The sequence below is a fragment of the Cynocephalus volans genome, chromosome 1, assembly GCF_027409185.1.
Source record: "Cynocephalus volans isolate mCynVol1 chromosome 1, mCynVol1.pri, whole genome shotgun sequence".
Lineage (NCBI taxonomy): Eukaryota > Metazoa > Chordata > Mammalia > Dermoptera > Cynocephalidae > Cynocephalus > Cynocephalus volans.
The window spans coordinates 106,579,851-106,828,674 of NC_084460.1; the positions used below are offsets into that span (position 1 = coordinate 106,579,851).

Sequence of the window (248,824 nt, forward strand, 5' to 3'; positions counted from 1 at the left end):
AATGTGCATAATTTAAGGACAGCCATCAGAGTTTTGTTACTTCTCTTTTGGAAATCACAGTCCATATAGGCAGAAACAAAAGAATTGGACTCCACATTACATTTTAGAAGATCACGATAATTGTTTCTGTGCAAGAGCTTTGGATGTGAATTATTTGGAACAAATCCACATTCTAGTTAGATGATTTGCTCAAAATTCTTGCCTTGACTCTCCCACTTGACTTAATACATTAACTTTCAACTTTAAGAAAAGCAAACTAACATGAAGATTAGCTTGAGTAATGGTGTAATATTCAAAATAAATTAAAATACCAACCTACAAAATATAGTTATACACTGAATAAGTTTATCTGGAGACTCAATTGTACCACTCTTGATTTCATCACTAAGTAGCCAGTTGCCATTGGAAAGGGAATTTTCCTGTCTCCTTAATTAAATTAAACATCAGACACTTCTTGGATTAGAGCAGTGGCTCTCGAACTTGACTGAGCATCAGAATCACTTGGAAGATTTGTTAAAACATTGAACCCCACTCCCTACCCCCTGAGTATTTCTTTTTTTTTTTTTTTGGCAGCCAGCTAGTATAGGGATTGAACCCTGTACCTTACTGTTATCAGCACCATACTCTAACCAATGGAGCTAACAGGCCAGCTCCCCTCCACCCTCTTCCCCCCTCCCCAATAATTCTGATTTTGTAAGTCCAGAGAAGGATTCAAGAATTTGCATTTCTGACAAGTTCTTGTCTTATGCTGATGTTGCTTGTCCAAGGATGACACTTTGAGAACTACTGGACTAGAGGGCATTATTATTGACTATTAGCTTTAACAGATACAAGAAATTCCATCTCTCAAAACTACCAAGATCTATGTCTTTCCAATGAATATTTCGATAATGTTCTTATTAGCATCTTCAGCAACATACTGGTAGACCAAAACCAAACGAACGAACAGTAAACCTGCTAAGGGGTTAGAGTGTGTTCCGGTGGAGTAGAGAAATGAATCTAATAGAAAGTAATAGGATGAGGTAAAAGCTATAACTTGAGTAGCCCCCAATTCTGAAATCCTTTAGAGGATCTGATAGCCAAAACTCCAGATCTGAATAGTACCTGACTCTGAATATTTGAAATACCTGCCTTTGTCAAGATACAGGTTGAATGTGGAAGTCCAGGGAGCTATGAGGCAGTGGGGAATGGGAATCAAGTCAGGGAGACATCTCCTAGAGAACGTAGAGGAGATGGTGTGAATACCAATTCTATACCAGATTGTTCCAAGGATTTTTCTAGAATGAATAAAGAAAGGTATCTTTCTCCAGGTGTTGTAGGTGACTATGATGTGACATTGGAAGGAAACAGAAAATTCTCAATATCCAAAAGTACCTATAATATATTACCTAGGGAACTTTTCAAAAATACCAATGTCCAGGCCACAGTCCAAACCGAAATAGAATCCCTAGTGGTAGAGCTAGTATAATAATAATTTTTTAAATCTCCCAGGTGATTCTGACTGATAGCAGATTGAAGATCACTGATATAGAATAATAATCTTGCTATCTTTCTCATGTTTAGGGTAGTATGATGAGCCAAAGAAGAAAAATAGAAGTAAAATGAAGATGGAAATAGGCCAAAATATATCAATCATTTAAAAAAAACTTAAGGGGACTAAATTTATCAGTTTAAAGACAGATATTAAAATATTGGACAAAAATACAAAGATCCAGATGTGTTTATAAGAGACACACCAAAAACAAAAGGACTAAAAAGGTTAAAAAATAAGAGGATGGAAAACATATTCCTGAAAAATACTAACCAAAAGAAAGCTGCAGTTGCTACATTATCAGCCAAAATAGAATTTAAGAAAAGCATAATTAGACACCAGAGGTTATTACATAATGATAAAACGTTCAATTGTTCGGAATGATATAACAGTTTTAAATTTAAATGAACCCAATAAAATAGCTTCAAAATATATAAAGCAAATATTAATAGCACTGCAAGGAGAAACGAACAAATTGATGTTACACTCAGAAGTAACTACCAATTCAAAAGACTCTAGTTATTTTTTTTTAAATGCCCTAATTCTTACACAATTGTGCAAATGGTCAATATAATTAGTTACTCTGGAATGAGTAAACTCACACTGGCTCAGTACCCTATAGTAGCATAGCATGTCAGAGAAGTGGCATACATTTTCCCAATATAGATATGGAGTGCCAAAACATATCCAAACTTGGGGTGAAAATTAAAATATGAATAATCTGCTCCATTTTGCATATAAGTATCTTGGATGAAGATAATTTTCAATGGCAGTTTGGATTACTAACCTGGAATGCTAGCATAGCAAGGCTAACCAACCTCTGCATGGCCCCCATTCTTGATCTGGCTGTCCTTCAGGGTTTCAGCTAGCACCCTGTTTTCCTTACATAATACTTTTTGTAATTGTGTTCATAATTTGTAATACTGTTTATAACACTATTTATAATCGTATGGTTGATTTCTGTGCTCATTTCTTTACTGTCTCATAAACTATAAGCTCCATGAGGACCAGGACCAAGCCCTTTTTTTTTTTTTTTTTTTTTTCTTTTTTTTCAGTGCTACATATCCAGCACTTAAAAGAGTGTCTGGCACACAGAAGGCATCCAATAAATGTTTCTGAACATTCAGAGCATTCCGAGCAAGTAAGAGACAAAGAAGCTCAGCCCCTGTTGTCTAACTAAAAGTTTACTAAGTAGTCATCAACTCAAATAAGTTTTATTTCCAAACCATGAAGAAAAATGACCAAAACATTAATTCAATAATGGACAAGGGGAAAAGCATTTCCCATTTTTTATTCCCTGCAAGATTAAAATATACTTTTGAAGCACATTAGAATGAAAACACTGAGACATCTTCAACTGCCACAGCAGGAGAAAGCACTGGAGAAGATAGAGACATTGTATTTTAGCAAAGCTATAATCCACTCAGACTCAAACTTAATCCTTCAGAAAGGAACAGGTCTTAGTGAGTAGGCACATTTATTTATAAACTCTGTTGTGGCAACCAAACAACTATAATGACAACACAACTGCAATTTCATAAGGAGACTCTATATTCTCCAAGATACTACCAAGAAATTTTTACATTTTTATTTATTCTTTCTTCAGGAGGAAGTATTTATTTTAATAAAAAAGTACAGAGGGGGGGAAAGAAAGGAAAGGAAAGTCGGGACAGCCTTGAACAAGATGAACTCAACCAAGATATGTGAAGACAGAGTAAGCTGAATTTTATGCCAGCTCATTTGGGAAACTTTGGGACAGACAGATCAGTTTCATATGCTGTTTTTGGTTGGGCAAAGTCTTCCTAACTGGATGCTTTATATAGAAAAAGATAGTTCTTACATTCACAAACAAAAAGGGTTTATAATGATATACACTAATGTTCCTATTAAGTAATAATTGTATAAAAGATGGGCTGAAAGATAAAATGAGCATAAAATTAAAAGGGGGGTGAAATCTCAAGTACTTTTCTACAAATTTTCTTCTGGGAGCTATTCACAGAAATAATATATTTCAGTGTGAAAGATGCAAATAGTGTCCTAGATTTTTCTGTATTGTGCTTATAGTTTGGTGAGTATACTATAACAAGATACAAATGTCAGTAATGGAAATAGTATTTATTGATTACATGAACTCTTAAGTTTTTGAAACAACTTCTATCCTCTTTTTTTACTTTTATTTATATATGTTTATCTGTTCAGTTTTTGTTTATAACTGAACTCGTCAACTTCAAAACTGGCTATTACTTAGAATTTCTATGTTGTGGTCCAGTCTTCAAGTTTAGAAACACAGGGATCATTTTTTCTTTGTCTTAGTGTGCATGCGAGAGAGCGAGAGAGAGAGAGAGAGAAATGAATCTTATTATTGTTTCTTTGAAATGCTTCTTAAATCTAAACATTTACTCAGTAATTCCTTTCTGCTAGAGGAAAAATCAAAATAAAAGACACAGTGCAATGAATAAGCCTCACCCTGGGAGAACCACCTTCCTGATCATGGTCTCTCCCCTGCCAGGGAAGTATAAACGCTGGCGAGGTTGCGGAGAACAAGGAACTCTCATACATAGTGTTGGTGGGACTCCAAAATGGTGCAGCCTCTATGGAAAATGGTATGGAGGTTCCTCAAACAATTGCATATAGATCTACCATATGACCCAGCTATCCCACTGCTGGGAATATACCCAGAGGAATGGAAATCATCAAGTCGAAGGTATACCTGTTCCCCAATGTTCATCGCAGCACTCTTTACAATAGCCAAGAGTTGGAACCAACCCAAATGTCCATCATCGGACGAGTGGATACGGAAAATGTGGTACATCTACACAATGGAATACTACTCAGCTATAAAAACGAATGAAATACTGCCATTTGCAACAACATGGATGGACCTTGAGAGAATTATATTAAGTGAAACGAGTCAGGCACAGAAAGAGAAATACCACATGTTCTCACTTATTGGTGGGAGCTAAAAATTAATATATAAATTCACACACACACAAAAAAAAAAAAAACCAGAGGGGGTGAAGAAGATATAACAACTACAATTACTTGAAGTTGATATGACAAGCAAACAGAAAGGACATTGTTGGGGGGGAGGGAGGAGAGGGAGGAGGGAGGGAGGTTTTGGTAAGGGGCAACAATAATCAACCACAATGTATATTGACAAAATAAAATTTTTAAAAAAAAGAAAAAAAACAAAATTAAAGACACTATAGATACAAAGATATTTATAGCAGCATTATATATAATATATAGAAAATCTCTGTCTCAATAGCCCTAACTGGAAAATGGGTAAATTAATTGCTGTATCCACAAAAGGAAAAGCTTTCATTTTTGCACAAGTGTTTATATGTGAAAATATTTATAAAATATATTAATGGATATATTGAAAAAGACTGAAAAGATACATTATAAAATGTTAACTTTTTTACATTTCTATATTTTAAAATTTTTCTACAGTGATATGTACTTTTTTTAATAAAGGGGGAAAACAAGTTATTAAGAAGGAAGGGAAACAGAAAGAGAGGGAGAAAAAAGAGGAAGAACGGAAGAGAGGGAGTATTTGTTAGGTGTATTTCTTTCTCTCTATCTGTACTTAGACAAGTGATTTCAGTTCCTGGTCATGGTACCTCTGGATCACTGTCTGGCTCCAGTATCTCTTCCTCCTATGCTCAGCTACAGCCAGACTACTCTTCCTCTGATCAAGAACTCCACCAAGTCCAAATTTCTCTGCCAAGAGTGGGACGAAATACACTCTCTCATATTCTGCTAGTGGAAATATTAATTGGCACAACATTTTGGTAAAGAAATTTAGCAGAAGAAATCAACAACTGTAAAAATACTCATATATTTTGAACAAAGACATGTCATTCTAGAAATTGCTCCTGTGGAGAAAAAAAAAATCAGATTATTTTTTACATCACTCTGTTTAGTTTTATATGTTAGAAGAGAAAAAAAATAGAGCAACCTAAAATTCCAATAATAAGTAACTATTTAACTTACAGCAAGGCCACAAAATGTGTTATTATGTGGCCATCAAAAATTATGCTTCCAAAGAATATGTAATGGCATGCAAAAATGCTGACGATGTAATTTTACACATTAAAAGCAAGCGACGAAAGTGTACATATAGTATTATCACAAATTACTCTAAAAAAAGTAAATCCAGAAAAAACAACTGGAAAAAAAAGCATATCAAAGTGGTTGGCTGACCCCATGGCGCACTCGGGAGAGTGTGGCGCTGGGAGCGCAGCGACGCTCCCACCGCGGGTTCGGATCCTATATAGGAATGGCCGGTGCGTTCACTGGCTGAGTGCCAGTCACGAAAAAGACAAAAAAAAGCAAAGTGGTTATCTCTGGGTGGTAGAATCATGGGATATTGCTCTTCTCTCTCTTTTGTTTCTGTCTATTTTCTACTATGAAGAAGTATATCTACCTTGTCACCCTTGCCTTTTATGACCCACACCTTCAGTCAGATGGTCTCATTATCCTTCCGCAACGCCATGCTCCCACCTCCACACCTTTGCTGACACTGATCCTCCTACCTAGAATCTCCTTCTTCTCCAAGAACAAGTGTCAAAGCAATCTCTTCATCTCTACAAAGGCTGCCCTGGCTATGCTGATCTTCAGCTGTCATTTCTTTCTCTGAACTTCTGTTGTTCCTCGGTTAATGGCATTATATACCCTTTAGCAAGGGCATGAATTATCTCCTTTAATCTTCAAACCTCCCTGGGAGACTTACATTATTATATCCATTTCATTGGTAGGGATACTGTGTGAATCAGAGCGATTAGGTAACTTGTTCAAGAGCACTGTTTCATTACTCTTTAATTATTTCATGTTTTTACACGCTTTGTCTCTCCACCAAGATTATAAGCGCTTTGTTTTCAAGAATCTTATTTTATACAAAAGTACCTTACTTATCTGGTATTCAAGAATTAATTTTTCCAAATAATTGTTTGCTTTAATTACCAAACAGTACTTTATATTAAGCACTTTTAACCATTTTAACAATTCCCTGCCTTCTTGAACTAAGTATTGTGAGCCTAACTAATTTTTTCTCTTATTTGTACAGTCAACATAAATATTAGCTATGGTGCCATGCTGTGATATAGTGATGCTCTCAGAAAATATTGGGCAATAGGGTAATTTGCCCTGATACCGAATGTCAGCCACAGAATCCTAGTGTGTCTTACATAAGTATTACCAGTGAGACTCATGTATCTAATTCCTTTCCTCCCCTCCCCACTGCTAAAATGAACAGATGAGCTCATTTTAGCAAGTACAGTATCATGTCTATGCATTTCCAGCTGCATCTGTTTGTTGATAAAAGGAACTTAGTACTGAAACACAACCGGACAAACTGTAATTGAAACTGTAATGAAAAATGAGCAATTTAAAGAATGGATCAGAAAATAAAAATCTATTCTATTTCAAGAATCCTCATGTAGGATTTATATTGCACATTCCCTGTTAAACTCTCTATTGATTGATGGAATAGATAGAGAGATAGAAGGACAAGTACCATATTATATACACTCACATACACATACTGCAATTATTGCTACTGAAAGTCTATTCAGATTCATTTGTTGTAAGATTAGACTCACAGAGATTTCCTTATTTGCCTTATGATAGGAATTACAAGATGCCTTTGGAAATATTCAGTTTGTTTGAAATATTCAGATTCCAGGACTTTCCCCTGGAAATTCTGATTCCATTGACCTTGGTTGGGGTCTGAGAATCTATTATTTTTTAAGGAGCATTCAAGGTGATTCCACAGTCTTCTCAAGAATTTAACTACTGCCATTTGCAACAACCTGGATGGACCTTGAGAGAATTATATTAAGTGAAACAAGTCGGGCACAGAAAGAGAAATACCACATGTTCTCACTTATTGGTGGGAGATAAAAATAAATAAGGAAATTCATACACACACACACACACACACACACACACACACACAAAGAAGAGGTTTAAAAAAAAGAATTTAACTAATTGGTGTTTGTGGACAGTCTACTCTCTCAGTCCCTGCATGTCAACACGTCTTTTTTTTTTTTTTTTTTCTTCCTTCATGACGAGAAAGTATCTTGGCTGGGTATAGGACCCTTTCCTTTTATGCAATAAGTGATGAGCACTTACTGAGGGTCTGTTAGAGGTGGTAAAAGTGAAGAAACAAATCCTCTGTCCTCTTGGTGCTCATATTCTTGTGGGAGAAAAGGTACAATAACAAATATATATACAGTAAAGCAAATAACGATTAGGGCTAGGTAAGAAATAAAGCAGAGAAAGAAGCCAAGGAGTGGGTTTGCTATTTTATTAAAATACAGGGGGCGAGAGAAGGCCTCCTTGGTAATAACTGAGCAAAGACCTAAGGAAGGGAGGAAGCCACGTGGAGTTGGGCAAAGTGCATTTTAGGCCAACAACGAGGTGGCGGTGTGATTGGCAAGGTATGAACAAGGGAGAAGGGCTGGAGATGAAGTTAGAAAGGAAAGGGGAGAGGGGACTACTGAGGGCGGGGGGGGATTCGAGCACAGAAGTGAGGTGATGTGACCACTGTTTTCAACAGGATCATTCACTCTGGCTGTTGAGTGAAGAGTTGACTCCGATTAGTAGCTAATGAAGTAATCCAGGTAAGAGATCATGGTGGCATGAATCAGTTGTTTGGGGCAAAGCTTCATGGGTTTGTTGCTTTTTTCCCCTCGTATAAATTAGATTACAATAATTTTATCTCAGTCTTCTGTATATGCTATAATCCATTGTCTTCAGGCTTTCATGTTTCAGAAGAAAATAACAAGGTCTCTCGAACTCTTTTTACTTTTTTACTTTTTTACTCTTTTTACTTTTACTAATTCTTTCTAGTTGAAAATTTGTAAGACTTTGCCTCTGAACTAAGATTTCCAACGAAGCAAAGGCAGCATTAAGTAGGGTTATGGAGGATAGAGTTAGGTTGTTAAATCAAGGTCAGAAAAACACAAAATTGGGGACAAGAAACCTGTTGGAAGCCCTAGACCTCAGCACATAGGCCAAAATGGGTTAAGGGCAGAAAATCTGCTTTCAAAGAAAGTTCCTGGGGCCTTCTTTACCTGGCTGTGGAGGATCTGCCCTTCCCCCATCAGCCTCAGCTGAAACCAGTTAACCTTAGATCCAAGCCCCCAAGCTGTACTAACAACATCCTATGTCCTATGCTTTTACTATCACTTTCTTTTGCAAAAAAAATGTAGTCAGAGTTATAGTAGGAAATAATTTCATTGGTCACATACGTTGACAACATTTAAATTTTATATGTCTACTTTCATCTCTATTCATAAGCATCTGTTCTAGATACTTACTTAGTACTTAGATAGATCTAAGTATCTATTCACACATATCTATGGCCCTGAAAGAACTTGGATATATTTATTCAGATGTATAAGTAGAAATTCTGCTTTATTTAGATGCATTTCTTGATTTTTTTATTTCATATTTGGCTAAAAGCTGAGTTCATTCATGTCTATAAAAAGTTGGTCTCATTTTGGATGTACGAAGAGCCTTGAGGAAAGTATTTATGCCTTGTGCTATTTTGTGGGGGAGCTGGTGGCGGGGACGAACAGGGAAGCCTGGCTGAATAGAGTTAAGTGAGACAAATGAGACAAGGCACCTCCATTTGCTGTGGAGAGTAAGTCAGAGCACGGACTTAGGAACAATGTCAAGAAATGAGCAAGTATCTAATGGGAGATCACTGCAGGGAAGCAAATGGCTTTAAAATTTGATAATGACCCACAGAAAGATAAAAGTGTGATAAAGACAAATCACGTCTTATTTTATTCTGAGTATCCTTCCCTCCCCTGTCTCTTTGGCTATTAGGATCTGCCTTGTTCTCACTCCATCCCTGTCAACCACAGTCACTGCATTTTTCTCTCTCATCCATTCTATGAACATCTTCATCTGCTATTTCTGTGTTTTCAGATGAAGAAACACTTCAGTGCAGCATTGTGCAGCCTAGAAAATACGTATGCAATTGCAGATGAAACTAACTGATGAAGGGAGACCAGGGGGAACACAAAGACCTAGAGAACTAGGTGGGCAAGATGCCTAGGCAGCAGGCAGAAGACAGAATGAACAAAATCCAAAGAGCCACCTGGAGAACAGATGGGGACCAGGGACTAGAATGCTCTTTCCAAATCAAATAAAAAACAGGAAGGCTGTCCAAAGATTTGGTGGGAAGGGAGAATGAGCAATGCAGAAGGGATTATGACCAATGAGCTGCTTTCCTGAAGAATGTGTCTAAAGTGAGTCTAAGCAGAATGGGGCAAGGGGATTCCCATTAAATGCTTATAATGTGCCCAACTGGTTCTAGTGGGAAATCTCAAAGGATGCTACCATTTTCAACTTTAAAGTGCTCTTCTTCTTCTGTATTGTATTTGTTTTTATAAAATCCAAGTAAAATAAAAAATTCATCATGTAGAGTTTTTGACAGGGAAAAGGGTATCCCAGGGAATATCTTCTGCTCTTGTATTGTCACTTTATGTGGAATTTTCTTCCTCTCACTTCATTCTTCAATAGATAAGAATTGGGATAAAAGAGCAGAATGGGTCATAAGGTCCTGTTCCAAGTAATTAGAGAGTTTCTTCTTTTATCTAAATGTGCCTTGTTAAAGTATATCAGTGTCAGCTAGGTTAATTGGAACTTTAATACATAATTGATGTTAATTTATGGCCCTTTTTGTTCTGGGATGCTACTGCAGACCTTAAAGTCAGGATACAGTTTTCTTGTTATTAATTATATACAGAAAGTCAATATCCCCTTTGAGAAGAGACCCATGTCATCCGTAGCTTATTAAAGATACAGTGTGTCAGCCATAGGTCACTTTTACTGCCAAAGCTCTCCCTAAACTCTGTATTACTCCATAATAACATAATATAGTAATCACAGTAAGTGAAAAATGGGATTTTTATCTAAGGTGCATGTATACTATATGTTAAAATGTCTAATATACAATGTTAAAATGTATTATATTTCTATATAATACAAAGATTGTATTACATATATAGGATTCACTATATTCCACAGGGCAACAGAATCCTACTATCATTTTAGAAATCAGTACATCATCCTAGAACCAAAAATGTCTCCACAAATATGAAGGCAATAATACTCCCATAACTGAGGCTGCCATGAATACAGAATGCCAAGTGAGACTATAAAACTTGGCTTTTCTTGCAGAGTTTCCATTGCAATTACAAAATTCTTGTTAATCACTTTTTTGGAGACAGAGGGAAGAAAATGGTGTATACCAAATCCAATTAAAGCTTCTGTGTTCAATTTGATTCTATTGTGAGAACTAACACTGACTTAAGAAATCAGTAGACAAAAGTTCAGGATTGTGCAAGAACTGTAAGCCACATAAGCCCACATGTTGTCCAAAATGCCATAGCCAAAACTCCAAACTAGAAATTGAGGGAAGGGCTAAGCCCAGTAGTATAAACTTACTTGATGAACAGCAATCCTAAGTCCATTTGCTTGTGGCTAAAAGATACTGCATTTGACAGCTTTGCCTAGTGACTATCCTATTTTGAAAGAGTGAAAAATGGATGACTTTATGTGATCTAATGTACTGGATTTTTTCTAATATTTCACCATGTTTTGTTCAACTTCACATTACCATCATGTGACCAGATATGACATAATGTGATAAACAGCAGGAGTGTCTCACAATGGAACATGACACAACATGATGGGTCAAGTTTCTTTTCAACCTTTCTTGGGATCGAATATCAGCCAAAAGAGGTCATTTTAATTATCAGATGATTAATTAATTAGATAGTTAATTGTCAGAGGTAGATGAATCCAAGGACAATGTGATTCTGTACATGCATCTTTGTACACAGAGGAAAACATGACTTTTTAAAATGTACAAACTAAATGAAAAGAAATTAAAGTTTAAGGACTTGAATTATTTTTTATTCGAGTAACATTTATGAACAGCTACTATGTATTATGCCAGATGTTGTGTGAAGCTCAGAAGCAGAGAATCTTTCCTGCCCTCAAAGAGCTGATATTCAAGTTGGAAACACAAGGCCTTCCTAGGAAAAATCTAGACATTTAGAGAGTGCTTAATAAATATTTTTTTAAGTTAACAACTAAGGAACAGTTCTAAAACAATGAATTAGAAAATATGAACAATTTCTAGTCTTTGCCACTGTTTGCTTTTTAGGGGAAGCTGTCATATTCCAGGTGACTGGCATAGCAAACAATTTTTTAAAACATAGTAATGAAACTTCAATATCAAACACTCTTATGAGTTAGGTGTAAACCAAAAAAATTAAGATCCTATGCTAAACTTTAATAAATCATTAAAGTTTAATAAATCATTAAAGTATTCTAAAGTTAGCGTCTACTTTTTATTTCTCCACTAAAAGCAGAGATGCAGAACTTAACAAATATTCAGTTTTCCAGGAAGAGCTGGAACCTCATAACCCTCATGTAAGAAGCTGCCAATATTGTAAGTTGTATTATACATATTTAGATGGGTTTTCTGACAATCAATGGTAATTAATGTATCATGCAGAATCATTGTCAAATGCATTTCTTAAGTATCTATTTGCATGAGATTCTGTCCTAGGCATTATAAAACAAAATAAGCATGTAGTTAATGTTCTGCAATCTAAGATGTAAAGTACCTTTCATTATTCTAAATTAATGAAGCAGTTTTTGTTTGATGTCCTCCCCTCCCCCCAACATTTGTAATTAGCTCCGTTGACCTTTCTGGGTTTTGGTCTCTTCATCTACAAAATGAGGATATACTACCCACTCAAAGAGGCCAATGATTGCCAACAACTTCTTCTCTAAATCATTCATGTTTTTTTTAACATAGTATGTTAAAATCAAAGATTACCAGAATGTTAGAAGGGATTTTTAGACAAGAAAAGAGCTGTAGTGAACTCTAGTTGTATGAGCCAAAATAGTAAAAGCTCCTATGCCTTCATTTCAATGTTGCTGAAACAATTGTAATTTATTGCATTTTTAGGATGCTTTTCAAAACAATACTATTCTTGATCTCTCTCTTTCCCTCAGCCCCAACTGCCAATTCAGCAAGTTCTGCATGTCCTATCTCCAAAACATACCTGGAATGTATGCATTCTCTCCATGTCTAGCACCACCTCCCTGTCCAGGTGCTCTGTCCCCAGAACAACTGCAGTGGTTTCTTCATGTCGGTGCTGCCCCACCCAGCACGTCCCCTACACCACCACAAGAGTGATGTGTTTCTTTTTTTTTTTTACATTGTACATGTTTGTGGGGTAGAATTCATTGTTTCAGTACATGCATACATTGTATAATGATCCAATCAGAATAGTTAGCATATATCCCCTAAACATTTATCATTTCTCTGTGGTTATAACATACAACATCCTCTATTCTGGCTATCTTAAAATATACATTACAATGTTATTAGCTATTGTCACCATAGAACACCTGAACTTATTCTTCCAATTTAACTGTAACTTTGTAACTTTGTACTGGTCTACCAATCTTTCCCTGTCCTCCCCTCCCCCTCCCTTTCTCTACCTCTGGTAACAACTTTTCTACTTTCTTTTTTTTTTTTTTAATTTATTTTTCTTAATTGACCCATGGTAATTTTATATATTTATGAAGTACAATGTGATATTTGGATACATTCATGCTGTATGCAATGATCATATCAGGGCACTTAGTATACCGATCGCCTCAAACATTTGTCATCTCTTTGCGTTAGGAACATTCGAAAAGAGTCATGTGCTTTCAGTGCACCTCGGCGGGTCTCTCCAAGCCCCCTCATTCTCAATTGATAATCTTTCTTCTTATTTCACTGAGAAACTAGAAGCAAATTAAAGAGAACTTCTGTGAAGTTCTGCCACCACATCTAGCCACATACCTGTGTCCATATTCACCTATTCTGCCTCCTTTCCTGTTATTCTGGATGAATTGTTTGCATTCCCATCTAAAGACAAACCTTCTGCTTGTCTTCTAAATCCCATTCCTTCTTACCTTCTTGACAATTTTACTCCAGTGATTCTCTCTTCTGCAGCATCATCAACTTTTCCTTCTCTACTGGATCAGTCCCATCAATAACAAACACAATAATTGATCACACTGTGAAAAAGAAAATTCTCCCTAAACCTTGGCCACCCACCTCCTTAAACCACTACTCCCTCCAGACTGAACCTCACCTCTAAACTTCAGACTCATGTGTTCAACTCCCCATGTAACACCTCCACATGGATATCTGAAGGGCATCTCAAAGGTAACGTTCAGATGGAGCTCCCAGTCTTCCCACAAGCCTATTCTTTGTACAGTCTTCCTCATCGCAGTGAATGCCAGCACCATCCTTCCAGCAGCTTGGGTCAAAAACCTTGACTCCTCTCTTTTTCTCATCAGAAAATCCTGTCATTTCACTGCACCTATTTTGGGGCCACTTTTCATCAACTGTACTGCTACTACCTTAATCTAAGCCACCATCCCCCATCTTCTAAATTACTGAAATTCTAACCAATCTCTCTACTGCTTCTGCCCTTGTCCCCCTTCGATCTATTCTCAACACAGCCTCCAGAGTAATCCTTTTAAACATAACTTAGATGATGTCCCTCCTCTGGTCTAAATCCTCCGATGACTCCCCAACTCACACAGAGTAAAAAATCATAGTCCTTACAACGGTGTAAAATTTCCTACATGACCTGAGCCCCAGTCACCTCGCTGACCTCATCACTTTCTGTTCTCCTCCCTCTGCATCTCACTCCAGCTGTACTGACCTCCTAGCTATTTCTTGAACATACAAGGAATGCTTCTGCTTCAAGATATTTGCCCTTGCTCTTTCACCTGCCTGGAAAGCTCACTCCTTAGAGATCTTCAAGGCCTGCTTTCTCACCACTTTCAGGTCTTTGCACAAATGCACTTTCTCAGGGAGGCCTTCCCTGATTCCCTATGTGAAATTACACCACTCCCCCCAAACCAGACACTCTATCTTCCTGCCCTGTTTTATTTTCCTCCATAGCAACTACATCATCTAATATACTCTATGTTCACTTCATGAGAGCAAGGAGATTTTTGTCTGTTTTGTTCACTGCTGTATCCTCATGCTTAGAATAGTGCCCACTCTATAGTGGGCACTCAGAAGTATTACGTGAATGAACAAAACTTTGTTTCAAAAGTCAATGCCTGCTGTTGGTGAGGGTGCACAGCAACAGGGACTTTCATATTCTGCTGATTAAAATATAAATTTTAACAATTTTCTGATGACTAGTTGGGCAACAAGGATCTAAAACCCTAATACCATAGATATTGCTCAATGCAGCAACTCCACTTCTGTAACTGAGTCTAAGGAAATTATCATAGATATGTGAAAAAAAAAAAGTTAGTACAAGGATGTTTATTGCAGCATTCTCTGCAATAGTGAGAAATTGGAAACAATCCTAAATGTCAAACAAAAGATATTTGGCAGGATAAACTACTAGACAGTACATCTATACAATGGAATTCTACTCAGCTACTCATGATAATATTATACAAGATTATATAATGATGCACAATCTTAATAATAGATACTATATAATAAAACCAAATTCTGTGAGATAATGAGTATAGAGAAAATGATTGGGAGTATATTATCTCTTTATTTCTGGATGATGAGATTATGCAGGTTTTATTTCCTTTTGCTTGTCTGTATTTTCTTAATTGGCTATAATAAAAAGGTATCTAACTTCATGAGAAAGTGTCGCTCATCACAATAGTTAACATTTACTGAGTACTTACAATATGCCAAATACATCCCATGCGCCATCTTATTTAATGTTCAAAGAGGCATTATGCGCTATGTGCTATGACTATTCCCATATTACAGCTTTGGAAATTGAGGCTTAATGAACTTAAGAATCTGTCCAAGGCCACACAGTAAAGAACACAGAGGTGAAAAGTTCTCCTTTCTTTCATGATCCAAAGCAGACACAAACTCAAAGCCAACCAGAGCAGACATTATTCCTTCTGAATTTCCACGTGACTGCCCCACTTCAACTCTTTTAGCCACTGCCACAAGCCCCTAAGCTCCCCCTTGAAGCAGGGCCTTCCCTCACCCCCTGGCCTTCACCTGCAGTAAGCTAGAGCAGAACATCACGAGCAATTACTGTAAACATCTGAGGACCTACTCAAGCACCTCTGTGGTTAGGGTTAATGAATCAGAAGACTCTACAATTACAACCATAAAAATAGAATATGCAAAAATGAAGTGTATTTATAGTGTGCCAACTAAAGAAAGACTATTTTCTTTATTGAGTTCTCTGACATCATCAAGTAGGAATTTAGTAAAAAAAAAAAATGGGTAATCGGTTTAAGGTTAGAGGTTAATCATTTCTACTGAAGAACGAACAAAAATTCACAAGATGAAATGACTAATCTGTTTCTATATAACTATAAAAGGCCTCCAAACTTTCAATTACTGTATTAAATATGCAACAATGACTAGTTACAAGAAAGAGAAAACATTCATTGTAGTGAATGCACGTTAAGAAAACGCCACCTCTTCATTATGCAGTTACCTTCTTCCAAGGAGCTGAAATCACTAAAAGAATCTGATTCCACACTCAAGGCAAATAAATGGCAAATAGTCTGGGCCAATTCTACACCCAAAAAGCTATGGCGATAATTTTCTGAGGCTTGTCCAACTCAATGCAAGTTTTGGTTAAGCCCATTGTGCTGCTAATGCTGATAGAGCCTCTCGGAGTGACAAAACGAAAAAGAAGGAAGATGAAGAGGAGGAGGAAGAGAAAACACCATGTTCCTGTCCTAAATGTACTTGTGATCCACTAGCAGGGAACCTTTTAGAGCATTAGTTTGAAAATGATCAAACGCCGAAATCTAAGTTGGTCCTTCCGCCTCCACTCCTCACTGTTCTTTGTCATTTCTCCATAGGCGATCCAAGTAATCGTTTAAAAACAAACCACTGCTTGTCACTACATCACTGTGAAGTTTAAAATCTTCTCATGGCTTCCCATTTCACTTACCAGGGGAGAAAAATGCATTCTTTGCCAAAGCACCATGAAGGCTTGCATGTCCCAGGCCCTGCTGATTTCTGAGATGCCATCTCTTCCCACACATCTCCACCCTCACTAGCATCTAAGCACACTGGTCCTTCTGTTCCTCCTTCCACCAAGCTCTCACCTGCCTTAGAGCCTCTGTACTGGCCAGTCTCTCCCTGATACAGCTGGCTGCTTGTTTTCAGTAAGAGTTCAGCTCCTGTGTCACCTACTGAGAAAGGCCTTCCCAACCCATCCAGCGTCAACCAAATTCTTACCCCAGCCCGACACTCTCTAATATCTTGCCTGATTTTTTTCTCTGCAGCACTTTTCACCATCTGAAATTGTCATATTTACTTGTGTCTTTATTTACTGTCTCCTCTTACTAGAAAGTCAAGTCCAGGAAAACAGAAACCATACCTGTCTTGTTCACTATCTGTACTTGGCTTCCATAAACATTTATGGAATGAATAAACAAATGGAAGGTAAGCAGAAAGAATCATATCAGTGTTGACTAGAGTTATGCAAGAAGACTCTAGGAACTCAACGGGCCTTGAAGGATAAATAGTAGAAAACCAATCAGAACCTGATTGAGCTAATTCTCCTTCACTTTTTTCCCACTTGTATATCCTACCTCCTACAGCATCTTCGAAAGTAACACAAATAACTTCTAAAGCAATTGCTAAGTACTTATTGACTCTGATAACCTTACTTTTAAACAATTTGTAGTGACATGTATCACTTCTGAGTAGAAGCTATAACAGCCAGCTCAGGATTCACTGAGTTGTTTTTTTTAGTTCATTCATAAGACCAATGGTGTCCCAGATAGAGACTGCTTTGTGTCTAGAATAAAGACATAAATGAGGCAGAGCCACAGGTAACCCAAACTGGTGTTAATTTAAGCAAGAAAAAAAGATCTACTTCAAGCAAGCTCTTTTTCCATCACTAGGCCTCAAGCCTAACCTAACAAAAAGGACATGGAATGTGAAATTTTGTCTGCTTTTGTAATTTAAATGCTATTACCATAAACAGTCTTTGGCTTCTATACCATGCTTTTATTTCTGGTAATATTTACGCATAGAAGATAAATTTAAGACTTACTCTCTCTCCCCCATTACATATCTGTTATGGGCTGAATTGTATCTCCCACCCCTCACCCCCAAATTGATATGCTGAAGCCCGAAACCTCAGTACCTCAGAATGTCACTGCATTTGGAGATAAGGTCTTTAAAGAGATAATTAAGTTAAAATAAGGACTTTAGAGTGGGTCCTCATCCAATATGACTGGTATCCTTATAAGAAGAGGAAATTTGGACACAAACATATGCACATACAGAAAAGAACATCTGAGGCTACAGCAAGAAAGTGGCCATCTGCAAGCCAAGGAGAGAGGCCTCAGAAGAAACCAAACCTAAACTGTGAGAAAATAAATTTCTGTTGTTTAAAGCCCCCAGTCTGTTGTATGTGGTTATGGCAGCCCTGGCAAACTAATACAATATCCATACTTGAGAAGTTTTAACTCCTCACTGTGTCAAATAATTGCAACCCATTTCCATCTCATGGTCCCCAACACCATATCATTTCAACCACAACCAGGTGGGATACCAAAGGGGATTATATGTTGGAATGAGAGACATGCAGAAAACCCCTTAAGAAGCAAAGACCCTTTTTCTATTTGTGTCTTTAATAATAATGAACAAGGAAAAGAAAGGCAAATGAATAGTTGTTTGGGAAATAAGAAGTAGACAGATCTTTGTATGACACCAGGCTCAAGATCCAGTGTTTGTCAGACTAAGACTAAGATGGCAAAAGCTTTTTACATTCTGAAAAAAATTACAAGTCCAAGGGAAAACCTGGTAAATAAGAGAACAAAAACATGCTGTCTAAAATATTTTTAAATGCTCTTATCTTAAATTGTAGAGTATTAGCTATAGCAAATTAAATTGTATGTGTGATAGAGTATCACACGTATACACCTTCATGAAGTGTTGGGTTTTTTTTTTTTTAACTTCTGGAAATCAAAAAATAAACACACACACACATGCTTACACTTTGTAGAGAGGAGGGAGGTTAAAAAAGATTAAATCCTTATTATGCAAAACAGTTTACAAATTCATAAGAAAAAGGTAACTGTCACAAAAATAAATAAGTGAATAATATGAAAAAGCAATTCACAATACAAGAAATTCAAATAAATGTCCTACTAATGGTTTTTCATTATTTTGTTCATTCAGTTAATATTTATTGGGCACCTGGTATGTGCTCAGCATTATACAAGATACCAGGGTACATGGTAGTGAGCAAAAAATAGCCTTTCTCTAAAAGAGTTTACAATGTAATATTAAAACCAACTTACAATCAAAGAAATTCAAATTAAAATGGTGTAAGGGAATAATCAGAGAGATGCAGACAGATTTGTGTACAGGACGTTAATTGTGCTATTTATAACAGTGGAAGCTAGAAACCACCTTAATGTTCAACAATTGGTGATAGGTTAAATAAATTGATACAGACACTAATTTTTTTTTTTAATTTCATGTCAGGAAAAATTCTCACCAAGAAATATGGCTGAAAAAAGCATAACACAAAACCAGAGATAGCTATAGTATGATATCAACCTGTGGATACATATAAATTCTACATTTTATATACTAAGAGTATTATTCTAATAATTAAGAAAAAAGCTTTAAAAATAACCAACATGAATGCTTTTTGACAACAATGCCATCTTGTAAGTTAATTGCCAAATAAACCAACTAACTATGCTTTATTTTATTTTTGTAATTGACAAATAAAAATTGTACATATTTGCGGTGAACGACGTGTTTTGAAACATGTATAAAATGCTCTTTTGAATGCTCACAATTTGGGTACATTTTGGAGCATACTGGGACTAGAAAAATCCTCCTACTATTGGAAGCAATACAAATCAATCCTCTAAATTGAGCAATAACATGCTACTTTATCGTTAAAAGTTTAAATTATTTTCAAAGGAAGGTTCAAAGTTTAGTTTGACATTGACCTCTGCCTTTATAAGATCATCGCCACCTATACAATCACTTGAACCCCCCCGAGAACCGAGTTTCGCGCTGGCCCCGGGTGTTCCGCCTTCGACCCTCCTGCTGAGGTCCGCAGCCACCCACCGACTGCACAGGGCCGCGCGCCCCGCAACTCCACCTCCTGCCTGGGGAGGCACTCGGGCCTGCGCCGGGGTGTCAGACACCGGTGCGAGCCCTTCCTTTACGGCTGGACCTTCTGATTTAGTAAATATTTATTTGGCTCTCTGAGAACTCAGGATTCAATCACTGCCACTTCTCTTTAATAATACATGGGGAACTTCAAATGCGGCAGAACTCAACCGACTCATCAGTGCCCGCCGGAAGGTGCAAAACTGTCTGAAACCCACCGGCGGACATGAAAGACAGGACATTCCCTGCTCCAGCTCCCAGTGGCCCAGAATAAACTGGAACCAAATGGGAAGATGTCTGCGCGGCCGCCCCCCGCGCGCCGGCTGCGGGAGCCCGGGATCCACCTGCCCGCGGCCCAGCCGTCCGCCCCCTGCCCTGTCGCCCCGGGGACCCTCAAAGCCCGCGGCTCCGCGGCCACGCAATCCGGGCTGCTGCTGCCTTGGGCTTTTAATGCTTCCTTTTAAACTCGCTGTGCGGTTGCAAACCCATGAGCTCTTTCCGCTTGCCCGGGCGAGAAGGAAAGCGGAGAGCGCCCGCGCGCCCCTCTCCAGCCCAGCGCAGACGAGTGGGCTCCGCGCAGTGGGCTCCGGGGCCGCAGCGCCTCGGCTCGGCGACAGGGGTTAGCACACAGGGAGGCATTCACGCCAGCCTTCCCGGCCCTTCGGTCTTCAGAGGCTCTTAGTATTTAGTAGGAAAGGTAAGACTCGCCCCTTTGACGGTTTCACTTTGGAAGGTAAAAAACAAATTATGAGAAGCACCCCGTACACCTGTACTCTCATCCTGCAAGCAGGGCGGCACCCCACCTTCAACTACTGATTTGGAAATTTAATCGGGTCTTTGGATATGTTGATAGATTTGTCCCAGACACAAGCATGAAGATATTTTTAAAATGTGTTGAGACATAAATCATATTCATCTAAAATTCTGTTAAACCAAGATACAGTTGAATTCTGTACTGCTGATGGCTGAAAGCATCAGCGTTTGAGGTAGGCCGACTATATCTTCTGATAAAGCCATATTTTAGGTTCAAGTGAGAAAATATTGCCCCCAAAGTATTCCATCTTTTGAATAACAGAGACCCAAACAGATCCTAAGTGAAATTTGCTTTCCAATTTAATACATTTCTGTTACATTTTCAAACATAAATTAATATATAATAGGTTGCTAGCACCACAGAGACTGATATGAAAAATGGCTTCACCTCATTCATACAGAGCCCTGCAAATGTACTTTTAACACTACCCAGTTAATAATCCCTAGATACCTCCGTATCTAGGAAGCTCCCGTTCTACAACCGGACACTAAAAACGTATTTGGAAGTTTTCTGTGATGAGCTTGGAGTGCCCCTCTGTGGAAGAAGGTGGGCACTGCAATTTTTCTTACAGGTTGGTTGGGCTGCTGTCTTGGGAACCTTGTTTCTCACCTCTGTCCACCGTGAGGTTCTATGTTACTTTTCCGTTAACATCCGTGAGTTGAATCTCACTCCTTTTTTTTTTTTTCATAGAATCTTAAATATTTATTGAAGACAACGAATTAATCCTTTTGTCTCCTCTCTTCCCAAAGCTTTCCGGCTGATGATAAAAGGTGAGAACATTTTCTTGCGAAACCCATAGGTGTGTGAGTCCCCTTCCTGACACTTAGAAGCAGATAGAATGAAGTAGCAAGGAGTACAGATAAATATTATCTCATGTGACAGCTCTCAACAATTGGCAGTGGCTGCTGCCAAAGGCTACTGAAACCAAGTCTGGGCTCAGAAGGAAAAGAGTGATGCAGTGAGTTAGTAAGCTGCAGAAAGGGAGTTAATCATTGCCTCCGAGGAGCTGACACCTGCATTATTGAATCTAGAACAGTGCTGGCCATTGGCTCACTGTCACTGAGTTTATTTAATTTATTTCAGTCCTTTCTTTAATCTCAGAAGTCAAAACAGTATATTCATCATATCCCCTTAACTCTGCCAAACAATAAATCCCATTTTTATTTATGTGATACATGGTGGCAAGAAGCTATCTCTACATAATTATTGCTGTAGCGCTATCCTGGTTTTCCAGATGCTAACCTGTTCCATCCTCCATCTGCTCTTCTATTCCTAAAACTTAATTTGATCTGTGCACCTCTATGTGCTGTTGCTCCCCAATCATGCAGGTTATAAGCAGGAACTATAGGGGAGATATTGAAAATCATAACAGAATAAACAGGACTAATATGGGCAAATCAGGACATTTGGTCGCCTTACTCATAAAAACCCTAAAGCTCAAGGGCCAGGGTCATTGTGCCCTCCTAGAATGTGATGAGCAATTAAGTAACCATACACCGGCTACAGCTCACATCTCCATGGATTTCCCCCAATAAACTTTCTTCAGAAATAGTGTATGTGCTGCCTGGTCATTTGATCTTGTTTGCTCAAAAACAGGTATATCTAACTACAAATCCCAGACTCTTTTCAAGCTTCAAACTAACTCCTAAAGGAAACTTATATATCTGCCACAGAAGATTGCCTGCTTCTAGACCCTCAGAGAAATGACATTTAAGTACTCCAGAAGCACAAAACAGGTGCGTCTCCACTTTACACAACTAAGTCCCTGAAAAACTATATATCGGATGAATTACACTTTTAATTCGCTGGAGAAATTGGCTGAATAATAAAACCATGTAGTGAATCTCCTATAAAAGATTTTAAACTCCTTTTAAAATGCAAATAATTTCCTGTTTTATAAATCTGGATTTTTGTAGACTTTGTTTTCTTAAAGCAAAAAAGTATGACCTAGTTCTTTGGCTTCCCTCACAAGTGATAAACCTTTATCTGAGTCATGTGTTCAAGTTATACTCTAATAGGGGATATTTTCATTAGGCTGCTTTTAACTGCAAGTGACCAAAACCCAAATTTGTCTTATACAGTGAAGGTGGTACATTGGCTCAGATAAATGAAAATCCAGCTCAAGCTTCCAGCAGGGTTGATCCAGAAGCTCCCATAGTGTCACCAAGGTGCTAGTTTCTTTTCATTTTTCTGTTTTATGTTTCAGGTGTTGGCTTCATCCTAAAGGTAGATTGATAAAGCTATCAGCACTATCATAGCTGCTTGCAGGAATTAACTCCATGTTCTCTGAGAAGGAACAACATTTGAAAATGACTGACTCATTTGAAAAGAGACGTTTTTTCCAGAAAGAAAATAATCTATAGATTAGACAGTATTAGACAGTATTTAAGAAGCAAACTTTCTTTGTTGTGAACCTGTGTAGGTCCACAGTGGAACTCATCCTCCCTTTTGCTATGGTACCAATGCTTGGTATAATCAGTAAAGGAGGCTGTGATGAATACCAACACATGCCCCAGGCATCACATGTCACGCCAAACCGTTAGTGCTAGGAGAAACCTTCCGAACACATGATCTTGTCCTCTTCGGTGTCTAGAGAGGTAACTGAGACTCAGAGAAGGGAAGTGAACATAAACTTCATTTTATGAGAACTGAAGAGACGCTTTAAAATGTGAATGCGGATCAAGCCTCTGCACACCCAACCTTGTTTATCTGTCAAGAAACAACAACTACAATTAGAGTCTTATTCAGAACCTCAGCCACTCCAGACCACGAGGCACACCAATGAAGACTCTGTGGTGCAGTTTCAGAAAGTGAGCTAACTTCGTTCTGATCCCACAGCTTCTACCTGGCTTAATATGGTGTTTTCTGAATTAAGATATGCACATGGCAAAAGATACATTGTATTGTAGAAAATATAGCTGCTACATCAAGTTCATGATCTCACCAAGATTATTGTTTAAGATGAGACTATCTTTTGTATATCATTAGTATTCCACCTTCTACACTCAAATATAGTACTCAGAAATAGCCATAAACTTTCCACGGAGTCAACATTGCACAATGAAAGCAAATTTTACATGCTGCTGTATTCACAGAAAAGCTTTAGACACTCTGAAAATGTATGAGGGTTTAAGAGAAAATTTTTATAGAGTTTTAAAGACTGTCAGTCTCATCAATGTGAAGCCATTGATTTCTTTGCTATTTTTCTTTAACTTGTTAGAGAGATGGAGCTCATTGGCTTTCACTCAGTTATGTTCTCACTCCTCTATTTGTTTTGCAAGGAACTTTAAGTCTCTTCTGTATGTAATCTTCAATCTGCCAAATTGTTTGCATGACTTGTGTTGGTGTTAAAAGATAATTGCTCATTTGAACATTCTAAATCTAGCCTCCCATGGCAAGTTTACATTCCTCATTCAAGATAAAGTGAATAGGGAGATCATAGAACTAGAGCTGTGAGGAACACTGTTTGATCATGGTGAGTAAGATAGGCTTTGTGGTCTTAATTACCTTGTTTAAATGCATCTGAAGAACTAGTTTTAAATATTTTAAACCTTATTAAACAGACACTTGAAAAAACGGCCTCAGATTTCTGCTTCTGGCAGAGAGGCTAAATATTCTGGAACGTTCCTCCCCCCCAAAAAAACAAGTAGATCCTAGATAAATCATCCTTTACTGTATTTCTGAATTTGAAAGGAAAGGGGAAAATCTACAGGATAATCCCTCCAAAAATAAATTTTAAAAATGCAAGACAGTGAGCAATACTAAAAAAGGGGAAATGGACTGGCCTAAAGACAATAGCCAATACCAGAGCTGTCATAGCTGGACTAAATCTTGGGCTAACTCTTGGGCTAAAAGCAAGTCCCACATTAGACTGAGATTGTCAAAAAGCACTTAAGTACTACACATCAGGAGTTACCCTGTTCCCTAGCAAAAGCAAAAATAAACGTTTTCTGGAAAAAATAAAAATCCCCAATCTATTCCCAGGATTCCCACAGATTAAAAGCAAACAGATGTGAGCTCAAAACCAAAATCATCAAATACACATGGAAAGAAGTGACCATTTTTTCAAGTCATCAGTAACTACAAACAGATTTAAGTCCCCAAGGAATGCATATTTTGAAATACTCAGATACAGGATATAAAATTGCTCTCTATAAGCTGTTCAAATAATTAAAGATGTGTCCACAAAAATGACTGATTGTTAAGAACTGTCAAAAATATACTGCAGATTTGAAAAATATAAACAAAAACAACTTTTGGAAATAAAAATATAATTGTTGAAAAACAAAACTTAATAGATGCATCCAGTCCTAGAAAAGAAAACATGGAGAATGAAGGAGCTGTAATATTTGAGGAGAAAAGACAAAGAATTTTCCAGAATTAATGAAATACATAAATTCACAAGTAAAGGAAGTCAATATATAAGAAGCAAAATAATTAAAAGGAAATCTACAAAGATACACATTGTAGTAAAATTGCAGACCACAAAAGACAAAAGGAAGATATTAAAAGTAACCTGAAAGAAAAGGAATAATGTTTAGCCTCTCAACAGTAACAATAGAAAGAAAATGAAAGGAGAATTATAACTTCAAAGTATTGAAAGAAATTACTGTCAATTCAAAATTATGTATTCGGCAAAACTATCTTTTCAGAAATAATGAGAAAACAAAGACATTTTCAATTGAACAAAAACCTAGAGAGTTTGCCACCAAAAGATCTTCGCCACAGAAACTTTTAAAAGGTATGGTTCTGTAAGAAAGAAAATTACTGCAAAAGGAATGTTTGAAATGCAAAAAGAATAAATTGGTAAAGATACGGATAATTCTATGATGACATCGTATGTATGAAAAAGAGAAAGAAAACGACAAGGAAGCAGAAGAGGAGAAAGAAAGAGGAGAAGAAGAAAGAAGAGATTTAATTTATAATGTTTAAAAAATTAAGTATTTTATTAAAATAAAATAAAGTTCTAGCTTCCAATAGCATTTGAATCAGAAGTGGGTAGCTGACTGGAAAGTGTTCTAATATCCCTGTATTAAGGTCAGCTGGTTGTCTCAGTTGCTTAGAGTGCAACCTTGTAATACCAAGGTCAAGGGTTCAGATCCCCATACTGGCCAGCCACCAAAAGGGAGGGGGAAAAAAAGATCATCGTATTTTTCAGGACAGCATTTAACATATTATCTTACTTTAAACTTATTCAAATGTAATATGTATGATAAAATACCAGCATTAATTACTAAAAGAAAAGTGTATATTATTTTTAACTAGTACAGGGGAAAGATTTGGTTAAGAAAAAAAAATTTAACCAAAAGACAATTAATTTTTAAAAGGCAATAAGAAAAAGGTAAGAGTGAAACAAATGGGGAAATTTTACATAGATAAAAGCAAGTCCAATATATCAATAATGACAACAAATGTAAATGGGATTAAACACCAGTTTTAAAAATCAGGTTTTTTTAAATCTAGCTAAACTGTTTATAATAGTCACGTCTAAAATGGAAAGGTTAAAAAAAGAAAGAGACAAAAAAAAAGAAATATCAAACAAATACCAAAATAATGCAGAGACCATGTCATTAAACAAAGAGCATTGCTGAGAACAGAGAAGGGCACTATATAATGATTAAAGTTTTCAATTCACTATGTGATTATAACAATTTTAAACGTAGATACACATAATATAATTTCCTCAAAATCATTGCATCATAATTTAGCACACCTCTAATACGTACTGATGGTTCAGAAGACAGAAAATTAATACATATAAAAAATATTTAAACAGAATACATAACTAGATTGCTATATTGAACATATTTAGAATTGTGCACCTAACAACTAGAAAATACACATTCTGGGCCGACCCCGTGGCACACTCAGGAGAGTGCAGCGCTGGGAGCGCAGCAGTGCTCCCACCGCGGGTTCGGATCCTATATAAGGATGGCCGGTGCGCTCACTGGCTAAGAGCGGTGCGGCCAGTCAACAAAAAAAAAAAAAAGAAAGAAAATACACATTCTTCTCAAGCTCACAAGACAAAAAAATCAAACACATAGTCATAAAGTAAGTCAACACATCTCAAAGAATCAGCATCATAAAGACCATGTTCTCTGGCAACAATACAGTCAAAAAGTTAAGGGGTGATAATACAAATTTGATGGAAGACTTCAAGCCACACATTCAAGAAGTCAAATGAATCCTAATCAGAATAACTACAAGGAAAAGCATAACCCAGCCCACAGAGTAAAACAGCTGAAAACCAATAACAGTAACAATTCTGATACTGCTATACAGGTATGCAGGAAATGAACAAATAAGCAAATGGATAGCAGATGGTAGAAGACAGCTTTCTCACTGTTGAAGTGGGAATTTATAGATAAGGAAGAGGAGAAGGCTAGAATGATGCATATGGTAATAGATTAGAGTTAGAGGCATCAGGAAGAACTCATATCATAATTGACAACATAGATACAGATGGTTCATATAAATATATTTACAAATATGTGTATATACACAAGTATTTCTTTGCTCTGTCAGCTGAGAGGGCCTAATAGAAACAATATCCCAGTAGCAATGAACACACCTAGCAACTAGATCTTGGTTTCTAATGCCATTCTCCAGCAAAAAGAATCAGGGCCCTTGGAGAAATGACTTACTAGGATGGGAACAGGAAATATACAAGATGAACCTGGAGCATCTTGTAGTACCAGAAAGTAAGAAGGTGCTCAAACACACAAATGTGTGCACACACACACACACACATTGATGGGGGTATCTCAAAGGAGCACAGGAGCCAACTGAAAGAGCTCCCAATGGCCAAAGCTAGAACAATTTAAGCAACAAAATAAATGAAGTCATATTGGATTATAGCCCAAAGTACAAATTACATATCCATGAGTCCATACTGAAATAAATAAATGATTTGATAAATTAATAAATGCAGGGGGGAAAAAACATACCTAGTGCAAAAGAATTCCAATTAAATTATGTAGATACTCCACTCTAAAGAAGGGAGAGCATAACTTCCCACTCCTTAAGCACTGTGTATAAGGAACTTCCTTCCAAAGAGTATGGTAAAGAAAGAGAAAAAGGGAAGAGAAAAGTGTATCTTTACAGTGCAGAAACTCGACAAACACTACCTCAACCAGTAACCAAGGTCAACATCAACAGCCATAAATCATGTTGGTAGCACATAGTCTTGACATTATGTGATTAAAATGGCACTTTTTCTCTAAGATCTTCTTCCCAAAAACCCATAACTACAGTCTAATCATGAAAAAAAAAAAATCCAACAAATTACAATGTGAGACATCCTACAATATACCTGACCAGTATGCCTCAAAACTGTCAAGGTCATTAAAAGCAAGGTAAATCAGGAGGAATAAGGAGACATGACTACCAAATGTAATGTGGTATCCTGGGACAGAAAAACTTTAGGTAAAAACTAAGAATATTTGAATAAACTATGAACTTTAGTTAGTAATAACATATTGATATTGAATCAGTAATTGTAACAATTGTTAAAAACTAATACAAGATGTTAATAATAGGGGAAATGAGGAGGTACAAAGGAACTCTGTACTATCTGCTCAATTTTCTGGAAATCTAAAACTGTTCTAAAAATAAAGTCTATTTTTTAAGGCAAGATGAGAAAAAAATTGAACAGATGAATAAAATGAAAAGCATACAATAAGATGGTAGAAATAAATCCAATTATATCAGTAATCACATTAAAGGTAAAAAGATTAAACACTTCCAGTTAAAAAACAAAAATTGTCTGAGTTTTAAAAAAAGATTTTATGTTGCTTTTATAAGACAACTTTAATAAAAGATACAGAAAGACTGAAAATAAAAGAATGGGAAGAAATTTGTCACACTAATACTAACAAAAAGAAAGCTGATGTATCTTTTTCCATCCTTTTACTTCTACTCCTTCTGTATCTTTATATATAAGGTTGATACATTTGGGGTATACTATGTCAGATGAAGCAGAATTTAAGACAAGAAACATTACTGGAGATAAAATATCACTTCACAATAAGGAAAAGGTCAATTCTCCCGGAAGATATGACAATTTGAAATCTGTAATTACCTAATAACATAGCCTCGATATGTATAAAGCAAAACTTGACAGCATTAAGAGGAGAAATAAACAAATCCACAGTCAGTGGGAGTTTTTTTTAAATAGCTATCTCAGTATTGATAGAACAATCAGGCAAAAAAATCAGTAAAGATATAGATTAACCTAAATACGTGATTAGCTGAACTTCATAAATACAGATAGAAAACTGCCCTCACAAATGCAGAATACAAATTGTACACACACAATGATATAAAAATTGACTGCTTGCTCTGCCTTAAAGCAAGTCGTAACAAATTTTAAAATATTGAATCAGAATATATTCTGACTACAGTAAGATAAAACTAGAAATAAATAACAAAAATGATTAGTAGGAAATATCCACATGCTTAGAAATTAAACAGTACAGTTCTAAGTTATCGATTGATCAAAGAACAAGTCACAACAGAAATTAGAAAATATTTTCAACTGAACAATAAATAAGACACATTTCAAAACATGGAGGTTGCATACGAAAGCAGGCTTACAAGAGAAACATATAGCTTTAAATACTTACGTTCTAGAAGAGACTGAAAAATCAGTTATCTAAGCACTCCCAAGAAGCTAGAAAAAGAACAGCAAAATAATCCCAAAGAAAATTGAAAAAAGAAAATAACAAACATAAAAACAGAAATCATGTAGTAGAAAACATGCATACAATATAGAAAAAAACAGAATACACAATTATAATATCCACGAACAAAAGAAAAAATATCACTACAAATACTACAGACATTTAAAAATTAACTTAAAAGATACAATGAATAACTTATGCCAATAAATTTCACAATTCAAATGACATGGATAAATTCCTTAGAAAATACAATTTACCAAACATGACATAAGAACAAATAGAAGTCTTCTTTGTGAGAAGTTTTTTACAACATAGTCTGTTTCTTTTATAGATACAGAACTATGATAGTTGTTTCTTCTTTCATGAGCTTTGAACTTTTGTGCTCTCAAGGAATTTGCTTATTTCACCTAAATTGTCAAATTTATGCCTAGAGTTGCATGTGGTATTCCATTTATTATTCTTTAAATGTCTGTAGAGTTGGTAGTAATGTCCCCCTTTTCATATCTGATACTGGTTGTTTGTGTCTTCTCTCTCTTTTTTCTCAATCATCCTGGCAAGAGGTTTATCAGTTTTACTGATCTCAAATAATCAGCTTTTACTTTCGCTGATTTTCTCTTTTGTTTTTGTTTCCTGTTTTGCTGATTTCTGCTCTTTATTGTTTCTGCTTATTCTGTTTATTGGGTCTTAATTTTCTCTTCTTCTAGTTTCTTAAGGTAGAAGTCAATGAAGAACATCTACAAAAAAATTACAATTAATATCATACTTAGTAATAAAAGACATTTGAATGGTTTCCCCCTGAGATCAGGAACAGTGTTCACTCTCAGTGTTACTATTCTATATCATAATGGAGATCCAGTGGAATAAAGCAAGAAAAAGAAATAAAAAGCATACATGTCGGAAATAAATAAACAAGCCTGTCTTTACTGTAAAAGACATAATTTTCTACACAAAAAAATCCTAAAGAATCTACAAAAAAAAAAAACCTAGAAACCATGAGTTTAGCAAGGTTGTGGGATACAAGAACAATATAAAAAATATCAATTGTAATTCTGCATACTAGCAGCAAAGAATTTGAAATTGAAATTGAAAAGCAGAATTATTTTCAATAGTATCAAAACACTTGAATTACTTAGGAGTAGATCTAACAAAATAGTGAAAAAGGTATACACTGAAAAGTATAACCACTGTTAAGAAAAATTTAAGGACTAAACAAATGTACTGAGTTCGCACATCAGAATACTCAATATTGTTCAGATACCAATTCTTGCCAAATAATTCAACACATTCCCAATCAAAACCCAGCAGGTATTTTTGTAGAAATAGACAAGCTGATCCCAAAATTTATATGGAAAGCAAAAGACTTAGAATAACCTATTTCCCCACCAGGCACCCACAGAGTCCCTATACGACATTCATACTTACCAAAAATCCTAGACTTATCTGTCTTTAGGATTTAGAATTTTCTCCTAACTAAATTTATTGTACATTTGAATGATTGTACATTCTTTAAAACACATACAATCATATTTTATTAAGAGCAATGACTGACATAAATATATTTAATTAAAATAGTTTTTCCTTCTTGATTGGGTTGTTGGGAAGAATCAAGAAATTCACATACTAATGTATGAATTTAACATATAACCCTTTTTCTAGAAAATGAAAGTGTAAATCTGTAGTTCTTCACTTGAAAGCAATAGAAGTAATGAATATATTCTTTCCTATATTGTTCACAGCAGATGCTGTTACTAACACTTGCTGCTCTTTTATGATGTTTAGGTGAAGATATGTGCCAGTTATTGTGAGGTCTATCAGAAAGAAAGAGAGGTAGAAAATTTTTTTGCGGCTGGTCAGTAGGGGGATGTGAGCACTTGACCTTGGTGTTATAACACCGTGGTCTAACCAAATGAGTTAACCTGCCAGCCCATGGACCTTATTTTTCAAGCACTACTTATGTTGTATTCCATCAAGCATTTGCCTCTAGTTTTGGCTTTACCTATTTCTGTGGCTGTTTCTATAAAATAATTTAACCAAAATTCATGTCTTTTGACCTCCTCACCCCTTACATTCTGCCACCACTCGCTTGATCCAATCATCTCACCACACTCTGTGTGTGGCATGTCTCCAAAGCCTCCTAAAATTTCAGGGTTGATTTCTGCTGCACCTATTTGATTAGCTCATTTTGCAAGTTTCTGGGTCGATGCAGACCATCACAAAGCCCGCTTGGCCAAGGGACGGAAATCAATAAGGAGGGAGACAGCAGGAACGACAGGGGTCGGGTTCAGAACCTTGCCACACGGTGCGCTGGCTTTGTTGAGCTTCATGGCACAGGCCCATGTTCTGTAAACTTTTCATCTGCACACAAATTGCATTTCACAGCAATACTAAAAGGGCGGGTTACTGATGCTGCATGTGGGAGGTATGTGCACAAATCCTGTTATCAGATAATGGGATTACCATGCATGCCTCCTGAGCACGCTTTGAAAGTTGACTCCTAAATCTACATACACAGCCACGGGCCAGCCATTTCATAGCACAACAAATAAAAGTGCTGCCAAATCATTTTTAAATTCACTATTATGGTCATTATTTCTGTCATCACTTCTGAGTTGAGCTGCAGCAACAGACATATCAAGGTGAGCACTATTTTCTTCTCTCCCACACCATCATACCCCCACCCATCCCAAATAACACCAAATTGTTTCTCGGTATTTGTTCTGTAGCCCACAGAAAATTATAGGCTTCAAATAAACTAAGAAGAAAAATCAATAGGGGAAAAAAGAAAATACCAGGTATTTTAGCAACATTGATGAGATGTCTTCTACAATACTTACAACTGAAAAGTTATGTAAAATGCTCATTACCATCTATGTTGTCATTGGCTTTGATTTAATCTTTCGCTTAGTCTTAGGACAGGTGCAGGTTCAAGCCTGCACTTCAGTTTTAAAAATTTTGTGTCCATAATTTTTGCCATCAGTGGCTAGGAAGACCTCATACTGTGCTCCAACTTCACTACTCCAGCTGGGGAAATTGTTCTGCATGGGGAGACTAAGCCATGATCCTCAGGACTATGGTGATCAGAGTTCCTGAACCAACAATCAGAATGCCCTATCTATCAAAGATTCTTCCCTCAAATATGATTTATTTATTTTGAAATTATTCAAGGGATGCAAATAAACCCTTTTTATACATCACTTAATAAATCATTTTTACTGTGTATGATATGAAGAGAAACACACTGTATGTACAGATAAAATAAACGTGCAATTCAGTGAGTGATGTATCTTACGGGTATGTAGCTGTACCTCAATGTAGTTTTAATGTGCGTGATTTTGTTTACCAATGAGTCTAAATGCCTAAATGGCATTTGAATACCCTCTCTCATGTATTGTCTGTACAAGTCTTCTCCATTTTTCTATTGGGCTGCCTTTTTTTTTTTTTTTTTTTTTGATATTGAATTGTAGAAGTTCTTTTTATATATGAATGTGAGCCCTTTGTCTGTTAGATGTGTTACAGATGTTTTCTCCCTCTCTGTGACTTTCCATTTCCCTTTCTTAATGTGTCTTAATGTGTCTTCAGACATATGTAGAATGAGTAAAATTTAAGTCTCTTCTTCCTTGTGCCTTATTTAACACTGGCCCATGGGCATAGAGGTATTCTGTTAGATTATCTTCCAAACTTTTATTGTTTTGCATTTGACATTGAGATCTACTTTGCACCTGAAATTAATTTTTGTCGAGGTGTAGATTTTCTTTTTTTCTTCTTCTTCTTTTTTTTCACTTATGCTTCATTTGTCCTAGCACCTTATTTTTCTTAATTGAAACATAATTGGTTACACATATTTTGGGGGTACAGAGCTGAATATCAATACCTGTGTACAATTTGTGATGATCAAATCTGAATAATTAGTATATTCATCATTACAAAACATAATCATTCTTTATGTCCATTAACAAGTTTGTTGCTAACTCCCCTCCCCTTCCCTTCCCTCTTTCCCACCTCCGGTAACCATAGATCTGTTCTCTCCTGAAAATTCAATGTATTATTTGTAATTGTATTTTTCCTTTCTTTCTTTCTTTTTTATTTATTTATTTATTTTTAACTTACACTTATGAGTGAGGACATGTGGTATTTCTCTTTCTATGCCTGGCTTATTTCACTTAACATAATTTTCTCCAAGCTCTTTCATGATGCTGCTAATGGCAGAATTTCTTTTTTATGACTAAGTAGTAGTCCATTATATATATACACCACATTTTCCTTATCTAGTCTATCGATGGACATTTAGGTTGGTTCCAACTCTTGGCTATTGTAAATAGAGCTGCAATGAACACGGGAGGACAGGTATCCCTTTGACATGATGATTTCCATTCTTTTGGGTATATGCCCAGTAGTGGAATTGCTGGATCTTATAGTGGTTCTATCTGTAGTTGTCTGAGGAACCTCCATACTGTTTTCCGTAGTGGCTGCACTGATTTACAGTCCCACCAACAGTGTAGGAGGGTCCCCTTTCTCTGCATCCTCAGCAGCATTTGTTATTCTCTGTCTTTTTAGTAATACAGTCTAACTAGGGTGAGATGATATCTCAATGTAGTTTTGATTTGCATTTCCCTGATGATTAGTGATGCTGAAGCATTTTTTCATATACTTGTTGGCCATTTGTATGTCTTCCTTTGAGAAAGGTCCTTTCCCATTTTTTAATCAGATTATTTGTTTTTTTACAGTTAAGTTGTTTGAGTTCCTGTATATTCAGAATATTAATCCTTTGTCTGATGTATAGTTTGTAAATATTTTCTCGCATTCTGTAGGTTGTCTTTTCAATCTGTTGATTGTTCCCTTTGCAGTACAGAAGCTTTTTAGTTTGATATAATCCAATTTGTTTATTTTTCTTTTGTTGTCCATGTTTTTGAAGTCTTATTCATAAAGTCTTTGCCCAGTCCTATACCCTGAAGTGTTCCCCCTTTGTTTTCTTCTAGGTGTTTTATAGTTTCAGATCTTATATTTAAGTCTTTATTCCATTTTGAGTTGATTTTGATATTTTGATATATGGCAAGGTGTACAGTTCTAGTTTCATGCCTCTACACATGGATATCCAGCTTTTTCAGCACCATTTACTGAAGAGGTTGCACTTTCCCCAGTGTATGTTCTTGATGACTTTGTCAAAGATCAGTATGTGGGTTGATTTCTGCATTCTTCATTCTGTTCCATTGGTCTGTGTGTCTGTTTTTATGCCAGTACCATGCTGTTTTGGTTAACTATAGCTTTTTAGTATAATTTGAAATCAGATAGTGTAATGCCTTCAGCTTTATTTATTTAAAATAAATACACTTTGGCTATTGGGGGTCTTTTGTAGTTCCATACAAATGTTACAATTGTTTTTCTATTTCTGTGAAGAATATCATTGGTATTTTAGTGGAGATTGCATTGAATCTGTAGGTCACTTTGGGTAGTATGGACATTTTCACAGCCTTAATTCTTTCAATCCATGAACATGGAATGCCTTTCCATCTTTTGGTGTCCTCTTTGACTTCTTTCAGTAGTGATTTGTAATTCTCATTGTAGATATCTTTCACCTCTTTGGTTAAATCTATTCCTAAGTATTTCATTTTATTTATTTATTCATTCATTCATTCATTCATTCATTCATTCATTTATTGGTGGTTATTGTAAATGGGCTTGCTTTCTTGATTTCTTTTTCTGCTGGTTTATTGGAGTATAAAAATGCCACTAATTTTTGTATATTGATTTTGTATCCTGCAACTTTACTCAATTCACTTATCATCTCTAACATTTTTTTGGTAGAGTCTTTAGGTTTTCCTATACATAGGATTGTGTCATTTGCAAACAGGGCCAATTTGACTCCATCTTTTTCAGTTTGGATGACCTTTATTTCTTTCTCTTGCCTGGCTGCTCTGGCTAGTACTTCCAATACTATGTTAAATAGGAGTGGTGAGAGTGGACATTCTTGTCTTGTTCCTGCTCTTAAAGAAAAAGCTTTCAGCTTTTCTGCATTCAGGATGATATTGGTGATGGGCTTGTCATATATGACTTTTGTTGTGTTGAGACACTTTCCTTCTATACCTAATTTTCTAAGAGTCTTTATCATGGAGGGATCTTGAATTTTGTCAAATGCTTTTTCTGTGTCTACTGAGATAACCATATCGTTTTTGTCCTTGATTTTGTTGATGTGATGTATCACATTTATTGATTTGCATATGTTGAATGATTTTTGCATCCCTGGGATGAATGCCACTTGATCGTGCTGTACAGTCTTTTTGACATGCTGTTGTATTCCGTTTGCTAACATTTTGTTGAGGATTTTTGTATCTATGTTCATCACGGTTATTGGCCTGTAGTTTTCTTTTTCTGTTGTGTCTTTATCTGACTTTAGTATAAGGGTGATGCTGACCTCATAGAATGAGTTTTGGAGAATAGCCTCTCTTTTAATATTTTGCAACTGTTTGAAAAGGATTGGTATTAATTCTTCTTTAAAGGTTTGGAGGAATTCAGTAGTGAAGCCATCCAGCCCAAGGCTTTTTTTTGTTGGGAGACTGCTGATTACTACATTAATTTCGTTGCTTGTTATTGGTCTGTTCAGGTCTTCTACTTCTTCTTGGTTCAGACTTGGTAGTTGGTATATGTCCAGAAATTTATCCATTTCCTCCAGATTTTCAAATATGTTGGCATACAGTTGTTTACAATAGTCTCTATTGATTCTTTGTATTTCTGTGCTGTCAGTTGTAATGTATCCTTTTTCATTTCTGATTTCTGTCATTTGGGTCTTCTCTCTTCTTTTTTTATTAATGTAGCTATTGGTTTGTCTGTTTTGTTTATCTTCTCAAAAACACCGACTTTTTCTTTCATTGATTTTTTTGTATCATTGTTTGGGGTATCTATTTCATTTAGTTCTGCTCTGATCTTAATTATTTCTTTCTGTCTACTAATTTTGGTATTAGGTTGTTTGAGGTGTAATCTTAGGTTGTTTATTTGAAGTCTTTCTATTCTTTTGATGTAAGCACTAATAGCAATAAACTTCCCTCTTAGTACTGCTTTTGCAGTATCCCATAGGTTTTGGTATGATGTATCTTTATTTTAATTGGTTTCAAGAATTATTTTGATTTCCTGTTTAATTTTTTCTTTGATACATAGGTTGTGCAAGTGCACGGTGTTTAATTTCCATGTATTTGTATAGTTTCAGAAAAAAAAGATAGTCCTTTTCCTACTGTTCTGCATTGCTTCCCTTGTGATCAATCAACATAATCAATCCATAAATACATCTATGGATCTTAAACTCTCTATTACGTTCATTTGACTATTTTTCTATCCTTGAATCAAAATGATTCTTCGTAATTACTAATGGTTTTAAGTCTTAGTATCAAGTAGGTCAAGACTTCCCACATTGGTCTTCCTCAAGAGTATCTCAGCTATCCTTGACGTTATGCATATAAATTTTGGCATTAGCTTGTTAAGTTTTACACACACACACAAACAATATGCTATTTTGACTGGGATTAATCAAATCTGTAGATTAATTTGGAGAGAGTTAGTATTTTTTAAATGTTGAGTCATCAAATTCATAAACATGGTACATTCATTTAAGTTGTCTTTATTTTCTCTTGTTAAGTCTTATTGTTTTCTTCACAAAGGTCCTGTACATTTTTTTTTTAGAATTATACCTAGGTACATCATTTCTTATGCTATTTTGAATGGTATCTTTTATTTCCTAAATTTAGTTGTCGATATATAGAAAAGCAATCAATTTTTATATTGATTTTTGTATCTCCTGCTGAATTTGGTTATAAATTCTAATGATGTATTCATAAGTTCTTTTTGATGTCCTATGTCAAGATAATATTATCTTTAAATAATGAAAGTTTTGTTTCTTTCTTTCCAAATCTTATATTTCCTATTTCCTTTTCTTATCTTACTGCTCTGACTGGGACTCAGCTAAAATTCTGAGTGGGAATAGTAATAGTGTGCATCCTTATGTTTTTCCTGATTGCCTCATTTGTACCCATGGCATTTTAATTTATGGAAGTGACTGAGTGACAACACAGAGAGGTTAATGACACTGAAAGAAGAATACATTTCCCAAGAGAAGGGGACATGCCACACCACACAGGGGCACCTGGGGAGCATCAGGTTTCATCAGGAGGTGGAAACAGGAGCAAGGGGAAAGCCTAGACCAGAGCCTTTAGTGGCATTTCCTCGGGAAAGGCAAGGAAGGGTAGAGTAAACATCTTAGGATGGGCAAGTTTGAATAATAAATGGCAGGATTTGGTCTATGGATGTGGTCTCTACCTGTCTGGTACCCAGTCCTGGGATGATGTAGGGCAGGAGAAATACTGGCTTGGTGTGTGAGAGTTAGGTAAAGGAGTGGTTGGCTTGCATGTGAAAGGCATGCTCACAAGTTCACTATTTTTAGAAATTAGCTGGCCCTGGAAGGGCAATCTCTCCCCAGCCAGCAAAATTTTTGAGATGTCAACACACCATAAGATACACAAAATAAAAAACATAATTAACACACTGATGTGAAAGAGAAAGTTTCCAATATTCTATTAATTTTTTGTTTTGTTTTGTTTTAGATATCCTTTATCCTAAAAAAAGTTATTTTCTATTCCTAATTTTCCAACAGTAGTTTTTCCTGATCATAAATAGACATTGAATTTTATCAAATATTGTTCCTAAATTAATTGATTATATGACTTTCCTCATATAATCTGTCAACATGAATATTCACATTTATTGAACTTTTAATGCTAAGCTACATTTTTATTTCCTAGAATAAACCTAACTTGGTCCTGATGTATTCATTTTTATATATTGTTGGATTGGTTTGTTAACATTTAGAATTTTTGCAACTGTAATCATAAGCAAAATTGGTCTGTACTTTTCCTATGTGTGTGCGTGTGTGTGTGATGTCCCTATTGGATATAGTACAAGGTTATTTTAGCCTCCTGACATTAGTTGAAAAATGTACCTCTTTCTTCTATATCAAAAAAGAGTCCATAAAATATTGGCTTTTTTCCCCTTGTCTGGTGGAACTCTCCAGTTAAGCCAATCAGGACTAGAATCTTCTTTGCAGAAAGAGCTTTAATTGGGGATTCATTTCTTTAACAGTTATAGAAGTATTTAGATTTTCTATTTCATTTTTGTGTCAGTTTTGGTAAGTTTACCATTTTTCTAGGAAGATGAACATTTCATCTAAATTTTTTCTGTTTTTTTCTTTTTTTTTTTGGCATACGGTTATTTATATTATCCTCTTATAATCTTTTTAATGCCTGCATGATTGGCAGTTTTTCGTTCCTGATATGGTTATTTGTTCCTTCTCTCTCTTTTCTTGATAAATCCCACCAGAAGTTAATCAATTTTATTAGTCTTTTCAAGTAACTACCTTTCAGGTTTGTTAACTCTTTCTATCGAATGTTTGTTTTCTATTTCATTAATTCATGTTCTCGTCTGTATATTTCCTCCATTCTAATTTCTGTGGATTCACTTTTCTGCTTTTTTTTTTTTTTTTTTTTTTCCCTAACTTTTTAAGATTGATGTATGGCTGAATAATTTTCAGCCTTTTAAAAAAATATTTATATTTAAGGCAATAAAGTTTCTGCTAAGTACTGGTCTAACCCCATCTTAAGAAATTTAATTTGCAGCATTTTTCACTATTATTCAGGCAAAAATATCTTTTAATTTCCCTTGTGATTTCTTCTTAGAACCATCAGTAATTTAGAAGCATATCGATTAAATTCTAAGCAAATATGAATTTATTTATCTTTTTGTTATTGATTTCTAGCCTAAATACATTGTATTAGAGAACATATTCTGTATATTCTTGTCAATTTTTGTAACTATTCTGCATGACTTTGAAGAGAATGTGTAATATGCACTAGTTGGTGCAGTATTCTGTACATGTCTGTTTGGTCAAATGTGTTCATCTTATTGTTCAAATCATTTATATACCTCCCAACAATTTTGTCTTCTTAATTTATCAGTGAGTGAAAAAGATGTATTTAAATCTTCCCTATGATAATGAATTTATGTGTCCTTGTAGTTCTGCCTGGTTTTGCTCTCTATATGTTGATTTCGTCATATTAAAAACACACAAATATACAATTGCCCTATTTTCCTGAGGAATTTAACCTTTTATCATTATGAAGTAAAGCCCTTTAAATGTAGTAATGCTTTTTCTCTAAATTCTGTTTCGTCTGATGTTACTGTAGCTGCTCCAGTTTTAAAACAAATTGAGGAGGAAAAGGGGATTACTATTTTACTTTCTGTCTTTCTATACCTTTATCATCTTCATTTTTTAGGTAGATTGCTTGAAAAAAAATTACATAGATCCAGTCACACATATTTTTTAACTGGAGCATTTATTCCATTTATAATTAGTGGAAGTATTGTTGCCTTGGGGTTATATTTGCCATATTACTGTGTGCCATCTACTTGCCTACTAGCTCTATGTTCCTTTTTCTTTCTGTCCTCTCTTGCCTTCTTTTGTCGTGATTGCTTAGGGTATTATTTGTTTTGTTTTGTTTTATTTCCCTGTTTGTATAAAAGATATACACTCTTTTTAGGTTCTTTTATTTAGTGATTACCCTAGGACTTAAAAAATGGATGCTTAACTTATAAGTTCTAATGTGAATTGAAAAATTATTTGTAGAAATAATTTAATGGCAGTGGTAGTATTACAATCTTCCATGTGTTATTTTTATTTGCTTGTTTTATTTTTATGTGTTATTTTTATTTACTTTCAGGCATCTCGAGGTACTAGCAGTCAGGATCACCTTGCTTGGGATTTTTCTGGGCTGCCCATATGATCAGAAAGGTATACATCATACATGATCTATTTCCAGTTCATTTTCATTTCTATGCTCCCATTCCAAGGAGTAGGGGCAGGTGTTATTTATCAGGACACATACACTTTGCATGCCCTGGATTCAAATCTGACACCCCAACTCAGTGAGATCTCAGCTCAGCCTCACAGCTGCCTCTTCTGAATCAGCAGCAAAAGTTATCAAGTGGTAAATTCACATCCTGAGCTCCCATCCTCTGCTAGATCTCAGTCCAGTAATTGTTCACTATGTTGTTTATTTATTTGATGCTTCTCAGAAAAAATATTAATATATTTCATTTAGCTCTTTACTTGCAGTGCCTTAGAGAGATTACCCCCTCAATTCCTGCCACTAAAGTTCCTGGAGCTACCTGTAACTTGGTTACCCATTCAACCAGTAGTTACTGAGAGTCTACCATGTGCCTGACCCTGTTGTAAGCTCTGGAAACTCAGCAGTAAAGCCCTGCCCTCAAGAAGTTGACATTCTAGTTGAAGAACAAGATGATATACAAGTAAACATACCTGAATAGAGTGAGGGAGTGAACTACACAAAATCCTAGCAAAGAGCTTCTTAGGCAGGTGAAACATTTTCAAAGGCCCTGAGTGCTTGGTGTGTAAAACCACAGCAGGGGGTGCAGTGCCCAGAGCAGATTAAGTGAGAGGAGGGTAGCAGAGATGAGGTCAGAGTGGTCAAGGCCAGATTGTGGAAACCTGGTAGGGTTTTATTCCAGGTGTCATGAAAAATTCTTAGTGTGGAGAGATTTGAAATGACTTGTATTCGTATTAAATTGCTCTGGTAGCTTTGTGGAAAATAGACTGTAGATCTTTTTTCTGATACTAATTTAACACACTCCAATAAATTCCTTTTCCCTACTAAATTACCTACAGTCATATAACTGAGTCATATAACTAATATATCTAGAGAAGAGACTGCAGAGAAATGTGAGGTATTTCATTAGATTTGGTGAAAGACAGTAAGGACCCTATTCACATTCCAGGATGGGAAACCAGCAGCCCTCAGTATATAGGACTAAGCCCTGCTATCTCAAGTCTAGCCTTATTTGATACCACCACACCTACAGCAAAAGACTTTAGAGAATGCTAGGAACCAGCCACTCTGAAACAATCAAGGTCCTGTTTTCAACCTAGATCCCTAGTCCTGATTTCTCCCTCCTTCATCCCCAACCGGCCCTTTGGTGTCCTTTTCCACCCAGTGCTTCAGCTGAGGTCACCTGAGATGTTCTCAGAATGGAAAGAGATTAAGCCCATGGCACCAGGGATAAAGGTTACAGATCACACCAAATAGGTAACCACTGAGTGTAAGTGAACTCATGATCAGTTTTACTGCCACAGAACAAGAGCACACTAATAGACTGGCACGAAACTTCATAGAGCAGTTTTTGACCACTCCTGAATAATAAAGTAGGAGTAAAGCAATTATGGCATAAATAGAATGGCAAGTGCTCATGTTAAAATCTAACAAAAGTGGTTTCCCAATCCCAGATTAAGTATGTGAACATATGTTAAGCATTATGTACTCTAAGATAGGTCATGAAGTTGAAATAGCCATTTTATTCCAAATGTATTGTAACACTTTGTCTCTTCAGAATCCAGCTATCTAGCTATGTTAACTATCCAGTCCACAAAATAAGAAAGGTGGTAAACAAAAATTATACAAAGAATTCAAATAGATTTAACAAGTTTTGTTCACTAAGCCTCCTATCTTTTACTCATATGAAAGACCCTTGCACCTTCTTTTAAAGTGTCTCTTTTCTTTTAGGTTATTCATATTTCTCTCAGTTCTTTTTAATTTTAGTAATTTTTTCTCTTAGTTATGCACAACTTACATTGGTCTTAGAAGTGAGAAATGGGCTACCATAGGAAATATACTGGAAGAAATCAGAAAAAAAACAGTCTGACATCTAGAGTCCAGAGTAAAAATTTGAAGATACAAATGCAACATCTCAAAAATACGGCAGTTTGGGTTCTTTTTATCTACAGGCAAATGGCACTACAGTTTTCAGTTAGGGCATGGCAACATTGCGTAATAGCAGAAGTACATAGTGATATCCCCTAAAGACCAAGAAAAGGTTAAACTGTTTCTTGAAAAGGGCAAGAAATGTATACTGCATTATAGAAACAGTCCCACTAAAACAAAATCAAGATTCATTTTGAAAAGTGAGGGCATGTATAGATGTAACTCACCTATTCAAACCACTGTTTTACTATAGTAATTTTTTCTTCTCTTCACATGGTGATTAGATAACACTCTAAGAGGCCATATGATTGTGTGGTTAAGTGGGTCTCTGAAATCAGATAGATCTAGACTCAGCTACTTAACAGCTGTGTAATCTTGGTCAAGGTTACTGATCTCTAAAATAAGATAATCAGTACCTTCCTCAGAAAGTTAGTGTGAGAATTAAATAAGATGAAGTACGGGAGGCACTTACCCCACACAATAAATGGAAACTATCACTTCTACTGTCCTAATGCTGGAGGCAGTAACAACTAATGACTATGGACTCTGTGGCCAAAATGCATAGGATCAAACTTCAAATCTTGGCTTAGCTACTTGCCCATGTGGCCTTGAGCAGGTTACTAAATCTCTCTGAGCCTCTTTAAAATGTTTGGTTTTTGGGTGGGCCCATGGCTCAGTTGGGAGAGTGTGGTGCTGATAACATCAAGGCCACAGGTTCGGATCCTTATATAGGGATGGCCGGTTTGCTCACTTGGGAGAGCGTGGTGCTGACAACACCAAGTCAAGGGTTAAGATCCCCTTACCAGTCATCTTTAAAAATAAAATAAAATGTTTTGTTTTTAGATTGTTTGTTTGTTTGTTTGTTTGTTTGTTTGTTGGCGGCTGGTCATCCTGGAGATGGATTGGTCCTGGCACATGGTAAGCATCATACGAGTGTTGACCATCATTGTTATTGATGACTGGCCATACCATCATTACGAAGCACTTTTGCTTCTTTTATTGTAACTTATTTTCTCTGTCCTCCCCTGGCAATCATGTCATTAACAAACTGCTTTTTTTTTTTTCCTTAATTTTATTTTGTCGATATACAATGTGGTTGATTATTGTGGCCCATCACCAAAACCCCCCTCCCTCCTCCCTCTCCTCCCTCCCACCCAACAATGTCCTTTCTGTTTGCTTGTCGTATCAACTTCAAGGAATTGTAGTTGTTATGTCTTCTTCCCCCCTCCCCGCCCCTGGTTTTTTTTGTGTGTGTGTGTGTGTGAATTGATTTATTTATGTTTAGCTCCCACCAATAAGTGAGAACATGTGGTATTTCTCTTTCTGTGCCTGACTTGTTTCACTTAATATAATTCTCTCAAGGTCCATCCATGTTGCTGCAAATGGCAGTATTTCATTCGTTTTTATACCTGAGTAGTATTCCATTGTGTAGATGTACCACATTTTCCGTATCCACTCATCCGATGATGGACATTTGGGTTGGTTCCAACTCTTGGCTATTGTAAAGAGTGCTGCGATGAACATTGGGGAACAGGTATACCTTCGATTTGATGATTTCCATTCCTCCAGGTATATTCCCAGCAGTGGGATAGCTGGGTCATATGGCAGATCTATCTGCAATTGTTTGAGGAACCTCCATACCATTTTCCATAGAGGCTGCACCATTTTGCAGTCCCACCAACAATGTATGAGAGTTCCTTTTTCTCCGCAACCTCGCCAGCATTTATCGTTCAGAGTCTTTTGGATTTTAGCCATCCTAACTGGGGTGAGATGGTATCTCAGTGTAGTTTTGATTTGCATTTCCCAGATGCTGAGTGATGTTGAGCATTTTTTCATATGTCTGTTGGCCATTTGTGTATCTTCCTTAGAGAAATGCCTGCTTAGCTCTTTTGCCCATTTTTTAATTGGGTTGCTTGTTTTTTTCTTGTAAGGTTGTTTGAGTTCCTTGTATATTCTGGATATTAATCCTTTGTCAGATGTACATTTTGCAAATATTTTCTCCCATTCTGTTGGTTGTCTTTTAACTCTGTTAATTGTTTCTTTTGCTGTGCAAAAGCTCTTTAGTTTGATATAATACCATTTGTTTATTTTTCCTTTGGTTGCCCGTGCTTTGGGGACCATATTCTTGAAGTCTGTGTCCAGTCCTATGTTCTGAAGTGTTTCTCCTATGTTTTCCTTAAGAAGTTTTATTGTTTCAGGGTGTATGTTTAACTCTTTATTCCATTTTGAGTTGACTTTAGTGTATGGTGAAAGGTATGGGTCTAGTTTCATTTTCCTGCATATTGATATCCACTTCTCCCAGCACCATTTCCTAAAGAGGCAGTCACTTCCCCAGTGTATAAGCTTGGTGCCTTTGTCAAAGATCAGATGGAAGTAAGTGTGTAGGTTGATTTCTGGATTCTCTATTCTAGTCCATTGATCAGTGTGTCTGTTTTTATTCCAGAACCATACTGTTTTGGTTATTATAGCTTTGTAGTATAGTTTAAAGTCAGGTAGTGTTATGCCTCCAGATTTATTTTTTTTGGTCAGCGTTGCTTTGGCTATGCGTGGTCTTTTGTTATTCCATATAAATATCTGGATAGTTCTTTCCATTTCTGAGAAAAATGTCATTGGAATATTGATGGGGATTGCATTAAATTTGTATATCACTTTGGGTAGTATGGACATTTTCACTATGTTGATTCTTCCAATCCAAGAGCATGGGATATCTTTCCATCTTCTTGTATCCTCTCTAATTTCTCTCAGCAGTGGTTTGTAGTTCTCATAATAGAGATTTTTCACATCCTTGGTTAACTCAATTCCTAAGTATTTTATTTTTTTGGTGGCTATTGTAAATGGGCAGGCTTTCTTGATTTCTCTTTCTGCATGCTCATTATTGGAGAATAGAAATGCTACTGATTTTTGTGTGTTGATTTTGTATCCTGCTACTGTGCTGAAATCATTTATCAATTCCAACAGTTTTTTTGTAGAGGTTTTAGGCTGTTCGATATAGGATCATGTCATTTGCAAACAGGGACGGTTTGACTTCATCTTTTCCAATCTGGATGCCCTTTATTTCCTTCTCTTCTCTGATTGCTCTGGCTAGTACTTCCAACATTATGTTGAATAGGAGTGGTGAGAGTGGGCATCCTTGTCTAGTTCCTGTTCTTAAAGGAAAAGCTTTGAGCTTTTCCCCATTCAGGATGATATTGGCAGTGGGTTTATCATATATGGCTTTAATTATGTTGAGATACTTTCCATCTATACGTAACTTATAGAGGGTCTTTGTCATGAATGAGTGTTGAATTTTATCAAGTGCTTTTTCAGCATCTATAGAGATGATCATATGGTCCTTGTGTTTGATTTTATTAATATGGTGTATCACATTTATTAATTTCCATATGTTGAACCAACCTTGCATCCCTGGGATGAATCCCACTTGATCGTGGTGAATAATTTTACGTATGTGTTGCTGTATTCTGTTTGCTAGTATTTTATTGATGATTTTTGCATCTATATTCATCAAGGATATCGGCCTGTAGTTTTCTTTTTTGGTGATATCTTTACCTGGTTTTGGTATCAGGATGGTGTTTGCTTCATAGAATGAGTTTGGGAGATTTGCGTCTGTTTCAATCTTTTGGAATAGTTTGTAAAGAATCGGTGTCAATTCCTCTTTGAATGTTTGGTAAAATTCTGCTGTGAATCCCTCTGGTCCTGGGCTTTTCTTTGTTGGGAGCTTTCTGAAAACAGCTTCAATCTCCTTTATTGTTATTGGTCTGTTCAGATTTTCTACATCTTCATGGCTCAGTTTTGGGAGCTTTTGTGTGTCCAGAAATTTATCCATTTCTTCCAGATTTTCAATCTTGTTGGCGTATAGTTGTTTATAGTAGTCTCGAATGATTCCTTGTATTTCAGATGAATCAGTTGTAATATCACCTTTTTCATTTCTAATTTTTGTTATTTGAATCTTCTCTCTTCTTTTTTTTGTTAGCCATGCTAATGGTTTGCCAATTTTATTCATCTTTTCAAAAACCAACTTTTTGATTCATTGATCTTTTGTATTGTTTTTTGGGTTTCAATTTCATTAAGTTCTGCTCTGATCTTAATGATTTCTTTCTGTCTGCTAACTTTAGGTTTGGATTGTTCTTGTTTTTCTAGATCTTTAAGGTGAAGTGTTAGGTTGTTCACTTGCCATCTTTCCATTCTTCTGAGGTGAGCATTTAATGCAATAAATTTCCCCCTTAATACTGCTTTCACAGTATCCCACATGTTTTGGTATGATGTATCATTATTTTCATTAGTTTCAATAAATTTTTTGATTTCCTGCTTGATTTCTTCTTGGACCCATATGTCATTAAGTAGAATGCAGTATAATTTCCATGTGTTTGTATAGTTTCCAGAATTTCATTTGTTATTGATTTCTAGTTTTAATCCATTATGGTCTGAGAAAATACATGGGATAATTCCAATTTTTTTGAATTTGTTGAGACTTGATTTGTGACCTAATATGTGATCTATCCTGGAGAATGATCCATGTGCTGATGAGAAGAATGAATATTCTGAGGTTGTTGGATGGAATGTTCTGTAGATACCTGCCAAGTCCAATTGGTCTAGAGTATTGTTTAGATCTTGTGTTTCTCTGCTGATTCTTTGCCTAGATGATCTGTCCAATATTGACAGTGGGGTGTTCAGGTCCCCTGCTATTATAGTATTAGTGTCTATTTCCTTCTTTAGGTCTAATAGAGTTTGTTTTATAAATCTGGCTGCTCCAACATTGGGTGCGTACATAGTTATGATTGTTATGTCTTCTTGATGGATCCGTCCTTGTATCATTATGTAGTGTCCCTCATTGTCTCTTTTTATGGTTTTTAGTTTAAAGTCTACTTTGTCAGATATAAGAATAGCTACTCCAGCTCGTTTTTCGTTTCTGTTTGCATGGTAAATCTTTTTCCATCCTTTCACTCTTAGTCTATGTGAGTCTTTATGGGTGAGGTGGGTCTCTTGAAGGCAGCATATAGTTGGGTCCTCCTTTTTAATCCAGTCAGCCAGTCTGTGTCTTTAGATTGGGGAATTTAAGCCTTTTACATTAAGAGTTGTTATTGAAAGGTGTTGATTTATTCCTAGCATTTTATTGATTGTTGTTTGGTTGTCTTAGGTGTCTTTTGTTCCTTGCTTTCTGATTTACTGCTTGTTTTCTGTGTTTGTTGGTTCCTTAGGTTGTAGATAGCCTTTTTGTTTGTTTTCCCTTCATGAATGCCATTTTTATTATACTAGTGGGTTTAGATTTTTCTTGGGTTTTTATGGCAGTGGTAGTTATTTTTCAGGAACCAAACCCAGTACTCCCTTGAGAATTTCTTGTAAGGGTGGTCGTGTGGTAGTGAACTCTCACAGTTTTTGTTTGTCTGAGAAATATACTATTTGCCCTTCATTTTGGAAGGATAGCCTTGCAGGGTAGAGTATTCTTGGCTGACAATCTCTGTCTTTTAGTATTTTGAATATATCATCCCATTCCTTTCTGGCTTTTAAGGTTTGTGATGAAAAGTCTGATGTTAGCCTGATTGGGGCTCCTTTATAAGTGATTTGACACTTCTCTCTTGCAGATTTTAAGATTCTCTCTTTGTCTTTGAGTTTTGCCAATTTGACTATAACATGTCTTGGAGAAGACCTTTTTGGGTTGAATACGTTTGGGGATCTTTGAGCTTCCTGAATCTGAAGATCTGTGATTTTTCCTATACCTGGGAAGTTTTCTGCCACTATTTTGTTGAATATGTTTTCAATGCAATCTCCGTTTTCCTCCCCTTCTGGAATACCCATGACTCGGATATTTGATCGCTTAAGGTTGTCTGATATCTCTCTCAGATTTTCTTCAATGTCCTTGATTCTTTTTTCTTTCTTTTTGTCTGCTTGTGTTATTTCAAACAGCCCATCTTCAAGTTCAGAGGTTCTCTCTTCAACTTCGACAAGCCTGCTGGTTAAACTCTCCGTTGTGCTTTTTATTTCGCTGAATAACTTCTTCAGTTCGGCAAGTTCTGCTACATTTTTTTTCAGGGCATTGATTTCCTTGTACATTTCCTCTTTCAGGTCCTGTATACTTTTCCTCGTTTCATCATGATGTCTAGCTGAGTTTTCTTGTTATCTCATTCAGTTTCCTTAGAATTATCACTCGAAATTCCTTGTCAATCATTTCAAGGGCTTCTTGTTTTATAGGATCTAGAGCTTGATATTTAATAGAGATTTACTATCTTTTGGTGGTGTACTTTCTTCATTTTTCATACTTCTGGTATCTTTTCTTTGATGTTTATTCATTGTGGCAGGGGGTTTCACAGTCCACAGATCAGATGGAATGAGCAGAGTATCTTCTGTTCCACTGGGCAGTCTGATGAACACAGCAGGCAGTCCGGCTCTCTTAGGGCGAGCTGGTGGGAGCAGTTGGCTGGTAAATATCCTTCAGTCAGGTCAGGTCCTGAGGAGGAGTTGGGTGGGAGGGTGTGCAAATGCAGTCCTTGGGGTCCTGGGGCTTTGGCGTGAGGAGATATTGTTGGGGCGCCTGGGTCTGGAGGGCCCTGATGTTCGGGTGAGGAGAGGCCGCCACTGCTGCTGCCACTCCTGGCCTGATTCTTTCAGAGACAATTCACCAGGGCATATTAGAAGCCAAATGATCAGGGAAGTGCCATGTACAGCTCATCATGGGCGTGGCTGCCAAGTTCCAGCAGTCACTCTGGATAGTTTCAGAGGCTATAAAGTCCAAAGTCCAGGGAACACATCTGGTGAGGGTCTTGGTGATGGCGACAGTGATGCAGGGTATCACATTGTGAAATGGTGGAGCAGATAGCATTACAAAGTGCTTTTATGTGCATCATCCCAAACGTGTTAGGATATCCTGTGATACAAACAGGAGAACCTGACACGAATGTACAATTTCACACAAACATTTGTCCAAATAAGTATTTAACTGAATCATTAATCCTAGTATCAAACAGTGTAAGTATCACATCACATAATACTAAATTTGGAAAAAGGAAAGAAATTAACATTATATAATGACAAAAAATACCAGCCCTACAGACACTAAAAGAATAATAAATAATATTAAAAGAATAATAAACCACATGCAACATTAGTTTCATAAATTGGACACTTAGGTGAAATAGGCATATTCCTCGAGGGCACAAAAGTTCAAAAGTTCAAAGCTCATGAAAGTAGAAACAAATAATTCCAGTAGTCTTATATCTATTTTTAAAAATCCTATATCTATTAAAGAAAAAACTTCTCACAAAGAAAGAGATAGGTTCCTATCTCATTCATGGAGAATACAGCTACTGAGTCTAGTACAGTGAAACCAGTTTAAATAGATGCAATTCCTTCCATTTATCATAAGGTGGTGCCAAAGGATGTTTTTATCTGTGGTTCTATGCATTGAACAAGGTGTTCAGCTGGCTAGAAAGCCCAGGAATACAAGCAAGACCTGCTCAATTAACTGGGGAGTCCAGAGGAGCCTCAGCTGCAGCCGTTTCCTCGAACCTTCTGTGCCAACACTTCTGAAATTGCTTCATCTTGGTTAAGATCAGGAAAGTTCCCTTAACAAAAATGTGCCTAAAATTAACCTTCCTTTACTGACAGTATTATTGGGGCATAAGTGTTTGGCACCTGCCAGGAAGCTGTGCTGTTTTCCCTGTTTTTCTTGTTTCATTTCTGGCAAACAAAAGTAAAATATATAGAGTAGGAAAGACATCAAATTTAAGATACTAAGAAAAAACAACCATGCATACTACTACAACCCAGAGATAACCATTAACCACCCCCCAAAAGAGTTCAGCTTCCCAAATTCCCTACCAATATTTTTGGGTTGGCTAAATTCACAACATTTGGCTTGTTTTATTCTTCCCTAACGAAAACAATAATAATATCCACCTAAACTGTACTGCTTTAAAAGTGTTTAACTTTTGGAGATCTGTATCATAGCAATGTGAATATACTTAACATGACCGAATTGTACATTTTAAAATGGTTAATAAGGTAAATTTTATGTTATGTGTTTTATACCACAATTAAAATTGTTTTTAAATTTTTTAAAAAGAAAAAGAAAGCAAACCAAAAAAGTGTCTAACAATTAACATTTTGATGCATTTAGTTCAAATTAATTTGAGCAGTCCTGTCCACAGGACAGAGAGGCAGTGGAAAATGGGTCCAAAGGCAAGCTCATATTAAGAAAATAAATAAAATGACCTTGTGACTTTGGGACTCACTGGGCATGTGTTCCAAGAAACACACCGTGCCTCGTGGTGTGATAAACATGGGGGCAAGATAAATGTGAAGGTTAAGATAGTCCTTCAGCTTCAACTGAACTTCTCCAGAGATGCGGCCACAAGGTCCAAGTGACCTGAGCTCTTCTTTAAAAGGTTAGGTGATAAGCAAAAACTGGAAAAGTCCTAGATTAGTCTTTGGCAACCACAATAATTATTGAATGTCTAAGATATACAGAGGAATGAGAGAAAAAGTGAACTAGTTGCAGTTAGTCTGAGACTCCATCTGGATTTCAGGATGGGGTGGAGGTAAGGGATTTTGTTTGATGGGCTTTCACAGCTGGAAATCATACCAAAGTGAGATTATGGAATCTTCAAAGCTCCAGAGGCAGATTGCATGTGTTCAAACCCTGGCTTGGTCACTTTATAGATGTGTGGTTAGCTTTCATCTTCATGTGCCCCCTAGCCTGCTCTGTAAAGTGGGAATGATAACAGTAAATAGTAGTACTTATCTCATAGGCTTTTAGTAGATTAAAAGAATTAACAGTGTTGCACTTGACATACTGAAAACGTCCAATAAATGTTAGGTATTAATAGAGATTTGGAGGGCCTTGAAAATCAGTCTGAAAGTTTAGGTTGTAAGCAACAAGAAGGCACACTTGGGAAGGTAGGATGAAGACACAAGCACATTAGAAGATCGATGTGTTGATACAGAGTAGACCAAGGGAAGACAGGGGAAACAGAGACTCTCAGTAATTGGGCCCTCAGGTTTCAAGGGTTTGGCCTGAGAGGGTGGCAGGTGAGAGCAATGTATATAAGAAATTAAGTAGTCAGAGAGATTAGAAGTAAACAGAGCACCTTACTAAGAGCTGGGTGACTTGGGTCTGGCTATGGCTCCACTGGCAATGGGGTCTTAGGGAGTCATGTCACCCATCCCAGCCCTGTTATTCTTCTTTCAACTTGGAGAATATCTTCACTGCCTCCTTTACAGGTTGTTGAGAAAAGAAATTTAGATGGTATGCATAACTATGCTTTTAAAACCATAAAGTTCTAGATAAATATTACTATTATTATGTTAAGAAAAAAATTAAATGCCTCGAAGGGGAATTTAGCCAACTGGAAAATATTGACAAAAATTTCTAACAAAATAGGGAATTGGGGAGGCTGAAATTTCAGGAAGAGCTGAAAGATAAATCAAATTTGGCACTATATAACAGAATTATTTAGAAGACTAAAATTAAAGAGCTGGGCTTAAAACATTTGATAGTTGTCTATATTGTCATTAAATGAATAGTTTAAACTGTGTTATAAAAATGACAAAAGGATTCAATAGAGAACAGCAATACAGAAAGATGAAAACTATATAAAATGTCCTACTGAAACACTAAAAGAACTAGACCTCCCTTTTAAAATTAAAAGGATTGTGGAAAGTGAAGGTATTAGAATAGGTTCCATAAAATATGCCATTTTGGCATAAGGATTATTTTGAGCTAAAGGCACTTGAAAAACAGCAGATGTAAGAAGGGCATTCTACTCTCCCCTTTTCTTTCCGAAAAAAAAGAGAAAAACTCCCATATGAAAGATGCCTTCCTTGTATTAGGAGAAAAGAAACATTCTTTGATGGGGAGTCACAGCCAAGAGAATTCTGTACAAGCAGACTTCATTAAAATAATTTTTATCTTCCTTTAGTCTTCACACACAATTTAGTTACTTTCCACAGTTGCCCATCTTTGTTCAACTTAATATAAAAGCATTTGGGTTTTGCCACTTCTTTAGGTCTTCATTTCCTTAGGAGGGCTCCTGTGTCATGCAAAACATATTAAATTTGTATGCTTTTCTTCTCTTAATCTATCTTTTGTCAATTTAATTCTCAGGCCCAGCCAGAGACCTTAAGAAAATAGTGGTAAAGTTTTGCCTTCCCTACAAAACAATTTTTCAAATTCCATTATCTGATGCTCTGAAGAGATACAATGAAAAACAAATTAAACCACTAAAAGTAAAGGCTGATTTCCAGTTAAATGACTAATCACATACATCTTTTTCCTCTCCTGCTCAAGTCCTTCTAAAATGCCACTAAGAGAAGAAGAAGGCATAATAAATCCATAAGGAGAAAGAGAATAGGAAAAGAAATATGAGTAGATGTAATAAATTTTTACAAGACCAAAAGCAGATTGTCTTAGCAAAGGGAAAAGAGTTATTGCAACTGACTGTAGAAGGAGAACCCAAGAAGAACCAAACCAATTTGTCTTGCAGAACCGTTGAGAAGCTTAGGATTTGAAGGCACCCGGAACCACAGAAGGTGCGATATGCTGTAAAGGTCTAAATGCAGAGAACTGGCTGAAAACTCATACATGAAGACCCACCCCCTGTATGGCTGTGATTCTAAGTGTCTGGGGGGCAGGGGGGGAGGTAGGGTTAGTTAGAGGATACCTGCCTGGGCAAGAAACCTCCATGTCCAGTTATTCTCTCATACTGCTCATTAAAAAAAAAAAAAAGAGAAACCTCACAGGGACCTGTGCACCGAGAGAGAGGACTGAGTATTGAATCTCAACATGGCCAATCATGTCTTCCCAAAGGGAGGTGAGAATGGGGCTGAGGTGGTGAGCTCCCTTCTCTGAAGCAGTACCTTGGTTGCTTCCCAGCCCTGCCCAGTGGATTCAATCCTCCACCCATGCTAGACCTAAAAATTGAGGAACAAAACTTCTCAGACATTCAAAAAGAGGAGAAGGAGGAGAAGGAAAAAGAAGGCCTCACAAACAGAAGGCTAGAAACAACAAAATGTCAAGCTGTCTTGGTTTAAATGGACACAAAAGTGGCAGTCAAATAATGCTTTGACTCATTTAATTTATTTGTACCCTGAAGTTTCTACCTCATTGCTCACAAACGAGGAGCACCCCAGAGAAGAGAGTCATCCTGGATTTTGGTTTGTGACCCAAACACAAAAACTGAATCTTGGAGACAGAAAATGAAATGTAGGAAACTGCCGTCCTTACAACAACACAGTCAGGTACATCTAAAAGACCAAGTGTGACTCTTTTTAGGAAATGAAAAAATCTGAAAAAAGGAAAGGTAATCATCTGCTTACTCTTCATATCTTGGTAAAGGACACTAGAAAATAATCAGTGACTTTAGCTTATACCTGCAGCCCCACGCCATGCTTATGTTATCAAAAAAAGGACAAACCTCTTTGTGACTTATTACTACACAGTAAAATGTCCATAACAATATACAAAAGTGCATAGTCATTAACAGGATGGGATCTCTAAAATGACACAGTGCTTGGTTTGAATCTTAATGCTCCTCTACTTATTAACTGGGTGATCTTAGGCCATTCATTACTCAACATCTCTGAGCCTCAATTTCCTCAGCTATGAAATGGTTATAATAGTTTATGTGCCAAAGAGTCATTGTGGGGATCCAATGAGATTATATGCATATTAAAGCTTAAGAAAAAACAAAATTTAATTATGTACAACATAAGGTTCTGTATTAGTTTCCTATAGCTGCTGTAACAAATTACCACGAGCTTTGGGCTGAAACAACACACTTTTATCACGTTTATTCTCTTATACTTCTGAAGGTCAGAAGTCCAAAATCAGTTTTAAGGTGTCGGCAGGGCAGTGCACCCTCTGGATGCTCTGGGGGTGAATCAATGTTCTTGCCTTTTCCGGTCTCTACAGCTACATTCCTTGCATTCCTTGTTTCTTGGCCCCTTCTTCCCTCTTCAAAGCCAGCAGTGCTCCATTCTGTTCTGTGGTCATCTTGCCTTCTTCTGTGTCAAGCTTCCCTCTGTCTCTTTCTTAAAACAACACTTGCGATAGCATTTAGGGCTCATCTGGATAGTCCAGGATAATCTCCTCATCTCGAGATCTTTTAAATTAATAACATCAGCAAAATTTTTTTGCCATGTAAGAGAATATTGCTAGGTTTCAGAGATTAGGACCTGGATGTTTTGGGGGCCATTACACAGCCTACCACAGGTTTCATCTACAAATTACACTTTAGGGAAGGAGACAAGATCCAGTGACTTTTTTTTAACTCATCAAGTATATTGAACATAAATGTCCCTGCCAGCTTGGCTCTCTCTTATCTTATTTTACCTTGGGTTATAACCAGCTGAATAGGAAAATATCCCTACCCTGGTTATAACAAGCCAGAAAGGAAGTTCCCTGAGTCACCAAGTCACAGCATCTGTCTTCATGAAGACTGAGAAAGCAGAGTCTCTGCCATTATTGCTGCATCACCTGTGCCTTGCCTGCCCAGCTGCAGATATTGGCAAATGCTAGAGCATGGAGGCAGGTGGCAGGACTCTAATAGAGACACACACTGCAGGGTTTCTTCCCTGTGAGTGCCCATCTAGAGTTCAGCCAAGGCCAGCACCAGACACTGGAACCACACACTCTCCTCTCCCTTGGGTGGGAGGTGGGAATATCAGGCCCTTTGTGTAGATAAAGAGCTTCTTCTTCCTCCCCCCTCAACCCGGCCCAGGCTGGCCTGTATGGGGAGGTTCAAATCTTTGAACTTGGTGTTGTAACACTGCTCTAACCATAAAGAAGTTCTTTTTAGACAGCACCATCTGGCATGGTTCCCTTTCATTAATAATTGCAGTGTTTTGCTTTTGTTTTTAATTTGGCAAGACATATGGCCATGTAGTTCTGAAGCTATGTAGTTCTCAAGTATTTCTCTTGGCCATATCTTATAGACCAGGCAATACTCTCAGTCTGTGTGAGGAGGTCTATGAGTGAGAGATGAGAGAAGCAAAGGAAACATTTGTTGAGCGCCTGCTATACAACAAGCACTATTCTAGGTGCTTTACTTAGGATATTTCATTTTGTTCTTATAATAACATCATGCAAGTGAGCAAATTGGGGCTCAGCTAGGCTAAAGGTTAAGTTACTTCCTCAAAATCATAAAGTTAATAAGAAACAGAGTTTGGAGTCATACTGAAGTGTGCCTGACTCCTAAGCCACTGTGTTCCCAATGTACCCCTCCACATAAGGGAAGGGGAGAGGAGAAAGCATCTGACCACGGGCACAACTTGGCGGTTTGTTTTACAGTTCCCTAATTACCAGCAGCAGATTATTCCTTAGTTACAGGCTCATACTCCTAGCCACCAAACCAACTGCTAAATGACAAGTAAACAGCACACAATTGAGAAATTGCTCAGCAAACTAAAATCTAATATTCTCTGCTTTGTACACTGTATTAGTTCATTTCTGTTGCTTATAACATAAATACCTGAAACTGGGTTATTTGCATAGAAATGAAATTTATTGCTTATAGTTTCAGAGGCTGGGAAGTCCAAAGTTCAGGGAACATATATGTTCACGGTATTCTTTGGTAGTGGCTTTACAACAATGCAGCAGTCTCACATGGCAGAAAATGGCAGATCAGAGAGAAAGTTCCTCATGTTCCTCATGAGAGAAAGCCCTCAGAACCACAACCCCTGACCATCATTATTAATCCATTCACTATGGTATGGTCCCACAATCTAATCACCTCTTCAAGGCCCCACCTTTCAATTACCATAATAGGATTTCCCACCATCAACATTTACAGTGGTGATTTAAGCTTCAATGAGGACAGGGGTGGGGGGCATTCAATCCACAGCATTCCACCCCTAATCCCTCCAAAACTCATGTCCTTTACAAATACAAATACATTCATTTTGTCCCCAAAGTCTTAACTTGTTTCATCTCAAAAATCCCATCTGTGAAATCAAAGCAAGTTACCTACTTCCAAGATACAATGGTGGGACAAGCATAGGGTACATATTCCCATTCAGAAAGGGAGAAATAGCCCTCCACCTGGAAGCAGGCAAGAAAGCACACCTGGGGTCCTGGGCAGGAGCCAAGGGTAGCCCCCTCTGCCCGTAAGCAGGCAAGAGGACACACTGAAAGCACCAGTTCTGCACAGATGGCCCACCACAGCCACTGCCACAGCAACAGCTGCCACAAAAGTGACTTAATGCTACAGCAGTAGTCACACCCACTATGCAGGTGACCTGCCAGGCACTTGACTGCATCATCACAAGGAAAGTCAGCATCAGTGACCAGAAAAAGAGGAGGGTATCTCTCTCCTCAAAGCCCACTCCAGAGTAATAGAAGAAGCAACTGCTCTACCAGATGACAGACACCAGTGTAGAAATACTAGAAATACAAAAATCCAAGAAAATATGACACCACCAACAGATTATAGTAATTCTCAAATACCCGCCCCTATATAGCAGGAAACCCTTGAAATGACTGAAAAGGAATTCCAAGCAACAATCGTAAGGAAACTCACTGAGATACAAGAAGACTCAGTTATACAACATAATGAAATGAGAAAAAAAAATCCAGGATATGAAGGAAGAAACTTACATAGAGATTAATACCCTAAAAAAGAATGTAGCAAAACTCATGGAACTGAAAGATTCACCCAACAAAGTAAAAAATACAACTGATAGCCTAAGCAGCAGGCAGAAGAAAGAATTTCTGATCTTGAAGATAGTCTTTTCAAAATAACCCAGGTGGGTAAAAAAAAGGAAAAAAAAGAATTTTAAAAAATGAAGAAAATCTAAGAGGGCTAACAGACAACATTAAGAGCACAAACATTCAAATCATGGTGTTCCAGAAGGGAAAGAGAAAGGAAAAGGCATGGAAAACCTCTTCAAGGAAACAACAGAAAACTTCCCAGGGAGAGACACAGACCTTCAGATCCAGGAGGCTCAAAGATCCTAAAATAGATTCAGCCCAAAAAATCCTTTCCAAGACCCATTATTTTCAAACTGGTAAAGCTCAAAGACAAAGAGGACATCTTAAAAGCTGCAAGAGAAAAGTGTCAAGTCACCTATAAGGGAGCCCTTACCAGACTAACAGCAGACTTCTCACAGAAACACTACAGGCCAGAAGAAAATGGGATGATATAGTCAAAATAATAAAAGAAAAACACTGCCAGCCAAGAATACTATACCCAGCAAGGCTATCCTTCAGAAATGAGTGAAACATAGCATATTTTCCCGACAAACAAAAACTGTGGGAGTTCACCACCACATGACCAGCCCTATAAGAAATCCTCAAAGAATTCCTGCATTGGGAATCCAAAAAATGATAATCACTACTGTGAATACACAAGAAAGAATAAAACCCACTGGTAGAACAAAATGCAGATGAGAAATAGAAAGAAACTAGATCTTACCACCACAAAAAAACATAACAAGAATGTAGTAATGCCCCTGCTTTATTTCTGATTTTGGTAATGTCAGTCTTCCCTCTTTTTTTCTTGGTCAGTCTAGATAAAATTTTACAAATTTTTTGATCTTTTTAAAGAATCAATTTTTGGTTTTGTTCATTTTCTCTATTGTTTTTTAATTCTCTATTTCATATATTTCTGTTGTAATCTTTGTTATTTCCTACTTAGATTTGCTTTGGGTTTAGTTTGCTCTTCTTTTTCTATTTTCTGAAAGTAGAAGTTTATGTTACTGGTTTGAGATTTTTCTTATCCTTAATATAGCTGTTTACAAGTATAGATATTCCTCTAAGTGCTATATGAGCCCTGCACCCTGTAAATTTTGAATATGTTGCCCTTTGATTTTTATCTCAAATTACTCTCTGCTTTTCCTGTGATTTTTCTTTTTATCCATTGTTTATTTAGTAGAGTGTTGTTTATTTCCACACATTTGTGAATTTTCTAAATTTCTTTCTATTACTGTCGTCAGAGAACATATTTTCTATAATCTTATTCTTTTAAATGTATTAGGACTTGTTTTGTGGCCACAAAAGGTGGGAGGGAGAAATAGGCCAAAAGAAAGGGGTAAGGTCCTAAGCAAATCTGAAACCCAGTAAGGCAGGCATTCAATCTCAAAGCTGGCGAATAATGTACTTTGACACCATGTTTGACGTCCTCGTCCTCTGCACACTGGTGTGGGGCTTAGGTCCCCAAGTCCTTAGGCAGCTCTATTCTTATGTCTTTCCTGGTCTTGGGCCATGCCTCAGCTCTCACAGACTGGCATTGCACACTGGTAGCTACACAATTCTGGGGTGTCCATGGCAGTTCTACTCTCACAGCTCTACTAGGCATGGTGCTGATGGGGTTTTTCTGCTGCAACTTTGACCCATTTCTACTTGGCTCTATGTGGTGAATCTGTCCCCATGACAGATCTCTTCCTGGGTCCCCAGGCTTCTCCATACATCCTTTGAAATTGGGGTGGGTGCTCCCAAGCCTTCACAGCTCTGGCATTCTGTGAGCCTGCAGACCAAACACCATGTGGATGCCACCAAGGCTTCCAAACTCTATTTTGGAGAACTGCACATCCAGTCACACCTGGGGCTAATTTAGCCATAGCTGGAGAAGCCAAAACATCCAGGGTGCTCATGTGGGAAACAGCATCCCACAGTGGCCCTGGGCAGTGAGCCCGTAGAGCATACCTTGGGCCTGTTCCCCAAGACCATTCTGTCACCCTAGGCCTCTGGGCCTGTAATAGAAGATGCAGTCTCAAAGATCTCTGAACAGCCTTCAGGGCCTTTTTTCCCTTCTCTTGATAATCTCTTTCTTTTGTACTAATCTCCTTAGCAAATGGCTGCTTGGCTATATCATTGAATTTTTCTCCTGAAAATGTTCACTGCTTTTCTACCACATGGCCAGGCTGAAAGTTTTCCGATTTTTTACCCTTTGCTTTCTTTTTTTTTTCTTTTTTTTTTTTTTTTTTTTTTTTTCTTCTTTGCTTTCTTTTGAATTATAAATTCTGGCTTTACCTCATGCCTTTTCTGCCATAACTCAGCATAGGCTGTTGCAAGTAGCCATGAGTGCTTTGCTTCCTAGAAATTTCTTCCATCAAATACCCTGAATAGCATCTTGAGGTTCCACATTCCATAATACTTTGGGGCAGGAACAGAATACAGCCAAATTCCTTGTCAGTTTATAGCAAGGGTAATCTTTGCCCCAGTTTCCAATAAGTCCCTTCTCATATACATCTGAGATCTCTTCAGTATTGCCTTTATAGTCCATATTTCTATCAGCATTCTGTTCACCACCGTTTAACCAGTCTTTGAGAAGTTCCAAACTTTCTCTGGTTTTCTTGTCTTCTAAACTTTCACTAACATCTAGGTTTTTCCTAATCTGTTCCTCCAAATTCTTCCAGCCTCTCCTCAACATTCAATTCTGAAGCCACTTCCACATTTTCAAGTATTTGTTATAAGCAACACCCCACTTCTCTGGTACCAATTTTCTGTATTAGTCTGTTTCTGTTTTTTATAACACAAATACCTGAAACTGGGTGACTTGTAAAGAAAAAAAAAAAACTTATTGCTTACAGTTTCAGAGGCTGGGAAGTCCAAAGTTCAGAGATTTTTATGGCTAGTGTGTGGAGAATGGATTGGGGGTAGAAGGAAGAGGCAGAGAGGAACCAGGGAGACTAGGTTGAAGGCTCTTCCTGGAATCCAGGAGATTGTCAAGAGAGAGACAATGATGACTTAGACCTGGGGCTGGGCTGGGAAAGTGGAGGAAAGTGGAGATAAACCAATAAGATTTGATGGATTGCAGAGGGGAGGTGATGCACAAAGGGAGGGAAGTAGCCAAGGATAACAAATGAGACAACCTAAGTGAAAAGGATTGCTACACCATAAAGCATTGTACCAAGCTAAGGAATCATTATTAGGTTACGGCTTTCTGGGAGGATAGCAAAGAAGATTCCTATTGGGAAAGAGGCTAATGTGTAAAAAGGTTGATGTTCAGGGACTCTACATACAAACTTCTCCTATTCCATGGTTTGCCTACCTCTGACCCTGCTATGTGGAATTTCTGTTTCAAAGGTTTGAAATGAGGGACCTGACCAATTGCCAGGCCATTTATATCTCATTGTGAAAGTAGGTCAAAATAACGTTATTCATTTCCCACAGACTCATGGTCCATTCCTTGGTACTTATATTGTCCTTCATATTTGAAAATATCACTGAAACTAATCAATGTCTAAACTGTCCAACTAAAATTGGATTGTATTTTCAAAGAATTTGACTTGTCAAATTAAAAGCCATGAAATGTAGCGTTGTGAGACAGCATTTTCTGGTATCTGTGACTCAGTGTATCCAACAGGGTGATATTAGCATGTTCTGTGGGAATGCTCTTCCTTGTGCTGCATCTTCTGTGCAGTTCATGCAGGACAGTTAGCATCCATGCTAAATCGCCCCCACTAAATGTCAGTAGCACCCAATCATTGCAACAACCAAGAACACCCTACAAATTTCCAAACACCCCTTGGGGAGTGCTGACCCATCCCAGCAGAGATCCACGAGTTGTGCATTTATTAGGACACTCTGATTCTGGGTAATCTTGTCTATCATAATCAAGTCATCAAACTCAATCACGTCATCACTAGTCCATGATACTGAGATGGTTCCAGCTATTTATTTCACAAGAAATAATTATGTTTTCCCACACTCTTTTGCCCTTACAAGAATCAGCTTGTACTTTTGGCTTGTTCCCTTGGGCTCACACTTCTTTGAAGTAACTATCTTTAGATAAGACGGTCTTAATAAGAGAGTTCTGCCTGCTTTGCTCCCTGCCCGCCCAGTTCTGCTACCACCTGTGCTTTTTACTTCTTTATATAGTTCCAAGGAGTGGTATATCCAGGAACACAGAGTGCCAGGAAGGGACAGACTTAGAGGGTTTGCATGGCAAATGGCTGGATCAGAAAGGGAGGACCTGAGTGGGGGCCATCACTCCCACCCGACTATTAGCACAGGCTACCTTTCCAGGGCAAAAGGTATTGCCTTGAAGAATAGTCCAATTTTGTCAGAGAAAGAGAGAGAGAGAGAGAGAAAGCAACCTTTATCAGACAAGGCATAATGACACTCCTTCTCAGCAGGTTTCACCAGTTCTTCTGCCTTTCGGTAGCTGGATCTGACAGCAAGAACCAAGGGTGGACTACCTCCTGGCTCTGCCTCTGATTCATAGCAAGTCTTTCTTCTTGTTGTGATAAATTTATTACTCACCAAAATAAGCCACAGCCACCAAACTTGATAATTGGCTTCTCTGGGATCCTCCCAGAGAAAGGAGTACATATTTCACAGCACACAGTTACGAAATTTATATCATCTTCAATTAAGCCCATACTTTTACTCTATATAAGTGATGATAAATCGTATTGTATGTATTATGCCATGTTGGGATTGCATTATCTACTTCTTGTCACGACAACATGGGAAATTGCCCCCTTTTTCATTGAAAATTACAAAGCTAAGGTATACAGAAGACTGTGTGTCCTTTTAATTTTTTTTTTTTTTTTTTCCTAGCTCTAACATCAGTTTATGGTAACACAATCTTCTGTGAGGTCTCATGGGAAGAAAAGCAATTTGGATATATCCACTGTAACTTGATTCACAGGCTCTGTTGAATGCTGCAGACACCTCATGTTACTGTCTTATCTATGCTGGGGACACATTAGAGATGCCTCATCTCCTCTCCATTCTGCCTTCAAGCATCTTTCTTTACACCGTTTCTTTCCTCCTCTCCACCAGTCTCAGACACAGGCTACCTTTCCTATCTGCTCTCTCAACCACTATCGGTCTTACCTCCCTCCTTATTTAGTTGAGCCCTCTAGCTCTATCATCTTCTTCACTCTGTTCTGATTCACTGGCCCTTGTCTTCTGTCTGACCTCTGAAATAAGCCTCCTCTGCCCTAAAAGAAAAAAAGGAGGCTTGGCTAAGTTGCCCCATTGGTACACTACCCCGCTCCTCTCCTTCCTTTCTCAGTCAACCTCTGGTCTCCACCCACTGCTTCCACGTTTACAACATCCATTCACTTTCATCTAGTTCCACATCCAAAGTTGCAGTGAATCCACATTCTCCGGTGGCGTCAACCATGTCTTTCCGCAGTTCTCTGCAGCTGACAATCTCCTACTTGAAATGTTCTCTTTCTTAAAATTCCAGGAGAGTTTTCTAATCAATCCTCCCATCTCTGTTTTCTTCACTCGTCATCTCTTTCTTCTCTACAACCACTCCCCCAGAAATCTCACCCTCACTTAAGAATTCCAACTGCTCAATTTGAGCCTTGCAGGGCACTTTTTAAAAAATTTTTATTAATATTATTTTTTTACATTCTATGATGTTGTTGTAGAGCAGTTGGGAGGGAGAGGGAGAGGGGAAAGGGGAAGGAAATGGGATGGAAGAAGGAGGAAGGAGGAGAGGTGGGATTAAGGCCTGTGGCACCCCCCACATTCCCACAGAGGAGACCAGTGGGCTTCCAGCGGTGGCTTGGTTATTGCTGGGCTGGGTACAGATGTCAAGGCGGTGTGGCAATAGCCCTTACCCCCCACCACCCCAGCTCAAGAACCTGGGGCCCTTCTTGCTGAGGCTCACTGGTCATCACTGGGCTGGTTGAACATGGGGGGGAGCATGTCAAGACTCTTGGCCCCCCACTGCCCCAGCTCGGGAGAGCCCAGGGCGCCTCCTGCGGTGGCTTGGTGGTTGTCGCTGGGCTGGTTGCTCTCATGGGGGTGGGGGGAAAAGGCCCCTGACCCCCTGCCACACCAGCTCAGGAGAGCCCAGGGCACCTCCCTTGCAGGGCACTTTGAAGCAGCTGTGCCTCCCTGAGTGGCATGTCCCCATTTCACAGACTTTGCTTCCTGAACTTTGGCAGGTGGAGACTAGATGTCTGGCAGGGAAAAAAGCCCTGATTCATTCCTAGTCCTGCTCCCCTTGACATTCATGGCCATCAGCCCTTGCTCATTCTACTGTTATAGACTTACCTCTCCCCTCAGATCACCACATTGTTCCATCTTGGCAGTACATTTACTTATTATATCCTGGGATCCTGAGTTTTCTCCTCAGGTTTAATTCTACATTTTAACTGCCTCTTAAATATTTCCATTTCATTTTCCTATCATCACCTCAGACTCAAAGCCTAAGAATAAATGTATTTACCGATGGGAATGTGGGGGGAACATGGTACCCTTTCTGACTCACAAATTAATTTAGTCAATCTCAAAATTTCAATCATTTTTATTTCCTCTTCCTGTTCTAGCTACCAAGGCCTCTTAATTATTGCTCTGTACCTCTCTTGTCTTTCCTTTCTGTTCACACTGCCACCATTTTGCTTTCTATACACTGTCTGCCACTAGATTACCCTTCATAAAACCTTGCTTACAAACACTTATTCTCTATATTAGTCAGAAGTTTTTAGTTGCAAGTAAAAAACCCACTTCAAACTGAAAAATTTTTTTTAAAATTTGCTGGCCCATACCTAAATGAAAAAACCAAGGATATTTACCTTCAGGCATGACTGGATCTAGACAGTCGAGCAATGTCATTAGGAATCTCTCTTTCTCCATCTCTTGGCTATGGGTTGGCTTTACTCTCAGGCACATTCTTCCTAAGTGTGACAAAATAGCGGTCACCACCTGCAGACTTATGCTGTAGAACAGTAGCAGCATTAGCAGGAAGTACTCTTTTTCAGTTGTCAAGCAGAAGTCCTAACACTAACTCCGATTTGAAAGACTTAGATCATTGGCCCGACCCTAGAGCCAGAAGGGTGATTTATTAGAATCTACATAGATCCCAAAATACATAGATTAAGAGTGGAAAAAGCATGGTTCCCATAGAATAGAGTGCTATTACCAGAGGAGAGCATAGGTTCTGGGTTGGCAAAAAGCAACAGATGTTCAATATACTTTCCCTTGACTATATGATGAAGTTAAATTCCCTTAGTCTGACATCCAAGATCCTTGTACCCTGTGTCCTAAAACTCCCTTTTCTATTTTCTCACCCCTTATTCAACACAAACCTTTCATTTGAGCCAACCCTAACTACTTTTTTATCCTCCAATATCTCTATGGTCTTTCTGACCCCTACACTTTTGCTAATGCCACTACCCCTACCACTTCTTCAAATTCTACCCATCCTCCAGACCCAAGATTAGTCCACCCTCATTTTTGTCCACCTAACCACCCCAGACTGCAATGATTTATGCTTTTATTTACTCTATTAACCTTTACTGACTATGAGCTGGGTCAGAAAGAAGTAGGGAACAGTGTCTGTTTTCAGATTGTAGACACTTAACCAAAAGATTGGTAAAGATAGAAAAGTTTAGTATGAAAGTGAATATTAATTTAGAATGAAAAAATAAATCACAACTAATTTTTAATTTTGAAAAGCTGACATGTCACAAACATCACAAGATCCAAAAAACTCCAATATTTTTATTAATTAACCGCTACCATCCCTCTACAATACTTGTTTGCTACATTTTTGGCTGTATATACTTTAATAAGCTCTTCATTTGACCATTATTTTGTAATATTTTCTGTAAATAGAAAAATACTTCAGTATTTTCTCTAGCCTACCTGAGGCTTTTTGCTTTTTATTATTCATTTATTTCAAAACTTATTTCAGCTTCACAACTCATATTTGGAAATGTCATGTAAATATTTAGGATGCTGTCAAATTTAGGATGCTCTACCATCAACTGTTTTAAATTTGTGATCTACATGATTTGGAAAATTTTTTGATAGACTAGTTACTGGTTCCTAATGTTTTAAACTTGGTTGCTTCTCCACAACCCACTGGTGCTGGGTGCTGTGAACATCACAATAGGAATTCTGTCCCCATTCTTTTGGGTGAAGAATAATATGTGAGTCAGCATAGAGGCTGGAAGGAATATTCTTAGAAACAATTTCATTTCCTACACTGGAATGGCTCGCAGTCACTTTACCCATGGGAGTGACAGTGAACCATGTAAATATATCTTACTAAAATCTCCACTAAATATCTCAGCAAAATCTCTACTAAATATATTTCTAACCAGTTCATCTGTCCCTTAGGTGGATCAAAAAAATGATTATGGCCACTCCAAGGCCATGAGGGAAAGTGTTATAAAGGGGAAATAAGAATAGAAAGTTATAGCATAATTAATCAATTGTGGGTAAAATATTTGACTGCTGAAATTTTACAAAAACATATGACCATATGACTAATAAAAAATGTGAACAACTTTGAAATAGACCAAAGGGGGGAAAAAAAGGTTACTGAGTGTTTTATCCAGCATACCCTACTTGGTTGTCTGATTCTTTAGAGTCCTGTGCCTTTTCATTGTCTCTGAGCTATTTTACAACTCTCCAAATGTATAGTAATGTAAATGATTGCTGTTCATAGAAATGTAAATGTATGTTATCTTGCGGGATATAATTGACCATTGCTCTGTGAATATTGACTACTTTTGGGTTAATATGTAAATGTATCTCAGCAATCTTGACTCTCTCTCTGTATATATATATGCCTATATAAGCTTATAGCTTATAACTATATATAGCAAATAGAGTTTAAATTCTTCTTTGAACGACCCTCTATAAGTTAGGTATAGACGGAAAGTATCTCAACATAATTAAAGCCATATATGATAAACCCACTGCCAATATCATCCTGAATGGGGAAAAGCTCAAAGCTTTTCCTTTAAGAACAGGAACTAGACAAGGATGCCCACTCTCACCACTCCTATTCAACATAATGTTGGAAGTACTAGCCAGAGCAATCAGAGAAGAGAAGGAAATAAGGGGCATCCAGATCGGAAAAGATGAAGTCAAACTGTCCCTGTTTGCAGATGACATGATCCTATATATCGAACAGCCTAAAACCTCTACCAAAAAACTCTTGGAATTGATAAATGATTTCAGCACAGTAGCAGGATACAAAATCAACACACAAAAATCAGTAGCATTTCTATTCTCCAATAGTGAGCACGCAGAAAGAGAAATCAAGAAAGCCTGCCCATTTACAATAGCCACCAAAAAAATAAAATACTTAGGAATTGAGTTAACCAAGGATGTGAAAAATCTCTATTATGAGAACTACAAACCACTGCTGAGAGAAATTAGAGAGGATACAAGAAGATGGAAAGATATCCCATGCTCTTGGATTGGAAGAATCAACATAGTGAAAAAGTCCATACTACCCAAAGTGATATACAAATTTAATGCAATCCCCATCAAAATTCCAATGACATTTTTCTCGGAAATGGAAAGAACTATCCAGACATTTATATGGAATAACAAAAGACCACGCATAGCCATAGCAACGCTGAGCAAAAAAAAATAAAGCTGGAGGCATAGCACTACCTGACTTTAAACTATACTACAAAGCTGTAATAACCAAAACAGTATGGTACTGGCATAAAAACAGACACACTGATCAATGGAATAGAATAGAGAATCCAGAAATCAACCCACACACCTACAGCCATCTGATCTTTGACAAAGGTACCAAGCCTATACACTGGGGAAGAGACTGCCTCTTTAGCAAATGGTGCTGGGAGAACTGGATATCAATAAGCAGGAGAAAGAAACTAGACCCATACCTTTCACCATACACTAAAGCCAACTCAAAATGGATTAAAGAATTAAACATACACCCTGAAACAATAAAACTTCTTAAAAAAAAACATAGGAGAGACACTTCAGGAAATAGGACTGGACACAGACTTCATGAATACAACCCCAAAAGCATGGGCAACCAAAGGAAAAATAAACAAAAGGGATTATATCAAACTAAAGAGCTTCTGCACAGCAAAAGAAACAATTAACAGAGTTAAAAGACAACCAACAGAATGGGAGAAAATATTTGCAAAATATACATCTGACAAAGGATTAATATCCAGAATATACAAGGAACTCAAACAACTTTACAAGAAAAAAACAACCCAATTTAAAAATGGGCCTAAGAGCTAAGTAGGCATTTCTCTAAGGAAGATATACAAATGGCCAACAGACATATGAAAAAATGCTCAACATCACTCAGCATCCGGCAAATGCAAATCAAAACCACATTGAGTTACCATCTCACCCCAGTTAGGATGGCTAAAATCCAAAAGACTCTGAACGATAAATGCTGGCGAGGTTGCAGAGAAAAAGGAACTCTCATACATTGTTGGTGGGACTGCAAAATGGTGCAGCCTCTATGGAAAATGGTATGGAGGTTCCTCAAACAATTGCAGATAGATCTGCCATATGACCCAGCTATCCCACTGCTGGGAATATACTCAGAGGAATGGAAATCATCAAGTTGAAGGTATACCTGTTCCCCAATGTTCATCGCAGCACTCTTTACAATAGCCAGGAGTTGGAACCAGCCCAAATGTCCATCATCAGATGAGTGGATACAGAAAACGTGGTATATCTACACAATGGAATACTACTCAGCTATAAAAACGAATGAAATACTGCCATTTGCAGCAACATGGATGGACCTTGAGAGAATTATATTAAGTGAAACAAGTCAGGCACAGAAAGAGAAATACCACATGTTCTCACTTATTGGTGAGAGCTAAAAATAAATAAATAAATTCACACACACACACACACACACACACACACAAAAAAAAAAAAAAAAAACCGGGGTGGGGGGAGAAAACATAACAACTACAATTCCTTGAAGTTGATACGACAAGCAAACAGAAAGGACATTGTTGAGTGGGAGCGGGGAGAGGGAGGTGGGAGGGAGGTTTCGGTAATGGGCAGCAATAATCAATCACATTGTATATCGAAAAGTAAAATTAAGAAAAAAAATAAAAATAATAAAATAAAAAAATTAAAATAAAAATAAATTCTTCTTTGAACAAGTTATAACCTCTCATTAGTTCCTTTACTAACGAGTTAAAATCTTTGATATGTGTTCATTTTACTTGCATGACAGTAATGATTTTATCTTTTAAAAAAGTACTCTTTGGGCCAAGCCCGTGGCGCACTCAGGAGAGTGCTGTGCTAGGAGCGCGGCGACGCGGGTTCGGATCCTATATAGGAATGGCCTGTGCACTCACTGGCTGAGTGCCGGTCACGAAAAAGACAAAAAATTAAAAAAATAAAAATAAATAAATAAATAAATAAGTACTCTTTATCCTTTAACAATACAAACACCTTGCGTTTATATTGGGAGGGGCCCATGCACAATGGGAGCTCTAACATGAAAGTTTCCTTAGCTTCATGGAAAGCCAGCCTCTGCTTCTGGCCCTGACATTTGGTGACACAGCTGATAACTAGGGGTGACCTTGTGTGTTTTGGAAGGCAGCTTAACTCTATGTCAAATTGAAGTTATAAGGAGGGAGTCAAAGAGAAAAACAGTAAAGAACAAGTTGTGGAACTGACACAGTGATATTCAGAGCAAGAACAGCTTCCAACATCACTTGAGATTGGGTGTAGCACCCAGGAATCAAATCTCAGGTCTCCTTCCAGCAGGCTTCTTTCCATAGTCCCTAAATCTGACTGGGAACTCTTTAATTTAGAGCACCTCCCTTCCTGAAGAAGAGCATCCCGTATTGTCAGCCACGGGTGTCTGGGTGTCTGGCGGCTGAGGCTTGTCTAACCACCTGGACTAGTTCTGCAAGTCCTTCTTGGTTCAAAGAAGTGTGAGCCCAAGGGAATTGGCCTAAAAGTCCAAGCTAACGCTTGTAGGGAGAAAAGAGTGATACTGAGTTAAAATACAGTATCTTAAATGACCAACTGTAAAATTCTAATGCCTGTTTACTAAATGATGTTCCCCCAGCAATAAATGCCTATATACACCAGTTCTCAGGCTGGAGTGGCAGCTGCCACCAGCAGTCCCACACCTGACCAACTCTTTCCCCTTCTGTCTAATTGAACTGAGAAAAGTTGCAGTTTTCTTCCAGATTAATTTTAATATATGAAACTCAAACTAGAGCTGTGTTTTAGTGGTCTCCCATTAAAGTTGAAACTGCCATTCTCCTTGTGCAGGATAGTGCTTCTTCCATGGAAGAAACAGACCCCAAAGCACTGTGCAAAGAAGGCCTGGCCCATAATAATCTGAAGCTTTTGAAAAAGGTAGGCCTTTATTATTGATCCTTAATCATTCTTTTCAATGGCTTCAAGGATCAAAATACGTGGTTAATACAAAGCTTGGAAAAATAATTCATCAGGAGTCAAAAGGTTTCCCTCAGATTAATTCTACAAAGTTGAAATGAAAAGAGAGAGAGGGAGGGAGGGAGGGAGGGAGGGAGGGAGGGAGGGAGGGAGGGAGGGAGGGAGAGAGAGAGAGAGAGAGAGAGAGAGAGAGAGGGAGAGAGAGAGAGAGAGAGAGAGAGAGAGAGAGAAGAAAGAAAGAAAGAAAGAAAGAAAGAAAGAAAGAAAGAAAGAAAGAAAGAAAGAAAGAAAGAAAGAAAGAAAGAAAGAAAGAAAGAAAGAAAGAAAGAAAAGGTTAAATGTAGAACATTGTCATTGAGTCAAAAATTCTCCTGACGTCACTGCCCTAGGGCCCTGCCAGGGTCCTAAGGTACGGAGGCAGGGGAAACTGAACCCAGCCACAACCAGGTAAAGATCACATCAAAAACACCATTTCCACGAAGGTAGCCCTCCATAGCCACCACAATTGCCCTGGCTGCCACATAACTGGCTAGTCTCTATAGCAGTAGTCAAAGCCACTCTGCAGGTGGCAGGCCAGACTCTCAACTGCATTGACACAAGGAGAGGCACCATCAGAGACCAAGAAGAAAAAAAAAAGAAAAAGAAGAGGTCCCGTATCTCCACAAAGCACACTCCAGAGTAATAGAAGAAGCATCTGATTTATGATAATAGGGGAGGACTTGATCACACCTGTCTCAGTACTGGACAGATCATCTAGGCAACAAATCAACAGAGGAACAGTTAATCTATCAGATGGACAGAACAAATCTATGGTTATTAAAGGGGGAGGGGGAGGGGAAGCAGGAGATGAGATATGGGTCATAAAGAATAAGTATGATTTGTAATGATGAATATGCTAATAAAAATAAATTTTAAAAAAAGAAAATTAGAAATTCTAAAAAAAAATCTCCAAATTCTTGCAGAAGTACAAGATAACAGTTAATATTTACTAAATGTTACTATATATCAACCATTATTCTAAGTCCTTCACTTGTGTTTACCATATTTGAGATGTGTTGATCGTAAAGGTTGTGTAAGTATTAGCTATTAATTCACCTAAGCAGGGTTGTAAGGATTAGAAATGGTGTACGGATAGTGCCTGGTACATAGTAGGTACTTGATAAACGTTAGCTAATATTGGTTTCCAAAGAATGATTGAAGGAACCTATAACCTTCAGTTAGCTAATATTGGTTTCCAAAGAATGATTGAAGGAACCTATAACCTTCAGTATAGAATGATTTTCTTATCTTAGATAATAATAATTGCCTCCTCTTAGCTGTAGGAGGGAATGGATTTGTTTTGCATGCCATTGTAGGAAGGATAAAAAACAATGGGTAGATGTTAAAAGGAGCTGGTGAAAAGAAAGGAAGGGAGAGAGAGGAAAGGGGAAAAAGGAAAGAGAGAAAGGAAGTTAGGCGCTGCCTTGAGAAGTGATAAGCTCCCAAGTACCTGTGCAGCTGTTATAGAAGTGACAGGATAGACCTTTGACAAGAATGATTACAGGGGAACTCAAAGGGCCGGATGGTTAGCTCAGTTGGTTAGAGCGCAGTCTTCTAACATCAAGGTCATTGGTTTGGATCCCTATATCAGCCAGGTGCCAAAAAAAAGGCAGGGGAGGGGAGAATTCAAGCATCTCATAAGCTTGTAGATAAGGAAAGATTTTACCACTAGCCTAATACCAAACCCCATCTCAAATCTACCCAGATGGTTTGAGATGTGAAGGTGAACACCATGGAGATCTTCATGGGCCTCCAGCATTAAAGGACAGTTTTCTACCAAATGATGTTCTGATCCATGAAGCAAAGGATAAGAGTGATTCCTGTATAAACCAAGATGTAATTTCCATACCATTCATTTTTAAAAGCTCCGTGCAACTCAGGAGAGAGTAAACTTTTCCCTATCAGCCAAACAATCCTGAAGCCAGTAACTCAGTGACATTTTTTTTTCTTTTCTGTTGCCAGAGAAGTGGATAATATTTGTAAAACTTTAGGAATTTTAATTAGTTAAATGAATGTGATAATGAAATTCTTAGAATATACTGTATCTTTTTTGCAAAGTAAAGAACTGTCTCTCCTATACTAGAGAATTTAACACCCATAAATATTTTAAAAATAAGACACTAGACAAATATGACACTTTTATCATTTTTATAATCTCATTCAACACATTGCTTGACAAAGAGAGCTTTATTATACTACCCATTCTAAAAAAAATAAAAATAAAAAAGGTCTTAAAAAACAAAATCTAAGTTAACTAGACTAAGTATAATAAAATATTTTACAACAATGTTATAAAAGTCACATTTCTGATTTTCACAATTTAAACTCAACCCCATGGCAGTGCCAACCTTATGCATTTTGTGGAACAATTAACTCAGTAGCCAACATCTTAGTGTATGGTATGCTTTAGTGGTAAAACAAGTCGGTGCTACAGCCAGACTGTCTGGTTTAAATCCTAGCTCCAGCACTCACTAGCTATTAACCTTACACAAACTTCAGTTCCTCACCATCAGAATGGAAATAATGGGTATCCGTCTTATAGGGCTGTTGCAAATTAATACAAGAGAAGGACAGGCGTGAAGTAATTGGCCAATGAATGTTAGGTACCATTGTTATTAGGACTGATATTAAAGAAAGAAGAAAATACAGTAATGCATCACTTAATGACAGCGGAGAAATGTGTCATTAGGTGATGTCATCATTGTGCCAACACCACAGAGTGTACTTACACAAACCTAGATGGTACAGCCTACTACAAACCTAGGCTATATGGTGTAGCCTCTTGCTCCTAGGCTACAAACCTGTACCCCATGTTACTGTACTGAATACTATAGATAATTATAACACAATGGTAAGTATTTGTGTATCTAAATCTAAATATAGAAAAGGTACAGTAAAAATACAGTATACAATATTTTTTAAAATGGCACATCTGAAAAGGGCATTTACTTACCATGAATGGAGCTTGCAGGACTGGGAGTTGCTCTGGGTGAGTCAGTGGGTGAATGGTGAGTGAATTTGAAGGCCTAGAACATTCCTGTTCACCACTGTAGACTTTATAAATACTGTACACTTAGGTAACACTAGATTTATTTTTAAAAATTCTTTCTGCCATAGTAAATTAACTTTAGCTTAATGTAACATTTTTATTTTATAATTTTTTTAGTTTTTTTTAACTTTTTGACTCTTTTGTAATATCACTTAGCTTAAAACACAACATATTATAGCTGTATAAAAATATTTTCTTTCTTTATATCCTTACTCTATAAACATTTTTCTATTTTAAAAAAAATTTTTTTTTGTATTTTTTAAACTTTTCTGTTAAAAACTAAGACACAAACACACACATTAGCCTAGGCCTGCACAGGGTCAGGATCATTAATACCACTGTCTTCTACTTCTATATCTGTCCCACTGGAAGGTCTTCAGAGGCAATAACAGCCTGGAGCTGCCATCTCCTATGATAATAATTCCACCTTCTGGAATTGCTCCTGAAGGACCCGCCTAAGGCTCTTCTTGAGAATGTATTACTCTTTTCAGAAATATGTCCCTGGTGGTTTGCTTGGTTTGTTTCTTTTTTTTTTTTTTTTTTTTTTTTTTTTTTGTCATAAATTTACTTGTAAGCAGACAATGCACCATGGACATTCCTCTCTATTAATGAAAATCTTTCAGTATTGGAGTCCATATTTTCAAATTTTTTGAGGAGCTTGTTGAGGTCTGCAATAGCTTCTGCTAAACCCTTCACTGTGAATTTTTTTGGTGGTTCTTCTTCTTTTCCTCTCTTGCAGTTTGCTTTTCTCTTGCCTTTTCTTCAGCTATGCATTCCTGTTCCAGTTCCGACAACTCCTCATTAGTCAATTCCTCAAGAACCACCTCTAGGAGCTCATGTCATCCTCATCCACACCCGTGTTAAATTTGCATGCCATTTTAACCACAGCGTGGTTGATTGTGCAACCTCCTCATCCCTGGAAAATCCTTTGAAGTCATAGTCAAACCTCTGGACTGCCTTTTTCCAGATGTCTTTCAAACACTCCTTGGTAACATCACCCCAAGCCCACGCAAGGTCCTTGATGCAGTTGTAGATATTGTAATCCTCCCAGAATTGCATCAGCATCTATTCAGTGTTTTCTTCAGTTGCAGCAATAGCCTAAGCAAAGGTTCTCCTCAGGTAGCAGGTCTTAAATCAAAGAGTTGGTGTTTGGAGGGAGAAACACCAGTTTGATATTGGGATGAAGATCACCAATAGAAGGAGAATGTGTGGGAACATTATCAACAATAAGCAAAACCTTGAAAGATATATTATTTTCTAAACAGTACTTCTCCATTTCACTGGTGTAGCAATTTAGGATGGCATCTTGGAAGAGAAGCTGAGCCATCCATGACTTCTTATTTCTCCCATAGTACCCTGGCAGTGTGTACTTATTGATACGCTTGAAGGCCCTGGAGCTCTCACCATGCCAGATCACAAAGGGTTTTAACTTGTAGCCTGCAACATTGCCACCAAACAAAACTGTATCTTGTTCTTAAAAGCCTTGAAACCACGCATTGACTTGGCCTTCTTATGGATGAAAGTCTTTTCAGGCATCCATTTCCAGAATAGGGAAGTTTCATTCATATTGAAGATTTGCTTTGGCAAATAATTTTCCTCCACAATCAGCTTTTTCAGAGTTTTCAAAAATTCTTCAGCTGCCTGCCTTTGCAACAGCACTTGCAGGCTCACCAATCACTTTCACATTATGTAATGAATAACAATTCTTGAGTCCTTAAAACCAGCCAGGGCTAGTAGTAATTTCAATAATGTAATGGAATCCGGCCTTTCTTTCAACATTGCAAACAAACTTCTTGCTTTGGCTGTGATCATCATGGTGCTGAGAGGGATATGCTTCTGTGTCTGGTCTTCAACAAATCATTAGAAGTTTCTCCATATCTTACATAAGCTCTTCTTGAATTTCTGTTAGTCTTGTTGGCTTCAATGAAGCAGATACTTTAATGGTTTCCTTTACTTTGTTCTTGTTCTTTAAGATCATGGTGGAACGCGACATACCTGAAGGGTAAGCAGTAACCAGCACTGATTTTGCATCTTCAGAGTCCTAATCACTTTTAATTTCATGTCCAGTTCAATCACTCAGTGTGACATCTTACTGGCAACATTAGCAGTAGATTTGGTCTGCTTAGTGGGCATGATGAACAAAACAACATGAGATTAAATCAAGATGAGAGATAATGATGCAATCAAGACACTCAGTAAACACGAGATGTATGAAGCTGCTGTTGGTGTAACATGGCAGACTGTTTTACAGTAAACTTTTTTTAGTAAGTAGGAGTGCACGCTAAACTAATGATAAAAAGTACAGTATAGTAAATACATAAACCAGTAATACAGTCATTTACTGTCATCAAGGATTATGTACTGTACATAATTGTAGGTGCTATACTTTTATATGACTGGCAACACAGTCAGTTTGTGTACAACAGCGTGACCAGAAACACATGAGTAATGTTTTGTGCTATGATGTTATGACAGCTATGACATCATTAGGCAATATGAATTTTTCAGTTCCATCATAATCCTGTAAGGCCATCATTGTATACCCAGTCTGACACTGACCAAAACGACATTATGTGGCACATGATGGAACATCACTTTCCAGAAAGGTATGCAAAGTTAAAATACAGTACCACAAATGAGCAATTGTTGCTTTGTCTCCCACGGATTTGTCACCCCTTTCCCCCTGGGTGATGGAGCTGTCAAAGATTACTCAAAACCCATCTCTTCTGAGCAGTGAGAAGCCCCAAAAAGGGGTTAATCTCCCAGAACCCTCAAGAGCAATGCATTCCTTCCACTTGGGAAATTAACCACAAATTGGGGTTCTCTTCCTGCATTTATTCTCCAGACCAGGAAGTTCCAGGAAGAGAACATAGGTGAGGTTTTGCTAAGTATAGCTTAAAAAGTTTAACAATAGAAGCTGGTAACATTCAGTAAAACATTCAGACAAGCAAGGTGACCTTCCATAATACAATTTTCAAGAAGTTAAGTTGATCCACCACCAACAAAAAGCTTGATTTTAGCAAGCATTCTCTTCTTAGGGCAGTTTCCCAGTATCTTTACATATCAATCGGTAACCTGTCTGGCCTTTGAGCCAGCAACCTTGCTGTGCTACAGTTCTTTGTCTTACAACACAGACTAGCCTGGGGAAAGTTGCCTGTCCCCTGCAAGGTCAACATTTTATACATACTTTTAAGAAACTAGGCCAAACTGGAAACTGCAAGGCTTTGGAAAACCAGGCCCTGTGAAATACATTTGCTTATGTACACTCCATAAGCAATTATAAAATTCTAATGCCTATGTATTAAATAATTTCCTCCCCAAAATACCTATGTTGGCATGAAAAGTTAACATCATATTTTCAGATACAGATTTTCCTGTTTGTTCTTTAGCATGCAAACATTGAGGCAAGCAGTACTTTTTGTTATATATGTGTGAATGTGTTGGTGTTGTTTACGGGATGGGTGTATATCGTATATCGGAGAGTCTCATGGGGGTGTTCCATATAACAAGGTTTTTCCACTCTGATGATTGAGATCATACTCAACAGCTCTTGAAACAACTACATTTAATATTGCATGGTGAATTTTCTGAAGCTTCATTGGTATTATAAGAAGCAAATATGTCAACTATATCATACACAATAATTTTTAGTGGGATGGGTTGTATACCATGATTGCATTCAGTGGTGCCTCATTCTATAAAAACATATTAACAATAGCTAACACTTACTGAATACTAAATATGTGTTAGGCATAGTTCTAAGTGCTTTACATGTGTTTTTTCATTCTATCCCCAAGACAACCCTGTGAAGTGTTATGGCCAACGTCCGACGGGTAAAAGAAATTTGCCCATGAGAAACGGGTGATAGGAAAAGGAAAAGAGTTTATTTCTGGCAGCCAGGGCTATGCAGGCCAATCGAGGAGCGCAGCCCCGAATTGAAACCTCTTGCAGCTTTTATTTTTAGCTAGGCGGGAATTTTTCGCGCCTGACACAATCTAGCCAATGCAAGCAAGCCAGCGATACATAAGCTAATTTTGTGGTTAGCCCTGTAGCCCCTCCCCACCCTGGATTCCCCATAGGGACTTTCCAGGCTAAAATGGCAGAGCCACCTAAAATGGCGTTGGCCATGCTACTCTGTTTATTCCCCCATTTATTTTAGCAAGCGATTTGTACAGAAGCAGAATGCATATGTTAAGGTCAGTAGGGGTTGGGGCATCCCTTAACAGAAGTAGAAATTGTTATCATCCTTATTTTATACATGTTCTGAGAGGTGAAGTAGTTTGTTCAACATCACACAGAAGTTGTGAAGACAGGATTCAAAACCATGCAGTCTGATTCCTGAGCCCATGTTATTAACTATCTCATCATGCTACAAAGAGATAAATTATCAGGCAACTCTTTACTCTCTAAAAAGAATTTACTATGAGTTTTAACAGCATATCCTCATACTTTGAAAATATAATTTGTAAAACCCTGTATCACACACATCTTAGCAGCATATAATTTGCATAAGATTGTTTATCAGTTCACTCTGGATTAACAGCATACCACTCTCCCTTTAAAATGATTTTCTAAAGGTCCATAAAAAAAGTTTACATTGTATAATGATAAAATTTTTTTTAAATGATTTTCATCTTCAAGTCATCTGGCTAAATGCTTTTAAATCAATCTATACATGGTTATTTATTTAATATGCTTGAAATACAAACCTAACATACCCAAAACTGAAAATATAATTCTCTATTTGAAGATACATACATATAAAACATAGTTTCCTTTGCTAGAGGATACTGCAGGGTATAAATAAATTTCAAACAGACTATGATTCGTATTTTAAGAGAAAAAATATAAAACATTGAATTTATGTAACAAAAACATGACATTAAAAAAAAAAAGCATACATACAGAACAAGAAATGTGCAACAGCCAGCTTCCAAGATGATGCCCAATGACTGAGTCCTGCCTCTTGGAATTCAAAGCTTCTTGTCCCCTCCCACAGTATATTAGGATAGGTCTGCTTGACTAATAGAGCACAGCAGAAATGATGTTATTTGACTTCTGAGACTAAGATGTAAAAGACATTGTGGTTTCTGCCTTGCTCTTTCTTGGATCACTTCATCTGTGAGAAGCTAGCTGCCATGTGAGGATACTCAGTAGCTCTATAGAGTGGTCCACATGATGGAGAACTGAGGCATGCCAACATCCATGCAAGTTACCAGCTTGGAAGCCCATTCTCCAGCCCCAGTAAAGCCTTCAGGCAACTGCAACTCTAGCCAATGTCTTGACTGCAACTTCATGAGAGACCCTGAGCCCAACCACCCAACTAAGGTGTTCCTGAATTCCCGACCTACAAAAACCATGAGACAACACATACTCGAAGGCTTAAGCTGCTAAATTTTGGGGTGATTTGTTACACAGCAATAAATAAGTAATACAAAAGATTTCTTGGAAATTAAAAATACGACCGCAGAGGTTAAAATACAAAATGTTTAAAGTTGAGGAAATATCCCATACTAGAATAAATGGCAAAGAGGTGGAGAATAGGAGGAATAAGACTAGAAACTTAGAAGACAAATCTAGCATATCCAACCAGAAAGAGAGAACAATAAAAAGAGGGCGGGGAGAAGAGAAGAATATTATGAGATAAATAATACAAAAAAATGTTTCAGAAGACCATGACTTTCTGGATAGAAAGAGTCCACTGAGTGCCCAGCAAAATGAATAGGTGATTCACATCAAAGCAAGTCGTTGTAAAATTCCAGAATCTCTGAGGATACAGAAAGATCTTGAAAGCTTCCATGAAGAAAAAACATGTCACCTACAATACATCAAGGGTCAGACCGGCACTTGACTTCAAAGGATAACATTAGTAGAAGACAATAAAGCAAAGCTTTCAAAATTCCAAGGACAGATGATTTCCAACCTAGTTTTCTATATCCATTCAAGTTATCAATCAAGCATAAAATTAAATAGTCATTTCATATATCTTACTCAAAAACTTTATCCCTATAAATTCTTTCACTGGGAGATATGTACAAAGAAGTTTCCTTCACAAAATCCTTTCTCAGTCTCCACTTTATTGATCCTTCTGTATATTCTTTATGGGTAAGGAGTTATCTGAATCATGAAGTCAGTATATATATTTTTTTAAATTTTGCCTTGGTCTGATAGCTTACATTGGGGGTTCATATCAATTATATGTCAGTGCCTTGGTCAAACTTTCAATTCTACCACCTACCACACTCACGCAGTCATGAATGGCCAGAATTTTGATTAACTAAAATTATGACACAACTGTATTACCTATAGTGAAAGAATATGGGGGTTGGGGGAGGTATTGGGTAGGGAAACAAGCTAAATCTTCATCTTCTGTAGAACGCTGTCAATTAAAAAGTTAAGAAATAACAGTATATTATTTTAAAATGTGGAAGCAAATACCGGAAGATACTGGTATTTGAAAGTGGTGGTCTTTGGGGAGTGAGACTAGGGAACCACTGCTTTATGAAGTCAAACAGCCATAAATAGTTTAAAACAAAAAACAGTGTTTGACTTCATAAACTAAGCCCATGTATTGCTTTGATAATGAATCTAAAATTAGCAAAAAGGAGACACATCTTTTGAAACTTATAATTAAAGGCAAATAGCATTGAAATAGAACATAAAATGAAATGTATATTTTTTAAAAATGAAGGAAAGAATTTTCTGTGAGTACAACTGTAGTCTTCATCATAGCAAGAATGATGCACAGCATTGTCTCTTAGATAGCAGGGGGAATGTTTAGTGATATTACAAAGGAAATGCTATGGGAATCTGTTTTCCCTTCAGACACCAAGTAAAGAATGTCTGTACCTAATATATAAAGTTTGAAATGCTCTCATGGGCTGCAGTGAGAGAGGAAATTCCACAAAGAAAATAGGGGACAAAGAGCTCAAATTACAGCAAGAAGGAGGTCTAAACATCAGCAAACCTCCCTCAGGTTACCGGACACAGCAGATGCCTGGGATTCTTCAGTTTACTGGATAGAACGACCCTCTTTGGCTAGTCTCTTGCCAGAATTTAAAGAAAGTTTTGAAAGCATACATTAGCAAAGGCCATGAACGTAATGTAAATGGCTCTGTTTTACATTTACAGACACCCTAGCATGAGACAAGATCAGTGTGGAACTCACATAGAAAAGGATGCAGAATCTGGGGGAAAAAAGGAATGCAGATCAGACTTAAACCCAGGCTACAAGTTCTTCCGAGTTCTAGCAGACACTGGAAATTTATGTCAGAATTGTATATTTATCTTTAATGTTTTCTTAAAACCCCAAGTTAAAAAACTTCTTTGAGTGACTGGCGTAACCTGTGGTGGATAATTTTTTAAATTCTTATTTTCCAGTTCTCCTGTTTTCCTCTCCTACCAGTCTTAAGCAAGGAGGAAAGTCCTTCATAACTTCTTACTTCAGGGATTACTACAGACTGACATAAACATATGGAGTCAGAGGCTCTTCTGGTCTTCTGTAAAAACTCAGTCCATAGAAGACATAGCCCTAGGTGTCTTGGAGTGAAAGAAGAGAGAGGAAAGCATTTTTAAGACCAGAAAAGAGGGACAGCAGAGATTCTGGGAGACTGCACAGGAAGCAGAAATCGATGGGCTCCGAGGAGTATTAGGGACCTGTGCATAGCTAGACAGCAATGTCCAGAGAAGAAGGCGAGGCCTCCGAGGGGAAGGCTTGTGGTGCTCCTAAGGAAGACAGACTCCAGGCACAGGGGCTCCCAGGCTCCCCCAAGATTCTCCTACCCCAGACATGGTCCAGAAGCACCTGAGCCCTCACACCATGCTACAGAGACATGGACATATGAGCAGAAACCAGTGTGGGCCTTCACTCACCAACCAGAATGGTCGATGTTTCCCCAGAATCTTAGCATGGCACTGTGGCAAGAGCCAACCATGATGTGAATGAATGCTCCCCCTGTTCTGCAGGATGTGGGCTCAGAGTCAGATTTCAGTTGATTTGGGGAAAATAAAGAAATGCAATATTTCCTGCACAGCTGAGTTTGTGATTGAAATTCATTCCAACACAGATATCTGGAATGGATGGATATCATTTGACTTTCACAGGCACAGTTTTGGTGTCCACAGGGAATAAAATCGGATAATCAGCCTTTCTCACAGAATGATATCAAGCTTCAATGAATAGGTGAAGTGGAGAGGTTTTTTAAAAAAGAATTACTTACTGGAAGCAGTTACCCCATTTCTGACTAGTTGGGGAATGTTGTCTGGTGGATTATGCTTAAAAGTGTGAAAAAAATATAAATCAGTCCACCTTATTAACTCTGATACTTCAAATATGGCATACATCTGTATTTACAGTATATATCATGGGCAGTTCAAGAGATTTATTTAAGAATGTTATAAAGGTAAAACATTTGCTCTAAGAAACATCCCTCAGTAAGACTAAAAATCAGTTCTTGGTTCCAGCATAACTATTATTGCTTAGTAACATTATAGAGAAATGTAAGGTGTATTTCACATGGCTCAATTACAACATTTTATTTAGTTTGATTTATATGGAATCATTGGTGTAATTATTAAAATTCATATTGGAAATAAATATTTCAGTTAATTTCCATCAAATACTTTCAACTCATTATTTTAGTGGAGTTCCCAAACCTAATGTTTTCATGCTTTTCTAATTACAAAACTCATAGATAAGGAGTTTATTCTTGACATAGCAAGAAATTTAAGACACCAAGATTAATGCAAAAGACAAAATATGACATACTGTCTCTCGATCTAAAATGAAATTTATCAGCATAGATTCCTTGCTCAAATGAAAAGCATTAATAAAATTTAATCTGTTAATTACAAATGAACTAAAATTATTAAATGACCTGAAGTTAAAATTCATTTCCCATTCCAGAGATATAAATACTAGTGGGTTTTTTTTTTTTTCTCTTGCCATTACAAAATTGTAAAGGAAAGAAGGGAGAAAGGCAGGAGCTGTCTTCCCTTAATCTTACAGTCTAGTTGAGAGAAACAAAAATACACCTGAAAAAAAAATCATGAACAAAGCAATATAATCACACGCTGGGTTAGATGCAACAATCAGCTGATACATTATTTCATTAAACAGGCTGAAAATTAAGCAACCACTTCATGTGTGTGGAATATTTTATTATCATTTATTAGGGGCCAGAGTGTATATCAATATCAAATAAAGGGCAAGAAACCTGGAACCTGGAAAAGAATTAAGGACATCTCACATCAGTCATCAAGGACATAATTCTCTATTGAAACCCAAGTTTACTCTTAATGTTTTTATGTCTACATCTTTTGGGCGGGGGGGGGGGTTAGCTTTAATTTCTGCGGGTTTTTTTCCCCCAACTTTTTCTCTAGCAATAAAAGCCTGCAGGCGCAGGTGGTTTTGGAGTAGTGCCACCTGAGTTTGAGTCTCACCTGTGCAATTCCTATTGAGTTAATTTCCCTTAGTCTCCATTTCTTCATAGGTAAGGGAGAGATAATAGTGGCCAAGCTCCCAGAGTGGGAATGAGGGAAATAGCAGTCAAGAAACTGTCCCCTGGCACAGAGCAGGTGTGCAATCAATGGTGGCCAATATTCTTTCTCCTTTGGAAAGGGGTAAAAATGTCTTCATTTTAGAGCAGTGATTCTCAAGCTTTGTCATGGATCTGAAACATCTTGGATGTTGTCAAATGCAGATTCTGATTCAGTAGGTCTGGGTGGGGCCTGAGATTTGACATTTCCAATGTTACTGGTTCAGCCACCACACTTCGAGTAGTAAAATTTTAAAGATAAAAAGAATATGTAGAGCAATAAACTAACATTTATAGAACACCTACTGTGTGCCTAGAAATACATTATTTTTAAAAAATTTATCCTCAAAATAACTCTGAGAAGTAGATTTCATTTCCCTTATACACAGCAGGAACTTGAGAATCCAGTGCTCTTGCTCATGAGAGATTGTTTTAATTCCAAAGTTCACCATCACTGTGACCTTGAGAGAGGACACAGAGACAGCCAGATCAACAAAGGTAGACAAGAACAAATGAGTCTAACTTGGAGAGCATACCAAGTAGGGATGAGAATTAGGGAATTGTAAAGGGCAGAGTGCTGTGGCACTAAGCCCCCTTTCTCCCAACCTCCTTCAAAAGCCAGAAGAGTTGCTGTTCAAGGTTCAACCCTTCACCTTTTGTGTCAAATCGTCATTGACAAATCACTGATGCAACTGTCATTTTCCATGCAATGAAGGAGAGGATCTGGTCCAACTTCACCCCTCCAAGCTATTTCTATGGTTACCAAGAAAGAAAATGCAAAGAGAAGGTCAAAAGGAGAACAATCAAGTACTGCAATTCTAAAGAGACTTTTTCAACCACTGAGTTTGGCAGCGTTCATATCTAATCTAAGTTCAACACTGCACTAGCAAATAATAGCCGGAGTCAGAGGTATGAGTCCATGATTATAATGAGGTCTAACAGGCAACAGTCTTACTGTAAGGCAGAAAGTACTGCAATGTTTAGGTTCCATAAACTGTGGACTTCATTTAGGGTAAACACAAAAAACATAACTATTTTTAATAAACTATAGCTGATTTTTCAGTACAACATAACTGTTTTTAAGGCATCATTCAGGAGTATACTAATTTGGACTCAAATTAGTAAAATTTTTCAAAAGTTGTAATGAAACTCATAATTGTTAAATGCCAAGAATTCATATAATGTTTTCTTACTCCACCAACTCCCTTCCTTGAAGATGCAAGACCTGAGATAAACTGAACTGAATGAGTTCACCTCCTCGTCTGCATGGGTAAGACCTGGTTAGGATAACTCCTCGGGGTAATCTTGGTCAAAAAATGAAAATAATACCTGGGAAATGGAAAAAGAAAATGGTCAAGAGAAAAGTAGAACCAGCTTTGAGACAAGGGAAACCAGTATGTACTCCTATTTAGTATTGTCTACACATATTAATTTTATTTAGTCTTCACAAACCTGTAGGCTAGGTAGTGATATGCCCATTTTACAGATGCTAGGACTAAGGTTCAGATAAGCTAATTAAATTGCTCTTAGTCATACTACTAGTAAATGGCAGTCAGGATTTAAAAAGAAAATGACAATGCTCTTACAGCATACATGAGGATTGTGGTAGAATGTGTTATCTCCCTCTATCAATTCTCCTCTTCTTCCTTAACAGAACCCCAATTTTTATCTGGGCAAACCATCACTTGGAATAAAAGACTATATTTCCCAGCCTTCCTTGCAGCTAATTGTGGTCATGTACCTAAATTCTGGACAACGATAATATAAGTGGAAATGTTACATGGGACTTTGAAAAGTATTAATAGCCATCTTTCTTTTCTGAATCCCTGGTTCTTAGCTATCAGGCCACTCCCAGCTAGGACCAGACTTCAACTGTGACCTCCATCAAAACTGGATGGAATCTTTACCTATCTCCAGCCCCGGCTTAATTCCTACCTGCTTCTCCCATAGGGATGATGCTCACCTGCTCCCCTGAGCTCGCCATGATGAAAAGCAAGCCCTGGGTGCCCATGTGAGCACCAAAGAGCCACTGTTTGTATCTAGCTTTACTGAAACTGACCAGGGTTCATAGCTGGTCCTTGGTGCCTGGTCCTCCTCACATCTCTTTCCTGAATATCTGTGAGATTGGAGACCAGCTCTGAACCCCAGCGTGGTGGCTGAGGTCCTCACATCTCCTGACTATTGCTGGCCCCATTTCCAGGGATGGACTATGGTATGTCTCACCTCATCACAAACACATCTCTCTGGTTTACAATCTAATCCCCACAACATCCAGAACTAGTGCTGCCTGCTCTGCCCCTTCAAATCAGATCCCCATTGGCCACTGACCCCTGCATGAAACAAACAGAACTTCGTTGCATGCCACCATCCCCCAAACCCAGCAAGATATGATCCAGCTGCTATGCCTTCCAAACAGCAAGGAAAAGGGCCCTTTTATGATAATAAGATATAGCTAACCTAACTTCTCTTGATTTAAATTATATGTATATGATTTAAATTAATTATATACGTACGTTATATATATACACACAAATACGTGTATATATGTGTGTGTGTAAATATATATATATATATATATATAAAATTGGGTCAGTTTTAAATCATAGAACTATGCCTAAAATCTGACCATTACTTTCTACTCTCTTATCAATAGATGTGAAACTGTATTCTAATGTAAAGATTCTAATTAGATCAAGAAAGTTACTAGGAGACACAAGTAGGCAAAGAGTCCAGTTTGAGAGCACTAAGTTCCAGCATGCGTTAAAGTGGTTAAAATTGTTTTTATTTACGCAATAGGCATAAAGGGGCTGCTTGTAAGGTAACAGTAGTTTCATTAATGCCAGTGAAGATCAAGCTCTTAAATATTGACTTCCCAGAGATGGCTCACAAGGAAAACTAATCCAGAGAAGAAAAGTAGGAGAGCCTATTGTTAATTATTTTAAACAATTTCAAAATCCTTAATTGCATTTGAGAGTGAACACCAATGGAGAAATGAATCATTCTTTATCTGTGCATGTGCTACTGGACTCAGAGGCTGACTTACTGATCTGGAGTTCACAAGGAAAAAAGGGATCCAACTGCACTTTGGACATGTATAATTTAATTCAGCATATTGTTGCTCTGAAACCCATCTTACCAGTAGTCTGTAAAGAATAAAAAGAGAAAAAATAAAATTACCTAGGAAAACATGAGTTCCTGATGGGTTAAGGCAAAATCCTTATTAACTCTAGAACTAGGTAGAAAAGGCCAATCAGCAAGAAAAAAAGTAGGATCAGGATTCCTCTTGTGTTGGTACAATGTGGAACTTGCCTCCAATGAAGGTCTGAAAGAAAAATCAGTCTGTAATGATCTACAAAAATACATTTTTCATATTAAAACTATTACTTATGGGATGTCTTCCTGACTGTCCTATAGATTTAGATACCACTTCTTTGTACCCATTATACTTGGGACGTGCCTCCAATTCAGGAGGTATCATATTATATCGCAATGGTTTAAGCTTGTCTGGGAGTCAAACTTGTCTGACTCCCAACTAAGTTACTTGGGGTCAGGGACTATTTGCAGTGACTAGCATGGGGACTTCCAATGCATATTGAATTAATAATTTTATTCTATAAAGTACTAGTACGAGACCAATAAAAGGTCTGCATTTCTACCAATGGAATAATATGGAAAAAATTAGTGATGACAAAACTAAAACCTGTTTCCTTTAGTCTCTTCTCTTCAACAAAATCAAATATAACAGGTAGGATTATCTGTTCATGACTTTTAGAAGCACATTATTTCAGGAATATGCTTGATGGAAAAGAAAGACCACTTTCATATAAAATTACTGTATTAGTGGTACAAAATTTAGTGGTAATTTAAACACCTCTTCTTTCTGTTTGGGTTTCTTGAAATATATTTGCATTAGTCAGGGTTCTCCAGAGAAAAAGAACCAATAGGATGTATCTATCTATCTATCTAGAAAGAGATTTATTATAAGAAATTGGCTTTCATGATTATGGCAACTGGCAAGTCCAAATCTGCAGTGCAAGCAAGCACTCAGAGAGCCAAGAGGAGAGCCGATGGTGCAAATGAAGTCCAAAGGCAGTTGTGACCTTCCCTCTTACTTGAGGGAGGTCAATCTTTCTGTTCTGTTCTGGCTTTCACCCGATTGGACAAGGCCCACCTACATTATGGAGGGCAACCTGCTTTGCTCTACTGGTTAAAATGTTAATCTCATACAAAAACATCCTTGAAGAAACATCCAGAATAGTCTTTGACCAACTGACGCATAAAATTGACCACCACAACATTCATGTGACAATGTCTGTACAGGCACTGTTTGCTATATATTAGTTTGCATGATGAAGGTTTGGAGAAAATCTCTATTGAATAAAATACTGCTACTTTTGTACACTTGTGTCTATCATGGGTTTTTGCTTGAGAGAAACCTGGATTCCAGGTTCTGCTATGCCAATCTACTATGTAACACTGAGCAAGCTATCTAAAGTTTTCACACTTCAGTTTCCTCATTTGTATTTTAGGGATAATAATAATAGTACCTACTCATGGAGTTGCTGTGAAGATTAAATGCATGTAAAACACTTAGTACTGGGCACATAGTAAGAAATCAATAAATATTAATTGTTGTTATAGTTATTTCCACATGATTTTGTCCCCTGATTGGATGGTCAATTCCTCAAGATAATTTTTTTAACCTCTCTCAATCACACTCAAAGCTTAATCTATCATGTGCATTCAGTAAGGATCTATGGGTTTAATTGGTCTCAGATTCTGTGACTTTCCTTTTGCAAAGAGAATGCCAGGGTCAGAGTGAACACTTTAATAGCAGAATTTGTGCTCGTGTTTTTTGTTTTTTTGTTTTTTGTTTTTTGTTTTTTTGGTTGTTTTTTTTTTAAGTATGGGACATAGTTCGTATGCTATTGAAGTGGTAGGGGAAGCTAGACAAAATCCATGAAGCAGAAATAAGCTCTAAATAGGCTCTGGTGAAGAAAGATAAGGTCCTTCAAAGAAATAAATACATTTTAAAATGGACAGAACTGCAGCACATGAGCAGTATTCTACAGGCTTCCGCTGCATAACAAAATTGTCGTGAGTTCTACTCGAAGAACCTTCAGATGATTTTGAAGCAAATACAAGATATATCATTTCTTCTATAGACATTTCAACACGCATCTTTTAAAACAGGGCTTCCCTTTTTGAAAAAGACACAATACTATCACTCCCCTCAAAAATCAAGAAAAATTATTTAACACTATCAAATATTCAGTACTCACATTTTCCTTATTTTAACTATACAACCTGTTTTTTAAAGTTTATTCAAATATAGATAGAAACAACATCTGTACATTGTTATTGGTTGGTATGTCTTGAAGTTTGTTTTGTTTTGTTTTGAATCTGTAAGTTTCCCCCTAGATCTTTTTCCTTAAAATTTTATTGTTGAAAAAAAAGGGTCATAGTCTTATCGAAGTCCCCACTGTATGGATTTTGCTGACTGAATATCCATGGAGACATTAAACATGTTCCTCTAGCCTGTGTATTTTCTGTAAATTAAAATCTGAGACTTGGTAATTTTTATTTTATTTTATTTTATTTTTTTGGTGCAGGACAAGACTACCTCATAGGTGTTATATGCTTTCGTTAGAAGCTACATAATGTCTGGCTGTCTCCTTGGGATGCTATGATTCATTATTTAGTAAAGCCTGTATAGTGATATTCTAATTCTATTGTTTCTTCTTCATTTATTGGCTGTAATACTACAAAAGAGAAATTTCCTTCATCAACTATTACTTACTCTGAGGCACAGGTCATATTAAGATCAGTGACTACCAAAACGATATTTTCATTAAAATTTTAGCAATTAAATTTTATAAATCTGACATTATATTGCAGAATCAATCATTACTCATCACTGTCAGCTGCTGGATTGTGTCTGTACTCTCAGTACCACACATTGTATTATGAAACAGATGCTCCTCTTCAATTAAGGTTGATGAAGGAGTGTGGTACCTAGTTTCCAAAGATGATCAACCAAAATTTTAATCTATACCCTAATATTGATTATTTAGTTTATATCAATGTCTTAGTATTGTGGATAAAAAAGCAATGAACATATTCATGTATCTATTTATTTCTTTTGAATTATTTTCCTGGAATTCTTCAAGTAGAATTAATACAACAAAGAATTTGACTGTATTTATGGCTATTGTTCCTTATTGCCATGTTCCTTTTTGAAAGAAGTATATTAATCTACAGTGTCATCAAGAATGAGTACATAATTTCACTTCAACATTGACAATTGTTATAATAAAAAGCTGTATTTTTTTGTTCTTTTAGTAGATAAAAAATACTATTCTAAAGTTGCTTTCACTTGCATTCCATTGATTATTATCAAAGATGAACATCTTTTCCACATATTTGTTTACTAACTATATTTCCTCTTGGATAGAAGAGATATTTTTCTTGAACTATTAAAAGGCATTTTTGAGCAAAATAACTACATAACAGCAGCAGGGAATTTCAGAATATGGTGAATTCTGTTTTCATGAATTGGCTTACTAGGAGTGGGTATAAATTTTTCTGGTTTTAAGTCCATGAATGTACATACCTGAAATTCTCGTTAACAAGGGTGTATCCAATAATTATATAAAATATTTGTAAAAGTATTACTTTAAAATGTGAATTCAGCATTACAAAAATAGTTAAGTCGAGATTATCTCTGAATCTTCTTACATTCAACTATATCCTTGAATTTGGGGTATTAGTCTATTTGGACTTCTATATGGCAAAATTCACAAAACTAGGTGTCTTTTAAACAACAGAAGTTTATTTCTCACAGTTCGAGAGGCTAGGAAGTCCAAGATCAAGGTGCCAGCAGATTCGAAGTCTAGTGACGGATCATGCTTAGTTTCATAGACAGCACCTTCTCGCAATATCCTCACAGCTGAAAGGGGCAAACAAGCTTCCCTGGATGTCTTTTATAAAGGCACTAATCCCACTTGTAATAGCTCTGCCCTCATGACTTAATCACCTCCCAAAAGTCCCCATCTCTTAACACTGTCACACTGGAGGTTAAGTTTCAACATATGAATTTTGGGGGGACACAAATAGTCTGACCATAGCACTTGGAATTGGGAATTTACTGCAAATAACAAAACTATTAACCTGTACACACTCCTATTTAGGACAAAAAAGAGTGGATGTAAATTAAAAGTTTTAAAAAACCTATTTATTTAGCAAATATTAATTAACTCATAGCATTTCTTGAAGATGGGAACAAGGGCACTATTTAGTTGAGGAAGCTTTCTTGGGGGTTGAAATATATAATGACATTCCCTCCCATTTTATTTTTCCATCAGAAAACCCAGTGGATTTAACAGCCAATGCTGTGGCCACCCAAATATAGGTCAAAGCACTGCCTGCTCCCCCAGGAAGGTGACTTTCCAAGCCCAATCAGTGCTCCGGCAAAATCCAGAGGGGCAAGCAAGAGGAGGAGAAGGCTCTGGAGAAAACACGCACAGAGTAAATAACTGGATCTGGCCCCAGTCTAGACCTTGTATACTAGTCAGGGTTCTCACTGGCAAGCAACCAAATAGGCTTTAGCTGATTTAAAATGGACAGGAATTTTGCTTATCCATTTTGAACAATTTACTAGCTTAAGCAATTTTCTTGACCCATAGAGACACAATCACAGTGAGAGAAAGCCCAGGTGACAATGATTTTACAGAACATTTTTTATTTCCCATAGATTTTACTTCTAGGAAATGTAATCAGTTGTTTTCCCTAAGCTATAATAACCTTTTCTTCTTTTAATTGGTGCCTTAGTGCCCAATTAAATAATAAACATAATTAAAATACCAAAAATAATATAGAATTAATTTCTGAAAACTAGTGAATTTATCAACAGATTACACATTAGAAAATCCTAATTTTAAACATAGTCTGTTACTGATGCACTCTTTCTCTGCTCCCCACTTCTTCCATTTTTGAAACTAATATAAAACTGGAAATGACATCAAAATAATAGCTAAAAGTTCAATAATTACTCTTACAAATATCACGTGGGTGGGGGGGAATAGTACATGGGATAAGGAGATGCCCTGGAAAGATGGGAAATAAGATTGCCCTCTGGGTGATAAACCAAAAATCAACACCAAGATTCACAAAGTCACCTTAAAGAAACAAAATGGTCTATCCCCTAATTAATATATTGAAGGTAAGAATGGTAGAGATCTGGCCAACCACAAAAATACAGGAAAAGGAGATTCAAAGCAATAAACATTGGCAGGGCCCAGCTAATTTGTATCTTGAGGAAAGTGAGCCCCCTACCTTCTGCCAAGTATGTGGTCTTCTTCGTAGGTATATCCTTAGAGCAAAAATGCATGTGTTTGTTTCTCTTTACATGATGTCATTAAATATAAGACTCAAGGGCTGGCCAGTTAGCTGAGCTGGTAAAGCATGGTCCTCTAGCCAGCTGCCAAAAAAGAAAAATATATACTCATAAATACCTCCTCTTCTAAGCCTATAATCCTTAAAGTATCTTCTGAAAGAATGGCTTCTTATGGGGTTTCCAATATTCTCCCAGACTCCTGAAGATTTTCTTTCTCATTGTAAATTAATAAAATATAGTTCTGGTTTCTTATGTCAGTCTGTTGGGAGGTTTGCTAAACTGAACATCGCAAGTCGAATCAATTTCAAAATACTGATGACAATATTTTCTAATCCTGTGAGATTTTCTAATCCTGTGTTTGGATCAGACTCTATGAAGCAGTTATTTCTCCAAGTCTTTCCTAGCTAAATCCCCTGTGTCAATGAATGTCATTCCAAAATGTCCACACCCTTCCTAAAAGCAGGTCACACTTCAGCTGCAGAATGCAAACACAGTGGTGGATGCAATGAGAAGATATCCAGAAGTTAACTTACTTCTCTATCTCCTTCAGGTGATGTAGACCGCACTTGCCCCATCTCCCTTAAACTATGTAGTAGCAAAAACAGCTCCTAGCACATAGTAGGTGCTCAATAAATATGTGTTGAAATAATGAATGCACTGGCACAAATATGGCAGTCTCTCACAAGCGCGAGAAAGGCAGCTCACCATCCTGGGAGTATCTTCCTGACTACTAATAAACGACTGGCCCATTTAGTCTCAGTGTCCCCTAAGGAAAATAGAACTTCCCATGACTTGACAGACTTTTTTTTTTTTTTAACAGATTCTCTCCAGTTTTCCAGGAAGAAAACAATGCAAGGAAATTAGGACAACAGAATCAAGACTGGCTCATGCATTCCCACCGTACTTGGTAGAGACTCAGCCCTCCCCTTCCAGGTCCCTCTGTCTTCTCTCAGGGTCCCAGGGGATTTCCACACCCTGCTTGCTCCAGTCCTCAGCAACAATATCAGCACCTGCCTTAACTTCTCCCCAACACTCAAATCCCCCTGGGTGAAATGATACAGGAAAACTCCAGCTTCATGTGTTCCTACAACTCTCTGAACTCAGAACATTCTACAGCCACCTCGAACCTGTGGAAAGGTGACCGTTGGGCAGTCTGCATCCCTTCCTAAGTGCTACTAAAAGTCCCAGGATTAAACATCACCAGAGAGCTCTGTGGCCACAACCTTAGGGCCTCAGGTGTTGCACAGGGCCCAGGAGAGAAAGCAGGTGGGTACTCATCCCTGCTGTGCTTTGAGGTGAGATTGCCTGGTGCTGCCAGCTGACTCCTCGCTGGTCACAAGAGCCTCAGTCAGAGCCAAAAGCCTGCTACAAAGCTGAATGAGTCAGCAAGTGTAAGGATATATGAAAAACCAAACCCATCTTCTACCATATTCTCACAACACAGAATACTTTTGTGACACCAAATGTGTGTGGGTTTTTTCCTCTCACACACTAAGCAATGCTGCAGCAGATTCTCTAGCCAACACCAACTGAGTGTCCTCTAATTCAATTCAGTTCTGATACTATCTACTTGGAGATAGTGTCAGATCCCATAGGTTGAGGGCTCAGTCCCACAAGACTGTCCCCCACTTCAGATGCCAGTCACAAGCACAGGTTGTGGCCTGGGCTTCTGACTAACTGGGTATAAATCGAAGTTTCCACAATCCCCTCTTCGGGTTCAATTAATCTGCTACAGCAGCTCAGAAAACTCAGGGAAACAAGTACTTATGTTTACTGGTTTATTATAAAGGATATAATGAAGGATACAAATGAACAGCCAGATGGAAGAGATGTAGAGGATGAGGTATGGGAGAAAGAGTGAGGTATGAGAGAAGGGGCATGGAGCTGCCACCCTCCAGGATTCTCCACATGTTCAGCTATCAAGAAGCTCTCAGAACTCAGTCCTTTTATGTTTTTATGGAAGTGTCATTAAGCAGGCATGATTGATTAAATCATTGGCCATTGGTTTATTAGTTCAACCTTCAGCTCCTCTTCCCTCCCTGGAGTGCAGGGGTGAAGGATTATAGGGGATGGGGTGGGACTGAAAGTTCCAACCTTCTCATCACATGGTTGGTTCCCCTGGCAAACAGCCCCCCATTCTAAAGCCTTCTAGGGGCCACCAGTCATCCTGTTAGCATACAAAAGAACCTCTTACTACTCTGGAGATAACAAGGACTTTAGGAACTATACGTCAGGAAACTGGAAAAAGACAAAATACAAATTTCACAATATCACAGCAAGAGATAGGCCATGGAAAGAGCCAGACTGCCTTCAGCTATAATGTTGGTGCCTCCATTAAAAAAATTTCTTGGCACTGCCCGATGCCAGACATACCTTCCAGAGGTCTTATTGCCTCTTCTCTCTCCACATACCACCTATGGATAAAATGTGCTGTTTTTTTCACCATGTCCAGAGTATTTCTGCTTTTTCCCCTAGGCAAATTTTCCTACTTTGGCGCATGGATGCAGCATATCCAATCCTGGGGACCTTGCTGCATTTTGTTAAATAAAAGTGTGCTTTGTAGTCAGCAGACTTGTTGATTCATGTGTTGGTCTAAGTAACTGCCTTTAAAAAATACACAGTACTGCAATAATAGCATTAGAATTTCCTTTAATATTAAGGATGGGGTTGTACAAGTGACTTGAACAGTATGTACACTAAACTGGAGGCCAGCTTTTTATCAAGAATATAGAGAAAGACATGGTAGATGAGACACATAAGCAGAGAAGCAAAAATATAATGCCAAGGGTTTTCAGCCTTTGGTATTTGAATTTTGGACAGTGAAATGATATAAAAGTAAATATAGTTTAAAAGTACATAAAACTGTTACTTTTGTACCTTACCATTCTTGGTGTTTTTAATGGTTAGGCCGAATGCCAAGGTTGCTGATTTGGGGGTATGGTCATAAAATACATAAGGTAATTTCTACCTATAGAGAGATTATCACAAAATATAACATCGGCTCAATTAGTGAATACAGGTATTGGTAGGATAACACAAAGTAATACCCATCATCAACCTAGTACTTGCATGATCATTATTATGGCTGGGAACCAGCTAGGAGAACAGTATTCTCACAGCTTTAAGTATTAAAAACATGAAATCTTAAATTCACTGTACAAGTAGTCAAACAGAGTACAGAGTTTGAAAGCTATTCACATTGGGCCTGGGAAGTCAACATCAGTGGTCAGGTGGCTTTCTCCATTTTTTTTACTACACTGTCCTAGTTAAGAGCAAGAATTTTATCCTGAGAGAGATCTACGTTTGAATCTTGGCTCTAACACTTCCTAGGTGAGAGATCGTGGGCAAATTGCTTAACTTTTATGTACATATGAGTTTCTCCACCTGCAAAATGGTAATGATAATACCTACCTCCCTGCTAATAGCCAAAATATTTAACAACTGGTACTGCTTGGGCACCAACCAATCAGAATGGATTCTGGCCTTGCCCCTGGAGCAAGAGTCCTAGAGGGCCCCTGCTGTGTCCAGTGTTAACCTGTTAGTTTCTGGATTTGAGAATGACAAGGTTGAGGGGTCCTCAAAAGAGCTGGGCAACCAGAGAAAGAGGTTGAGAAAGGCACTTAGGGAACTCAGGGCAGCAGATCTTCACTGACCACTGTGGAAGTATATCAGTATTCTACCAACCATTTTGGCCACATGGCTGACATAACTGTGCCTAAAATATAGAGGAGTTATGATTAAATGATACAAGCACTCAGTTCATACTAAGCTCAATAAATGGTAGCTATAATAATAATAGTAATGGTCTCACGACAGGAATAAAATAATACCATCCTCAGGATTGTAGAGAGGATTAAATAAGATAACATATGAAGTATTTACTTCAGGGCATGGATCCTAGCAAATGTTCAACAAATAGCAGGCATTATTATTGATTCAATTGTTATTGTTGTTATTAATACCTGGTGTGCGGATTAAATTGGATGCAGTAGATTAAAATACCAATCAAGGCCAAGCAAATATTTGCACATAGCATAGCTTCTCTAGCTACTAAAAGATTGCTACACTCATGTTGTGAGATTAAGTGAGATCATGGGAAATAGTACGAAAAAGTTAAATTCATAAACATAACTGCATCTGACAAATTATTGGCTGTAAATGCTGTAAAAACACAATATGAAGCAATTGACAAAATAAAAAAATCAACTCTAACATCCTTAAGCAATTTGAATCTTGACTGTTATTGACAGTTTAAAATTCAATGGTATTATTTTACATTTCTGAGACCTTATATTAGAGATAAATAATAGTTGTGGCTAAATTAGCAAGCAGGTAATGATTTTTCCTTAATGAGATACATCACCTCAAATCTTGAGTCTTTCTTACACTGCACAATTTATAGTTCCTAAAGCTGAGGGTATACAACCCAAAATGAAATGGCTATTTTAAAATCATCTGCTTTTTTTAAAAAAGTAAACATTCAAAACAGGATAATTTAATGGATTTGGGGTTTGTGGGTTTTGAGCCTCAAGTGTTTCTTGGCACTCAATATTAAATCAATTAATTATGAAATAGCTATCTTATTTTACCATGCTCTTAAAGTCTCCAGTGCACATTTAGTGGTCTAGTGGTTGAGATGAAGTGAAACTCTACTGAATTTTCTTATAACTAAAATCAACGTTATTTTCGTCTTAGGGGATTTGTTTCAGCTATGATAGTAAAGGTCAACAGATTTTTTTTTTTAACTCCATAAAGTAACAATCTGCACCATTGTTATGAGGGATATGAGTTTGAAGGTATCAACTACCTAAAGAAGCACAGAGCCACAACTGAGTTTTATTTTCTGATTCAAATTCATTTTCCACATTTCGATGGTAAGCTCAAAGCTAATTTGCAGTACTGATTAACCAATATTGTACCACGAGTTTTGTTATAGTCTCAAAGGGATTTTTTCCACTTAAATAAGCCTGAGAGAACAGAAGTTGATTAACTCTATTTAAACAGAAATTTTTTAAAAAAATTGTACTTACAAAAATCACATTGCACACCATGATTAAACATACAGTGTGCATATATAATTTTTTGGTTTCTGTTGATTCATCAGCTTTCCTCAGTCTATCTGAGTGATGAAATAAAGATAACTACTTACAGGGGAGGTAAGTAGAAATCAATTGGGGATACATGGATACAAAAAGATAGGTAAGAGCAGGATATTGAAGGTCTACTAGAGATAATATTTTTTTGGCAAGAGAAACATAAAGGAGTAACACAGACCTTGAGACCCCCACACTGCATATTCACAAAAGATATCTTTTATTCCACAACTATTTTCTCTCAGCACCATTTTGAGGAGATCTCCCATTTATTAATAACTAAATTTGTTATGAAGAAAAATTTATATTATATTAGTTACAAGAATGTATAGTGTTTAATAGTGTGATTATTGTATTACAGTTTAACTGCAGCTTTCTATAAGAAACCAAATTTAATTTAATTAAGCACACTTTCATTCTAACATTTTTTCCCTCAGTTTGGACCAATTTACTTTTTTTCTTTTTCTTTTTCACTATTATTAATTGACAAATAACAGTTGCACATATTTATGGGGTACAGTGTGGTATTTCAATACATGTATACAATGCGTAATGATCAAATCATGGTAAATAGCAAATACATCACTTCAAACACTTTTCTTTGTATTGAAAATATTCAAAATCCTCCCTTCTAGCTATTTGAAAATATGCAATAAATTATTAACTATAGTCATCATATAGTGCTATACAGCACTAGAACTTACTCCTCCCATGTATCTGTGATTTTGTATCCATTAACCAACCTCTCCCTTCTCTCCCTGCTTCCCAGCCTCTAGTAACCACTGTTCTATTCTCTACTTCCATGACATCAACATTTTTAGCTTCCACATATGAGTGAGAACTCATGGTATTTGTTTTTCTGTGCCTGGCTTATTTCACTTAGCTTAATGTCCTCCGTTCTCATCCATGTTGCCACAGACGACTGGATTTCATTCTTTTTTACAGCTGAATTGTTTTGTTGTATATATATACCACATTTTCTTTATCCATTCATCTGTTGACAGACACTTAAGTTGAGTCCGTTTCTTGGCTATTGTGAATAGAGCTGCAATAAACATGGGAGAGCAGATATCATCTACATACTGATTACCTGTCCTTTGCATAAATACCCAGTAGTGGGACTGCTGGATCATATGGTAGTTCTTTTTTTAGTTTTTTAAAGAAACTCCATACTGTTTTCCATAATGGCTGTACTAATTTACATTCCCACCAACAATGTATAAGAGTTTTTTGTTTTTTTTCTTTTTGATAATAGCCATTCTAATTGGGGTGAAATGATATTTCATTGTGGTTTTGATTTGCATGTCTCTGATGATAAGTGATGTTGAGCATTTTTTTATATAATTATTGGTCATTTGTATGTTTTCTTTTGAGAAACGTGTATTCAGATCATTTGCCCATTTTAAAATCAGATTATTTGGTTTTTGCTGTTGAGTTGTCTGAGTTCCTCATACATTCTGGATATTAATCCCTTGTTGGATGAATAGTTTGAAAATCTTTTCTCTCATTCTGCAGGTTGTCTCTTCACTCTGTTGATCATTTCCTTTGCTGTACAGAGGCTTTTAAATCTTATATTCCCATTTGTCTATTTTTGCTTTTGTTGCCTGTGCTTATGAAGTCTTATCCATAAAATCTTTGCCCAGACCAATGTCCTGGAGTGTTTCCCCTACATTTTCGTCTCATAGTTTTATAGTTTCAGGTCTTACATTTAAGTTTTTAATCCATTTTGAGTTGATTTTTGTATATGGTGAGAGATAGTGGTCTAGTCTCATTCTTATGCATATGGATATCCCAGCACCATTTATTGAAGAGACTGTCCTTTCCCTAACATATGTTCTTGGAGCCTTTGTCGAAAATCCAATTTGGCTTTGTCGAAAGCCAAATTTACAGTTGGCTGTAAACACATGAATTTATTTCTGGGTTCTCTATTTTGTTCCATTGGTCTATGTATCTGTTTTTATGCCAGTACCATGCTGTTTTGATTACTATAGCTTTGTAGTATATTTTGCAGTCAGGTAGTGTGATTATTCCAGCTTCATTTTTTTTTGCTTAGGATTGCTTTGGCTTTTGGGGGTCTTTTGTGGTTCCATATGAATTTTTGAATTGTTCAGTCTAACATTAATTAATAGAAATTTGAGCCAGATAAGAAAAGAGGAGTTAAAGAGCAGGCTGTATTGCATTTGTTCATCTCTTCAATAATTTTTTAACATTATTAAACAGTATTGATACAAAAACTAACTGCAAAGTTATGTTAAAATGGGTGATCAATAGCAGCAAATATCCCACTTTGAAGAATGGAAGTACTTTCTGTCATTTTCCCAAGTTGAGTTCAGTAGTGTGTTTCCCTGGGCTCTGACCCAAGGGGCAAGGGGAGACTGGGAACTAGGATTCTGGGAAAGGGCAGCGGGGGACAAGAGGAGGAAGGGAAATCCAGGAAGAAGAGACTTCCAGGTTTCAACTAAAGACAAATTCCATCTACATGTTCTAATAAAAGCCCCAATAAGAACTGTTAAGACTCTGATGTATCCATGAAATGGCCTCAAACAAGAATAGTTTCTTTCTGGATATGGACTCATATACCCACCCAGATGCTGAGAAGCATAAGAGCTTGTTTAGGGGCTAATGATGGAATATTCATTTTAGGGAAGCTAGTGGGGAGGATATTGAAGCTACAAACTGTTGTATCAGAGTTTAAACAGCAACTTGATGAAACATTACAGATGGAACTAAAAACAAAAATAAAGCTGTAACTTAAAAACTTAAAAACTGGCATCTTTCCCAATATACTGCTTAATTAATTATCACAGGAGAAATGTTGCATTTTCTTGTCTGATATATCAAAACAACTCAATAACGTAAAAACAAAATGTCATTCAGAATTCTAATACAACCTTATGGAACTCTCACTCTCAATGAAGTTGTCATTAATTACTTAGTAGAACTAAAGCCCATTAATTAGAATTCACACACATTATTGTTATTCAAGGTTAAATGATATTTACATTTTTCTGAACAGGTACATAGACAAAAACAACATATATGAAATAATACAGAGAAAAACATGTACAAATGTGTGTAAGTTTGGAAAGTTGTCTATCTTTCCTATTGCGATTGAGGGCTTTTTTTTTTTTCCTTTTTCCACAGTGACAGTGGAAAGTCACAGTGATGCCTCTAACAGTAATTTCCTCTCCTTTATAAATAAAGATATCATTATTATAAATAATGATAACACAGATCTACCACCATATGATTGAATTAATTTTGTGGTCATGCTAGTGATTCCACTGAGTTACCTGCTTTCTCTTGTTGAGTTTCAGGGCTAGAAGTACAAGCTCTGGTCATGGGTCAGAGATTTTCCTCTGTATAAAGCTAAAACCACCTCTGGGAGTTGAACCTACAATTTTACACTTATTAATAGCTCTGGATAAAAATCAAGTGAGCTAAATGACAAAACATGCACACACATCCTTTATCTTCCCCTCTTGATACAAGCATGCACATATACATGTATAAACGTGCACATACATACACACATACACACACATGCACACTGACATCATCACTCTTGCTTTGTGTAAATTAGGTGCAATCTGCTTTTCTGTAGACAAGATGTTTCTTCATGCAAAGTCACTGGGTGTGTATATGCTGATTAGGAAGAAGCATTGCCCCATCCAAAAAAAGTTACAATGTCTCAGTTGAATAATTATGGACCTGTGGTCAGTGAACAAGTAGGTCTTAAGGTGGAGGTAACAGAACTAAGAATTTCTAAATTTTGTCTTCTTATAGATCTTCTTCACTCTAAGTACCTGTAATTTCCTACATAGGTACAGTTAATACCTTTCTGAATTCTTTCACCTATAATATCTTTATGATACTCACGATGGCAGACAGATAATTGTTGCAGTTAATAACCTAATACTGAGGCAGTACCCCAGGTCTTAAACTATGAACTCCTTGAGAGCTATTCACCCAGGCACCTAGCACAATGGCTAGCATTTGCTAAATACTCAGCAAATATTTGTCAAATAATTGAATGGTGGCAGAAGAGGTGATGGTGGAGAGAGAGGGCCATACACACACACACACACACACACACACACACAAAACCGGGGGGGGGGGGAGAAGATATAACAACCACAATTACTTGAAGTTGATACGACAAGCAAACAGAAAGGACATTGTTGGGGGGGAGGGGGGAGGGAGAAGGGAGGGAGGTTTTGGTGATGGGGAGCAATAATCAGCCACAATGTATATCGACAAAATAAAATTTAAAAAAAAAAAAAAACAATGTTACAAATAACGGTACTATCGTGCTTAACGTTGAAGCCTGCTAAGAGGATTCTGCTAAAATTTACTTTACCCAAAATGAAATGAATAAAATATATTAGAAAATGGAAAAAAAAAAAAAGAAAAGTGCTTAGTATGATATTATAAATGGGTCTTTTAAAACAGTCAACAACAGATTGATTGTAATGACAAATTTGCATTGTATTTGACTAGAAATTACCTAGAGGAAATCAATTTACCTCATCAGTATAGCAACATTATACAGTCTGTGAAGTCTTTGATTAAATCAGTACTGTGTGGGAAAATACCTCTTATTTCAGTTGGTCTTCTCATCTAGAAAGTTATCTTCTTTTATCTCCGTTTTACTCATAAAAGTCCAATTTGCCACTATAGAAGATTCCCCAGCTTCTCTACTGATCACTTAAAAGTTGTTTGCTTTTTATAGAATAGCTGGTCAGGCAAACGAATATTTGAGCTCTTGATGAACTTCACAAACTGAATCCCTGCCCTCCAGAAGAACAGTCTCATGAGGAGACAGACACTAAACACATTATAGCAAAGAATTACATGATTACCAGTATGCAAAGTACTTGGAGAGGTACAAGGCACTGGGAATGCTTCATGGGAGAAAGTGCATAATAACCAGGTCCACAAACTCAGCACTTGCTTGGGGCACCAGCTAAGAAAGGCTCAGAGAGAGAGGAAGGAAGAGCATAGGCATGCATGTATGAGAGAAAGAGAAAGGGAGATAATTTGGATCAGAAGAAAATCTAAAAGAAGTTATTTGGGATATGTATACATTTTGTTAAATGTTGTTTCAAAAAATAAATGTCTGTTTCACACTTATTTTATTTTTTATTTAATAAGGAAGGTCAGGGCAGGTGGTGGGGTCCAGTAGGACAGCCACCAGAATCGTTTTAAGTGCTTATCGTTTATAAAAGCCTTAACCCAGCTCTGCTCTGCAAGGGGACCTAATTTTCTCTGAAGGGGTAACTTTAAAGCTGAGACTTAAATGATAAAGAAGAATTAGCTGAGTAAGAAGAAAGTAGAGGACAGCAACGAGATTTCCAGACAGAGGGTATGGTACATGCAGCATGAGGAAGGTCCCAAAGGGGGCTGAGACCACAGTCCTGTCCCCATTCATCTTTCCTCTCCTGTGTAGAAAGCAAAGGCAGATTCATTCAGCTCCTGTCATATATGCTCAAGGAAAGGCCATCCTGCTGTGACAACCATGCCAGAACATAAACCACAGGCAAGTGGGCAATCACATATTATAGGTACAGAGTTCAGTTTGGTCCAGCTTTACTTACACATCATAAAAAGTTTTGAACACAGACTACGTGCCAGGGCCTACGTTAAGTTCTGGGAATGCCCAAGGATTTCTCCTGCTCTGGATTCTCTCAGGCCCATTGCCAGATTTCAGCTCTCTTCTGTCCAGATCTTTCTCTCACCTGACTCCTTGAGAAGTGTGGCTTCTCCTTCTGGTTGCATTCTCTTTCTGCCCCAGCATTGTATCTCCCCAAATGCCAAACCGACCCAGCCCGTCTTTAGTTCATCCCAAATCCTTTGTTCTCAGCCTCCCTGAGCACTAAGCATGCAATGTGCTTTCCGCTTGTCATCCAGGATCAGCCAGGATTCCACCCCGCTACACCTTCACCTGCTCTCTGCTATCTCTTTGTGGTCATTACCATGAATCTCCCATATCCTTCCTTAGTGATAAGCTGTTACCAAAATCAGATATTCAGGCTAACCCCTTGAACAAGTAGCCACTTTCTTCCTGCTTCCCATACAGAAGTCTCTTTGAACTAGTATTTCACAGTTGTCAACTTCCAACCCATTCTACTTTTTGCAACCTTAAAGGACACAGTCCTTTACTTCTCTCTGATTCAGCATGCTTCCTTCTTGCTCACATCGTTTTCCTCCTTTCACACCATTCCTTACCTGGCTTCAGCCTTTACTCATTGTTTTGTTTCCTTCTAGTCAATCTCCTACACATACAAATTAACATTTATGGTCATTATAATGCAGTGAAAATATACATGTAATTGAGGTGGAGGTAAAGAAAGTCACATAATCTCCTTCAGGTTAGATTATCTGGAGCTCATTCTTACCTCATTGTAAAACTAATCTTTACGACTTGTAATCATGACCGATTATGTCTTATATTTTCCTTTATTCATTCTGTTCAAAAACAATTAAAGGTGGCTTACAAAATATATACAGTATAATAAGATATAAAGAAAGTGGAGTAACCAACCAAAGAGAAGCTAAGGGTAGACAAAACAAAAAATTGGAGTAAAAGTAATTCACAAAATGTACACCACCGTCTGGGCACTTGCTATAAATAAGCCTCTGAATTTTTAAACAACTAACACAATAATGAAAGGAAGCAGATTTGATTACATAATTCAAAATGCCCACAAGATTATAAAACAAACTAGTTGCTCAAGAGAAGCACAGTATTTGCGGTAGAGAATTTCTGCAGGTCCTTGTTAAGAGAACACAGTGCAGTGAGAGTGAGCAGCGTTCTCAGCCGCATATCTGCTACAAAAAACAGTCATGGGATTCCTGGGGCTGCTTCTCCTACCATACCACCCCTAGACTTAGGCTGTTAGATGCTAACCTGCAGTTCAGTAAAAATTAAAAAAAAAAAAAAAAAGTAAGTAAAAGTAAAAAGTAAAAGTGGCAGGAGCCAAAAGAAGACTATTCAAAAAGAGTTCTGATCACTTTTCTTTAATCTAAAGATAAGATTCAGATCACCCAAATAGAGTGCATAGTCTTCAGAAAATCCTTCATAAACATCATTTCTCCCAACTAAGCATTTCTGATAATACTCCTACCTGTGAAGCAGAGTCTTGTCAGCAATTTTGAGCATATTCATCTGTGTTAGCAGCCATCAGAACTAGGGGTAGGGTTTTATAAAATGAACCCAGAACTAAGGACGTTGTTTTATAAAAGTTAAGTAAACAGAGGAAATATTCATGGGCTAAGCCAAGATTTTCTTCAGAGAACAATTTTGGATCCATTCTAATACAGACAAACTGGCAACGTGATACAAAATTTTTCCATTGAACACAATCGTGAATGACTTAGCCTAGAAAAATCTACGAAGCAGCTGTTAGCAAACACCTATCTAATACAGTCATTTTAATCAGAAAAAAACAGTAATGAGGTATCTAAAACATTAATAAGATATCTAACCTCAACAGTAAAACTTCCCCATGATGTCTACAAGTATTACAAAACTAATGCCTCTAGATGGCTAAATAATTTGATCCATTCTCTAGCACAAGTTTTGTGTATCAAAAGTTGGTTAAGTGCTGCAGACTCTCTTAACAATAACAGCTTTAACAATCTCAGTTAACAATTTTAGTTTGGGGGCAGCTGATCTGAGGCCATCAATAATTCTGTGAGTAATTCAATCACAGGCCACCAGTCTATTTAAGCTCCTCTAAGTCAAAAACATATGAGGGAAATTTTCAAAGTTCATGGAGAAATAGAATTAAAAGATAATACAAATCTTTCAGTGAACTTTTTGAAGTTCCTTCATTTTTTTTCATTCTGTTTTTTATGAGAGGCAATAGAATACCTAGAATGTCTTAAGCAGTTCATTCAAAAGCAGTATCAAGTTATTAAACGGCAAATTAAAAATCAGGAAGAACTGTGGTGCAGAACATACTTATGTGTTACATACTTTTGCACCTTTCAAGAAAGAGGGGGTTTTTTGGCAACTGGCTGAAGAGATAATTTTTTTTTTTTTTTTTTTTTTTTTTACCAGTAAGGGGATCGCGACCCTCTGCACGGTTTGGTCCACACCATGCTCAGCCGGTGAGTGCACCAGCCATCCCTATATAGGATCCGAACCTGCAGCCTCAGCGCTACCAGCGCCGCACTCTCCCGAGTGAGCCACAGGGCCGGCCCTGAAGAGATAATTTTTATGGAGTCCAATTTTCACACCAATTTTTAAAAAATTTTTTTGTTTGTTTGTTTTTTTACTTTGCAATGTTAAGTGGCTTTATCAAGCTTTTTTTTTTTTCTTTTTTTGAAGCAAAATTGATTATATATATATTTTGGGGGTGTAGATTGATTACTATCACCTGTGCTCACAGTGATTTTCAGTTTCAGTTCTGTATTAAACATAAATAGCCAAAAATTAAAACCCAGTTCATATAACGTAGCCCACAACTGATATCTGTTTGAAAAATTTTCAAGAAAAAATGCAAATATGAAATATGATGTTGTTTCTAGTGAAATTCTTCACAAGATGATAAAATATACAATCCTGTTCAGTACTAGAAAAGCTTGCCTAAACTCTGTTTTTTCTTTTCCAAAATTTGGCCTGGAAATCCTGAAATGATAATTAATCAGGACACTGCTTTTTAAGTGGAATAATTTATAATTTACTTGATTTGTGATTTTGAGGAAGTAGAAAGTTGACTTTTTTAAATTTATTTTTTATTAGCATATATATTGTTACAAATCACACTTATTCTTTATGCCCCTTATCCATTCCCCTCCCTCTTCCACTTCCCCTCCCTGTTCCCTCCCCCCCCATAACCATAGATTTGTTCTCTCCATCTGATAGATTAACTGTTCCTCTGCTGATTTGTTGCCTATATGATCTGTCCAGTACTGAGACAGGTGTGATCAAATCCTCTCCTGTTATTGTAAATCAAATGCTGCTTCTATTACTCTGGAGTGTGCTTTGTGGAAAGAGATGACCTCTTTTTTTTTTTTTTGGTCTCTGCTGGTGCCTCTTCTTATGTCAATGCAGTTGAGAGTCTGGCATGTCATCTGCATGGTGGATGTGACTGCTGTGCTGCTATTGAGACTAGCTGTTTATGCAGCACCCACGGCAATTGCGGTGGCTATGAAGGGCTACCTGCATGGAAATGGTGTTTTTAGTGTGCTCCTTACCTGGTTGTGGCTGTGTTTGGCTTTCCCTGGTTGTGTGCCTTGGGAGCCCAGCGGAGCCCTGGAAAGTGGTGGCAGCTTGCTTAGTTACAGCTGGGTTCAACTTTCCCCAGCTCCATATCTCAGGACCCTGCCAGGGCCCTGGAGTGGTGGCCACAGCTTGCCTAGTTGTGGCTGGGTTTGGCTACCCCCGTCTCCATGCCTCAAAACCCCAGAGGGGCCCCAGCGTGGTGGCAGCAGCTTGCCTTGTTACAGTTGGTTTCAGCTTCTCCCAGCTCCAGCTCCATGCCTCATTCTAAGATGTTGTGGAGCAGTTGTGGGGGAGGGGGAGAGAGGAAGGAGGAGGAAAATATTGTGGGAAGAGGAGGAAGGAGGGGAGGCATGATCAAGGCCTGTGGCACACACCCCCCCCCCCCATTCCAGCAGGAGAAACCAGGGGGCTTCCAGCAGTGGCTGTCACTGCTGGGCTGGATGCAGATGTCAGGGGGGTGTGGCTGAAGCCCTTGGTCCCCTACTACCCCAGCTTGGGAGCCCACGGTGCTTCCTGCAGCAGCTTGGTGGTTGTCACTGGGCTGGTTGCGGAAGTCAGTGGGGGGCATGGCTGAGGCCCTTGGCCCTCTCTCCTTCCCCATTTGTTAGCCCAGGGGGCTTCCAGTCCTTCTAGGTTTTATAGGTATTCTTTGGTGGTGTTAGACCTTTACTAGTTAATAACAAACTTTGTCTCTGATCTGTGAGAATTTTGTTTTTTCTTTCAGTTCTATGTTGGATTACTCACTGTTCCCACCACTTGAACTCTGCACTGGAACTAATTTGTTGTTCTTTGCTTACTTCTAAAATGGAGGAACTTCCTGTGATGACAGCACTTGAGCCCTGTAGTTAAGCTAAGCTAAATTGCTTCATTGCTGCTGATTCCCTGGGGAAGGCTTTTTGTGCAGCTCAGATTTTAAATGTTGATCTTGTATGTGCTTCCAGGTCTTACAAGGTCTGATACACCTGGGTAGTGTGGAAACACCTGGGTTGTGTTCTGGGCCTTAGTACTTTCAGCAAACTGCACCCCCTGCAGTTTTATATTCCTGACCAGCCTCCAATGAGTGGTCCTGTGCTGACTAGAGGGCAGATCAGCTGTCCATGCCATGCGCTTCTTAAGTCACATGATTTCCCATCTCAATGTTTTTCAAACTTTTCCAACCATAATTTTTTCTTTCTTTTACAGCTGGTGCCTGCCTTCTTAAGTTACGTGATCTCCCATCTCAGTGTTTTTCAAACCTTTCCAACCCCAGCCAACAGGAAGAAATTGCTTTTATATTGTGACCTGTTGTGCATATGTGTATGTGTGTATTCCTACACACATACACACACAAATGAAACCAACATTTCACAAAATACATATTACTTACACTGTGCAACGTATTCTGATGTTTTCTATTTTATTTTTTAAAATACCGATCATGACACACTAAATTGATTTTGCAACCACTAAAGGGTTATAACTGTGTACTAAAGTATAAACATACTCGCCTATTTATGCTCCTTGTATTAATATGAGGTGTATAATATTGCTCTTGAAAGATGCTTAAAACAAAATACTGCTTGGACTGCTCATTCTGTTCCTGACAGTTTGAGCGTCAATCATGATCTTTACATGGTTATTTTGAGATGATGTCTTACTATATTCCACCATGACACTCAGAATCAACTCCTACTCCCAACCTCTTCCTTTTGAAATTTGGAACACAGTTAAATAATGATGCACAAGGTTCTTCTTTCCTTTGTTATCTTAACAAATTTTAGTGGTATATAAATAAAAACTTCCAGGCCTAATGTGTAATCAAACCATTTGCAGATGAATAAAAGTAGGTATAGCTATATTTTTGTTTCTTAACATAGCATAAGAGGAGGAGCTCTGTTGCCTGATAATCCGGAATCTGAATCCCAGCGTTGCCAAATTACTTAACCTGAGCCTCCACTTCTGCATGCATACAATGGGAATAATAACATTCACTTCAAAGTAGAGCATGTCTGTAAACAGCTTGATACAAGGCCTGGGACAGTGCTCCATGAATGGTAGTCCCATTTTATCACTATAACAAATAAGTTACTGCATCTCAAAACTTCCTTTTAGGGTCATAAAGTTCAGTCATAAGAATAAAAGTAAGATTAGTTTTTCTCTTTAAATACCTAGCTATTTTTTTAAGTTGGATGTTTTATAATATAAATTCCACTGCTGGTTTTATATATTATAAATATTCCTACAGAAACGTTGTATTTGTGGTGTTGGATAAGCATTACCGAAACTAAAAGACTGAGTGTACATATGCAACGACTTGTCTAGTCATGTTAATTTCATTTAGACTTCTGTTTTTGCTTGATTTTTTTTTAAACCACAAACGCCTAACTGTTGGATGGAGGGAGAAGTGTGCTCTAATTCAGCAAAAATACTGCATACAATAGGCGTATGTATACATAATACTCATGATGAATATGGGACTGCTTTCGAACGAAGCGAGACCTCCAAAGTCAAAGCCTTGTTTTAGTTGTTTTCTATCCCCTTTACTCTATTCATCCACACTTTTATCTTACCTAGGTCAAGCTACTTCTACGGTGTTTTTGATTGCAGGAGTTTGGCAGTTAACAGCAAACAAACCTTTCCACAGAAAGTAACCCGTCCAAGTTAGCAAGGCAGGACAGACTCTCTCGTCCATTCTCTTGGACCAAACATTGGCCCAAGCTGGGAAGTTGCACAGGGGAGTTGCAAGTCTTTCAAAACCACTTAAGAGGAGTGATCAAGATTCCCCCAGACCCATCTCAGTCGTTTGCTAAAGAAGAGGGCTGAGTTATGTGTTCAGACAAAGGCTTTGACAATTTAATCGAACCTAAACTGGGACCTCTGTGGATTCACCTTCAGTCACATACACTCCAGACTGTGCGTATGCGTGCTGGGGGACGCGTGGACCAAAGGTTGCAGAGAACCAGAAACAGAACTGCAACAGGAGGTAGGGACAGAGGAGTATGTCACAAGCTTCAGACTTTGGAGACTGGCGGCCTCACAGACGCGACCTCATCCCGCCCCCAGAAAGGCGGAAGGAAAGCAGAGGACAGAGACTCCGTTCAAGAACCCAGAACCGTTCCACACTCGCTCCTACCCCGCCACACGGCTGACCCCCAGCTCAGATTGGTAGCGAGGCGCGCCCAGCCTCCTCTTAGTCCGCGCACCCCCTTTCGTCACGTCCGGGGGCGGGCCGGAGCGCCGGGGGCGGACCCGGGTGGGGCCGGGTTGTCGACCAGGGCAGGGGTGGGGTTGTGGGTTTGCTTCGGGTGACAACGGTCAATAATGAAGGTGGCTGCGGCGCGGCGGCAGGCTCAGCTGCGCCGGGCGGGGGCGGCACCGGGGCCGCTCCTGTAGGACCTCGGGGCCGGCGCGGCGGGATGGGGACACGGCGTGGGGAGTGAGGTGGCGGCGCGAGCGGAACTTCAGCCCGAGGGGCTCGCCCGCTCCCTCCTCTGGCTCATCGGCGTCCACCTGCAGCCCCTCGGTCCCTCGCTTCGCGGGGCCGGGACGGCGACGGCGGGGGCATGTGGCGCTGGGTCCGGCAGCAGCTGGTAGGTGCCTCCGCCCTCCATCTCCGGGCGTCCGTCCCCGCGCGGCTTCTCGGCCCGGGGTGGCGGGGAAGAGCCGGCGCCGCCGAGCCACGATGCTGGGGCGCGGGCGCCGGGCTAGGCCGCAGCGGAGGCGGGCCCGGAACCCGAAGCCAGAGAAGCCTCGCGCGGTCCCGGCGCCCGCCTCGCCTCCGAGCCCGGGCCGCCGAGGCTGGCGCTGGTCGGCGGAAGGCGGCCGCTTCCTGCCCGCGCTACTCGGTGACTTCCTTCTCGCCGCTCTTAGGCGGCTGCGGCCTGAACAGGGGTCCCGAGCGGGGTGGGGTGTCCCCCTGAGGAAGCAGGGCGAGGGAACTGAAGAAGAGTAGGTCTTGGGGAGATAGAAGAGGGTTGCGTTACCTGCGACTGACAGACATGTTTGGGTGACGAGGAGGATTTGTTTTCAGTCCGCTCTCGTCACTGACTTCAAGAAGAGTGTCACGATTAAATGTTGTGTTGATTATCAAGGAGGCGGGTACTTACCTAAACTAATACCTCTCGACCAAAAGAAGTTTTTACCCAAGGCCTGGGTGAGGGAAAGACAGAGTATTCCCGTTCCCCGTCTAGTTTTAGGAAAGGTATGTACGATAGTTATGAAGCACTGTAGTTTGCTTCCTACCTTGTCCTCACTCAACCTCAAGTGAAACTTTTGGACTGTGAACCTTATTTATTTATTTTTTTTCTGTTCTCCCCAAGGCAGTTTGAACGATATAGGTTTAGAATCAATGGTTAATTTTTCAGTATTACTGGAACATCTGGAGAAAAAAAATCTAGAAAAGGTCGACTTTAAAGCATATAAAGAGCGCCACCTTTCCCAGAATTATTAGGAGAGAAAAATCTTTCCTGTCTCCTGGCAAGTACAACCCAGATAATACAGCACTAAGGTAACAGTCACAGTTAGGACAGAAATCGTTCCTGGCTGAAGAAGCCCAACCTTATCAGTTTGATGACGCCTGTTACTGTTTAACTTCTAAATCCCATTAGTTAAATGCTTCTACAATTCATTGTTTTCATTTACTAATTCTAAAGGCAGTGATGCAAAAGCTATTTTTGTGGGACTAAAGCATTGGCTCCTCTTTTTCCCTGCTCTAGGACAGCATTTTAATGTTATGACTATGAAGTATGGTGTTTCAGAGCCAGCCTTCTGTTACTTTATCTTGCAGTGGGCATTCTTCTCCAGGAAAAAAAAAAAAAAAAAAATCATAAATAAAACCAGAGCTGCTTGCCACTCCCTCCTACAAGTGCTGGCTCTCTATTTTTAGTTAATTGTAAATCCACATATCCCAGATATATGCCTTATTAGGAAACCAAGCTAATGATGTCATTGTAATACCATATTGTTGTAATTCTTTGGCTTTGTCGCAATAAGTGGTAGCACAGTAATTTGTGGAAGTTAATTATTACAGATCTGATCTCATGTTTTTGATTTGCCAAATCTTCATGTATAGAAGGCTTATTTACTTGATTGTGTTTTTGTGTGGTAGGAAGATCATTCTGAAGTGGCTCTCTTAAAGCTTTTCCTAGTAGATTAAGATGCTGTTTCTCTGTGTTAGGAATTTTTGTTAGCCTGAATAAAATCCTGGTTGTATAACCACTCTCAAGACAGAAAATCTGGTGATGTTTTTAAGAATGTCTTCAGATGAACACAACTAAAAGGAAGGGCAGGAAGTTGTGTGGTTAATTTACAAAGCAGCTACCATACAAGGATGGTTAACAAGTTGAACAAGTTGCCATGCATAAAAAATGCTATCTCTGACATTTACTTGCTCATCTCACCGGTTTTACTTTTAAGTTATCAGATCTTCTAAGTATGTAATCAGACTTGTGCCAATGTAGGACTTTGTATCTCTGATTCAGTTTGTATAGTCACTTAAATTATACAATAAAGACAGTGGATAGACAGAGAAATGAAAGTATATTTTACTATCCCAGTCAAAAACAGCTATACTAGTTACTACACCAGTAATTACTCAACTCAAAGTCTAGTTTTTTTGTTTGTTTTTTTTTTTTTTTGGCGGCTGGTCCATATGGAAGTCTCCTTTAGATTATACTTCCATTTGCTCAATAGATTGAATCACCATGTCTTTCAGCAGTGGGTTTATCTTATGCTAAGAAAATTCTCATTATAGGGCCGGCCCGTGGCTCACTCGGGAGAGTGCGGTGCTGATAACAGCAAGGCCGCGGGTTCAGATCCCTATATAGGGATGGCCGGTTAGCTCACTGACTGAGCATGGTGCTGACAACACCAAGTCAAGGGTTAAGATCCCCTTACCAGTCATCTAGCTCACTGACTGAGCATGGTGCTGACAACACCAAGTCAAGGGTTAAGATCCCCGTACCGGTCATCTTTTAAAAAAAGAAAAAAAGAAAATTCTCATTAGAATGTCTTTCTGGTACAGTGAGTATTATATATAATACTACTCATATTTTATAATACTACTCATTTATAATACTATGAGTACTTCATAGTACTCATTTTCAGCAGCATATTACATGTATTAACTCATTAGAGATGACAGCACCTTGATTATAATAATGGAAATGCCATTAGCTACTCACTGTATTCTAATATTTAGATCTGTATGATAGCCACTAACCACATGTGGCCATTAAAATTAAATTTGAATTCGTGAGGCTATTGACTACCATATTGGACGGTTCAGAGTAGAACATTTTCATCACAGACAGTTCTGTTGGACAGCACTGATTTAAACTTTTAAATGAAAGTCTTTGTCAATATACATTTTAGTTGACATGTAATATTTCTTTACAGATCATTGTAGTACTGTTTTTAAATTAGTTACTGTGTGCAAGCATTATAATATGCTAAATACTAGGGATACAAGTGGAGGTCAGAAAGGATCTTATTCATCTCATACTTACTTGACAGAGTGGACATGGGGTACATGTTTTGCTAAATTACCTGTGTGGCTTACATATTTGGGTCATGTTATATTTCTGTCAGTGCTGCTTTTTAACTTTGAAAGTGAGCTGGCATTTCTATATAGCATATTAAGTCTAGACATCTCACTTACTAGACTAGACTGTAAATATATTAGGGCAAGGACCATATCTTACTTGTCTTTATATTTCTTGCACTCAAGACAGCAGCTGGCCCATTGGATGTATTCACCCACCAATGTTGGTTGAATAAATGAATGAATTTCAGATTTAATTCAGCATCAGTTTGGAAGTGCCTGAATTCTTTCCCTCACTCCCAAGGAATGAATGCAGGAATAGAAAAAAGAAGCAAGTAAGTTTTAACCTCAAGAATTAATGTTTAAGAACCTAGATCTCAGCCAGCTGCAAAGAAAAAAAAGAGTTAACCTAGATCTTTGAATGATACTTTACCTCCGTTCCAACATATGTTCTTAGATACCCAGTCTTTCATTTTGGTGGGGGTGTGGGGGTGGAAGCATTAGAGTAATCCCAGGTATTCCCAGCAGCACTGAACTAGGGACCTTGTTCCAGATTCTGTAAAGAGAATTACCGTTATTGTCATTAAATATTTTCTTAGACCTATTCTGTCCAATATGGTATTCACATGTGGCTTTTGAAGACTTGAAATGTGCCTACTCTGAATTGAGATGTGCTTGTAAACTGGATTTTGAAAACTTAGTTTAGGGGAAAAAGGTTGTAATTATCTCATTAATAATTTTCTAATTGATTACTTGTCAAACATATTGAATTATATAAATATATAAATATATTGGTTTAAATAAGGTATATTATTAAATTAATGTTACTTGTTTAATTTTAACTTTTTTTAAATGTGGAAACTAAGAAAATTAAATATGTGACTTAGATTACATTCCATCGACAGTGCTGTTTTAGATTGTGGTAACAATATGTAATATATGCTTCTGGCATAGGCAGATTCAAGAAAGTTTCCAGTTCTAAGGACTTTCTGATTTCACCCAAGCTTTTTTTCTGTGAGTTTCCTATTTTCAGAGTATTGGTCTAAATGTTACCCAAGAGACTTCAGACTGCCTTCAGGCTGTCTGTTATACTAACTGTTCAGTATGTGTAGAGGATCTGGTCCATTGAGGAGAATTTTTCAAGTCAAAATTGGCTGCTGTGGGGTTCTAGATAATATATAGCCATATTGTTTATTCTGCTGCTTGTTTCCACATTTATCCAAGTGCTAATAATTTTTGACAAGATAATATTCATGATTAGCCTCTATTTACCAGAAATATGTATTTCTTTGAAAATATCAAAACTAAACTTTTGTAAGATTTGAGTTCATAGACATAGTAGAAGATGGTATTCACAAGTATTTTTTATTTTGCTTTTTTTCCTTGAGTTTATTATAAATTCTGTATACGAAAAACATTCTTGATTAGATATTTATATAGGAAATACTAGAAGACTTATTTTTAAGCCAGTATTTCAGGTTAGAAATAGATATTTGTATTTAATTCATCTGTGTAGTACATGTGGTTATAACATATTCAGTAAGCTTTCCCCAGTGTTGTGAATGAGGCATCCATTGAATTCTGTTGCTTCTCAACATTTGGAAGTAGCTGTGAAGGAACTGACTTTTGCGTGCATAGAAGAAAGCCAAGAAACTAATTTTTTTATGCTGACTGGCTCACTTAAAATGATCTGTATAGTTTAGTTTTTTATTTTCTCTTTTCCTTATCCTGTAGATGGTATTGCCAGATTCTTTCCAAATTTCTAACATGTAGTCTATTCTAGTTATCACTGAATTAGCTTATGCAGAAAATCATACTTATTTCTCTTTAAAAATATTAGATTATGCAAAATTTAAAACAAATGTTGAATTAATTAACAATATTAATTAGTAAGCCCTGTGTGCTTTTCTCCACATTTTAGTTGAAAGTGGAGTACCCTAAGAAAAGGAGGAAAAATAGGATAATATGCACAGGTATCATTTATTCAGTCATTCCCCTATATTTTGCAAAAGTTAGGAACAAAACAGATTTTGTGTATATATAGCTAATTCTTATTAGGTGAAGCCAGTATACCTGGTACAGGGTATTTTTGTTCTTTCTTTAAACCTTATATTATGGAAAATTTCAAGCATACACTAATGTAGAGAAAATAGTACAATGAGCCCCATTTACCCTTTACTCAACTTCAACAATTATCATCATATGGCAATCTTGTTTTATCAATTCCTGCCATCCACTAACCCCATATGCGTGCATTATTTTGAAGCAAATCCCAGACATATATAATTTCAGTCATAAATATCTCTGTATTTGTCTCCAAAAGATAAGAACCCATTTTAAATGCATAACTATAATTCCTGGTACAGTTCATGCATTCCCTTCCTTCCTTCCTTCCTTCCTTCCATTCTCAAATTCTAAGCAGTAAAGTTATTTTAAAATAGACTACTTTTTTCCTATGGGCACATCTATGGGGAGAAGAAATCATAGAGAGAAGGCACGTGAATCCAAAAAAATGCTTTGCTTAAATAACATGATGTTGTGTACCATAAATAAATACAATTTTTGTCAATTAAAAAATAATTTTTAAAAAATGCTTTGCTTATAACAAAAGTATGAAGAGACGAGTGCAGTTTTAAGTGTTTGGGGAGCAAATCATGTCTTCCTCTTTGTTATGGCTAAAAATGGTAGATCCAGAACTATTCTTCTCCCCTTCCTCTGCTACCACCCTAGCCTAAATCACCCTTACCTGTTATGTAGGTAATGGCAAAAGCTTCCTCATTTGTCTCATTCTTTCTCCCCTTCTTTCCCTGCAATTTGTTTTCAATATAGCAGCCAGAGTGATCGTGTTGAACACTATAATTCCTCTGCTTCAAACCTTCCAAGGGCTTGCCTTGTTCATAGTAAAAGCCAATCTCTGCTTGATCTGTATTCCTCCTCCCCAACCCCTGCTTCTCTCAAACCACTTCTTGTCCCTCACCATTCTTCACTCAGTCTGCTTTATCCTCACTGGCCTCCTTGCAATTCAGAATTCCCAGGCATACTTCAGTCTCAGCATCTTTGTCCTGTCTGTTACCTCTACCTGGAATGTTCTTCCCCCCATCTGCTGGCTCATTTACTCCCTTCAAGTCCTTATTCAAATATTGCCTGATAAGTGAGTGAGGCCTTTTCTGGCTGTTCAATATAAAATTGTAGGGCCGACCCCGTGGTGCACTCGGGAGAGTGCGGCACTAGGAGCGCAGCAGTGCTCCCGCCGCGGGTTCGGATCCTATATAAGGATGGCCGGTGCGCTCACTGGCTGAGTGCCAGTCACGAAAAAGACAAAAAATAAAAAAAAATAAAAAAATTAAAAAAAAACAATATAAAATTGTAACTCTCCCCAGTACTTCTCTAACCCCCTTCCCTGCTTTATTTCTTTTAGCATTCCTCACTATTTGACATACTCCATAATTTACCTATTTGTCTCGTTTATCTCATGAAGGCAGTGATGTTTGTTTTGCTTTAGTTCTCCATTTGACAAAAGATGTTTCTCAACTCTGCATCCACTTTTAGGTAACACCAGTTCTTTCTCATTTATTTATTCTCTCTCATGCAAACATTTTCTGAACATCTACACTGTGATGGCTATGTGCTAGGCTTTGGAACTACCAGAGCAAAGCAATCCCTGCCCCCAACCAGTCTTTTTGTTTTTTACTTTTTCATTCAAAATATTTTAACATTTACTCATACATATTTGTGGGGTACAGTGCATTGTTTCAATAGATGCATATACTGCATGGCGATTCACTTAGGGTAGATAGCACAGCTTTGTAACCATTAGTCTACCACAGTCAATCTTCTAGGAGGCTCTTCTTCCCTAATGGATATTTGAAGTGTTGCCAGTTTTTTCCTACTGTAAAGAATGTTGCATCTCAAGCTCTCAGTCCTATTTCGTTGAGTGAGTCTTTCATTTCTAGAAGTTGGCCCCCACATCATGGGCAGGAGGGGAGACAATCAGCTTTGTATCTCATGAATATTTGAAATAGATAGATAGATAGATAGATAGATAGATAGATAGATAGATAGATAGATAGATAGATAGATAGATAGATAGATAGAAACTGCTTTAGCAAAGGTTAAAAAAAAAGAATGTTGCAGTGACCATTCTTGGTTTTTTGTTTGTTTGTTTGTTTGTTTGTTTGTTTTTAAAGTGGAATACTTAGAAGTGGAATTGCTAGGTCATAGGATGTACACATTATAACTATTACTAGATATTGCCAAATTAGTTACCAGAACATGACAGTTCCCTTTTCCCTCCCTACATCTTGGTCAATACTTTACTTTCAGACTTGAAAAAATTTACCAATCTGATGTTGTGAAACAGTATCGTATTTTATTCTAATTTGTATGTCCTGATTGCTAGTCAGATTCAGGTGTCCTCTATTTCATTTATGTGAGTAGATTGACCATTTTTCTGTGGGATAGTTTGTATTTTCCTTATTCCTTCTGTAGTCTGTATGCTAATTCTTTGTTGTATATGTTGTAAATATCTTCTTCCAGTCTGTCCCTTGTATTTAATTTTGTTTATGGTGTCTTTTTTCATACAGAAATTTTGAATTTGTTTGTAGGTAAATTTATTAGGAAACGATTTCTGCTTTTTATTACTTGTTTAGGAATTCCTTTCCTATACCAGGATCATGAGGCTATTTTTCTGGTGTTTTCTTCAAATTGTTTTAAAATGTAGTTTTTCAACATTTAGGTCTTTAATATACCTGGGAACTGATTTTCAAATGTAGAATAAGGTAGGGAATTTGTTTCCTCCCATATGGAAAGTTTTTGTCCCAATGCTATTTATTGAATGAGCTATCTTTCTCGCACTTGTTTGTGTTGTTTGCCTTCTCTGTCGTAAATGACAGTGTTCTCTGTTACATGCCAGCATTCTCTTTCATGTATCTTGGTCTCTTTCTAGGTTCGGTATTATGTTTCATTCATCTATTGGTGGACCAAATATACAGTGTCTTAATTATAGAATTTTTACGATAAGTCTTGGTATTTGACAGGGCAGAACCCCCACCTCTTTTTTTTTTTTTTTTTTCATAATTGCATTGGACCTTTACTCTTACCTGTGCAACTTATAACCAGTTTATCTAATTCATGGAAAATCTTTCTTAGATTTTGATTGGCATTTCATTTAAGTAAGTTTCTTCTATTCATATTTTTTCCTTTGAGGATTAGAAGTTATGGATTTTTTTTTCTAGCTATGCCTATAGTCATTTAGTATCTCTATACACCTACTAATAATATAGGAATTTAGAAGATTTTGACTCCAATATTCTCTCACTCATCTTCCACATTAAAATTACACAGTAGTTTAGTTCTACTTTGTTTCTTTTACCAGTTTTATTGAGATATAACTCACATACTGTACAATTTACCCATTTAAAGTACACAATTCAGATTTTTAGTGTGTTCACAGAGTTGTGCAGCCATCACCACACTCTAATTTTAGAACATTTTTGTCCTCCCTGAAACTGTGTACCCATTAACTCTCACTTCCCATTCCCCCAAACCCCTAACCCCCAGCTCTAATCAACCACTTCCTGTCTTTATAGATTTGCCTACTCAAACAAATGGCATGATACAGTAGGTGGTAATTTGTGACTGTGTTCTTCCACCTAGGATAACATTTCCAGGATCCATCTGTGTTGTAGCATGTATCACTACTTCATTTCTCTTTATGGCCAAATAATATTCCATTGTATTGGTATACCACATTTTGTTTATCCGTTTATCAAGTGATGGACATTTGGGTGGTTTCTACCTTTTGACTATTAGGAATGACATTGTTTTGACCGTTCACGTGAAAATTTCTGTGTAGATATATATTTTCATTTGGGTATATATACCTAAAGAGTAGAATTACTGTGTCATACGATAACTCTGTTTTTAACTTTGTGAAAAATTGCCAAATTGTTTTCTAAACTGTCTGCACCGTTTTACATTCTTGCCAGGAATGTATGAGGGGTCCAGTGTCTTCATATCCTTACCAACACTTGTTTCTGTCTTTTTGATTATAGTTATCCTAACGAGTGAGAATGGTATCTTCTTTTTTATTGAAAAATAATTGATTATACATACATGTGGGGTACCGAGATGAATATCAGTACCTGTGTACAATATGTGATGATCGAATCAGGACAAATAATACATTCATCATTACAAAATGTAATCGTTCTTTGTGACCCTTTACCAATTTCTTGCTAACTCCCCTTTCCCCTTCCCACCGCTAGTAACATCAGTCTGTTCACTCCTTTTGAAAGAGTTCAGGGTGTTATTGTGATTGTTGTATCTTTCTTTCTTTCTTTTTTATTTATTTGTTTATGTGAATAGTATCTTACTGTGATTTTGATTTACTTTTTCCTAGTGACTAGTGATGTCTAATATCTCTTCATGTGCCCGTTGGCCATTTGTATACCTTTTTAGAGAAATGCCTGTTCAGATCTTTTTGCCCATTCATAATTAGGTTATTTGTTGTGTTTTTTTTACTGTTGAGTTATAAGAATTCTTTATGTATTCTGGATACAGAGCCTTATCAGATATGTAATTTGCAAATACTTTCTGGACCCAACCTTGTTACTACTCATTGAAACTGACTCTAGGATCCTGACACAGATTGACTGCTGTTAATTCTTATCCTGCCATGGGAGTTGAACTTCATACTGCCTTTTTCCAAACGCTGAGTCCCAAAAATTCAACCACTAATTACAGAAATTATTTTCTTATTTTCAGCCTGGCCAAGTCTTCTTAAGTTAAAAAAAAAAAAAAAGGAAGAAAGAAAGAAAAAGAAAAGAAAAAAAATTATCCATTTTTGCTTTTGTGAAGTAAAGGACAATGTTGAAAGTATGGACTTTCCCAACCAAAGTCAATGGCCACTTGATGTCAGAGCCAGGAGTCAAACTCAGAATTTTTTCAGTGAGTTTATGTATGGAGGAGGATTAGTGATAGTGGGAAAAAGGAAATATCAGTAGCTTTCCCAATTATCTCCTTTTTCCCAATCCTGCCATCTTAAATCTGCCTGAGAGTGAGGCAAGACTAGAAAATGGATTAAGGGAAGGAATTTCTAGGCAGTAGTAATAGTCTGGAGATGGTGGTGACAGGATTATGGAGAAAAAGGGAAGAAGTGATCAAGAGTTCCTGTAGTTACCCAGCCATGGCCATTTTCAAGGTGACATGTATTTTAGTAGTTAGGCCTTGCTTGTGTCTTGATGTATTTCTCCTTTTACACGTAAATGTTATATAATGTAAACTGCAGTATATTTAAATTGATTTTGAATAGCATGGCAAATTTTTTGAGAGTTTTTTAAAGGTTTAAATTTCTTTTTCATTTTGAACCTTGGGATCCCAAAAATTACTTTGAAGTTTGAGAAGTTCATGATGTTGAAATAGAAGCTGGAAATTCTGGAAAAAGAAATATAGCCATCCATTTTCATTAATAACTTTTATTATATCTGTAATGAAATTATGCCATACTTTTAACTCTTTATTCAGAAGAATATATTTGAATAATATTCTGTAGGGCAAAAAGTGAGTCATCTAATGGCAGTGTTATTTCAGTCAAAATTTTACTCCTTTTACTTGATTTTTTTTGTTTTACTTTTTCTGCTTATTAAAAAGCCTTATTTTTAATAATGATGTTTTATTCAGGACAGGGACGCTGTCTTCTCATTTTGGTATCTCTACAGTTCTAAGCATATAACCTTGCATATAATCAGTGCTCACAGTATTTATAAATTGAATTTTAAAAAATTAAATTATAGAATAATTTAACATATGACATACTAAGTGACTTTATATTTCATAATGGTCACATATTTTTACTTAATTTGGTACAGTTTTGGTCCAGTGTCTAGCATAGTACCAAACACATTTTTTTCAATAAATACCTATTGGTATTCTGAGATTTTGCTTTGAAAAGTTCTTTGCAGTGAATACAACTGGCAAATAAAGCTTGAGCAGTAGTCAGTTCAGGTGTTAATCACATGTTACCTAGGGAATTGTTTCTTCACTTTTGCAAGTTCTGAACTATAAGAGGAATATAGATATTCTTGCTTATCTTTGTTCTTCACTACACTGTTTAATATACAGTAAATTCAGAAAGCTTTAACAGTGAGGGTGGATCTTACTTATTCTTTACTGTTGAGATACAGGAAAGTAGTTCTCTAATCTTATGTTTTCCTATTGAACTTTAAATGTTGTGAAGGATCTGGCTTCTAACTTAGATATGTGGCAGACCCTCAGAGTTGTGGATCCAACTCTTTATGCCAAGTTAAAGGGAACTGATGCAATGTTTACCTGCCAATGTTGATCAACTTTTTTTCCAGCATGTATTTGCAAAAGTAAAAAAACGAGGAGAAAGCTGAAGCACCTTAAGAATTTTTGAGAAAGTGAAAGTCAAAATTCTTAAATAATCAAATATGCTTTTAACAGTCTTTTTAATGTAGAGTCTCCTAGATAATGGGTTCCCTACTGATGATGTTTCATGTAGATTGAGATAAAGCTTTCAGTGGTCTGTGGCAAAATGAGAAAAATTGCATCAATGTAACGTGTATTTGCATAAATATATAGGTGTTCTTGTTTTTGAGGTATGCCTTTGTTTAAACTTTTTAAATGTACACTTTATTTCAGTATAGTTTTAGATTAACATAAAGGATGCAAAGAGAACGGAGAATTCCTATACACTTCTTTCCCATCCAGTTTCTCTTATTTTTAACATCTTACTTTGCTGTGCTATATTTGTTATACCAGTGTTGATATTGTTATTAATTGTTATACCAGTGTTGATATTGTTATTAATTAAACTCCATACTTTATTTGGATTTTTTTGGCTTTTTATTAGTTTTCCCTAATATCCTCTTTCTGGTTCAGAATCCCACCTGGGATACCACATTACATTTGGTCAACGTGTGTTCTTAGACTCCTTGGGCTGTTACAGTTTCTTAGACTTTTGAGAACAACCATCTTTTAAGTCTTAGATTGTTTTTCCTACTTTCTTTCTTCTTAATATTCTTGCTTGGAAAAATAAAAAGTTGTCAATCCTATATCAATTTTTCAATTAAAAACAGTTTTACTGGTCTATGAAATCTAAAACAGAACTAATGCCTTCATTTCTAAGAAGTCAATGTGATGGCCATTAACAATTATAGAGTCTCCAAGTTTCCTAATTATGTTTTATTTTTATTGTATAAAAAATGTTTATTAGTAGTAAAGAAAAAATGTGAATTTTGCAGTTAATTAGGGAGGAACTGTTGATCTGATTTGGGACAGCAGTCTGAGCCTCCATTAGAGATAGAAGTATACACAGAAAGCCATAGGAAGATAGGAAGTGTGTAAACACACTGAGTAACTAAACACACACTGTATCAACTTATCACAAAGGTATTTCTTAGAATTATTGCCAAAATAGAAAATGTGATAGTAGATCCTTTCAGTTTTCTTCATTTTTCGTGTTTAATTTAAAAAAAAAAAAACAAAACTCTCCTATTCAAATGAAGAGAGATCTTATCCATTTCCAAAGTTAAAGCTTTACACTTTGGCTCTTTCCTTTTTTCTTTCTCTTCCTTGATCCTTCAATAATTTTTTCTTTCCCCAAACTTAATTTTTTTCTCTCACTACTAGATCTTTCATTTCAAAACTAAAAATGTTTATGATTCAGTTGCATTAAAAATTCCTTACTTGATCTAGCTTTTCAATAGTCAACCACCATCCCCATTTCCCCACCCTCCTCCTGACACCCCTTCACCAATCCATTGCAGTCTGCCTTCAGCCCTTTAACTTTCCTCAAACTGTGCTAACAAAAGCCACCTGTGATTTCCTAATTATTAAACTCAGTAGTCTTTTTTTCAGTTTTCATTTTTCTTTGCAGCATATGAAATAATTCCTTTTTTAAAACTTCTTTCTGGATTTCTTCATCATCACTCTTTTTGTTCTCCTTCCGCTCTGGTGATCTTTCTATATACGTGGAAACCACCAGGCCAGCAAATAAGGGATATTCATCATTGTGTTTGAATTATGGCCAAATAGGATTCGCTTAATCTGGAAAATCCACGGTAAAGTCCCAAATGGGTAAAGTTGATTTTCTGAATTGTGGTGAAATATACATAACATAAAATTTACCATCATAACCATTTTTAAGTGTACAATTATGTGGCATTCAGTATATTCACATTGTTGTACAACCATTACCACTGTCCATCTCTTGAACTTTTTCATCTTCCAAAACTGAAACTTTGTACTCATTAAATGCTAACTCCCTATTCCCTTCCTATTCAACTCCTGATAGTCACCTTTAGACTTTCTGTCTCTGAATTTGACTACTCTTTTTGTGTGTGTGTGTTTGTGTATATATATATATATGAGAGAAATCATACAAAATTTATCCTTTTGTGACTCGCTTATTTTACTTAACATAATGTCCTCAAGGTTCATCCATATTGTAACATGTATCAAAATTTCCTTCCTATTTAAGACTGAACAATATTCCATTGTATGTATGTACCACATTTTGTTTATCCATTCATCTGTAGATACTCCTAGGTTGCTTCCATCTTTTTTGGCTATTGTGAATAATGTTGTTATGAACATGGGTGTAGAAATATCTCCTATCTCAAGTCCCTGCTTTCACTTCTTTGGGGTATATACCCAGAAGTAGAATTGCTGGATCATATGGTAATTCTGTGTTTAAATTTTAGAGAAACTGCCATACCATTTTTCACAGTGGCTGCACCATTTTACATTTTCACCAGCAATGCACAAGGGTCCCAAATTCTCCACATTCTTGCCAATACTTCTTATTTTCTTTCTTTCTTTTTTTTTTTTTTTTCCCTTTTTATTGTAATAGCTATTTTAATGGGTTTGAAGTGGTATCTCATTGTGGTTTTGACTTACACTTCCCTAATGGAAGTTGATTTCTTTGAGATCCAGGAACTGACTCTCATCAGTTGTAAAGCCACAGTGAAAGGCTTTGATAAGACAAAGCTAAGAATACCAGAATAAAAAGTTTACCATTACCAGTGGAAATGGTAGTTTTCTACCATTTCCACTGGTAATGGTAGATTTCAGTCTACAAAATCACTTAAAATTTTTTTCTTCCATTTAAATAACAATGAAGTTAAATTCAATTTGGTAGAAATTTATTATCAAAGATATTTTAAAACCAAACACAAAACCTGAAAATTAGAGAATTTCATCCACTGAGTAAATATTCATTAAATATTGATTTGTGTAAGATTTCTAAGCATGCCCTGCCCTTAAGAATCTTACAGTCTAGAGGGGGAGATGGACAGGGATTACAATTCAGTGTAATAAAATCTGTAGTATGAAGGCATAAAAGGTTTGGTGGGAGTAATATATAGAGTAATATATAACAAATGCCTTCCTTTGTTTCTGGGGAAGAAGAAAGCTGAAATAAGAAAGATGAGCAGGCTTTTGCTAGAGGTATATGTTGGAGTAAGAAATCGAGTTTGGGAAGTTATATCATAACCTATAAGGGGTGAACTTCCTGCGGTTAAGCACTGGCAGATCATTTGAGAATTTTCAAGTTATCTTTGTCTGAGATCACTCTAGATTTTATATCCTGTAGCTTGAGAGCCAGTTCCAACCCACCTCTGCACTAAGCCAGAGTTCTTAGAAGCCCTTATTAATCTGATCGATGACAAACTACCTTAAATCCAAAATGAAAGTTACATAACATAAAACAAAAAGTTAAAATTAAGTTATTGTGTTTGCTTACATCGCTAGTGTTTTAAGTTAGTCTCTATCACCTTACATTGGTCTGTTAATAGTGTCAAATTATCTTGCCTTATAGTTCCTTCATATAGGTATATTTTATTGAAAGTCTATGTTCAGGAAACAGTAATTCACAATTAACCGTGTAGATCTTGGTAAAATACTTTAAATAGTTCTTCAGAAGCACTGCTATTTTTGCTAGGCCATTTTCATATGCCTGTGTACACTGAAACATATAATGAACAAAATCACTTTTTGTTATGTGAACTGTATGGTCTAAATAAAACTTATGTTCATTTATTTTAATTTCTTAGTGCTCTTGAAGTTTTGCCTGCGAAGATTTTCATTATTGTTGTTTTGGGGGGGGGGGTTTGTGTATTTTGAAGTTTTTTTTTTTTCTATTGTGGAGCAAATTGATTACATGTAAGAATGGTAGAGGGCTGACCGTTTAGCTCAGTTATTTAGAGTGTGGGGCTGATAACACCAAGGTCCAGGGTTTGATCCCTGTTCCAGCCAGCTGCCAAAAATATGGAAATAAAAATAAGGGTAGTAGGCACAATCACTGTGCAATCACTGTGGACTCCAAAGACAATGTTTTCTTAGTTATGTTAATGTATGACAGTATTTAATTATATTATCCGTGACTGTAGTTTTAGTCTCTTCTTAGCTGTTTTATTTGTAATGCTTGTATTTTTTATAAAATCTTTGGAATTTTAAAGTAATGCAGAGACTGGTCTATTTGGTCTGAAATTGTAAAATGTTGTGATTCATTTTCAAGTATTGCTTTATGCCAGAGACCAACTTCTGAAAATTATAAAGCTATTTGCTGGCTTGATATTCCCAGGTTTCATCAGTTTGTGGTTACAAGAGGAGTCTCAAACCAATCCAGTATTGTCAGTTCTTCCCCTTTCTGCCACCATGAGATTGTCTTTCCCCTTTAAATACTCATCCACTTTTGGTTTTTTTTTTTTGAGTATCTGTGGCTTTAACATATGCTTGCAAATCATCAGAAGAAAAAATAGGCATTTTGAATTCATGCTTTTTTAGAGTATGATAGTTTTTAAATAATTTGAATTTGTGTGCCTCCACTCCCTACAATCTACATTTTAGCATACATTTAGCAGACATTAACATAAAATCAGAGTGGCTAGACTAGCATTAAATCTATCTTAATTCCTTTACCCAGGACAAGATGAAATCAGAAGAGAAAGGAGCAGGCAAGCATCAAGGGATTGAGGGTGTGAATGGGCAGTATGGGATGACAACAGAAAATGTAATATGTGCCAAAGGTTTCTGAACCCTGGCATGTAGCCTTGGCATAGTGACTAGTGAGTTTGGATTGTATATATTCCTCATTGCCATAGAATTGCTGATAATGCTTGCTAAAAATACTGTGAAACTATACTCAAACTTCATACTAACAATATAGTTATGCAATTAATTTTAGTAGTAGATGTTTTGACAAAATAGATTTTGTTTTGACTCCTGTTAAGGAAGGCAGAGGTGTTATTGAAACATAAAGATTCTCTTGAGGCAGTTTTAAATGTGGAATACGGGGATGGGAAACTGATTACAAAGCAAGATTTTAGGTTAAATGGTTTTAAACTTCTTTGCATCATGAAAATCTGATGAAACCTGTGCACACTCTTATTATAAAAATGCATATATGCATAGATTGGCTTACAATGTCAGGATTCACAGACCTGAAGCCCATTTATGGACCCTGCTCTAAGTCAAATTTCTTCATTTTTGGACAATTTTGTACTTTTATTTAGTCTGTAGCTAGTTTAATTTGTTTCACGGAAGATGATGATGCTAATGAATTGAAATTATAGATTTAATTTCCAAAAGGATATTTAGTCGTACTTATACTACAGTCATATATATATCAAAGTTAACTATTTTCAATACATACATGCATGCCATTGATTATAGTATGACCGGATGAGATTATGTGAATTAATCACAACTGAAAAAAACCTTAAGATGCGTAAGTGGATGCTATGGTATCTTTGGGAATGAGGAAAAGCTTGTAATCATTTTCCTTTTGGAATTGTCATGTTAAATTGTGATGTCTTGGAATATGGAGCTGCTGTATAGAATTTTTAAAAATCAATTTAATTCAAAAGTGATCTTTTGGCGAACATTTCAATATATTCCCTTCAAATAATTATAGAAATCTCAGGAGTTTCAAAATTTTAGTGTGTGATAACTGGTTGATGTCATCCAGTAGAGATGAATGGGGGAAAATGAGCATTTTTCCTTTATGGGAATCACGTGCATTTCTATATAAATTTTAGTCATACTTGAGTTGTTGCTATAGTTCTCTTGCTGTTATTTTGAGGTTTTTGTTTTTTCTCTTAACTTCAGATGTATGTAATAGTAAATTCCAACCTTAGTGGGAATTTAGCAAAAATTAAAATAAAATTCTATATCAATTGTTCTCAGTCTCAGATGTTTTGACATCTTCTTAAAGATTTATTCTCTCAGACCCTCAAATTTACTTTCTTTTTTCTTTAATTTATCACAGAAGCTTACATGCACAATGTGTAACTTAGTGTTAAAGAAAAGTAATAACATCAGTTTTTTTTTTTTTAACATCAGTTTTATTTTATCAATTTTGTATATGCTGCAACAGGTTTCCATCTGAATCAGTTCAATTGAGCTGAAGGCAGAGTGATGCTGTAAAAAATGATGGCAGAAAGCATATTAAGAGGCAGGAACTAGTGTATGGGGGGGATACGTTAACATGGTTACAAAGTGGATGCTGAATAAATATGCCTGGTGCAGTCTAATGCTCCAGTTACCTGTTTATAGGTTAACTTCCTGTGATCCGCCTTTGAGAAATACAGCCATAGGCTAAAGCAGTGGCATTCAAACTATTTGTTCTTTGGTGCATTTGTTCATTCATTCATTTATTTACAAAACTGTAAAATGTTTAAAAGAAAATTTATGAGGAAAATAAATATGCATGCCACTATATTTTTTCCTTGAAAAGATTGATTTTTGAACTCAGACACATAATGGCACATTCACATCCACAAAATGTGGTCACCACTATTTCGATGTGTTGGAAAAGAAGGGTTGAAAATCATAGGACTTTAAATAGTATGAGCAAATAAAATTAAATGTCATTTTTTTAATGGAGCATACAAATGCGTTTAATTCATACAGTCTTGTACTAGCTGTTTTTACAATCACAAAATAAAATTTTAAAACCAAAAATAACAGCAGTTAAATACCATACTGTTAATATTCTGATGTACTAAACAAAATATTTCTCCAGGTAATATGTGAATTCCCATTATCTGTGTATTCCTGTGCTTAATGGAAATATCACAGGGATACATACTAAGCATCTAATTACTTAGTAGATTGTTAGAGTCTTTAGTAGTATCTAAAAATGGATCATTGTAGTTTGTGAATATCAAGTTTAGTTGACCTTTTAATAACTTAGGAGTACTAGTAAGTAGTCTTTGACCATCATTAAAAAAAATGAAAATATAATTTCAAATTTTGAATCATTTGCCTGTTAGAACCAAAGAACATCTTGCTTTTAGGGACTGGTCAGGGGGCTCCCAAGATCTGCCAAAGGAGTCTTGAAGGTTCACTTGCAACCCCAGCAAAGAATACAGTATTATAGGAATATAGTTTTGGTGTTCTTGTCACCAGAGAAAACTTTTCCATTACAAGTAATATATCTTTAGAGATGGTCTTCTAAATTTGAGGCCAGAATGTGAGTTCCTCAAGGCAAGGAATTATAACATATTACTTTATATCTGAAGATGATATACCTATTTACCTGTGAAAGAAAAAAATAGATGGCATAATTCCTAATAATTAAATATGTTGTGTCTATATGAAGCTTAAGGCCAGTAATAAAGTATGTAATCTGATCAATTAAATAAAACCAACAGTGAAGTATCATATTAACTAACTTTGTTGACCAGTATTTTTCTCTTGCTTGGTCTTAGGGTTTTGACTCACCTCATCAAAGTGACACAAGAACTATTTACATAGCCAACAGGTTTCCTCAGAATGGCCTTTATACACCTCAGAAATTCATAGATAACCGGATCATTTCATCTAAGGTAAGGATTAACACCTTTATCATTTAAACTGTAGATATATATACCATTTTATTTTGAAAATAATTTATTGTGTATGTGTGAACATATACTTTATATCCTTTCAAAATCAAGTAAATGATGGTTGATAGATTTATCTTAACCAAAATGGTGAACTGTAAAATAAAAGGAGTTGCCAGTTGCTGCTATCAGGTAGCCAACATGCCAAAAAATTATGTTTAGTTACAATTAAACTAAAGAACTAATGTTTATACCTGTGTGCTGAGTACTACATTAATTACTTCTCATATTATATCATTTAATTCTTACAACAGGCTATTATTAAATAGCTGTGAAACAGCTATTATTAAATTGGTTTCACAAAGTGTTATGCTCATTTTACATCACTTTCTTAATGGAAAGTGGGAGATTGAATAATTTTTCCCAAGGTTGCACTAGTAAGTGGCTAGATTGGAGTTTGAACTCAGTGTGACTTTAAAGCCTGCTTTCTCTTATTTTATGACTCTTCCGTAAACATTTTATGGTACCAAAGTACTGTCTTATATATTCTTCCATGTTTCATTTTTTTCTATGACATTTTTAAGATGTCTTAGTTTATTTTGAAGCTGATAATTATAAGGTAATGCTGTCCAACAGACTTTTGTCTCATGGTGGAAATATTTTCTACATTGTCCAATATGATGACCATTAGCCACATAGAGCTATTGAGGCCTTGAAATGTGGCTAGTATGACTGAAGAACTTAATTTTTAACTTAATTTTAATTTATTTTAATTTAAATGTCAATAGCCACATGTGATTAGTAGCTATCTAATTGGATAGTGCAGTTATAGAGGACTTGAGTCAAAGATACTGAGGGTAAAGTTCTCTTTAGATCATAGCTATTGCTTAATATGGCACCGTAAGAAGCATCTTTGTATTGCTCCTTCCTTCCCTTCCAGAGCAACTGATATTTTTTCTCTAATGCTGGTCTCATCTTTCCCAAAGATGTTGTCTTTGGTTAGCGATTCATTTGCTCTGCCCCTTTTTTCTGCCCTCCCGTTAATTACGTATGAGACATACCCGTTACTGACATTTCTCATTTTGGACAATGGTTCTAAAGTAGAGGGTAGGAAGAGGAAATATCAGAATCTAAGATGATGGAGGAGCTCCAGATTAGTGACACAATTCTTAGTAAATTACATAAGAAATAAAAGTCCTTCTTGAAAACTCTAAGTTTTTTTTAACTTGAGGCGTAATTTACATACAGTAAAATTCACTAGTTTTAAGTATACAACTTGCTGAATTTTGACAAATGTATAATATTATGTGACCACCACCACAATCAAGTTACGGAATATATCTGTCACTCCAAAACGTTGTCCCATGCCCCTTTGTAGCTAGTCCCCCGCCTTCTCACCCCAACAGTAGCAACTACTGATCTGCTTTCTGTAACTATAGTTTTGTCTTTTCTAGAATTTCATATCAGTACAATTGTTGAGTACAAGTCTTCTGTGTCTGACTTCTTTTCACCTAACATAGTGCTTTGAGATTTATTTTTGTTTTTGCAAATATCAGTATCAATAGTTCATTCCTTTCTAGTATATAGTTTAGCTGTCAGCTAGTGTTTACATAGTTAATATTAAGACTTTGGGTCAGTTTCTTTGTGTGGTTCTCTCGCTACCAGTATTTTCCCCTTATATTTCCAGCTGCTTTTCCATCCCTGAACTCTAATCTGTCATGTTTTGTTGATAAGGCTATAGTTTTCTCCTGCCGTTTTGCTGCCATAGCTGTGTGTGGGAGTTGGATAGTGTCTCCAAGCTAAGAAGCCAAAATATTCACAATTTATACTTCTTTCATTTGCAGTTTTTTGAAATTAAACTGTCTCCCAATTCCCATCTATACTTTGGAAAATTTGCAGGATTTTAAATAGTTTTTTTAATCTAGTTTTTTATAATTCTTATCTGCAAGGAGTTCACAAGACCACTTAACTTGTCTGCCAATGCTGGAAACTGAGTCCTTCAGGAAAACTTTTGGGATTTTTGTATGAAGCAGTATTGGGTTTAATGTTTTTGACCACAGTTTGAAAAATATAGAAAGACGTTTAAATAAACATTGCCTTTTTTTATTTTCAGCATCAGTGAAAACTGTCTCTCACATTACTTCATTATTCTTTTGTCTCATTGCTTCTTTTTTATGCCACTATTGCTTTCTTAAACTCTTTCCAGACCAGATTACTTGCTATTCCACAAACTCATGTTGAACTTTCCTACAACCGTGCCTTTGCTATGATTTCATGTTGTTAACCACAATTTTTAAAATATGGAGATTATAGGTTTCATGTTTTTGTAGAAATGTAGAACTTATGTCTTTAACCATAGTTTAAAGAATTTAAATATTTATACAGATATAATCGCTTTCTTCGTGAGCATCTTGTTACTCTCTTTTTACTTCCCTATTAATCCCTTAAGCTTCTTTCAGACTGCTCTGTCTTCTGTCCCACAAAGCCATGATGAACATTCCTCTCCTGTCCCTTTGCTCATGCTGTACTGTCTTCCTGAAATGCTCTCCCTCATTTACCCTTGATTTTCAGCCCGTCGAATGTTCCTCTTTTAAGCCCATGTCAAATATGACCTCTGTCATTAAATTTTTTTCTCACTGGCTGTTTTTCCTTTGAATTATTTGTATATTTTTTCATTTACCTTTTTTTTTTTTGGTGGCTGGCTGGCATGGGAATCCAAACCCTTGACCTTGGTGTTATAACTCCATGCTCTAACCAACTGAGCTAACCAGCCAGCCATTCTTTATCTTTAAATATAGTTGTTGATATTTTGTTCTTAGTCTTTATTTTAATATTATCTTATCTTTGTTTCTCCTATATAGTGCAGGTGTCTTATGTGTTGTAGATGCATAATATGTTTTTGTTTAATTTAACTGACCATAGAAACCACCTTAAGTTTAAACTTCCTTACAAAATATTTAATTTTATATCCATATTTTGGTTTTCTTACTTAAAAGGGAAAAAAGGTCAATTATACAGCCATACATAAATATAAAGACATTATACATGTAATTCATTTATCATAACCATTATTACATAATAATTAAGAGAACTTTAAAGCATAATAAATTATTATTTTTCTTAGAAGTATTTTTATGTTGCTTAATATTATGCTACTAGAGTCCCTCCTTTCTATACATTAGGACAAGCAAAGAATTTAGACTCATTCAATCTTTTAACATGTTTGTATTTCAGAAAACCTGGAAACAGCAGTTCCTACCATTTGTAAGCTAGTTTTCATAATAAATTTTAATTTATTCTGTGTTTTTCCTTGTGTTATTGAGCTAGCCAAAACAAAAAACACCCGGAAGCTAATTACCTTACTGCCAGTTTATAAAGTTGCTCTCCTCAAGATTCTGAAAGACAAAATGCATTGTCACTTTTATGATTTAAATAGCTTCGTGTAAACTTAGGCATTGCCAACTTAATTCTTATAAAGTTTTATACATTTGATTTGGTGACTGAGCAAGTTACATGGAGATGTTCTGACCCTATAGGGACAACTGCCTTTTCACTCCAATTAAGATCACCAGGAGAAGATGACTTGACCCAGAGTAACCATCCCATATGTACACATTGATCAGTAACTTCTTTTGGTTCCAGGAAGTATCTACCTCTCTTCTCTCTAGAGTCCTAAACATAAAATTCCCATTCCCAGATTCTGGAGCCATTGGTGCTGCCACTACCAAAGGAAAATATGTTTCATGTATCCCAGATTAGAATTGAAAATGTAATTTTACCTAAGAATAAAAGGTCGTTAGATATTGTACTAGTGTTTATATACCCTTGGGTCAAATAGGCTTTTGTGGGCTCTTCTGAAAACCTAACTCTATTTATAAAATTGTTCATATGGGAAAGGATGTTTCAGGTCTCAAACAACTGATAAATATGTGAACTTTTGGCTGCCCCATTACCTCAGCTGGTTAGAACACAGCCTTGTAGCACCACAATCACGGGTTCAGATCCCTGCACAGGCCAGCCGCCAAAAAGAAAAAAAGATGTAAACTTTTGACACATGAAAATTCAAAAATAAGAACCGGCTTACATTGCACCAGAGAAGAGAAAATTAGGTAAACCACCTCTTTAAAAATCTTGAATTGGTCGATAACCATTAAAGCTTTATTGCCTGACATCAGGATATTTATCCGAGAAAAAAAAAATTCCAATTTGATAGTAGTGCTAGATGTCTATAATTAACAATAATTTATTATATATTTCAAATAGCTAGAAGAAAGTTCAAGTTTTCTCATCACAAAGAAATGATAAATGTTTGCGATGAAGGATATGCTAACTAGCCTGATTTGATCATCACACATTGTATACATGTATTGAAATACTACTCTGTACCCAATAAATTTGTACGATTAAAAAATAAAATAAAAAATTTTTCAACCATGTTTATTTATTCATTCATCTATTCTGCAAAATTTTTGATCTCCAACTCTGCGCCAAATAGTAGTATAAGTGCTAGAGATAGAGCAATAAATAAAACAATGTCCCCAGCCACCGGAATCTTATATTCTACTAGGAGAACATGCATAAGGTAAAGTAAAAGTTCTGTAAACTGTTTCCCCATTTCATATATAGAGTTATGTTGTGAGTCTTGATACAAATACAATTTGTAGCGTGTTACTATGCCCCTGTAATATACCATTATAGGCTTATGAACTGATGAATAATAACAACAAAAACTTACATAGCAATTAGTATGAGCCAGGTTTCCTAAGTGCTGCCCAAATATATTAGCACATTTAATGTTTATAAAAACCCTACAATATATGATTATCATTATCCTTATTTTGTAGAGGAACAAACTAGGGCACAGAGAGATTAAGTCCAAGGTCCTTTAGCCAGTATTACAATTACGATTTGGGCCACAGCAGTTTAATCCCCAAGTATCTATGTTCTTGACCGTTATACTCTATTCTTACCTTTTAAAATTGACTTCGTAGCAGATTTTCATGTCCTGTATGAAATTTCCTTGATGGTTATCCCAGTGATCTCTTATCTAAAACATTTTTCTTTAATATTCTAAGTTATTTTTCCATATTCTATACTAAGCAAAGAATAACTGAATAATTAGACCATACTGTTTCTGACACAACTAAATAAAATATAAAATATCTAGTGTCAGCATTTTTATCAACTCTTATTCATCTTTAACATTTGATTTAGTTTTGTATAACCAAAGTCCAAAATCAGTTATCAAAATGTTGTTTTATATCTACCTTCTCCAGTTTCTAAAAAAAATCATGAATTTAATAGCAAAATTGATAGGTTCCAGTTTATCTCTTTTTTAAAATTATATTAAAATTGCCAAGAAATAGTAAAAGAAAGTATCATAAAAGTCCAGAACTCTAGAAATCAAATATATAGTTTCTGTAGCATTAAGGGTTACATGAATTTGTCTAAGGCTTAGGAAATCTGATTTACTTTTCATATTATTACATCTATATAGCATATATTTCTTTTAAATATTAATTTATTGATCTCTCCTTTTTTGTTTTTTTTTTTTTTTAGTATACTGTGTGGAATTTTGTTCCAAAAAATTTATTTGAACAATTCAGAAGAGTGGCAAATTTTTATTTTCTTATTATATTTTTGGTTCAGGTAAGTTTTATCACTCAATAGATTGTTATTTATAAACATGGTTTCTAAAAATATGCCTTAGAACAGGGAAAAAGTACATTGTGTTCTTAATTGTTTGACCCTGGGATCCATTTTTATCTGCACCCCTACCCCATTGTATGCAGTGAGTACAATGATCTAAATCACATCTAAATTTCTAAAAAGTAGCCTATCAGTTTTAAGATCAATTGTATTTTGTTTCATGCACTGTAATGCTGATAACCATAATCTAAGCCAAGAAATCTGTCATCTTTCAGATGCTTTGCTTCAGAACATAAATAATAAATATTTTGGCTTTTAAAAAACAGTGCATGTTTTTGGCACATTTCTACCTATGGAATCACCTTTGTACAAAGTAAACTATCCTTTGGTTTTTAATTTTTTAATTTAAATTTTATTTTAATTTAAATTTTTTTTAAGAATTTTAATTTTTAATCATTCCCATGAGTATATATTCTTTGTCCAGGAGACCATTTTCTTAGCTTAAATCTGTGTTTATCATGCTTGCCAGTGTCTTAATTTTCACAATGTGCTTTTTTTAAATATCAAAATATCAGGAGAACAGCTCATGAAACTTGACTATCAAGATTTAAAAATAGTGATTATCATTTTCCATTAAAGAGGTTATTCTTTTCTGATAAAACTTAAGCAATGTCTTTCAGCGTGGCATTGAATTTTGTATAAACTCTGAACTTTTCTGTCAGTTGAACCTGGGGTTCAAAAGAAAAATTAAAACTTGTCAAGTAAGCATTTTAAAACTTTAGGAAACATTTACTTTTTTAAAAATTGCTTTTCTTCTTGTGTAGGAACTTCTGGTTTTCTGTCAATAGAGTATCAGCTTGATTTTTTCGGAAAAGCAAAAAATTTATACCAATTTATATGTTTATTCACATAACATTGCATGCATTCGTGAAATCACTAACTAAGATCAGGAATTCAGCTTCTCTGTGGAACAGAACAGATTTAATTGACCTATCCAGAGTAAAGGAACATTACTAAATGATAAGATGCATGTTCTAACTAACCATACATAATCACTGCAAATATTTCTTTATTTTTCCAGCAATTCATTGAAACCTCGGTTGTAAGATTTAGATCATAATTGCAGCATCATTTTCCTAGCTCTGGCTCTACTGGATGTAGCAAAATCACTTGTAGGAAAAAACCCTTTCCATAGTTCCATTCCTAGTTCTCTCTCCCCACTGTTGAGTTCATTCTAAATCCCAGGGTCAAAATTGCTGATAGACTTTTCAGCATTTATCAGGATATGCAAAGAAGTGTGAAATGAAATCTGAGCAGCTATAGCTACACTCCTAGACAAATATTAAGGAAGAACTTAAGTATCCCATGTGTTAAGAAAACAGAGTGACTGAATCCATTCTAACAATATATGTGGATATGCAATAGATTTAAATAGTCTATGAACCCCGTGTATTGGCCAACAAAGTTAAGTTGTGAAATTATGAACTAAACTTACCATAGTATGAGATTTCAGATCTTAATAGTATTATGTGTACAATATAAAAGTACAATACTCTGCATTCTTTTTTTTTATCTAGCTTATGATTGATACACCTACCAGTCCAATTACCAGTGGACTTCCATTATTCTTTGTGATAACAGTAACTGCCATAAAGCAGGTATGAAATACTTTGTTATTGTTATTTTCCCCCAAGTCATTAAGAGGTTGCTAAATTTTTTGCCCCAAAATAACATTTATTGTTGTGAAAATAATTTCCATAAGCAACTAATTTGCTTGATATATTGTGAAACTAAACTAAATTAGCTACTTTGTTATATTTCACACACCTAGTGACTCATAGAATAATTAACATTGTTAAAATATGTTGTTCCCTTGACACACATGAAGCATCCAGAAACAAGTATTGTACATGTACAGACCAATTTATACATGAAACAAATTATGTATTATATATATGTACAGACCAATTTATACATGAAACAAATTATGTATTATAATCATCTTAGGAGTGTTTGGTGTTATTTTAAGGAAATACAGTTCAAAAAGGATATGTTTATAGGGAACATTTGTGAATAAAAATTGTATAGTGCTTTCCTACTTTTTACGACTTTCTCTGGTGAAGTTTGTTTTTATGTAAAGTAGTATCCCAAGGGAAATAGCTTCAACCAAATTATAAATAGACATTAGAATCAAGGTATAGACAAACAAGATTATTGGATTAACATACCATGTAAGAAATATATTCATAAAAATGTCATGTCCATATAGCTACCACTTCTCAAAAAACTGACAGGGTCTCAGTTGTACAGAGATGATCCCTTCCACTTGAGAGAGAGAGAATTGAATTTTCTTGTGCAAATGTGATAAATTTTAATTTTATAAGATGTATAAATTGGCATGGAAATAAAATTGACAAACATTTTACAATTCTGTGATGAAATATATTTTTTATTACTTACCTAAGGATAAGAGAAACCTAGGGATTAACAATTACGTTATGCATCTATTGTGTCAGAATATTAACCACAGCTCTCACTAAGTTTCATTTCCCTTTCTTCATTCTTCTACTGGAGACTAGAATTTGTGTGTATAAGTCAGTAAGCATCTAAATCACTTCATACAATTACATATTTACTTGGTTTTGCAAATGTCATATATTTCATCAAAGTAGCACATATTTGTCCCTGGGACTTCTTTTCTGTATATACTTTCCTCTTAGGTGATTTCATCCATTTCAGTGGCTTCAATCTATATGCTGATGGTTTGCAAATTTATATCTATGCTGGAAATATTCTTGAACTTTAAACACACATATATATGTTTGCACAACATTTCTACTTAGTCTTCTTAAACAGAACTCTTGATTTTTTTTTCCCACCTTCTGAAACTGCTACTCTCACTATTCCTCGGTATTAAATGGTACTACCATCCATCCACTGCAAACCTTGGCATCATCATCCTTTGACTGTCCCAGCCTTCAATGTCTACCTCATTAATACAAGCTACCATTATCCCTTGCCTGGACAATTGCATTAGTCTGCTAATAGTTCTCTTATGTCCACTCTTGCCCTCCTGCAGTTTCACACAGTAGCCAGATTGATCTCTTAAAATCAGATCATAATACCCTCCCACTTAAAACTGTTCAGTAGCTTCCCATCATACTTTGACCCAAATACAAGTCTTTAAGGTGATCTACAAAGACATACAATACAGTCTAGTCCTTGGTTCCTTCTTCTACTTAATTTCCTACCATTTTTCCTTTTACTCACTGTGCTCCCACCACACTCCTTGCCTTGTCCTCAAACACAGTAAGCATGCTTCTATCTCAAGGCTTTATGACTTACTGTACTCTCTTCCTGGAAAGTTCTTCCAGCACATAATTGCATGGCTCAATCCCTCAATTTATTCAGATACTTAAACTTTGATTTTCACTGGCCACCATGCCACTCTTTCATTTCATGCCCTGGCCTTTTTTTCTTTGTATCGTTTGTCACTACCTGTTGTTCTGTTGAATAAATGTTTGTTTATTAGTTTATCTCTCACTCTCATGCAAATGTTTAGCTGTGTGTGTGCCACAGACTTTGTTTTATATAGGAGTTTATTTGCAGTGACCAGACAAGACCACACACACATTGGGCCTTTAAAAGATGTTTAATAGTTGAATAAATGAATGAATAAACTTATCGAATATTTTTTAAAGTGATGTAAAATGTTTCAATGCCTTTTGCCCTTATCTCTCAATATATATTTGGCCAAATATGGGTTACATTTAATTGGAATGTTATACCATTAACTGAATTGGAAAAAATGCTGGTGAATTTATATCTGCAAAATAAGAGTTTAATATAATAATTGACAACCTATCTCTTTTCAAAATGGGTTAAATAAAGATGAATAAAATCTAAAGGTAGGAAGCAGGAAGATTATACCTCAAACCGTTTATAGTATGGTTATTGAAGTTGATTGCTAAATTTAGATGAGAACTTCTTGACAACTGAGGCAAAAGGGGAAATATATGAAAGGTCATATAATTTTTGAAAAGAAAATTTGATCTATAAGGATTTTCTCCCTTTTTTTTTTTTTTTGGTACTCAGAGCTTTCTCTTTTGCAACAGCTGTTCTCAAGTTTTACTCATTTAAGAAACACAAAAAAATACTTTCATGTATTCAGATTTACATTCATTACTATAGATCAACAGAACAAATTTTGGAAAAAATTGTAAAAGTGAAACTTGTCATATTCCAATCTTCCCTTCTTTTCTTCCCTTTTAGTCTGCCTTTGCCCTTTGCACTTTTGTCAAAATAGTAAAAGACTCTATTATCAGTTACTTAACACTTTAATATGAATAAGGTTGTCAGTTGTTTGTTTTTGACTTCTCGCAGCCATATTTACATATTAGGTCTTCTCTCCAGTTGTGTAATGCAAGTTATAGTGCTCTTGTAAATAAGAGTCTTTGCCCTCTATGAGCTTAAAACCCATGAAGTTGGAAGATAAGACCAAATACAAAGGTAATTATAGTTTAATAGAGTAGTAGTAATTTCCAGTGAGCTGTAGCTGTTCAGAGAAGGCGTGGAACACTATCTGGATGATGAAGGAAGGTTTTGTGGAGGAAATATTATTAAGAAGAGTCTTTCAATATGGGTAAAGTGACAATTGATAAAGAAGGTGAGGTAGAAACAAACAACTTGGGCAAAGTCTCAAAGGCAAGACCTGTTTTGGAGCATTACAAATCTGATCCTGTAAAGAAAATACTAAGAAATAATACTAGAAATGTATGTTGGTACTAAATGAATGGAGCTGGAAGATTCTCGATATAAGCATTGAGAATCATTGAAGGGGTTTTAAGAAGAATAGTGAATTAAAACAATGTTTTGGGGAGATTAATCTGGTAATATGTTGTAGGATGAATTAGAATTTGTGAAGTTGTGTGAAAAAGATAGCATTTGAATTATTATTGCTGTGCTATTAATGCTACCTGACTATAAAAGGAAGTGTGATTTGACAGTTTCGGAAAAGATGTTTTGACTCTCAATTAAATTTCTCTAAGATGACATTGCAGCTTAAATAGGGCCAACATAATTTAGGTATCTTAAGAGTGCTTTCCAAAAAGGTTTCCTCCTGAAAAAAATAGACCTTTAAGACAATCTTTAATATTTTGCTTTATATTTTATAGTGTTTTAATATTTTTAAAGTAATAGATGCACATAGTTTTTAAAAATGGAAATAGTACCAAATAGCACTTGTAAAAGTCTGTCTTACACTCCTAAACTCCAATTTCCTAGTTATCCTCTGTGTCCTAGTTATAATTATTTGTAAATTACTCCAGATATCTATACAAAGTATTTACATAGGCAAGCATATTTATTCACAAATGGTAGCATAGAACACAACTTATTCTGTACCCTACTTTTTAATCACTTAATACTATCTCTTAGATATCATCCTTTATCTGTACTTGTGCTATATCTTTGAGTCCTTGAATTTTCTTAAAATAGTACAGGAAATCTTTTCTACTTAAAAAAATTGCGTGGTGGGGGGCCAAGGGCCTCAGCCACACCCCCTTACACCTGCAACCAGCACAGCAATGATCAAGCCACCACTGGAAGCCCCCTTGTCTGGGAATGAGGGGTTGCCACAGGCCTCAACCACGCCCCCCTTCCTTTCTCCTTCTCCTACCTTATTTCCTTTCCCCTTCCCCTCTCCCCCTCCTATCCAACTGCTCCACAACATCTTAGAATGGAAAAAAATAATAGTATTCATTAAAAATTTAAATTTTTTTTTAAATTGCCATTCCTTAACATTTAATCAAAGGATTCTTTGTGAAATACTTATGTCTGTTTCCGTTTTTAATAATGAACCATATAGCCTACCATATTTTTGTAAGTACTAATTATAGTTCTGTTGGTTTATGGTTTAAGAAAGTGAAAGAACTCAACCTCAGTTTCAAAATCTGTTCATTTTTTACTATTTATTGTCTGTAATAATGCTTTGTGAATTTATACTTTATTATTAAAATATCATTTGTACATAGAAGCAATAGGATTTAGTGATTGAATCGGTGTTAGGATAAAGTAGGAATCAAGAATGACTCCCCAGATTTCTGGCAAGAACAGCTCAGTAGATGGTGATGTCATATGTCAAGATGGGAAACATTGGGAATGCAACAGCCTTTGGGGATAGCATCATCAATTTAGTTTTGAATATGTTTAAGATATTATAGATATCAAAATAGAAGTATTAATAAAGCAGGTAGGTATTCAGGTTTGGAGTCCAGAAGAGATGTGGGCTGGAGGTATAAATTTCAGAATTACCAGCATATTTTTACTAGTATACATATTATACTATTGTAAGACATAGGAATAAAGCAATCTCCTAGTGAAAAAATAAAATGTGAGAAAAAGGCCCATAAAGATAACATAAAAGGAACTTGCCATAGAGAAAGTGGGAAGAAGTAACTAGAGAGATCCTATGAAAACAAGGAACATGTGTAAAATGGAAACCAAGAGAAGGGAGTTTCTACTGGGATCGAATTCCAAATACCTATGAGCATATGCATCAAAATCACCTAATATAATTCTGGTAAATGAAATGATTTGGGTAGGTTTTATGGTGTTTTTCCCTTCTTTTTATAAAATTATCTTCAAAGAATACTAAAATTAATATTTTTTAATTAACCAGTAATAATTATATATATTTATGGGGCACAGAGTAATATTTTGATGCTTTAGTACAATATAATGATAAAAAAAGGTATTTTTTTATTCTTTGGGTATTTACAGGGATATGAAGATTGGTTACGACATAACTCAGATAATGAAGTAAATGGAGCTCCTGTTTATGTTGTTCGAAGTGGTGGCCTTGTAAAAACTAGATCAAAAAACATTCGGGTATGCATCTGATAAATAATAGAAATCGATTATATTTTGGTATCACAGCACATAATTCTAATCTTGATTATATTTTAGTTAAAAGTCTGCTTTCCTGCACTAAAGTGCTGTGATAAGCTACTTATATATATAAAACCTAATAAAAATAAGTCCTTACCTTTTAAAATCTGTATATTCACATTTCCCCAAAATTCTTCATAGGTGGGTGACATTGTTCGAATAGCCAAAGATGAAATTTTCCCTGCAGATTTGGTGCTTCTGTCCTCAGATCGACTCGATGGTTCATGTCACGTTACAACTGCTAGTTTGGATGGAGAAACTAACCTGAAGGTGTGTTCATGTATATGTTTGAGTGTTGCTTTTGGTGCACAAAATGTCTTTGGGGTTATAGTGATATTTTCCTTTGGTCAAAGTAATCAAGTGTAACCTGATTTAAAGTTTTAAATTATTGAATCTTTTAAAAAATTATAAAGTTTTTAAAAAGAATTAATATTATTATGCACTTTTCTCTTGGTATCAGTGAGGGATTGGTTCCAAGACCTCCGTGGATGACAAAATTCACTGTTGCTCAAGTCCTTCATATAAAATGGCGTAGTATTTGCATACAACCTGTGCACATTCTCCCTTATACTTTAAATCATCCCTAGATTACTTATAGCACTTAATACAATGTAAATTCTATATAAATAGTTATACTGTATTGTTTAGGGGATGATGACAAGAAAAAAAGTCTATACATGATTAGCACAGATGCAGTTTTTTTTTGCAAAACCATGGTTGGTTGAATCCACAGATACAGAACTCACAGATACAAAGGGGGTGACTGTATATTTATTTTAAGGGTAGCCTCACATGGTTTAGTCAATTTAAGTTAAAAATAAAAGTGCTTTTAGGAAAAATACAATCTTAATATTTTCAGTGCTTTTTTAGATAAGGGACAAATTTAAATTTACTGTTTTCAGAGTATAGTCAAGGGTTAAAACTCACATTTTTTCCTATTAAATTGCTTATAATCATCTTTGAGCAGTAGTGACTACACAAACAGATTTAATTTCCTTATATGCAAATGGCCTCTGTAAACAGATAATCATATTAGCTGCCATTGCTCCTTATTTTGCTTTCTTCTCTGTTTTTTTGTCTAGCTGAGTGATCTCAGTTACAGTATACTATGATTTTATCTGTAAAAGAGATTTGAAATAGTTGATATCTAAGATCCCATTTGGCTCGTGAAACTGTGCAACTTAATCTTTTTTTTTTTTTCCCCAGACACATGTGGCAGTTCCAGAAACAGCATTATTACAAACAGTTGCCAATTTGGATACTCTTGTAGCTGTGATAGAATGCCAGCAACCAGAAGCAGACTTGTATAGGTATGGTATGATGTTAAATATACTCATCTTAAGTCCTTTTTACAACACTGTTTTTATAGCCATGAACATAAAATGAAATTTTTAGCTAACTGGAGATGTTATTTGTGGGGCGAGTGGTGGGAGGGGGACAATTAATGGGAAAAAGACTTGCCAGAATTCTAAGCAAAACATATTAATTTTAAAGCGTTGCTTTTATTCACAAGTTTCTTCCCATTACCTTCTACTTCGTTATGAACTAGCAGGCTCATTTTATAGCTACAACAGTAGTAATACTACAAGTAAGATTATTTTCCTAGAAGAAAATAATCTAATGATTTTTTTTTTTTTTTTTTTTTTTGTAATCTCCATGAAGGCAGGGGCTGTGTCTTTGTGTTCACTGCTATATTATTTATAATGGACACTACTTTTAAATTAGAACCTTATAACATATACATCTTTCAATATTTCACGTATTTATAGCATATAATAGTGAAAAAATATAATTTTATATAAATATTATCTTTAATAGCTATGAGTTCCTCAAGGACAGAAACTATTCTCATTCATCTTATTGCCAGTCGCAATAAGCACAAAGTAAAAGAAATTTTTTTAGTTTGTTAGATTTTTAAAGATCTTGTTTCTGAAAGGAGGGAAAGGAACAGAGGAACTAACTCCTTTTAACATTATGGTTTACTAAATGCAATTTAAGTTATCTTTCAGTAATCTTGACAATTATCATGGGCTATGGAATTGAAACAACTTTCTATTGTTAAGACATATGAGAAACTAAGTTCAGTTTTACTCAATAACTCGTGGTAGACTACAAATTACGACCCCATTATAAAAATCACCCTTGTGTTCTTGTTATATTGTCTCTTCCCTTAGGTTGAAATGTTTTAAAGTCTTATCTTTAGTCATTGAGTTTTTCAAATCTCTTACATGTCTTTGTTTTGGCTCCATATCTTTATAATGGAGATTTTCTCCATGTGATGTTATAAAAATCTTACATTTTCTTCAAAGTCAAATGTAGTATAGGATTTTCCAGTTAACTAAAAAATTTGGAATCAGATGCTTTAAGAGCATTTAAACTCTAAGGTACTTTAACTATAAAGAATTAAATACTTTAAAATTTCTGTGTTGCTGTTGTATCCTGGTCTTAGGCAAAGGCAGTTTATAAAAAATTATTAAAAGGTAGAAAATGATACAAAATTAAACAAGCATAAGTTAATATGAGATTAAATATGACTAATGCTTTGGTCTGTGGTTTTTAAATTATCTCGGAAAATGGGGAGAAAGTAAAAAAAACCTTTTTTTATTTTTATTTTTATTTTTTTTGTCTTTTTTGTGACCGGCACTCAGCTAGTGAGTGCACGGCCATTCCTATATAGGATCCGAACCCATGGCGGGAGCGTCGCTGCGCTCCCAGCGCCGCACTCTCCCGAGTGAGCCACGGGCTCAGCCCAAAAAAACCTTTTTTTAATAAGAAAGAATTCCTCTTTCTTACTGGAGGTTTGTGTTTGGTTTTAAATAATTATTACTAATAATTACTAATAATTATTACTAACAATTACTAATAATTATTACTAATAATTACTAAATTATTATAGTAGACTTTTATATTAGAAAGATAATTCATAATTAATTATAGCACTACTTAAAATGTTTTATTGCTGCTTTTATTTATTCATTTATTCAACAAATTATGGTTGAATGTCTATGTGTTCATTGTGATAGGTGATAAATAAGATGAATAAGAATAGTTTCTGTCCTTGATGAACTCAATAGTTTACGTAAAGTTATATTTTTTCACTTTATTATGTATTATATATAATTGAAATATTGAAAGCATTTAAATGTACAAGTAGGAGAATGCTTAGATGAGCATATATTTAGGTATTAAAAATGATATTTCCAAAGAATTTAATGACATAGGTACATATGCAATATAATGTTAAATAAAATAAGATACAAAGTTGTAGCTTTCATATGATCTCAATCATGTAAAAATAAATTTGTGTGTGTATGGATTAGATAGATAGGTAGTTAGGTAGCAAGGTAAAAAAGATAGCTACAGAGAGAAAGACAAACCTGGAGGAATTATATATCAAAATGTTAATAGTTATTTTCTGATGGTAGCATTTCTTAGTTATCTTTTAAGAAGATAATTATCTCTTTAATTGTCTTTTTTCTTTTCTATGTTTTCTAATATTTCTTGAAAGAAAGTAGATTGATTTTGTGATTTCAAAAAGTATTTTCTACCTTACTGCACAGCACTCTTAATGATCATTTTCAATGGCTATGTAATAGTACCAGTGACTGTATTAGAATCTAGCCATTTCTTAATCTTTCAATACCCAACTTTCAGTTGTTTTGCTGTTATAAATATTGCATGGTGCCTTATTACTAATAAGTTCATGAATTAAAAATCCAATGGTTGCATAGTTTATTACTTACTCCTCTTTTTTTTTTTTTTGTCTTTTTCGTGACCGGCACTCAGCCAGTGAGTGCACGGGCCAGTCCTATATAGGATCCAAACCCGCGGCGGGAGCGTCGCTGCGCTCCCAGCGCCGCACTCTCCCGAGTGCGCCAGGGGCTCGGCCCATTACTTACTCCTCTTTGATAAAATTCATTCTTTTGGCTTCCAGGACACTCTCCTCTTTTGGTTTTCCTTCTACTTCATTAGTTCCTCCTTCTCAGTCTCTTTCACTGGTTTTTCCTCTTCTCCTTGACTTCTCTGTGTTAGAGTACTCCAGAACTGGTCCTGTTCCCTTCTCTGTCTATCCCTTTTCTATCTATACCTATCTATATTTACTCCCTTGGTAATCTCATCCAATCTGATGGCTTTAAAAACCATCTATTTGCTGATGACTTCCAGATTTGTATCTCTATCCCAGACGTCTTTCCCAAATTCTAGACTCTTATATCTGACTGCCTGTTCCACAGTTTCACCTAGATATTTAGTAGGAATCTCAAATTAATCATGTTGAAAACCAAACTACTTATCTTCCCCCAAAACTTTTTCTGCCAGCAGCTTTTACCATCCTCAGTTAATGACAAACCGTCCTTCCCGTTGATGAGGCCAAAAGCCTTGGAGTTAGCCATGACTCTCACATCTCCTCTCCCCTCATCTCCTTTCTCACATCTCACCTCAACCTATCAGAACATTCTGTTGGTTACCTTCAAAATATATCTATCTTTCACCAAATTTGTTGAGCCAGTACCATCTTTTGCCTGGTTTACTGCCATCAAAGTCACCTTTAGTGGCTTTTCCCCTTCCCTCCCTTAAAGTATGTTCTCACAAAAGCAGCCACAGTGATCCTTTTTAAATGTAAGTTAGATATTTTGTTCCTCTGCTCAAACCCTGCAGTGGCTCTCCATGTCATTCAGAGTCAAAGCCCACATCTTTATAACCAACTGTAAGACCTTAATGATCTCTCCCCATCTGCATCCTTTCCTCTTTGACCTAATTTTCTTTTGTTCTCCCACTTGCTTATCCTGCAGCTATACTGGTCTCCTTACTTTTCCTTGAATATGCCACAACTACTCCCACCTTTTCACTAACTATTCCTTGTCTAACTCTTTTACCGCCTTCAAGTCTTTGCTGAAATCACCTCCTCAGTGAGGCCTACCTTGACTACTTAGTACTGCAACCTGGTCCTTCTTACTCTCTTCTGCTTTTCTGTTTTCATAACACATAATACCTTTTAGTATACTATGTAATTTACTTATTTATTATGTTCTTTGCTTATTATCTCTCTCTCCCACAAAAATGTAAACCCAAGGGCAGGTGTCTTTATGTGTTTTGTTCACAAAAGTATCACAAGCACCTAGAACAGTATCTGGCATATAGCAGGGCTTTCTATGTATTTGTTGACAGTTGAAAGAATAAACATCTTTGTGTACTTAATTTTATGCACTTTTAAGATTTTCCTTTTATTGAATTCTTTATGTTATATGTAAACAAGATTTGTGTGTGTATAGTTCATTTAACTGTTGGAGTACCTAGAACAGTACAAAGCACATAGTAGACATTCAATAAATATCTACTGAATTGGTGATAGAGTTCCAAATTATTACTCAATCAAAAGATGTGTAAACATTTTTATTGTCCGTTTGCTCGTCAGATACTGAGTGCATCCAATAACTGAGGCACAGTCCTACACACAGAGAATACATCAGTGATGAAACCACAATAGTTCTTGCCTTTTGGAGTTTATAATCCAGTACTAGATTATTCCCTAAGAAGCTACAGAGCTGCAGAAGTGGAATTATTGGATTTAAGCCCTTATAGATTTGGGCCTCTAATAAACATAGTGGAAAATTACTTTACAGAAGAATTATAATTGTACTAATTTTTATTATCATGAGCAAAATATGTTTGAGATTTTTTTTGCTGTTTGAAAAATTTACTAGTATTATTAGTTTTAAAATTTTTGCTAATTTTGTGGATAATAGTTTTATAGTTTTAAACTCTAGTTTTAATTTGTATTTGTATTCTTTCCATATGTTATATTTTAGACTCTAATTCAGTATTCCACTTACAGGAATTTTTCCTAATGAAATAATAAAATTCTATTCCTAGGAATTTATATTAATGAAAATATGAAAAGATATATAAACAAGGTTGTTCAGTCAGGGCTGCAGTGTTTAGGCTATCCATAAGTTGGGGGAAAAAAAACCCAAACTTCCATCAATAGTGATCTGAGTAAATCATGCAGTAACCCCAAAATGCAATACTACATGTGCCTATTAAAAATAATGATGTAGACATGTTTTTAATTGGACATGTTAAGTGGGGGGGTGGGGGAGAGATGTAACTAACAGTATTTAAGATAAAGTTTATGCAAAGATTTGTATTATCTTTTTTATTTTTTTCAAAATATTTTAACATTTATTTGTACATATTTGTGGGATACAGTATGTTGTTTCAATATATGCATATACTGCACAATGATTCACTTAGGGTAGATAGCATAGTTTTGTACCCATTAGTCCACCTCATTTCCTCCTCTCCCTGGCCTCTGGTAACCATTATTCTACTCTCTACTTCTGTGAGAGCCACTTTTTTTTTAGATTCCATATGAGTGAGATCATATTGTATTTGTCTTTTTATGCCTGACTTACTTCCCTAAACATGATGGTTTCCAGTTCCATCTGTGTTGTTGCAAATGATAGAGTATCATTTCTTTTTATAGCTGAGTAGTATTCCTTTGTGTAGATATACTACGGTTTTTTTATCCATTCATCCATTGATGGACATGTAGGTTGATTTCATCTCTTGGCTATTAGCAAATAGTGTTGCAATGAACATTGGAGTGCAGGTGTCTTTTTGATATATTGTCTTCATTTCCTTTAGGTATACACCCAGTAGTGGGAGAGCTGGGTCATAGAGGGTAGATCTATTTTTAGTTCTATGAGGAACCTCCATACTGTTTTCCAAATTGTGTGTGCCAGTTTACACTCCCAGCAACAGCATAGGAGGGTTCCTTTTTCTCTGCATCCTCACCAACATTTGTTATTTTTTGTCTTGTTGATAATAGCCATTCTAACTGGAGTGAGATGATATCTCATTGTGGTTTTAATTTGCATTTCCCTGATGATTAGTGATGCTTAACATTTTTTCATGTGCCTTTTGGCCATTTGCACCTCCTCTTTTGAGAAATGTCTGTCATGTCCTTTGCCCATTTTTTAATTGTGTTTTTTTTTTTTTGTTTCTTTGCTGTTGTGTTGTTTGACTTCCTTATATATTCTGGACTAGCCCCTTGACTGATGTGTAGCTGGCAAACACTTTCTCCCACTCTGTAAGTTGTCTATTTACTTTCTTGATAGTGTCCTTGCTGTGCAGAAGCTTTTTAGTTTGACATAATCCTTTGTGTTTTTGCTTCAGTTGCCTGTGCCTTTGTAGTCTTACTCAAAAAAGCGCTGCCCACTCCTATTTTGTGTAGCATTTCCCCTGTGTTTTCTTCTAGTAGTTTCATAGTTTCAGGTCTTAAATTTAGATCTCTGATCCACTTTGAGTTGACATTTGTGTATGGTGAGAGAGAGACAACTAATTTCTATCTTCTGCATGTGGATATCCAGTTTTCCCAGCACTGTTTATTGAAGAGGCTGTTCTTTCCCCACTATATATTCTTGGCATCTTTGTTGAGAATCAGTTGGCTGTAAATGTATGGGTTTATTTGGGGGCTCTCTATTCTGTTCTTTTGGTCTATTTGTCTGTTTTTGTGCCTGTACCGTGCTGTTTTGGTTACTGTAGCTTTATAATATTTTGAAGCCAGGAAGTGAGATGCCTCCTACTTTGCTCTTTTGTTCAAAATTTGTTTAGCTATACAGGGCCTTTTGTGGTTCAATACAAATTTTAAGATTGTTATTTCTATTTCTGTGAAGAATGTCATCGATATTTTGATAGGGATTGCATTGAATGTATAGATTGCTTTGAGTAATGTGGACATTTTGATGATGTTAATTCTTCCAACCCAAGAACATGAGATATCTTTTACTTGTGTCCTCTTCAGTTATTTTCACCAATGTTTTATAGTTTTCATTGTAGAGGTCTTTCCCCTCCTTGGTAAAATTTTCTGCTAAGTATTTCATTTTTGTTGGTACCTATTGTGAATGGGATTACTTTCTTGATTTCTTCTTTGGTTATTGCATTATTGGTGTATAGGAGGGCTATCGATTTTTATGTGTTGATTTTTGTAACCTGCCACTATACTGAGTTAATTTATTAGTTCTAGTAATTTTTTGGCAGTGTCCTTAGAGTCTCTTATATATGTGATTGTGTCACCTGCAAATAGGGATAGTTTGACTTTCTCCTTTCCAATTTGGAAGCCCTTAATTGCTTTCTCTTGCCTTACTGCACTGTCTAGAACTTCCAGTACTGTTGAATAAAAGTGGGCATTCTTGTCTTGTTCAGATCATACAGGAACGCTTTCAATTTTTGTCCATTCAGTGTGATATTACCTGTGGGTTTGTCATATATGGCCTTTATTATGTTGAGGTACATTCCTCTATACCTAATTTATTGAATGTTTTTATCATGAAGTAGTGTTGAATTTTATCGTATACTTTTTCTGCATCTATTGTAATGATTACATTTTTTTTTATTTCATTCTGTTGATGTGACGCATCACATTTATTGATTTGCTTATGTTGAACCATCCTTGCATCCCTGGGATGAATTCTGCTTGATCATGGTGCATGATCTTTTTAATATGTTGCTGGATTCTACTTGCTCATATTTTGTTGAGGATCTTCATGTCTATGTTCATTAGGGATACTGGTCTGTAGTTTTCTTTTTCCAGTTTTGGTATGATGGTAATGCTGGCCTTGTAGAATGAGTTTGGAAGTGGTCTCTCCTCTTCTATTTTTTGGAAGAGTCTGAGAAGAATTGGTTTTAGTTCTTTAAATGTTTAATAGAATTTAGCAGTGAAGCCATCTAGTCCTGGGGTTTTCTTTCTTGGGAGACTTTTTATTACTGCTTTAATCTCATCACTCGTTATTGGTCTGTTTATGCTTTGTAGTTCTTCATGATTTAACTTGTTTGGTAAGTTGTTTGTGTCCAGGAATTTATCCATTTCTTCTGGGTTTTCCAGTTTATTCACATATAGTTGTTCGTAGTAGTCTCTTATGATTCTTTGTATTTCTGCAGTATCCATTCTAATGTCTCCTTTTTCACTTCTTATTTATTTGAGCCTTCTTTCTTTTTCTCTTCATTAGTATAGCTAAAGGTTTATCATTTTCGTTTATCTATTCAAAAACAAACTCTGCTTCTACTGATTTTGGGTTTGGTTTGTTCTTGTTTTTCCATCTCCTTGAAGCATAACATTAGGTTGCTTATTTGAAGTCTGTCTTGTTTTTTGTTTGTGTGTTTGTTTGTTTGTTTGGCAGCTGGCCAGTAACGGGGATCCAATCCCTTGACCTTGGTATTACCAATACCATGCTGTAACCAACTGAGCCAGCTGGTCAGCCAGTGTTCTTCTTTACTGATATAGGCATTTATTGCTATAAAACTCTCTTAGAACTGCTTTTGCTGTATCCCACAGGTTCTGTTAAGTTGTATTTTCATTTGTCTGTAGGAATTTTTTGATTTCCTTTTTGATTTTTTTCTATGACTCATTTGTTGTTTAGGAGTATATGGTTTAATTTCCATGTATTTGTACAATTTCTAGTGCCACTTCCTTTGTTGATTTCTAGTTTTCTATTGTGGTCAGACAAAGTAGTTGATAGAATTTTGATTTTATAAAATATGTTGATATTTGTTTCATGTCCTAACATATGGTCTATTCTAGAGAATGTTCCATGTACTGCTGAGAAGAATGTGCATTCTGCAGCTGTTGGATGAAATGTTCTATAAATGTCTGTTAGGTCAAGTTGACCTATAGTAGAAATTAATTCTGCTATTTCTGGGTTAATTTTCTGCCTGGATGATTTGTCCTTTGCTGAGAGTCAGGTTTTAAAGTCCCCAACTATTATTGTATTGGAGTCTGTCTTTCTCATTAGATCCAATAGTAATTGCTTTCTATAACTGGACACTCTGGAGTTGGGTGCATATGTATTTAGAATTGTTTTATCCTTTTGTTGATTGATCACTTTATCATTATATAATGACCTTCCTTATCTTTTTTTTACTTTCCTTGGCTTGAAATCTATTTCATCAGTGTTTAGCTACTCTTGCTCTTTTTTGGTTTCCATTTGCATGATATATCTTTTTCCATCCCTTCACTTTCAGCTGGTGTGTGTCTGTATGGATTAAGTGAGTTTCTTGTGGGTAGGATATTATTGATTCTTGTTTTATAACCCATTGAGCCACTCTGTGTCTTTTAATTGGGGCATTTAATCCATTTACGTTTATGGTTATAATTGTTATATAGGGACTTGTTACTACCATTTTACTTTTTTTTTTTTTTTTTTCTGGTTGTTTTGTAGATCCTTTGTTCCTTTTTCCAGTCTTACAGTCTTCCTTTGTGGTTGAGTGGTTTTCTCTAGCTTTATATTCTGATTTCACACTATTCAGTTTTAGATGTCTCTTCTAAGTTTTTATATTATGGTTACCATAAGGCTTACAAAAAAACAAATGTAGTTATAACGAATTGTTTTAGACTAATAACAACTTAACTTTAATATCTAAGAAAAAAGAAAAAAAACAAAGCCAACTTTACACTTTGGCATCATTCCCCCCAACTTTTTTGACAGTTTGTTGTTTGAAGTTTCACCTTTCAATATTGCCCATCTCTTATATGGTTGTATTTGTTATTGTCTTGTTTGCTTTGTCCTTTAGTCTTCATACTAAGGATGTAAGCAATTTACTCACCACTCTTGTAACATTGGAGTATTCTGAGGTTGTGAACTTACTTAACTAATGAGTTATGTACCTTTAAATGTTTTCTTGCTGCTCTTTAGCATCATCTTCATTCAACTGAAGAGCTCCCTTTAGCATTTCTTCTAAGGCAGGTCTAGTGTTGATGAGTTCCCTTAGCTTTTGTTTGTCTGGGAAAGATTTTATTTCTCCTTCATATTTGAAGGTTAGTTTTGCTGGACACAGAATTCTTGCCTGACAATCTTTTTTCTTTCAGCACTCTGAATATATCATTCCATTCCCTTCTGCCCTGCAGGAGTTCTACTGAGAAATCTGCTAAGAGATGTATTGGGAATCTGTCAAATGTTATTTATTTCTTTTCTCTTGCTGCTTTTGGTATTCTTTCTTTGTCTTTGATTTTTGATAATTTGATTATGATGTGTGTTGGGGTGTTCCTTCTTGGTTTGAATTTGATTGGTGACATCTGAGCTTCCTGTACCGGGATGCTGTTATCTTTCTCCATGCTTGGGAAATTTTTAGCCATTATTTTTTTTGAATATGCTTTCTACATTGTTTCCTATTTCCTCTCCTTCCGATATGCCAATTATGCAGAGGTTATTTCGCTTGAGGGATCCCATATTTGCTGTATTTCTGTTTTATTTTTTCTTATTCTTTTTGCACCTTTGATTGGATAATTTCATGTGTTTTATCTTTCAGCTCACTGATTCTTTCCTCTGTTTGATTAAGTCTGCCATTGGAACTTTCTATGGAGTTTTTCAATTCAGATAATGTATTCTTTATTTCTAGAATTTCTTTTTTTTTTTTTTTTTTTATTCCTTTGTCAAGTTTTTCATTCTGCTCCTGGATTGTATTCCAGATATCATTTAATTTTCTATCTATATTTTCTTGTGACTCCCTGAACATCCTTAAGAGGGTTATTCTTAATTCTCTGTCTGACATTTCATAGATCTGCTGTTCCTCTGCATCCATTGCTGGTGCTTTGTTTGTTTCCTTTGCTGTCAACATAGTTCTCTATTCTTTCTCAATCTTTATGTCTTTATGTTGATGCTGGGCATTTGAGGAGACTACTCCCTCTTCTAGATTTTATAGTTGTTCTTTCGTTGTGTTAGATCTTTATTGGTTAATATCAGAGTTTTATCTGTGGCTTGTGGGTGTTTTTTTTTTCTGTTCTGTGGTGGATTAATAGTTACCACCACCACTAGACTCTGCATTGGAACTAATGTGCTGTCCATGGTTAGTTCCCAATTGGGGAAACTTCCTGTCAGGACCAAAACTTGAGCTCTGTGCTAGAGCTAAATTGCTGCTTTGCTGCTGATTCTCTGGGGAAGGCTTTTTGTGCAGATCATTAGCCACTCTGGGACTGGGCTATGTGGGAATTCTGGCCCAGGACTGAATCTTTCCTGCAGGTTTCTCCCCTGCATTTCTTCTACCCTGACTGATTTCCACCAAGATCAGCTACCCACGCTGCTGCACCCAATGTTCCCCTGGTGGGTCAACCTTTCCCTTGCACTCCAGCTGTTTCCCATGAGACAGGCCATGTATAACTCGTGATAACTCACTGGCCTCTGGGTGGCTCATTTCTCCAGTTGGCTGTGGCTGCTTACTCCTTTGTGGGCCCAGAGGAACCCTGCCAGTGCTCTTTATGGCCTGTGGGCTGGTATGGTGAGCTCCAAAGCTGTCCTCTCTCCTGCCTACTCCAAGTAGGTTTACATGAAGGATGCCTCTATGGCCTTTTCTGGCTTTAATCCTTGTGCAGTAGCTTCTTCCTGCTTTTGTATCAAGGTGGCTGAGAAGCAGCCAGGGCTCGGAATGATAGGTGCTGTCTCTACACCCTCTCACTGTGGTCTCTTGTACATGGTCTCTACTCCTCTGCCCCCAGCTACAGTGGTCCTAGGTTGGCAGTCTCTTTTTTTTCATGAACTATTTGAAGTACCCTTACACACACACACACACTCACACACACACACTCACACACACACACGTGGAAAAAAATCCTGGAAACATACCACCAAATATTAGTAGTGTTTGTATTTGAGTTGTGGGATAACCAGTGATTGTTAATTCCTTTTTGAGGTCTTTTTATATTATCTGAATTGTTTTATAAGATGTATGTGTTCAATTGTATGTATATACAATCTTTATAGTCAGAAAAGAGGATAATATAGCTATTTCCACTTTTAAAAATATCAAAGTGTAAGTTTGGAGACAGGGATAAGGAAAGTGCAAGGTACGTTGATACAGCATGGAACTGGCATAAACAGGTACTAGAAGTGCCTTAAAATCAAGGATAACATAAATCCAAAGTCTAGACTAGAGCCAGGGCTACATAAAATTTCATTAAATATAAGAATAAAAAACAGTACTTCTCCCTGATATGGGGAGCTGAAGGAAGTAGAAGTAAGAGATTAGTAAGAAACAATGAAGCCAAAGTCTATGAGAGATAAAGGATCTGTGGTCTGAAAACAGGAGGGATAATAAGGGACATTTTGTAAGGGAATGCTTAATATTTCTTTGCCTAAACATTAACATGAAGCTCTGTCTAGAATTTTCCTCAAATCAGAATTTACTTCTTACTATAGTAGAAAGTAATTATATACTTGAATCGACTCTATGCTGTGGAGCTGTTTTGGTAGTAGAAGTTGGAAATGAAAGGCCCAACTATGAAAATTCATTATTATAACAGGGTACTCACTCTAGATTCAGGCAACCAAAAGTTTAAATATGACTGTCAGGTTAAAGAAGCTCTGAAGTTCACTGATAGGTTTTTGCTTACTACTCTATCCTCATCGCTTACCTCATGCTTAGTATTTGCTCAATGAATATTTGTTGAATGAATGAATGAACAAGTGAATGAATGACCTGGTTCTGATGATTTATAGGTTACAGGAGGTTCTATTTAGTAAACTGAAATGAAATATGTGAACATTCATTGTTGGATAAATATGTATCTGTGTAGCAAAAATAAATTCTCTTGATGACTAAACTAATAATAGTAGTAATAGATAGCATTTGCATTGCCATTTTGAAAAGTTTTTATTCATAACTGAAGTAGAGATGGCAAGAATATTGAAATTTTTATAACTTAAAGACTATTTATTTTTATAATTTTTAGCATGAATATTGGACTATTCGTATATACAAAAGGTTGATTTTGTTTCATGTGTAAGAATAGTGCTAAAACTATCTAAAATGTTCCACCTGTTGATGTCATAAGTAATACTCATATCATGTATTTTAGTAATATGGTGAATTCTTTGGTAGATTCATGGGACGAATGATAATAACTCAACAGATGGAAGAAATCGTAAGGTAAGAATAAATTCAAATTATCTAATTATTTTTAAGTGGGAACTGTTTGGGGAAAGGACTAAAGTTAAAGGGAGATTAGGTAAATAAGCAGCATATCATAGGAAAGGGTTAATTTGAAAACATTTAGCATTTCATCTGCTAGGAATTTGTAGCAGCAGTAAGTGAGGATGAAACAAACTCCATTAAGTGATATCAAAATAATTTTCTAAGCTTATTTGTGTATTTCTGTTTCTTTTTCTAATAATAGCAGGTAGTAGCACTAAAAGGAAACGTATCTGCTTTTATTCAGATCCTACCACATTTAAACCCATAACACTTAAAGTCTAGAATATGAAAAATATTTTATGTGGTGTTTAACAAGTGTAAATGCTATGGTCTTCTTCATTTCAGAACCATTCGGTGCAACCTAGAGTACTTAGTGGCTAATCCAGAACTGCTTATGTACTCTTCTGTGATTGGTTTTTTTCGTGGTTGGTTATTTTAGTTTGTTTTACCTCAATATTCAGGTTAATTTCTGACACCTAAATGAAAGGCTTTGGGTCAGTTCACAGATTTGCTGATAAGATTACATTGTTACTGGTGACTGTAAGGCCTAATTTAGAATCAGTCTTAGAATCAGCACTTGAATTTCTAATCAAATTTGACATTCCATCTCTTTTCTAGCAACAGGTTCAATTTGTACTGGCTGCATGAAATTAGTCACTAACAGAAATAGTTAAGCATTTTTTAATGAAATTCTCAAGACAAGCCATCAAAAAATCATACATCAGCACTGATTCACATTTTTAATAAACATTAACATAGGAGTGTGTTCAATAAACTCTGTAACAAGATCTTTGTGTAGGATTCTTGCTGAATAACTGTGACTAGCTTTTATTTTGATTTCTATAGTGAGAGAGTGGAAAATGTGTGGATAAATGGTCTAAATTGCATTAATACATTGTGGCTAGTAAAGGAAAAGAGCAATTATGTTACTTCAGCCCCTAGAGTGGTTTTAAAAAATGAGCCATGTTCTTTACTGAAGCAACCAGAGTGAACTGATTATCTTTTAATCTGAAGCTGTCGTTATATCCCAATTTTATATGCCGTTGTGAGCTCAAAGTATTTCTATTCATCCTTAGAACCAACATCAAGTGAGAAAGAATTGTTTGATAGCTCCCGAATAGTTAGTAGCCACATTGATTTATATGACTCTCTGATAAAACCATGCTTGTTAACTGTATCCCAAACACCTGGTCCTCCTTGGTTTATTGCGTTTTTTACAGTATTTGGGTTTGCAGAGATCTTCATGAATGGTTCAGATTCTGTTTTGTTTGGATAACTGTGTATATATATATGTATGTTTCATAAAAGCATAAGGAATACCAACCAAATAAAGGCTTTTTAACTTGTCCATTACAGACTCTTATCATTTTGCTATTACTAAGAAGATACAATTTCCTTTCTAGTTATTCCTTGTCGTTTTCTATCTCCTTTATGGAGAGAAATTCAAACTGCAAGAAGACCCGTACTCCAAGAAGTGTGCAATGCAAGTACTCAAGTTGTACTGTGCAATCTTGCCTAGAAAAAGCACTAACATACTTTTTACATATAATCCAGTGTAATTTTAATTGTTCAGAACTCATGCATTTATATGCAAATTGTACTATAATTCATGTTTATATTTCATTTTAATTCTGTTTTCCCTTCCAAAGCTGTTTATTAATTTTACTCAAAAATTTTAAAATTTCATCTCTGCTAAACATTTTTAAATCACTGCTTAATCTTTGATTTATGTTTAAAATTTTTGAAACTAGTGGTTTTGTGAGTTTATTTACATGCATAATCTTACTTCTGAGCTGCTAATCTTAAAGTGACTGAAATGCTAAAGCGGGTATTGTTACAGTAACTAACATCATGATTGGCCTAGGCAGCTTTGTAGTAGCTGGGATTTTCATTTTATATGAAAGCAGTGTTGTGGCCATAGCTTAAGTACCTCCTGCTGAAGATGTCATTGTAGAATTGAATTGAATTTTTAATATATTCAATGCTTTTTGGTTATTTTCTTTTTTCCTTAGACCTCTGGGGCCAGAAAGCCTCTTGCTTCGTGGAGCCAGATTAAAAAACACAAAAGAAATTTTTGGTTTGTACACATTTAAAATTTTTTAATTGCTGATTTGTGTTGATGCTTTATATGAACTATTTTTAAAAGCACACAGCATTTGTGGTCTTTTGGTTGGATTATTTATTACTTAATAAATGTCGTCTATGATAATAATTTTCTCACAAAGATCATATTAGTGTAGTTTTGTGTTGTATTTTTTTGTTGTTAATCCTTGCTTTTGAGTAATAGGCTAGAACCTTGCTCTTATATTGTCTTTGTGGATTCTTGTGAGACTGAGTGCTAAGAAGATAATTCTAGCAGTTCTACTAATGGAGGATAAGAACCAATATAATCTGGCATCATGGTACAGTAAACCACTTTTATAATTCCATGCAGTTATTCCTAGAGTGGATTAATAACTGCTGACTCACTTATTCATTCAACAAGTTCTATTGACCTCTGACTGTATACTAGGTACTATTGGAACATATACTGACTAGATCAAAAGAATAAACAAATGGTGCTCTTGCCTTGTATATCTAAATTAATTTAGTACATTCTGAAAAACATCTAGGCAAATTGTAACGATGATAATCTTTAGTTGTCAAGTAGCTCCTTGCATCAGGAATGGCCCTTAGTATCCTGGCCCACTGTAGTACCCACTGGCTGTCTACAGCTTTTAAGGTCCTCTTCCTCATTCTCTTCTTCCCTGTGAGCTGTAATGCACCTTATCTCTCAGTGTTAGGCTCTCTGATAAAGAAACCCATATATCCAAAAATTTTTTAAAAAGGAAAATAACAGGTGTTAGGGAGGTTGTGGAGGAACTGAACCCTCATACACTGCTGATGGGAATGTAAAATGTTGAAGTCGCTGTGAAAAATAGTTGAGCAGTTCTTCAGTAAGTTAAATAATCACGACTCAGCAATCCCACTCTAGATGTATACTCAAAAGAAATGAAAATGGGTGTCCAAACAAAAGCTTGTACAAGAATGTTCATAGCAGCACTATTCATAATAGCCAAAGGTTAGAAACAGCCCAGATGTTCACCAACTAGTGAATGGATAAACAAAATGTGGTATATCCATATAACGGAATATTATTCAGCCATAAAATGGGATGAAGTACTAATACATGCTGTAATATAGATGAACCTTATGTTGAATGAAAGAAGCCAGACACAAAAAGCTACATATTGTATGATTCCACCTATTTGAAATACCTAGAATAGGCAAATTCATAGAGAGACAGTAGATTAGTAGTTCCCAGGTGCTGGGGAATAAATGGGAATGGGGGAATGGGGAATGTATGCTTAATGAGTACAGGGTTTTGGGGGGTGTGATGAAAATGTTCTCCAGTTAGATAGTAAGGATGGGTGCACAAAATTGTGGATGTGCTGAGTGCCACTGAATTGTACACATTAGAAATGGTAACTTGTATGTTATGTGCATTTTATCACAGTTAAACAAAATGCATAATAATGTGTTCATGACAAAAACCAGAGTAAATCTCCAGAGCTATTAGACCCTCTCATGTAACTCTGAATTTTAACACATTTTTCTAGCAGTAATACCTTCATTCCTGTGTACCTTAAAGAAGGGGTCCAAATTTTGGAAAAGAAAATGTGTATTTGAATACCTTTAAATAGTCTGTCCCCTGTTTGTCTCAGCACCACCTCTCCCTATAGTACTATTCTAGCAGTTTTCCCACATTTCTATAATTTCAGTGCCCTTTGTCATTGAGTTATAACCCCTGCCTTTAAGGAATAATTCTAATGATAAAAATTCCAGGACAAATCTTTAAGAAGAGGGCATGATGGTCCTACATTACTTTTCTTTTCTTTTTTTTTTTTTTTTTTTTTTTGTCGTTTTTTCGTGACCGGCACTCAGCCAGTGAGTACACCGGTCAGTCCTATATAGGATCCGAACCCGCGGCGGGAGCGTCGCCGCGCTGCCAGCGCAGCACTCTACCAAGTGCGCCACAGGCTCGGCCCCCTACATTACTTTTCAAATCTCACTATTTAGAGATAGAAATGAACATATATTGATCATCTATCTGTTTCTAGGCATCTTGCTAATTTTTCATACAGACATCACTACAACTATATGAGGTATTTTTTCCTGTTTAAAGATGGGAAAATTGAGACTCAGAAAGAGTACTTACCCAAAGATGTAGAACTAAAAGGTGGCAGAGCTAGCATTCAAACCAAGGTCTAACTGCAAAGTTTTTTTTATAAGGTTGGTCTTACCTAATTTCATTCATTCCCCAGTTTTATTCCCATTATTACTGTCATACTCATATCCAAGTAATTCACAAAGGCACAAACTTTTTAAATATCACTTTCTTTATGTTTACTTGATTTTTTTCTGACAGACTTCCATATACTCTCTCCAGTGCTTATGGAATGATGTCTACACTCCAGGTTCTGGTATTCACGGCCTTTCACACTCTGGCCCCAGTCCATTGTTCCAACCTAACAGAAAGCGTTTTTCCATTTCTGTCTTTGTTAACACTGTTTGTTCTCTCTATAATGGCCTTCCCTGCCATCTTTATCTTTCCAACTGTTTTTCCTCCATCAATTCCAACTCAAATAATATATCTTTCATTTAGATATCTGTTATAACTCAGAAACAGAATCCCTGTGCCCTCCCCCATTCAGCAGGTTGAGCGACTAGAGATCCCCAATATTGGTCTTGAGAAGCCTTTAAAAACTCTGAAAAGGCTGGAAGGAAAGCCAAATTATAGCACTGTCTAACAGTACACTTTCTTAGAAGCTTTCATGCTAGTGAGAACATTTATTTCTTGTGAAACATGCTAGAGGATTACTTTAAAAGACAGTTTTTTTTTGTTTTACAGGTGTTGCTATATACACCGGAATGGAAACTAAGATGGCGTTAAATTACAAGAGCAAGTCACAGAAACGATCTGCAGTAGAAAAGTAAGAAAACTGTCTATTTTTATTTATTTACACATAATTATTTATATTTATTCATATATGCATAAAATATTATGTGTACAAAAATATATATGTTAAGTCAAGTAAGAAAGATGATATCCTTGGGGACAGGGTTAGTTTTTTTATGTTTTTGTGTACAGTTAGCATTTTGCATAGTGTTTAACATATAATAGTCACTAAAGTATGACTTTAAGAATAAAATACTGATAGGTAAATGGTGGAATCACTTAATTAAACTAACCTTCCTGCAGATAACAGAAAAAATACTTTTTAAAATAAACAACTATTTGTAAGTACTGGAGAGTGACAGAAGCAGACAGAACTGGCAAGGAGTCTAATCCTGAAAGATGGCAGCAGCAAGGGGAAAGATTTAAGAGTGCAGCTTTTTGCCTGAGGGTACTCCTCAATTTGTTTGCTGCTTGGAACATCAAAAAGTCTGAGCTTTACTGGATTGAGGTATCAAAGGACAAGGTTTAAAGAGCAGCTAGAAAGTTAGGGGAAAATATGTAATGGAGAGAGTCACAGAACAAAATGAACTTCAAAACGTGCACATAAATTCTGCCAAAGTCTTTGGCTTGCTGCTAGAACTGTGCATGTGCTAGGGAGACCCCAGTGAGCTTGGCCAAAAAGAAAAAAAAAAACAGCGGCAGAAAGCTTGAAAGAACTGAACAGAGAATTTTGCTGCTTCCCATTGCAGTGGTGACAGAGTTTGGTGTTTGAGCCCAGCCAAGTTAACTGCAGACTGGAATAAAAATCAGTACTCTTCTGAGGAACATACAAGAATACAACTCTCTGCAACCTATTATTTATAAAGTCCAGTATGCAATAAAAAATAAACAAACACATGAAGAAAATGTAACTCATACTTAAAAAGTGCTTAGTAGAAACTGTCTCCAAAATGATCTAGATCTTGCAGTTAGCAGCTAAGAACTCTAAATTGGATGTTCTAAATATGTTCAGGGACCTAAAGGAAAATATGAATGAACATATGAGAAGAGTCAACAGAGAAATGGAAACTATAAAAAAGAATAATAAAATTGATAAATCCCTACCGATACTAAAGGGAAGAAAACAGAAGTGGTAGAAGAGGGAAAAAAAATTAAACATTACCAATATCAGGGATGAAAGAGGGGAAAATCTCTGCAACTACCACACTTATCAAAAGATGATAAGAAAATATTATGAACTTTATGTCACTAAATTTTACAACTTAGTGAAATGGACAGATTCTTTGAAAACACAACCAGCTTACCAAAATTGACACAGGATGAAATAGAAAATCTGAATAGCCTTATATCTATCAAAGAGATTTAATTTAATTTTAAAAATATCTCCACACAAAAGGATAGTCTTTTCAACACATAGTGCTGGAACAATTGGATATCCATCTGCCAAAAACTGAACCTTCATCCTCACCTCCCACCATATACAAAAACTAACTCAAAAAAATTGAAAAAAAGAGAAACTAACTCAAAATGTAAGACCTAAACATAAGAATTAAATCCATAAAACATTGGAGAAAACTTTTGTGACCTTAGGTTAAGTAAAGATTTCTTAGATAAGAAACACACAGGGCTGTCCAGTTAGCTCAGTGTTAGAGCATGGTGTTATAACACCAAGTCAAATGTTTGGATCCACATACCAACCAGCAGCCAAAAAAAAGAAAGAAAGAAACATACAGAAAAGGAACCAAAGAAACTGACAATTTAAACTTCATTAAAATTTAAAGTGTCTACACTTCAAAAATCTTTGTTAAGAAAACCAAATAAGCCCTCCACCCAGAAGCAGGCAAGAGAGCACACCCGGGGTCCTAGACAGGAGCCAAGGGCAGCACCCCCCCACCCATAAGCACATAAGAGAGCATGTCAAAAACACCACTTCCACGCGGGTGGCCCTCTAGCCACCACCACAGCCATGGCTGTCACAAAAGCAGCTCACCACCATAGTGGTAGCCACTACCACCATGCAGGTTATATATGGTGAGTTGACTTTCAATCAAAGCATTAAGTCAATTCAATAAGAAAATGATTCAACAAATGATGCAGCAGCAATTGGATATACATAAGGGGGGGAAAAATGAACCTCAACTGCTACCTCACATCACACTCCAAAAAGTTTTTCAAGATGATTAATAGACCTAGACATAAAAGCCAAAATTATAAAACTTTTAGAAGATGACTTAGGACAATATCTTTACAACCTGGGGCAGGTAAATACTTCTTAGGACACAACAAAAAACCATAAAAGAAATAATTTAACTTTCTTAAAATTAAAAACCTCTGCTCATCAGGCTTCATTTAAGGAAATGAACATACAAGCCACAAAAGTGGTTGACAATATTTAAAAACACATATCTGAAAAAGGACTTATCCAGAATCCATAACAATATGTTTTTAAAAACCCTAGAAATCAATAATAAAAAGAGAAACAACCCAATGGGAAAAAAATAGGCAAAAGACTAGAGCAGACACTTCACAAGGAAAATATACAAATGACCCATAAGCACATGAAAAAGTGTATAACATCATTAGCTATGAGAGAGATGCAAATTACAACTAGAAGGAGATACTAATATACACTTACTAGAATGGTCAAAATTAAAAAGACTACAGGTTCCAAATTATTGGTGAGAGTATAGATAGAGCAAGTAGAACTCTTCTAAATAAGTCATAGGTCAAAGAAGAAATCTCAGGAGGGAAGGAGGGGGTTGGGGAAGTGATAGGTCAGGTAAAGGGCATAAAGCAATATGATTTGTAAGAATTAATATGCTAATAATAAATTTTAAAATTTAATTAAAAAGAAAGAGGAAATTTCTTTAAAAATACCTAGAAGTTAATGAAAATACAGCATATCAAAATTTGTGGGATGCAGCTAAAGTAGTGTTGAGAAGGAAATTTACAGCACTAAATACTTTATTAGAACAGAAACAGCAATGTCAGAAACCAAAATTTAAAACACAGTACCATTTATAGTTGCTCCCCCAAAATAAAATAACCTGAGTATACATCTAATAAAATACATACAGATCTGCTGAAAATTAGAAAATGCTGAAGGAAGAAATCAAAGATCTAACTAAATGGAACAATATACCATGTTCATGGGTTGAAAGACTCAATGTACTAAAGACATCACCTCTCTCTAAATCAATTAATAGGTTTAATGCAGTTCCTATTAAAATCCCAACAAGATTTTTTTTGTAGAAATAGACAAGCTTATTCTGAAACTTAGATAGAAAGACAAAGGACCTAGCATAGCTAACAATTTTGAGAATGAAAAATAAAGTGGGAGGCACAGCCATTTAATATTAAAGCTTACTCTATAGCTACAGTAATCAAGACATTTTGGTGCTGGTGGAGGAACAGACACATAGATCCGTGTAATAAAATAGAGAATCCCAAAGACTAACACAAATATACCCAATTGATTTTTGGCTGCGGAGCGAAAGCAGTACAATGGAGGAAGGATAATCTTCAACAAATGGTGCTAGAGAACAATTGGACATCCATAGCAAAAAAAAAAAAAAAAAAAAACGCAAAACTTCAACATAAACTTCACACCACATGAAAAATTAGTTCAATTGAATCATAAATTTAAATGTAAAATATAAAACTGCAAAACTTAGAAGAAAACATAGAATGTCTTCAGGACCTAGAGTTAGGCAGAGTTGATAGACATGACACCAGTAGCACAATCTCTGAATGAAAAATATTAATAAATTGGACTTCATCAAAATTAAAAATTTTGGTGCTGTGAAAGACCCTTTTAAAAGGATGAAAAGACAAGGTGCAGATTGGACGTAAGTATTTGCAAACCACAAAACCCCCAGAGGTCTTGTATTTAGAAATATAAAGAGCTCTCAAACTCAACAGTAATACAACAATCCAATTAGAAAATAAGCAAAGCACATGAATACAAATTTTATCCCAGAGGAGTTACAGATGGCAAATAACCAAATAATAAGATGTTTAACATTACCTGTTAAAGAAAAGCAAATTAAAACCATAATGAGGTATCACTACACCTATTAGAACAGCTAAAAGAAAAAATAGTGATAATACCAAATGCTGGCTAGGAGGTGCAGAAACTGGATCTCTCATACATTATTGGTGGTAATGAAAATTAGAACACCCACTCTGGAAGACAGTTTGTCCGTTTCTTAGAAAACTAAATATGCATTTACTATATGATGCAGCAATTTCACTCTTGGTTATACCCTAGAGAAATGAGTTTTATGTAGACACAAAAACTTACGCAGGAATGTTCGTAGCAGCTTTATTTGTACCAGCAAAAAACTGTAAACAGCCCAGTGTCCTTCAATGGATGAATAGGTGAATAACCTCTGATACATCTATACAATGGAACACTACTCAGCAATAAAAAGGAATGAATTATTAGTACATGCAACAGCCTGAATGGACCCCAAAGTCATTTTCCTTCCTAAAAAATGTCAAGCTCAAAGATTACATGCTGTATGTTTCCAATTGTATAACATTCTCAAAATGAAAAAGCTATTGAGATGGGGAACAAATTAGTGTTTGCCAGGGGGCAGGGATGTGGTATGGAATAAATATGAATATAAAGAGGTAGTAATGGCATAAGGGAGTTCTTTTGTGGTGATGGAACTATTTTGATAGTGGTGGTTATGCTAATCTAAATATGGGATAAAGTTGCATAGAACTGTACACACACATGCAAATGAATGCAGATTTTTTAAATGTTAAAAGCTAATCAGTAGTTGAGTTCACAGTAGTGTGTCAACGTCACTTTCCTGGTTTTGATATTGTACTACAGCTAGCTAAGATGTCACCATTGGGAGAATCTGGGGTAGGGGTTACATGGGACTTTTTGTACTATTTTTGCAACTTCTTGTGAGTCTGTAATTATTTTTAAATAAAGAGGTTTTTTTTAAGTATTTAATGAAATGACAAGATAAGAAAACCACAAAAAAAAAAAAGAATTAAGTGGATAATTAGAATTGGGGGAAGTATAGATGAAATAAGAATGGTAGATGTTGACTGATATTAAAGCTATGTTGGGCACATGGGGTTTCATCATAGTATTCTGTTTAATTGCATGTGTTTGAATTTTTTGTGATAAAAAGTTCTTTGTATCAATTTATGTTTTTAAATTTAAAATCAAAGATTGTGTGCTCACTTCAGCAACACATATAAGTGAAAGTGGAATAAACAGAGAATATTAGCATGGTCCCAGTGCAAGAATAACATGCAAATTTATGAGGTGTTCCATATTTTAAAATACATTGTGAGAAACAAAATAAAATAAAATAGGAGACTTGTAATATTAAGTTGAAACTGGGAGGGGACATCAGTGAGAATTATTAACTGTAAGAGACCTTGAAATTATTGGCTAAATTTGGCTTGAGATAACTCTGTCTAAAAATATTTATTGAATGTTATTTTGGATCTATTTTCTGAGATGCAATTCCTTCTCCTTTTGGAGTTTCCATTCAAGTTGGAAGTTAAAACTAATACACAATAAAAATATAGAAAATAGTTAAGAGCTGTGGTACTAGTTTTAAATTTAAATAAGACAAAATTTAATATAAAGTTATTAGGACAGACTTCAGGAAGGAGATGGCTTTTGAGGTAAATGTTGAAAAATAGGTTAAATAATATAGGCAAAAGGGAGTGTGTTTCTGATGAGGGAAGGCAAGAACAAAGAGAGAAAGAGGCATTACTGGAGAATAACAAGGAGACATGCCTAGCTGAGTGAAAAGAGGTTGGAATTTGGAGTCAAACAGACACAGATTTAAACTTTAGATCCCCTATTTATTAGCTATGTGGCCCGGGACCAGTTGTTTCATTCCCATGTGCCAAGTGCTCTTATCTGTAAAAATGCAAACAATACTGTAGGTGAAGAGCTGAACACTGTGCCTAGCACATAATAACCAAACAAAAACCAGTTACGTTCTTGTGTCCCTTACTCCCCTCCTACTCTCACTACAGGATAGAATTTATGTTGGAGGATAGTGGAATATCAACTTATTGCTTAGTTAGATAAAGGCCTAGGGAGAAAAATTCAAATTCAGGGATTTTTCTCTTTAAGGGTTTTTACAGACCGCCCGGAAGCTGGCAAGGAGTATGCCCAGGGTCCTAGGCAGGAGCCGAGGGCAGCACCCCTACCCAGAAGCAGGCAAGGAACATGCCAAAAACATCACTTCCACATGGGTGGCCCACCACAGCCACCGCCACAGCCACCATGCAGGCTGCCCACCAGACACTCAACTGCATTGATACAAAGAGAGTCACCAGGTGAGACTGAAAAAAGGAGAGGACATCTCTCTCCTCAAAGTCCACTCCAGAGTAATAGAAGAAGCAACTGCTCTACCAGATGACCAGACGCCAATGTAGAGATACTAGAAATGTGAAAATCCAGGAAAATATGACACCACCAAAAGTATACAGTAATTCTCAAATATCATACCCTATAGAGCAGAAAACCCTTGAAATGACTGAAAAAGAATTTCCAGCAACAATCTTAAGGAAACTCAGCAAGATATGAGAAGACTCAGTTAGACAACGTAATGTAGTAAGGAAAAAAATCCAGAATATGAAGGAGGAAATTTACAAAGAGATCAATACCTTAAAAAAGAATGTAGCGGAGCTCTTGCCGTCTCTTAAGGGAGGACCGCTGCTGGTGGCCGGTCGTGGGGGCTGACCGCCACTTTGTCCTTGGCAGGAGAGGCTGCCTCATTTACAGGCAACAGCTTTGAAGTATGGAGCAGGAAAAGAACTGTTTCTTAGCTGCAAAAGCAAGTCTCTAAACAGGGAACACGGCGCCGGGGCTGCTGTTGATGCTGCCAAAATCCCGGAGGCCGAGGCTGCGCTGAAGGCGGCCAGCTGCCCTATTCAGGATTTGAAGTTTCAGGCCAGCATAAAAGAAGATTCCTGGGAGCGCCCGAGCCGCGCCGCAGGACCGAGTGAGCAGCCCAAGGCGGTGGCGGCCAAGAACAGGGATGGCGACGACACAGAGGCAGAGAGAGAGCTGCCCGACCCGGCACAGCCCCGTGAGTGACCCCCGGCCCAGCCCTGCTTGGGGGGCGGACACCCGCCCGGCTTCCGCCTGCCCCACTGGGCCACTCACCAGCCCCGGGGCTGCCTCCATTTTCTCAGGTGGTGGCGGCTCTGGCCCAACTCAGCCAAGCCTATCCTCCTCGCCCGGCTCAGCTCCTCACTGAGCCTTCCAACTTGCTTGCCCCGGCGTGGGGCTTCCCGGGGCCTGCGGGCCGGCCTCCCCTCCGACTCCCTCCATGGTTCTCTGGCAGGGCTGGTGGCGTGGGGCGTCCCTGGTCAGCGTCGGGAGGGCAAGGAAGTACGGGCTGGGCTGACTGTCACTCCAGTGCACCCTGGGCTTCGGCCCCCAGTAAACTTCCTGTTACCGGGAGGCAGATACCATCTCTGCGGCCACCAGTTTGGAAAAATGCCTAACCGATTTCTGGTTAGGAATAGTGTGATCGGAGAGTTCCTGAGTTCGTTTGAACCTGCCGGAGAGCTGACTGCAGGCAGGCACCGGACTTGGTCCGCGCCGGGGGGATTCAAAGGTGAACCGTGCGCTGCGGGCTTCTCCCCCGAGGAGCTCACGCTCTGGTGTGGGATATAAGACAAGTACACAAATAACCGCGATACCAGGAGGAAGGTGATAAGTCCCTAGAAAGATCTACACAGTGCTACAAGGGCACCTAGAGTGACCGGTCGTCTGCACCTAGCAGAAACCTGGTAGACTTCCTGGGCGAAGCGGTGCCGAGCAGGGTCTCGAAGGCCCGGCCGATAGACAAGGGTTGCAGAAGACACGTCCCAGCCCAGCCCAGTGCGCACAGAGCGGGGAGACGTCCAGCTAGGAAGGTGGAGACTCGACAGAAACCACACACCCTGTGGGGTCGCCACTGCATGATCCAACAGCCTGGGCCAGAGTGCACGGAACAGGGAGAAGTCCTGCACGGGAAGTGGAAGCTCAGCAGAGACCACACACCCTGCGGTACCGCCCCATGATCCAGCAGCCCAGCAGAGTCCAAGCTGACCAGAGAGGTGGCTCCCCGGAGAGGTCCAAGACCCGAGGCAACCACACACACAAGGCACTAGAGGCCAACTGAGCAGTCACAGAGGTAGCCATACCAAATTGGCAACCACAGCAACATGTTAGTTAATAGTCTCAAACCGGTGGACTGTGAAACCCCCACAATGAATAAACATCAAAAAAAAGATACCAGAAATACAAAATATCAAGAAAGTACACCACCAAAAGTTAATAAATCTCAAACTCTAGATCCTATAGAACAAGAAGCCCTTGAAATGACTGACAAGGAATTTCGAGTGATAATTCTAAGGAAACTGAATGAGATACAAGAAAACTCAGCTAGACATCATGATGAAACGAGGGAAAGTATACAGGACCTGAAAGAGGAAATGTACAAGGAAGTCAATGTCCTGAAAAAAAATGTAGCAGAACTTGCTGAACTGAAGAAGTTATTCAGCGAAATAAAAAACACAACAGAGAGTTTAACCAGCAGGCTTGTCGAAGTTGAAGAGAGAACCTCTGAACTTGAAGATGGGCTGTTTGAAATAACACAAGCAGACAAAAAAAAAGGAAAAAAAAATCAAAGACATTGAAGAAAATCTGAGAGAGATATCAGACAACCTTAAGTGCTCAAATAAGTAGGCATTTCTCTAAGGAAGATATACAAATGGCCAACAGACATATGAAAAAATGCTCAACATCACTCAGCATCTGGGAAATGCAAATCAAAACCACATTGAGATACCATCTAACCCCAGTTAGGATGGCTAAAATCCAAAAGACTCTGAACAATAAATGCTGGCGAGGTTGCGGAGAAAAAGGAACTCTCAAACATTGTTGGTGGGACTGCAAAATGGTGCAGCCTCTATGGAAAATGGTATGGAGGTTCCTCAAACAATTGCAGATAGATCTACCATACGACCCAGCTATCCCACTCCTGGGAATATACCCAGAGGAATGGAAATCATCAATTCGAAGGTATACCTGTTCCTCAATGTTCATCGCAGCACTCTTTACAATAGCCAAGAGTTGGAACCAGCCCAAATGCCCATCATCAGATGAGTGGATATGGAAAATGTGGTACATCTACACAATGGAATACTACTCAGCTATAAAAACGAATGAAATACTGCCATTTGCAACAACATGGATGGACCTTGAGAGAATTATATTAAGTGAAACGAGTCAGGCACAGAAAGAGAAATACCACATGTTCTCACTTATTGGTGGGAGCTAAAAATTAATATATAAATTCACACACGCACACACACACACACAAAAAAAACCAGGGGGTGGGGAAGAAGATATAACAACCACAATCACTCGAAGTTGATAAGACAAGCAAACAGAAAGGACATTGTTGGGGGGGAGGGGAAGGAGGGAGAAGGGAGGGAGGTTTTGGTGATGGGGAGCAATAATCAGCCACAATGTATATCAACAAAATAAAATTTAAAAAAAAAAAATATATATATATATATATATATATATATATATATATACGTATATATTTTTACAAAGGCTGTGACCTGTGTTTTCCCTCAATACTCGTTGGAAACATGGGGTTCATTATACCATTCTGTTTATTTTGTATATATTTGAATTTTTAAATGAGAAAACATTTCTTTAATTGTATCAAAATTTGTATTTTTAACCTTGAAACCAAAGATGTGTGACATTAAGCTTGTCTACTGAAGAGAAGAAGGATTTTGAAATTAATTCCTAACTTCTGTGGTTTTGGAAAATTTACAGAATGACTTTTGGGCTTTGCCCTTCATCAGTAAAAAGAATGTAATAATCCCTTCACTTAGTTTTTATAAAGATTAAACAGTGAATGTGACAAAAGCTTTGTAAAATTTTAATACTATACAAATGTTAGTCCTTTTTAGTTATTATTCTTATAATTAGATCCTGAAAATGTGAAAAAACTTAGAATCATTACTTATGGCAAAAATAACTGGTCAAAACTGTCATTTACTATAAGCATTTTGAATAGTAACGTAGATGTAGTAATAGGCTGTAATCTGTGTGTTTTAGTTCTTTTATTGCTAGGAAATAGATTCTACTGAAATGTCATTTTTTGAAAACAAAGACTGTTCTTTAAAAAATAGCTACAGTAATACTTTCTATATTAATTTCTTTACTACAAGTATTAATTTACAAGCAAATGAGTCTAATAAAACATAATTGGTATGTTTTATATTCTCTTTTTCTTCAGGTCAATGAATACATTTTTGATAATTTATCTAATAATTCTTATTTTGGAAGCCATCATCAGTACTATTTTGAAATATACATGGCAAGCTGAAGAAAAATGGGATGAACCTTGGTATAACCAAAAAACAGAACATCAAAGAAATAGTAGTAAGGTATTTTATAGTGTTCTTGACTCTGCTGTAAAGGAAATTTTATTTTTTGGCACAGTTAATGCTTTGATAGTGACTTTTAATAAGAGGGACCATTGTCATATCCTAAAACCATTAGGACTGAAGGATGACAAAATTCATTGAAATGAAGAGTAACCAGTATATTTGTACTGGTAAGCTTTTTGCAGTTTATGGCATAAGCAGTTGTATTCCATATGGCATGACTTGAATAGTTAAAATGATTACAAAAATTTAAATCTGTCTATATTTGCATTCCACATAAATACTATAAATTTTGTTTTCTATTCCATTTACTATGTCATATTATAAATGAATTAAAGGTTAAGTTGATTTTTTTTTCAATTTATTTATTACTACTTTTTTATATTCTAAGATGTTGTGGAGCAGTTTGGAGGGAGGAAGAGAAGAAAAGGGGGAGGGAAATAAAATTGGGGGAGGAGGAAGGAGAGAGGGCATGATCGAGGCCTATGGCACCCCCTTCATTCCAGTAGGGGGAACCAGGGGGCTTCCAGCAGCAGCTTGCTCTTTGCTGGGCTGGGTGCAGATGTTAGGTGGGTGTGGCTGAAGCCCTCAGCACCCCAGTGCCCCAGCTTGGGAGCCCAGGGTGTTTCTGGCTTGGTGGTCATCACTGGACTGGTTGTGGATGTTGGGTTGTTGTGGCTGAGGTCCTCAGACCCCACCACTGTGGCTTGGGAGCCTGGGGCACTTCCTGCAGTTGCTCAGTGGTCATAGCTGGGCTGGTTGCGGATGTTGGGGGCCTGTGCCTGAGGCCCTTGGCCCCCCACCACCCTGGCTCAGGAGTTCAATGTGCTTCTGGCAGTGGCCTGGTGGTCATCACCAGGCTGGATGTGGTCATCAGGAGCATGGTGGAGGCCCACATCCCTCCCCACTCCCTGGCTTGGGAACCCATGGGGCTTCCAGTCCTTCTACCAGTGTTCCAGTCCTTCATAAGTGTTCTTTGGTGGTGGTAGACCTTTGAGGGTTAATATCAAACTTTGTCTCTGATCTGTGGGTATTTTGTTTTTTCTTTCAGTCTTTGTTGGATTATTCGCTGTTCCCACCACTTAAACTTTGCACTGGAACTAATTTATTGTCCTTTGGTTATTTCTAAAATGGGGGAACTTCGTATGGGAACCAGCACTTGGGCCTTGTGGTTAAGCTAAATTGCTGCTTTGCTGCTGATATTCTGGGGAAAGCTTTTTGTGCAGCTCAGGTTTTAATTGTTGACCTTGTAAGCACTTCCAGGTCTTGTGAGGTCTGGTACGTCTGGGTTGTATGGAAACTCTGTTCTGGGCCTGAGTCTTCTCTGCAAACTGCACCCCCTGCAGTTGTATATTCCTGACCAGTCTACAATGAGTTGGCCTGTGCTGACCAGAGAGCAGATCAGCTGTCCATGCTGTGCCCCAATATTCCCCTAGTAGGCCTGTCTCCCCCACCCTCTGCACTCCAAACACTTGTCATGGGACAGGCTGTCCACTGATCTGTTGCAGTGACTGACCAGCCTCTGAGTGGCTCCTTTCTTCAGATGTCTATGGCTCCTTGCTCCTATGTGGGTCCACAGGAATGCTGTTAGTGGTTTTGCTGGCCTGGGGGCCACTAAGGCCCTCTTCTCCCCTGCCACCTCTAAGCAACTTCATTTGAAGGGCACAGCAGCAGCTTTTGCCAGCTCTTGGTCTTTGTGCTCACCAGGGCCAGCTTAAAGCAGCCAGGGCTCAAAATGGTGGAAGCAATCCTTTCTTTCTCTCATCATGGCTTCTCCTGCCTTCATGAACTCCATAGGTCTCTCCTCCTCTTCCTCTCAGCTCTAGTGACCCTAGCTTGGCTGTCGTTGCTTTTTAACAATTGTAAATTGTTGATTTGTGGGAGTGACACTGGATACCATCTACCCCACCATCTTGACTGGAAACCAAATTGATTTATTTTCAGTTCTGTCTGAATAATTCAAGTAGTCTTATTTGCTGTCTTAATGGTATGATATAATATACAAATTATGTCATAAAGTTTTAAACTGATTAAATATGGACTATCAAAAGAATTTAACCTACAGTTCTCCAAATTTCACTTTGGATTAAAATATACATATTGGAAGACAAATTGGATCTCAAGAACTCACAAAGCAAATAATCACAGGGTCATATTTTCAGCATCATTCATAATTAGGTACTTTACCTTCACAGAATGCATACTGAAATGTGAGGCTCCTATATTATTGAAATAGGCTATTCCTATATAATCTATACTTAAGAGTTTTAATTTCTAGCAGTTTTAGCATAGCAACTATTTTATAATTTTTTAAGTTACATTCAATTTTTAATTATCTGTGATTTTGAAGGGTAGAAGTAGAATGGATAAGTACACTCCAGAGGTTATAATTATAATTTTGCCAAAAGTAGTTTCAGTTACACCAGGCTTTTTGTTAGCTTCTGAAAAGTAACAAATGAAGTTATTTGAATGTAATGTTTTCTTCCTTTACTTTGATCAAGATTCTAGTGAGCAATAAAATAACCAGAGGAAATACATTGTTAAAAAAACAATCGATAAATGAATTACAATTCATGGGACTTTTCTGTCTTGGAATACAGCTAATGGTCTGTTTAGACAAGAAACTTTCTGATAGTTTTCTTCAGAGATACTGAAGAAATTCTTATGTGTTTTCTTTTATCAAACAATCATCTCTTTTTCCCCCTAGATTCTAAGATTTATTTCAGACTTCCTTGCTTTTTTGGTACTCTACAATTTCATCATTCCAATTTCATTATATGTGACAGTCGAAATGCAGAAATTTCTTGGATCATTTTTTATTGGCTGGGATCTTGATCTCTACCATGAAGAATCAGATCAGAAAGCTCAAGTCAACACTTCTGATTTGAATGAAGAGCTTGGTCAGGTGAAAATTATATTAATATTTTTTCTAATTTGTTATTTTTATCAAAGTGATACCTGTACAAAGACTAATATAACAGGAAATATTATGAAACTTATACCAAAAAACATCCCTACTTTGCTCTACTCCTAATTCTTGTTAACAATTTTAAAATTTTTAATTGTTTCTTCCATTATTTGCCACTATATTTCTGTATGGTATTCTTTCTTGATTTTTAATTTTAGATATTATCTACTATGCAATATAAAGACAAAATTTTTTTAATTTTTATTTTTTATTATTAGCATATTCATTAGTATAAATTGTGATTTTTCTTTATGCCCTTTACCTGACCTATCACTCCCCAAACCTCCTCCCTCCCTCCCCCGCATCTCTAGTATCCTTAGGTTTGTTCTCTCCTTCTGAAAGTTCAACATATTGTTGTCGTCCTTTCTTCCTTTTTCTTTTTCTTTCTTTCTCTCTCTCGTCTCTGTCTCTCCCCCTTTCTCTCTTTTCGTCTTTCTACCTTAGCACCCAGTTATGAGTGAGAACATGCAGCATTTCTCTTTCCTTGTCTGGCTTATTTCACTAAAGACATAACTCTTACACTACTCCTCCCACAGCATAACCAGACACATACCCACTTTGCTTTCCCATAGCCCCCTCATATTTTTATATCACAATTTGGGATTTAATAAATATTTATTTATTGATATTATTATGACTATTTTCATATTGTTTACTAATTCCTAGTTCTTTGTGTGTATCCTGTAATGCTATAATAACGTTTCCTTTCTTATTTTGGTTTTCCCTAGAGTTACTTGTTCTGTTTTTTTCATTTGCTTAATACCTACGTACCACAAACAAGTCTGACAAATATATGCTACATCTCTATATATATTCAAACACATGAGGGAATCTAGGATTTCCTTTCTATCTCTTTCCCTCTCTCCCCCTTTGTCTCTCCCTTTCTCTCTTTTATTTTAGAGCTTTTTATCTTTCTGCTCCAATTGGACTTACTTTTTCTGGGTTTGCTTCTCAGCCATCACTCTGGACTTCCCTTTACCATCACTCTGGAAATTTCTTTGCCTCTCTCTTGTTTTAGATTTCCTGTTTCCTGCTTTCCATATCTTCCCACCTGTATCTTTTTCTCTTGTTTTGGTGCAGTGCATCTTCTAATAACTTCCTGAAAAAGGATGTATGAGAGGAAAATACTTTGAGACTTTGCATGTCAGAAAATATCTCTATTCTCTTTTCACATTTGATTGATAATTTTGCTGGGTATTGCATTCCAGATTGGAAATCATGTCTCCATTGTTTTCTAGCTTCTAATGTTGTTGTTGAGAAATCCAATGCCATTTTAATTTCCAATTCTTTTTGTGTGATCTGTTGTTTATCTCTGGAAACTTTTAGGATCTTCACTTTATGCAGTAGTTCTGTGATTTCATGATGCACCTTGGTCTGAGTCTTTTTTTTATTTTTATTATTATTTTATTGGGCAATGAACTCTGTGAGCCCTTTCAATCTGGAAACACATATCCTTCAATTCTAGGAAATATTCTTGTATTATTTCTTTGATAACATGGCTTTCTATGTTTTTTTTTTTTAATTTATTACTTAGATGTCAGACCACTCATTGAGCCTCTAATTCTCTTACTTCAAATTTCAATTTCATTTATTTGTTTGTTTTTATATTCTACTTTCTGGGAGAATTCCTCAACTTTATCTTTTCCAGCTGTCTTTTGATTTCTTTTATTTCTGCTATAAAATTTTAAATTTCTAATATTTTAGTATTCTGTGAATAGCCTTTTATTAATTGCCTCTTATTCCTTTTTCTTGAGTAATCTATTCTTTTACTTCTCTGAGGATACTAATGGCAGTTTATTTAAAGTCTTCTGCTCCCTGCATTTTCATGTTTTGCTCCTAGTTCCTTTTCCAGAATAGTCGGTTTTGCTATAATGCGACATGTGCATTCCTGAAAATCACTGCACTATGCAAAATTACTCAGTAAAAACTACAGGGCTTATGGGAGAATGGAATTAGGGGTACAATGCAAAATCTTTGTCATAGCACATTTTAAAAAAAGATGGAAACTCATTAAAACAGCACTTGCCAAATTGTTAAAGAATACATAAATACTACAATAAATATGGCAATTGTCTTGAAAAGACCTGAAGTTTGCTTCTGGGATGTGTAGGTATCAGAAGAGTGTTATCGTGTATTATTGTGAAGTGTTGGAAGAAAGGTTATCTGAAATCAGAAGGAAAGTTGTAAAACCAGATGTGGATAAGTGTGATTCACAACATGTGATGAACTGAGGTAGCAGGTAGCTGCTTGAGGTTTGTGCAGTTCATGTATTCTTACGCAGGTTGTGTGCAGTTTTCTGCATTCACCTAGTGTTTCTTGCAGATAAAATTGTGCATAAGAAAATGCAAAGTTTGCATTATGTTCAGATTGTTTCCTTATATATTAATTGCATTGGAATAAATTCATGTTTTAAGGCAGCATTACAGCCGAACTAATTGTAGTTTGTTTTAGACAATACCTTTTATGTAAGGAAGAATCCTCCAATGTATGCTAATCTTTGGGTACTCTTTCAAATTTAAAATGAGGCACTAAAATGCTTATTAGAAGCTCTTGATTCAGTGGGCCCCACCTTAAGGTAATAGGCTGGTAGCCCAGCTGTTTGGGGAGTATCTCCTAAACATCAGTATCGATAGGTCTTTCCTCAGTTTCCTCAAGGAGAAACACTATGAGTAATATTTTTCTACTGCTTATGATTGTTGGAGCTGACTAGTGAAAATCTACATTTTTAGTGTACTTCCTCACCTCCGTTGTTAGCTGTCTGCTGTGTCCAGATTCTGTTTCAGCCTCCTTGGGGAATAAACCTTGTAGTTGTTACTGTGATGGATGAGGGGCATTCTCAAGTTTGCAAGTTACAAAGGGGTTTTGGGATTGAAACTGCTCCTGATACCTCCTATTTCAGCCTCATCTTGTATTCCCATATTCAAGGGTACCTGGTATGTCTACTTTCTGAGAGTTTCTTATTGCTTAGGTTTCAGATTCTAAGCTCTGCTGAATCGGTTACCACTCATCCTTCTTTCCTTCTTCCAAACTTTTATCAGATTTCCTCATCTGTATTATCTCTTTTACCATTATTTTTGTTTTGTTTTATTTTTGTTATTTTTTTATTTCTGTACTCTCACTGTGGTAAAGTTTCAAGAGGAGCAGTGATTAATTTGCATGTGCTCAACCTGCCATGTTTCGTGTCACATTTCTTAAATTGTATATTACATATTCAAGACCTAAAAACATAGCCCATTTCTACTGCTACCCTGAACAAATTTTTTTCCAGTCTTTTGATCTTTTCTATCCCAGTTTTCTCCTCCTCCTCTTTCCTTCATGATGGAATGATCATTTTTCTGGAACCTCACACTATATATGCGTACCCATGTCTGCTTTGTCTTTAAGAAACTTTAAGTAATTACTTTCTTTAATTTCTAATTCTCTAAGCATCTGTTTTTACTTATAAGACTACAAATATTTCATATATGTTTATTATCTCTATTCCTATTCTGTTTTTATGCTAATGAAATCTACTTTATTTCACACTTTTCTATGTTCTTTCATTTTCTTACTATCCAAGAAACTATCCTTATGAAGGTATACAATGACCTCTTTATCACCAAAAGATTAAATTTTTTGATATTATATATGTATTTTTAAAAATCAAAGTTAATTTAGTTAATTAATGTCTACCATCTAATCTTTTTTCTAAAGAATTCTTCATGACTGATAGGTCTGTCTCTATTCTCATAGTCTCTAGAGTATTATTTCTGTTTGACTGCGGTTGTATTTTATACCATAATATTTTCTGTACACCTCACCTCTCATTCTTCCTAAGTGTTTTTTTGTTTTGTTTTGTTTTAATTAACTTGTATGGGTAAGTGATATCTCTGTATATTCACCTTTAAATTCCAGTTGAACATTTGCTATAGATACTGGGCAACATTTAATATCAAGTAACAAGGATAAAATATCTTATCTTTCATTTCCAGTTTTACCATTTACTAGCTCTGTGACTTTGGATAAATTACTCAACCTTACTCTTCCTTAGTTTTCTCTTCTCTGAAATATTTGTAATAATAATACCTACCTTATGGAGTTGTTGAAAGGAATAAGTGAGTTCAAATACTTAGCAGTGCTTGTAGTATAGTGAGTGCTATACAGTTATTGGCTTTTATTATTATTATTTTACATAGCAGAATTTCTGTGTCTCAGATGTTGTATTTATCTCTACCATTCCCAAAAATATGACCCTTGAAGTATGGTTTTTTATTTCTTGGTCAAAACAATTTTTTTCCAACTTTACCTTTCTTTTTGTATATTGGTCTTTTATCCTGGAATCTTGTGGAACTCGTTAATTAGTTCTAATAGTTAAGTGGAATCCTTAGGATTTTCTATATACGAGATCATGTCTTCTGCAAATAGAGACCAGTAAGGATAACTTTTTTTATTTCTTTCTTTCTTTTTTATTTTTTTGGTCTAACTACCTTGGCTAGAACCTTTAGGACAATGTTGAATAAAAGTGGCAAAAGCAGACATCTTTGTCTTATTTCTGATGTTAGGAAGAAAAGCATGTTGTTACCTGTGGGGTTTTTGTAGGTACCTTTTTATCAGTTTGAGGAAGTTCCTTTCTATCCCTAATTTGTTGAGTGTTTTTATCATGAAGGGATTAGATTTTGTCAAAAGCTTTTTCTGCATCTAATTAGATAGTCATTTTATTAGTAGAATAAAAGACAAGTACCATTTTATTAATATCCACCATATTAATAAAATGGTACTTGTCTTTTATTCTACTAGTAAAATTGATTTTTTTTATATTGAATCAATCTGCAATCCTAGGATAAATCCCACATATTCATGGTGTATAGTCCTAGTCATATGTTTCTGGATTTGGTTTGCATCTGTATTCATAGGGATATTGGTCTGTAGTTTGTTTTCTTCATTGTGATGCCTACTTCCCTTTTTAAATGACTTCCTTCCCCAGACATCATTGTAGTAATCAAATCCTTACCATAATCCTCATTGCATCAAGACTCGACTATTACATTGTTTTCTTCATGGACTTTTCTTTTACCGTTAGTTTTCTACAATTAGTCTCCAAGAGTAATAAAATAATTTGTGTTACCTGCTTTTTAAAAATATGTTTTTTTTCTTTTGAGGATTTTTTCTTTTCACTAAGTTTGCTTTTTGCCCTCAGTTTCAATTTCCTCTGTCTAATTTAGACAACTTCTCAACTTTAACTCCTTGTGTTGCTATCATTTTGTGTTCCTATTCCCAGCTCTGTACCATTTCTCCTGGCTCAGATACCCTTTCACATTCTAGGTTATTAAGCATCCTTTTCACCCTTGCTTCAAAGATAATTCTTGCATCCTGCTACTTAAAAACACCTTAGCCAAGATATAGAAAAGTAGTACTAATAGCACATCTCAATCAACTCTACAGATGAACATGTATCTAAAGGTGCCACAAGCTTCAAAGGGTATGTAGATTTAAAATATTTGTGTTATTCTGTTTTGTTTCCTTTACATCTTTAGAATTTAATTGTGTTTAGAGTATAAGAATTTCAATATCACTATATCAATATTAAAAGGGAAACTTGACTTCAGGAGACAGAGGACAAATTTTTTTTGTATAATATGGGACCATGAACACAAGGTTTATTATCTTTTGTTTTCTCTCTCTCTAGGTGGAGTATGTATTTACAGATAAAACTGGTACACTGACAGAAAATGAGATGCATTTTCGAGAATGTTCAATTAATGGCATAAAATACCGAGAAATAAATGGTAGACTTCTACTTGAAGGACCAACACCAGACTCTTCAGAAGGAGACTTATCTTATCCTAGTAGTTTATCTCATCTTAACAACTTAACCCATCTTACAACCAGTTCCTCTTTTAGAACCAGTCCTGAAAATGAAACTGAACTAGTAAGGAATTTTTTAATTAATAAATAAAGGTTTCATGTGAAATAATTCTCTTCCGTAATTGATGGGTTGTAGGAAAAAAGTTTGCATCAGCAGAGCAAGGAATATATATATTTGAAATGTATATCTTTGATTCAGTGCTACAAGAATTTGTGGTTACAATCCAGTTTAACTTGTCACTTAATATGTGTTTGCCTTATCTCTCCGGGTATTTAAATGGAACTAACTGAGCTAGGAAAAACCCTTACTACCTTGCAGCGAGGAAGACTTTACTGAGAAACAGAGCTTAAATTTATTCAATACTTTTTGAGATCTCACTTCATCCACAAAAGAATATTCTTCTTTACGTGCAATTTTGTTATGCCTCCTAAAAAGATGCTCATATATTGAAGGGTCCTAAGCAAATATGACATTTTACTTTTGAATGTAGAAGCAACCAGCTATTATTCAGGCAATTGAGGTAGCACTCTTATTCTAAGTCTTAGAATTCTGTTTCTAATTTCCTAAATGATATTGGGGAATGATATTTTTATCATGAATATGTATTATGTTTCTACAGATTAAAGAACACGATCTCTTCTTTAAAGCAGTCAGTCTCTGTCACACTGTACAGATTAGCGGTGTTCAGACTGATGGCATTGGTGATGGTCCCTGGCAGTCCAACCTGGCACCCTCCCCATTGGAGTACTATGCATCTTCACCAGATGAAAAGGCTCTAGTTGAAGCTGCTGCAAGGTAATTTAGTCTAAATTTCAAATCTTCAGAAAAACACCTTTTAAATAAATGTTAGAATATTAAAGAATCATCATTTGAAATTTCCAAACATAAATTCACCATTTTAAGTTGTCAAAATTCATATAAACACATAAAGGTAGAAGTGCATTTTAAATGAGAATTTGAAGTGTTACTAATTTGTTATCAAGCTTGCATTGAATCATATTTTTAAGATCTCTTTAAAAATGTGGTTACTATGAAATCTGTATAGTAAAATTTTGAGAAATACTTGCATATGTCTTGTTCTGAGCCTATCTGATTCTTCAAATTCTTAAAAGTAATGATATATTCAAAGGAAATTTTTAAAGTATATTTTAAACTTTCATTTTAAATGTTTTTATTTAAGATAGGATATAAGGACATATTGTGGATATGAAATATCATACCTTAAATCTTACATTTCTTTGTCCTTTTAATCCCTAGAATTGGTGTTGTATTTATTGGCAATTCTGAAGAAACTATGGAAGTTAAAACACTTGGAAAACTGGAACGGTAATTTTTCTTTGTATGTTGTAATGTTTTCTCTATTAAGTATACAGAACAGGGATCCATAAACTATGACTCACAGGCCAAATCTAGCTTATTAGTCTTGTTTGTACAGTCCATGAACTACGTTATATTATTAAAGGGTTATTTTTAAAAAAAAGAAAGAATGTGCAACAGAAACCATCTATGGCCTGCAAAGCCTGAAATATTCACTATCAGGCCCTTTATAGAAAAGTTTACTGACCTCTGCTCTGGAATGATGCCACTATTACTTTGTATTTTATCACAGTTATAACAATATTCTGCTCTGAGTCTTTCATTTAGACTTTAGCTTACTGATTCTTTACTTATATGTTTATTTTTAGACACTCCTGGGGTAATGGTTTTTAAAGGTTTTTACTCACTGTGTAAAGAAAACTTTCCTTATATTTCCTATGATTTTATCTTTCAAACATTGTGGAACAGCTATTTCCAATATTTCCACTCTGATAAATTAATTCCTCCTTACTATATGTACACCTTTTATGGTTTTATCAATTCTGAACTTATCTTAACTCTGTGCTTTTCCAGACTATGCTCTTCAAATGAAATAGGGCCCATTCTCTGGCTGCTTTCATGTGGGCATCTAACTCATTTTATCAACTTGTAAACCATCATTCTACTCAGTATTTTTCTTTGCGATGTGCAGAGCATTCCATAGGTACATCATTGTGTAAGTTTCATCCAGAAGACTTTTCAAGATACACGTTATCTGTCCACACAAATTCTTTTACAGCTCTGTAAAGAGGCATTTGTTCTCCCCCACCCATTTACACACACCCAGGTTGAGAATCACTGTTATAATGAGCTTCTGATACTGATGTGAGTGTGCTGCATTTGTTAGGTGTATTAGGACAGAAAAAGAGGTTGAGACTCAATCATCTTTTCTGTTTCTCCACCTATACATTTAGGAGGAATTGATGATTCAGCTCCTTTAGCAAATAAAAACTTCTCACCTAAGAAGAAAAGATGAGAAAAACATGGAGCTGGGCAGATCTGGATTCTAGTCCTTCCTCTGCCACGCACAAGCTTATTTGACTTTAGGCAAATTAATTAACCTTTCTGAGTTCAATAGTTCTCATTGGTAAAAATGAGATAAGAACTACCTACTTGGCTTTTCATGGGTATTAAGTGATATAGGTATATAAAGTACATGGCATTTTGTAAGTACTCAATGTCAATTCCTTCTGTTTCTATCCTGTTTTGTTATTAATGACTCATAATCCATCATCATGAAAATATCTATGAGATTAATTTCTTGTTCTGAATTAGCCTTTCTTTTATAGTAATTCTTTCCAAATATGCATTTAATATTATTCAAAAAAGTAAAGTTTTCATCTTCCTTATTTTCTTTTCTTTAGGTACAAACTGCTTCATATTCTGGAATTTGATTCAGATCGTAGGAGAATGAGTGTAATTGTTCAGGCACCTTCAGGTAACCAATCTACACTTTTAATAAAGTTTTATTTATCTAATATTAAGAGCTTGATAATTCATTTTTTCTTTTTAGGTGAGAAGTTTTTATTTGCTAAAGGAGCTGAATCATCTATTCTCCCTAAATGTATAGGTGGAGAAATAGAAAAAACAAGAATTCATGTAGATGAATTTGCTTTGGTGAGTACAAATTTCTATGATTTAAAAAATTCTAGAAGATATATTTATGAAAGATTTGGGGCTTCATTATTTATTAATAATTCATCAAAAATTATGGAAATTTTGCAGTTCTGTTACACTTTGTGTTGATTGACTCCACATTCTCTGTGTAAAAATTGACTTTTAACCTGCTAAAACATGTCTTCATCTCAAACTTATTACAGTGAGGGTATTTCTGATTGTAAGAACCACTCAAACTATGCTATTGAAAAAGGGGGTTATTAAAAGAAATAGGGGAATCCCAAGGATGTGAAGAATACATTGTTGGTGGGATTATAAATGATGAAGCCACTTTGGAAGACAGTTTGGCAGTTCCTCAAAAGGTAAACATGGAGTTACAATATGACCCAGCAATCCCACTCCTAGGTATACATCCAAGAGAAATGAAAACGTATGTTCATACAAAAACTTGTACATGAATATTCATAAGCAGCATTATTTCTAATAGCCCAAATTTTTAACTGATGAATGGATGGATAAAATGTGGTATATTCATATAATGTAATATTATTTGGCCATTAAAAAGGACAGAGTACTGATATATGCTACAACATGGATGTACCTTGAAAAGTTTATGCTGAGTGAAAAAACCAAACACAAAAGGCCATATATTACATTTTTATGAAATATCCAGAATAGGCAGACTCATAGAGAAAGCCAATTAGTGGGTGCAAGGGGCTTGAGGAAGGTGAGAAATGCTACTGGGTACGGGATTGCTTTGGGGGTTGATGAAAATGTTTTGGTATTAGATAGTGGTGGTGATTGCACAACTCTGTGAATATACTAAAAACCCAATAATTTCGATTCTTTTTAAAGAGGTGAATTTTATGGTGTGTGAATTATATCTGTTCTCAACAGATATAAAATCTTAAAAAATAAAGGAATATAGGAAACTCTTTTAAAAAAAGAGCCACTGTTTATGTAAACAGGAAACTTATTAAACAGCTCTCAGTCTTACAATCTCATGATCTCTCATTTTTGCATTTTTTTAAAAATTTTAACATTTATTTGTACATATCTGTGGGACACAGTGTGTCATTTCATTACATGCATATACTGCACAATGATTCACTTAGGATAGATAGCATAGTTTTGTACCCATTAAGTCTACCACTTCTCCTCCCTCCCACCCCACTTCCCTCATGGCCTCTGGTAACCATTATTTTACTGTCTCCTTCTGAGAACCACTTTTTTTTTTTTAATTCCACATGTGAATGACATCATGCAGTATTTGTCTTTCTGTACCTGACTTAACTTCACTTAACATGATGGTTTCCAGTTCCATCCATGTTGCTGCAAATGTTAGGATGTCATTTCTTTTTATAGCTGAATAGTATTCCATTGTATCTATATACCACAGTTTTTTTATCCATTCATTCATTGATGGGCTTTCAGGTAGATTCCATCTCTTGGCAACTGTGAATAGTGTTGCAATGAACATATGAGTGCAGGTTTCTTTTTGATATATTGATTTCATTTCCTTTGGATATGTACCAGGAGTGGGATAGCTGGGTCATAAGATAGATCTTTTTTCACTTCTCTGAGGAGCCTCCATATTGTTTTCCACAATGACTGTACCAATTTACATTCCCTTCAACACTGTAGGAGGGTTCCCTTTTCTCCATATGCTCCCCAGTATTTATTTTCTGTCTTGCTGATAATAGCCATTCTAACGGGGGTGAGATGATATCTCATTGTGGTTTTAATTTACATTTCCCTGATCATTAGTGATTTGAGCATTTTTTCTTGTGCTTGTTGTCCATTTATATGTCTTCATTTGAGAAATGTCTATTCAGGTCCTTTGCCCATTTTTAAATTGGATTATTTGGTTTTTTGCTGCTGCTGTTTGAGTTCCTTCTGGATATTAGCCCTTTGTCTGATGTGTAATTTGCAGGCACTTTCTCCCATTCTCATTGTTGATAGTGTTCCTTGCTGTGCAGAAGCTTTTCAGTTTGATGTGATCCCATTTGTATTTTTTTGCTTTAGCTGCCTGTACCTTTGTAATCTCACTCAAAAAAGCACTGCCCCCACCCACTTCGTGTAGCCTTCCCCTATGTCTTCTTCTAGTAATTTCATAGTTTCAGGTCTTAAATTTAGGTCTCTGACCCACTTTGAGTTGATTTTTGTAAATGGTGAGAGATAAGTGTCTAATTTCAATCTTCTGCATGTGGATATCCAGTTTTCCCAGCACCATTTATTGAAGAGGCAGTTCCTTCCCCACTGTATATTCTTGGCACCTTTGCTGAAAACAAGTTGGCTGTAAATGTATGGGTTTATTTCTGGGATCTCTATTCTGTTCCATTGTCCTATTTGCCTGTTTCTATGCCAGTACCATGCTGTTTTGGTTACTATAATTTTATAGTATATTTTGAAGTCAGGAAGTGTGATGTCTCCAACTTTGTTCTTTTTGTTCAAGATTGCTTTAGCTGTACGGGGTCTTTTGTGGTTCCATACAAATTTTAAGATTGTTTTTTTCTGTTTCTGTGAAGAATGTCATCAGTATTTTGATAGGGATTGCACGGAATGTGTAGATTGCTTTGGGTAATATGGACATTTTGATTATGTTAATTCTTCCTACGCAGGAAAATGGGATATCTTTCCATTTATTTGTGTCCTTTTTGATATTTTTCACCAGTGTTTTATAGTTTTCATTGTAGAGGTCTTTCACCTCCTTGGTAAAATTGACTCCTAGGTATTTCATTTTTGTTGGTAACTATTGTGAGTAGGATTTCTTGATGTCTTCTTCAGCTATTGCATTATTGGCATATAGGAAGTATTGATTTTCGTGTGTGGATTTTGTATCCTGCCACTATAATGAATTCAATTTTTAGTGCTAGTAATTTTTTGGTTGGGTCTTAGAGTTTTCTATGTACATGATTGTCACTGACTTTTTCCTTTCCAATTGGGAAGCCCTTTATTTCTTTCTCTTGTCTTATTATCCTGGCTAGAACTTCTAGTACTATGTTGAATAAGAGTTGGGAAAGTTGGCATCCTGGTTCCAGATCTTACAGGAAAAGCCTCCAATTTTTGTCCATTCAGTGTCACATTAGTTGTGGGTTTGTTGTATATGGCCTTTATTATGTTGAGTTACATTCTGTCTAAACCTAATTTATTGAGTGTTTTTATCATGAAGCAGTGTTGGACTTTATCAAATGTTTTGTCTACATCTATTGAAATGATCATATGTTTTTTTTCCTTCCTGTTGATATGATGTATCATGTTTATTGATTTGTGTATGTTGAACCATCCTTATATCCCTGGGATGAATCTGACTTAGTCATGGTGAATGATATTTTTAATGTGTTATTGGATTCTGTTTGCTAGTATTCTGAGGATTTTTGGATCTGTGTTCATTAGGGATATTGGTCTATAGTTTTCTTTTTTTGTTGTGTCTTTTTTCCAGTTTGGGTATAAGGGTAATACTGGCTTTATAGAATGAGTTTGGAAGTATTCTCTCCCCTTCAATTTTTTGGAAGCGTTTGAGAAGAATTGGTGTTAGTTCTTCTTTAACCGTTTGGTAGAATTCAGCAGTGAAACAATCTTATTACTGCTTCAATCTCATTACTCATTATTGGCCTGTTAGGTTTTCTAGTTCTTCATGATTTAACTTTGGTAAGTTGTTTGTGTTCAGGAATTTATCCATTTCTTCTAGGTTTTCCAGTTTGTTCGCACATAGTTGTTTGTAGTAGTCTCCTATGATCCTTTGTATTTCTGTGGTATCTGATCTGATCTCCTTTTTTGTTTCTGATTTTTATTTGAGTCGTCTCTCTTTTTTCTTCATTAGTCTAGCTAAAGTTTTATCACTTTTGTTTATCTTTTGGAAAAATAAACTCTATGTTTCATCAATCTTTTGTATTGTTTTTTTAAGTCACTAATTCATTTATTTCTGATCTGATCTTTGTTATTTCTCTCTTACTACTGATTTGGGGTTTGTTCTTGTTTTTCCAGCTCCTTGAGGTCTAATGTCAGGTTGTTTATTTGAAGTCTTTCTTCTTTTTTGATGTAGGCATTTATTCCTGTAAACTCTCTAGAAATGCTTTTGATATATCCTATAGGTTCTGATATGTTGTATTTTCATTTTCATTTGTCTCCAGGAAAGGAATGTCACTATTTAGAAATCTGCTAAATAGTGACATATGGTTTTTTAAAATCTACTCTTTCAAAGTTCTGTTATTAGAAAATTTATAGCGTGGTTTTCTGAGGAAAATGTCTAGCAAGTAAAGAACTTTTATAAACCTTTTACATTTAGATACCAACTTTTAGAGATTAACACCATGAGGAAAATTTGAGCCTAGTAGAATCTGATAATCAAATATATATTCCTAAGTGTTGTGTAATTCCAATTCACTGGTGAAGGTATAATGAGGTTATTTAAAATCATTCGTTTTTTTAGATCTAGAAAGTATTCTTTATTTGATAAATGGCCATTTTACATTTTTTTTATTTAAGTGACCGGTAAGGGCATCTTAACCCTTGACTTGGTGTTGTCAGCACCATGCTCACCCAGTGAGCTAACCGGCCATCCCTATATGAGATCCGAACCCGTGGCCTTGGTGTTATGAGCACCACACTCTCCCGAGTGAGCCACAGGCCGGCCTGGCCATTTTACAATTTGTTTTTTTGTTTGTTTGTTTGGGTTTTTTTTGTTTATTTGTTTGTTTTTTGTCTTTTTGGTGAGCGGCCGCACCGCACTCAGCCATAGAGCACACCGGCCATCCCTATACAGGATCCGAACCCGTGGTGGGAGCGCTGCTGCGCTCCCAGCACCGCACTCTCCTGAGTGCGCCACGGGGGCGGCCCCCATTTTACAATTTGAATGGCAAATTTTGTCATTGAAAATGACAAATGACAATGAAACCTCCGGATATTATGATCTCATTTACTTAAAAAAAAAAAAAAAAAAAAAAAGACAAAAAAATCTTCCTTTCAGAGTAGGTAAAAGTGTATTTGTAAGTTATAGTGGAGGAGTAGAACCTGGATCTGTCTCTCTCAACAATCCTGAAGGTACCATTATAGAACTTTCTGGCTTTGCATGTAACACAGTTTGAAACTACAAATAAGATAGTCTTTATGATCCTTTCTAGGCTCTAACATTCTACAATTCAATGACCGTAATCATTTTGAGCAACTTTTTAAGAACTCTTCAGAAGTTGAACAACCTATGATAATATGTGTTCTATAACTCAGATCACTAGGGTTTGGTGACACTTCATTTATTTCCTGTCACTAAATGACAACTTTTTAAATGATTTGTTATTAATTTTGGTAAAGGATTCTCAGTTTATTTCAATGACTTCTTGATTTTCTGTTATTTGCGTTTGGTTTTTGTCTTTAATTTTGTTTTGTTTTGTTTTAGAAAGGGCTCCGAACTCTGTGTATAGCCTATAGACAGTTAACTTCTAAAGAGTATGAGGAAATAAATAGATGCTTATTTGAAGCCAGGACTGCCTTGCAGCAACGGGAAGAGAAATTGGCAGATGCCTTCCAGGTCGTAGAAAAAGACTTGACATTACTTGGAGCTACAGCAGTGGAAGACAGGTAAGTATCAGAAAAATAAGCAATATCATTTTTCTCTCATATGAATTTTTCTAGCCAAATGTTTCTAGTATATGACATAAATTCTATTTATTAACATCCTATAATAACTTAATATACTTAAAATCAAAATAAGTAAAGCCTAATTTTTCCCAGTCAGTATATATAATTTTTATTCTAGTCAGATATCTGAAATAGATGAAGGAAACCAGCTATTGTAGTTTTCTCATAAGCTTGAATTTTTAGAATACTCCTCAGCGTGCCATACAAAGACTTTAAGCACCTGCTTAATTCTCCAGCCTCACCTCCCACCACTGTTCCCCTCACTTTATGTTTCAACAATACTGAACTGTTTGTAGTTCTCCTCTGCACACCAACTTTAATTAAAACTATTCTATTTTATGTCTTTGTTCCTTGGCAAGGGTGTGCTTTCTGCCTTGATGGATCTTCCCTTCCCTATCCATCTGTGAATACCTATTTATAAACTATAGTTCAGATATCCAGTAAGACCTTTCCTGACACCAAACAGTATTAAAAATTCTCTTCCTTGTGATGTCTCGGAATTTTGTAGGTAATTTTGTTGTTGTCCTTAGAACTATATTATACTTATTTGGGATTTTTGTTTTGTTTTGTTTTTTGACCTTAAAATTTCTATTCTTTTTTTTATATTGAAATGCATTGATTATACATATTTATGGGGCACAGAATTATTTTTCAATACATGTATATACAATGTATGATGAGAAGATGTGGGTAATTAGCATAATTCATCATTGGAAAACTTAATCATGTCCTTGTGATGTGAACATTTGATCTCCTCTCTTCTAGCCATTTGATAATATGCAGTAAATTATTGTTAATTTTAGATGCCTAGCTCAACTGTACACCAATAGAACTTACTTTTCGCAAGTAGCTATAATTTTGTGTCCATTAACCAAGTCTCTCACTATTTCCCCTCCCACTTCCCTTTCCCATCTCTAGTAAGATTTTCTCCTCTGTAAGCCTATGAATTCTGTGACATCCTTTTATTCTTTGTCTTTGTTCCCCAGTATCTACTTCAATGTCTCTTTCACAGTTTCTTGAATTAAATTGAGTTCTGTAAATTAAATTGAGTTCTACAAAGTAAGATTTTTATGTTTTCCTTTTCCCCTAGATCTAAGACTGTTTGCATGTTTCTTTAATCTATGTGTTTATTTACTTTTCAGTTGTCTTCATGAGATTTTTGAGATTCACCTGAACTTACGTAGTCCTTTATTTTCTACAGTCTGATTTTCGAACTATATGGGTGATTTGAGAAATTTTTTTATTAAAAAAAAATATATAATTCTGATTTGAAATTTAAGACTGCCTAATAAAATAGGAGTTTATGAATACTATATAGTTTGGTCCTGTAAAAATCAACTTTGAAAATATACTCTTAAAATATGACGTTTTAGATTTTAATTGGTTGATTTTTATGTTAACCAGATGATTGGAAATCTGTTTATACTTGTTTTTTCCCTAATGGGAGAAAATTTCAGTTATATTGCTATACTTTAACATTCCTAGGTCAAGGAATCCAGAATTTACCTTACATATATTATGTGGTTTATACTTAACATACAGTCAGAAAAGTATTCTCTACTGTCAACTTTGTTTCTTTTATTTTCAGACTACAAGATAAAGTTCGAGAAACTATTGAAGCATTGAGAATGGCTGGTATCAAAGTATGGGTACTTACTGGAGATAAACATGAAACAGCTGTTAGTGTGAGCTTATCATGTGGACATTTTCATCGAACCATGAACATCCTTGAACTTATAAACCAGAAATCAGACAGCGAATGTGCTGAACAATTGAGGCAGCTTGCCAGAAGGTGAGAATATAGATATATAAGTCATACAGTTCAGGGGTCAGCAAACTATGGCCAACAAGCCAAACACAGCCCACTGCCACTGCCTGCTTTTTGTAAGCTCATGAGCTAAAAGTAGATTTTACATTTTTTGATGGATGAAAAAGAACCCAAGAAAGATAATATTTCATGACAAGAAAATTATATGAAATTCATATTTCATTGTCTGTAAATAAAGTTTGGTTGGTATACAACCACATTTGTTTACCTACTGTGAATGACTGTTTTTGCACTACAGCTCCAGAGTTGAGCAGTCAAGACAGAGACCTTATGAAATACTCTTATCACTTCATACTGCTGCTTGGTACATTACAAATCAGTGACACAGTTACAACTGGACAGTGTTTTGAGTGCCACACAGCACCATATTGTGATATTTTACCATTTCTTATTGTCAGTATGTAGCCATCATATCAAAAGAAGAGAAACATAGACTTTAATATCACACTTTTAAGGCACAGTAGTGGGAATTATTTTATCATAGAATTAGATAGCAAAGCATTGTTTACTATGCAGTGATATTTTAGCTGTACTACCTATTTGAAAAGACATTTTCAAAGGTGAATTATAAAATCTCATTATAAATATAGTTCTATTATATTGAAATGTAAAGTCTCATTAGTGATCAGCAGTAGAAGATGAACATTTGAAGTCAGTTTTGATGGTAGAGAACATTAACTTTGAATCCAAATTAAGCAAAATATTATTCCTCCCTCCAAAAGATTTCCATTCTTCTCATTAGTGGACTTCTAATTTATAAAAAATATATACTCAATTATTATTACATTTTTAACTTAGTCAATAAAAATTTTGTTGAAATTTCTTTTCTCTCTTAGTAAATAAATACCTATGTAACATCCTCAATTTTGCCTCTTGGGCCATAGAGCCTAAAATTGAAATATGTACTATCTGGTCCTTTATGGAAGACATTTGCTGACCTCTAATCTTGTTTGCATGACCAAACTGGGAAATTAATCTCCATTTTACTATTCAAAGATTATTTCATAAGAATTTATACTCTAAATTCAGACTGTTTTATAAATCTGTTTTTTTACAGGCAGATCATATTTATTTGACTGCCCCCATTTAATGCAATCTAATTTTTTGTGATAAATGAAGGAGTAAGTACTTCTTCAGTGTGAGCATGAGGGCTGCTTGCATGTAGGCATATTAAGTCTCCTGTACGTACCTATCATTTGCAGTCTTGTGATACTAACGTAGAAAAAACAAACACAAAAAGACAACACCATAGTTGTTAATTACATTCAATGTTTTATATTTGTTACGTAAGCATTGATATGGTACTAACTCTGGATTCCATCAAAGAAAAACTTACTTAAGCATTCTAAAAAGGCAGTACAACTGTCAGAAGGGTCTTGAGTGCAAAAAAGGTGATTGATTTAGTTACTGTAATTATATAACAGTTTCAGAGCAGTGTCAACAGCGTTGTGGCTGCTCAAACATTTAAGTACCATAATGCCAAACAGAATTTCCTAAAACATAGAAATTAATTGCTCAGAATTGTTTACTTTATTCATGCCTTCTAAAATACTTTCCTGATTATAAAAGTAATACATGTGTACTTGAAAAATACCGAAAGTTATGAAGAAGGTTAATAATACAGCCAACTAAAGATAATTATTATTTGCATTTTAGCATATTTGTCTTCTGTATATGTACTTTTAATGAATATGTTATGATCATTGGTATTGTTCGTTTCCCTTTTTATACAAAATCTATATTATATAAGTGAGGACTACACCCTTCAAGTGGATTTGAGGCTTGCTATCTAAGTCCGTTTGTACTGTTAACAAAATATCTGAGATTGAGTAATCTAGAAAGAACAGAAGTTATTGCTTACAGTTCTGGAGACTGAGAAGTTCACAATCAAGATACTGACAGGTTGGGTGGTGAGGGCTGCTCCCAGCTTCCAAGATGGCGCCTTGTTACTGCATCCTCTGGAGGGGAGGAATGGTGTGCCCTCACACTGCAAAAGGGACAGAGGGTATGAGAGAGGGTGAATTCTCTCTGAAGCCTCTTTCATCAGAGCAGTAATCCATTCATGAGGGCAGAGCCCTTATGACTTAATCATATCCCCAGAGGTCCTAGTTCTAATAAATTCCACCACAGTGGGGATTAAGTTTCAACGTGAGTTTTAGAGGAGATGCCACATGCAAACCATAGCACTTTCCATGTGAAATTTATATTTTAGAGTTATATGGTTTTGATGGAATACATTTTCTGAGATACCATATAAGTCAATAGGGTTTGGTTTACAGGCTTTCAGGAAGTATTTATTCTAAAGATCCTCATAAAAATCTTGCGTAGAGCAAAGAATTCCATACTTTTGAAAGCTTTAGTTTATATAGCCATTCCTTCACAAATATATATTGTCTCTTGTCTAGGTATTTGGAACGTGGAGTCATATAAGATGTGTTGCTTACTCTCAAAATACTTACAGGGTATAGGGAAAACAGAAGTAAATACATTGTCATAGACCAGTTGTAACTGAGGCAAGAACAGAAGCTGTGGGAGGACAGAAGAGGGAAACTTAGCCTAGACCAGGGGTATTAGGGAGAGCTCTGGAAGAACTGAAAGATGTGTTGCCTCCTGAAAGAGGATATGTTAACTGGACAGAGTAACGCCAAGAAGCAAAGGGGGCAGTGTGTATAAATTCTCAGAGCTGGTGGAGAGGCTTATTCAAGGAATTAATAGTAAAGTGTGTCCAGAAAATGGAATAGGTGGGAGAGGGTATGGAGAGTAATGAGACATGAGGCTACAGAGACAAGCAGGTGCTACCCACTATGTGCCAGAACTGTAGTGCATTTCTGTTTCTTAAATATTATCCCTTAGATTGTGAGATCATAATATGATAATTTATGAAGCCTGTTCAGAGGAACACCTAATTTAGTGTGCCTTGAGAAGGTTCCCTAGGACAACTGATCTGATCTGTCCCACTCTTGGCTGCAACCACTTCTTTGGAAGCATGTTGCTCAAGCAGTGCTTAGGACAGGCTGCAGACATCGGAGGTAGCACAGGTTGCTAAGTAAAGTTTGGCGAATAGGAAAGAAAACAGTCATTGTAGGCGTTGATTTCAAACACTGGAGAATTAATAAAGAAGAGAAAAACACATTTTTAAAAATTTTATGGTGCTTACCCATGCTACCAAGACATTTTAATATACCAGAGTATCCTATGTTGCATACATTCCTATAATTAATAACTGCAGCCAATGAAAATAATTATAGTGCAACACAGAGTGATTAGGCATGCTATGAAAGACATCCTTTTAACTTTTGAAAGTGTGTTTCTGTTATAAGACTAAAGTCTATCAGTATCAGTTTATGTTTATCTTTTCTAGCTTGTTGTTCATTTAATAGTCTCACTTCTCATTTAACAATGGAGGGATAGAGCTGTCTGGTTAGCTCAGTTAGTTAGAGTGCAGTGTTATAACATCAAGGTCAAGGGTTCAGATCTCCATACTGGCCAGCTGTCAATAAATAAATAAATAAAAATGGAGGGATATTTCTCAATAGCAGAATCTGCTATACTGTAAACCTGTACTTTCCTTATGGTATATGTAGCACTGTCCTACATATATCACAAGGCAAGTACTACCCTGAGTGCTGGCATTCAACAACATAAAGGAGCTTGCACTAGAACGTAAATCTATGTACTACTTCCTTATCAAGAAAGTCTTAATTAGCAAAGGAGAGTAGGGGGAGAAGAGTTGAGCAAAATAGTGTGCTAGTGATACAATTGATTTGCAAACTGATGCAAGCTCCTTATGTCTCCCTGGCAACAAATAGTTTGCCCATCTGCTAGTAGTCAGACCATACTTTTAATAGCGCTTGTGTAGCATATGCCCACTATTGAGGGTATTATCCATATTCCACTATAGCAATATCTGGTGTTACAATCTAAAGACAGTACTGTTTCCTTCATTTTTTTCCTTCCTACTTACACATATGGTGAACCTAGCTCATGGATTTTCCTGAACATTCTTTATTTCATTTAATTGTTTTTACCTAGTAGGATTTACTAAATGTATAACCAATAATGTTTCTATTTTTGTAAGACTTTTCATTCTCACAATTTGGGAGAATATCCTCAGATTATTTGTTACAATTCACATTTTAGAACATATAGTTACTGTATCTATATGTCAATTCATTGTAAAATTGAATATCATCTTTTTTACTCATCCTATCAGTGACTCTCAGTTCTGCTTCATCTTAACTTCCAGGTAGTACAACTGAGTTTGTTCTTTGACATATCAGTCTTTTAATAGTAAAGTTTGTAGATGACTGGTTCATCTTTAAGTAAGAATCTTTTGTTCCATATGAGTGTAAATAATGTGGCTTCTAGGTATCTTACAGAGGATATAATTATTTTCTCTTTCAGAATTACAGAGGATCATGTGATTCAGCATGGGCTGGTAGTAGATGGGACCAGCCTATCTCTTGCACTCAGGGAGCATGAAAAACTATTTATGGAAGTTTGTAGAAATTGTTCAGCTGTATTATGCTGTCGTATGGCACCACTACAAAAAGCAAAAGTATGTATCACTATAAAAAGTTTGTCTAAATATCTTTATATACTTAGATCTAAAATATTCTTTAAGGGAAATGCCTTACATAGTTCCATTTAATGGTATGAAGTATATGAATCTTGCTAGGTGTCAGTCACTTGCATTATGAATTTTAACTGTGTACATTAGACTTTTGGAATTCTCGAGTAAACTTAAAGATTTCAGCTATTCATCATGACCTGTAAAGTCTGTGATGGGCAGCAGTTTGTGATCTTGCTGAAACACAAATTTGAACTGTGATAATTAATATTACACAAGTTAGTTGCTTAGCTAGTGAAGGAGCCTAGGAGACTCTAGTTCATCAGCACCTTCAGAGTGGTTCTGCTGATCTCTGCTTATTCTTGCATTCTCATGAAGTGATCATTCTTTGTTAAAAGTGTCTATCAAGTGACAAGTAGACCTGTAGTAAAAAGTTGAAAAGCCAGCTAACTTGTAACTTGGTGCTATATACAGGAAATATTTGAATTTCAGCTATATATGATTCAAGTAAAAGCTTATACAAACATTTTTTGTAACTCCATATTTGAGGTCTTAGTCTGTATCCTTCACAAATATTCTTTCCAGTGCTCACCTTAATACTGATTGTTTTACATATAGGTTTAATAAATTAGACATTCAGTTATTTTGGCTTCATGGAATTCAGTGCCTATATTATTATAATTAATGTATTCCAGTCTATGGAGACTAAAACTGGAGACCTATCAGAGCTAAGACTTAGGTTCTTTGTAAAAATTCAAAGAACTTCAGCATTCAAGAATTTCAAAGAATTCTTTCTTCTGATTTTACTGAATTGAATCTTGATTGCTTTTTTAAAATTTTTAAATTTTGTTTATTACAACAGAAAACAATTGTCTTTCCTCTGTATCAGATGAAAAGAATACCTTCTTGAGAAAGAGAAAATTTTGTCTGACAGAGTTCAATTAAGTGCAGGGTTTTTTACACAATTATTATTAAGCTTTTTAAAAAATTAAGCTGTATTTAAGATTCTTGCTCCTCATAAAATTCAAAGATATGTCTGTTTTGCTATAACATTTCTGAAAGACTTTCAAAATCTTAATGGAGACATCCCCTCAAAAAATGAACCCCAGTGCATGTTAATGTCACACATAAATAAAGTTAAATTTTTTTTTATTGCTCCAGTGTTCTGCTACAGAGTCATTTCAGATAAGTGACTTTGTATAAATATAAGAAAATTGAAATTTTATCATAAAGAACTGATTTATTGTATGTCTTTCAGGTAATAAGACTGATAAAAATCTCACCTGAGAAACCTATAACATTGGCTGTTGGTGATGGTGCTAATGATGTGAGCATGATACAAGAAGCACATGTTGGCATAGGTGATTTTTTTTTTTTAACTGAACTTTTAAAGTTAGTATAATTACTTGGTGGTTTCAAATTTCCTTTTGCAGATTAAAGTTCAGTATCAAAATAAGTGAATGAAAACTAAATTCAACATGGTAGTATATCACAGTGTATCCCCATCAGAAACCTGTTATAGTTAAGCCCAGTATATAGGATATTTTAGTTCCAAATTTTAAAGGAAATAAATACATTAGTGAATTTTATCTTTGCCAGTTCTCCTTCATAATAAAAGTAATTTTATTCTTACATGCCATTTTGTACCTTTTAAAGGACTTTCACATATTATTTTATCATTTTAAACTCTAAATATGTGATTTACATAGTTGCCCTTATGGTTTTAAATTCTTGTTTTAGAATGTTACTATTATTTACTTTATTTGTGAATCTAAAGATTCTGCAACACATTTTAAAGACAATTTTAGAGACAGGAAATTGCACCAAACTGTAATAAAACTATAAAATTTCAAATAGTTTTCTGATTTTAATAATCTGAATTCTTTTCTATTTTTGCCTCAAACTTTTATTGAACTTAGAATACAAATATTATTTCATTATATTTAATTTATTAATCATTTCCTATATTTTACCCATATTCTGACCTGTCTTTTTTTATAATTTTATTTTACAAATACAGAGCAAAAGAGAAAAGTATGGGTGTGGGTTTTTTATTGGAGGATAAGATTTGAGGTGGAAGAGAGTTAGGCTATTCTCTGTTTTGAAATAGTCTCTCTAATGTCCTGTGATGGGTAGTTATCAGGTCTTTTATTTCCAACGTATCTCTCAAGTGTCAACTCCTTCCTCTTTGGGATAATTAACTCTTCATTTTGAAAACTTAATTTAATTTCTAGTTTGTATACTGTTGTTTCCCATAAATCTTTATAACAATTCGATAACTTCCTATACCATGCATTAAAGTATAAAAAAACTACAGTATTTATAACAATTCGATTCTATTATAACACACAAACCAGTGACTAGAACAGATTCAAGCATCTGGAAGTTTAGTAAATAACAAAGGAGATGTTTCAAATAAATAGGGAAACAAGTTATTTAATTAAAAATATTGATAAAACTGGTTAGTCATTTGGGGAAAAAAGTTGGGTCTCTTTTCATTACTTATAGCAAAACAAATTCCAGATGGATTAAGATTTAAATAATTTTTAAAGACCATAAAAAGTAGCAGAAGAAAATTTAAGGAATAATCATGAATTTGAGGTATGTAAGAGTCTTTTAACAAAACCAAAGCAAGAAACTGCAGTTAACTATAGGAAAAAGATCAATGTGTGTGGCAGAGGTAAAAACTACCCCCAAACAAATTTTAAAGACAAAAGATAAATTAGTAAGGATTATTTGCAAAAAAGATAACAAAGTCTTAATATTCCTAATATATGAAGACTTAACAAATTAACAAGAATTTAAAAAAACCACTCCAGTAGAAATATGCAGAAGGATGTGAGCCATCATTTGTCACAAAAGGAGAAATCTAAAATGAATAATAGATGTATGAAAAAAGTGTTCAGTCTCAACAAAGGAATGCAAGTTAAAATTGCCTATCAGATCAGTAAAAATTACAAAGATTGATAAAACTCAAGTTGGCAAAGGTATAGATTAACAACATTAGAGGAAGCATAAATTGGTACACCCTACATTATTATTCATAACAAAATTTTAAGTGTGTGCCTGTTGACCTTGCAATTATACATCCAGGAATTTCTTCTAAGAAAATAATTGGGCATATTGATAAAGATATTTATTTTAGCCAATGTCCATAATCTGTTAAATAACTGAAGCAGGTTACAAAACAATCCCATCTTTGTACAAGTTTTTATGTATATTAAATACACACACATGAGAAATATGCAGGAGGAAAAATTCTAAAAGGATATAGACCAAAAACAGTGGTTTTGTCTAGGTGTTATGAATGTAGGTGATCTTCTTTGCCTGTACATTTTGGAACATTTTGACTCTGCTATGATAAAAAAATTTTTATTCTAACTTTGGAAAGTTACTTTCAGATTGAAAAAAAACAAACTTGGTAATAACTATTTTGCTCTTTTTGAAACCTAAAGGATTATTGTAATGTAAAAGAAGTACTCATATTTATCAGATAAAATGATGCACCAATTTTAAATGATTTTGGACATATCTCTTTTTAAAAGCATGTTTTAACTTGTGCATGAAAGTTTGTTTAATAAGTCAAATATGGTGCGTGCTGGCATGTGTCCCCTTTCAGTCAGGTGTGGGTCTTTAAAAAATGTAAAAATGGTTTCAAAAAGAGCTCTGGTCATCCTAGCTAAGGGAGCAGAAGAAATGGAGACAGTCATCCCTGTAGATGTCATGAGACGAGCTGGGATTAAGGTCACCATTGCAGGTCTGGCTGGAAAAGACCCAGTACAATGTAGCCGTGATGTTGTCATTTGTCCTGATGCCAGTCTTGAAGATGCAAAAAAACAGGGGCCATATTATGGTGGTGGTTCTACCAGGACGTAATGTGGGTGCACAGAATTTCTCTGAATCTGCTGCTATGAAAGAGATACTGAAGGAACAAGAAGGCAGGCAGGAAGGGCCTCATAGCTGCCATCTGTGCAGCTCCTACTGCTCTGTTGGCTCATGAAATAGGTTTTTGGAAACAAAGTTACAACACACCCACTTGCTAAAGACAAAATGATGAATGGGAAGTCATTACAGCTACTTTAAGAATCTGTGGAAAAGGACTGCCTGATTCTTACAAGCCGAGGTCCTGGGACCAGCTTTGAATTTGCTTTTGGTATTGTTGAGGCACTGAGAGGCAAGGAGGTGGCTGACCAAGTGAAGGCTCCACTTGTTCTTAAACATTAGAGCAGAAAAAGTTGACAGTGAATTAGAGAAATAGGTCATTTATAATCCATTCTCACTGTGTTCACTTTAAACAAAAAATGGCTGGTTAATGACTCACTGAGAAGCTGTCATCACTGCTATTGTGAAGTACAGTTGTGAAGTAACAACTACACAGATTTCTCAGCCTACAAATTGTGTCTGTACATTTATGAACTTTGTTTGCAGAATAAACAGGGCATTTAGCGAACTAAAAAAAAAAAGTCAAATACACTCATTTTGCTAGGTTCAAATTATTCAATTTGAATACTTTCTAAATTCAATGAAGTTAAGCCTGTTTTATAGCATTTTGTCCATCAAAAGTCTATTACCCAGTACTTCATGCTTGTTAGTGTAATCATTGATGTTCTTGCTAGATCCTGAACTTTCAATATGATTCTTATATTAGTTGTATTTTATTTTATTATATTCTAATTCTTTGAAAATTGGTGTTACATGTATGGTATATATTATAGCTTTATATTAATTACATATTTAAGTAGAACAACCTTTTGGGCATCTGCTATCTGCTATATATTAGAATTTAGTGTTCCTAAGTCTAGGTTCAACTACTATAAATAATTAAGATAGCTGCAGATATATCATGAAAATTATGCTTAACAGTTATCAATGAACATGCCTTTTTGTCCTCTTTATTACAGGAATCATGGGTAAAGAAGGAAGACAGGCTGCAAGAAACAGTGACTATGCAATAGCTAGATTTAAATTCCTCTCCAAACTGCTTTTTGTTCATGGTCATTTTTATTATATTAGAATAGCTACCCTTGTACAGTACTTTTTTTATAAGGTGAGTTTCATGTAGATACTTAGAATCAATTATTGATGTAGTAATCTGAAATTTCAATTTAAGGAATGTTACGACCTTACAAATTATTCCTAAATGTAGTGTGCAAGTAAAAATAACCATATTTTATCATAAATTTAATCTATACAGATGGGAAACAATCAGTGGTTTCCTGGGGCCAAGGATACAGGTGGTAGAATTGACTAGAAAGGGATATAGGAGAACTTTTTGGAGTGATGGAAAAGTTATCTAATTTTATCATGATGGTGGTGTATAAATTTGTCAAAACACATGAAATTTACACTTAAAACTGATACATCTTATTCAGTGCAAATTAGAACACAATAAATTTGATTTCTTTAAAGTTATTTTATCCTGAACCAGTAAAAATTTTTAATTTAAATCCAATATGATGGTTTCAAGCAGAGGTTCTTAACCTTTTTTGTGTCATGCATGACCCTTTGGTAGTGTAGTGAAATGTATGAGCTCCTCAGTATAGGGTTTTTTTATGTATAAGATAAAATAGCTAGGATTGCAAGGAAATTAATTATATTGAAATATTGTTCTATCTATGGACCCTTTTGGGGAGGGTTGGAGTCTATGGAACCCATATTAAGAATTCCTGCTACCAGGACATTTAATACACCAGAGTGTCCCATGTACCTTATATTCCTATAATTAATAGCTGCAAGACAATGAAAAACACAAGTAGATTGCATACTGCTATAATGGTGGCAGTTTTCTTCTAGCTTATTATTCTAGTTTTTACTTGTAATATGAGTATATTGAGATCGAAAAATGTTTCAACAGTTCCATTTATTGTGCTTTTTAAATATTTTTGCACTGTAAAGCTATATAGCCCTGAGGTTTAAGTAAATCTTACTAAAACTGCATATGAAAGTATTGAATAATAGGTGGAAGGTTGTAAATTCAAAATTATGGTATTGCTTCCCAATGATAGGAGTCAAAGGTTTTTTATTCTGATATCTGCACTACTGCTTAGAATGCTTTATATACTTTTTCATAAAATGGGAATCCTATTTTCCCATTTTATATGGACAGATTCTTATGGGAATATCCTCTAACTTACCACATCAACTGCGATTGGGTTTCTGGATACTTGAGTAGTTATTTTTAGAATTATTTTCTCTTTTAGACCTAAATATTTTAATTATTTCCCATTTAATCTTATTTTTCAGAATGTGTGCTTTATCACACCCCAATTTTTATATCAGTTCTACTGTTTGTTTTCTCAACAAGTAAGTAAATAGAGGTCTATGTTTTGTTCTTTTGTATAAGATACGTATGTTCAGATTTTAATAGACCTTTGGAGGGAGGTTTTCATTTTTCTTAGTCCTATGGGAAACAAGAGAAAACTTTTCTGATTAGTGTATTTAATCAGCATAATATTTTAATATTTATTCTTGTTTTCAGTTTGAGGTGAATGTTGATACCAAACTATGTTTTAATTCTAGAGGCTTTTAAAAAATAGATATTAACTCTTAACAGCTTATGAGAGAATTTTGATCACTTTTTTCAACTTATTTGTGATATTTCTGTAGAATTCATATCAAGGAAGACCAGATAACTACTGGAGGTTTGCCTCATTTTTATTTTTGATTCAGAATATTTTAGATTTAGTAATTTAGTAATTCAGACTTAGTAATTTAGTACAGGGATGACATCATCTTAGAAGCTAGCTTTAAATAATTGAATGAGGCACCTGTAGTGATATATTGAAAAGATTTCTGAAGCTCAGAGGGAAAATGCTGAAATTTGTTAGCATTGGCTGTAATGGGCATAGGGTGAATCTTCAGTTACATACATGTCACATATTTGCCATTCCTAATCTTACCCTGTTTTATTTTATAAAAAAAGAAAGTGAAAGCCACAGAGATTAAATAACTTGCCCAAGATCACATAATCAAGTTAATGAGTAAACCCTGACTTGGACCTACTACTTCTGACTAATTGAGCACCTTTTTCACAAACCATATTATACATCTCAAATTGATAAAGACCTTGCTTCTATTTTATTAAAAAAACAAGAGCTTAATTGTCTTAGGATTTTCATGATTTGTTCCTAAACTTAATCACTGTTTTCTCCTCTGTTTACAACCTGTCACTCTAAATTCCAAATATCTGCTTGGGGATTGATTGCCAGTAACAGTTTGTTAACCTGAATGAAATAAAAAAAGCTATAAGACCGTGTGACAAGAGAACCTGACCTATTTTGATTAAGTTTTCAGGGAGTTTACAGTGTCATTTGGGAGACAGTACTAATAACAATAAAAGCAATGTATGAAGGGTAGGCAAAGTGATGAGCAATTATTTCCAATTATAGCAGCACCTATGACTGTTTAGAGGAGGAAGCTGTCATCAAGGATTTGGGCCATTGTGAAAAGTTTCATGGAAGAAGAGAATCTTGTCCAGTTCCTTAAAGGAAGTGCAAGACATAGATGGGGAGACAAAGCCATGAAAGCAAAACTATATGTGTAGCATATTGAAGGAATAGTAAACAGCCTAGGATGTATGTAGGAGAATTGTGTAAAATTATATTACAGTGACCAAATTGTGGAGAATCTTGAAATGTAGATCCAATTTACTATAATTCCAGAAACACTTGATATAGCAAAATATTCCAGCTTCCACAAAGAATATACATAAATCTAGGGACATTATATGGTTATGTCTATATAAAAAACAAATTGGAGTTATTTAATTGGAATTATTAACCTGGATTTTGGTGTAAATTGGAAAAATTGTGTAATTTTATGCTCATTTTTAACATGCTTCTTTGTGACTATATGCATAAGTATAATAGTAATACAGAGTTTATTTAGAATCTCAAAATTCCTACCAATTTCTCTTTCTAGACACTATATGACAGCGTGTACCTGACTTTATACAATATTTGTTTTACTTCCTTACCTATTCTGATATATAGTCTTTTGGAACAGCACATAGACCCTCATGTATTACAGAGCAAGCCCACCCTCTATCGGTGAGTATCTTCCAGTATAGTGTCCATAACAATACTGATTGCACATAGTGTATTAAATAGTTAACAGTTTTTAAAAGTACCTAAAATAACACCGAGGTTAAGGTTCATATCCCCGTACCAGCCAGCCAAAAAAAAAAAAATAGTACCTAAAATATAAGCAAATATTTTAAGTTGTGTCTTGGTGATTAATACTTTACTAAGGAAAGTACTTTAGTTGTCCATATGGTTTAAAGTCGTTGAATGTCAAAGAGAAAATTTGAATAATTTTTCCAGTGTTTTTAAGAATGAACACTTTCATCCTAGGACTGCATTGGGCAATTGTAATTTGCACTTCCTGTGGCAAACCACATGTTCTATTTTTTGTGTACAAAAGAAATTATTCAATAATTAATAGTCTCTAGAATTCCTTAAAAGTTAGTTTATGTTCTACTTTTGCCAAAATTATGGGTAATAATCGGTGCAAAATGCAGGGTTGAGGACATTAATTCCCATCCCAAATCCTCTGCTTTATTCCTGCTCCCCAGAACCAAGTAATCACAGAGAAGGGATTGGGTCCTGTTCCTCAGGAACAGCTTATGGTTCCCACCATAACATCTTATAGAGGTATCCAATTATCAAGATATGGAATAACTTACTTTGATTTCCCAGAATATGTAGGACAGGGCTTGACCCAAGATTGGCACAGATTGTTCTTCCAATGATAGCTACTGTTGGAAGTCAAGGGAACCTCAGTGCTGAACCTAACGCAAATGACCTAACTAAAAAGAGTCCATCATGGCAGAGTGACTGAATGTTAACAGAATATAATCCAGACAAATCAACTTTTCACAATTAAACTTACACCTATATCATGTTTCTTTATCAAATAAGATGTGTTTGAATATATTATGTGAACTTCTGAGCTGTTACACAGATGATATTACAAGCAGTGGTTTGTAAATTTGGGTTTATTTATTCTTTCTGCTGATATTTTCAAGCAATTTTAAATTAAAAATTCATCTTGTCTTTTTTTGTCTTGTCTTGTAATTATCAAATTGTAGTAACTGTTTAGTAGATAAATAATAAACAAGTCCTAATGTGTTCCTTTTTCTTTTTTTAATTTACAGAGACATTAGTAAAAACCATCTCTTGAGCATTAAAACATTTCTTTATTGGACCATCCTAGGTTTCAGTCATGCCTTTATTTTCTTTTTTGGATCCTATTTTCTAATAGGGAAAGATATATCTCTGCTTGGAAATGGCCAGGTAAAATGCATAGTTTTTTAAGGAATGCTTGTTAATTATTTTGATTTGGTTTGGTTTTTGATAACTCTGTCATAGAAAAAAATAGTAAAAGTCAATTTAAATTGTAAAATTTTAGATATTAAATTAAAATACAAAGATAAAAGGGTTTAAATTTTTTTCACTTATATAATAAAGTTTCATACAAATGAAAATTAAGACAGAAAGGCAATACAATGGTAATCTTGAAATAAAACTCAAGTTACAGTTTTGCTATTCAGAAATTAGCTTCTGCACGGGGATATGTTATGGCCCAGCATGCAGTTCACCTCAGGACTGCGTTTTAATAGCAGCCACCATTTATTTGGTGCTAACTTTTGTGATAAATGCTTTACATGCTCCATCTCCATTAATCCTAACAATAATACTGTTAGAGGGTTATTATTATCAACATTTTTCAGATGAGAAATGAGGACATAGTGTTTATTTGTTTGCATTTAATTGCATGAATTTTTTTTGTTGTTGTTTTTTGGGTTGTTTAAGGAGTGCTACTATATTCTTCAGCACACACTAGCAACTCCAAGGATGCCAATAAGTTACTGTTTAGTGTGGCCACTTTTCTAAAATGTGAATTTGGAAGGAGTACTAAACAGTACAGTTTATACTATGTCCTAATTGGAGTGCTTCTGTTGAGAGACTCTTGGCAGAACTAGGCCTCTCTTTCCAGGCTTAGGTAGATAGGTTAGGAGGAAAGGAAATGACAGCAGTTGTACTGTGGTGGACTGGAAATGCTTGTCACCTTTTAGTTTTCCTTTTCCACTGGCAACACTAAAGTATTGCAAAATATGTTTGGAGACACAGACATACAAGATTTGCGATTGGAAGAATATAAAGTTTTATCTATTCAACAAACGTACTGAGTATCAACCATTCCCAAGTACTATACTAGGCTCTGAACATATGAGGGTAACTAATTTATTTGGCCATGGAGTTTAGAGTCTTAGAGATAAAGAAAATGAGCAAGTAAACTAACAATAAAATATGCTGGTACAATAAAGGAAATAGGTTTCAAACATAGAGAGGCCTTAACCATGCAAATCCCTTTAGGTTGTAGAGTAGGAACATAATTATTATTATCACTTCACTTTTGAGAACATATTTAGCCTGATGTGAATGAAAACATGAGTCTAATTTGTGTAGGATAAAGTTTGCAGCACGTCCCAAATAATAACTATCTTTTATTGAGTTTTTTCTCTGTGCCAGGTATATTACATGCATTATCTTATTAAATCAAAATAACCTTGTGTGGGGAAAATATCATCTATTACTTTTCCCATTTAGAATTTTAACCTCAGAGAGCTTAAGAAACTTTCCTAAGTTCCCACAGTAAGCAAATTGTAAGAGTAGAATTGAAACTCAGCTCTGTGGACTTCAAAGCCTGTGTGCTTAGTCATAATTTTCAGTTCCTTTGAGAAACAACTGTTAGCCTGGTGCCCTTCTGCACAGTCTTCCCACCTGTGCAAGGACCATCAAATATATAAATATATGAGTGAATGTGCTCACTTCCCCCTGAAATAGTGGGGTGGAAGCTGTTCAGAAGGAAGGAGAGTTAAGAAGAAAGAAGTCATTGGATGAAAAGGAAATTAAAGATATCCTTTGTTACTAATTACTACTACTTTTTCTGTTTTTAAAAGTAATAATGTGCCCATTAGGTAAATTTGAAATATATAGGAAAAAAATATAAAGAAAATAAATCACCTATTGTCCCTTTACCCAGATATTATTACTTCTATCATTTTAACATATTTCCTTCTATTCTTTTTTATTTTTTGCTATTTTCATTAACCTTATATTTTATATCACCTAATTTCTTAATATTATAGCCTATGTGATTATTCATGTTACTAAAAATGCTTCAAAAACATTTTAATAATTTAACATAATGGGGCGGTAGGCGGTGTTACCGGTAGCTGGGTGCAGTCCAAAGGCGCCCGGGCGTCGTTACGGGAGCAAGCTGTGACCGGTTGGGCCGCATTTAGCGTGGGACGAAGCTTCAGCTGCTGTTGGACTTCGTGCGGACTCCCCTTGATGTCGGCCCTCGAAAAGAGTATGCACCTCGGCCGCCTGCCTTCTCGCCCTCCTTTATCTGGCAGCGGGGGCAGTCAGAGCGGAGCCAAGATGCGAATGGGTAAAGTCATTTGGAAAGAGGAATAAAACCAAAGGACAAAGAAGAGGAGGGAAGATAAGATACCAACAAAATTTAGAAAGATAGGAGTTTCAAGATGGCGGCGGCTGCGGCGGCTGGCGCGGAGTAGCTGAGGTGGAAAAGGTGGCCACTGGGCCTCGGGCAGCCGGGAAACTTGCGGACCTTCCTCTGGCCATCTCTTAAGGGAGGACTGCTGCTGCTGGCCGGTCGTGGGGGCTCAACGCCACTTTGCCCCCGGCAGGAGAGGCTGCCTCATTTACAGGCAACAGCTTTGAAGTGTGGAGCAGGAAAAGAACTGATTCTTAGCTGCAAAAGTGAGGCTTGAAACAGGGAACACGGCGCCAGGGCTGCTGTGGATGCAGCCAGGATCCCGGAGGCTGGGGCCGCACTGAAGGCGGCCAGCTGCCCTATCCAGGATTCGAGGTTTCAGGCCGGCATTAAAGAAGACTCCTGGGAGCGCCCGAGCGGCGCCGCGACTGAACAGCCCGAGGCGGCAGCGCCGAGAACACGGAAGGCAACAAACCAGAGACAGAGCGAGCACCCGACCTGGCACAGCACTGTGAGTGATCCCTGGCACAGCTCTGTTCGGGGGGTGGATGCCCGCGCGGCTCCCCGCCTGCATCACCAGGCCACTCACTGCCCCGGTGCTGCCTCCATTTTCCCAGGTGCGGGCAGCTCCGCCCTGCTCGGCCATCACTGAGCCCATTTGCTTGGCCTGGCGCGGGGCTTTCCGGACCCTGCGGGCCGGCCTCCTCTCCCACTCCCTCCACGGTTCTCTGGCAGGGTTGGGGGTGTGGGGCGTCCCGACCAGTTTTGGGAGGGCTAGGAAGTACGGGCGGGCCGACTGTCACTCCACCACACCCTGGACTCCGGCCCCGGTAAACTTCCTGTTACTGGGAGGCAGATACCATCTCTGCGACCACCAGTTTGGAAAAAAGCCTAACGAATTTCTGGTTGGGAATAGTGTGGTAGGAGAGTTCCCAGGTCCGCTTGAACCTGCCGGAGAGCAGGCTGCAGGCGGGCACTAGACTCGGTTTATACTGGGGGGATACAAAGGTGAACAAGACCCGAGAAAGATCTACACAGTGCTACAAAGGCACCCAGAGAGACCGGTCGTCTGTGCCTAGCAGAAACCTGGTAGACTTCCTGGGCGAGGCGGTGCTGAGCAGGGTCTTGAAGGCCCAGCTGATAGACGAGGGGTGCAGAAGACACGCCCCAACCCAGCACAGTGTGCACAGAGGGGGGAGACGTGCGGCCAGGGAGGCGGAGACTCGACAGAAACCACACACCCGGTGGGGTCGCCACTGCACGATCTAACAGCCTGGGCCAGAGCACACGGAACGGGGAGAAGTCCTGTACAGAAAGTGAAAGCTCAACAGAGATCACACACCCTGTGGTACGTGATCCACCAGCCCAGCAGAGTACAAGCTGACCAGAAAGGTGGATCCCCGGAGAAGCCCAAGACCCGGGGCAACCACACACACAAGACACTAGAGGCCAACTGAGCAGTCACGGCGGGAGCCATACCAAATTGGCAACCACAGCAACATCCTAGTTAGTCATTAGTCTTAAACCGGTGGACTGTGAAACCCCCTGCCACAATGAATAAACACCAAAAAAAAGACACCAGAAATACAAAAAATCAAGAAAGTACACCACCAAAAGTTAATAAATCTCATACTCTAGATCCTATAGAACAAGAAGCCCTTGAAATAACTGACAAGGAATTTCGAGTGATAATTCTAAGGAAACTGAATGAGATACAAGAAAACTCAGCTAGACATCATGATGAAATGAGGAAACGTATACAGGATCTGAAAGAGGAAATATACAAGGAAATCAATGTCCTGAAAAAAAATGTAGCAGAACTTGCTGAACTGAAGAAGTTATTCAGCGAAATAAAAAACACAACGGAGAGTTTAACCAGCAGGCTTGTCGAAGTTGAAGAGAGAACCTCTGAACTTGAAGATGGGCTGTTTGAAATAACACAAGCAGACAAAAAGAAAGAAAAAAGAATCAAGGACATGGAAGAAAATCTGAGAGAGATATCAGACAACCTCAAGCGCTCAAATATCCGAGTCATGGGTATTCCAGAAGGGGAGGAAAATGGAGATTCCATTGAAAACATATTCAACAAAATAGTGGCAGAAAACTTCCCAGGTATAGGAAAAATCACAGATCTTCAGATCCAGGAAGCTCAACGATCTCCAAACGTATTCAACCCAAAAAGGCCTTCTCCAAGACATGTCATAGTCAAATTGGCAAAACTCAGAGACAAAGAGAGAATCTTAAAAGCTGCAAGAGAGAAGCGTCAAATCACCTATAAGGGAGCCCCAATCAGGTTAACATCAGACTTTTCATCACAAACCCTAAAAGCTAGAAAGGAATGGGATGATATTTTCAAAATACTAAAAGACAAAGATTGCCAGCCAAGAATACTCTACCCTGCAAGGCTATCCTTCCGAAATGAGGGGCAAATAGTATATTTCTCAGACAAACAAAAACTGCGGGAGTTCACTACCACAAGACCACCCTTACAAGAAATCCTCAAGGGAGTACTGGGTTTGGTTCCTGAAAAATAACTACCACTGCCATAAAAACCTAAGAAAAATCTAAACCCGCTAGTACAATAAAAATGGCATTCATGAAGAGAAAACAAGCTAACAAAAACACTATCTACAACCTAAGGAACCAACAAACAAAGAAACCAAACAGTAAATCAGAAAGCAAGGAACAAAAGACACCTAAGACAACCAAACAACCAATAAAATGCTAAGAATAAATCAACACCTTTCAATAACAACTCTTAATGTTAAAGGCTTAAATTCCCCAATTAAAAGACACAGACTGGCTGACTGGATCAAAAAGCAGGACCCAACTATATGCTGCCTACAAGAGACCCACCTCACCCATAAAGATTCACACAGACTAAGAGTGAAAGGATGGAAAAAGATTTACCATGCAAACAGAAAAGAAAAACAAGCTGGAGTGGCTATTCTTATATCTGACAAAATAGACTTTAAACTAAAAAGCATAAAAAGAGACAATGAGGGACACTACTTAATGATAAAAGGACTGATCCATCAAGAAGACATAACAATCATAAATATGTACGCACCCAATGTTGGAGCAGCCAGATTTATAAAACAAACTCTATTAGACCTAAAGAAGGAAATAGACACTAATACCATAATAGCAGGGGACCTGAACACTCCACTGTCAATATTAGACAGATCATCTAGGCAAAGAATCAGTAGAGAAACACAAGATCTAAACAAGACTCTAGACCAATTGGAATTGGCAGATATCTACAGAACATTCCACCCAACAACCTCAGAATATTCATTCTTCTCATCAGCACATGGATCATTCTCCAAGATAGATCACATATTAGGTCACAAATCAAGTCTCAATAAATTCAAAAAAATTGCAATTATCCCATGTATCTTCTCAGACCACAATGGATTAAAACTAGAAATTAATAACAAACAAAACTCTGGAAACTATACAAACACATGGAAATTAAACAGCATTCTACTTAATGACATATGGGTCCAAGAAGAAATCAAGCAGGAAATCAAAAAGTTTATTGAAACTAATGAAAACAATGATACATCATACCAAAACCTGTGGGATACTGCAAAAGCAGTACTGAGGGGAAAATTTATTGCATTAAATGCTCACTTCAGAAGAATGGAAAGATGGCAAGTGAACAACCTAACACTTCACCTTAAAGAACTAGAAAAACAAGAACAATCCAATCCTAAAGTTAGCAGACGGAAAGAAATCATTAAGATCAGAGCAGAACTGAATGAAATTGAAAACCAAAAAACAATTCAAAAGATCAACGAATCAAAAAGTTGGTTTTTTGAAAAGATAAATAAAATTGACAAACCATTAGCATGGCTAACAAGAAAAAGAAGAGAGAAGACTCAAATAACAAAAATTAGAAATGAAAAAGGCGATATTACAACTGATTCATCTGAAATACAAGGAATCATTCAAGACTACTATAAACAACTATACGCCAACAAATTTGAAAATCTGGAGGAAATGGATAAATTTCTGGACACACACAAGCTCCCAAAACTGAACCGTGAAGACGTAGAAAATTTGAACAGACCAATAACAATAAAGGAGATTGAAGCTGTTATCAGAAGGCTCCCAACAAAGAAAAGCCCAGGACCAGATGGATTCACAGCAGAATTTTACCAAACATTCAAACAGGAATTGACACCGATTCTTTACAAACTATTCCAAAAGATTGAAACGGACGCAAATCTCCCAAACTCATTCTATGAAGCAAACATCATCCTGATACCACAACCAGGTAAAGATATAACCAAAAAAGAAAACTACAGGCCGATATCCTTGATGAATATAGATGCAAAAATCCTCACTAAAATACTAGCAAACAGAATACAGCAACACATACGAAAAATTATTCATCACGATCAAGTGGGATTCATCCCAGGGATGCAAGGTTGGTTCAACATACGCAAATCAATAAATGTGATACACCATATTAATAAACTCAAACACAAGGACCATATGATCATCTCTATAGATGCTGAAAAAGCATTTGATAAAGTTCAGCACTCATTCATGACAAAGACCCTCTATAAGTTAGGTATAGAGGGAAAGTATCTCAACATAATTAAAGCCATATATGACAAACCCACCGCCAATATCATCCTGAATGGGGAAAAGCTGAAAGCTTTTCCTTTAAGAACAGGCACCAGACAAGGATGCCCACTCTCACCACTCCTATTCAACATAGTGTTGGAAGTACTAGCCAGAGCAATCAGAGAAGAGAAGGAAATAAAGGGCATCCAGATTGGAAAAGATGAAGTCAAACTGTCCCTGTTTGCAGATGACATGATCCTATATATCGAACAGCCTAAAACCTCTACAAAAAAACTCTTGGAATTGATAAATGATTTCAGCACAGTAGCAGGATACAAAGTCAACACACAAAAATCAGTAGCATTTCTTTTCTCCAATAGTGAACATGCAGAAGGAGAAATCAAGAAAGCCTGCCCATTTACAATAGCCACCAAAAAAATAAAATACTTGGGAATTGAGTTAACCAAGGAGGTGAAAAATCTCTATAATGAGAACTACAAACCACTGCTGAGAGAGATTGGAGAGGATACAGGAAGAGGGAAGGATATTCCGTGCTCTTGGATTGGAAGAATCAACATAGTGAAAATGTCCATACTACCCAGAGTGATATACAGATTCGATGCAATCCCCATCAAAATTCCAAAGACATTTTTCTCAGAAATGGAAAAAACTATTCAGACATTTATATAGAACAATAAAAGACCACGAATAGCCAAAGCAATGCTGAGCAAAAAAAATAAAGCTGGAGGCATAACACTGCCTGACTTTAGGCTATACTGCAAAGCTATAATAACCAAAGCAGTGTGGTACTGGCATAAAAACAGACACACTGACCAATGGAATAGAATAGAGAATCCAGAAATCAACCCACACACTTACTGCCATCTGATCTTTGACGAGGGCGCCAAGCCTATTCACTGGGGAAGGGACTGCCTCTTCGGCAGGTGGTGCTGGGATGGCTGGATGTCGATGTGCAGGAGAGTGAAGCTGGATCCATACCTCTCACCGTATACTAAAATCAACTCAAAATGGATTAAGGATTTAAATATACACCCTGAGACAATAAAACTTCTTAAAGAAAACATAGGGGAAACACTTCAGGAAATAGGACTGGGCACAGACTTCATGAATACGACCCCAAAAGCACGGGCAACCAAAGGAAAAATAAACAAATGGGATTATATCAAACTAAAAAGCTTCTGCACAGCAAAAGAAACAATTAACAGAGTTAAAAGACAACCAACAGAGTGGGAGAAAATATTTGCAAAATATACATCTGACAAAGGATTAATATCCAGAATATATAAGGAACTCAAACAACTTTACAAGAAGAAAACAAGCAACCCAATTAAAAAATGGGCAAAAGAGCTAAGTAGGCATTTCTCTAAGGAAGATATCCAAATGGCCAACAGACATATGAAAAAATGCTCAACATCACTCAGCATCCGGGAAATGCAAATCAAAACCACATTGAGATACCATCTAACCCCAGTTAGGATGGCTAAAATCCAAAAGACTATGAACGATAAATGCTGGCGAGGCTGCGGAGAAAAAGGAACTCTCATACATTGTTGGTGGGACTGCAAAATGGTGCAGCCTCTATGGAAAATGGTATGGAGGTTCCTCAAACAATTGCAGATAGATCTGCCATATGACCCAGCTATCCCACTGCTGGGAATATACCCAGAGGAATGGAAATCATCAAGTCGAAGGTATACCTGTTCCCCAATGTTCATCGCAGCACTCTTTACAATAGCCAAGAGCTGGAACCAGCCCAAATGCCCATCATCAGATGAGTGGATACAGAAAATGTGGTACATCTACACAATGGAATACTACTCAGCTATAAAAACGAATGAAATACTGCCATTTGCAACAACATGGATGGACCTCGAGAGAATTATATTAAGTGAAACAAGTCAGGCACAGAAAGAGAAATACCACATGTTCTCACTTATTGGTGGGAGCTAAAAATTAATATATAAATTCACACACACACATACACACATACACACACAAACCGGGGGGGGGGGGGAGAAGATATAACAACCACAATTATTTGAAGTTGATACAACAAACAAACAGAAAGGACATGGTTGGGGGGGAGGGGGGGAGGGAGAAGGGAGGGAGGTTTTGGTGATGGGGAGCATTAATCAGCTACAATGTATATCGACAAATTAAAATTTTTTTAAAAAAAATAAATAAATAAAAATAAAAAATAAAAAATAAAAAAAAAAATTTAGAAAGATAGAAAGCAAGTTGAAGAATATTAACTCAGCAGAGAACAGAAAAGTGAAAACTACTTGGAGAAAGAGAATGAAAGTGCAAGCTACTCCATACCACAATCCCATAAAGACTCAGGAATTGTAGGTGCTAAGCATCTCTGAAAGGGGACTAAGAGTTTTTTCCTAAGAGTTTTATAGTTTTAGCTCTTACATGTAAGTCTGTGATCCATTTTGAGTTCATTTTTATGTGTGATGTGAGGAATGGGTCCGGCTTTATTCTTTTGTATGTGGATGTCCTGTTGTTCCAGAGCCATTTATTGAAGACTCCTCTTTTCCCGTTGAGTTATCTTGGCGCCCTTGTCAAACATCAATTGATCATAAATGTATGGGTTTATTTTTCAACTTTCAGTCTATACCATTGATTTATACATTGGCATACTGGTGCCACGCTGTCTTTTGATTGCTGTAGCTTTGTAGTAAGTTTTGAAGTCAGAAGTGTAAGACCTTCAGCTTTGTTCTTTAAAAAGTTGTTTTGACTATTACGGGTCCCTTGAATTTCCATATGACTTTTAGGATCAACTTGTCAATTTCTGCAAAGAAGCCAGCTGCAATTTTGGTGGGCATTGCTTTGGATCTTTAGCTCAATTTGGGGAGTATTGCCATCTTAATGTTGAGTCTTCCGTTCCATGAATACGGGATGTCTTTTCATTTATTTGTGTCTTTTTAAATTTCTTTAACAGCGTTGTATAATTTTCATTGTACAAGTCTTGCATCTCTTTGGTTATATTTGTTCCTAAGTGTTTTGTTCTCTTAATTTCATTTTTGGATTGCTCATTGAAATATATAGAAATACAATTGATTTTTGTGTGTTGATCTTGTATTCTGCAACTTTACTCAACTTGTTCTTGTATTTTTTTAGTGGATGCCTTAGGATTTTGCCCTAGATGTTTTAACATATGTACTTAATATAAAAATTTAAGTTTGACTGTTATCTCTGCTTTTCTTCTGAAATAACACAAAGACTTCAGAATCCTGTGGCAGGCAAAATATTTAGCAACCCAAAAATGCTAAAGTCTGAATCCCTGGAACCTGTGAATATTTTATCTTACATGGCAGAGGGGAGTTAAAGTTGCAGATGGAATTAAGTTTGCTAATCAGCTGACCTTTAAATAAAGAACTGACTTTAAAATAAAGAAGAGCGGGTCATAATCTGAGAGAGATTTGAAGATGCTACGTTTGCTGGCTTTGAAAATGGTGGAAGGACCTGCAAGCAAAGATATATAGGCAGCATCTAGAAGCTGAAAATAGTGTTTAGAACTCTCAGTCTGGGTACTATAGGAATTCATTGCTACTAGGTTCGTTATTGCTTATAGGTCTTTGCAATAGACGTAGCTAGACATACTCAAAACAAGGAATTGTGAATTCATACTGATATTTCCAATTCAAAATTAAGATTACAGGGTTTTTCTTTACTTCTTTGGTTTTATATAATTATCTTGGTTCCTAATGACATTAACCTAACTGCCTATTTGCTTTATCTAAATATATATGTATGGAATGTTCAAAATAAATTGTACTACCAGTAAAAAAAATAAATAAATAATAATAATTTAACATAATGATACTGTATTATAGATCATAATTTAAGTATTTCCTTAATTTGAGAATTTACATTTGTTTCTAATTTTTAGTGACTCTTTAAAATTAAACTTTTGAGTATTCTTTATACAAAAGAATTAACTTAAGGAGGGTAAGTTGTTGTTGGCCTTTAGCATGAAAGGTTTTTTATTTCTTTATCACCTGTTTATATTTTGGTTTCTTTTTGGTTTTTTGACTCAAATTATAAATCATTAATTCCTTTCCCCCTTTAGTCTACCAATTCTACCACGCATATATATACCACTACAAATTAATCTGCCACTCCCTACCACCAATACTAGGTATAGTGGAAAAGAAGCACACATTGGAATCATTCAGAATTGGCTTCATATCCTAGCACCTGTAGTTATCATTTGAGTGATTTGGGATGAATTAGTTAACCTCTCTAAGACGCAGTTTCCTTACTTGCAAAATGAGGAGCATAATCCCTACCTTATAGGTTTGTTGTGAGGATTAAATAGCATATTATATGTAGAACATTAAGCATAGTGGCTAAAGTATAGAAGTACTCAGTAAGTCTAGCAGTATTTGTTATTATTTTTACTATCAAATCATTATATTAGAATACTTTCCTACCCAATCCCACCTGATCCACTTCTCCCAGAAACTCTGTCCTCTTTAACTGCAAAAGTCACCTTGCTGGCCCTCAGAATATGCCATGCTCTTTTCTAGTTCTAAGCCATTGCTTATGTTTCCTCTTAGAGTGCCCGTGCCTTTCTTTCCCAAAGCCTCTCTCACCACCATCTCTTCATCCCAGTTGAGCACACAGACCCCTGTCCTTTTGCTGCAGCTCCCTATTATTCTCCCTGTTGTAAATCTTGGACTTCTGTGTTGTATATCTCTCATTGTTCAGCACTGGGTATGTCGAATGCTTCCTGTTTTCCAAATATTGTTCTTGTATGCCCAAGAAATCTACAAACAATTGAAGTCCTAGAGTAGAAAAAGTTATTAGAGGGAAGAATTGGGAGGAGTGACTGGAGGTAAAGATAAAGTTGATGCAAAAAAGAGATACTGAGTGAGGAGCAGGAGAAAGAGTGGCAATAGTTTGGGGTTAAAGAGGCAGAACAATTCAAGGGAAGTTAAGATTTTACCCTAATTTTTTGTATAAGTGTCTAGCAATATCATGAATGTTATATATTAATTAATTATTAACAAATATTTTTGAAGTATTCACTCATTCTTAATTTCTCTTTAGCTTAGGAAAGAACTATCCATTCTTCATAAATTCCTCTCTAATCTTTTTAATAGGTCTTTCTTTCCCTTAGTAAAATACTAGTCTTGATCAGTTTTCTGAGATTTGGGAAGACTGGAAGAGTGTGTATGACATGTATGTGTTCCATTCTATATGTGACTTTAAAACTGCTTTTCTGTGGGGTGATCTTTACCTTCGGAGCACCATAAAAAAGATATTCCTTTACTGTTACTCTTTAATGAATTACCAGAGAACAAAAATATACTCATTAATAAGAAGGCTGAACTAGTGACTGTTTCTCTTCTAAATAGTAGAAGCATTAAACTCACAAAATTTGCGTAGCCATGTATAGTCACAGTATTTAAGTATTACTTAAAACTGAGGCTTGTTTTACAATGCAATGGTATTATCTTACCACAAACATTTGTCAAGAAGTCACAGATTAGTAATTTGGTGAATATATTGTTTAGGTAATCTTTTTATTTTATTTTTGAAAGTTGAAAGTGAGCTTAACGTAGACTTCAAATTGTTTCTGTAATCTAACAGGATAAACTTTTTTGGAATTGTTTTTAAACAGGGCTTCATAGAATACTACAGGTTTATAATGTTTGGTACTTAGATTTTTACCTACCTTATTTTTCTGTTTTGTTTTGGTTTTTATAAACTTATTTATTTTAATTGACATATATTAATTGTACATATTTATGGGGTACAGAGTTATATTTCAATACATATATATAATGTGTGATAATCAAATCAGGATAATTAGCATATCTGTCATCGCAAAAAGTTGTCATTTCTTTGTGATGAGAGCATTTCAGCTCCTCCTCTAATTTTTAAGCAGATTTATCTTAAAGAAAATTACAATCATAATTTCTTTTATATAATAGAATTTTGGCAAAAAGGTAAAATTATTGCTCATTTGTGAGAGATTTTGCTGTAACTTTAAAAAAGCTTTAAGTTCCCCCAAAATAATATACAATCTAGGAAAACTGACTTACATGAAATTATTTTTTTAAACAGCTTTATTAGGGTATATTGATATAATAAACTGTACATATTTAAATATGTAATTTGTTCCTTTTTTTTTTTACCATCTTAACCAGAAGTATATTCATATTGTTGTGCAGCATATCTCCTGAATTTTTTCATCTTGCAAAACTGAAACATCTTGCAAAACTGAGTACTCATTAAACAAGTACTTTCTATCTCTACCCCCTGCCCAGTCCCTGGCAACTACCATTCTACTTTCCATTTCTATGAATTTGACTACCTACAAAATCTTCTTTTTTTTAAACCTAAATAATGGGGAGGTAAATACCAATGAAGAATGTTTATTAAGTATACTATAAAATTAGAGAAGTTACTAAAAACTAATGACTATGTTTTTTAAAAAAGAAGAATTTATCTCCTCCTTTGTCGACCCCTACAAAATAAGTCATCTTAAACAAACACTTACTCTAACAATGGTGCTGTTGTAAAAATGTTTTTGAAAATAGCTTATGTTGGGCTGAGCCCGTGGCACACTCGGTAGCGTGCTGCGCTAGCAGCGCGGCAACGCTCCCGCCGCGGGTTCGGATCCTATATAGGAATGACCGGTGCACTCCCTGGCTGAGCGCCGGTCACGAAAAAAAAAAAAAGAAAATAGCTTATGTTGTCTTTCTGTGATCTCAGCAAGGAAACTTCTTCAGGAGAGAAACTATTTAAAATTATAGATGAGGAAAGATGCTACGTAAGATTATAGATAAGGAAAGAAAGTGAAGAAAAATGTGAGAGAAACAATTCATATTGAAAGAGTTCACCTCCAGTTAAAACACACTTACAAAGAATGCAGTGGAATAGGTGTCCTGGGTGCCATCAAAGTGTATTAGATGAGAAAGAATATTAAAATGAAGAAAACAGGAAGGAAGGAATTGTCATGGTGAGAGTAGAAAACTAAGATGATGTAGGGAAGAAAATATCAGAACAGTTTCAAAGGTAGCTGAGTTCCCAGCCTGATAATCCATGACATTCAGTTTGTTTAGTGATCCTTACCAGTCTTCAGAAGTAAAAGAGGATAAAGATTAAAAAAAAATAAAAAGAATTGTTTGTTAATTCAGTAATATATATTCCACTCACTCTTAGTCGTCTGATATGAAAATTACAAACTAACTCCTTTTTAAAATGAGATTCTAATAATAAATATTAAATAATAAATTCAAATAATTTAACCACTGTAATTACCAGTCAGGTTATTCAAGAATGCATATACAATTTAATTCCTATAGATAGATATAGATTTTTTAACAAAAGTTTATATGGTAAAAATATCTTTGTCTAGTTTTAGAATTTCCCTGTTTGCTCATTTATTTGTGAGACTTATATTTAAAGCACTAACAATATTCCAGGCACCTAATAGAAAATTAGATGTAGAACAGGAGATGTAGAGGAGAACAGAAAAGGATACCTTGTTTCTTATGGTATTACCCAACGATCAGTCATATGTTATATTCAGTCTATAACAAAGAGATAGTTTGTACTGGAGAACTGAACCAACTGATTAATTCTAGGGAATGTAATTCTTGTAAAGATATATAGTTAAGCCTGATAATTTTCATCTTTTGTATTTTCTTGACCTCCTTCTTGCTAACCCAGGACTTTGTTTCTGCAATTGTCCTCTCACTTTTCTTCACCATCAATCTTTCATCCTCTGTTGAATCAAACCCATCACCGTACAAACATGCTTTAAGATCTCCTATCTTCTAATAAAAAACAGTTCCTCAGCCAGCAACCCCCTGCTCTGGCTACATTTTTCTTTGTGTCTTTAGAGCAGAACTTGAAGAAGTTATCTTTTCTGACTTTTTCTACTTCCTGGCCCCCTATTCTCCCTTGAATTTACTCCAGTGTGGCTTTTGCCCGCAGCACTCCCACCAAAATCATGTTATCATGGTCACCACCACTTCTACATTACTAAAGCCAAGAGCATGTCTCGGACTTTATGAACTTGACCATTAGACGAAATTTATGAAGGCTTCCTTCCTGCCACATTATCGACTGTCAGGTTTTGGAACTTACTTCGGCTTCCTAGTATTTTTGACTGCTTCTTTTCAGTCTTTTCCTTCTTTTCCCACCCTTGAAACCACAGTTTCTCAACCTCTGCATTACTGACATTTTGAACTGGATAATTTTTTGTTGTGGGAGCTGTTCTATGAATTGTAGGATGTTTAGAAGTATCCCTAGCTTCTACCAGTAGCACACACATCCTTAGTTATGACAACCAAAAATGTCTCCAGAGCCAGCCAGATGTCTCCACTTGAGACCCACTGCTCTAAATGGAGGAGTAGCCTAAGGCTCAGTCCTGGCCCCTCATTTCTTCTTTATCTGTACACTGGGTGCACTCATCCTTCCCATCTAAGAAGTGATCCAGAAAGGCAGACTGAGATAGAAAGTGCTTTGACCATCTGTCTCTGCCAGGTTTAGTAGAGTCTATACATTCTAGCAGGCTCTCTTTAGGGGGAAAAAAAAAAAAAAACATAATTACATATACAAACTTAACTGTGAAAGTGATTGTAAGTGATTGTGAGTGGCATAAATATGTCCCACTTAATCCAAACCAAATGTAAGCTCAACTCACTGCTCTTTAGCCAGATCCCCAAAATGCCCTCTGTCACTTCATCACTAACCAACTCAAGGGGAAATCAGAACGGAAAGGAGCAGAGTCGTAACTGATTGGTTACAGCTGAAATACGTTACTTTTTATAATTTTACCAAAAACAAAAAGCCACATGAATGTGTTTCTGTAGCCTTTTCTAGGGCATTGAATAGGGCCTGTGCAAGAGGAAGCCTTAAATCCTTCTGCACTTCTAAGGAAGATAACCACATAACAGGCTTCAATCTAGGCCCAGTAAAAACAGATACTAAAGGAGATAGGCATGTACTAATGTTACCATTTCCAGGCCCGGGTCCCCTGGATACATGAAAGTATCTGTCCTCATAGCTCTGAAAGAGAAAATTTGCCCTTCAAGAGCTAAGTTGAGACCCACTGATTTTCAGTATTCTGGGTCATTTCTAGAGATGACAAAAGCAGGAAAATAAACACAGATTCAATATGAATTTTCCATTCTTCTTTTGACAAATAAACTTCCAAAATACCCTCAAAGGAATGTTAATTGATATTTCATTGTTAACAATTTAACTGTTATTTACTGATTGCTTATTATATACCAGGTTCCCACTCCTTTTTGTATACCCTAATTCTTATAGAAAACCGTGAGATTTAGTCTCATTTTACAAATGAAGAAAATGAGATACAGAAAGGTTAAGTAATTTGTCAAGTAAATGCTAGTTGTTAGAAATCTGTAATTTTAAAAAAACAGCCTTTTAAATAATTTTTTTAAACCAGTGTCAAGATTATGACTACTTTGTGAAATAAATTAAACTTCTGGTTGTGTTCTTACCTTTGGAAATAAAATCCTGATTTTGGCGGGGATTCTGCATGTTTAATACCCTTAGTTAAGTTTCGGCTATAAAGCCCAAGGGAATACTTTCTGACAGGCGTTAATTGACTTTTTACATGGAATCCTTTGAGTAGTAATTCCACTGGCCATTATTTTTTCTTTCAGATACTGGTTTTAAGTGTAAATTTCTTTTTTCCTGCTGTACATAGGCTGTGTCCAGAAATTCTGTGGCAAGTGATTTGCTGTAACTTCTGGTTGGAAAGGTTTCAGAAAATAATTGTGATTGAAGATGGTTTCATTATTTTTAGTGTATGACAGGAATAAAACATCCATTAACAATTACAGCATTCTAACTAAAAACAGTCTGTACCACACAATTCTGAACCCAACTTTGGGTCTCCAATCTGATAATGTTATCCAAAGGATCTTTGTGCATAATAATAATAAGCATAATAATGGTTTGTGTACTCTTTTAAATTTATTAATAGTCACCCATTTCAAATGTAATTGGTTTAAATCAAGTGATTTTTAGTTGCGAATGAGCTTGTTTTTTACCTTATATCTGATTTAACATCATGTTAACAAATAATGTAATAGTTTATTTCTGTTTAGATGTTTGGAAACTGGACATTTGGCACCTTGGTCTTCACAGTCATGGTTATTACAGTCACAGTAAAGGTATAGTACTGACATTAGAAACATGAACACATTTTGTGTCTGTATAATTAGCATTAATTTTCTTCATTTCTTTAGTCATCGATAGATATTTTTCCCTTTTCCTTTTTTAGTAATAAGTAATTTCAGTAATTGCTATTTTAATTATTCATTTAAATTTTTGTCAAAAAATATTTTTAAGCTCATTATTTTGGAAAGTCTCAGTTTATTTTTATGGTCAAATAAAAATCTCTGAACTTTTGCTTCTCTGTATATAGTGCAAGATAATACAATTTGTTTTATGCCATGAGGTTGAGAATAGAGTAATCACCTGAAATTTCAATGCTGCTTCCTCACAGAAGAAAAATACTGTAAACTTGAAATTGTTCAATTTCATACAAGGACCCTTTTATTAATATTTACTGAGGGACTATGCCATGAGAGTTTTAGACATTTATAATTAATATGTTTTATTCTTGAGATTTATCTGAGAGGTTAAAGTTTGATTATTTTATATTTCTAAGGATTTTTTAAAAATTCTTTTTTTCAGATGGCTTTGGAAACACATTTTTGGACTTGGATCAACCATCTTGTTACCTGGGGATCTATTATATTTTATTTCATATTTTCTTTGTTTTATGGAGGGATTCTCTGGTGAGTGACTGTATTGTATTTTAATTATATTGATTCAACTAGAACAAACATTTATTGTGATAGGTTAATTATAAACAAATTCTGCTCAGAATAGTTTTGAGACCCTATCCTAATCATTAGTTCACTTCATTCAGTTGATCTTACTGATATGGAGGAAAAAAAAGAAACTAACATTTATTGAATACCGCTGTGTTCTAGATGTTTTATATATTATGTTGATTTATCACAATAATCTTATTATTCCCATTTTTTTCCATGTGGAAACTTAAAAGTAGCAAAGCCAGGATTTAAACCCCAATTATCTTACTTCATAATTAATTTTCCTTACACTAACCATATTACCTCCAAAGTATTTATTAATGTGTGCAATAAAATAAGTGACATAGAGTTGTTAAACTTTGTTGAGTTAACTTCTCTCTCAAGGTTAAATAGTATGCTTCATCTTCAGTGGTAGAATCAGACAGTCAGCTAGCTACTCTGACAGACTAAAAATGAATGCTTCTCCTAGGATTCTTTGGTAAGTGATGGACAACTAAAGTCTCTCTTTTGGAGAATTTATTTATTTATATTTGCCTGCTGTACCTTTGATCCATTTATCAGGCAAAGAACTTCTGAAGGTAGGCAAAGAAAACTTGGATTAGCTAAACATTAATTTTCATTTAGGATCACTAAAGGATATTCTTCTGTGTTTGTTTATAACCCTCTTTATTTCTCCGTTTCTTTCTACATTTCCCCATATTCTTTTGAAGAACCCAAAAAATATCTTTACAATACCTACTACTATGTAGAACTAGTATTTATGAGTGCATTTATTTAAAATATGTTTTTGAAGAAAAGCCTCTGACTAAAGCTTTCAGTATAATATTTGGGTAATCAGTTTTTTAATTGCTCAGTAGAAAATATTTTGTTCTGTACTTTTTCTTGCTTCGCTTGGTCTCTTAAGTCTTTACTATGTTATTTTTTTGATATCCTACCACTAAGATACAGTTACCTAGTCAACTACTTGCTACTTTCCTGCTAATAAAAACTATAATTGTTATTTAAATAATTAAATTGGGTTTTATTTTTAACAATTAAAGTCTATCTTGTTTTATTAGTTATTTTGTTAATTAAATTATACTGATTCAATTTTGAAGGCATTTTCCTGGAATACTTTTAAAATTGCTACCTTCAAATGGAGTGTGTTTATATGGTATCTTGATTTAAGTATTTCAGTTTCCACTTTTATTAAGCCCACTGTCTTTCTTGACAGGCCATTTTTGGGCTCCCAGAATATGTACTTTGTGTTTATTCAACTCCTATCAAGTGGTTCTGCTTGGTTTGCCATAATCCTCATGGTTGTTATGTGTCTATTTCTTGATATTGTAAAGAAAGTATTTGACCGACAGCTCCATCCTACAAGTACTCAAAAGGCACAGGTAACCACTTTTTATATTCAATATCTTTTTATTTAGGGGTCTTTAATGATATATCACTGTCATAATTTGCTTATATCAGAAAATAGAAAAATTACCTGTTCCTGTATCAAGTATTTTACAATATAAACATTGTTAAATGTGACATTTTTAAAGTTGTTTCTTATTATTTCTGTTAATTTTATGACTACTGATAAATTATAATTTTTCTAAATTAAGTTGAGTAATTAATAAAACTCTAGGTTTTTAAACATAAAACGATCAAGTTATATCCAGATAATAATAGTAAATATGTGTTTAATAATGTTATCACAGCATTCTAGCAGATACATATAATTAAGATATATAGCCATCTCATTAGAAACATTAGAATTTGAGTAATATTTTTTCAGGTTATATTTTCAATAAAAGAGCATGAAATAAGTTCTTTAACCTAAGTAATTTTTACAGAAGGATTTTTATAAAATATATTCTCACTAAATATTTATTAAATAATTGTTAAACTATAGCACATATTAACAATATGTTACATAGTGCTTAAAAATGTGGTCTTTGGGGCCTGATAGATCTCAGTACAAATCCCAGCTCTGCCACTTGTTAGCTCTGTAACTTAAGAGTCTCAGTTTCTTCATTTATTAAAGTTATGATAGAAACGTCTCCTTCATTACCTTTCTGGTAAGGATTAAATGGAAGAATGTTCAAACACACAAGTGTTAACTACTTAATTGAAAATTGCCTTTTTGGTATATTTGACTAGTACATGAGCTAGAAATCCATCTTTATTTGTCCTTTTACCTATACCATAGTACTGGGTATGTACTCTCAATATATTCTAATCAACTCTTAATGCCCTCATAAATGCTGAGTTTATTAATCATTTAGTTCTGCCCAGATTGAGATTTTTTCCAACATGTTTGCTACGTGCCAAGCAAATTTTGTTTAAATTTGGAAATTCAGTTGTATGTTCATCCTACAAATAGAAAAAGTGCTCCCTAAGTATTTAGTGATTTGAGTTAGAATTTCTAAACAGTGCATTGTTTTTAATTTCAGTTGGCCATATCAACAAAATTTCTTTATTTGCTTTGTTGACTTGTCCTTGACAAGTCACTTTGCTGCGCCTCAATTTCCATCTCTGTACAGTCAGAATAATATTAATACCTTATATGATTGTTAGAGTAAAATGAAGCACCTGACACTAAACCTGTATGTAGTAAGTCCTCAGTAAAAAAGTTACTGTAAGTATGATGAGATGAGGATGTTGCTGTGTGATACTGATCTCCAAATGGGGCTGAAGAAATTTGCATACTCTGATTACTCTATCTGCCTATGAATATACCAATATGGACAGACTTTTCTGTTCTGCAATATATTACTGAAATGTATATCAGAAAGCTTTGCCTATCTTAATTTCTAATCTTCAGAGATAAATATTTATAATAAAAGAATAGTATTATTAATACCTTCTGTATTATACTTTTTCTAGAGCTTTATGGAAAATAATTTATCATAAATAATCAGATTTATTTACATTTATCCTTAGAAATTGTATGTTAGGCAGAGCACTTGCAAACTTATGATGTATTTTCATAGAGATTTCTTAATGATATAAAAAGTGCTAATATTGGTTTTTGTTGCCTTTTCTGTATCCTCTTTTTAAAGGATTACACAGGAAATATTTGGTACCTTAGGTGAGCCTTTAGACAAGAAAAAAGTTTAAAGTACTTATATATATTTTGGTTCTTTTACCATGAGTTAAAATTAATTTAAAAATGGAATGCACAGTAAATCAATCATTTATCTGCGTGTGAAATCCAGTATAATCTTCCTTTCTGGCTCACTAGATTTATTTTCAAATGACTTAACCTGAATGTTCTAGATGGTCTAATCCAAGAAGGAAATCTGTACTTCCACATAGGGATCTTCTAGCCTGCTGAGTTTTTTATTTTTACTGAAACAGTGTATAGTCATTCAAATCTCATATGTAACATTATTCATTTGCTAAGGCAATAATCATTATTATTTCAGCTTTATACTGTCACTTACAATTTCAAATGATGGAGAAATGGTTAGAAAGTTGTCAGCTACTTCATTATTTACCGAAAGTAGCAAGAAAAATCATATCAAAAGAAGAGTTGTTAGCATTTACTCTGAGCTTTGTTTTTCTTCAGAATAACAATGTTGTGTTAAGAATGAAGAATAAATTCTTTTGATGGCAGAACCAACAGTGCTACAATGTCAGTCATGTTTGTGTACCATGTATGATATTTCCTACTCTTGTAGGAAAGGCTTGTCCTATGTCTGTCTCTTAGGTGATGAATACAGCTCACTGACTTCTTGTGTGTCCCATTCCTTTTCTGTCCACTTATAGATGTACTCCAACACAGTTGCTTTAAGTGACGAGTTCATCGCACTGCAGCCATTGTCGAGGGCAAGGAATCAGCTGAGCAAACTTAGGTAGAGGAGGAGTAGAACCTCATTAACTATTCTGCATGCTAAAGCTCATTTAAACAATATCCAAAAGATGAGCAGAGGCATGAATAAAGACTCGGGCATTTTTGTTAGCACAGCTCTGTCTCTGACTAATTTGACCTTTATTAATATATATATTAAAACCTAAAAAATATATCCATTTCTTCTTTGAGAAGAAAATTCAAATGAAAATTCAGCATGGGAACAGGACAGAGATCTGTACCTTATTATATATTTTTACACCTTAACTACTTTTTCTAGCACAATTCTAATGCTTCTGCTTGTCATGTTATTCATATTTAAGAATGCTGCTGCATGTTGAGTAATTTAAGTTGTTACTTGGAAGTGGGAGTTGCCCATTTTTAAATCTTGCCTTATCTGTGTTGTAAATACATGTGCGTATTTGTGTTTGTACACTGTAATGGCTGCTGAAGTATTTTATATTCTTGCTATTATTTAGTGCATCTATAAATTGAACAAACTTTTGATATTAAGATACCAAACTATTAAGTTTAACTCCAGTATGATTTGAAGGGGAAAAATAATATAACTAAAATTTTTTTTAGTTTTTGCACTTTTTAATTTCTTGTCCTGTCATGTCTTATGGATTCTTAATCATTTAACTATTTTTAACTATTTTATATTCTTTAATTTTTTAATTCTTTTTTCTCAGGTTTTTAACCTTTTTATATTCACTTGATCAAATTAATGCTTTGACAAAGCACCATTTAACCTTTTATGTAACTCTTTGAGTTCGTAATTTTGAGCTACTTCAAAGTTTTATCAAACTTTTTGGGTTTTTTACTAAATAGCTTCAAGATTTTTAAATATTCTACTTTGAATTACAAAGGTGTAATAATTATAGATGAATATACAAATGAGTGCTTAAGTGGATGTCAACCAAATTTCACGTTTAAAACAAGAACTAAACTCAGAACAAACTTGAAGATTTGCCTTCACTTTTGGTTGAGCCAGATACGTGTATCACAATTTTACCAGTAGGTGGCTTTCTGAAAACAGTGAGTATCTATCATACTTTTGAATATCTAATTATTTGATTCTAAGGCAATAGGAAAGCTCATTATTTAAAAGAATACTCTGGATAACTCTTTTTGTCAAATGAAGATAACTTTTGCATTGTGAATAATCACATTTTTATGAAATCATATTTTCACATATCATGTTGTCTTAAACCAAGCCACATTTTTTAAGCAATACTGGACTCAAAAAAATGGGGAAAGGAGATCATAAATCAAAAAGATCCCAGGCTCTGTAATACTGTAATAAAAGTAGTAAGCTACATTTATCTGTGAAAGATCACAATAAGAGCAAGATATTTTGGTCAGATAGCCATTCTCCAATCAGATGGTGTAATAAAGGGAAGAGAGCACTGTTCAGGGAGCAGCAGAACTGAATGCTAAGGCCCCAGTTGGTGCTACTCCCAGTATGTACTAACCAAATCAGTTCACTTTTCTAGATCTCCAGGTACTTCACATATCAGATGGTGATTTTACGTACTGTGGTCTATTTACTTATTCACCATCAGTATCAAAGAAGAACATAGAAGAAACACTATGCTCAGCCAAAAGCCAAGCAGAAATAACAGTTACTCAAATGAGCAGTGAGTGACTACTTGGTGGGCATTTGTTCATAGCTGCATGGAAAACAAGTGCCCACGTACATCTCTCTGCTGATGCATACTGTGAATTTTGAATACTGCACATCTTGTTTTTAAACCACATTGAGCTGTATTCCATGGGTGTGAGCTGCTTACTCTTGTGACTGAGAGGAAAATTGTGTAGATATCAGATATTTTTAAGAGCTTTCAAATCTGTAATCAGATTTGTACTTCTTAAGAACCATTTACACAAAACTATTAACAATTTTCATTTTAGTTTTTAAAAAAGCTCATTTTGAGTATTTTCTCCTTTCCTGTATTATAGACAAAGCTGTTAAACTGTCTTCACATAAACTTACTTTAGTCTTGAAACCAATGAATCCTGCTGCTTATTTTTTATTTATGTAAGAAATTTACCATAGCATTTCTTTATAGAAATAATTATTCGTCAATCCTAAAACTGACAAAACACGAAGAGATGAGGCAAAATTTGGTTTTTATTCATTGAGGACATCTTATAATTTAAGAAAGCTTAAAATAAGGAAGGCTATGGGCACATTTTTAAACTTCCATAGAAGGTCTCTAATACAAATACAGAAAAAACAACTGAAATTCCTATAAATCTTTTGAACCTCACTAAAAATGTATTTCAAATTAAGGATTAAATTTATTTTGTTAACAAATAAAACCAAGTCAAGCCCAATAACACATGTCTAACATTCATAAGGCCATGTGATCCTTCCACTCTGCTCAAGTCCTGTTAGAGTAGAGAAGTCTTCTGAGAAGGAAGCGTGAGAAGTGAGAAATTGGACATATGTTTGCAAGAAGAACCCCAAATCTTGGTGGCAATGAATTTAATAGAAGAAATTCAGTTTTATTGAAGGAAAACTGGTTTTAGCTTAGCTATAATTCATGTTTAGCAAGAGCTTTGTGCACTGGAAAATCGTGGCTTTGTTTTGTATGCTTTATGTTCCCCTTAAGAAGCTCCTACTGTAGCCCTCTCTTGTGACAGTAAATGTGGTATAGTGTGAACATTCATTTGTGCCTCACAGATTGTGGACCCAACTTGTTACTTTGATTTTAAACTTATATATAGTGAGAGTATCATTCTGTAATATGAGACTTGTTGCTTCTTGTCCTTCCAGATGGAAGAAGATAAGGGTTCAGTCAGCTCAGCATATGAATTTGCTGAAAGCCAGCACAGAGGGGAGGACAGTAGGCACCTGCTAGCTGAGGCTTGCAGCCAGCAGGACAGTTGTTGCGTGCACTAGGTAGTACTGCGCTGGACCTTCCTGGGGACTCATCCGCTAAGTTCTCATGCTTGGGTCATGCCATGGGAGAACTGACGTGACATTTCCATTTTTACTTTACCAATTCCTTTGCTGTTTTTCATATGTTGTTTTGGTCTGTTTTCCTTCTTTGTGGTCTTTACATTTTTTGTATGTCCATCCCTGAAGATTTTATTAACCTTTCTTTGTAGTTACAGCAGTAAGTCATACTTCACCTCAAATTCTAACCTAGTAAGGTATTTTTAGAACCTATTGTCTTACATTCAATAAATTATTCCTTTTCACTTCTTTTGAAAATGTCATGCTATCTCTATTATTTCTGAAATCATTTTTCGCCCTTGAAGTTGTAGTTGTGTATCATTGTATACATCTCAGTGTAGTTAGACACTTAATTATTTATCTAAGCCTACCTGTTAAGTTGAATGATCAAATGAATGAGTAATTAGACTTAGTACTGAGTAATTTTCTGTTGACTGATATTCAACAACCTCTCAGTTCTTGTTTGTTTGTTTGTTTTTTGGCAGCTGGCTGGTAAGGGGATCCAAACCCTTGATCCCGTTTCTCAGTTCTTTCTTTTCATGAGTTTTCATAGTTGTATCTTTATAACAAAAAATATGAATTGATAAGGGCTTGATTTACTCCCCTCTTGAAGAACAAATCCTAACAACCACTTCTAGATCTAATTGGGATATGCAGAATATATTGATTGTTAGTAATTATGAAGGATGAAAGTTCCTACCACTATTTTTACTTGGGCTAATTGCCATTTTGTTTATTGTAATTACTGGTCAAGAAGATGCTGTTGTCTCATCCAGGATAAGCAAATGGCAAAACTTCAAAGCAAAGCCACTTGAGGACTTTAAATCTTTTAACTACACTGTAAATCAGACCATGGAACAGGTATACCAATTTTAAGAAACTGAATTATTCTGTAAGACATATTTTTAAAATTAGATTTCTTTAGCCCTAAATGGAAAATTAATTAATCAACTCTCAGTTACTATTAACTGAATTTTTATTTTGTTTTGGAATGTTTCTTATGATTATATTTACAATATATTCATCTTGTATCGTGTTTTGATATGGAAAGATGTTTAGTTTTTTAATACACTTTGGGCTGTAAGGAAAGCTCATGTGAAGAACTTGCTGGGTAAAGAGCAAGAACTGTCCAGGATTTATACTATGCCCTGGACAGACTACAGAGCAGATAATTCACTTGAGACCTGACTATACTAAAACTATAAAATTATGTCATCTGTGATATAAGTTCCCCAGAGTTTGAGTTTAAGTAGATATTTCATAGGACATGGATCTGGTGCTGCTTTGCTGTAATGTGTTCATTAAAATGTACAATACAGTTGAGAACTGGGTTCTTAAAATGCTACCATTAAATAACAGGGGCCTTATTATGGTTACTTTTGCAAAGGAATGATAAGTGAATTTTCTCTTTTATACCTTGTGACATTAATTTACCCTCTGCATTAAATTTAGGGATTTTATCATTTTTCACAGATAGTGATACTCTTCCTCACCTAAACTACAAATTCCTGGTTATAATATATTGTTATTTATGTAACTAACAGAATAAGTACATCATTAAAATAAAGGGGCTTCAGTCTCTTTTGAAACTAAGAATAAGCCAAATTTTCAAAATAAGCTTACCTAATACATATAATTCTTATCATATGCTTATTTTTATGATTAAAGTTAGGCAACACATACAGAAATCTTCTCCTTTCCAGAAATCCCTAAGACAATATGGAGGTATTCTATTTATATTTATAACTATCTTTTAAAGTTGTCATATATTTTACGTAGGGAGAAGGGAATTTAGAGGAATGAATATGAGTCTGAAGCATGTTTTAGAAACAGGCCTTAAGTAATATGCCAGTTATCCAAATGCCGTCACTTAATGGCAATCTCCATTGCGATTCTGAATAATGAAATGAAGCTATTACTTATTTTAGGGATTTTTTGATTTTTGACCAAATTTGGAAATCAGTAATATTTGATGGTTATTTTATTTCACATTTAAAAGAAAAACATTTCCTTAAATCCAAACCTCTTTTTATTTATTTATTTATTTTTTTTTCATAATTACAGCTTAAGGCTTCTTTGCAAATACTTCCTGTTCTCAGCTTGATTATCCAGTATATAAAACAATTTTAAGGGCAAAAGACCTAATATGGTTAATATTGTGAAAATTCTTATCTAAACTTTAAAAAAAAACTTTATTTGATTTGATAGGATAAGATGTCATAGGAGTGACAAAATGTTAGAAATGTAAGACAGTTTTCTAACTTTCATAAAATTGAAGGAAGTCTGTAAGATTTAAGGAAGATATTTTGTATCAGCAATGAGAGAAACTTCTAAGTGTTCACTGTCATTGATATGAAAATCATGGAAATAAGAGCAGTGAGCCAGAATTTATTTCAAAAGGCAAGTTCTATAAAGATGAAGATTTTTATTACCCATGCATAGTCATGTTGAACATCCATAGTTGTTTAACTTGGCAGCCCTTCTAGCTCTAAGTTATGTGGTTGTTCCTGAGAAGCAAGGGGTGAAGAGTGAGGCTTACCAATGAATCAAAACTTTTGGTAAATTAAAAGTTACTTCTTGATGCCAGCAGGTAGGGTCTCACTCCCATTACTCTGCATTTTTTCTTTTCTAGTATTTATAAGTAGTCCAAAAAATAAAATAAAAAAAGGAATGATTCCCTCTCCTTACTTTGAATAAAATGAGATCTAAATGCTCCACTCCATTCCCACCCCCCAGTTATACTGGCAGCTATGGCTACATGTATGCTGGCTGAGCTCCCAGTTCCTGAACATGAAGATCAAAGATGTGTGTGTGGGAAAGTAGTAGAGCTTGGAGGTTTTCTAGAGTACAGTGTCACATTTTCTTTGGATAGCTTGACAGATATACAGCTAACCACCATTCTGCATTTTCAAAGCAGCTGGGGTCTTTTTTTTCTTTAGGGAAAAAAGGAAATACATTTTGTTTAGTTAAAAAGTGACCTGAATAGGTCATTTCTTTATATGTTTGACATTTCAAGATGTTTACTCTCTATATTGGGTTGTCCGTAATTTAATACCTATTTTTAGGTTTTAAAATGAAAGGTGATGAATGCAAAGTAAGATAATTACACCTAAAGTCAGATCCAGACCTAAGCAGTGTTCTGCACATTGATATCCTCAAACGCTGCTGACCTTTTGGATGTCATCTAATGAATCCCTATCAGTTGGCTGAGCACCAGCTATGAGCAAAGCACAAGTTAAACTAAGAATTTCCACACAAGATCCTTGCTCACTCGAGTTTCTGGTTTAGTTCATTGCTCCCCATATAAATGTGGTGAAGGACCAGTTTGCTGTTTTGTTGTTTTGTTTTCTTGTTTTTAATTTCCAGTCCATCATGGACAAATACTTGTAAATACAATAAAAACGAATCACTAGGAAAGTGAAATTTAAAAGATATATAAAATAAGCCCCAGTTTTAAATTATTATTGGATTCAAGTATTGTGTCAAATTGCTATAAAATTTTCTTACTCTCACAGACCAGAAACACTTATCTCTTCATGGCCGGTAACAGTGTTTACAAATCAACACTAATCCATTGGTCATACTTTGAGTCATATTGGACTTTTTGCAAAGGGGCAATAGTAACCACTACTCCCTTACACTTAGGCTAAGCTTGTGCTGAATACACATCATACTCTGCCCTCACACTCATTCTTTGCTCAGCCTGGAATATTTTTTCTCTCCCATCTCCAGCTATTGAAATCCTTCAAGATGTATTTCAAATGCCATCTTTTTCATCAAATCGTTCATGCCCTCCCACCAGTATCACCAACAACAGCTGGGTTTGGGCTTTCCCTCTTTTCTGAGTAGTCTGCCTCATGCCATAATCATAAGACAAGGCAGTAGGGTGGCATGGTAAAAAGGTTTGGGCTCTGGAATCAAAGAAACCAAGACTTGACCCCCAGCTGGAGTAGATGACCTTGAACAAAGTCTTAACCTCTTTGCTTCCTCATCTGTAAAATGGGGATGATTATGATGCCTATTCCAGAGGGTGGTTGTATGTTTTACATGAGGCGATCCATGAGAAGCATCTTACATAGTTATTGGCACATATGTGGTAAGCACTGAATTAAAATAACTGCTGTTATTATTTGTTCCTGACTTGTCTCCTCTCCCGCCTTTTTCTTTACCCTTAACTCACTAGACTGAGGGCAGAGATGCTATCCTCTGTGGGAACTGGCACAGTACCTTGCTCAATAAATATAATGAATTTAAGCGATGCAAACAAGCAGTGGAATAGAATCCAGAGAGAAAGAGATTACTCATAGTCAGAGAGGTGAGGGAAGTTTCATGGAGATGGTGGGATTTAAACTGAACGGTGGTGTAGGGGTCAGCATTCTGACCCTAATTGGTGACAGGCCTTGGCACGAGCCCCCAGGCAGGGAACACTGCCTGGCTGGCTGGTGTGGAGACTGCACAGGAAAGTAGAGCAGGAAAGGCAGCCTGGGGTCAGGTTAGAAAGCACATTCAAGGCCTCTTGAGGTGTTGGACTTTATCCTTTGAGCATGTGGGAGCAAATTTGAGATTGGGGGAAACTGGATCAGGGGAGCCCAAAGAAAAAACTGGGAAACTGATAAAATCCTGTTACCTAAACCAGCATTTCCCCAACTATTCCTCTGAATATTCATGTTCCTCCTTCTGTTGACTAATGTTTCCTGATTGGGGCAGTGGGAGGGGGAGTGTGGGTAGGGAGTTTACTGAGAAAATAAGTCAGAGAATTATGATAACTCAGGCTTCCCCCTGGGAGACTGCCCATGCATCCTCACTTACTGACAGTCTTTTACTTAAAAAGTCTGTTTAGAACTTTATTAAATTAGTGTTTCCCAAACCTAATTGGTCACAGAAACTTTTTTCATGAAGTGTCTGTAAACATCTCACAAAACACAGTTTAAGAAACAGTGCCCTAAACAGTCCTAAAACAAGGGTACTGTAATGAAAGAACAAGTAAAGTTTAGCTGTTTCTCAGTGCTTAGCAGATTCTAGGACATTGGTGCAATCGAGCAGTTGCCAAACAGGAACCAGGTTCTGTCTTTCACTGCTCGGTATTGGGCGAGCGTGGATCTTGCAGGACCTCACCCCAGTTGCTTACGTTCAGAATGCCAGGTTATTTTCATACCACCACATCCGTCTCTTCTGTCCATTGTGTGCGTCCCCACAAATGTCCTCTGTTGCCGTGCCTACATGCGGCACATGGTGATTCCCAACCTTTGTGGAAGTGCAACACTCTAATGAATTTATTTTTATTGTTCTCTATATCTTTAAAAGATTTGTTATGCAGGATGTTACATATGTAAAGGAAAATGAATTAAAATAAGTTTTTTTTAAATGACAACGCTTGAGAAATTTAGGAACACCCTTGACTAGCAAAACGAAGGTTGGGATTCATTGAGCTATGTGGTCATACCATTTTTTCCTCTCATTTTAACATAATTAAAGTTTTTAGTTGTATGGAATTCAGTTGTCTTGCTGGGCTGTTTTTGCCTGGATCAACATAAATCTCGAAAACTTTCACAAATTTATTCAATTTTAAGTCTTAATAGTAGTACTTATTCACTTGTTTAATAAATTTTAATCAATGTGCCATAAGTTAACTTTTAAAACACTGAACAAGCTGATTATGGACATGGTTGTTACTTAATAGCTGTTTAGTAATTTAAGGTAACTGATGCTTTTTTCAAAGATAATTATGGAGTGGATATATGTAGAGTGCTTAGAACTTGGCACATAACAAACACTACATAAAGTGCATGCTACTATTATTGTTGTTGTTGTGGCTGTTACTATTATTGAAGATTGGGGTTAGATCCTAGCTGGTTGTTATTTCCCAGTCTTCAAAATAGTCATACTTTGCTTTTCTCAATTGCTAGACGTTTTTAATTTAAATTACAGTAGCATTTCACCTAAACAAAAACTCCAAGAAGAATTACAATTCATTAAGTGTCTGAGTGGTTGATATAAATCATTTTGACCATAATAAATTACTAAAATAAGATATTAAAATCCTAAATTTTTGCAGAATTAAATAATATCCAGCTACTTATTTTTATATAATTATTTTACTAGACCTCTAATTTAGGAAACAAGGCCCTTAAACATTTTTGTATGATTATATTCTGTTAAATTAAAGCCTTTCATACATTTCCATATTATATAAAAACCTGTATTTGTATACATTACTTTTTGTTTTAAAGTGCTTCTTATAATTTTTTACATGCTTGTTGGAAGTCCAAATCTATAAACAAATAATTTTTTTTTCTGCTTCAACTCCTCCAGCTTACTGAAACAAATTCAGGTGTCAAGTGCTTGGACTCCATGTGCTGTTTCCCAGAAGGAGAAACAGCGTGCGCATCTATTGGAAGAATGCTGGAACGAGTTATAGGAAGATGCAGTCCGACCCACGTCAGCAGGTGTGAAATTTCTCTAGGTAACCTTTGCTGCAGATGAGTAGCCTATAAACTGAGACAGGATGAACTTGCAGCTCTAAGATATGTAATAATCAGCAGCTGGTTTTACCATCTGAAGCAGGTGGTCTGCTATTTATTAGCACTCCGATGGTAGATTTCACTTTGTGGCTTTGGGGTAGGGGTTTCTTTCACTCACAAAGGAAAAGAAAGCACCTTTGAAGAGACTTTTCATCTAATGAACAAAGAATTTTGTTTTATAATCTTTCTAAACTGTGATGAATAGGAGTGTGTGTAGTACTCTCTTGATTAATATAACTCTTTTAATTGTACCTATACTACTGTTTTATTTCTTGCCTTTTTCTTTTTCTTTTTTTTTTTTTTTTTTTGCTTTTTGTCTTTACAAAATAATCTCCACATAACAATGAGGTCAAAAGGCTTTGCTTTTCTTGTTCTTCATGTATATTTTCTATTTTCTTGTCATTCATTTGAGGCTTTGAGGTATTTATAAATACAAAAGGCTGTATTTCTCCTCCTCTACCCCTTCTCATGTCTGTAATGAAGTTTTGAAATGAATTGTGGTTTTTAAGTTTCTTTTGCTTGGTATTTATTGTCTAATTAAAAGTTTCTAAGTTAGAACAGGCTCTTTAAATTATGGATTAGAAGAATCTTAGCATTTTGTCTCCTCCCAAATCTATATCTTGAATTAGATTTATCACAGTGCTTGCTTTTGTGGATCACAGCAAAAAAAAAACATTTCTTGGTAAATGCCATTTAAAATTCATTTAAAAATGAAATTGATTCATTTCTTCATACATTTCCCTAAGAGTTAATATCATTTAGGGGCTATTAGAGAGAAGAAATAGCTTTTTCTTTACTTGGTGTTCTTTATGTGAATGATATCATATTTCCAGAATCCAAGCAGCAGTGCACTGGGGTGCATGAACAGTTACAGATGGGCAGGGATAGATGCTGTTTTCCATTGTCCCCAGTGTGACATGTGAATATTATCACTTTCTATGTGTGCCATGGCTTGGAAAAGGCTGGGAAGTCTCCCAAGAGCAGGGAACAAAGGGTGGAGGAAGCACTACTCTTATCTATTGATAAAAGAGTTTTTAATATTTGGTTAGCTTTGTGTTTTTAAAAATGGTGAGTATGATTTCATTCATGTATCATAAATTTCAGGTAGCTATGGTCATGTCTTTTGGTAGAGTTGAATTTATAATAGTATTTCTATGTTAATATAATATCTATGGTTTCAATCTCCATTTATTCCAACTTGATTATAACATGTGACCCAAAATATTTTCATAATGCTTTGATACATTTTGTAGTAATTTCATTCCACGTAAAAGGATTACTATGAGCAAGTAAACTTATTGAAATTTTATTATGACTTGTACAATTGTATTATAAAATGCATTATAAGAAAGTAGCTCTGTCATATACCTAGACTGGCAAGTTTCCCAAAGGAAGTTTCGGAAGGACCTAATTTATAATACTACTTTGCCCAATACACAGCTTTACTGAACAGAACCAAGATGGGAGTTAGGCTAAGATACTGCAGTAGAACTTCTACAGAATTTTTTAAATTTCTACTTCTACAAAATTTCTCTTTAATCATTTTTACTAATGATTAAAAAAACTAGAATTAATTTTAAATGAGCCAAAAGGTTTTTTCTGCTTTATACATATGTCCATTTTTTTCATATCAATTATGTAGGCAATACACCCTCAGTATTCTTTACATTGCCAGTTTTGTGCTGCATTAACCCTTTTGAATATGCCCCAGGGGTTATTGGATTTATTTTGGCATGTTCTCTTGAAGGTGGCTGATATCATCTGTACTTCTTTTCACTTAAAATTGTACTGTATTCTTTTCTGAGATTTTTTTTTATTTTCCTAATAAAACTTTTAACTTAGTAATTAATATTAAATTTGACAGACTATAAATGCCTTTCCTGTTCTGTTCAACAACCAAGGTTATATTATTGGTTACTATTGTCATTTTTTTCCTCAGATGAATAATCTAAAGATTCTTTTCAGATCTGTTAATTTTTTTCTAGGGGAGAAAATCATACAATATACAGAGTTCATTGGTGCTTTTCAAAGGGCTATAAGAAAATTGCCATAGATCCAATAACATTATATTTAAACTTTGAAAGTCATTTTAATATAGAGTTTCATTTTTTACATATAATTTTATTTGTGAAATATGTTTGGCATTTCCGTTTTGATTTTGGAGCAGCCTCTATTCTACATTGTATTGCATATCTAATTTACAGGATAGGGCAAGGCTGAGAACTTCTCTGCAAGGTGTAGAAGGCTTTGGATATTTGTTCCATTGACATATTAAACATAGGAGTAATGGGCATCACTTGAGAAATACAGCTACTGATTTTACATAACAGATTTTTCTGATGATTAAATTTTTACCATCCAGGCACAAAAATTCTACTTACATTTTATTAATGGATGTTGTCAAAGGAGTCTGCCATATTGCAAGCTCAGTTTCAAAGGGAGCATCATGGTGGCACTATATAAAAGATATAGTTTACCCTAAAAAGTAAACTATATCTTTGTTGTACCCTAAAAAGCCATATTTCAGCAATAAGTTATTTTTTGTATTTATTTTCCCAACAATTACTTTATTCTAATCAAAACTATCTTTTAAATAGAAAGGTGTTAATAGTATGTAGTTCAAATATTTAATGTTCTGTCAAAAATGATATTTAACATATGAATGCACATGTGTGATTTGAAAAGATAAAAAATGAAGGAAACCTTACCTAATAAGATTCTTCTGTGTAAGCAATGGTTGGAAAGAGGAAAAACTAATATAAAATATTGGCAGTTTGGAATTGGACATTTGAATTCAGGTAATTGTGGTGTTGGTAGTTACATTATAGTTAAAAGTTATAGTTAAAAGCATACTTCCCCCATAAATACTCACTCTAAGAAATTTTTATATTCTCATTTCATTCATTTATTCTGTAAATACTGGGTGCCTAATATGTGCCAGACACAGTTCTAGGTGCTAGAGATGGTAGTGAAGAAGCCCTTTCTTAAACTAAGGTAACTGTTATTCAAGCTTTTCTGAAAACTAATAAAATTAGAGAACTGGTGTAGTTGCTGTTTGTTTTCCTGTTTGCCAACTTTGTAAAATTTCAGGATATGTTATAGCTGTGCTCACTTAATAATTGATTTAAACTTTAACTCTATCCAAACTTAGTATCTCTAGGAAACAAGATATTTGATGAAGGTGGATTGGGGCTATTTTAAACGGTAGTCTCTTCCTATAACTCTGAGTTACATAGACTGTATTAAGTGCTTTTAGTCTCATGAGTAAAAGCCTCCTTTTACTTGGTAATCCTAATATTGTCATTTGACTAGGTTAGTCTGTTTTAAGCATGGCAGGCTACTTTTGATCTTGAGATATTTTAGTTTAAATTACCTCAAGCTAATTTAAGTTTACAGCTGCAAATAAAGTATTATGTAATAAGTTGCTTAAGAGCCTTATCATTCAGACAGTAGTTAACTTTTCCAGACCACTAAAGGATCATTTTTTTCTTAGTCAAGTGAAAACGCTAGTGACCCACAGGTGTCTTTGATACTTTGAATAAACCATTTACTGCATTCAAGCTTATTATGCTAAAATCTTTAGAATAGAATTTATAGCTGAAAATAAATTACCAATAATATGAACATACTACTACTTTATTCAAAAGCTTATGGTAAGTGGGATTTTTGGTTTTTTGTTTCTGTAATGTCAAAATACATCCTAGTTGTTTTTCACTCAAACTGTGCATAACTCATAGCAACATACTTATTTCTTACTGAATTGTTAAGATTTTAAAAGCATCTCATGCTTTACTACCTATAGAGATTGCTTTAATGCAAATGAATGTCTGAATTTTACCCAATATTTTTATATGATGACTAGAGCATTATTTTTCCCAAGTTTTTGTATAATACAAATACAATGGGCATTCAGTGCTAGTATTAAGTACTTCTCTTTAGCATTCAAAAAGTAATCAGTTAGTGATTATTTTAAAACTCAAATTGCATTTTAGTCCTAAGTTTTAGAGAAAATTTTTTTATTCTCAATTAAAACATAGGTCCTGGTGAGCCAAACTTTTCTTTTATTGTTACTTTAGATCATGGAGTGCATCGGATCCTTTCTATACCAACGACAGGAGCATCTTGACTCTCTCCACAATGGATTCATCTACTTGTTAAAGGGGCTTTGTGGAAGCCATTTCACCTCCTTTCCAAAAATTCAGTGTAATCGTCCTGTTAGTGGCCACACTAGCTCTGAAATGACTTTCTGAAATCTCTGGATAATTTATACCCACTTAGAGTTATAATGGCAAACAAACAGAAAACATTAACAGGAACCCCTCCCGACCCCCTTAATTTGAATCTGAACATGTTAAAATTTTTGAATAAAGAAACTTTTTTTTATCTCTTTGTCTGGGTGGTCCCTTGTGCTTATGGGACTCCTAATGGCATTTCAAACTGTTGCTGAGACCTCTATATTTTAATATCAAGGTAGAAAAGAGAGATAACTCCTAGTTATATGTATTTTTTAGTATTTGCTTGGTTCTTGACTATTTAAATCTGCTTCTGTAAATTATGCTGAAAGTTAACTTATGCCTTGAGAACTCTATTTTTTTATTAGAGTTATATTTGAAGCTTTTCATGAGAAAAGTTAATGTGAATAGTAAGGAATTTTGGTCTCTCAATGACCTGTGTGTTAATTTATTAGTGCTTTCTAAGTACACAGAGAAAATTAAGAAAATGCATTTCCAACCATTATTTACTACAGTATGGGTAGTAAACTTATATCAATACCAAATTTCTCTAAATGTGCTGTAATACAACCAGTAAAGTTAATCATATAAATGCAAAGGGTATATCATATCTTATATATAAATCTGGAATCAAGTCCATTCACCAAATTTCAAATTGATGTATACTAATATTTTTGTGACAATATGAAGAACCTATAGTGGGTAAAATTAGACACTATTGGCATATTATTAATTTAATGTTTTTATCATTGGATCTTTCGCATGCTTTAATCTGGTTAATATATTTAAATTTGCTTTTTTTCCTCTCTTTATCTGGGCTCTGTTTATAGTATTTTATGACAGTGTTGTAAAGTTCAACTATATCAATAAAAAAACAAGTTTGGATGGTATTTACATATTTGCAAATACTTTTAATTATACAAATCAAACATTTTATGGGTAATTAAATCAATAAAAAAAGAAGAGCCTCTTTTCCATGGCCAACTTAGAATTGCTCTCACCTTTCCATAAGCTAAGATTTTAGAATAAAGGATTTCACATAAGAATCTTGTTATTTTTAGGTTAGTATGTGTTATGTAAGTTACAGCAGACTACCACAGTAAAGTGAATTCCACCCAGTGTCCTATTATATGGTACATTGTCAGGCATGGCTGTGGAATATAAATGAAATAAAGTCTAAAATGCTAAATTTTTATAAGGTAATGGCAGTAATTAATTAAAATGCTAAAAATGATTAATCAGGTACATGTTACTGTAATTAACTCATTGCACTTCAAAACTTATTTTCCATCTTGAATTTATCATGTAGATTCAGTGTTGTCATCTGTTAACCACCTCTAAACACATAATGATTGTATAAATATATATTTAAAGTTGTAAAAATGGTCAAATGAGGCTTTGCCAAATTTTCTCTTGAGAATATAATAATTCCTTTTTGGATATTCAATGTGCAACCCTCCGTTCCTTTCCTATTTCATGAATATTAGACTTCTGGAGTTCGGCTGGTTCAGAAAGAATGATAGACACTAAAGAATTAAGACATTATCTTTGTTCACTAGTAAACTATTTTCTTGCTAATATAACATTTGTCTGTTTCAATAATACAAAGATATTAAGTTATTAATTTCAGGCTAAATACTAATTTTCATAAATAGCCTTCTTTAACTTAGATATTCCAGAGTTGGGTTTAAGAAGATCTGTTATTCTGGAAATACATTAAAGGGTTAATACAATGTACCCTCATCAATATGTGTACACTCATCAATTCAATTCAAGTTCCAAAAGAGGAAATACTGCAGAAGTATTCAGTAGATTAGTTTAATGTATGATAATATGGAATGTGCTTTCTCTTAGAATGTCTTATAAAACATACATGTAAAAAAATGACATTCATAGGCCTGCATTACATCTACCTTACAGTGTTTGCCATCAGATAAACTGACTACTGACACTAGGGAACGAAGTCATCAGGTAGCCCATGACCAAGTGCAACAAGACAGGTCAGCTCGCCTGTAGGGTGTTTAAGGTATGGTTTATATAATTTTCTGCATTCACCATTTGAAGTTAGTTAAGGAAAACTTTATTTTAAAAAAAAAAGTACATGGCATCCACCAATGTGCTCGTCCTACTCTTCCTCAAAACCTACTCCATTTTAAAGGAAGATTATCTTTTAACTTTAAGAAAAGGGTTTTCTTGTATTTATTTAAGAAAGTAACAATGCAGTCTAACGTTTTCAGTAGTTTTCTAGTGCTAATATTCATATTGTAAAACTATTGCTACATAGCCAGTGATAATAGAAAAGTTTCCCCCTTGCATATTTCTTTAAAATTCTTTGGAAAATATGATGTTGATAATTAACTTACTCTTATCTGCCAAAACCAGAGTAAGATGCAAAATGTGTTGTGGCTAGTTTATTAATGGTTTCTAATCTATTTGCCTCACTTGCTTGCCTTTGCCTAGTCTGAAAGCTGTAGGCCTGAAGATAGTGGCAAACACCAAGTAGCGCATCAGCTGCTTGGCTGACTCAACACCCTGCCTCAGCTTTAGCAAGCAAAGGCTCACCCTGACATGAATAGAGTGTGGGCCATGGAGAAGTATAGCTGCCAACACTTGCTGTGGGGTTAAGAAGAGAAAAGGCTAGAATTTACAATCTGAATTTCTCTAACTACACTCCTGCATGGGCCTGAAGCTTCATGATGTACAAAGGCTTTCAGACCTGACCCAAACCTTGGCACAGTCCTGAGTAGGAGATTAAACAGGCAGATCACCCTGTGAGGAAATGCCTGCACTCAGTCCTATTATTAGTATCAGGACTGAGGTCATTTCTATTGCAGAAGATTATGAAATTGAACTTGTCCGATAAGCTTGAGACTCCTGATGGGCAGGAGTCAAGGCTTCTAGCAAATTTACAATTAACAGCTGAAAATTTTTAAAATATGCTACTCTGAAAATCTCTTGGGGGCAAGGGAAAAGGGAAAATCTATGTTTGTGTTCTTCCTTTAAAGATCAATTTGGAGTATGAGATAAGCAGGTATTAAACTAACACACCAAAGGGTTATGTAAAACATGTTTTATTAATTTTGGTCCCCCTTTATAGGCATTTTTATTTCTATCTTGAAATGAGGCATCATTTGCATAAAAATAAAATATTGTTAAAGCGCTGTTTTATGTGAAAGAAATTAAATGATATTCCTTCCAAAAAACATCATAACTAATGATATGTTTGTAATAAAGTTGATGGTTAGGTTTTTATGAGGAATGGGTAGCTGGAAAAACTGTAGCAATACTTACTTTAAAATCTGGACCTCAGACACTGTGGCTGTCTAGTGTAATCCTTTAAAAATTCTTTGCATTGCCAGTAAATGTAGTATACTTATTGTACAGCTCTCAGTAATTTTTTTAAGTTTATGAAGTTATATATTTTTTTTACGAAGTTATATTTATAAAATAAAATTTTTCCTACATAATTAAGTGTTCTCCATTATTTAAGCATTTTAATCCTTTCTCTGCTCATCACAACCAGTACTGCCAAACTTGTTTCAAGCTAAATTTTACCTTCCATTATAGTAAAGGAATATTATTTATGCCTGTCACTGACTGCAGTCTTTTTAAACGTACAAGTTCTTTGATTACCCAGGTTTTATAGATCATCAGTACAGCTCCTGAAAAAAAAAGGGTCTGATAGAAATGCACCAACTGTAAAGACCAGCACACTTCAACTGGAAATTGCATTATTCATGAAAAGCCAGCCAGAAGCACTTGTGAATTTGGAAATGCCCTGGTCCATATAAAATATGTGCTTTTTAAAAAATATAACTGATATCATGTATACTTACAGATAAAATATTCCAATGTCCTAATGACACCAATCATTATTATTACTAATACTTCCTCTGTTGCTGGTTGTATAGAACACACATACTTGTTTAATATACATTAATTTAAAAAGTCAAGTGGTTGTCTTTGCCCAGGTGTTAGTATTTGCAAAGGATGGCGGTGCATAATTTATGTAATGTATTTCTGAATTGAAATAAGAATATGGTCCTAGACAAATCAATTTATTTAGGCATCTGTTTTTATATTCAGAAAGGAGTTGAGTGTTTGGACTATCTTTAGGATGACTTCTGTCTTTAACTTTTAATGTACAGCAAGTAAAACATGACAAATCACGTTCTTGATGAAGAAGGAATTTAGGAAAAACCATTTTATGAGAAGCATTTCACCAGAAAATTAGTGAATTCAAAAACAATTCAAGTTTCATATTGAAAAGCTAACTGACTCAAAAGACAAGACTACTGTAAGTGGAGATTTAAGTCACCACACCTGTGAACAGCTCTGTTTCTAAGTGGCAGAGAGGCCTCTGATAAGTCGGATTTTTTAATACTGATTTTTTAAGGTTAAATGGTTTGTATTCAGATACAATTTGTAGACAGTAAAGTGCATAAATTTTAGGATTACATTTCACTTTTGACAAATCTATACACCCATGTAATCCTTACTCCAATCCAGATAAAGAACCTTTCCATCATCCCAGAAAGTTCCCTTGTGCCCCTTTCCAATGAATTTATTCCCGTTTTCTTGCCCCAGCAACCATTTTCCTGATTTCTCTTGCCATAGAAATAGTTGCCTGTTCTTGAATTTTGTATAAATGGTATTATACAATGTGTTCACTTTTGTGTCTGGCTTCGGTGCACAGCATGTCTGTGAGAGTCATCCATGTTGTTGCATGTATCCATAAGTTTATTTCTTTTTGCTACTCAGTAGCATTGCATTGCATGAACATACCACAGTTTGTTTATCTCTTCTCCTCTTTATGGATATTTGAGTTATTTACAGCTTTGGGCTATTGTAAATAAAGTTATTATGAACATTCTTTCTGGACATATGTTTTCATTTCTCTTGCAAAAGAACTGGGAGTAAAATTGCTAGGTCAAAGGGTAGGTTTATGTTCAACTTTATAAGAAATAAAAAACTGCCAAAAAGTTTTCCAAAGAAGTTGTACGTACCATTTTACACTCCTACCAGCACTTATAAGAGTTCTAGTTCCATATCCTTTGGTGTTGTTGGCCTTTTATTTTTAGCCATGCTAATGGATGTGTAATACCTCACTATGATTTTAATTTGCATGATAACTAATGATGTTTAAATCCTTTTTATATGCTTATTGGTGATTTATCATTTTTTCTGAAATGTTTGTTCAAGTCTCTAGACATTTTTTCATTAGGCTGTTTTTCTTAGTATTGATTGGTAGGAATCCTTTATATAAGGCCCTTCATCCAATGTATATTTTGCTAGCATTTTTCCCCCAGTCTGTGGCTTGGTTTGCCTGTTTCTTCTTAATGGTGACTTTGGGGAGTAGAAGGGTTTTATTTTGATGAAGTCCAATTTTATTCATTTTTTTTTACCCTTTATGGTTAAGTGCACTTTTTGTGTCTTCTAAAATCTCCTTGTCAGCCCCAAGTTCATGCAGATATTTTCCTGTTTTCTTCTGACAGCACTATATAGTTTTAACATTAACGTTTAAGTCTATGACATCTCAAATTCATTTATGTGTATGGTATGGGGCACGGATTGAGGACTTTCCTTCTCCCCTAAACCCCCATAAGGTTATCTGTTTGGTTTATCTCTGCTTGTTTAAAATATTTACTTTCTCCATTGAATTGATTTGGTACCTCTGTTTAAAATTAATTGGCTATATAATTGTGAGTCTATTTCTGGACTCTGTTTTGTTGTATTCATTTATCCTTGCATGAATAGCACACTGCCTTGATTACTATAACTTTATAAATCAGCTTTGAAGTTGGATAGTATAAGTCCTCCAACTCTGTCATCAAGATTATTTTGGCTATCCTAGATCCTTTGCATTTGTATATAAATTTTGGAATCAGCTGATCAATTTCAAAAAAAACTGATGGTTTTGGTTTGTATTGCTTTGAATCTGTAGATCAATTTGCAAAGAATAGACAGCTTAAAATATTGAGTACTCCAATTCATGAACATGGTATATATCTCTTAATTTTTTAGTTTGATAATATGGTGAATTACCTTGGTTGATTTTCAAACCTCAAACCAACTTTGCATCCCTGAAGTAAATCCTACTTGGTTATGATGTGTTATCCTTTTGTATAATGCTGTTTGATTTGCTAACATTGTGTTAGCGTCTTTTATATTGATGCTTATGGAGGACATCAGTCTATAATATCCTTTTCTTATAATGTCCCTGTCAGATTTTAGTATTAGGGTTATACTGGCCTCATAAAACAATTTAAGAAGGGTTCCCTCCTCCTCCACTATTTTCTGGAAAACTCTATAGTTAGGTTGGCATTATTCCTTGTTTTAGTACCTTGAAGATAATCATTGAAGTCATCTGGGCCTAGAGTTTTTCTGTTAGTGGGAAAGTTTTAGAGTACAAATTCAATTTCTGAAGCAGATATGTGGCTATTCAGATTTTCTTTCTTCTTGTGTCAGATTTAGCAACTTGAGTCTTTTAAGGAGTTTGTCCATTTCATGTAATTGTCAATATTTTTGACATAAAGTTGTTCAGAATATTCTTTAATCTTATAATGACTATAAGATCAGTAGTAATATCCTTGCTTTCCTTTTTGATATTGGTATCTTTTTCCTTGCCTTTTTTCCTGGCCAATTTGCTAGGGGCTTAGTCATTTTTCAAAATTTTTCCAAAGAACCAACTTTTGGCTTTGTTAATTTTATCTATTGTTTTTTATTTTATTGCCTTAGGCACTCATCTTTATTATTTCTTCTTTCTATTTTTGATTTGCTCTTTTGTAGCTTTTTTGAGGCTTACAGAATTGGTTTTAAAATTTTTAATTTAAAAAAAAAAAACCTTTTTAATAAAAGCATTTAAGACTATACATTTTCCACTATGTACCACTTTAGATGCATACCACAAATTTTGACATACTTTTTCATTATCATCCTAATAGAAATCTTTTTTTTTTTTTAACTTACACATTGTAATTGTATGCACTTATGGGGTACAGTCTGATATTTTGATACATATATATGTGGTATAATAAGTGGGTCAGGGTAGTTAATGTATCAGTTGCCTCATGCCTTTATTACTACTTTGTGGCAAAACCACTCACAAACCCCTTCTCTAGCTATTATGTAACTGTTAATCATAGTTAGCCTAGTGTACAATAAAACATCAGAACTTATTCCTCTCGTCTAATTGAAATTTTCTACCTGTTGGCCAGCCTTTCTCTCTTCCCCACCCTCTTACCTCCCAGACTCTGGTAACCATTGTTCTCTGCCTCTATAATATTATTTTTTTAGATTCCACATATGAGTGAGGCTGTATGGTATTTGTCTTTCTGTGTCTGGCTTACTTAACATAATGTCTTTCAAGTCTATCCATGTTGCCGCAGATGACAGGGTTTTATTATTTTTTAATGTCTGAATAGTATTCCCTTGTGTATATATACTACTTTTTTTAAAATTATCTATTCATCTGTTGTTGGACACTTAGGTTGATTCCATATCTTGGCTATTGTAAATTATGCTGTAATAAACATGAGAATGCAAATATCTCTTTGACATACTTCATTTCCTTTGGGTATATACCTAGTAGTGGTATTGCTGGATCAAGTGGTAGTTCTATTTTTAATTTTTTGAGGAACCTCCATACTATTTTTCATAACTAGTGTACTAGTTTACATTCCCACCAACAGTGTGCAAGTGTTTCTCTTCACCACATCCTTGCCAACATTTGTTTTCTTTTATTATTTTGATAACCATTCTAACTGAAGTGAGGTGGTATCTCACTGTTGTTTTGACTTGCATTTTCCTGATGATTAGTGATGTTGAGCATTTTTTCATATGCCTGCTGGCCTTTTTTATGTCTTCTTTTGAGAAGTGTCTATTAAGATCCTTTGCTCATTTCTCAATTGGGTTTTTTTGGTAAGTTCTTTATATATTCTTGATATCAACTCCTTATCAGATGTATAGTTTGGAAATATTTTCTCCCATTCTGTAGGTTGTCTCTTCACTCTGTTAACAGTTTCCTTCGATTTGCAAAAGCTTTTTAATTTGATGTAATCCCACTTATCTATTTTTGGTCTTATTGCTTGGGCTTTTGAAGTCTTATTTAAAAAACCCTTGCCCAAGGGAGTAGAAGGCAAAAATCAAGAGCATAAAGAAAACAACATATGAGAGGCAAAATATTTCAGTGAGTTTAATTATATACAGGCCTGGTCCAGGGGTCTTTAAAATTTTTTTTAAATAAAAAAGTAATAAATAATAAAAAATCCTTGCCCAGCCCCATGTTGTGGATCGTTTTCCCTATGTTTTCTTCTAGTAGTTTCATAGTTTCAGGTTTTACATTTAAATCTTCAATCCATTTTTAGTTGATTTTTGTATATGGTGAGAGGTAGGGATCTAGTTTCATTCTTTTTTTGCATGTGAATATCCAGTTTTGCCAGGACCATTTCTTAAAGAGGTTGTCTTTTCCCTAATGTGATTCTTGTTTGGCACCTTTGTCAAAGATCAGTTGGCTGTAAGTGCATGAACTTATTTCTGGGCTCTCTATTCAGTTCCATTGGCCTATGTGCCTGTTTTTATCATGCAATTTGGGTTACTATAGCTTTGCAGTATATTTTGATTTCAGGTAGCATGATGCCTCCAGCATTGTTCATTTTTTTCAGGACTCCTTTGGCTTCCATGTGAATTTCAGGATTGTTTTTTCTATTTCAGTGAAGAATGTTGTATTAGTCTGTTTCCATTGCTAATAACAAAATACTTGGAACTGGGTAATTTATAAAGAAAATGAAATTTATTGCTTACAGTTTCTGAGGCTGAGAAGTCCAAAGTCCATCTGGTGGTGGTGACAGTGATTCAGGTCTGATGTTGCAAGATGGTGGAAGCAGAGAAAGCAGAGCGAGAGCAAGAGAGACAGACTCTCATCTTTTAAAGCCCTCAGAACCACGCCCCTGACCACCATTTCTAATCCATTCACTACGGCATGATCCTACCATCCAATCACCTCTTCAAGGTTCTGCCTTCCAGTTACCATAATAGGTTTCTCACACTCTTTTAACAGTCACAGTGGGAGCTAAGTTTCTAATACATAAAACTTGGGGGACACAATTCAAGTTTCACTGAGTTTTGGGGGGAGATAATTCAATCCACCACATTCTGCCCCTGGCCCCTCAAAATTCATGTCCTTTTCACATACAAATACATTCATTCCACCCCCAAAGTCCTGTTTCAATTAAAAAGTCCAAAGTTCAAAGTCCCATCTGTGAAATTCAAAACAAGTTATCTACTTCCAAGATACAATGGTGGGACAAACATAGGGTACATATTCCCATTCCAAAAGGGAGAAATAGGCCAAAAGAAGGGGTAACAAGTCCTAAGCAAATCCGAAACCCAGCAAGGCAGGCATTAAATCTCAAAGCTGTCAAATCAGTTACCTTGACTTCATGTTTGACATCCTCTGCATGCTTGTGCAGGGGTTGGGCCCCCAAATCCTCAGGCAACTCCACTTAAATGGCTTTCCTGGTCTTAGGATATGCTTCAGCTCTCACAGGTTAGCAATGCATGCTGGTAGTTCCACAGATCTGGGATCTCCATGGCAGTCCTGCTCTCACGGCTCCACTAGACATGGCACTGATGGGGTTTCTCTGCTGCAACTCCAACCCCACATATCCACTCTGTATTGCTCTAGCAAAGGTTGTCTGCAGTGACTCTGCCCCTGTGACGTATCTCTTCCTGGGCCTCCAGACTTTTCCATATACATCCTCTGAAATCGTGGTGGAGGCTACCAAGCCTCCACAGCTCTAGCATTCTGCAAGCCTGCATACCTAACACCACGTGGATGCCACCAAGGCATTTGTATTTTCCAAAACTGCATGTCCAGCCACACCTGGGGCCAATTTACCCATAGCTGGAGCAGCCAAAGCAGCTGGGGTGCTGGTGCTGGAAGCAGCTTCCCGCGGTGGTCCTGAGCAGTGAGCCCATGGAGGGCTTCTCAAACCTGTTCACCAGGACCATTCTGTCTCCCTAGGTCTTCGAGCCTGAAATGGAACAGTTGGTCCCAGAGGCTTCTGCAATGCCTTCGGGGCCTTTTTCTCCTTCTCTTGATAATCCCTTTCTTTTAGACTAATCTTAGCTGACAGTCACTGGGCTGCACCATTGCATGCTCTCAGCTTCTCTACCACATGGCCAGGCTGCAAATTTTCTAAATCTTTATGCTCTGCTTCCCTTTTATATTCTGGCTTTATGTTATGCCTTTGCTGCCATAACTAAGCATAGGCTGTTACAAGTAGCCATGCAGCTTCCTTAATGCTTTGCTACTTAGAAATTTCTTCTGCCAAATGCTCACATTCACAACTCTTAAGTTCCAACTTCCATGAAGTCATTGGGCATGGACAAATTGCAGCCAAATTCCTTGCCAGTTTACAGCAAGGGTGATCTTTGCCCCAGTTTCCAATAAACTCCTTCTTACTTCTATCTGCGATTTCCTTAGAAAGGTCTTTGCAGTCCATGTTTCTATCAGCATTCTGCTTACCACTTAATCAGTCTCTAAAATGTTCCAAACTTTCCCTAGTCTTTTTATCGTCTCCTGAGTCCTCCAAACTCCTCCAACATTTACCTAACACCCAGTTCCAAAGCTGCTTCCACATTTTCAAGTATTTGTTATAAGCAACACCCTACTTCTCTGGTACCAGTTTTCTGTATTAGTCCATTTTGTGTTGCTATAACAGAATACCTGAAACTGGGTAATTTATAAAGAAGTTTATTTGGCTTACAATTCTAGGACAGCTGCATCTGGCGTGGGCTTCAGACTGCTTCTATTCATGGTGGAAAGCATCAGGCAGCCAGCAGGGAACAAGTAGATGAGATGGTGAGAGGAAGCAAGAGAGAGAGAGGAGGTGCCAGGATCTTTTAAACAACCAGCTCTCATGGGAACTAAGAGAGTGAGAACTCACTCATTACTCCCCCCACCTAGGGAGACCATTAATCCTTTCATGAGGGATCCTCCCCCATGACTCAGCTTCCAGCACTGCCACATTGAGGATCAGATTTCCACATGAGTTTTGGCAGGGACAACACATCCAAACTCTATCAGATGTCATTGGTATTTTGATAGGGATTGCATTAAATCTGTAGATCACTTTGGGTAGAATAGCCATTTTAACTATATTCTTCCAATCCATGAATGATGGAATATCTTTCCATTTATTTATGTCCTCTTCAGTTTCTTTCTTCAAAGTTTTATAGTTTTTATTGTAGAGATCTTTCACCTTCTTGGTTAAGATTATTCGTATGTATTACATTTTTTGTAGCTATCAAATTTAATTTTCAGTTAGTTTGCTATTAGTATATAGAAATCTACTGACTTTTGCATGTTGATTTTATATCCTACAACTTTACTGAATTTATTAGTTCTAACAGTAATAAGAACTTTTTAAAATTTCCTTTGTGATTTCTTCTTTGATCCCCAGATGATTTAGAGAGGTGTTTTGATTTTTAAATATTTGGGGGGTACACTTTAATTGACTTCTGATTCTGTTATAGTCAGAGAGCATACTCTGTATGATTTCAATCCTTGGGTATATATTAAGACCCATGCAGCTAGCCAGTTAGCTAGCTCAGCTGGTTAGAGCACAGCCGTATATCACAACAGTCATGTTCAGATCCCCATGGCAGCAAGCCACAAAACTAAATACATAAATGTATATTTTTTAAAAAGAAAAAAAAAATCAGCATTTGATC

General features: G+C 35.9%; 1 protein-coding gene, 1 non-coding gene and 1 pseudogene across 9 annotated transcripts; all 3 read left to right on the plus strand.

The window, feature by feature from the left end:
- Positions 1-107,739: 107,739 nt before the first annotated feature.
- Positions 107,740-237,239, plus strand: ATP11B (ATPase phospholipid transporting 11B (putative)). 8 transcript variants are annotated; one of them, XM_063104346.1, is made up of 32 exons: positions 107,740-108,014; positions 126,700-126,816; positions 132,373-132,462; positions 134,040-134,120; positions 139,243-139,350; positions 139,552-139,680; positions 140,617-140,720; positions 153,280-153,327; positions 154,776-154,859; positions 155,385-155,449; positions 158,264-158,345; positions 168,613-168,763; positions 171,471-171,668; positions 177,397-177,639; positions 178,196-178,371; positions 178,834-178,902; positions 180,297-180,370; positions 180,446-180,549; positions 185,945-186,126; positions 187,775-187,978; positions 192,419-192,572; positions 193,843-193,945; positions 197,486-197,631; positions 198,828-198,887; positions 200,505-200,632; positions 201,739-201,877; positions 218,810-218,875; positions 219,402-219,505; positions 220,758-220,923; positions 223,289-223,374; positions 232,648-232,781; positions 236,933-237,020. In XM_063104346.1, the coding sequence occupies exons 1-31, from the start codon at positions 107,988-107,990 to the stop codon at positions 232,751-232,753; spliced, it is 3,594 nt and encodes a 1,197-aa protein (XP_062960416.1). In that variant the 5' UTR covers positions 107,740-107,987; the 3' UTR covers positions 232,754-232,781; positions 236,933-237,020. The 8 variants fall into 8 exon arrangements, with proteins under 8 accessions (XP_062960416.1, XP_062960407.1, XP_062960453.1 ...); XM_063104337.1 differs by lacking the exon at positions 223,289-223,374 and having other exon boundaries at positions 236,933-237,239; XM_063104383.1 differs by lacking the exons at positions 171,471-171,668; positions 223,289-223,374 and having other exon boundaries at positions 236,933-237,239.
- LOC134365495 (U6 spliceosomal RNA) lies at positions 163,510-163,616 on the plus strand. Its single transcript, XR_010022113.1, has one exon. It is a non-coding gene; the product is annotated as a U6 spliceosomal RNA (small nuclear RNA).
- Positions 196,233-196,808, plus strand: LOC134386174 (Parkinson disease protein 7 homolog; annotated as a pseudogene).
- Positions 237,240-248,824: the final 11,585 nt, after the last annotated feature.

Bases quoted from the DNA above. Each gene is read 5' to 3' on its own strand.
- ATP11B (XM_063104337.1), top strand. From the start codon at position 107,988: ATGTGGCGCTGGGTCCGGCAGCAGCTG. The intron at 178,903-180,296 runs GTAATTTTTCTT...TCTTTTCTTTAG, and splicing joins ACACTTGGAAAACTGGAACG to GTACAAACTGCTTCATATTC. The intron at 180,371-180,445 runs GTAACCAATCTA...TTTTCTTTTTAG, and splicing joins AATTGTTCAGGCACCTTCAG to GTGAGAAGTTTTTATTTGCT.